This window comes from Pelmatolapia mariae, linkage group LG14 (assembly GCF_036321145.2).
Source record: "Pelmatolapia mariae isolate MD_Pm_ZW linkage group LG14, Pm_UMD_F_2, whole genome shotgun sequence".
Classification (NCBI taxonomy): Eukaryota; Metazoa; Chordata; class Actinopteri; order Cichliformes; family Cichlidae; genus Pelmatolapia; species Pelmatolapia mariae.
This window is the reverse complement of record NC_086239.1, coordinates 27,177,884-27,466,241: the sequence shown is the minus strand read 5'-3', so window position 1 is coordinate 27,466,241 and position 288,358 is coordinate 27,177,884. Positions and strand designations below refer to the sequence as shown.

The 288,358-nt window shown below is 39.5% G+C and overlaps 3 protein-coding genes and 1 long non-coding RNA gene across 15 annotated transcripts in view; 1 reads left to right on the top strand and 3 right to left on the bottom strand.

Moving 5' to 3' along the window:
* zbtb16b (zinc finger and BTB domain containing 16b) overlaps window positions 1–11,098 on the bottom strand; it is a 20,399-nt gene extending 9,301 nt beyond the window's left edge. Inside the window, exons 1-4 of the mRNA XM_063492908.1 lie at window positions 10,976–11,098; window positions 8,569–9,834; window positions 5,198–5,295; window positions 2,778–2,864 (exon numbers count right to left, since the gene is read on the bottom strand). Of these exons, the coding sequence (XP_063348978.1) occupies window positions 2,778–2,864; window positions 5,198–5,295; window positions 8,569–9,743 (1,360 nt within the window). The 5' untranslated portion in view covers window positions 9,744–9,834; window positions 10,976–11,098. The remainder of the gene's footprint in view (window positions 1–2,777; window positions 2,865–5,197; window positions 5,296–8,568; window positions 9,835–10,975) is intronic.
* A 2,237-nt stretch (window positions 11,099–13,335) lies between these two features.
* Window positions 13,336–87,735, bottom strand: ncam1b (neural cell adhesion molecule 1b). 10 transcript variants are annotated; one of them, XM_063492857.1, is made up of 21 exons: window positions 87,458–87,735; window positions 54,122–54,196; window positions 53,281–53,490; window positions 52,083–52,226; window positions 50,887–51,024; window positions 50,408–50,525; window positions 47,394–47,554; window positions 43,223–43,365; window positions 41,934–41,957; window positions 36,204–36,233; window positions 32,491–32,641; window positions 32,134–32,321; window positions 31,691–31,787; window positions 30,053–30,223; window positions 28,408–28,536; window positions 24,567–24,691; window positions 23,821–24,001; window positions 21,353–21,551; window positions 19,417–19,533; window positions 17,535–18,656; window positions 13,336–15,434 (listed from the first exon to the last, which is right to left on the bottom strand). In XM_063492857.1, exons 1-21 carry the CDS (start codon window positions 87,507–87,509, stop codon window positions 15,320–15,322), a joined length of 3,690 nt encoding a protein of 1,229 aa, XP_063348927.1. In that variant the 5' UTR covers window positions 87,510–87,735; the 3' UTR covers window positions 13,336–15,319. The 10 variants fall into 10 exon arrangements, with proteins under 10 accessions (XP_063348927.1, XP_063348929.1, XP_063348928.1 ...); XM_063492861.1 differs by having other exon boundaries at window positions 15,325–15,434; window positions 17,517–18,656; XM_063492859.1 differs by lacking the exon at window positions 36,204–36,233.
* A 30,800-nt stretch (window positions 87,736–118,535) lies between these two features.
* Window positions 118,536–285,603, top strand: cadm1b (cell adhesion molecule 1b). 2 transcript variants are annotated; one of them, XM_063493581.1, is made up of 11 exons: window positions 118,536–118,686; window positions 230,416–230,436; window positions 237,542–237,688; window positions 243,611–243,763; window positions 246,575–246,712; window positions 254,610–254,768; window positions 257,472–257,568; window positions 257,842–258,014; window positions 266,996–267,046; window positions 281,971–282,099; window positions 282,271–285,603. In XM_063493581.1, exons 1-11 carry the CDS (start codon window positions 118,611–118,613, stop codon window positions 282,387–282,389), a joined length of 1,263 nt encoding a protein of 420 aa, XP_063349651.1. In that variant the 5' UTR covers window positions 118,536–118,610; the 3' UTR covers window positions 282,390–285,603. The 2 variants fall into 2 exon arrangements, with proteins under 2 accessions (XP_063349651.1, XP_063349652.1); XM_063493582.1 differs by lacking the exon at window positions 266,996–267,046.
* LOC134641396 (uncharacterized) lies at window positions 173,096–175,513 on the bottom strand. 2 transcript variants are annotated; one of them, XR_010095530.1, is made up of 4 exons: window positions 175,332–175,513; window positions 174,448–174,496; window positions 174,217–174,279; window positions 173,096–173,817 (listed from the first exon to the last, which is right to left on the bottom strand). It is a non-coding gene; the product is annotated as an uncharacterized LOC134641396 (long non-coding RNA). The 2 variants fall into 2 exon arrangements; XR_010573935.1 differs by lacking the exon at window positions 175,332–175,513 and having other exon boundaries at window positions 174,448–174,698.
* Window positions 285,604–288,358: the final 2,755 nt, after the last annotated feature.

Genomic DNA, 288,358 nt, shown 5'->3' with positions numbered 1-288,358 from the left:
CGTGCTATGTGCTGGACCTCACATGACCCCGTGCGTTCAGGCTACTGTACGTGTTCATGCGGACAGCTCCATGTAGAGCAACAGTACAGTACCTTAAACAACCCCGGGCCCTCATCAGTAGACTGCTAATCTACCCGAGTGAGGAACAACCGACTCAATAATTAATGCAACAAGAGATACGTTGCTCGTGTTTAACCACCATTCCACGGACCGGTTCATTGAGGTCACACACTGATTCATTCGCCTCTGTTCCTAGAACGTTTGCTATATTATCTATAGCTACTGTATTTCACTTTACATGAAATGGCAGGGCAGCTCGGAGCGTGGGTTTTTTTTTGTGTGTGTGTGTGTGTGTGGTAACAGTCAGGGAAAAAAAGACATAATGGCCAAACAGAGCGCAGTTCAGTTCAGTTTAAGGCTTATGCGAATTACAACTGGGTATTAACAGGAGGGTGCAGTATGATGACGGACACGCAATTAGGCGAGCTAAAAGGTCTGCATTAAGAGGGATGCATTAGAAAGCCTGGGCTGTATCTGAACAGACTACAGGACTGTTTAATTAGGGTTTGGACAGAAGGTAATATTATTCACTTGATGAAGCAGCCTGTAATGTGTGGAAACAGTGCAGCTGCTGTGAGTACACAAAGACAGCACTCTTATGGCCTTTTTTCTTTAGGCAAGGCAAGGTGGCAAAATGGTCAGCCAGCACAGTTTGAAGCACATATAGTCGATTTCTGTGCATGGTGGAGATAAGCTATGAGTCTTGGGTTTTCCAAAATGGAAAGCTAGGTGCCCCAGAGCCCTTACTTGCCATGATGAAACAAACCCCTTTGTTGTGAGAGCAATTCGGAGACAGATCCATTCTTTTATTTTGGGCACTGACAAGTAGGTCAGAGGAGACTATGACAGTGCTGTGGTGAGGAGTAAACAGCAGCACATGATGTTGTTTTCCTCCGTGTCCTGGCATCCAACACCAGCAGCAATCCTCCTGCCCTCAGGAAGTCCTCACATACCCCCTACCCCCTTCCCTTCTCACAGTGCAACACACCCCTAACCCTCTCCACCACAACCCCCTGCTCTCTTTGATCTCTAACTTCAGCAACCCAGGGCCATTCACCTCTGACATATAAAAGTGGCTAAAGACTTTCACTGTAAACTAGTCTTGCGGCCAAATCAGCCAAATTGCCACAGAGTAAGGTCTCCCAAAAGCAGAATTATTTCCCCTCTGGAGAAGAAGTGGACGTCAGTGCTGCAGCTGCTGAGGTCTGACAAGTGTTAATCTGCTAAGGGGAAACTCATTTGGCTAACTGGTTATGCCACATGGCAAATTAAAGCAGAGGCTGCACGCTCGGCACTGTGTCTCTATCTTTTTTGTTTTGTTTTGGGGGTTTTTTTTTTAGAAGAAGAAGAAATAAAAACCAGGTGATTTAGAAAATGCGAGTCTCTGCAGTGATTTGGAAAATTTCCTTGCATAACCTCGGCACAACTGATTGAATTACCTGTAGCTCATGACGAATGCCACAATAAGAGTCAGTAAAAAGGGTCATGCGTCACAGCGGACCAAGCTGAGATCATGACAAAATAAGAGAGTAATGCCCTCCTGCACCCTGCTCTGGATACAGTGCCAAGCTGAAACCGAGCTCTGGATGTTTACAACTCAGGGAGATGAGGGTAGAAACTTCTGGGCATCGTTAACACCCCTCCATGTCCACATCCATTAACTATTCATACTGTGTGTGCCACCTGGAGTTACAGTTACGTGCCAGTGCTCCTGAGAGGGTTATCACCTTTCTCTGACAGTAGCAGAAAAGGTGTGGATTCGGACACTGTCAGGGATACATGTATGTGCCATCTGACAACAAAACTGTTGGGCAATAAACTCGAATTTAGGCGGATGGAAAAATGATGCATTCATTACAGACAACCGATAAACCTTTTAGAACTGTCTTAATCAAAAAGAAAAATACCAACTTGCTAAGAAAAGTACTGCACTTAGACAACATCTGGTTTATCTCTCGCTTGATTTTTAGTGCATTTTATTTAATCAGTTGGACACTTGTGTTGTTTGTCATTTTTATCTCCTCCTTTTTCCTTTTTTTCCCCCTCTGTGAGGCACTTTCTAACGTTGATAACGACTTCAGCTCCCCGGGCATGTTTTTCCAAACTACGAGAGTCCAGATTGCAAATCACCATCCAGGTTTGTGCAGCCAGTCAGCCAGAAATATAACTATTTAAAAAAATACTTTGACTCATCTTGGTGCCAAATGTTAATGCCAGACACTCGCTGAACAAGAAGAGTATGTAATGCAAACATTTTGCCTGGTTTGAGATCACTGAAAAATCACAAAAAGGTGTCTGGCCTGCTGTTGAGTGTGTGGGCGTGAGGTAAATAATTTCACAGCCGCTGTCATGAGGGAGGTGAGGATAGTATGTCTGTGAAACTGTAATGCTGGTGCTGTAAAGCTACTGCTGTGGCAAAGTGGCATGCAGTGGGTCTGGATGCCAGGAGATATTAGTGGGTGATATGTGAGAGGGCCTCCCACCTCCCTGTTGATAAATTATGGAGCATCATGACAGGAACAGTTTAACCCAGCCAGCATGACAAGCCAGTTTATACCATGATCACGAGTCCCGTAGTCACGGCTTACTCAACAGCTCAATGCATGCTGTCCAGGTTAAACATGTGTGTGTGTGTGTGTGTGTGTGTGTGTGTATGTATGTATGTGTGTGTGCATGCGTGCACATTGAGAAAGCATGCACACATGTTTGTAAAGTACCTGTGTGTGTTTGCCTGTGGGCTTCCAGAGCGTCCTCTGAGGAGAATGTCGCTCCGCACTGATCACACACGAGCGCCTCTGCAGGAGCTGTAGACAAAATCAAATTCAAAAGAGTGTATTTTGATCAGACCTGAACGCAAACATGCGTTTGTAATTGCAGCCTAAGTCAGTTAATTTCACATTTAAAGAGGACTGTGGAGAAAAGCAACGAGAGGGGGGGAACAAAGAGACGCTGTTTGAAAAGTCAGCAAAGAGCCTTGTTTGTCACACACTTGTGCTTTTCAGGTGTTAACACAAGGAAGCAAATGCGCGGAGTACAATGGAGCAGTGGAAAGCGCCGTAAAAACACAACTGGGGACAAACAAAAGCACCAGACAGGGTGCAATGGCCCTTCTTCTCGAAAAAAAAGAAAAGAAAAAAAAGAGCAGAGCTGAAGAGTTTTATTTACCGTGCCCTGTTATCAGTCTCTGAACAGTGAGCAGACTGTATGCCTGAGAGGCCACAGAAGGACTGGGTGTTCTCTCTACAGCAGACGCTTCCCGCCTGCGGCACATCCCTTTATCAAAAAAAACACTTCAGAGTCAACACCCCGAATCCCACCGCATACACTGTAACTACAGTTCCCAGTTCACCTTTGGAATGCCCTTGTCTATTCTGATGAAGACATGAGAGAGACAAGTATGCACGCTGCCAGCAGAAACGTTCAATCCTTGTTCTGCACTCACCTCACACCTGCACAGACAGACAAATAAGACAGATATGCACATACGCACACATGCACACGCTCGCTCTTTCTCTTTCTCTCACACACAGCTGTTTGGATGTGGGTTGGCTCTCACAGAGATGTAAATCGGTTGCAGATCCATACTGGCCCAGGGCTCATTCACTGATCTATTTTCTGCTCAGCTGGCTTTAAATGAAGTTAAAATGACTCATTAAAACACCCACAAGCTTTGGGAACTCTGAGCGCTACAGCCTAAATGTGGTCCTCTTTCAACTCTTACGATGCCACTATACAGAGACACTCTGCCACTGTTCCCAGTGCTGCACACAAATACCAAAAAAAAAAAAAGAGAGAGAGAGCCCCAATCTGTTCATTTCTAAAAACAACAATTTTTGAAAACAAACTGTTACTGTTTTGGAATAGTGCGTTTTGTTACACGGCATAAAAATAAAACTTGCTTGAGAGTAGTGTTGTTTAGTAGTAACACTAAAGCAGAATTTGCGATCCTGATGTTGTGTGACGCTGTCCAGTGTGGTGTGTTGTGTTGTGTGAGATTGTGTGATAAGGGAAGAAGAGAACATAGTGCATTGTCTTGTGCAGTCAAAGGCACGGAGTGTGCTCTCATCCATAAACCATCAAACTGTCTCCAGACGCGGCTGCAATCGTCCTCCATCAAAACACTTTGTCTGGCATACCAAAATAAGAGCCAGCATCGAGCTGAATACCAAATCAGCCCATTAGAGCAGTGGAGCACTCGCTCCTTAGCAACCAGCGGGATCTAAGGCTGCTATACCGAAATACACAGTGACAAAGAAATGAGATCCACATCTCTCTCTTTTTTTTTTTCTGTAGTATTATAGGTTGACACATTGGGATGGGGAGAGTTTATGCAAAAAATTCAAATTAGGTTAAAGGTGCTGCTGTTACGGATGTCGCTGCGAATTGAAAATCAAAGCGCGTTGTGGTGGTCGGGGTAATGCAAGACAATATGTGTGTTTAGGGTTATCCAGAGGGTATAAAAGAGGAGGAACAGAAAAAGGGAGGGGGATCAGGTGAAGTTTAAAGAAGCAGATTCTTTCTCTCATCCGTCAGCAGGATGTCATTCCAAAACAATCCTCATAGAGAAGGCGGAGAGGACAGGGACTTTGCCTTGTCTGTACACATATTCCAACTGAGGTTTGTGTTTTAGTTTCATTTTTAGTCCCTGATCCCCCCCCCCTCCCCAAACTCCCCGCCCCTCCTCTCTCTCTATTTTGGATAAAGTAGCTGGGAGAGCAGTCAGGTCTGATTAAGTCTCCATTTGGGTACAGTGTGTTCCTGGACACACATCTGCGAGCGAGCCATCACACACGCTTCGGAACACTGGCAGAACACCCAGGCCTGCCGGCAGCTGATGATGTCATCACTCAGAAGGGGCAGAGCTGGCGAGCTGCCAGAGTCTCCGAAAAAACACAGAAACGATTCAAACTGAGAGAGACTAGAGAGGGAGACGGAGAGAAGAGAGGGAGGGAGACGTGCATAGACCTAAGCATGGAAAAGAAAGCATGATCCAAGTATTCGGAGCAGCACTAACCGGCATTGGGGGGGGGGGGGTGTCGTAGCATGAACAGGTGCATTTGAAAAGCTGCACTACTGTATCAAGAGGGTTGATCAGCTCTGAATGCTCTGAGATGAGAGTGTGAGAGTTACTAAGTACCTGTGTGAGACAGCATGTGCATCCTGAGCCGCATGCTGTCCTGGAAGTGTTTGCCACAGTATTCACAGCCATTGCCCTTCTCCTCATTATGGAGCCTCCTGTGGAAAGACAAACACTAACGTGAGCGTGTTAACGGATTCAAGAAACGGAGCGAGAACGCACTTTTGATAAAGCAAAAAAGCCGCAGATTCGAGACACTTTTATTAAGGTCTCCCAAACCTAGAAGCATCATTGTAACAAGAGGAGCATGTTTTAATTCCGGCAAGAATCCCTCGCTGAATGCGGCATCATTAGCGTAAGAGGCCCTTGGAGTTGTGAATCACAACGCATGAACGCTAAAAGAACACAGACAATAGGATATCTGGCTAATTTCAGAGCGCAAACATACGCGTGCCTCCACCCGCCAGCACTGCAAGACACTGGGCACACACGCAAATCCACTCAGACTAGCGCGCGCACACACACACACACAGACAGCACATGCACGCAAACTCGCATCCCGACATAATATGCACACGCATACACTCCTCCTGTAACTGCAATGAAAAGGAGAAAAGAAGATGATTTGCCGAAGCTCCGCCGGCAGCAAAACCTATCATATCATATCACACACATCCAAGCATGCAAGGCATCTGTACTGTTATCCTTGGATCACCCCGCCAACAGCAGAGGAAATGGCCTAAAAAGTCTGTGGTTAAACACACACTGTGGTCATAATAAATAAGACTTAAGATGTCATTTAATTTAGATGAAATCAACATTAATGCCGTCAGGAACAAAAAGGAATCCTTTTAGAGCTGCAGGCCCAGAAATACTCCATGTAGTTTCAAATTTGACCAGCTTCTGTTCATACTAGATTCTTATACTATACTAGATTAGATTTTACTTAGGACATCCTGGTGGTCAAGCAGTCTGCGATATATGCAGTTATATTACAATCTTTGATTTTTGGCAGATGCTTCCTAATATTTGTTAATATGCTTAAAAAAAGATGTTTGAGGTAGTTTAGAAATAGTGTCCAATACGATTGCTTACAGCGAGGTCTGCAGCACATGTTGCAGAGTAGCATCAGTGGTTTTCATATTAAATAGAGAGAAGTACATTACTAGAAAAATATTTTCCTATTCAATATAACTTGCATTCTGCATTTATAATAAGAAGCATAATATTATTATTAAGTTCCAATCGCATTTGAAACTAACTTAAACTAACTTCACTCACCATGCATCAACATGTAGCTGACATTTTTGTCATTTAGTTGCATAGATAGCCCCTTAATTACAGAGGTGGGTAATTATTTTTCCCAAGGGGCCACACGAGAATCTCTTTAAAAGCTTATTGGGGTGGCCCTCCACAGCAGTCCCATTTTTTTTGCCTGGCTCCTGCACCTCTGCATATGTCATATGCCAATCATCAGCGTTCTGCATTCCCACTGGTCGTCACTTTAATCACTCGCTTCAAAGCTGAACTCACTTTAGCTTGGCACCCGCCCACTTCGCATCACTATTAGCTTTTTCAGCTGTCACTGCTACGAGTCACCGACATTCACTGACTGGTCTCTTCCTTTGTTTGACACAGTTTGAAATACTTGGAAGACCAAATTACAAGACTTTTTAAAAAATTGATTTTGTGACTTTTTAGTTTATTCATTGTTATGTTTTAAATCATACCATATATGGTTAAATGTCGATATCAGCTTCTGCCCTAAAAGAATAATTAACTGTTGTGCTCCAAATGCAATGAAAGGGGTGGACTTTGTGTCCTGCTGGTCTGGGAATGGGGGTGGGGGGTCGGGGGTTAAAGGCACTGACCGTGTAATCATAATATTTTAAAGTCGGAGTCCAGCTGCGAACAACTGTTGCGTTTGATTTTGAATTCATTCCACGTCTTCCTGCCCTCATTTCACTGTCATTGAAACAAAACCAATAAATTATTTGAAGTTAATTAATTTTGGAATATTGAAAAGAGGAGCTGTCCTCAAACATGCAAAACAGGCTTTTAATTTGATTTTAGCGGCTGTTTAGTAACCTTGAAAAGTTAGTGGAACACTGAACTGTTCATTTTATAATTTCAGCCTCAAGGCTGCTGATTTTTTTTTTAATGGTATATATTTCCCAATTGTTTATTTATCATTCAAGCCAAATTGATTTCTTTTTCTGAAGTGTTTCATACTAAAACTGTGCCAGGAGATGCCTCCTGAACAACACCAGAAAATGTCAATCTGCAGGCCAGGTGTATGCTCAGTGACCTGGTTACAGACCTACAGCAACTTCATTACATCCTCAAGCAGTGCCACCACCGCAGCTCCTTGAACCTGCGGACATGAGCCTGTCTCCGTGAGTAAGCTGTGCGCATCACTAAATATCCCACAGGATGCATTGTTTCAACAGAGTTCTGGAGTGAGGCTGAAATGTCAGCCACAGGCATGAACAGGGAGACACTGCGATCCTAATCATGGGTTAGCTGCACATTAGGACTGCAAACTGTCTTGTTTCTACCGACTGATGATGAGTAAAACACTGACGAGCTTGCACAATTGGAAACAACTGCAATCAAGTTAATGAGAGCTGTCATCGATCTGGTTAATTTTTTGTGTACAATGACAAAAGGACAAGCTAATAAGTAGGGTAAAAATAAACAAGAACAATAAAAAAAAACAACAACAACAAAACAACAGAGCCGAGTCGTGAAGCAGAAGTTATCCATCATGTTGCTGAAGCGTCCAGCCCGGTCCCTGCTGAGAGGATCCTGTCTGCTGATGCAAAGGAATGCATATCAAATAGCCTGGGAGACAGACTGTTGTGTGAAGCACACTTCTGCACAGATAATCAAACAGAATTTAGAAAATGAGGCTTTGTAAATGACAGCATTTTGCGACACTAAGGCCTCTTTATATCAAACCCCTCACAGAGACCCGATTCAAAAGTTGCCGACACGTCTCACTGTTAAGACACGAGCGCAGGTGTCCCTGAGAATAAATGAACAAATTCTCAGATGCTGTTTCAAGCTTTTGACTCACATTATATTCACTGAGAGAGGGGGGGAAAAATCTCGAAGACGTAGAAAAGGTTAAATTTAAGAGACACGTGTCTAGCATAATCATTCATTATCACAATAAGCACAGATCCACCTGCACGCCCGTCTCCTCCATCTTTTATTAAAGGTAACGCACGACTGTCAGTGAAAATGTTGAGCCGCAGGAGAGTGTAGCAGTGTTTCTTCAGCACAAAATACAACAAAATATTTTGTGATTATTAGCTATTGAGCCTGGCGTTTTTAAAGTATATTATTTCATTTTACATTAGTTAAAACAAGCCAGATTAAAAATAAACAGCACAAATTAGTGTTAATGGTTGTTTTGTGCGTGTTACCTGTGCTGCTCCACGGCCTGCCGGCTGTGCAGCTGGAGCCCACATTCGCCACAACACTGCTGGCCTTGAGCTGGGGCCTCGTGCCTCATCCCTGCTGCAAACTGGCCAAGCCTGCTCAGGAGCTCCCTGTGCAGCAACCCTTGGTGCAGCAGGCCACTGTAGGTTCTCGGGTCTAGTGGCACACCCAGGGTTGGGGCCACAGAAACAGACACTGGCATGCCCTCCCCTGTGTGGTTGGATGGCACAGAGTATATGGAGGCCAGGTGTTTCTCAGAGATCCCGGGAAAACAGTCAAGAGTGTTTCCTGCCATTTGTCCTCCATCCTCGGGGCCTGTGTGCAGCTCTCGAGCACTGGTGATGACGCTACCTCTCAGGGGCGTCCCCGGGCCTTCGTCTCTAGGCTGGTCTGAGATGCAGCTTCCCTCCCCTGCACTGGAGGATCTGCCCTCGTAGCTGTTGGCATCATCCACCTGCATGCGCTCTGATTTTATACTTCTGGGAGGTTCGTGGGATGAATCCTGGGCTATCTCTACACCGCTATGCTGAGCCTTCTGGGAGTTCTCCATGTCTACCACTGTGTCCTGCTTGGGGCTCGATTCAGGAGCTGCTTCAGGCTCTGGGCCAGGAGAGCTCCTCTCAGTCATGTGGTACAGTGCCAGGTGGTGTAGAGCTGTGGGACTGGTGTGGTTGGGTCCATCCTGTATGGAATGCTTCTTGGACATCAGCATTTGCCTCCAGTGCCTGGCCCGGCCATGGTCACTGTGATCTCCGGAGCTGTGATTCCTGACCGCCACTTCCTCACTCTCCTCTGCCTGGATGGTCTCCAGCACCTTCAGGCACTGCTCCTCCAGGTACTCGATCTCCAGAATCTCAGCAGCATACAGCAAGTCGTCCAAGTCCTCAGCTGTGGCCTGGAGCGAGGCGGTGTAGGCGTACTCTAGGATCTGCTGGAAAGTCTTGGGGGACAGGAAGTCCAGGGCGTAGCGCAGGCTGCTGCGATGGAACAAGATCTCGAACATTTTGCTAGTGCAGGCCAGGACGGTGCGGTGCGCTGGAAACTCTTGGCCATCCACTGTGATAATGACATCACACAGGGTGCCGGTCAGACGCATCTGATTAGCCCGCTGCAGGAGCGTGCTGGAGTGAGTGGGATTGTGGAGTTGAAGAACACCCATGTTTGTCAGACCCCTATCCACTCGGACCTTTGCTGAGCCCACGCATGAGGTGTGGCTGTCCTGCCTGCTTTGCTTTCAGTTCGCTGTAGGTCTGCGTTTTGGGTGGAGGAATGAAGATGGAAGACTATTAGAGCCCATTTCACGTACAGTATGATGCAAAAGGCAGATGATTATACTCCAGGGAACACACCAGTCAAAAGCAACTTAAAATGATATTAATGAATATTATATAAAGTGAAAAGCAAACCCTCGACCCCCCTATGTGATTTCTTTAATTATTTTATTTGATGCACCCTATATGCATTTAAAAAATACCAAAGGGAGACAACAGGTCGATGAGCGCAAAGCAACAGTTTCCACTGCAGGTGATTAGTCTGAGGTTTCACTGAGAGCGGTCACGTCGCTGTAATAACGTCTGCATACTGAGAGGTGACGGTTCAATTTATCAAGCTCCTCACACATTCATCCATTCCTTCAACAGGTAGGCCTGCTATTAACAAAGCCCTTGAAGGGCTGATTAGTTCATTTAGGCGGCGCACGTTCATGATTAGATGTGTTACAATTAAGCGCTCTGCTTAAAAAAAAGAAAAGAAAGAAAGAAAGAAAGAAAGAAAAGAAAAACAAAAACCTGAGTAAGTTACCAAACTGGCAAAGCACGAAAATAAAGCGCAATCCGCGCATGCATGGATTTTTTTTCTATACATCCAAACGGCTGAATGAGTGTCTGAATAATCCCTGTTTGATGTTTTGTGTAGTCGGACCACTCAACGGCACCTCGAGTGATGCTGACGGGCTGCATCCTCAACTAACCGCAACATCAGAGCGCATCAGGTGCAAACGCACAAATCCACCTGATTATCCAAACACATTGCGACAAATTAACCCTCCCTGCGCGCTTTTCATTTAAGGGGACGCGACGGGTTCGAAAATAAAAGACCCAATTTGTCTAAAATAGTCCAGAGTGCATCACAGTGGAGTGAACAGTGTGCGATACAGTCTGAGCTCATTCAAGTTTGGAAAATCCTAAAGCAGTGCGCGGACTAAACTTAAGTGGATTTCCACATGGTTGCTGCGAATCGAAATTATATCAAGGAGCCACAAAGCTGGCATTATTGTTCAGTGTTAATAATTAAGATGAGGAGGTCTCAAAAGTAGTTCATCGGAGCTGAATCACCTGACAGAAATCAACAGTGGAAAGAATAAAGAGTGGCGGCTGTCAGAGCTGTTCTTACCTCCGTCTCCTAATGTCCTCCGCTGATTATCCAGGCAGTATCATGCTTACACATTTCACAGTACCCGCTCCAAACTCAGTCCTGCTCCAAGTAAGCAAATCATCACCCAGCCACGACAGTCAAACCAGCAGGGGAATGCGATACTGCCGAGGAGAATTTTCAAAATAAAACGACGGCCAGAGCGATGTGATTAATAACTGTTGATCTAACTGACTGTTATTATCAGGTTATAATTACAAACGTAGTGACTGTGTGGCGTTAATACATTGTTTCCAACATGCTGTAACTAACTCAAGAACTAAATTGTTTCAAGAACCAACACTATGATCACAGTAAGAGGAGCAAAGTGATCGAAATGCGTGCAGAAAGCACTTAGTGTGAGTCAAAATCGTTAGTATTCACGTCTTTGTAGATCGTTGCAGAATGACACTCCTGGAAAAACGGCACTACGTGAAGGAAATTATAAAGTTTAGTTTGATTTGATTATTCACCTAAATACTGACACAAACATCAACATATTTTGATCAGTATTAGATGATGTAGCCTATTTTACACAAATTACTGGGTTTAACTCTAAGCCTTCACGTGGAAACAAAGGTAGACAGAGTAATGGTTACACTTATGTATTTCAGCGCTTTATGTAGATAATGCAAATATTTTGTAACAAACTTAGAGAATGTAATTTTATATTTGAAGACAAAGAAAGAATGCGATTCTTATGTGGAGGCTTTGCTTCTTTTTCGTTTTTTGCCAGCTACAAGGTTACTTTACCCATCTTGTAAACCGGTGTACTTTAGTTTTTAGTATTTCAGTAAATGAAGTGAAAAACTGGCCTGCAACTATGCTCTTGTGTTTAGGCCACTGAATCTTTTGCATCCTGGTGATTTAGTGCTTTAAGATATGCAACGTGTTTCCCCAGCGCTCCTAATTTGCATCTGACTGAGGAGTTTTGATTAAGTCATCCTTTACCATCCTTTTGTGCTTTTCCTGTGCATCTCTCTCTTTCAAAGGTAAAATATGAGACAACGATAGATGGGGGTAAAAAAAAATCCATCCATTGCCTATTTAACTGTGTATCGCATTAGTCAATTAATCAATGATTTTACCTTGGAAGTCTCAGAAATATCTAGACTTCTATACATTTGAGCTGGAAATGCCATTCTATTTACGGCCCTGCATACCTCCTAATTTACATATATTAACATATGATTTTATTCACCTGGACCAGCTGCAACTTTTAAATGGTCATGGTGGTGGCTTACACAAATGCAGATGACGTAGATTACAGGTTAAATTAACTGAATCTTTATTGGCCAGTGGCACTGGGAATAATGTAAGTATGAAAGTATGTCAGCTTGTGGCATGAATAAAGAAATGGGTTACTTCATACACGGTGAGAAGTAAACGGTGCGTCTTTGCCGTACGCACAGCTTGATTAAAATAAGTTTGACAGCAGGTTGAGGTTTGGTCTCTCTAAAGGGCGCTCAACGTGATTTCCATAACCCTGCATGAATATAATTAAATCTTTCTATAGAAAATAAATAAAAATCACTTTCGCACTGAGTACTTGCAGTTTTACTTTGAAGATCCCACCGTCTAACTTCCTGTCTCCACAAGGCTGCTAGTTGCTGACTTTACCGGCTGCAAATCATCGCCGGGCCGACGTCACGGCTCGGTGTGATCGCCCTCTGCTCCTCGGCTCTCCATCAAGGCTGCGGTCAGAGACATCTACAGCGTTTCGGAACTAGTGACAGGCTACAGGCGGAGGACTAGTTTGTTTTCCTGAAATAAGAAGCACACTCTGATTAATTCAGTGCGTTTACGCATCAGCCTGGTTCGTGCGCACAGGGCACACCGGGGAGGCGGAGGGGGGATGAAACTGCCTAAGAGGGGACAGTGGGTCGGTGTGGCTCCTGAAACTGGATGCCATACCGGGTCGCTGTGGATGTTGACACTCTGTTGACACAACACTGGTTCATGTCACATCAGAGGTACTGAGGGGAGCCGAAAATATCAAGCCCTCACTGGTACATAGTTTTGTCCAACACTCCAGACTGGAAGTACTAACTTTATTCCTGCGCAAGCGTGCGTTACGTAACACGTGTTTACTTGTTCCCCCATCCATCCGAAGCATTAGCCCGAGGGACTTCCAGCGCTAACATAACCTGTTTGCACTGTAACCTTTCTAAATCGTCCTGTGTTTCTATGACATGGCGAAACCAAGAGGGGTTCCGAAAAGTGGGTGCTTTCTGCCATCTACTGTTAGAAATCTGTCACTGCACGCTCCGGATTCAAGTTGTGCTGGAAAAATAAGAACGGAAAAGTGAATAAAAGCAATGACAAAATGGGACAGGACGAAATTAGATTTGGAAACCATTTTATTTTGTAAATGGGTTAGCACTCAGACTGTACACAACAGATATTTTCTGAGTTTGACCCAATAAAACCAAAAGGAGCATCCAGAGGCGAGAGAGCAAGGTGGTCTGGTGACAGCACTGGAGTACAAGGAGAGTAAAGCTCTTCTTTTAGTCCTACTTTAAAACTATCTGATTTTTGTGATGGTACAAAAAAAAGTATGATCATCTGTCTTAGGTGGACCACCTTGCTTCCTGCCAATGGTATCGGTCAAGCAGTCGCTCTTGGTGAGTGATTTTTGTACAAAAAGACAAAAACTAAAAAAAAAATAATTTCAGAGATCACATTACAGAACACTTGAATAACAACTGGGGGGAAAAAAAATAAAAGCAATGTGTATAATTATGCCAGAGCAAGCCCCAAAGGTAACACTCATTAAATCAATATGAGCACTATTTGCCCCCATACAAACACGGGCATGTCTATCTGCCTTGTAGTTATACGTTATGATGTACTGACTGAATTCATGCCGAGGCTTGAAACGCCTTCCTTCACTACAGCTGGCGATAATATGGTGCTGTGACCAGAGACGGACAGTTTCATACACTACACGTGTTATAATGACCACATTAGTCCATTTATCGTACTTTTTCTTCTAATAATACATCAAATAAAAAGAATAGGCTAAATTTCTCACAACGAAGCTATGCAGATTATCATAGAAACTGATGACAAGACAATCTATTGACACACAGGCACAGTGCACAAGCTTGCAGGCAGGAACAGAAAAGAAATCTTTGTAGTTTTTAAATAGTACAAAAATGCTTTTTTAAATTTCCTTTTTTAAATTTTTTTATTTTTTTTTGCTTCAAATGCACAACTCAAAACTATGAAGCCAGACCTTTGATCTGCGTAAATGGGAGGAAGAACTACAGCTCTCATAGTCGTCCCCCAAACAAATAAATTTAGCTTGAGATCACAAGACATTCGCTTGATCCACAGTTCTTCAACCAGCGGCTGAGAATCAGCAGCTGTGCTGCCTCCTGTTTGTTTGGTTTTTTTGGTCTGTGACTGTTAGTGTTCAAGGAGTCGCCTTTTTTTTTCTAAATCAAATACATTTTATTAATGAATATTTTAACTACCAATCTGGTAAGGCAGTGACAGACTGAATAAATTTGATCCAGAAATGGTCTAAATCAGATCAAATCATGCACATCGTGTACTTGTGGGATTCTCTCAGCCTCTTTCCCCCCTGCAGCTGGCTGTGGGTTAATCCTGGATTTCATATAACCATAAAAAATGGCTATAATCCAAAGGCCGAACTCGAGTGTATGTTTAATCAATGCCAGCATATCTGCGCGTGATTAAACATCCCCGTAGCAGACGAAGTGAAACAGTAAACCTTGTAAACAAAACTTCACAACCAATTGCAGGTCAGACATGCAGAACAAGCTATTTAATGAGACTAGCCCACAAAAGAAGTCAAACTTAAAAAAATGCTGAAAAAAACGTTTACATTTGAACATTAGAACATGAAAATAAGAAAAATAATTTCTATAGTCAGTTGTTTTTTTACATTTACATTTCTCATAAGAATCCAATACTTTTGCGCAATTGCAGTCCAAACTATAAGCACAATAGAAAGTAGAGTCTAATTTTTTTTTAATATATATATATATATATATATATGTATAAGCGATCTGTATAATTAGAGATTGTTCTTAATCTTCCTGACTGGTTAAATAAAATAATAATAAAAAAATAAAATAAATCTCTTATGACCTACAGATAAACTCCTTGGGTGTAGTAAACATTTCATGAATGAGAGCAGAAATGAAAGCACAGTCAAAGTGCGCTCTAACCAATCGACACGCGTGTTGTTTTGAGTGTGGAGATAAGGGCACTGGAAACCAAAAACTCCTGCAGTGTTTCTTGCTCGATGCTGCTGCTGCAAAATGTTTTGGATAGGGCTGGGATGTCCCCGGCCCATCATGCTTTGCTCTCGGCTGTATTTGTCTGTATGACACTGTTGTGTTCTGCAGAGATCAGGGTGTTTGGTAAGCCTCCCTCCTCAAGTTTGCCCTTCTCATCAGAAAAAATCTTCCTGCAGCGGGAAAGAGACAAAGTTCAAAATTAGAAATCGGGACATCTCAGGCAAGAGAACAGAAAATATCTGAGCAAACAACACTTTGTTTGAACACAGTTTAAACCATTTATTCTCAATGACATCTTCACCCAATATGTAAGAAGACACTGTATTTAGATATCTTCTTACATATCTCTTCACCACCTTGACAACAGTCAGATAAAATAAACAGATAATGGCATACCCATACACCTCGTCCTGTAACGACTAGCATGCCTAAACTGAAACAGCAAATATTAGCTATTAATCGCTTTAGTTCTACTACAGAGAGACAATGGTAGGACGAGAAATTAGCCCTGGGCTTGTGGTATGTGATGTCCATTTTCATCTTTAAAGCAATTAGCACAGTTTCTAGTTGCTCAGAGCACAGAAACACCACAGTTAGAAGCTGTAGAGTTAGTGAGAACTTATGTAACACTCAGAGGCATATAATAACAGCCTGAGACTAAACATTGTGGTGATTAACAAAGGTCCATTGCAGACATGTAACACTGCTGTTAAAGTGATGGCTTTTACTTAACTGCTTATTGTGACTTTATTCAGACATGAGAGCAACGCTCAGGTACTCGAGTAGTGGAGCCGTAGAGATGGAAAGTCATGTTTTTTTGTTCCCCTGACAGACATAATCAGTGACTGATTTTACAACGTATAAGTTGGATTTAAGTGTTTCTTTTTTCTGCAACTTAATACAATTGCTGTAGAACAATAATGACTTTACTGGCTGTTATTTTGCAAATTAAAGCTGATTTTATTTTCAGCGATTGCTAAAAATTGTGGGATGTGGGGCATGAGCTTTCTTCACTTCTGAAGGGAAGCATGCCAGAAGAAGTTTTAAGAACCACGGAGACATCAATAAGACGGCACGAATGAAAGCACACCGAGAAAGACAGCAGATCTGTTTACAGGATTTTTAAGGCTGCATCACTCCATTCACTCGTATTTATTTTCTTGATTATTTATTCCTCCTGTAAAAGGTCAAAGTTTCCTAACACTCAAGGTTATTTCATCACTTCCTAAATTCTTCAAAACCTAAAAAATATTCAGTTTACTTTAAATTTGATTTTAACTATTATGTTGATACATGAAGACTCACCTCAACAGCTCAACACTGGCCTAACCAGTTGGGTTCTTTTTACAGGAATCATATGAGGCTCGGGTTAGGGACGTCGTGTTGTCATGGTAACTAACAGTGTGCAAAACTAGTTCAACAGATGTTTAAGAGCTGTGGGCCTCGCTAGTTGGCTCCAGCAATACTAACTCACTGAACTAATTATTTATATTTGGATAATTTACAATGCCAGTTAACTGTTGTGTCCAGAATGGTATGTAGTTGGGCATAAGACACCCTGCAGCCCAGTGATCTAGACAGTGAATGACTGTATGTAAGCTGTGTTAGAGTAAACTGGGTAAAACCCACTTGATCACCACAAGTGGTGTGTAGACATTCACCCGCAACGTGAGAAAACTGCCAGTGCTAGCTCTACTAACCTGAGCAAACTAGCATGACGTGTGCAATCAAAGATGTAACACAATGGCTTTTCAGTGACATTTAAGATAAAATCTAATCACTGAAGAATTTGAATAATGGTTTGAAATGACTTAAACATACGCAGTATTTCGTGTGCACAGTGTTTAACCTCATTTATTAGTTTTCTGACCTGTACGTGAGAATGATTTTATTGTCTCTGTTTAAGTCACTCACCAGGAACACACCTAGACTTATGAATGGCATGTCAAATTTCCATATTTATGTAACGAGCTTCTTGTCTTGAAAGGGGTTTAACTACGTTTGTGGTGAATGTTGCAAAGATAGAGACCCCACAATGGAGAACGGTCACAAACAAAACAAAAGCATCATATCACTTCTCTATCCACAACATTGTACTAATAACTCTTATTATCATTACCACAATTTACCATTACAATATTTTATATATTGTGTGGTCAATGGCAAGATGCGGTGGTGAATGAATGGGTATACAAGTTACACACACACACACGCACTCACACACACACACACACTCACACACACAGATAAACCTCTAGAGGGAGCCGTACTCATCGTTGACAGGAGGAGCAGTCTTGGCCAGAGTCTCTGATGGCTGTAGAACTGGGCCTGAGGGGGGGTCTGCTTCGTCTCCATTGGGTAGAGAGGGGGCAGCTGGCGGGCTGTCTAAGCTAATGAGGTCAGCGGGGGGCATGGCGGGTCTTTCTGTCCCGTTTATCATCTCTAAGTCTAAATCTGCATTTTTGGGCCCCATGTCAGGGGTCAGTAAGTCATATGTGTCTGACGCTGATATAAGAAGGTTGTTCGATGGCAACGCCTCAAGATTCACAGGGACAGGATTGGAAGGAATAGGAGTAACAGGTAAAGGTGAGGGAATGCCTGAAACTAGAGAACCAGGGTTTACAGCATCCAGGTCTTCAGAAACACCGTGGATCACTGCAGGTGAACTAGTAGTAGCAACTCTGGCAGTGGGCGTGGTACTGTCAGCAGGTTGATCAACAGTTTTGTCTTTGTTAAAGGCAGTAAGGCTACGCCCACTGGAATCTGGGGCTGTAGGTTTTGAATCTGGGTCTGGTGCAGGGGCAGTAGTTGCTAGACATGAGGCAGTTTGTACTGGTGGCTCTGGATTTAAGGCTGTGTGTAAGGTGTTTGGCTGTGTGGGAGGTTTAGTGACTGGTGGGCTTGGAGCAAGTTTCCTGTTGTCTAAAGTGGGAGAGGAGGATACAGGAGAGACAGCCAGAGGAGAAACAGGGGGACTACTTTTAGCATTCAGAGCAGCAAGTTTAGGAGAGTGTCTACGCTTCGGTGGTATTGGCGTCCCAGATTTTTGAGGTTTGATCTGTTCGGGGGTGCAAGGAGGAGTGTTTAATTTCTCCTGTTCTTCTGCGGCGTCTCTTCCTCTTTGTTCTATTAGCGGGGCCATTTTAGCTTCAACGGCAGCTGTGGAGACGAGGGGGGGTGGCGGGGCCATGTTCGATTCTGGAGTCGGGGCCGGAGCCAGGACAGGGGTGGGTGAGGGTTCGTTGGCTGGGGTGGACAGGCTACAAGTGAGGGTAGTGGTTTCACTAGAGGGGCTGTCCTGAGCGGGATCAATTGTTGCAGTGGCTGTGTCAGAGTTGGTGGCTACGGAGGAGAGGGTGTCCAGTGCCAGAGCAGCAGTGTAAGCCGCCTTCCTGAGAGAGCAGGGAGAGAACAGAGACACACAGACTAGACACCAGGGTGACTGTGACAAGAGGAGGGGTGGCCCGGACGAGAGCATGCAGAGGGATTAGTTGGCTTTAGAAATTCACAAACATAGACAAAGCAACTAAAAGAAACACAAAATACAGCAACTTTTAAGCCTAGTGAGAAAAAGAAAGAAGAAGAAAAAGAGGGCATCATGCTGTGAGTGGACATCAAAGGATACATCCCATACACACACCAACATGGAGTACACTGACTAGGAAAACTACTGTAATAAAAAAAGGCACCAGCCTTCCTGCAGGAAACTACAGCACCACAAAGAACCACCTATTAGGGTTAAACAGTACCAGTGGCAATCTCATACTGCATAATCTACTTTTTTCCAGACTGCTGATATGAGATGGCTTGCTGAAATTGTCAAATGGCTTCATGAGTTGACCACACTCGAGAGGACTAAAGCCTTTGTGTTTATTTGACTGGTATTGCTTCAACCTTCATACAATGAGACAGAAAATCTCCAAAGGCTGGAGAAGAAACACAAAATACAGCAATCCCTCTGGTTAGGGAATAAAAACAGAAAAGCAACACAGTCCAATGGACTCCACTCAAGAATGACCTCAACTTTTTAAATAATGTAAAGCGTCAAATTATATCCTGTTGAATAAATTCATTATTCTTTAAAGTGGAGTGCAGTGTACAACAGCTCAGAGCGGTAAAAAGGCCGTGTGCCGTCTGTCAGCGTTTACTTACTCTGGCTCTGTGAGAGGTGTGGTTTCATTCGGCTCTACGGGTCCTGCTGCGTTATGATTGGCTGAGCACTCATCCTCTGTTCTGACTTCCACTATTGGCTCTTTGGACTCATCTTTCCTGTAAGACACAGACAATCTTGCTAAGCTGTTGTTTTTGGCCAAGCGGGCAGTAAGAAAGGATGATTCAAAAGCAGCAGACGGCCCACAGTGATCATCTATTTTCAAGCTTACAAAGTAATGTCAAGTCATCCATCTGGCTGTGCTTTCGTGGAATTGCACTCATGTAACAATCCAGTACGTGTAATGCAACATCCTACTCAGAATGATTCAAAACGACTGCCGTTTTGTACACATGAAAGCATCCATTCAGTGCGGCGCTTAAATCGAACATCCTCACCTGTTTCATTGAAGGAAAATTTCATCTTACCTATGGGGCCATTTTATTGATTCATGTATTCTTGCTGTACTTCAGATACTGACTGGTTAGACATTGTAATACATGTTTATTTTGCTCAAGAGGCAATCTCAGTTATTGTTTAATTACACAAGCTTCCCTTGATATATCTAGATATAGCAGCCCAAAAATAAAATAAAACCTTCAGCTAAAATTCTTAATAATCTTCAGAGTTCATTCCTGAAAGGCCTTTGGGGAAATGTGGGAAGGCCAGTTATTCTAAGCTGAGGTCGGCTTATTTAAAACGCAGACAAAAGGTAAATTGGAAGATAAATAAAACCCTCAAACACATCACATTTCTACAAAGAATCTTCTTAATTTTGTCTTTCTTATTACACACAGACCTGCTTACAACAAAACTGAAAATTATTTTCTATCTGGGATTTTATAAGTTAGGTTGAGGTTTTTACTAGTTGCTTAAAGCCCACTTTTTCCGATGTTTGAATTGGCCGAACAATATGTAACCACATCAGTCATTTTTATCCACCATTTGCTCTTCCTGTTATACAGACTTTAAATAGTGACTGTGCCGTACATCACCAGCTGCTTGTATCTTCTCCCTGCATGATTTCCTGCATTTTTACCTGAAGTAATGAAACAAGTTTGCTGTGTGTAGCTTAACCATATTGCAAAGTGCTTTGCTGGAGGATGTTGAAGTAGCGCCTTTTGAGCTAAATGTTTATTTGAGGCAGAGGTGGCTTTGGCTGTCTGACATGACTTGGTTTGTCTTTTTGTTGAGCATACTAGGGAACATAAGCATGCGTTGCTATAGCAATGGCATTATGATATGATCCGACACAGCCCTAATAATCACTTTATAAAGCTGATATGGTGAGAGTGCTTGTGTCAGGTTGTCTGACTGTTACATCCAATATTAACTCTGCGTTTAGCTGTTTTATTCTCCACCAACTCCTGATGTGTCTTTATCTCCTCTATGCTCACCCATAGACATTACAGAAAATGTGGACACAGTCACCCTGAAACCACCCTTTTGTAAATGAAGTAACAAAACTTTAAAGTAAAACTGTTGACTGAGGTCACAAAGAATAAGAGCCAAAAGTTTTCCCATTTGCCTCTACAAAGACTTCTTTTAGTAACAGATCACTTATCCTGTTGGCTACTGAAAATAACGCAGATTTAAAGCACTTGAATCAATGTTGGCTTTGCTTTTAAAAACCAAAAGCTACATCAGTCTTTTATATACAGTCTACCTTTTCCACTAGCTAGTTGCTCAGTCCTGTTGTTGTTTGGTGCAGAGTAAGTTGTATATAACCATCTCACATTACACATGTAAGAGATCCAATCATCTGATCCAATCTTAAAATGAAGATATTCATAAGCTGAGTTGAAACAATCTCTCTGGTTCCACATTTTTAACTTTGAACATAAATTAGACATCATATGTGTGCCATAAAATACATCGGTTTAAAAGACCCAGACAACATGTATGTAAATATATGTAAATATACAGTCTGATACTCACATGAAGGCTGCCTTGCCCTCCTCTAAGTTGTGCCCTTTGGTCCCTGTGGCCGACTTGCCGCAGAGACACATGATGAGGCCACATTTGTTAACAAAGTAACAGGTGACATCCACAGCCAGGAGCAGGAGTACAAATACTACAACGAGGATTCCTGCCCAGAGCATGATGCCCATGGAGAGCGGAGACTCTTCACTTAAATCTGCCACACAAGAGATGAGAAAAGGGAGGGCGCTGAACTAATGTAGCAGGACACACTTTTACAGAAACCATGAACAACTAAATAAAGTGCTGACGTGCTACTGTAACCACAAATACTTCCATAAAACAGAAACAACTCACCTGCTATGAGCACTGATAGGTTCTAGATGGCTCAGCATGACTTTAGATGCTGTGTGTTGTTTGTATCGACTGTGCTGTCAGACTTTAATTATTTATATGACTTCATTTCTAAATATGAGGCATACTGAAGATTTTATATGCATGAAGCTGTGCATAAAAAAACGAAAAGTATAAATATATATTCAACCCATTTATTTGGTAGTAGAAAGAAGAGCAAACCAAAGCATACAGTGTGCTACTAGTTACCCAGACATGTGGAATAATCTGTGCACAGAAAATGAATGTCAGGCTTTTCCCAGATTTAAAAGCAGTGATGCATTGTCACTGTTTGGGTAATATCCACTTTGATTTAGCAGAAATTACTCTAAAATATACATTTAACTCTACAGGTAATTAACATGTAAACAAGATCTATACATCTGAGTAAAGCATCCCAATTACGTACGTATAAAAATGACTATTGCTGATGACACTTGCGAAACATTACATGCTGGAGGAATATCTGGACATTTATCTTAGTAGTCCGCATAAAAATAAGTTGTTGTTTGATCATTCTTTAGGTGGCTTGTCAGTCTGTGCCAATATAAACAATTGTTTCCCCAGTTTAGGTCCTTAATTGTGTAAACGTTAATATTACAAACTTTTACATTATGCAGAATTTTGTGAGCTATTAAACAATATAATACAGTGCTTATGTAAACACACAGGTCCAGCAGTCAGCCTTCACTCTGTTCTAATGCTACTTGAAAAAAATCTACTATTGTTCATCACTGTAAACTGGCACTCCTCTCTGTCTCTCTTGTCTAGTGCTGATGACTAGCAGTGCTAATGCTGAGCAGTATGAAACTGTGGGAGGTGGAGGATTTCCACTGCCTTTGGTTCAACATGTCTGTCTGGTCTGTTCTGAAACAACACAGCACTCTTTTCCTCACCCATAACAGAGACACATCTGTCATGGACAAAGTCTGTTGTAAGTGAGTGAAAGTGTCCAGAAAGACAGCCAGGCCAGAGAGAAGGCAAGCTCTCCTCTACAGTAATGGTGTGAATTTCCTCACGAAAACTATGAGAGCAGGAGAACAGTGATGAGGGACATGATGAGTGATACCAAAGTGTATGTCACAGATGAGCAGCCCTGAGTGGCTGTGGGTGGGACAGCACAACCCAGACCACACCAAAATGCACACAGGTCGGGACGAAAATGTTCACGTGGTCCACCACACCAATGTCCAGGACCAGGCAAGAGAGCAGGAACATTGAGAGAGAAAGAGGGGATAAAGAGAGAAGGGGGAAAGATAATAAAGGAAGAGGGGGAGAAATGAAACATAACAAAGAGGGGGAGAAAAAGAGAAGGGCGGGGAAAACAGAGGAAGAGAGAAAGTGAAAATGTGTCAGGTCTGAAAACCAAAAGTGGAAAAAAAGAAGAAGAAGAAACTGATTTCTTGTATTGAAAAAGGGGAAAAAACAGCAACACATCAAAGCAAAAGCACAGCACAAAAGAGGAAAACTACACCATGTCGACTAGATGGTGACTCAGTGGTGGGTGAGTGGAAAATGCTTTAGTTTGGAGAATGAATTAGGAAAAAAGTGAGAGGAAACATAATGGCCTGCTGTGATGTTTCAGTGAGGTACTCAAGTGTGTCTATCACCTAAAGAGAATTTGACAGGCTGTGTAGGTTTCGGCACGGTTAGTAAAGAACCTTCAGCTGCAGTTAAGAATTCAACATACATGTTAATCAGCGGTTACTGAGGGTCATTTTAAAAGCTCCAACCAGACAGAGACAAACTATCCACATTAACGGTAAACAAAGCTACAGACATTCAGAGGAGATCATTTTATCCTCTGTGTGTGTGTGTGTGCCAGATCTGCAAGCACAAACTCAAGCTCATTTAGTGAGGGCTGTCAAAACTTTAAAGTGAGAAAATTCAGCCGGAAAATCATTTTTGGCTCACCGCCGTCCACGAAATCTATTTATTTTTTCTATAGATTTATTTAGTTGTCATTCACCCATCAGCGCTCCAGATTTAAAAATAGAACAAGCTGCTCTGGTTTTCAGGTTTGAGTTTGGCTCCTCAGTTTTCTGGCTGTTTAGTTCCACATTAGTGTGAGTGACCGGGGGAAGGTACGGTACCTGGGATGGCCTCTGGCTCTGAAGAAGTCCTGAAGGACATGGTTGCTGGTTGAGACTTGCCCTTCTGATTCTCTGCCACCACATAGATGTTGTACTCTGTGTCCCACTCTAACCCACTGAGAACTATGTGATCACTGACACTGGGCAGCCGGATTTCTGGTTTCCACTCTGAAGACTGCACCTAAGGAGACACAGATAAATACAGTGCATGCATTCAGGGTTGGAACTTTATTTGGTCTTGTGAAGGTGACATTTTTAAGCATGTTTTCAAATTGCTCAAAAAACACCTGTAAGAGCTCTGCGCAATCAAAATTTGTGTCTGTTTGGCCAAAATAATTTATTCATTATGAGAATAGCTACTGTTTTTCTATTTTCTGTCCACAAATCAGGTATTAAATAACAATTTCAGCCCTAACAACAGCTTGAAAATCACAGAATTAAAATTTTTTTGCAGTGCTTTTGAAACTACAAGGATTTGGTAGAATCATTATTACCGCTGCAACTAAATTACTGCTTTCACTGATGATTAAGTACTCGATCAAGAGTTACTGATAGAATTTTTGGCATATAAAATAGCGTAAAACGCACATGACATTCTAAAACCCACAAAAAAAGCAATCTTAAGACTATGTAAAGCAGTAAATGTTCAGAGAATATTTCATCGTTTTACTTAAATGATTAAATCAGTTATCAAAGCAGATGCCTTAGTTGAGAAGGAGCAATTGCTCTTTAATCCCCATACTCACTGGTTTATAACGGATAAGATAATGTAAGATGGGAGAGCCACCGTCATCCTGCTTGATCCAGCTGACTCTGAGGGAGTTGCCTTTACGTTGAAGTGCTCCTTCAAGTTTAGGAGGATTAGGATTCCCTACAGGGACACAGGAGCAAGATGGAGGTCATTTAATGGCTCATTTCAAGAGGTGCAGCGAGCTAGAGGGTTATTTCTTTGAAAGAGGCAGCTCTGTCAGTCCACTTTTACATTTTGAAATAAAGGAAAAAGAAAACTTTCATTAGAGTCCAAAATTTGATATTGGATGCTCCCCTTATTGTTGACCTTTTAGGTCACTTAACCTCCCTTAAACGCTCTCCTAAGGGTGGCTTGTGTTACTAATTAGTGAATGACACACAGCCACATGCTTATCTGATTCATCAGAGTTGCTGTGCGTTGCTGCTGTTGCTGAGTGACATCAATTGGCATAAAGAATTGCAGATGGACATCGCACCAGTGTCACACCAGGCTTCAGGCTAAAGAGTTATTTATCATTAACTAAGAATACGTATACAAGCTTGCCAAGTTCCAGCACAATAACAGGGTTTGTCTTTAATTGTTGTATAGTTGTGCCTACTGGCATGCAACTTGCACAGAATTATACTAACATATGTCTTGTCTGTCTTAAACCTGTAATCATTTATCTATTAAACACTGATTACATAACAAACACCAATTAAGTCTAATAAAAATGTAGTCAATATAATTTAAATTTATTCAAATTTATTTTTCAAATGTATTTTTCTGACATCTTTTTGTGTCCATTGCTGACAGGGTGGAGGTCCTGGGGGGGTAGTTGAAACTCTCTTTCCAGATAGATTAAAAAATTAAAATGTTCTGCATCAAATGAGACCACTGAAATTATGTATTAGCATCACATATAGGCTACCTGATATGTAATTGAAAACTAGACGTCATTTGTTTGTTTTACAACCTAAACTATTGAGTTCTGCCACAGTACACATATATCATTTTTCCAATTGCTTAAAATAGAACTACAGACTGATTTCAGTGACCTAAAAATATTCTAGTGTTTCATCCAGGGTTACTAAGTGGAGCCGAATCATCAGCTATGAGCTGATGGAGAAGTAAACAATTAATCCTGTATTTCTGGTAACTAGCAGTCTAAATTTCAGGAATGGTTTGTATTCATAAGTGTCTGTCACAAGTTTCCAAAGTATAAGGTAAAGTCAAATATCTTGTCTAAACAACAGTTCAAAACTCTAAATTTCAGTTTGCTGTCGTAGAAATCTCAGAAAACATTCAAATTTGATGAGCTGGAACACTGAACGTGGCTGCTGATTTGTTTTGTCTCAGATATTTGATTAATCAACAAATTATTGAAGCTCTAAAGTTTAATGCACTTACAAACAGGTAATGAGAAAGATGTGCACAGTGGTTAACATTCAGGATTAGATAAAGTCAGTAAATGTTAAGCTGTTCAAGCCTCAGGTTAAATAAGATTAAAAAAATATAGAAAATATATACCAGCAAGCCTGCTGCAAGGATGAGTATTTTGTGGGATGGCTGGAAGATACTGTCTATGTTTATTACACTAGATTTATAGCAACACATCCTATAAGTAAGGAGGTAACATCCTTCAGGTGACAGGCTATCAATACTATGTAAGTGAAGCTAAAAGTAAACACTGCTGACTGTTATTTAAACAATAAATACATTCTCATTCTCTACGTTTAGATTTATCTTGCTCAGGCAAATGTCTAGATGACTGATTAATGTGTTACACGACTGCAGAAGCAAACTATGTGTTGTTTTATTTGCTGAATTCTTTAGTTCAAGTTAGGAATCGTCAGTCAGGAATCTGCAACAGAAAGTTACCTTCTGCAGAGTGGAGGGAATCATCAGCAACATGCAAGCCAAATAACAGTCGCAGAGACATAAAATGACACATGTGAGTGGTTGAAAGAGGAGGAAGAGCATGAAAGGCATAACAGACAACAAAACACAGGTACAGGTCGAGGGTAGAAAACTGAAGTGACCCAAAGACAAACCAATACTGAAAGATAATAAATCACAGCTACACATGCTGACAAACTGCACAGGGATTCCTCTGTTTGGATTCTAAATGAGAAAAGTGCAGAAGACATCTAGCAGCTTTATGCTCTCGACAATTTGCAGCTAACTGATTAATCATTGCTGATGGGCCTAATCCGAGTGTAAACATTCCCAAACTACACCAAACAGCTGAAGCCAGAGAGAAAATGTGCAGCTTTTGAAATGCAGAGATTTGGCTCGGATTCCTCATACTTGCATTAAGCCAATTAATTCACATGCTGCACATCAAAATTATATTAATACTAATGGGATAAATCAGCTGTAAACTCATGGGATGCAAGTAAAATTAAAAACCTAATCGGTCTGTGTAACAGACGGAGGAGTTTGCATTGATGGCCATGACATTATAGGTCACAGTTTCTCGAAAACGATACACCTTTTGAAATACTTAAGCGGGATTACAAACATTGCTAATCAGTAGGGGTGATGGGTTATCCTGTTGGGTAAGAAACAGCTACAGCAGTAAAAACTAATCTTCTATTATCCCCACTACAGAACAAACCTGTGTCTTCAGTGAAAAAATGAAAAATGCCGTCTAGGGACATAAAAGAGAAGAAAGGCAATCAGAATCACTTGTCTGCACAAATGACCACCTGAATCTCTAATAACACTTCACTGAAGAATTCAGGAAGACACATTTCTGTCAGATGGCTCCAGAAAGGAAGAAAAACAAATCATTTTAGGAAATGATTGCCACATTTAAAGTAGGGAGACAGAGCCAGCCTCCATGAAAATGAAAGGCCACTTTACGGTCTAAAAAGGTAGCTTGAAGTGATGTTCTTCTGACAGTATTTTATGTAAATATTTCAGCAAACCTCTATCACATTTGATATGTTAGCAAACTTATATGACATTTGTTCAGTTTTATCAATTACTATGACAAAATGTTAATGATCTGGCCTTTAATTATGATCTTAGTTCTAAAAAAAAAAGAGAGAAGGGGTTTAAGTCCAACTTTTGCCTTTGCCATTCAATAACAACATAATTCAATAGCAATATATATATAAAACTATAAAGCTATCTTTTTAATGTTTTTAATTAATGCATTTTAAATGAATCACTTACTGTTGTAAGTGTGGCCTGATGAATACAACAGACAGAAGAGCAAATGGATAAAAAAAATCAATGATTAAGAATGGTAAAATAGAAGGAGAGATGATCAGTACATAGACAATATATAAATCATACCAGCACTCCCTCAAAAAACATCTGTTGCCAAACAACAGAGGGCGCTAAAAACTAACTAATGTGTTGAGGTTTCACTGCATCGCTGGCTTCTACAGAAGGATGAAATCACACTTCAGGGTTTGCAAGTCAATATAATGACACGATGGGCTTGAAACATGGCTTTAAAACAGGATATCTGAAGCAACTGTGCAGATGGCTCTAAATGATACCTATGTGATGAAATCAGTATTTAATTCCATATGTAAAAACAAGCAATCTGGCTTTAAAGATTTGGTTATGGCAGAAGTATTTCATAAACTAGAAAAATCAAATAAAAGCAAGAAGGTCAGAGAGCTGCTTCGTAGAGACGGAAAAACTGTTTTAAAAAGACATACATGGAATGAAAGGAGACAGGTGAAAGGTTTTGTGACATCTTCCAAACAGTTATAGGACCGACTCTTCAGCGAGTTTTTATAGAGAGACTGAAGGTAATATGTTTGTGAAGACAAGAGGTCAGAGAGGTATACTAAAAGCATTACAGCGTGCTGTAAACTGTAACATGTGCCACTTACGAACAGGCTCCGTCTTCAAGAACGCAGCGTTGCAGCTTTCACCTTCACCCTTGCCGTTGACGGCTGACAACTTCACTTCGTAGCTTGTGTCTGGCTTCAGGCCTGTGACTGTTACCTCACCAATGGAGCCTGTTACAACAGCAGATGCAGTGCAATCCCAGTTGAAAACACCTTGATCATTTTGGTGAGCACTAAAACAAACGTATCTCCTGTTCCAACAATATATGCATAATTCATTCCTGCCCAAGCAAACACCGATTAGCTCAATTCGCATTTCATTCCAACAATGTTTGAAAAACTGATGAATATATTTGGAGTTGGTCTAAAACTAGACAAACACAGAAATGGAAGTGACAGCTGTTTTATATCTTGCACTGTCAGCTTAAATGTAATGATCCCTTTTGGGATGATGATTACTTTTGATCAAGCTTTTTATATAAATTATATTGCTTTTATGTACACTTCCGTGTTAATTCATTTCTAAAGGGGTGACTTGTAGGTTAAAACAAAAAACTAAATTCATACCTATTTCTTAGAAATAATCATTAACTTTTGTATTTTACTTTCTAGGAGACATTTAGGGGAAACAAACACCAGAGGAAAGGAGCCATTGTTACCACTGCTCTTAAAACTCTGTCCTACCACATTGTACAGGGCAGAGATGTGCACTGTGTAGGCTTTGCTATGTCTGTACTGTGAGTTGGTCGGTTTTCCTAGTCTGACCTTAATTTCATGATTTCATCATTTTGAATTATCATGTTTCTACAGGAAACACGAAAGACTTTCCTGCCTTCACTGTGAAGGTGAAGACCCACAGCTGTATCTGTAACAAAAACCAAGGCTGTAAGTGCGGACATGAGGGTGTTCCAGACGATATAATTGAGTTTCACATGAGACGTCTAAACCAGGACTGCATGAGACTGACAGCTGGTGCTTTTCTTCAATTCTACTGGCAGTGGTCAGCACAAAACTAGACAAAGTGTGAACTACAAGACTGTCTCCTACCTCTTTCCCACTATTTCACTTAAAATGTGCTGTAAATTTACTATATTTGGCTGATAGCAGTTGATTCTTGTGCATCAGTTTCTGCTATGGCACTAATATGCCAGCCCAATCTAGTACAACACAGTCAGAAATGGACTGTTTCATCCTGATCTGTGATATCAAAATAATAATGAGGCTGTCATCTTCATTTAAATAAATATTTTCAACGTCTTACAGTATGTGTCCAAACAACTGTAGGGATCCAAATTTATTTTGTCATACGTGACCTAGTTTGGCTGCTCTCCCTTTTGTGACTTCATGACCAAGCCATGTTTCTGTGTCGAGGGTATCAACAACTATAAATTACGTTTTAGTGCATATATGGACATATTTGTCAAAAAGAAAAGAAATTACATTCACACAGCCTTTTAATCGCTTTGGTTATAAAACAAAAAGCTGCTGAATGCAAACCTTCCTTCCTTTAATACAGGTCATCTTTTCTGATATGATTTAACAAAATGTGAAAAATATAATTAACATTTTTAACATTAATATGCATTTCTATCTATTTTGAATTGTACTTGAATATTTTTAAAAAAAATGTAGTTAGTTGTTCATTAAAGAACAAACAAACATCACAATCATGTTTCTGTGTTATTACCATCTTGGACTTCATAGACTTTCTGCACCCAGCTGCCTCTGCCACGCATCCTCCACTGAGCTCTATATTTGAGGACAGGAACGCCTCCAGTGGATTCAGGCTCCTGAAACTGGATCAGTGCTGTGGTGGAGAATGGCCTCACCTCCACGATGGATGGAGCTGACGGAACCTCTGTGAGGGGGAAAAAGTCAGTGCAGTTACAATAAAAACTTTAAGATTGCAGCACACCAGCATTGTCAGACTCCATTGTTCCATTAGAGTAACAGAATGAGCCCACGGCTCCTAATGGCCCCACAGTGCATCTAAAAACCGCTTCATCTTCGTAAGAAATCTGTGATTCATCGTGACAGTAAGTCTGGTTCTCTTCTACTGAATTCTGTACACTATTGACATCGTTTCAGAAAATAAAAGGCAGGAAAAAACATTTAAACGCTCCTTATGACCAACAGATTCAAGAACGAGCCGTTCCCAAGTCAGCCCTAAAGATGATAACTCCACAAAGAAAGCCACTAAAAAAAAACAGTAAGTGCCTGGTTGGATGTTTGAAAAGACCAAAAGTTCTGAGAGACTGTTGAGTTTGATAAAACTTTAAATTGAAAAAGGAGATTTCATGGATTCAAAGACCTTGCAGTGAGTTAAGCAAAGCTTAATCTTTAAATTTAAAGTGAATATTAAAACTGAAGAAAATGCAAAAACTAGTTCAAAGACTTCTGTAATTGTACTTTGATTAAAGTTTAGAAAATAAAAAAGGATCCATCCTGTGATGTACACAATGATTAGACAATTAGTTCTTCATTTACAGTCTGCCTTTGTTAAAAAAGGTTTACTTTGTTTCAGCCACCAATGAAAGGCTTATTTAAGAGAAAATTACATTATTTAAAAGTATTTAACCTACTGTGATTGTCCACATCTGAATAATGGTGGCTGTTCTGAACTCACAAACTCTAGTGTGAGTAGTTTTGTATTGCATCACTTTGATCTTCTAAATTAAAAGGCACACTGTAATTACTGTGGTTGCCCATGTTCGGCTCTGAGTGAACAATGTAGTGTTTTCAATTAATTCACTTCTGATTGTGGCTTAAGAGTGGCATTATCTCTCTGCTCTCTGTTCCATTTGCCTAATGGTACATTTGTCTGGGAAGTCTATGGTATGTCTATGGTTACAATAAAATGCTATACCTTAATATAAAAAAAGTCTTTTACTTTATATTGCAAACAGTGCAATGTTAGTGGTGAGAGGTAGAGGTAAGGTTTAGTTGTAGAATAACCAGAGGGAACATTACATTATTATGTAGGTTACACATTCTTTTCATCTTAATCAATTTATCAGCCATCGATACAAACACTGATCTGTGTAATCTCACGTCATGGTGGATGTTTTGGTCTAATGCGATTTGATCATGGATAACAAAAAATAAAAAAAAATCTGTTCCCGAAGCCTTAAAAAACCTGAAACAAAAACTACTATGTGATCTAATGAAATTTACCTACTCATCATTTTTAAGCTGTTACTGAATCACGATCACGCATAAGGCTGCTTGTTTTTTATTTTCAAATTTTAATTATGCTGAAAATATTGGCACAAACACTATAAATGCAAAGTAAGAATGGATTTTGAATCACGGCATTGCCACTGACCAGCCTGAATGAGCAGGAACTCCTTGGACTCTGTGCCCATCTCATTTGAAGCAGTGCAGTTATAGCTTCCAAAGTCATTTTCAGACTCGGGGGTTATCTGGAGGGGGGGGGGGGAAATAAAGCAGTAAATATATGAAGGGCAGTATACCAAAACAGATGAACTAACTTGTGTGTCAAACACTGAAGGTGACCTTTTTGTTTGTCCATTAGAGTAGCCTATTTTTATTTGTTGCTGTGAGCTCTCCTGCTGCTGAATTATTCATGAGATATTTTTTTTCCAACAATGAAGCTGAAAGAAAACCCTACACTTCAAGTCTGTGCTCATGAAATCTTGATGACACATGGGGTTCAGAGTGTGTGTTTGTGCACGCTGTGTGTATATGTACATTCATTAGAGAGATAGAAAGAGGGATTAAGTCATGGTGTGACACGGGTGTTCGTACCTGCAGGTAGCTGGCTGAGGGAGTCCTGAAGATCTTAATGTTGGTGGTGTTTGAGTTGGGGAGCTGCAACCCGTCTCTCAGCCACACAATAGAGACATCACTGGGATGAGCCTTGACCTCACAGCTGATATTGGCAGGATTTCCCTCCCAGGTATACACTGCCACTGTACCATTTATCTTAGGAGTATCTAGGAAATAAAAACGGATTCAACCTGTCAATCTATTTCAGGTGTTATTTAACAGTTCAGTTATAAATAGTCATAATTACTTGCAGTGCTATTTTTGTAATGACTAGTGCATGAGTGTACTCATTTTGTAGGGCTAAACACTTGTATAAAGACAGAGGGAAACACTTACAGCGGACCTCCATATATGCTGTTTGATAATCCTCTCCGATGGCGCTGTGTGCTGTACAGAGGTACTGACCAGCATCTGTATACTTGACATACTTCAGAGTGAGGGAGGACACACGAGCGTGACTCCTCACCACTACATTTCCATCCGGGCTCTAAATGGAAGTAAAAAATGGCTTTGTTTAGTAAAAAGAAACTAGTTAGATCTGTTCTTATAAATAGATATTATGCACATTTACATAAAGAATACAATTATGCAGAAACATGTGACCTTAAAAAAAGTATTTAAAGTCCACTTTTACAGAAAAGAACAGAAACTGAAAGAATGAAACAGGCACAGACTGCTCTGTAAAGCTGCAGAGACATAAGGACCCAGTTGACAGTGCAGGGGAGCTTTTCAATAATTGATGTCAGAAGGCATTAGAAACCATCTAGGGCTTTTCACACACAGGGCTTACCAACTTGTGAAATATGCTGATGCATACTGGTAGACAGAGCATTACCTTACGTGTGGTGCTTGCACTTTTACACTAAAGACACTGGATTTAGTGTCACCCCACAACATTTTATTTCATTAAGTTGATTACTTAAAAATAAAATGTTGTGGTGTTGCGGACTGTATTAGGTTGCAAAACTCTCTGAACCTATATCCAGCTCCAGTGTCAGTGAGGAAGAGGAAGCACACGCCAAGTCACAAAGCATCTGAAACCACTCAAATAATAACAGACAGCTGGCTAATGAGATGTGTAAATGCACTTCCCTCTCTAAACCTGGTTTCATTAACTTGATATGCGGTGTTACAGCATCCAAACATGAGTAGCTTCCAAACAGGGTCAACAACTTTGTGTTGTTGTGGTTGTTGTTGCCATGTGACACTTAACTGCCAGAGTGTAAAGTTTCAGACAGGCTGAATTTCCCCTTTCCACGATTCAGTTTGCCTGTTATGTTGTTATCATTACAATATTTCAAACAAACTCTGGACATTATTGTCTTGTGACAGATGTTTTTACTGAACCTATCTATAACATCTAGCATAATTAAACATTATTCACAAACTCTGTGGATTTGGGACTTATACATGTTTTAGTACAAAGCTCTTACACAGTAAGCTGCAGCATTTTTGTGAATTATTCCTTTAACAAGGTGCTGCAGGGCTGAATATTTGAGCTTCCCTTTTGGTTGCTTTCATGGCTTTGATCCAAGCTACAGGCAAAACAATAGCCGAATGCTTTTACACATATTGAATTAGGGCCCAGCCTGGGCAGCCATGTAAGAGAAACCCTTGTTAGTTTGTATTCAATTTCAATAGACAAAGCATGTCTGGGGCATTCATTATGCATAGCGGGTAGCAGGACCAGGGAGACACTTACATAACACGCTACCCTTGTATTGTGACCCCTGTGCAGGAAGCATTCTCACTCGACCCCTGTGGTTCTGTTTCTGACTCCTGCGTCTGTGCAACATGCCACACTATGCACAGCTATGTGTCATAGTAAGTGAGTTGACTCCAATATGGAATCCTTTTTTTGTGTCATTATTTTATGATAAAGTATGAGCTTTTTCTCCAGAGCTACAGCCTCTCGTTTCCTATATGAAACCCATCATGAATATTGTTATTTAGCAAAGAAAATGTATGCCTTCACGCAACTTAATATTGTGATTCATGCATTTTTTATAACAATATATTTTCAGTATAAATTCATAGTGCACCAGAGTAGCTGTCTACTGGAAACATCCGTGCTGAATTTTGTGCTCCTTGCATAAAAAGGCATAAAACCATTTCGCACGTCTATGAGAAAATGAAGACTTTCGCATGTGCGCTCCTGTAATAAAACCAAACTGACAGCAGAGCTCTCCCACAGATTCTTCTGCTGTACCAACAGAAGAGACACAGAGGGAGCATCAGGGCATAAAATTGAGATTGCATTGAAGACATGTTAAACTCATGTCTCACCAAATATTAAACAGCCCACAGTACAAAATCACCTTCCCTTCTGAGGCTTGTCAAATGAACACTAAGTTTCCTACACCTTTGCAACAAACATGGCTCCTCACCCTCACCCCACCCCCCACACTGTGCAATTTATAATGGGATGTCTTTGAGAGAGATGCGCACTTATCAATTCAGAGCACAGGTGAACTTTTAAAACAATATAATTATGTGAAGTGAGTGAAAATGTGAAGTGAGTAATTCAAAGTGATTGCCTTTTCCATTAATGTAAACCATTTCATTTGTGACCTGAAACCACAAATATGCTGCTCAGATATGAGTGCCCACATTTAACTAAAATACTCCTCTTATATATAATAAAAAAAGGAGGCATAACTCTGTCTTTTTAAGTAATGCATGTGTTCAGCAGTGGAACTTGCTGAGATCATCAGTCTTTTAAAAAAATGGAAAACTCAAGCAACTAGGATACGCTGTTTGAGCTTTTTGGGGTTGCCTAATTTAAATATAATCAGCAGATCATTAATGTAAATGTTCAGAATGATTCATTTTGCTCAGATTTTCAAGGTAAAAGTGTTCCAATTCACAAATTCAACAGCTTATTATTGCAGATGCACAAAAACCCAAGTGCATCCATGTGTAAATCATAGTTATACACAAACTGAGCAATTACTGTCAGCATGTGCCTGATGAGAAAGGCTCTTCCTCCCCTCCTGTGGTGAGGTGGGTGAGATTTTTTATTCCACACTTTCTGCAGGTGCTATTAATGAATGCGTATCAGCTGACAATCGTACTGAAATATCAACAGCTGTCACGACCGAATAATTAATGCCGACTGTTAGAAACACCCCTTCTTAAACCTATTAGCAGAAGGAGTAAAAGGAAAAGACCAATTCTCTTGATGTCCAGTGCTTCCTGCAATGTAAAAATAAAACCGCATGGCTATTTAGGGAACCGAATGGTCTAAGAATACACATTCATATCTTGTTAAATGGCAATGAAGTAAAAATAGAAATGGCAACCCTAATATCTGATCTTGCTCCTAAAACAGAGATGGGCTGATCAACAAGGCACTGCTTTGTGTGAGCGATCACTTCTCTTCAAGAGTCTGAATCCATTCTTTTTGTCACCATTTTCCTCGTGTGTAAAACACATTCTATAGGGAAGTGCTGTATATTGGAGAAAAGCTTATGTGGGCAGCTCTTTCACTTACTGCCAATTTTCGCTTTCTTTCAGAAACAGTCGCTTGTTCTCATACTCTGTTGCTGCACAAAGGCAGCTTTTATTTCCTCCTACATACATATTTAGCCATGTTCAAATTAAACTACTGTATACACTAATGTCAAAAGTATACTTTGAAGTTATAATTAAGATTTAGCGGTGGACAGGATGTGTGGGTGGGGGGACAGAGAGATCTGAGGAACAAAATCTATTTCTGCAGAAGACAAGTTGATCACATGGTATAACTGTAACTGTCATGCGCGTAATAAAACGCTTTTGCTGATGTCCAGGCATGACAGGTAAAAGGTCAGGAGAAAGACAAGAAAAAAGGCTGAAATAGGCTGCAATGTGTTAAGAAATTTAAGGAACACTGAGAGCAAAGAAACACAGACTTGCACTGTCCTGTTTTGCTACTGCTTCTCAGAGCTTATGCTCTCCCCCAACCTTATTTGATCAAGAATGTTGATCTGCATCCATCCAGAATTGAACTAGATTCCCCTGACATGAAAGATGGATGGGTGTAGGAAAAAGTCATGCATTTAGAATACCTTGTGTTGCTCAGGCCGAGTCCATGATGCCTGTAGAAGACAGAGAGACGACAAACAAAAAGGCAGAGCAATTCTTAGAAAGCAATCCTCATCCTGTCAAAGCTGGGATGTTGCACACTGCATGCCAGTTAAATGACCAGTTTATTTTTTATGCATCTAAAGTACCTGAGCTGAATGTCTGAATTTACTAAATTAAGAGTCTGCAGACATAACGAGATGTACGCTTTAGATGTTCTCTCAAGGGAAGCCTATTTTATGAGGACAGGAGTTTCTTTTGAAAGGGAAATTTTGTGGGGATGTTTACAGTCTGTGCCTGCCTGTACGTGAAGTAAGTCTTTTGGCATCATGATAGCACAAATGCTTCGTGATAATAAGGTTATTGGTTCATCAGGAAGAGGTGAGTCTGGTACGCTGTAACAACAGAGTAATGTCTCCTTGGGTAATACAGCAATTATCGCCTCACAATCCATTTCTGAAGGCTGAAGCAATAATGTGAGCCCAAAAGAATGGAATTTACTCTTTATCTATGAATATAAAAAAGCCCTCCCAACATCGAGAAGCAAGTTAGTACCCTAGTCAATCAAGCCCTCTAACAACACTTGCTTGATATCTCAATAACCAATGAAGGAGGTTCAAATAAGCAATTTGCTACAGCTCGTCCGCCACACCATGTGAGACCTGGAAATAAATCTCAGCCCACAGGTGGCGTTTTTAAGTAATTTTGAAAGTCCAATGTTCTGCTCATTGTTACTTACACTATGGTTTCAAATGAAGTTCTTTTTTTTCTCCTTTGTCACTGATATGCTTTGATTGTACTCAAAAATAGCCTTAAAACAGCCAGGAAATGTGATTTGCATGATGAATACTGAATTTTCTAAGCTATAAAAGATATAATGGCTTTCTCCTTGTTAGATGTGGACTTTTAAAATATTCGTTTTTTTGGTGTTATAAGAATGGATCCACTGAAGCTTTACTAACTGACCAAAACAATACTACATTTAAATATTCAGAATACTGTTTTTTAGCTATCCCGGCATAATAGCAAATATATGCACATACATTTTAGAAAATGACCATGTTACAGTCTAATAAAGGAAGGAAAAAAAAAATCACCTTTATCTAGATAAACAAGTGATTATCATCGACATGTTGGTCAGTAACACATCGAATGAAATAAAGAATTAATTTTACACCAAAGCACACAAAACGTCACACCTAAGTAACATGGCAGACATCATGCCACATTAAATCACAAGAGACTGCAAAGCCCGTCTTTACAAAACAAAGCTTTTTTGGACAGCATGCTGTGTGGATTTTATGATGCTGAGGAAAATGTTAAGCATGACAATGAGATGTGATGGCCTACGCAGTGAAACAATTTTGAAGCTTAACAAGGAAAATGAGAAACAGCCATTTCATCAGGCGCAATTGCAAGAAAAGTCAAGTAAATGAAAGCAAATGGTGGTATCACTGTAGGGCAAAAAAAGTGACTCAAACCATCAATGTTCACATCTAAAAATCCCCCCTATATTGTCTCCTCACAATCACTCCAAAAGGACATATGGTGTGGTTGACTTCATCTTGTTTTATAATGGTTAAGTAGTAATATCACTGATGAACGTTAATCCTCCTTAGCGGTGAAAAATAAAGCCAATACCGAAGGTAGAAAGAGGAGGCAATAAAATTCTTATTAGAAGAGTCATGTCCGAAGCTTACTGCATGAATATAAATTCAGCCCTTTCTTAAGAGCAGTTTAACTCCCCTACTGGCACAATAAAATACACTGTCCACCCTACATCATTACAAGCAGCAGTTGGCTGCATATCATCAGTACTGAGAAAGAGCAGTAGCCCAATTAAAACAAGCAACCTAACAGTGTGGAACATAACCACCTCATTCACATCCTCGTCTGCGGCGCTGCCTCTGCAGTAAGTGAGCTGACAAGTATTGCTGTCATATCTGTGACAGGTGTTTGTTTAAGACAAAAGGACAATGAACAGCGGCGGATGCATGCGTGCAAAACAGAAGACGCCGTAACAGAATCACTTCTACGAGCAAACGCGAAGAACAATATGGTGATGGCTCCCTTGGGACTTATCATTTTTCCAGCCCATTGTTCCTCCCTTCCATAGAGAATTATCCCCGCTCTTTGTTCTGACATGAATTGGATGTCAGTGTGAAGAGGATAAAAAAGCAGACATACTAACACAAACACATAAATATAAAGAACTGCTTCATTTACTGACTGAACCCCGGATGAAAAGTCATGATTATGCATATTCTCAGTTTAGTTTCCCTCCTTGTCATTAAATGCTGAGCCTCAGAACCTTTGCAGTACATCACAGAAAACTGACAAGCATTTTAGTTAGTGAAGACGTTCTTGCATCACATCACTACTGAGCCAGCCAGCATGCTGTAAATGAGTAGCCTTTTGTGTTTGGAGAAAACAGTGCTCTCTTTGCATTAGCATGCAACACTTGAAGTACGCCTGTTTCAGATGCTCTGCCTGCACTGCTGCCACAAAACATTAAATAACAAAGCATCTCATTGTTTTGTTTTTTAATTTAACACCTTTTTTTTTTAGCTTTTAATGTTTTAAACCGCTATTTGAGACTACGAATTTTAGACAGAGAAGGCCTTTTAATACAGATTTATCTCCTTACAAAAAAGAGACACACTTCAAACACTATAAAATGCTGATACCCAATCAACTACAAACTTTAATGTGCTTTTAGGTTTTATAATTACTCATATTTCCCTGCAACTTCCTTCTGTATAGTCCAGAATAATTTCCAATAAATTCTGTTTGAAAGTCTGCATGGAGCACAACATTTAATATGTATTCAAATAAGCAAAATATTCATTATGTAGATAATGTACAAAGCATGGATAAATAGTCCATTTACATTTTCAGTTATTAAACCGACACACTTATCTACAGCGACTTGAGCGAATGCATTCAAAGGGCTGAAGGAAACAAATACCAAATGTAAAATTGATGAAAGTTTTCAAATAAATATATAAACACTTAACTTTAATAGCTGTATAAACAAAAAACAAAACCATCCCCTGATGAGCTCCAATTTGAATTTGAAGCACAACTAAGCGGGAATACACCCACAAGACTTTTTGAACATACTCCTTTTATTCTGTCTTTTTCATGTACAATACTACAGTTCTCTATTGTGCGATACAGTAATCTTCCTCAATCCTCACATTGTGTTCCCCCTTACTCGTGCGCAGTTAACGAACAATGCTTTTGTGTGCCAACACTTTAGACTTTGAGTAGGGAGTTGTTCAGAATGAATTAGTCTCTCTTTACGTTAACCTTTAAAACCCAAGACCACAGTAGACTGGGAACAAATTCAAACAAAGCCAGACAAAGATTGTGAGAACACAATGAATAGCTGATCTAGCTCAGAATACTTCAGCCTTCACATAGACCACCTTGGTTTCGTAGGGCATGCAGGTCATGCAATACACACATCCTTTTAATAAGATCCATGTTATCACAGTGATCCAGATGTGGCAGTTAGCAGGCAAAAATGCCACACGAATAAACATGGACATGGTTTTTTATGTTTTCAGAAATGTCGACTTTGCAAAGATTCTCTAACATATCTGTTACCTCAGGGTAAGACACTGTTTTGGAAGGTGGCATTCAATATAAACACAAACCTCATCTGTTTAATCTGCATCTTTAATAACCCTGTAAGACATGCTTTTTAAGGGTTTTCAGTGTACTCAAACTTTAAAGAAAACAATAAACATGTAGAAATGTCTTCCCATAATTGGTTTCTGAGGCTGTTTTTATTTCTTCAAAATAAGTATCTTTTTTATTACAATCAATCTGAGCATTGAACTATGAACAGTTATAGCTCCACTCAGATGAAAAATAGTAAACTGAAGCACTATCTAAAGCTGATTACTCACTTAATTGTTTAGCTGTGTTGTGTATTGTCATTGTCATACTGTGAAGCAAAGGTGATCAGAAGCCTTATTTGTATAAACTAAACTGCATTCGTTTTGCATAAAAATCTGATATGAGTAATGATTTTAAAAAAGAAAGAAAGAAAGAAATGAAAGCATCACATAAACTAGGGAGCTGAGGAGCTGAAAACACATTAGAATAAACTGCTAATTAATTCTGTCCTTTCATCACCACCACTAATCTACATCTGTACCGGTTTTCTGACAAATACAAAAATCTCACATTATTAACAGAAAAATGCTTCCCTTTACATCCTTTTTCAATTCACCATGTTCACCCCAAATGAATGCCGTGTCATTTGTCACACTCATCCTAGATGAAATGCAGCTGTTGTGATGATTACAGATAGCATGGCGGACGGACATCAGATGAACAAATAAAACAAGACAATTAAACAATTAGCAGCCGTTTCCCATTCATTGAAAGCCCACCATAGAAATGATTTCCCCTGCTCAGAATCACAACTACGAGGGAAAATCTAACCAGTATGCATCTACGTGATTCGGTAAGGCTGCTAATCATTTCTTTGAAGACGGCTGTGAACAGACACCACATATAAAAGCATACCATAGGCGGCACCCCAAAACACACTGCCACCATTGCGCAGCTAGCCATCACGACATGTGTCATGTCAACAACAACTACACGGTGCAAAATTTGTGGGTAATGCCTATTATAGCCCATTGTTTCCTATGTGTGTTGTTTATTTATTCTGCCCTGCACCTGTAGAGTCAATCTACACTGCTACAGTATAGCATGACTGTGGTCAAACTGTGGGATGTAAGCCTCAAGACCACAATACAAGCTGTCCTGTCATTGACAAAAGTGGAAGCCGATGTAAAGCAGGGTGGAAATTTATTCTACAAAACAAAATTTTGCTCAACATTGGGTAATAGGACAGAACTAAGAATCGTTACTAGATGGTGCATTCATGTACGCCAATCTGTGTAGGTACAAAAAAAAGGGGGTGGGGGACCGTCATGATGTGCGTCATATGGTGGCAGTGTGTTTTGCACTTGTGAGTGAGGCTCCACTCAAAATATATTTTTAAATATCAAACAATCTGGTGGTTTGACAGGTGGCTGTAAAATCTTCTACTTTCACAGTGAACAGCTGCTGCAGTCTGCTCAGTTGCAAGGGACTCCAAAAGTGACCCGTTTTCACTGTTGAAAACATGCCCATTAAATCTCTTCCTGCAGTTCTATGATTATTATGTTTCAGTCATATTTTACCTTTGCTGCAGGGTGTAAATGTTTGATACCCAAAAGATAGACTTTAGGTGGAGCACTTTTACCCTCAAACTTTGAAGTGACACTGACATAAGTGTTAGACCATCTACAATCTGATGGAGATGACAGACAGACTGAACCGGGCTTGAATCCAAGCGACCTCATGCTGTGATTGAAAGTGTGAAATGATCAGGAAAAAGCGACACAGAAATGGCATTTCCCTTTTATTATCTTATTAACCAAATTTTCAACTGATCTCGTGAGATAAGCTCTGCGCACTTGCTATCCCGAGAACAGTTGAGGTTTCCAGGCAATATTTGGAAAGCATGCGGCAGTCAAATCAATTTCATGAACTCTGATGAGATCATTCCTTGGGGTTTTTCAAGAAGCAGCTGGGAAATTTTCAATAAAAAGGGATGATTTGATTTCAGTGGGAGTTTTTGTCATATCTGGAGGCAAATTTTACAACACTACTCCAGTACATTTCTGTGCCACGCGGATTTTTCCTACCTGATAGATCCTGTTTAGATGTGCCTGTAGGAAAAAAATGTAGCGCATGTAATGGACTGGCTCAAGAATTTCTCTATGAGCTAGAAGCATTAGGCTCAAGCATTTTCCTCCTCATTACCTCCCAACTGTAGCAACACACCAAGGCCTTGGAGAGTCAGGCCAGGTGGGACATAGATGTATGAGAATACCAATCAAGTATTCACTGCTTTTGATGGTTTGCACATGGAGTAATGCAGAAGATCCAAGAGAACAAACTGGAGTATCAGGATGTAATGGAGGGTAAAAGGCTGGCTCTTGACCAGTGCAGAGCCAAAACAAATTTAAAAGATGGCAGCAGAGTATAGACAAATAACAATTTCATATAAATCAAAAAACTTTTCAATCACTGGCATGAGAAGAATAATGGAAATAGTGATTGAAAGTGCTAAACAAACACTTGAACGTTCAAGTGCTCGTTCAAGCAAATACAATAGAAAGCGGGCAAAGTTTAATTATTGTCTTAATTAACATGCCTTTTCTGGGAATGTTATAATTAGGTTTCTGTTGCTGATTTTCGTGACATTTGAGAAATCACAAGTCAAATCTGAGTGTACTCCATATTACTGACTGACTATAATTGAGCTAATTACAGGAGATCCACTGGGCCATCTCAAAGGAACTGCTAAGTTAGGGTAAATAATTAGCAGTGCATAAACCTTGTTGGGGGCATTCTGCAATGAAACTGCAAGCTGAGTCCCCCACCTGCAAGTAATCAATATACCACTTCAGTTTAGGTTAAAGATATTCAATTCCTCTCCTCGAGACACCGGTGTCCTGCAGGTTTGTGTTGTGGGTACGACTCAAGTGTGTCCCAATTTCACATCACCCACAATAAGGTATAGTAAAAAAACAATGTACTTTTTCCATTTTGCACACAGAGGAACAGATGCATTAAAAAGATTAGTCAAACTTCAGACACAAAGAAATAGAATAAAATTGCAAACTGTAAAGGAAATAGGTGTCTTCGGGCATTATCGTTTTTCTTATTAGTTTTAATCATCGCTAATTTTTTGTTATGTCATTTTCTCTTAATAACATAGAAAAAACTTAAAAACATAGGGGTTAGAATATATTTATAGTATGCAACTGGGACACAGACTATATCAGACTACTTTGCACCAGGTGCAGTTCATTAACTCCAGAAGGAAAAATGCATGCAGGACACTGGCACTCGAGGACCAGGATTGAGTGCCTAGGATACATAAGTATCTTGCTACTACTGTTCACTCGCCTCCCTGTTATCATTTTACCTGCTCTCCTTCTGTGAAGACATGACCTCCGTAGCTCCAGGTAATGGTGGGAGTTGGGTCCCCTGACGCCTCGCAAGTCAGGGTTACCTGTTCTTCCATCTCGGTAGCAGTCTGGTTTATGATGTATGTGATGTTAGGTTTGACTGTAAAACAAAAACCCAACGTCATCACACCTGCTCCACATAACAAGGCAGCCAGGTGGTACAGCCGCACGAGTATTATAAGCACAAGAGAAACTCTAGATTTGAAATGAGTTCAAAGAGGGGATGAGGATCAGTAGTTGACAGGTAAGGGGGATTTTTATGGCAGTAAAACTGTATTTAAGCTTTCCCAGTCCCAGCAGCAGTTACGCTGCGATAACCATGTGTGCTTCCAAACGTAATTTGTGTAATAACTTATTTAGCCTATCTCAAAGGAGCCGGCTTTCATTTTTGTTTACATTGGAGACAACTGTCAAGTTACACTACACTCGAGTTAACCTGAAAGCGCAGCGGGGTGCTGCAACGGTGACATGAGCCGAGCAAACGGAAGTGCTGTTTATGAATCAGTTGAGCATTACTTCGTGCTCCCATCTTTTCTATTCCGCTCCAAAAAGGATGAATGCATGGATTATGCAATATGCTGAAAAAGCGCAGCCCCAGACAGGATCGTAAATATAATTTGCAACCTGCCGCCTAAGAAAACAACTGCGTCTTGGTTTTAACTGCTATGATCTCAACTGGTAATTATTAAATGAACAAAGAAGCAGCATTTAAGGACTTGTACTTACAGCCACGACTGTCAAAAGGCAGTCAGCACGATTCAGATCATAGCTTTTTAAATAGACTGCATGAGCTATTTAAAGCCTGATCCATTCCAATACTTTATCATAAAAACATTAGGTACATAGGTTTTACATTCAGAAATGTTAAGGAGTCATGCTCTTTGCCTGGCTAATATCATTCTATGTATTCCAGTTTCCAAAGGCTCATAAAACTGATTTTCTAAAATTCTTAGTTTAAGGTTTTATGTCACATAAAAGCATACCCTAAAGTTAGACTGGTTTTGGTAATTTAGTATAGGTACACTTCAGTTTTATATTAAACAGCTGATATAAAAAGGAGACCAAGAAGGGTGTTGTTTTCGGGTGAATTTGATGGAGAACATGGGTGAAAGGATAGGCTTGGGGCTCTGGTGGAATCAGTGCATAAGTAGCCATGACCAGTATCTGCCTGAAGACTAATGTTGAGAGTAGTTAGTAAATTGGATTGGGTAGCTTGCCCTCTATTGCTTGTATTTCACCCTTGCACCTGTTCTGGCACACGTATTAGTGTTCATCTGTGGATTTACAGCTTTACAAATAACATGTCTAGCATTTTAAAAGGACGGCTGATGCCAGGTGGATGAAAGAGAGACAGAGGCCAGCTTTTATAGGCTGTAAGACCCAGATTAGTTGTATTAGCTGATGACCCAGCCCCCAACCTCCCAAGGCTAGCGCAGTGGTTGAATAGTTAAAATAATTAATTTATATGCAATTGCTTTTTCTTGACCTAGATGGAAAATGTCACAAGGTTGAGAAAAAATACGATAGAGAATTTAGGATGAAACTACACTATCTCTAAGAAATGAACCAAAAAATGTCAAGTCAAAGTCAATGTCAGCCTCATTGTCAAAAACCATATGTACAGATCATACACAGGAATTTGAAACTGCAGTGCTCCCACGCCTCTTAATGTTACACTAAAACAACATAAAAGATAAAAAGATGTATTGAGATGTATTATTCCTGCTTTCAGCCCGTATTTTCTTCCCTTACTGAAGAGATGGTCCACTTTTAATTTTTACCTTTATTATCATTGCTGCATACTTTAAATAAAATTGATGAATGAGAATCCTAAGAGCTGGGAATACAGCAATGCCCAAAAGGAGGTTGTAAATTTACCTGTGCACACATTTTTTAAAGAACTGAAAGAAATCTTTATACATGTTAGCAAGAAATGAATGAGATGGAAATCACAGTGTGATGGATCTGTGCCATTTGTCAAGCAGGTTGTTTTTTGTGAAAACTCAGTGTTTCAACATGATCTCATTTCTTTTCACTAAGGATGGTCTACTGTATCTTCAGCTAAGCACTGAAACATCTGTCCTTAGTATATAGAGAACCTGACTAGTCCTGCTTCTGGCTAACACATACACATACTTCCAGGGATCTACTCCAGAAGCCAGGTTTGGAAAAAACTGAGCCTGTTAACCAAGAGATGAGGGAAACGCTGGGTTTTCTGTTCTAGAAAAAAAATAAAAAATCAAATGTGACCCAGTAACGGACACCATGAATCTAACCTGCTCACTGACAAGTTTTCTTCAACAAACTTTGAGATTCTCTCTGATTTCTCCCTCCCACTACATCTGAACCAGCTGACTGACACTTAATCTCATTTCCTCATTCTTAAAGTCACTTTTAAAGAGCATACCAGAGCAGACTGCAGGTCTGCAGTCTGTCCTTAGTATTTAGGGCATTTATCTTTTTACAAATATTTAAATCCCAGTTCATCAATTCATTATTTTCTGTGTGTAAAATGATTTATTATCAGTGATTTATTATCAGCTTAGAATAAAATCTATGGTTACATCTTTCAAACTCTGTGACTCTGTGGACATTAAGGCAGCTGTCAGGTTGTCAGTCAATTCCCCTGCACTAAAACATTTACTGCATGTTACTGGAGCAATCATGCTTTAAATAAACCGTATTTGTATAAAGCTTTAGACACAAAATATACTGATCATTCATCAATCATTTGTCATAGTGTAATCTATCTCACTGATGAGAAGATGTCTGTCATAGAGATGATGTGAATATTTGAGTGAAAATGAGCCTGAAATGACTTTAACACTGAACTAAATGCAGTTTAAAGGAACATTTTAGAGGCTTCTGACATACTGATTGTATTCTGATTACAATTCACGCTGAAATATGTTGACATGTTGAAATGCAGTCATTAAATTCTGTCAAGAAATATACTGAAGGGTACAAAGTCTGAACATAACTGACAAATGTATCACTAAAAGCACGCTTAGTGTGTCTAACTAATATCCGATCTGCAAGTAAACAAATTCTTATCTGTTTGATTCATATGTTTGTCTTAAATTTCTGCCACCTGCTTTTGTCCCCGTCAGGTTACGGCTGAATAATTAGATTTACTAGATATTTAATTTCTGATATAAAAACTGGGTTGGATTCCAGCTTCATCTAATAAAAATTCAAGTTCAAGCTAATTAAAATGACTTTTTTTTGTCCCCCACCTGTTTTTTTGTTTTTGTTTTTTTAAGATGAATGGCATGGTCTACATTGAAACACATTCATAATTCTTGGTCCAGTGGATTAAAATGGAGGCTCTGCTCTTTATGTACCCATTGTAAATGGTAAATCTTGGTATTGGAGCATCACTGACGATGGCTTTCTAAAATATACTCATAACTGATTGAACTGAGTTTTCAGTTCCAGACACATTACTAAATACAATGTTTTGATGGATCATCCAGGTGAGGAAGACTGTTTACCTGGACGTTCTCCCACTGAAAACGCTACGTCCAGATGAACAAATCAACTTTTTGGGGTTACTACATACAACTCCCTCCAAGAAAGATCCTGTGCCATCACAGAAAACACAGGATTGTAGCTTTTGCTAAACGGAAGTAAAGAAACCAGAGCTTTGTGGAAATATTTCACAAAATAATGTCTTAAAATGATGGCAACATACAACAGTCATTTAATAACTCTAAAGAATCGAGCTATTGCCACTTCTCTTGATTTGAAAAATAAACTCCCTCAGCTATTTCACTGATAAGGTACCAAAAGACTGGCACTGATACTATAATTGGGCTTTAAATTATGGTCACTTTGAAGTGACAAGAAAACCTAGTGGGCAAAAACAAAGGGGAAAAAAAGGAGTTTAGAGATTTCAGCTGAGCTCATCCCACTTGGCTTGCTCTCTAAATCCTTAGGCTCCATCCCAACATGAAACAATCACAACCCACACCGACACACCGTATTTTGAATGCCTAAGAAAACAGACACAAAACCGTACTATTGTTCTTCTCCCACCTACATACACATATACCTCATTCCCACACACTTGGAGCATTTTATAATTCCACTTTCGTTCATGTAAATATACAAAACAATCTGTCTTACCAAACACTTTCAGACTGAGTTCCTTTTCAGTTTCTCCAGCCTTGTTCTTGGCAATGCAGGTGTACTCTCCTTCATCCAGTTTGGTAACATCCATTATCGTCATTTCTGAGCCATCTTCATTAAAGCTGTACTTCTCTCCTGCCTCAAGGTTCACTTCGTTCCTGTAGAAAAGGCGAGTGTTAAACCCTGTATCCATTTATCCACACAAATTTAAGCACTCTTCTTCAGCTGCAACATGTTCAGAGATTTACTTTTACCAGGATTTCAAATTTCATCATCCTTCCATCTAAAAAAAATCTAGTTATGTACATCTATAGACAGACCAATAGTAGTTTCATGATCACCAAATTACAAAGTGAAATTACAATGTTAAAAAAGCATAATATTTTTTGGCATTCTTTGGCACTCCTTTTGACATTTGTTGTTTACATTCAATTCTACAAAAACGTCTAATTTATTTTTATTCTGGCCCAGTAGAGTATAAATTATTAAAAAAAAGGCCAACTTTTGGCTCTTGAACTGTCTGCTCTTTGTGACCCTGGATCTAAGTTTTGTGCCGAGTTAACAGATGAACAGGAACAGTTTAACAAAGCAGAAGCCTATCAATGGCTCTGAATGGAGCCATTGATAGGCACAGAATAATGTGGCTATTGTTGTCATGCTAGTCTTCATGTTTCACTGTTTACATGCTCCTTTGATATCCTGTGATTAAGTATCCTACTGCAATGAATAAATCAGTTAGTAGAGTATCCCAAATAACCTAGATTGCCCTGCATGCACATAATAGTTACTTTGACCTCTAGGCTGGACTGAGGTAGTGCATAGAGCCACTAGCATTCCTGTCACATTACTGTATAGATATTTTCATGGAGACTGGGTTTGACTATTCAGGTAACTGCATGCTAAAGTCTTTATATAGACAAGTACTGGATGGGAAACTCAATCCAATAAAGCATTATCATATAGCTTTTCTCTGAAAGCAAGGCACCCAGCAGCCTATATTTAGTGGGCTATTCGAACTACAGGTTAGTGATAGGGGAAGGGTTGAAAAGTGTGCAACTGCCACTTCTAACGCATTATACAAATTATACTGGAAATTAGTCATTTTTGTTAAAAAAGATCAATGGAAAAAAATGTCAAAAAGAAAAAAATATGTTCACTTATTTTCAAGATGATACAAGCTGATATTTGGTCAGTACACATACAAACTATGCAGCTCATTATTCTTGATTAGCCCTGCCTCATTAGTCTGTTGCTGCCAGCTTTTATCTCTCCTGACGCCACGTGTAAGTCATTTGTGGTGTTTACAACAATTGCCTTTACAGAGCCGACACCCACGATTTTAACGAAATGGTTCTACGAATTGAAATGTTGGTCTGGCAGTTGGTTATTCCCGCATTCACTGCAGTTCAGACAGAAATATGTATTTGATTGCAGATAAAAATGTACTTTTGTTCAGAATGAAATGCATCAATAATTATTAAAAGAATTACCATAGAATTTTTTTTTACATGCATGTATGTAACCCCCCAGAATTAACCGTAATAACTTCCTACATGTAAAACTGATGACACTTCCATAATTATCAACTTTGCTTTTTGTTTAATGTTTATTAGCTAATGTTAGCACAGCATCCAAGGGTGCCGATGTGGACATTTGTCAGCATTTAGCTCAAAAATCTGATGTAGCTGCTTATGCTATTAGGTAAGTTCGGCAGTTATATAAAATTAAACTTGATTAACTGATTTGTTTAAACTTTAACAGGGTTAAATTAACTAACTAACTAACTTAAGAAAATAAGTGATCTTTACAAGTCATCCTACACTTGCCTGCCACTTTGTTAGGTACATCTGTTCAACTGTTCATTAGTACAACTATCCAAATAGTCAATCACTTGGCTCCAGCGCACTACATTTAAGCATACAGACTTCAACAAGATGACCTGCTGCAGCTTAAACTGAACTCAGAATGGTGAAGAAAGGTGATTTAAGTGACTCCAAATGTGGCACAGTTGTTGGCATTAACCAGGCTGGTGTGACTATTTCAGAAACTGCTGATCTGGGATTTTCCCACACAACCAACTCTAGGGTTTACAAACAATACTCCGAAAAAAAGAAAATATCCAGTGAGTGAGAGTTCGTTGGGTGAAAGTGCCTTGTTGACGCCAGAGAAGAATGGTCAGACTGCTTCAAGCTGATTAGAAAGACACAGGCAATAAATGCAGAACACATCAAAACTTCAAGTGATGAGCCACAGCAGCAGAAGGCCGCACCGGGTGTCACTCCAGCCAGCTAAGAACAGGAAACTAGAATAGAAGATTGCCAAAATGTCGATTGGTCTGATGAGCCTTATTTATTGCTTCAGCATTCAGATGGTAGAGCCACAAATTGATGTAAACAGCACAAAAACATGAATCCTTCCTGAAATGTATAAACGGTTTAGGCTGATGGTGATGATCTAATAGATGTGGGTAATATTTACTTGGCTCCTTAGTACCAGATGAGTATTATTTAAAAACCTCAAACTACCTGAATAGCTGACAATGTCCATCCCTTTATGACCACAGTGTACCCAACCTCTAATGTCTGCTTCCTACAGAATAACACCATGTCACAAAGCTCTGATCATCTCAAATTGTTGTTGTTTTTTGTTTTTGAAAATGACAATGAGTTCACTGTGCCAAAATGTCCTCTACAATTACTAGAATTGAATTCAACAGAACACCTTCAGGATGTGATGGAACGAGAGATTCACATCATAAATGATGTGAAAATCAGCTGATTTGCAGCAACTGTGTGACCCCATCATGTCAGTATGGACCAAAACTGAGGAATGTTTGTTGAAACTATTCCACAAAGGATTAAGACAGCTCTGAAGGCAAAAAGTGATCTACGAGTATAAATCACATCAATGTACAAAGATGCAAATGCCAAAAAACAACAATAATAATAACAAAAAGGTATTTACTGTACTTAGAGCACATGCAACCGAAGATATTTTATTATTAGGTTTACCTTGTCCAGGTCACCATGGGTTCAGGATAACCATCAACAGCACAAGTCAGGATGGCCGGCTGCAAAACGTCTGCTGTAGCATTTACCTCTGACTGCCATATCCTGATTGTCGGGAGCACTGAGGTACAAATGGAAAAATAAAATAGGCAGACACATATGCAGAATATAGTATAGCTCTAGATATAAAGACAGCAAGTGAGAGGAAAACCAGAAACAGAAGCAGTGACAAATTCAAAATACTTATTTTAGACACACTCATTTGCTAGGCTCAGAAGTTACAGGAAACAGACTTCATTAGCATGAAACATCTTTGATACACGGTTGCTCTGGGCAACTGTTTCCACATTGATGTTGAGCCCGGTCGCCTCTAAGGATCTACAGCTTATTTGAGCATCACGGGACACCTGCCACACACAAAATATTCAGACAAGAACAAAAAGGAAGAGGAAAAAGCGTGAGGGGAAGAGAGGGTCGCTAACCATTCACAACGACCTTGATGACACGCAGATCAATCTCGCCGCGCGCCATCAGGCGACCCTCGCAGGTATACAAGCCCTCATCCGTCTTCTTTATGCCACGGATTTGAAGGTGATTGTTGTTCAGTACTTTAAACCGAACTGGAAGGAAGCAAAAGTTAATACATCTTCAGGTGTGCATATTTGGCAAGTTAATAACAGCAGTAAAAGCTGGATGATAAACAGCTGTTAGCATAGAAGTGAGTAAGGCATCAAAAAAGAAAACTCCTATCTGAATCAACTAAGCTATAAAGACTTTGTTTAACGTAAACATTTTAACAAACATCTTAGTCACTGAAATGTTTGGTGACAAAAACTGGAATGTCATTTTATTGCTCATTTGATATTACCTTAACTATCAAATTTGAGGCCATATATCCAACAATCATTTTACGAGCTCCAGAAAAACAGAAGAGAATCTAAGCAAAGCCCACATGAACTCCTTCAGTCTGGGATAAAATGTGAACCGAATAAATGTAGTCACATAATAATCAAAAATACTATTGCAACCCACACATAAGCGCATGTTATTATTTTTCAGTGAGCAATAACACTGCCGTACACATTATTATACTGCTCAGTGTCAAGGGTGAATAACAGAAAGTCAATTGTATTTTCAAATTCAAAATCAAATTAATTTTTCCCTTTCAAAGCACAGGGTAAATCCCGGAGAAGAATGGCAACAAAAGCAGTGGATGAGTCATTTTATGACTCCAACACCAGGATCTGTGTATATATATATATATATATATATATATATATATATACATATTATTAAATATTTCGTTGGCTGTGTGTTTTGTTTATGTAGTGCATTTTTACTACAGTTTCCATTTTGCCTTATAATCTGTTTTTGTTTTATTTTGGCTGTTAACATAAGTGCAACACTACAATATCACTCTGAGTTACATCTTGATAATGTTGCGGTTATCTCACATTTTGATTCACCAAACTGCAGCCATCAACATAATCTCATGGCTAACAAACAAAATAAACAATAAAAAAAGCAAGCTATAACATCCTGAGAAGTAATGGTCAGTATGGCTGAAATCATCTTATTCCCTCCTCATTAATTCTGAAATTTGTTCACCTAGTTGTTCTGTGTTATAATCAACTGAAAACAAACTGAAATATAAATTCTGCATTGTTCATAAACTTACCATCTTTTTCCATCTGTATTTTTGCTCCTTTATATTTCCAGAGGACAGTGGGTGGAGGTGAACTAACAACATCACAAACAATGTTGGCATTGTCTCCTTCAGTAAACTCTTGGGGTGAGGGCGCGTTTTGAAAGGTGATTTTTTCTGGAATAAAAAAAAAAAAAACAAGCACATTTTTCACTCAGTGATATAACGAGGTTCATTAAAGCTCTTTCACTCTCTATGATTGCCCTGCTATGGCACTATGTTTTAGTGAAACACTATCTTTAAAAGTAGTGCTGTCTATGTTAATAAATCACAACTGAAAATGATCAAACTGACGGAATGCTTAACATTTTTTACCAAAAATCTCATTCATTTTATTATCACCCTAAACAAGCTCCCCTGGTTCAAGTTACCAGAACTGAAGCAATATCTAGCCAAGCCATTTCTAAAATTGACTGGTTAATGGAATTTGCTGGAAGCTTTTTAGAAAGAAGCAGAACTGCTACCTTACAGACTTCAGCAGGACACAAGTGACAGAATTGGATTCCGAACTGGAAAGCTATAGAGCTATCTCATCAAGGCTTAACATATGAAGCCATTTAGCTGTAATGCGCAGCTCATTTCTTGAAATGGTCGGTAAAAGTTTAAATGTAAAGTCTGCTCCTGTTAAACTGGCCATCTGCATGGGGCAAAAGCAGTTATAAGTTATCTCTTATATGGCTTGCAAGCTGTAGCACTGAACTAACTATGCAAACTGCTGCTGGTACTGTACAAATGTTCATTCACAGGAAGTTGTGATGTTTTGTACACTTCTGTGCACAACATTGTGCATCGCTGTTAATATGGGTGACCACTTCTAATAACATCCTGAAACAGGCCCTGAAATAACAGAAAAGTTCTGTTTGGAAAATAATTTCATCTCTGACGGACAATTGCTGATGCTTGGCATTCATGGAAAATAAAATCCATTACTCACAAGAACTGCACAACAGACAGGATCATTAAGCAGCCTTCTAATGGTCTTCCGACCGTTTATTGAACTGATGAAAAATCCATCCTCACTTGAAAAGAAAGAATAATGTGTTGCCCTTGAGCAGTCAATAAAATACTATGAGTTCAATGAGCAGGATTCTTTTTCTTCTGTGTTCACACCACTCCGTAATTTGGAGTGTGTACCGTATACTGTGGGGTGGGGCGGTGGGGGGGAACTTACGGAAGATCTTCACTTTGACTGTCGACTCCGCTTGCTGGTCTCCATTGGTAGCGACACACTTGTATGTCCCAGCACTTTCCGTCCCGGCTTTATACAGCGTGAGGGTGGAAGATGACTCATCGTTACGGGTTACTGTTGTGTCTTGTCTGTTCGGCTCTATCCTGTCCCCGCTTGGTCCAAACCAGTCTATGTGCTTGGCAACGCCTACAACTAAGACAACAGACAGAACAGAGCAGTACATAAGAAACAGGTATCTATAGGGTAACACATTTCAAATCAGAGCAGTCAGCCACTGCCCACAGACTGTACATTGTAGGTGGTTCATGCTCCTGCAAGGAATGAAGCGTGTGGTTTATGCATTTTAGCTGTGTCTAGTAACTAAGACATCAGAAAATGTTATATGTTTTCAAGGTTTGATGCTAAACAAACAAACCAAAAACAAAAGGACACTTAATCTCATCATTCATTGATGACTTATTGATGAATGTATGATACACATTCAAGTAACCGGAAAACCACTTAACATAAAATATGAAGGGGGGTGTAGTTGTCCACTTTAATCCTGCAGAAGAGGAAGTGTGGCTGATCAAGCAATACTGTGCATTTGTACCACAAACATCCATGCATATTTATCCATACACCTAACACATGGGGAAGACTTTTTAATAAGAACTGATTCCAACAGAAACACAGACCCCTGCTATGTTTTGTCTAGTTTAACCACTTTATACAAATTTTTGCAAAACAGTCTAAAAAGTGGGTGAACTGTTAAGGTGCAGTTTTAAAAAAAAGTTTAATATATATATATATATATAAACTTGGAACATTTTGATAAACTTACCTTCACACACAAAGAATTTGGACTCTCCAAGACTAATCTCACCATGGGTTGGTGTGATCTGTACTTCCAATGAAACTGCAACAGAAAAACAAACATACAATACAAAATTAGAATCAACTCACTAAGTGAAGCACTGATTAAGAATGCTTAACAATGTTTCAACACTTAGATGGAACAATTATTAAAACAGGAAACAGGCTAATTAGATGCGCAAATGTCTGCATATCAATGTGTTCCATCTATATGCAAAGGCAGAAGCAATCACCTGCAGGCAATCAGAAATACGACTGTGGGGTTCTTTAAAAATATATTTTAAGGTCTTTGATTTGCTCATGTTAAGAGCAACACTTGAGTGTATATCTTATTTCCTCCAGAACCGAGACTGTACCTTCAATAGCACTTTTAATTTCTACTGGAAAGGATCCAAAGACTTGCTGGAGCCAGCATCTATCTACACTTTACTGCACTTTAAGGAATATGCTTCAGTTTTCTGCCACATAAACCTTATATTATCTTTGTACATTCGTCCATATTTTTTTTACCGAAACTTAAAATGCAGTAAAAACAATAAAATCAATCAACATGCACATTCAGAAAACAACAACAATGCCAGTTTTGGCCCTAGCAGACATGTCACCAAAAATATGGACATTTCCTTTTCCTCTGTTGCCTACAGTCCTCCTGTCCTATCAAGAGAAATAACATCAACACAGCAATACAAATATTCCGCTAAGATTCAGCAGCTGGAACCAGTGCTGTGCTCCCAGTGTACCTTGAGATGAATTATTTTTAAAAGACTATTTAATTTTTAGAAATGACATCGTCTGGCAAGTTGAATGTAATGTCTCTCAGTGATAGCCTGCACTTCATCAAAGATTGGATGAAAAAGAGATTTGTATTATCTGACAGAGAGAATGATGCCCTGAAACATTTTGTACTTAATTAGAACAAAGTGTGACTTGTTTCTTGCAGAACCTCCCAAGGGGGCACTCAGGGTTCCAGTGGATGATTAAGAACGGTGTCGAGATTGACCTGAAATCCCACTCTATATCATGCATGAGCAAGACTGTGTGGCTGTGTACCAAACTAAAGGTCAAGGCAAGAAGGTCTCCATAGGGGCATCGATTGACACGGGAAAATAGCACAGTCAGTTAAAAAAAAAAAGATGTCTGGAGCTGGCAGAATTATTTCTATATTGTCAACTTGTGGAGCAAACAGGTAATAACTGATTTTATTTTAGTCAATTTGTTTCAGGTCTTCCCACAAAAGTGACACATCCCCTCAAATGTGAAGCACAGTTCAAGGTTAAAGAGTTCAAGGTTAAAGAGATTAAACAAAACCCAACAATATTGTTGTATTATGTTCAATTTTCTCACGCTTATATGTAATATTCACCAAACGGCCGTTGTATGTGCAACCGAATTCTGTTTGAGTCACCAAATATAGAAGGAAGAAGTCCTTAAATATTACAGACATGTAGCTTATCAGATGCACCTATATATATATATATATATATATATATATATATATATATATATATATATATATATAACTACATATAGTCACAGAAAGATAGATAAATATTTAAATATATAAATTTCTAAGAAGGCTGCAGTTTGAAATTACATAATCAGAATGCAGATATTTAACAATACTTTAAATTAGATTCTATTCTTTTTTAAAAATCTGCACAATTCCTTTCTTTAAGCTTGTCCAATAAACTGTAAATAAATATGTGAAATATAAGCAACTACTCCAATGCTAAGCTAAACTAACATATGTGTGTGTATATTTTTGTTTTATTTGAGAGGAAGATACCAGAAATTCTGGATATATTTGCTTAATAGATTAACTGTTGATCTATAAATCCCTTCGGCTCTTTACCCAAACTTAAAATCGATGCAATTACTGATATGAGGCTGAAAATAAAATGTTTGCTATATTTTTTTTAGTGACTGGTACTGTGTCGTATTAATGAAAAGACAGTTATTCAGTTGTCTTACAGTTGTATTTTTAAATGTGCCTGTCATTTCACTTTTATCAGAAGGATTTGATATTCAAAGTGATGGAACATAAAATCCTGATATCAACACTCTTGTCATTCTTTTTAAATACAAGTGTCTAATAAAAATAATGTCATGCTAATTTTATGGAAAAGGTTTATGAATTTAGTTTTAATTGGACTAAGGAATGAGAACAGTTTGTATTTATTTATTTAGTCAAACAAACAGGCAACTAATTTGCAGAGGAGGCACGCCAGTGATAATTATTCCAGTCAAGAGAAGTTTATTTGTATAGCCCATTATCACATTCAGTGTCTGAAACGGTTTTGCGTAAACAATAGTTTTCAATCCAGACAAAACAACACAGGCAAAAACATCCATGCATGCATCCATGACATAAAAATGACTGAAACTATAATGAAACGAAGGGATAAGGAAATGTAAAATATAATAATTATACCAAAATTTGGCTCCGGAAAATGTTTTTCTAATCTAATGTGATAAGTCCATTATAGGAAGCTTAATACAGAAAATAGTCCAGCAAAGGTTGAATGGAATAAGCTCCCTTAGATAAGAGGAGAAAAGATCTACTATTAGGATTAGGAAGGTGAAGTGGCCATTATGCAGAGGGGTAGGATGTGGGGCAGCTGGTGATTTTACATTACAAAGCAGGAATGTCACAGTAACTAACATCATTAGCATCTAGCACTAAGCGCACTGAGTAAAATGGCAATGTTCTCTGTGCATTTACTTGCCCCTGAAATTTTAACAGTATGACGACTTTGAGAATTTGCTCGGGGGAGAGTTAAAAGTGGCACAGTAAAAAACAATCAACTCAGAATATACAGTGTACTCTAATATGAAATAGACATGCAAAGGCTGCAGGATGACTGATAACACACTAAATGCTCACCACTGCAGTGTTTGAAGACAAACAAAAGATAAAACAGATGCCTTGTAAAAGCCTGAAAAAAATTATCATTTCATCACCAAAATCAAGGTTTGTAGACTAATTGTACCAATCTATTCTCTGAAAACCTGCTAAGTAATGATAACTGTTAAACTAATAGAAAGAAACTTGGTGAGTAGTGACAGAAATGACCTATACTTTTCATCTAACTCTCCCAACTGTATGGGTTGAATTATTGTCACGAAGTCAGAAAGCAGTGAGCCCAGCTCTAAAGCCTGTCAGTATACTTCACAATGCTGCTTTTCCTATTAAAATCAACAATGCAAAGCCACTTTCATATCCTCCAAGCAGGCTGACATTCAAGTCCCAAAGGGAAATTTTATCACATGATCCCATATCCTCTTCCCTTCCACTCAACAAATGTTGTTTTTCCTTGTTCTGTAGGGTATTAGAATACAGTAGCAACACACCTGCACCATCTGAGAGTTTTCCAAATGGAATTGTTCTGTAGGCCAAGCACTAATTGGTTCTCTCAGATTGAAGGCAGAACCGTTGCTCTTCTTCGCTGAGAGTTATGAAGACAGGGTAATTGCTCTCCAACGAGCAGCTCACTTTTCATACATTAGTGAGGCTAACAAGCTACTGTAGTTCGTCTTGTTAAAGGGCAAAAACTCTTTCAAAGCAGAGGGTGGCAAAATTGAAGAGAAGCAAATTTGTGGTCTAGAAATTTAATATGCATACATTTCCCACACAATCAGATTGTATAGGAAAACAAATATTGCAAATATTTTGAATGCAAGCTCTTGGCTGCAATAAATAGCTTACAGGGAATGAAATACGCTTTTCATATTAATATGAAAAGAGTGTAAATATTTTCTGTTTCATTATGAAACTATGGTGGCGCAAGTTAGATTAGTGAGCGGCCACACTATTGGTAATTAATAGGAAACACTGTCTGAATCCCGAGTGAACAATTGAAGTAAGCTTAGACTGGATCGCCACATCAAAGAACTTAAAGGAGTAGAACTGTAGATAAGAGTAAGCAGGAAAATTATTTTTGCCTGTAGCATACATTTCAAGCACGGTTTACCAATAACTGTGATATTTCTTAATTCCCTACCTTAAGAGTATTTATAGCATTACTTGTAGCATATTTCCAGAAGTAGCAGTTATGGTCTGCCAGCTGGTTAATCTACCTAATCTAAACGGTCCAGACTGAAATGACTCAACTGCTGGATAGACTATTTTTTGAACAGTCACAGCCTTCAGATGATGAAACTTCTCTCTATGTACTGTATTACAGGTTGTTTTCATACTAGAAATACCAATTATCAGGAAAATACTTCATAGCACAGATTTGATAGATAGATAGACAGATAGATAGATAGACAGACTTTAGGTTGTGTGCGGCTGTGTTTCTTGTGACTTTGGTAAAATAGACTGCCACTGGTGTTGTCTACTTGCTAGTAGATTTTTCTCAGTTTCAAGGGAAACATAACACTTTTTAGACATAATTGTGTGTGTCCTGTTAAATTAACACTGTCTTTCAATGTTACAGACTATTAGGGCTGCCAAGTTTGCTTCCAAGCTCACACATTACTGTCATTTTATTATCTGCCACAGATGCTAGCAGATACCTTAATGATAACTAATGGCTAATGATAACAGATGGCTAATGTTGCTATCAGGTAACTGCCAGTACATCTCGGCAATTAACCGAAAATAAAGCAAAACCGGTATTCACCTCTAAACAATGTGATCTTGCCGATGTTGCTTATTACATTTGATTGTTTTAAATTCTGTTAGTACTATATGGTACCTTTTAAATCATACCACCACATGTGTTGTCAGCTGACTTCGCTGCACCCAGTCTGCAACAGGGAAGCATGATGGAGGAAAAGCCGAACACTGAGCTGATTACCCAACTTTAGTGTGTCCAAGAAAAATCTGTATGGGTTCTTTGGACAATTTTTTGGCTTTAGTAAAGACAACATCAAACAAAAAGGAGAAAACTGTGGGGAAAATACTTTCATCTGTTACAACACGAGCACAGTAATAAAAAATAAATACATCTCAGCTTCATTCATTTAGCATATTCACAGTACAAAGAGAGTGAACTATGAGGCCAAAAACAATAAATATACTTCTGCAACAAATCTGAGTCGCAGGTGCATCATATCCATAAATCCTGCTGAAACCCAAGACATAACCTCATATAGGGCTGTTCGATATAACGATATATATCGGATGATGATATAAAAACATCTATCGTTTCATTTTACGCTATTGTTTGTTTCGTGGTGTCGCAAAATAAGCTGTTTACAGCAATATTTTTTCATCGTTTTGATGGTCACTGTAGTGGTTATATTAATTTCTTAAAGTTCTCTCTTTCTCTTATATTTAATATAACCACACTACAGACGGACAAACGCCTGCTTTTATGCGTTGTGGTTAGCAACAAGGACGGTAAAACCATCGCGTGTCCGCTTGTTTATCTTCCACATAACCCTTTCACAATAAAGCTCAAGATCCTGTTGAGATTTTTCAAAATAAACCGAATCACGTAAAAGAGTATGGAGAGTATTTACGGATGAGAAGCAAAAAAGAGCCGTCAGGTGCTAAAAAATAAACCTTAGACTCAAATGTTAGAACCGGCTTTTCCCCGCAGCACGCCGTGTAATAAATACTCACAAAGATACGGCGGCCATTACAACATATGTCTAAAGATGTATAGTTTCATGCATCGGTTAAAACACTCGACTCCAGGTACACGACGCCCAGCTGGAAAAACTTCACGCAAGTTGAGCTGCCCGAGATTCACAGAATTTACAGAAAATGTTAAATTTTTGTGATTTATATCGTTATCGGACGATAGATGTCTTATATCGGGATATGAGATTTTGGTCATATCGCACAGCCCTAACCTCATATGCATCTGCCAATAAATATAACTACACATCGTCTCAACGAAGCCGCTAATGACTGTTACTGTCCCATTTTCTACTGTCCTGCAGCCACTTGTCAAACTGACTGGAAGAGAACAGACCAATTCAAAGAAAGAAACCCTACCTCCAGCTAGTGTTTCACAGCAAAATTGGAGACCAACACAGGCACACCATGTCCAAGAATAAATGCAGCCAATACCATAACTATGTTGAAGGCTCTACATATAGATTCAATAGAGACATATAAATGACGTCCTGTTTGTGTTGTGTTTTAAGGCCCCGATATCTTCCAAAATCTTCATTCTCTCTGCACAGCCTCTGTTCAAACTAAGCAAATAATAAAGCATCCAAAAACAAAACTAAATTTGTTTACCCCAAACATCTTTGCCCAAGGAACAACAAATGTTTGTAAAGTTTCAAAACAAAATTTAATGCACAAAATCAAAGAATGTAAATGCAATGCAACTTTTTACATCCATTCCTTCCTTATTATTCCTTATCATATTAGATATTTGAGCTTGATCGCATTGAGTTGCACTATTTTAACTGTAAACACCTTATCATAAAACACAAACAATAAGAATTAAACTTTAACAATTTACAGGGAAAGTATGGCTCTTGAATACTGACGCTAGAACAATGACCTAAAAATGAGGTTAGCAGAAGATGGTCTAAAGAGTATCAGAAGGTGCTATGCACTACTAATTGCCAAACCTTACCTTAGGCTCATAAAACTTGCATTCATATAGCAGTACCATACACAAACCTGTGCTATGTTTCCCAGCCGTTAAGGCACCCAGCAATAGACTGGATGAGAGACCTACAGAGAAATAAACAATTCAAGTAGAAAAGAATGACCCAGTTCTGAAGAAACATGTAATTTCCCTGCAGTTCAACTTGGCATTCAATTGCTTTTACATAAAATGAACACAAAAAAGTCCCACTGGGGAGCGCCTCATCCAAATCAACCTGAACGTGTCCGCCTATGATGCAATAAACCCGGGAACACAAAGTTACAATGCAAGGTTGTCAGGAAGTATTCAAAGAAAATTCAATTTGCAATCTGACTCAAGAAACAGACAAACTGTAATTTAAAAAAAAATTAAAAAAAGATAATTACTGTAAATAATAGCTGTTGTTGACTAAAACAAAATATGGCTGGAATTTAAAAATCAACTGCCAACAATTGGTTTAAGATTGCTTGTCTCACCCAAAATCTAAGCTGCAAATTAAAGTCTTAAATGAAATAACGACAAACAAATTATGAGGAGTGAAAAACAGTCAAAATTGCATCACGAAAACACTAGCAATGTTTGTCTGTTTCTTCTGCATCCAAACAATAACTATGCTCCTGACATTAGCAGTTCATTTGTGATGTAACATTTTCTGTAGCTCTGGGCAATGTCATATTTGGATGCAGGCTGATTATGACTATAGCAGACAGCTTGCAGTGTCAATAATTCATGACTCTGTAGGTCATCAACCACACAGTGGTGTTTTAGTCTTGGAGAAATCTCATTAAATTCATACTAACATGTATAAAAACGAAATTATTATTGGTAAGATATCATCAGTTACATAGTTTATTTATTTGCTGCTTCTCAATGCAGATCACAGCATGATGCTGGAAAATGCAAAACATGTTTTGCCATCTATCTGAATACAGCTGTGGTTTGGGGACCAGAAATGGCAGCAAAAATCCTTCTTGAAACTCTGCTATCATTTCTGTGTATGAGTTTCTATTTAAGGATCATGTTTGCCATTTCTTCAGAATAGCCATAGGGTATTATACTACAGCACATGCACATTTTCATGCACATGTGCTCGCACGTGTGTACAAGCGTTTGTATGTAACGACGGTAATGGAAGGGTAAGATTTCATGAATGAAAATTATGTACATTGATGTCCCTGGGTTACAGCAATCAGTGGCTGCAGCTGGAGGACCTTTAATAGCCTCATGTAGCTTAAACCTATCTTTTCTAGCATGGCTTGTATCTTAAATCTACATTTCCCACAGGAATACACTGTTATTTTGGAAGTAGCTGGTAAGATGTGAAGGGCAAGTACACTATATGGATAAAAAAAATTATGCAGAGTCTGGCCTTTTTCTTCTGGCCTCTGTAGTTATCTTAGAACACTCCGGGTGCTGAAGCCTAGGCTGTCGGATGTTGTAGTAAGCCTCGACCCAAGCCGTGACTCGCCTCACTTGCCATGTGGGATTATGCTCATCATCTATTCTGCCAGCGTAAAAAATGCACACACATTCAAACACTTAAACTTTAAGCCTGCCAAACCGACAGTCACAGTAATAAACATCAGTTTACTATCTGTGGTCTAAACCAAACAAAAGATTGAATGTGTCCTCCAAATAAATGGTGTACTTGCTATGAGGGCAAGGAAGCTCATAATACATTACTAAAATTTATATTATTCATATTTGGCTTTTCAGCAGGGACACACAAATAAGAATGCGTGCGCCACTGCTTCACTGTCAAAGAGCATTTAATTGGCAGCTTCTAAATAACCGGAAAGCAAATGATTCTATAATTCAACTGTCTCCAGAAATCAAGAGCCTCTTGCTCAGTAATGGTGCCAGTGTGTTTATAATATATTGAAAGAGGCTGATTCATCCGTGTTTAGTGATGATTTGTCCCATGCCAACAAGCTACAAAAGCTGCCAATGATTTACAAACTTAGGCCAATTTATGGTGTTGATTTGTTATTACAAGTACAAAACTCAACTAATGCATTTGTAACTTGAGCAAACCATAACCAGATTTATTTATTACAATGCACAAATTACAGCTAGCAAGCCATTTGAAATGACAATAATATATGCATTTCAACATTTGACTTGAGTATTGGTCGGTTTCACAATGCAGCAGACAGAGACTCAAAAATTCTGAACGCATTTTGATTCCTAATTCATACTGGTATCAAGAAAACCATCTAATTACAAAAAAAGGGGATGGGAAACATTTAATCTTAGAAAATGTAGCACTGGGATTCCAGTTTTAAATGAACAGTCTAAGCCTTAAACACCAAAATAATTTAACTTTTAATTAAAAAAAAAATTTATTGGAAAGGCATCTTCAAATAGCCAATACATCATTTTGTACATTTTGCAAGACATTTTATTTTATTTTAACTGCTTTGTTTTTGCAAATATTATGATGATGAGTTATTGTTTGTACAGAATATCATGCCCACAGCTTTCCTGGCAGGAAGAGGGATGGAGCTTTTTTCATACATGGTTGTTTCATGCAGGTCAAGCAGCAGGACTCCTGTGCTGTGTCTGTCACAGGAAAAAAAATTGAGTGCAGCACTCATTTTAGAGAGAAGGCTTACATTCCTCCAGATAAGATGGAGTTCTGGATGGGATTCTGAAGTCAGGACTGTGGGACGCTGATAGCTGGTATGGTTCCTTGAGTGCAAGCAGCTGCTTCACTTTCACTTTCAGGAGAAGCTTATTGTACAGGTGCCGGTGGGAGCAATGGTCAGGGATTCGGCTTAACAGAAACACAAACTGTGCTTTAAGTCTGTATTTTTAATGTCTGATAACTTTCCAATTTGTTGATATCACAATTGAAATAATAAGAAGCAATCCTAACGTGAACTAGCAGTAACATACTGCTTTGAAAACAAATTAATATCTCGTAAAACATAAATGTTCTTTTGGTTTGCTAATAGCTTTACTACAAAGTAACTCAGGTAATACTCTCCCCATCTCACACTGTGTCAAAACATGTTAATTCAACTGAGTATAGTTGTTAAAAAAACAACTATAACTGTCATTTTCATGCATAGAAACACATTTTTTTCTGTTAAATCTTATAATGCTATGTTAATCTTATTGCTTCATATTTCTCTACATTTATTCACTGAGATCACCAATCTGTGAGTTGCTCTTTAAGTGCTTAGTTTCAGAACTTACTAGTTTTAAGGAAATAGTGAGTATTTGCTTGCCGCTCATGCCTCTCAACCACAGTTATACTCATTTCTACCAGTTGCTATGGAAACGTGTTTCCCCGCTCCCTTCTCCCCTTACTTTGACATCACCGCTTGCCCGCCGCTCTCTCCCTCTCTCTCTCCCTCTCTGATTGGAGGCAGCAGTGCAGCCTCAGAGGAGTGACTATTTACATTGAAGAGGCTGTCAAAACAACGAACACACAATTTCAGCTGATCACCGTGGCTGCCTTCAGTGGTTGAGCCGTTGGTGGTAGTAGGCTTGAATGTCTCTACCAGCTAACTACATACTGTACAGAGCTATAAATTCAACACTCTATACAGTACCATTCAATAAAACTACTGGATGTCTAAAGAGCAAAGGCTCAGCTGGTGCTTGCCTTATTATATCTCCAGTCACAGGCATCGATATCTGCAAGGCTTTAGACAGTTGGGGCCTCTCATTTGTGCATTACTTTTCAACTATAAGACTGAATAACAGATGGCTAGAAGCTTACAGTCACTGTTCATTAGCTCTAAAAGAAATGTTTATGAGTCAACCCAAAAGGAACCCCTAGCACAGAAATATGACTGGTTCCTAATTATGTGGATCCATTTCAAAGCTTTCAACTTTTAATACCAGATCTTTCTGTAGCATCTATAACACAGATAAGGCTTATCTTTCAAATCATCTTAATTTCTTTTTCATAATTTATAAATAATAAATTATATCTGAAAATTTTAATATTCTCCAATCACAGTCTGCAGAAAACAGGATTTATATTATGTGAATCTTAGGTGTTAAAAAATGAAAGTGGAAAATATCACTTGGAATACTGACGTAATCATCATATTTATGTGTTATATAATAGGGCAGAACACATTAAAATAAGAGGCTGAGGCAGCAGAAGCTGAGCTGCCACAGAGGGGATGATTCAGATTTTTATCTCTTGTTAAAGAGTGGCTGCTTGAAAGGTTTTTGGCTGTGATATTGAAGTATTCTAATATAATGCATATTTTATCTCATATCATCTTTATCATATTGTCATAGGCCAAAAAGATCTGTGTACTGTAGCCTATGCCATTCACTATAAAAAAGGATTTACCTTAAATACAGATTTAAAATCAACTATATAAATCTGACATTTCAATTTTTTTAGCTTTTAAAACTAAAACACGGACCTTTTTTGTGTTGATCGCTGCAAAATTAAAATGTGTCAAGTACAGATCTAGGCAAATGTGGAATAATGTGATGCTTCAGTGCGCTGGTTCAGTTTTTCAATTTTCATCGACTGTATTCATGAGCAAAATTCAATTTGGGAAGTTATTTTTCCAGGTTTACACTTGAGTGTAACACGCTCCCAGACATGACACTTTCAAATTCATTTTACAGTCTGCTGGAAAAAAAAAATAAGGACAAAACTCACATAATAATTTGTGCAGTGGTAAACACTGCCATGGTGCTCAGAGATCTTTAACATCGAACGGAAGCCAAAATATGAGTTTAAATGATCTCTCTCTTTCTCTAATGGCCATATGCCTCTCTGAGCTGCATCCCTTTTCCTCTCTGTGCTGAAGATAAGCTGTGACTCAGTGAGCTACGGTGCAGTCCACTTCAGTGGCCAAGAGAAATTTGCCCTCATTCAGGCAATTTAGTGTGAGTGCCCCTCAGCATCTGCCTCAGCTGTGCACCACACAACAAAAGCCCAGGGAGGCGGAGAGCTGAGCGCCTGTGACCCATCATGCCATCCTGTAATGAATCAGTATTTAGAAGGTTGGATACAAGGCCAAGGAGACAATACAGACATTGTGCTGTCAGAGACACTCAAAAATTAGGTGAGAAAAAGCTTTAAAAAAAAAAAATATACACAGAAAACAGATTAATTTTGGCCTAACAAAAAAAAGATAATTCTGCAAAAGAAACCAAAACAATCCATAATAAACATGTTTTGTCATCTCAAACAAACAGATACATGATCCTGTGAAAAAAACATAATTATGCCCAAAATCCGAGTTTGATTTTCATCCAGCTTAGAGCTCCAGCAGAGCTGTACAACCTGTGCAAGGACTGAGAGAGAGCAGTCTGTCACTATGTCTAAAAAAGACATGCATAATCAGTGAAATGGAAAGATTCTTGGAGGCTGAATACTGGAGACTCTGCAAGGAATTTTTATTTACAGTTTGAATTCTCCGTGGCAAGAATAGGGAGCCTGTGTAACATGAACAATGACTGAAATGTTAACCATCACTGTCTGTCACTGAAAAAAAAAAGAAAAAAACACTCGTCCTTACAGATTAATCATTACAGTGTTTCTCCTGTGACTTCCCTGATGGTGCTAGTCACGACATACTCCCCTGAAACAGCCCACAAAGCAACCACTCCGCTTGCTACTTGAGTGAAAGCCATTAAGGTTTAGCAGAATAAAAAACTATAAGGCTGTGCTAAATGGGCAGATTTTCATACATCTCTAATAATTAATGTAACAACAAAGAGGGGGGGAAAAGGGCTAACTGGGAGGGTAGGAGGACTGGACGGAGGGAGCCAAAATGACCACTCAGCCACAAGATGCCTGTGACTACACAGAACCCCGAAGCCTGGCACATGCACACAGCTCCCTCTGTGTGTCCATTGAGAAAGCAGACAAGCTGGGACGAGCCGGATAAGCCTGCCTGTGACTCCACCAGGAAGAGGATCAATAGGAGGGAATGCACCATTTCGGATACAGCCAGACAGAGCCAGGGGCAGGGCAGAGAGGCAGAGCAGCACTTGAGTGCTCATTATGTTGTGTAGGATGACACAGTGTGTGCAGCCACTTCTGGAGTTATCTATGAACGGAGGGAGGTGTTGCAAACCCCTCAGAGATTAGGGCAGACCACACAGTAATTGGATTAAAGCACTAATGAAAATAAAAACTGGCATGAGCATGTCTCCATCAAGGTTACAGAGCTGAGGAGGACAATCACATGAGCTAGCTGATAGCAGGTGGAAAAAAATCGCTCGACAGGAGTCCAAACCTATCGCACGACCAGACAAATACTGGACAATGTTCATCGTGGCCGCCTCTTTCGCCTCGCTTGCTGGCATGGAAACAGTTGGCTGCAGCTGAGCATTTGGACATCACCCACCAGCAGTCAATCACACAGCAATGTCCCGCCTTCTATACAGAGTCTCAAACACCTGCCAAGTATCAAATGCCAGTAAAATTTGTCTTTGCCAGTAAATAAACAAGGGTCAACCACCACAGTGGCCAAGACGATGATGCCTCAGCTGCCTTCTCCTGTCCTCAGATTATGTCCCTGCTGACCAGTGAACACTTTCTCCACTCTAAGCCAATCAAACCAAAGCAAAACAGTGGCTGTGTATCAAACAGGTTTCTGATGAGCTGTTTTAAATGCTGGCTCTACAAAAAAAAAAATGCTAAGCTGTTATTTCCCACTTGACAATATGATTAACCAGCCAAACACCACTTTAAAGATGACCAAACAGACTGCATGATGAATACATAACTGAGTGACCAAGCTTGAAATCAATGTTTTTACCTGTTCAACAGATTACTGACTTTTTCACCATGTTCTTCAATTGTTCCAGAACATGAAGCAGCACTCAAAATGAGTGGGTTCGTGTTACGGCTCACTCACATCAAGCGTGAAGATTGTAAGGAAAGAAGAAACAGCAGCACGGCAGAGTGAAAAGTAAAGTAGAAAGTAAAGCAGGGCGATATGACCAAAAATATTTATCACGATATACATTTGAAAATTTGCGATAACGATATAACTGACGATATAATTGACACTAGACAAAATACTTTACAACTCCACAACTTTATTCGTGCAAAAAAATAAATAAAATCAAGGTATTTTCACTTAAACAAGCAGCTGTTTTTTTATGTGCATTAAAGTTATATAAAAATTTAACAGTGCAAATGCAAAATCCTTGCTGACAGTTTAACCAAAAGGCATTTCCAGTGGAAATTGGCCGACATATCCTCAGCATAACCACGTATAATATCCACAAAACTTAAAAAGAGGCTATACACACACAATACGGTAATATTATGTTGAAGCACAGTACGTATCACTCCGCGCGAGGCTCCTGCCTACGATAGCCGTAATGCTCCGACAATCCATCAAGCGATGCGGGTTCGTAGCTTAGCAAAGTCGTACTAAAACATTTGACAGATTTTCGAGCGCCGTGTACCACATAAAATCGTTTCGAGATCAGTAAACACAACCAGAATTCATACATAAGGCACACTGGATTATAAGGGGCACTGTCGATTTTCAGAAAAATCAAAAGATTGATTTTAAGTGTGCCGTATTTTCCAAAAAACGACGGCCCGCTAGCATGCGCTACCAAAAATAGTGCTTTGTTGTGTATCTGACGGACGAAAGCTAAACCAGTTCCAAAACCACTGAAGTTGCAGCATTTTTACAAACCAATTCTGGTTCATCTGTTTCATTCACCGATCCGCTTTCGCCCTTATGAAAACAAAGGCACTGCGCATGCGCGTTTTACCCATATTCTATCGCGATATTTCATTTTCTTATGGTTGCCCGACATTATACCGGTATTACCGTGAACGGTATGATATGGCCCAGCCCTAGTAGAAAGTAATCTTCAGTAATCAGTCAAACATAATTAAACTGATGAAATAATATTTAATAAGAAAAGAGAAATATTACATACAGTAGAAGCTCATTTTATACTGTCAAATGGGGTTTAAAATACTTGTTTTGTATGTTAAATTTCAACTTATTTACTGCAGTTAGAAACCCTGTGTAATAACCCTATTTTGATTTCATTTAATGTGTTATTTCAAAATACTAAACCAAGCTGTCAACAGCTTCCTGCAACACCAGATCTTTGCAGCATGTTTCCTCCTCTTATACAATCCATATGCATAGGATCTCTCTCCATCTTACTAATCAGCCTCCACAGTCTTCAGTTCAGTTCACATGGCCGATGTGTATAAACAACATTTTCCCAATTGAAAAACTGGCCTCCTGGTTGCAGTATCTGAATAAAACGCTGTTTATTACAACACAAGAATGATGACAAAGACCTTCATTTTTTTAACAAATTAAAAACAACAGACTTTATAGTTTTTGGTGGAAAAAAATTTGTACTCTGATCTAAGACACTTGGGACCAATTGCTGAAGTGGATACCTTGGTTAGGGACAATAACAGGGCTCTTCTGTTAACTAATGTGCATGTTCATATGGTTAAAAAACACAGCAGCCACAGGAAATACAGTGACAGGAGGAGTCAAAACAGATTCTTGACCTTAAAAGTAATACATATTTATATAAAAACAAAAGACATTTATCAGCATACTTTTTTATATTTTGGGCTACTGAGGTTGTTTGAGTATAGCAAAAATCCAAAATGAAATAAATAAATAGAAATAACCATAGCACCTGAACCTATTAGTTTGGGTTTCTAGGGAGTCAAAATCCACCACTATAAAGAAAACTGGCAAGCTTTATTTATAATTTAATACAAAACGAGAGCATCATTGCCAGAGGAATGCTGCACAATAATCGCTTTATCTCAATTATCTTTTCATAAGCGCTGGAAGCCAGAATGGTAATTGAAAATAAAATTATTTTAATTGTCCAGTCCTGCCCAGGGTCATGGTCAGAATTCTTATTGCAGATTCTGACTTCTCTGAAGTTGTAAAGTGCTTTGTGACAAGGACACGGTTGTACTCCAGTAGAATGCTATGTGTTATTCAAGGCCATTCCCGATGTCCCTCATTAATCCATGCCACATCTAATTGTGCTAAGCCATAACAGCAGGCCATTAGCATTCTTAAGCAACACTGCCATCCTCTTCCAAAATATTTCCAGTGGCTGACTAATTAGCGATGTTGTCATGCAGCACGAGGATAGGCAACACCAGTTAAGAGTTTTTAGACACAGGTGTGCTTGTTCAGGCAAAAGCTGAACAAGTTGATGGAAAGGTTCAGGTTTAGGCAGAAAAGACAGTTATGACAAGAGACGATCATGCGGCGTGATAAAGTCATCTGTTTTGTGTTATCTTTCGGTCCGCCAAGTCTGTAACACAAATGTTGTGATTCAGTTATTTAACACTTATAGTCAGACAAGTTCATATTCTACACATAGACTAGACAAGCAGTGACTCATGAACAACCTGTTACTACACCTGCTAAGAAATCTGTCCATGGTTACTGTTGGCATTTAACATCAGGCATTCCTTTCTGTACAAATCCAAAGAGCTAACACACAGTTAAAAAAAAAAAATTGTATTAACATTCAATTCACTTCATCGCACTAATATAGGTTCTCAAATGAACAACATGAAAAAAAAGAATCTTTTTCACTTCAAAAAGGGTTTTATTTCTCTTCTTTAGAAGCATCTCCATCATGTTTGCGGTATAGCGGTCAGTAAAAGAGAGCAAGGAAAGCCCAAGGTTGTGTTCTGCATTCTTTGAGACAGACTGACAAGGCGTGGTTGGGCTACACGATGGTTCCACTGAGGGCGACAGATGGCACAGAGGCACCTTATGACACAACATTAGCTTCCACACATACACACCTTCTTGGCCAATCAGAGACTGGACTATAAAAATAGACACTGGGACAGGGCTAGCCTCCAGAGAGTTAACTTCCCTGTTTCTAAGAGCTAGGATCTCCAGAGACGTCCACAAAGAGGGAACACTTTCACTGCCATTAATCTAGGCACTAGAATTTTTTACAACTATTAGCAACACAATGCCTTTTATATCCTTTAATACCTTGTTATTATACGTGAGTGTTTTCATTATCATGCTTTTTATTTCATTATCAGTGGAAATGTATTTCAAGGCAGTTATGCTAATGATATGTATAAAAAAAAAAGAAATATCACTATATTTGCCATGATTTGTTATGGATAGTTACCGGAGCATTTCATTTGGTTGACCTTCAAATTATAAAAAACAGTCAAGCTACCTGATTGGTACAGATTCAGTTTCCCAGCTTACAATTCATTAAATTCAGCCTGAGGTAGAAGGAAGGCAGTATACGCTGCACGTTCGAGCTGTAGTTCATTCAATGTTCTGTTACAAAGCCTGTGAGCTGCGCTAACAGAATACATTTGTCAGCAGTAAAAAGCCTGGGAAATTCAGAAGTCGGAAATGTAAGTCATCTGAGGAAGTCAGTTTAGGTCTTCTTTTTTTTCCTTTGAGAAACTCAGGTCATTCCCAAGTGAGGGGATATATTAAATAAAAGTTTTCATGTAAGTCATGTTCAAAATGTCTCAGACACAAATTTTCCAAAAGAAAAAGAAAAAAATCAGACTAAAATAATTTATTACAATCATGTAAGGAGACCCCACATATTCACAATATAGTACCAAAGACACTACAATATATGTTTTTTAATCAAATGGAGGTTCTACAAGTTCTACTACTACTTCTACTACTTTTTCTCCTCCTCTAGCACTGTGAGATATTATTCAACAAGTTAAATAGAGGCATGAAAGCTGCAACTGTTTGCATGTAATTGCTTCAAAACCATTTATTTGCAACACAGAAGATGCAAAATCCCGCAACCTCTGTGAGATTCTGCAAGAACACAAATAAATCACCCCTGATTCCACGTGTAATACAGTTGTGACGCATTTTTAAGTTTATTGTATTACTCTGTGGGTGTAATCTGCAGGTATTAGTGTACTGAAGGCACAGTAATGCTGTCACACCCCATTAAGAGTGCACCTTTTAATGGAGTTTTTTGTTGACCCATCCATATGGTGAGATTTTAGTGTTTGGAGGGGCTTAAAAAAGTCTGTTTTGCTGGACCCTTTAGAAGTATGATGACTTCCCTTATCACCTATTGTCAATAATAAATGTATTCATGGTTTTTACTGCTCTTCTGAGCCTCCTGATTATTTCTGTATGCTCTCATAATTTGCACAACACACAGATCAGGCTGAGACCAATTATTATCTAAGTGACAACAGCATACATTTTTACCCCTGTGTAGCTCCAGCTTGTTTATGGTGGCCACTGTCGCTGGCTATTTAAACGAGACACTAGCAGAGTAACCACAGTCGCCTCATCCCACAGCATCCTGGAATTGTGGGAAAATCTGTCAACCTATCACTGAAAAACCACCAAAAAACCTAAAGCAACACAACAGCTCTGTGATAGAGCCCTGCAATCACGATGTCTCATGTTGCAAAATAATTTCAATGCTGCATTCCTCCATGTTTATTTTCTAATTAAGGGCTGGGCAACACATTAAACTGCAATGATTTGGACACAAACTGCATATAGTGCAGTCCAAATGAAATTAAATAATTATTTTTTCTTGATATAATATGATTGTAGATCTGCTACATTAAATGAGGGTCCTTTGTGTTCAGGAATACAAGGCAATACTAAAAGAATAACTGTTATTTCTTTAATTATTGTTCATTTGTAAGAGAAAGTATGGAAAAAAAACTGACTGTATGCTGTACATTAGGGCTGCCACAAACGATTATTTTAATAGTCAACTAGTCACCGATTATTTTTGCGATTAGTCGACTATTTAGATCATGCATCCATTGGACGTAAAACGTACAGCTTATTGCACCAGCATGCATCTGCTCTTATATAACTATCATTAGGTTACAGCATTAAGTGTTTAAGGTATCTGCTAACTAAAAATAAAGACAAGATGATAGTTTATTAAATTTTAATGAAATTTGCAGATTGTCTCTGTGAGTTTAATAAACTCAGCCGTCTGCTCCTTGCTATCTAAAATATAACAGGACACTGGAGTATATTCTCGAGCATCTCACACTTCTGATAATCAGTTGTCTGCTTGACGTTTATTCAGCTGTGTAAAAACTATTAACTTTAATCTCAGCCAAACCGATTTACTCAGGAACAAATAAAATACTGAAAAAAGCCAAACAATAACATTTTTAAGTTATCTAAGTGACTTATATATCATGTTTAACCTGAGTAACGAAAGACCGCGGGGGGTTTGAAAACGATTTGCCGGAAGTCCAGTGTTCTCACTGGCTCTAGTGAGCCTTGAACCCCGGCTAGCTATCGAGCTGGTGGGTAACAGACGTCTCCGAAAACGTCAGAGCGCTTTTGAAAATATGTGGTGTCTTGATAAACTGAGCAGATATTTGAAGTTTACACAGCTACATTCTCGCCTGAAAATATGTTAAAAGTTTATTTTGTGACCCATAAAGAATAATAAGAGTAATATTAAAACTAACTAGCTGCCGCCATTGTTGGAAACTGAGCAGGGCCGCGCTATGAATTCTGGGACACTGCTTCTTCTTCTTTGGGATTTAACGGCAGCTGGCATCCTTGTACATGCAGTGCTGCCATCTTCTGTTTCAGTCCGTTATTACACTCTTAAATCCTACTACTTATTCCTGCGTCTTTTGGGATCTTACAAAGCTTCAAACGACGCCTCGACTATTAAATTAGTCGTCGACGATTTTGATAGTCAACATAATCGCGACTAGTCGACTAATCGTGGCAGCCCTACTGTACATAGCCATTGCTATGTTCTGTGATAGGCATTAACTGATGTAACTGTTACATCATTGTTTAAGAAAGATCCTCAGAATATATGACTAAAACCACTTTTTTGTTCATATGAATAGCTAGACAGCTGGATCAAGGCATCAGCATAAACTTTTAAAAGTACTTTTATATTGAATGCCAACAAATACAGTGCCTAAAGGTCCAGTAAATGGAAATGAAAGACCAACTCTGAATAGTTTAAGTATTGCAACATAATACTTAAGGTCATAATACAAAAAAATGACAGGGGCACTTTTATTTGACTCAGCCTCTTCACATCAATAAACCTAATGCACACAAACAACTGTATGCACATCTTTACCAATATGGTTCACTCACACCAGTGTTCTGAATGCCACAGCAGCTGATGTCAATAATACTTAATGTTTCAGCATGGTGGCAGCACTACTAGTGAAACAGAGCCCTGACCCTGTTCAGTCAAAATGTGTTTTAACTGTTATTGCAGCCACTCATGCAGAGAAAGCAGCCATGTGCTGTCATAAGGTAGAGAACAGTCCTTCACGGGCATATTCCTCTTTCCACTAATGGTGGGTGTTGTGAAGGAATCTCCACTGGGAATATGCACTCAAGTCACTAGTATGCCACTGAGGATACAGGGGATGATTACTGTTTGCTAACAGCATACATGCAGCCTCATCACACGTGCTTTCTTTTTACTTTTTTTTAGATTATTATTCACTGCAATAATGGTTCATTAATAAGAAATGCAAATGTGAAAAATAAAACATGTTCTGATTTGTTTGTTTTGCCAGTCTCCCATTGGTTTAAAATGCATTTAGCTTGACAAAGACGAAATATCAAAAATATGCTCTGAGGAATACACCACCATAAAAATCTAACAGGGTTTGGGTTAAGTAAATCAACACCATTTTAAGGGACTGTTAACATTTGAGCACAACCCTTGTTTTGAGCTGCTCTATACTGCAGCTTTATAATCACAACCAAAAGTACAGTAGCATTTAATACAATACTAAAACTATAAAGATAATCTTAGGAAGATGGCAATGGTTCTTATTGGCGGTTTTCATGTTTTACTCCCAGTTTCAAACATATTAAGGATGCATAGATGACCCGCCCCCACACTGGCTTGGTCACCGTGACTGGTGTTGTGAGATTATTTGCTTCAGAGCAATTTTCATCTGCTGTGGCATCTATGGAAAAGATGCACGATGGGGTTCATGACACATCCGGCTTCTGCTGGCAAAGAGAGCAAGACAGCTTTCAGCCAGTGGAAGTCAATGAGTCATACTGAGTAGGGATCCTTTAGGGAGCAGTGTGAGAGACAGGGTAAAACAGAGCAAGACAGACAAGCAAGACAAGATGCCAAGCTCACAGCACGGCATTAAAAAGAGAAAAAAGTTAGGTTCAAAGAAAGCTCTGTATTATACAAATTCTGTTTGGATACTGCATTTTAGTAGCAAACATTACTTGGGTAAATCAAGTGGTAAGCTTTATTGATTACTGGTAGATTTTTTTAACTACTCTTTTCTGCAGTAACTAGGTATCATTTTTTGGATTTTGGATATTTAGAAGCACTACTAATAACAATAAAACTATTCCCTATCAATAAAGTAATACAGAGGACATATTTTAATTATTTAATAATTCTATATAGGATTTATCATATCAATTGTCTCTGGGGTGAAGAACTGTTTTCTAATTCGTCAACTACTCTTTATCTGCAGCTCGTTTTTTATGATTAATTTATATTAAATGAAGAAAATGATGAAGTGTAATGGCTTTTTTTTTTCATTTAGTTTTTGAGCAATGATACTTTAATATGATATCAGTGAACCAGTACTAAACAAATACTACCAAGTGTTTCTTGATGGGTTAGTACTCAGACAGTTTAATGTCACTGCTTGATCAGTAATGTTCAAAACATAAAAAGCTATTTGTCAAGATTTAAAGTGAAATTTCATGAGTTATGAGTCATCAGCACTTGTCTATTTTAGGGCACCAAATATTTACAAGAGCTGCATGTCTATCTATTAATGTGATTCGACTTTTAGGTTGATAATTTTATTGCAAAAAATATAATGATGGAATTTCCAGAGCTATGTTGAGATTCTTAGTTTTTTCCTAGGTTTGTCAATAAATGTCAGACTCACTATCCCAAAGCATCCATATCAATGTCCACAGCCAGAAGACTGATGTGGAATTACTGGCAGAACATTATGTGTGTGGAGTTTACCCTACCATTATATGACTTTGCCACTATGCCTAAGTGTTTTAACACAGCACGTAAGATCAATCAATGGAAAAAAAAAAATCTATGACTATATGTAGCTCTCTACCTTTCCGGAAAAAAGACACAATATTATTTTTTGCAGGAACAGACTATCAGTATAATTACAGCCTTCAACAGCGAGTTCTTAATTAGGAGTTGTTCCTCTTAATGCAAGTGATGTCAATCTCCAGCACAGTAAAACAGGGTTTTGGACTCAACTCCAATAACGTGGTGGACTAACAACAACACAGAAATGGAGATGTGATGGTGTACTGGTCCTAGAGAGCCCAACAATATCTAAACAGCCTTCAGCATTTCAGATCACATCCCATCCATCACCTGCACCCTGTCACTGTAGCACTCCAGTGGTCTCTGACTCAGATGGACAACTGAGTTTTTCAGCTGCACCTCCTAACCAATGGGTGTGGGTGCCAGGTTCAGGAATTCCACAAAGCGTTCTGTTAAGCTGACCATAACACTGCCAGTTAATGTCAGGAATACAGTGCTCCCAATAAAAACAAAATAAAATGGCCTTTAACAGCTTCAGAAAATTGCTTCCACACCCAAACTTCTGTGGTTACATTTGATTAGTTACAGTGTGAATGAAAATGGTTGGGGTCTGTGGTAAATAGAGTGAACCTCTTCGTGTGCTACACACTCCTAGTAAAGCTACTCTGTTGGGGAAAAAGGGTTGTTGCGACTCCCTGTTAGAGGAAATATAGTGGAAAGCATTTCAGTTAGAAGTTAAACACCTCAATTTGAAGTGAAGTGTCTGTCAAATGGGGAAAAATATGAAAACGCATGGCAGTAGAGTGCAAGCAGTAAGAAAGCAAATACAAGGACATGGTATAGTTTTCTTAGCATCAGTTATTCATTATTCATTGAGATCAACGACCACGGGCCTGCATCCAGTGTCAAAATAACAAAAGGTCAAAGTGGACATTAAGATCTCAGACTGTACAGTGTAAAATCTTCATCCTGCTCAAATTTCAATAGGATTGGCAAAACAGTCCACAGTGGTTTTCGCACAGCTAGAAATAAAGCAGACAGCCAATTATCACACAACGATACAATCAGAATCAAATAATCAAGCAAACTGATCAGAAATTTATCTGTAAATATTACATATTGGAATCAAAATGAACACTTTTTTTTACCACGTCAGTGCACCTACAGTTCCAGGAGATAAAAAAGTTCTGCTAAAAATTAAAAATAGGGTCCATGTTGCCATGTAGGTTTCTCTCTATCTTTGGGCATATCCATTACATAATTTTAAGATTGCTCTGCATGAATGAGAATGAAATGAGGTTAATTCCCAGCCCCAGTGATATCACTTTCTAAATTTTCCTCTCTTCTAATGCTCTTAAAATCCTAATACTGAAACATTTACCCATAAAATATAATTAACTTGACAATAATATGACATTTAACTCATCCCTGTGGCTACAGGCTAATAAATCTACAAAAAGGTGATTAGGAATATGCATAAAGTACTTTTGAATACAAGGTTATTGATTTTTATGCAAATTGTAAGGCTCATTTGTTTATCATTATATTAAAATATCAACATGCTTGGTTTTCCACATGTATGGATTACATCACATAACCCCTGCCACATGTAAAACCATTACATGTGGCAAAATGGGGTTTTAACACTGTATAGTTTTGTGACTGTTTATTTTCTGTAGGTTTAGGGAGTGACGCTTGTCTGTGAACTCACTGTCATTATTTCAAAGTGGATCCTGCATGTTGAATGGATCAGATATAGCTATAGCTGCTAATGCCCCCCTGGAGATAGAGCCTTCTTACTGTGATCTAATTAGCTTTTTTTTTCCTCCTGAATGAGTGTCACTGCACTAGTTCAGTGATAGATTTTTTTAAGGCATTTTGCTTCTACACTAAGACAAGCACAAAAATATAGATAAAGATTGAAAATAGGGTATACAGAAAGTATACTATTATTGATAATCAAATGCAGAGGGATAAGAAAATCTGCTTTATTATTTCATTACAAAACACCACATACAATATTTTACTACAAATGACTGGGTATAACAGGTAAATTGTCTTACAGCACATTTAATCTATATTCATAGCAACAGATTTTTGAGTCAACAGAGCCCCTTTAGAATTACTCTGCAACTGATCTCTGATCCAGCTGAGTATGGGTGGGTGATGTTGCATCCTTCCACTTTAGAAGAATTAGTGATCTAGCTATTAGACATACATAACTTAAGCTATATGTTCTAAGATTAGTTCTTCAACTGCTATTTGAAGTACTGCTATTAGTGTAAATAACTGGAAAGTGGCCTTGAGTCAAAAGTTTTTGAAAAAGTCTAAATTTGGGCCCTATTTTGCATGGTACACAGGGGGCTCATTTCAGGTCATGATTCATCTTTAGCACAGAAAAGTCGATGAAAAACTTTAAAATGGAGAAAAGTGTCTTACATTGATGAAGTAGGCGTGTGCCCTGTTCAGAGTAGAATCAAATTCCGTGTAACCTAGTTTCACATAAATGTCAATCTCGTCTTGTTCTTTTGGTTGACATTCAAAATCTAGTTGTAATGGCTCACTAGCTTTTTTTATTACTATTAAAGCTTTAGAACACAGGGTAGGTTGGAGAATAAAGTGTTAGCCTTCTGGTTCTCTAATAATATGATGATTTCTTTGTATCTACTCTCGAATTTGTCTTTTTTCATTTACGATTTTGCATTGTCTCCAGCTAACGGTGTGTAGCAGCCATCCAGAAAAGCAATTGCAAGTTGATTTTCTGTCTTGAGCAGGGCAGCTCTGGCTTGGATAACTTACTTTACAATTTTCCAGAAGTCCTTCAAGCAGGTGGTGACCATTAGCCCTCTAACTTTCACTGATTAAGCTAGCAGATTCTTTGACATTTTTTAATATATATAAATGGTCAAACATCAAAAACACGAAATGCACAATTTTACAGTATTTAAAAGATTTTAAATGTTAAGACTACATTTTTCATCTTTCCACACTAGTAGAAACCTCTAGTGGTACCACTATGATGGATTTTTTCCATAATTATATTACCACATGTCAAGACTGGGAGAAACAGAGGTATCTTTAAGTTGCCAGGCAATGACTAACCCTGTAGAGGAGTATAATGTTAGAGAGGGTGACACACTTTAGTGACTGAATCAAAAGAAAGCCTAGGGCATAGCAATCCAAATTTTCCCTGCTTTATGCATGGTGATGCATCCTACAGTGTTTCGGTAATGAATGCACCGCGATGTGCATGGATGCATGAGAAGACGCACACACTGCTTCCCTTCACGCTACACAAAAGAAGTTGAGAGCCAAATCCTAGCCAACAGCATGTTACTTTATTATGGAAAGATGAGACACCCATTTTCTTAAATCAGACATACTGTAAGCTTGATAAGACTCTGTAAGCTCAAGCTGAGGAGGCTCATCTGCATCTCATGTAAAGTGGGACACAGTTCCTCCCAGCACGGACATGACATGATTGTAAGCCCATCTCTTATTTCAGGGGGCCACATGGGCCACAGACGAGGCTGTGATGATTTAGTTTGGGTCACAGGAGTGCTGTCTCTCCTGGCTTCTCTAACTGCCAAATAGGGCACAGAAAGGCCAAACAGAGCCAGCAGGTACTCACTTCATATCATCCTAAGCAAGGCGAAATAAGTCTTTATTTAAGGGTGAATAGCCAGGAGAGAAAAGGTGACACATTTTGAAAGTGCATCAAGTATTTAAATAGATAAGGGGAACTGGTCAACTTTGGTAAAACAGGACTAGCGGTTTTCATCAGTTCTATTATACCCACTGACAACCTTAACTGTTTGCAAACATTTAATTATAACATATCTTCCTTAAAACATTGGATGGAATTAGAGCATTAAATTGACTTGCCTACTCCAAGTAGATAACTGATACTCAAAATTTTGAAAATTCCACAAAGGGAAAACTTCAAAGAAGAGAGAATAATGCCTAAAGGTTTGTGAGTTTAGGGTTACATGTCCACCGGGATACTGTGTTCTGTTAATTCAATGAATGACAAGGACACATTGCCCTAATTTCATGTGCTGAGATATTAGCATGTCTATATCTGAGAGAAGCTGGAACAGTCTGAAGTTACTCTAATGTTCAGCAGTGTCTGAAGCAGATTTTTACTGCTCATATACATTAAAAACAAGGCAAACCCAGCTTGCCTCCCAGGCCACTCTGTTCAGTTTACTTTAACCTGTTTCATACTTTTAAATTAAATTTTATTAATATTAATCCCAGATATATTAAGTCAAACCTCCCAGGAATGCCATAAGATCTGTACCCCAGCAGAAGCTAATCACTCAAAAAGAAAAATAAATAAATAAAAACTAAGCCCACAGCCTGTGAGTCTTCTGTGAGCACACCCTTAGGAAAGGATGTTTATGTTCCTCCTACAGTATCTCACAGGGTAACATGCACGTGTAATGCTATCTTTTTTAACGTCCTTAGGCACTGAATCTCCTCAACTCTCTCAGACCTGGATCTGTCTAATCCAGTCCCCATCACCAAAGAGTCAAGCAGTCCTGGCTTGAATAAAAACACAGTCACCCCCTCCCTTGCTGCTTCATCCTAATTCTGGGTGAAAACCTTAGATTCTATGAGAATGTTAAAAATGATGTGTGAGAGATATCAGAGCTACTGAGTGAGGGAACGGGCATCATGGACTGTTTAACAGTTAAAATAACATAATAAATTTTCGAAATTGAACGTCTCAACAAATAAAACACTTGAAAAATGAATAGCTGACAACTGTCTCCCAGAAACTGTTCCCACTGCAATAGTTGTTTGTCTCCATAATCTGTTACATAGCGAAACAAATTCGGGTTCAATAAACATCCTCTAAAGCTTAGCAGTAGACTGTCAGTGGACACTCATATGATGGCAGGTTAAGTTATTTGATAAGACAAAACAAAAATAACCGAAACTGGAGGTGATAAGATATGGGCTTAGCCTTTTATCCACTGTGGCTGGCTGAATTTCTCAGATAGATTTCCTTCAAATCCAACATTTAACACAATTTTGCAGAGATTGGCTTGACACTACAAGTCCAAGGTTTAGTAGGTTTAGTAAAGTCTTCAGATACACATTACGCTAGCATTCCTATTACAGTTTTAATTAATAAATGATAACCCTGGACACAAATACATTTGCTTTGATCTTTTTTATCTTTTGGCTGGTCCACAGCAGACATATGCCTGCATCTCACCCTATCCCTAGCATCGTCTTCTGTCACACCAATGCTTTGCATGTCCTCCTTCACTTCCTTCTCTTCCCTGGCAGCTCCATAGTCAACATCCTTCCTCCAATATATCCACTATCCCTCCTTTGCACATGTCCAAACCATCTCAAACTTGCCTCTTAGACTTTGTTTACAAACTGCTCAACCCGTGCTGTCCCTCTGAAATACTCATTTCTAATCTTGTCCATCCTGGTCACAGCCAATCAAAGACATTTGGTTTAATATGTTGGGGGCATTATATAGGGCAGTCAAGCAACCCTATATAATGTCCCCAAAAAAGATGAATTTATCAAAATTACACATTTAGATAATTGTTAAATTTAGTTATCCAAAAAAAAAAAATGCTAAATAATTTTTCATTTGAGCTTGAATAACATCCTTTTCTGTCTTTCAACATCAACAAATGACTGACGCTAGCTGGCAACACAAACAATTTGAAGACAATTATTTTGAAATTCTAAATATTATATCAGACAAGATCAAAAAAGAACTTTAACAATAACAAAAACAGAAGCTGGAGTCCTGGTTGTATGGAACTATCGTCTTTGTGCAAGGTATAACTATGCTGAACCAAGATACAAAAGGTATTAGGCCAGAGACATACTGTTAAGGCCTCTGTTCTCAGTGGGGTTATATAATTTTGTAAAATGATTGGTTGTAGTCACGTAGGTGACTGTAGTGTGTGTTTTGGGAGAGGGAAATCTATTTTAGTGGACGTCCCAAATAAAATCTCAATATGGCAAACAGTGCTGCCAGTACACAATGTGCCACAATCTACTGGCTTTATTAAGATGGAACTATTGGACTTTTTCCCTCATGAAGCTAAGTCAGAAGTCTGGAGCTTTTGTTAGTCAGCCTAGAGTCGTCTATGCTTCCATCTTGCTTTGTATGGTGCAGCATGGAGCAACGTCATAATTTCCACATGATCTGACTGATGATGTAACACAAGCTAAGTGAAACAATCCTACTGTAAACCAGAGAGGCACATTTGCATGGTCAAAGGATCCAAACTGCAGGGTCAAACTGCAGAATTGCACTTCATTCATCAGTTTCACACATTGAGGACACTGGGAAGTCATCTCTTATCTTGCCCAATTCTCCTTAAATTCTCTCACTTTAAGTTCCGAGGCTATGTTTCATTTTCTGAAATGATTCCATATCCCAGTTATCAGTTCAAAGAGGATCAATTAATAATCATGTCAAGCAGCTCAACAGGCCCATTGAGCATGCAGCCATCAGGAGTGGGAAAGAGATAGAGAAAGAGGGTTAATCCTTCCTCAATCTCAGTTCAGTCACTAATACTGCAACTACACCATATAATCATCTGTAAAAAGATTAAGATTTTCTTTGATTTACATGCTCGAAGTTCAAAAGTGCTATTTTAAAGTACCTTTTTTTTTATACTTTAATGAAAGAAATGTAAAAAATATTTTTTGCTTCAGTGATGCCATATGAGTTATGTGAGAATGTGACTAGTTTATGAGTCATAAATCATGAAGTTATGACAGTTTACACTCAGATACACTGAATATAGACCATGATTATCAGTGCAATGAAGTGGAAAATAAGAAGTGAAAAACATGTACCCTGTAACTGTTATATCCATATTTAACATAGCTTTAATAACTCTACATTATCCACTGTTGTGCATAACTCTATGTTGAATGTGAATTATCAGCGTAGCATGAGGAGCTGAACCAGAACCAAAACCAAACCCCAAATTGTCCATCTAACCAATTAGTTGGCTGGGCTGACATAAATTACCTTAAAATGATGCCAAAATATTTACGCAATGAAAAATGCCAAAGATGTCTGAGGGAAAGGTTTTTAGAAACAATATCAATATTACATAGTTTGTCCAAGTCTGACAAGTTTATTTTCCAAATAAAATCAAATTCCAGGCAGCAGAATCACAATTATTTACTTTAATAATATGCACATGAGGTAGGTTTCAGGGCCTATCAACCCATCACTGTTAATATAAACCTTACATTGCATGATAATTACATTCTTGCAGGATTCACAAGATCACACAGGAATTAATCTTGCCAGCATCCTACTGAGGTTTTGCAGACACGTGACAACTTCTTCACTATTTTGGACAGTGGTGACAATGTAGCATCAAGTGATTACCACAAAGGTCTACCCCTCGGTCAGTGAAAGAAGTATTTCCCAACTGACTGGCGAAAATCTCGTAGTGATTTCTTTGGTCCTTAGAATATTGCTGTAGTCCTAGTTTACATGGAAGATAGAAACTTTGATAGAAACACTGTACAGCTACTCTACAAGCTCTAGTGAAACTGTGAAAAGTGCGACACCTTAAAGGTATAAGTTTTCCCTCAGCACTGCAGCCAACATAAAAGTCACAACATTCACTTTGAAGTGACTAGACTAGCTCGGCTAATGGTTAGTATTTGCAAACAAACATGAAAAACCACAGGCAACCATGGGAATCTGCTAGCAAAAAAAGCAATCACTAGGAGGTTTTTGGTGCACTCCTTTTCAGTCGATTTCATCCAGTGACAGCGAGCATCACATGAGAAACCTCAATAAGAAGCGTACCTGCATAGTCTTTCTCCTCCAAATGGCAGAGACTTGGGCTGTCTCAACATACTTAAAGCTCACCCACCCACGTCTTTTTGTAAATAAACTAGTTAAATCATAAATTAACCCCTTTTTTGTTGCAACCTTAAGCAATCTGTAACATCAATACATTTGTTTAATTGCCAAAACTTAACCTCTAGTTTAACCATTATATGATCTCAAATATTATTTTATCAGCCTTGGCTAGACTGAATAATACAAAAACAAATATTCTCTATCAAGCAGAAGAGACACTTCCAGAGTTTAAAGCTGCTTTAATTATGCACATGTTATTAAAATGTTAAGAACTTTCTTTAGTTCATCTAACACTATGATTTCATTACTCGAATTTTCTGAAGTTACTCACGGGCGCCTATGATTTATTATGCTATATAATAAGCAATACATCTGTGTCTGACTTACTAAAATACAGTATGCAGAAATTTGAAAAATAAAATAAAAAAAGGATTGCTCTTGTTTCCCCTCTGTTCTAAGCGCAGACAGTATAAAAGATGGGTGAAGCTCCTGTGGCATCACCCATTGGTTTGTTAAGCCTTGAGATGAACATATTCATCTTCACCGTGCTGGAGTTTCGAAGTGGGCGGATCAGACTATGAAACTGCACAGTCATTGGCTAAGTCATTAGTCAATGAGAATAGCCTGGATAATCCTTCTTCTGAAAGATAGCATGATTAAGTCTTTGGAATATTTTTCATTGAAAATGATCCAAAATGAGTTAATGGGACCAGAAACCCAGCAGTAAAGTTTGTACGGAAGTTAAAGTTAAGTCTAGGGACATTTTCCAGACTTTTACTGAAGTCTATTGGATCTCATTTCAAAGCTGCTTTAATTATTTATGAGGTCTTTCCTTGTCTAACCATGTGACAATAACTTGTTTTCTATTTTGGATGTGTGACGCTTCAGGGTCAAGTGAGTAAACTCTCTGTCACACAGGCCTAGAGACCAATTGGTGCTCATCTGAAGGCCATCAGTCACAAGGTAGAACTATGTATTTCCCAACCGATTTGCTAGCAGATTGCTGCAGTCAACTGTAGTTTGTGTGGAAGATGTGGACTTGTCTGCAAACACTAGCCTTAAAAGTATATGATGTGACTTTTGAAACGTGTTGGTTGCAGCACTGAGGCACAACTTTTACTTTGAAGATGAACATTCTTCATTTCTTGAAGTTCATTCAAGTTTAACAGCACTTGGGTAGTAAATGGTGAGTGTTTGCAGGCAAACCAACATGTTCTATACAAACTACAGCTGACTGCAGCAATCTGCTGCTGAACAAAGCAATCACAAGGAGCTTTTTGGTACAGCACAAAAAAAAGATAATCTGTATGTAAACAATGACTATGTGAGTAGCGTGTCGAAGGTCATGTCAAGAAGAAGTAATCTTAGCTACCCTCACATGGGCTCAGGATTTGTGGGATAGCCTTTTAACACCTTATGTGCAATCCAGTATGTGCAAGGGTGTTCCTCCATCATAAGAGAAAAACAGAATGAGTGGAGCCCTGCCTGCTCTGTAATGGCAAACGTTCTTGCATATATTAGACAACTGTAGGTAAAATAACAGGAAACTGACCACTGGATTAGATTTTCTCTTGTGCCAAAGAAAAGAGTTGTCCGATCCAGGGGGCAGCTCTTGCGCAATGTGCTTATGATGCCACCTAAGAAACGTGAATAGGATTGCAAGTGTTTGCAAGTGCAACCACCCACTGGTAGCCATTTAAAAAAATATAGGTTTAAGGCACGTCTGTGTCTGTTTCATTTTTCACACCCCGAATCTACTTCCATTGTTTTATTCTGTGGATGGTTCTAAGCTCCTCCCATCAGAAAAACACTAGCAAAGGTAAGGACATATAAAAATCTTTTTAAAAAACACTGACTTTTTTACTTCACTAGCACTGCGACTAGGACTGTGCAATTAAGATTAATTTTTGGTTTTCAACAATTACTATACAATTTTTGTGCTTCCTTACTTTGCCTTTCAGCACAGCCCCTTCAATCAATTTGGCCTCTCAGTCAAAATTTACTCCCCATGAGAGAGTGGCAGATTTGGTTAATTTCACATTTATATATCTAGTTAGTCAGTTTTGTCTTGTGATAGACTGGCGAACTGTCCAGGGTATACCATGCTGCTTCCACTATGAAAGCTGGGACAGCCCCCTGAAGCAGAAGAAAATGGAATGACAGATAAATCTGTCACTTAATTATAAATAAGTTTTAAGCAATCAACTTTAATAAAAGAAAAGGTTTTTTTTCTAATACACTGCTTCTACAAAATATGTCCAATTGTGTTAGGTAATTGTGAGTTTAATACTGACCAAAATTACTGTAATTATGATTTTCACATAATGATGCAGATCTAAACGCAGCTCTCTTGGGTGAAAGGACCTCTGTTTAACCCACTACACCACCAAAATGGAATTTGTTGTTTCTCCTGATGAGGTATGAAAATGATGTGTGATTGGCTAAACTCTCCTGTTATGAAATAGGTTTTCTAAAGTCAAAAACAGAGCCAAGAGGAAGTCCACAAGTCTACATTCACCTCAACTACTGAATTCAAATATGCTAAGAGGTTAACATAAATACTTGCTCCATTACATCATAAAAATACTACCTCCTCCTACTGCTACTTCCTCCTACTTCAAATGGTTCTACAAGAGAAAATTTAATCCAGCAATCGAGGACTTATTATTATTTTACCTAATATTTTGTAATACATGCAAGAGAGTTTACCATTACAGAGCAGGGAGAGCTCTGCGTTTTCATCTCCTGATGGAGGAACACCCCTGCACATACTGGATTGCACATAAAGGATTAAAAGGCTATCCCACGAAAATCCTGAGCCCCTATGAGGGTAGCTAAGAGTACTACTTCATACATAAGCACCTCACGTGTGAAATTACTAAGGTTAATAAAAAGGGGGCGGGCAGATGTTATTAAAATGTAATTTCACACAAAACTCCCTCAATTACACTTACATAACGACACATTTTACCAACTTAGAGGATCTCATTTCAAAGCCTTTATCGTGGCATCAGATTACATAACAGATGATTCAGAGTAGAAGTTGTGCTTGCTATGCATCAGTGTACCAGAGAGACCAAACACTGTCCCTCACAGACTGTCCATGCACTTCATCCAGTCATCATCGTCTTCTCAATGCTACCATCGCACCTGTACACATGAAGAGGTACCTGCCAAAATGCGTTTTATTTTTTATGCAGATTATACCTTTAACTGAGATGCCGTGAGTCAACCCAGAAGCCCGTGATTCAGTGCGTATCCCGTTCTGTGTGTGTCTCTGTCTGTGTGTGTGTGTGTCTACAAACACAGAGAGCCCAGCATCACTCCCCATCAACAACAAACACGTCCCATCCAAGCTGAGAGAACGGCCCACATCAACACGACTACAAATGCAGAGAAATGCATGCCACCCCTGCAAATCCATTTTCTCATGCTGCTCCTATCCACTCCAATATAAATTTAAAGGCTCTTCTTCTTCTTCGGTGTCATATTTTATTCAATGTACAATTATGCGAAGTCAGCGAGCAGGCTGGTCACGCAAAGTGAAGCTCCCCCTCTGAATGCATGGGAGTGTGTAACACATTAGCTGCTGGCAGCTTTAAGCTGTTTTTACTTATAAGAGAAAATAAATAAACAGCTCGTCAGTGAGCTAATTAGCAGCAGTCGCAGTACCGTTACCGTCGCACCTGCTAAATGAGTGCCTGCGGGCGGAGGTGGCGAGGAGATGCCTGCGGTCCTGGTCACAATTTTTTTTTTTAAGGGTGGAAATAGAAGGGGATTCACAGCAAAACACCAACAAAAACAGGTCTGTCTTAAAAGCGAGGACTTTGATTCAAATGTGAGATTTTTTCCTTACCTGTACAGCTCACGAGAAGCAAGGCTAAAAAAATATCCCTTGCCTGGACCATCGCAACTCCCGAGTAACGTGAACGTTAAACGGTGTAGCTAGCGTTTAATCTCCGCTCGGTCCCTACGGTATTGCCCTCGGGTTTCCTGCCCCTGTTAGCGACTGTTCATCCTAATCTACAGAACTGAGCTCGTCGGGAATAAGTGTCAGCGGCAGCGTTGTTGATGACAAGCAGCGGTCAGAGATTAGCAGCGATGAGCGCCAGTGCACAGTTCAAAGTCTGACTGACAAGCGGAGCCTTTTCACACACTTGAATTACTCCGCAGAGCCGGAATAAAGCACCTCCTGTAACTAGTGCGTGGGTATCAACGGGAAGCAGGGGAACAGCCGCAAATAATCATAACAATGAAAAATTAAAGTTAAAATATAGCTTATATAAGATTGTTTCAAAATATGGTAAAGCAAATAAAAGTGTGAAATGCAGAACTGTTTAGTGTATTTGTTTTATATTGGTGTCCCCCCCCTACGGTAAGATACATAACAAGGCACCCTTTATAAGCAATTGTAATTAATAACTTTAAGGTTTTCTTTTAGTTTTACATTGCTTTAGGGAAAGATGGTTGTTGGTCAGTTATTACAAATTAATTTTATTGAATTCAAATAATTGATTTCTTTTGCAGCTTGCTATGCGCAAGGATTTTCTGCTTTGCCAGTCTTATTTGATAGCAAACGGAATATATTTTAACTCTGGACTGGGCAGATAACACAAATAATAATTATAAAAATAAAATGTAAAAAATGCTTGGGACTAGGATATTGTGATAGTTATGTCTTACTATTGTGAGTTGTACATATTAGAGCCAAAGTCATCACCATATTTTGCAACCTTACTTGTAAGGAATTGACATTTCCCTTTGACTGTAATCATGGTACATAAAAAAGGCTGTAGAGAATCTAAACTAAAATTCATTAACTACATAACCATTAACGGATTGCCAACATCTGTAATTGCATAGGCTAATTATGAAATACAAAGAAAAAACATCAGTCAGTAGGAATTTCACAACATGTGAATGCCCAATGTGCTACTGCTGCATTAGTTAAGGATTTCTTAATCATTAAAGAGACACCGTTTATTATCAACTATTGTATTTTGACTGCACACCAAAAGAAGATTTTCAAATGTCCTTTTTTCCCTATTTTCTCCAAATCAGTTTTGCTTCTTGAAAAGTTTATTTTCCTTCATGTTAGTCCAAATGCTGTTTCAAAGCTTTTATCACACTGCCACAAATATAATTTTGGTGGAGAATTATTAAATCCATCTGTCGAACTGAGACTCCTCTGGTCTTTATTAAACCCAGCCCGCTATTCACAGAAATAATAGGGCCTGTAGTACAACTGTGGCGACAACACCACTGATATCTTACCCTCTGTGCGCCAGATAAACTAATTACAGTGTTATACACATTAGCTTATAATTTACAACGAAATATTGATCATTTGGATCTCTTTCAACTCTGTTTTGAGTCACACATATTTGAAATGCTGCATGTTAAACCACAGGCATTTGCTTTGACATATTTGAAGTACTACTCACCCCACAGGTTACCCCCACCAATGACCAAAGGTAGCCTTTTATATAGGTTGTAAAGTGAATGCCACCTGAGAGCGATGCAGGGTAAGAGATGCTTGTTTGCCTGTTTGCTTGCACAGCAGGGATGATCGGTAGCCATGAGCACCACCCTCTCAGGCCTGAGAGGACGGTTTGCTTTATATTTTCACTGCTGGCCAGCAAAGACATGCAGTTGGCCACAGTGTAATAAACCCAAATCAATCTGTGGGCTCACTGAAATTGCACTGTGGTTATATCTGGCATATTTGCCTTAACCCACCCTTTTACAAGCAATTCCCTCCAAACATACCACCACTGGGAGTCCGGCCTCAGAATTTTCACTCCCTTCCTGCTTTGCTCTCTCCATCAACTAAGAAGCAACTTGCGAAGGAGGGTGGGCGTGGAGTTTAGGTTTTTATTTTTAGGTTATCTTGTTAACATAGGAGCTCAGTAGCGTATGAATTCCCAAGAAATCTTCAAGTGGTTTCTTTTTAAATGGAGAAATCTACTGGCTGAGTAATTATTTACGATTATGAGATCTCATAGGTTCAGTCAGCTAAATTCCTTGGTGTTAATTAATTAAAATGCCTAACTGGAGACATTATTTTCAATTAGTCTGAAGAGAACAAACAAAATCATGCCATCTGAATAATCTGCCCAGCATTAACAGTGTCGTGCTTTTAACTCCACATTCCTCTCATCTTCTGCGTGGCACCATACCATGAACTGCCACATGTCCTGATCTTCCTCATAAAAAAATCATTTGGTAAAAAAAATTGTGCTCCTGTGTTCCCACCGAGCTATCAACTCCATTTTTGTTAAACTGAAATATGCTGTCTGTTTGCGGTAATGCGCCCATAACGTGCTCTTTTATCTACTCAACTTACCCAGAATCCCTCTCTAAACCATGTCAGGACCTATTACGTTTTCATCTCTCATGCTAAAAAGCATACAGTTGTAATAGTAGTAGTAGTAGTAGTATTAATAGTAGTAGTATAAGACTGTACATGCTTAAACTTTGATACTGTGCTTCACTCTCCTCACTTTTACACAGAGAAGCGTAGGATTAAATACACAGTCATTTCAAAAACACAATTCACGCTTGCATGCACACACATCTCTCTCCAACGCAAAACATATGTTTCATTACACACCGGCCTGTGAGGGGGTATTTTTTTTTCTTTTTTCTGTCCCTCCCTTTTACAGTCTCTCTCACTTTTTTTCTCTCCCGCCTCTTCTCATCCTCTTCACCCATGTGAGCCATGACCACACACGGACTCTCTTGAACTCACACCTACATGGACACACACATGTGGAGCACTTTACATCTATTTTTTCCATTGTTGAACCATACTAGTGTATGATCTATCTATCTATCTATCTATCTATCTATCTATCTATCTATCTATCTATCTATCTATCTATCTATCTATCTATCTATCTATCTATCTATCTATCTATCTATCTATCTATCTATCTATCTATCTATCTATCTATCTATCTATCTATCTGTAGCCTCCAGTAGAGGATCCACGTGGACAGTCTCTACTGTAGGAGGTTTTAAAATAGCTTCAATTACCTCCTCCACTACTGTAACAGAAGACAACATTCAGTACTGATATGGACATTGGTTTCTGGGTCATGAGAGAAAAGCAGAGGTGTTACAGCCCAAGCCCTGCTGTGATTTTCCCCAAGCAAGTGTGCCTTGTTCTCGCTCCAGCCTCAGGTGCCACCCTTCCCCGCCACTGATTCTACTCAGCAATTAGGCCAGAGAGAGGCGAGCTCCAAAGCTCCAGTGCCAGAGAGCCTTTTGGTGTGTCCTGGCTGCTTACTCCTGCTTTCTGGAGAGGAGGTTGTTGGTGGTGGTTTAACCTATTTAACTTACTCTTTTGTTTTGTGACCAACTTATGTTTTCTTTCTTTTGATGATGATGGCAGCTTGACTGCCATTATTAAATAAAAAGCTTTACTTTACTGGTAAATGGAATGGTAATTATATAGTGCTTTTGAGCACTCTTTTGACTCCAAGCCTTTATACACCCATTCACACCTTTTTGTAAGCCTACGTGCTTTTAATCTAACATTTGCACATTTACACTACAGTGACTACATTGGCGCAAGTCAGAGTTCAGTATCTTGCCCAAGGGATATTTTTACATGCAAACTAACCTTTTGATTTTTAAATGACCCCCATTACCTCCTGATTAACAGGCATCCAAATCTTGCCTCTTTGTCTTCTTTTTTTCCAACAAGGACATTTTTGTTACCTCCCCGCATCCCCTGGACTTTTAGGGGAATGTAACAAGAGGTCATTTCCGCAGGGAGGTGGACGACATGTTCTGTGGACATCAGCGTGACTAATGAGATAAACTGGGAATCCACCATTCCAGGATAGCATTATTTTAAAACCGCCTTCTTCTTCCCACCGAGCCTTGGCTTTTTCTCTCAGGATCATATTCAATTACTGTGTAGTTCAGACGGAGGAGAACAAAAACACGCTGTGGATCAGGCAGGCTTGTAGAAATACAGCATCATGGCCTGTGAAAGCAGCAGACTTCAATCAGGATTTGTTGTTATAACCAACAGCACTTTCCTTAGACCAATATAAATCATATATACTTTTTTAAAAATCCTGTGGTTTTGAGCTGTAAACGGGCTGCCTACACTGAAAGCAGACCAAACATAGAGGTACAGGTGTCAAAGCAACAGTATTGGCTTTTCTAGTTGAATGTTCTGCAGTGCAGAGGAATGAATCTTTGAAAAGCCTTGAGAAAACCTGGGAAGCTCTGTCATTCAATTATCACCTTTAGTGCAGAAAGATTGTGCTTCCTATAATCTCAGAACTAAAGGGTGCGTATCAGTTAGCTTCAGTGAGAGATGGTGTTGTCACACAGTGGACTCATTGTCCTGAAAGTCTGTCCTGCAAGGCACACAGGGCTCCTTTGTGAACTGCAGATATTAATCTGCGTAGGCAGAAATCTGGAGGAGTCTGACTAAGCTCACATACAACCACACACATCAGTGCGCACATAGACAGACACAGACTAAGCCATATGCATATTCATTATGTAACAGGAAAAAAGGATGCTGTGTCCACTCCCATGCAGCTTGCCCATCATAAAGATTTCATTCTTCTTTGAGCAGATTCAAACTGCAAGCCTGCTGTCACCACTGTAGACATTAAGTGTCATTGCCAGATGTCATTACAATGCTCTAACCAGGTTTCATCATCGCCAAGTACAAAGCGGGCATAGTTCCTCTCATAGTCTAGTGTTTTTTTCCTGCCAGTCCAGTGACGGCATTTCGTTTCTACCTCGTTTGCATAACTCACATTGTAAGAAACTACATTCTGTGACCACAAGTTGACAGAGTCTAAACCCCACAAATGAATGAATGACATCTAAGTGCAAAGAAAATTTTCCAGTCAAAATAGCTTGAACAGTTTGGAGAGGCTCAAAATCGACATTATTAACACATGAAAATTGTCTCATGGTGGAGTCTAAGTGCGTATATCTTCAAACACCTCTTTATAACATTTACTTTGGGGAATAAATAAAGAAATAAAATAAGAATCAAACATCTGAACATCACAAAATGTGGGATCCTATTTGAGACACCTTTAAACAGTGTAAGACGTAAATAATTTGTTTTGAGCCTTAAAGTGTTTTAGCCTAAAAGAAAACTAATTCTCAAGTTGAAAATGAAATGTTATTTAAAAATACATATTAGATATCTGCTGCCATCTAGGGTTGTAAAAAGATTGCAACACTGAAATTAAACCTGAGAAAATCCTGAGCATGTAATTTGGTCTTTCTGACATTTGGGGGCAGTATACCTCTTCTGTAAATCTGCCTCAACAGATTCATGTGTGGACACTGTACAAAGGCAATTAAGAATGAATGATAACTAATGTTGATTACTTTTGTAAAGAGGTGCAATTTGGGAAAAGAAAAGAAGTGGATAATAGATTTCCATTCTGCACCCATTGTTTCTGGCTGTAAACCTAACTAACTATGACCCAACCCTCCAGCTGGATGGGAGGTTTGCCTCACAGACAAAAACAACTGCAGTGATATGTACTGAATCTGATATGGTTCATGTTTGATTGATTGGTTTTTCTTTTTTGTTTCCTATGTTGGTTTCAAGCAAATTCTCTCCCTTGGTTATTCTAAAAAAAAAAAAGGAAAAAAAAAGTCTCACCTGCAGAGCTCAGCAAATTGCATCTATTTTTTTCTATTTGTTTTTTCACATTTTCCCCTGTTTTTCACAAATTTCTTTGTTTCTGCACACTGTGAAGATATATTTAATTAAATCCGAATTGGAAGCAGCGGTAGACTAGACCGCATACATCAGTGTATCATGGGGTGTGCAATACCAAATAAAAGTAGTACTCTTATCCTGATCTTTAGGTTGTTCTTATGCTTTTGGCTCATGTTTTCGTATGCGCCCCCACGCCCCCTACCCCCTTGTTTTTATTTCTAAAAGCAGTCCAAATTGGTGGAAAGAATTCCACAAAACCTTGACTATTTGTGTTAAATGTCACCATTTAATGACATCTGACAAGTGAATCCGAACATGAAAATTCACTGACCATATGTGATATGCTAAATGGTTTTCTTTCCCATCACGCATGCACGGTTACTATGCCTCATTGCTACACCACAATAACAGACAAATTATTGTAACAGAACCCAGAAATACACCAAAATTGCAATCTGATAATGACGGGAAATGAGTTCAACACAGATGTTCCAACTGAACAGGTGGCAAATAGCTGTATAGTGTTATAAATCCATCAAAATGCAAGCAAACAGCCTCCTCCCCAAATGCTCTAGTCGTTACTTATACAAACTTATTAACGATCAGAGTAACAGTGTAATTTTGAGACTCACACTGCAGACAACCCAAACATGCTGTAAACCGAGCTTAGCATGCACCAGCTTCTATAATGTGCAGTGACAGTTTGCATCAGATCTTGGGTCTTTCAGGAAGCCTGTCACTTTGGATTTCACTCAAGATGTATGACAAGCCTCTAACATACTCAAACCCCATTTCAAACCCTTGGATAGAACACTGCTCTCTGTCATCAAACTGCCTTCAACATTCTCTCTGCAAAACTGAAAATTAAAAAAACCCCCGCTGAATTAAAAAAGATGAGATGCACAAAATGTGTCTTTATTGAAAAAAAGAAGATCGTTTGCATTTATCACTGGAGATATGACTGACTATGCCTGAAATTTAGTGGCACATCTGGATCTAAAAGCAGCTGTTGGACTGAATGCACACACAAACACACTGCACAATGCTATACATTAAAGGCAATGTGTTATCTTCACTTTGTGTGTTGTTTCATATTTTGGGCGTACTGCTGTTATTAGGCCCCACAAATAGATCTAGGCTTGTGTGTGTCTGCCCATGTAGTCTTAGTTTAACATTACCCCCGCCCCCCTTCTTCCCATTGTGCAGTGTTTATGTGACTAGTGTTATGGCCTCGACAAGGCACTTGAGTCCAGCTGGGCTATTATCCTGCAAGCCAACCTGGAAGTTAACTCTGCCATGGTTCGTTGGCTCCAGCTCCTACTATAACTTCAGTGGGGTTTTGAACGTGCCTTTAGATTGATGCCAAAATAAGGTGTGGGCTAAACACAGTCAGGCACTGACTAAAAGAGAACTAAGTTCAAATTCAACACAGCGCTGAAAAGCAATTGCACAACGTTAGGAAATCTATTTGGAAAACTGACACGTGGAGGTATAGAACACAAAATCAGTGAAAAGGAAAGAATGTAATCTCCAAGAGAGCCAGGATTTAAAAACCACTGCTTGGTAACAGAAACAGAAAGGTTTCTGTAGAGTCCCCCTTCAAAATCTACTGTTGTTACACAGACATTACCCCCAAATTTTAAGTAGTAACACTTAATTGGGGGATAGTTGAAAAAACATCCCTATTTACTATAATCAAAAGAAAGGGGCGATATAAAGATTAGTCTGACTTTAATGGCTACAGCCACTTACCATTTACCTCAGCTAATAGGCTCAAATCAGTGGGAAACAGCTAGTCTTATTCTGTCTAATTGTTTTTACCTGAGCCTGGGCAAACATTTCTTTCTCAACCCATACTGAGATAAAGTGTTTAGCTGATTAGTCGATTGGCAGAAAACATTTTGAGGGAAAATCTGGTAATTAATAAACAATTCATGTGGCTTTTACTCCAAAATTGTCAAAAACTAAATTAATTGTTTATGTTAAAAAGCAAATGTGTTCAAATGTGAATACAGTATGAAATCATATATGATTTCATACTCTATATATAGTCTCTCTCTCTCTCTCTCTCTCTCTCTTTCTCTCTCTCTCTCTCTCTCTCTCTCTCTATATATATATATATATAATAACATAATGAACTAAAGATTGTTAGTTTTAGGCTGATTCTTCTAAGTTAAAATATTAATAATTCTTTAATAATTCTAATCTGTATTAATTACCTAAATATATTTAAAAATAATGAAGAAATCACATAAAAACAAGAAATAAACCCACTAACAAAATAGTCAAGACAAGACAAAGGATGGAAAGACTATTATACTTCAGTTTCTCTGATTAAAATATGGATTTTATACAATTCAATAAACCCAAATGAAATGGAAATCAGGAGCTTTAGGGACTGCTGTGTGTCACCTGGGCAATTGCTCTGTGGGTGTTGTTCCAGCAAACCAAGAAGTAAGATAAGCTAAAAAAACAACACCAAAAAAAACAAAAAGACGACTGGATGTATGAGGATGGAACTAGTCTCAGTAAGGCTATCAGCTTTGAAAAAGTGAATGAAAAAGTTGCATTTTTGCTTCTGATAATTTTTTGTTTTTAAAGCGATGTCAGCAAATCATATAGTATATACATCCTGTGATGTTAGGAGCTCAGTATGCAGTCTAATTACAATACATTTTGCCAAGGTCTTTGATGCTCTAGATCACACAGTGGCAGTACAATGCCTCCTCGATCTTGAAGTGAGAGCAGGCCTAATTTCATGGATCTGCAGCATTATAACAGACCACTGTCAAAAAGTGCGCTACCAGGGACACCTCTCCAGTTGGAAATACCCCATATCTGAAGATAATTGTACTAGGGCCCATTATCTTTTTAGCAACGATTAACAGAATGGAAGTGACCACTGGAAAAATGTGGATGATATTATTCTGGCAGGCAGTTATCCCATAATCTGCAACAGACCCTGCAAGGCCTGGTCATGGAAGAACACAGAATGAAGCTCAGCCTAAAGGAATATAAACTATTACCTGGGTAAAAACAACAGCTCTGTTGACTCTTTCTATTGAAAGATCCTGGGAGTCCCAGTTCAGTTTCATTTAATTCAGTTTTATTTATACAGCACCAATTCATAGCAACAATTGCCTCAAGGTGTTTTTTGCAAGGTAAAGACCCCACAATATAACCATACAGTATAAGTTGAGGGTGAGTGACATCAAAATGTTGACCTCAGCCAACACGAAGCTTTCTGCTTTGCCTCTACTGGAGAGTTTTTATCTTCACAGGCGATGTGTGTCCAGTGCTGGAGCATGCAGCACCTGTCTGGAACCAAGCTACAAGGCAGGCAGGAACACACACTGATATGGGCATGTACAATCATTCTCAGCCAGAGGTATTCAGAATACTCAGAAGCTCTTTGCACTTTCCGATTGTGTATTTCAGTAAGATACAGACCCGGCTGTGTCTTGGCTTTACCAGAAAGCTCCATAAAGTTCAACTTCAGCACAAATGAAAGCAGCTCAGAGGTCATGTGGCACAAAACTCAAACAAAGTGACTGCAACAAGGTACTGAACTGAGAGATACAAGAGATCATCAGTCTCCTGCAGTGTGCAGACTTCTAAATGAGAGTGCATTTCAGAAATTACATTTGTGATATAGGTAAAGAAAAAGAAACTACTTTGCATTGTTTCAGTGATATGTATGATTATGAAACTGTAGTAGTGCTGAAAGGTAAATAAAAACATAAAATTCTGGCCACATCTAATTTCAAGTGATGCATCTTGACTCAAAGTTGCTAACAACTCTGGAACTCAAGTGACAAAAGTGGTGTTCTCATTAGTTTCATAATGTGTTTAATGCTTCTAATAAGATAACCTTTATCTTTAATAGTCTTTATCTTTAATAGCCTTTAATAGTCTGTACTAGCTCTTTCTTTCTATTACAGCACAGTTTTATTGTAATACCACATTATCATAGGCATACAGTAAGCTGTTCTTATCACTGGGAAGCATTTGATGTAGACATATTTAGACCCTTCATATATCAAAAGTAAATTTCTTCATGTGTGCTTGTAAAATATAGCATTTCTTCAAGTCTACGAGGAGCTGAGTGTAGATACCGACACGCTCTCACTTGTTTTAAGTACTACAATACCGACTTCAAACAGAATAAGTTGGACTTTAAAGGGGAGGTGTTTAAAATGTTTCCCCTTTCACTTCTATTGATCTGGTGAGAAAGATAAGAACAAAGAAATGTTGCCTGTTGCATGTTTCCTTTGACCCCTTTCACAGTTCACACCCTTCCAACCATCTTGACTTTCATTTCTTTCAGTTTTCTTTTTGTTTTTGCATTAATAAATGATTGCCACAAAAACTAAAAGTTCTTCTGGCGTTTTGTAAACCACGCTGATCAAAATATTTAGAGATTTTGTCATACAGACAGTGGAATGTGCTCCTCATCTTCTAATTTCCTAAAGGTCTTGTCCTAAACAATCTTACTGACAATGAACACTCACTGTACAACACTGTTATTTTTCTGAGAATAAAAGAAAAGAAGAATTACTCGCTACTGTGTATCAAAATGAATACTCTAACAATCCTGAGAGTGTTTCATATTTTACTTTGCAAAGCAAAAGAACTGCACTTAATCATTTCTTTTCGTGTGTACAACATTTACAAATGCTTGCAAAGAATGTGAAACGTTCTTTCCAATGTGCACAAAATGACCTTGTTGAAGGATTTCACATATTGTTTTGTAAAATTCAAGCATCATTCAGGAATTGGGCCAATGCAACTGAGAAAAACTTTAAGTGCAATTGAGTTACAGCTATTTGTGAACAAGGCGAGTGCTCAGATAAACATTTGTGTTGGCAAAGGCTTATCTGTGAAGAGGAGGATTATAGGAATGTGGGGGTGTAACAAGGAGAAGACAGCAGAATATACACTTATTGGCCGCATCATTACGTATACCTGTTCAACTGCTTGTTGATATCAAATCGCCAGTCGCAGTATCTAAGTGCATTTTAACAGGCAGACACTGTCAAGATGACCTGCTGAAGATCAAACTGAACATCGGAATGTGGAAGAACAGTGATTTAAGTGACTTTAAACATAGAACACAGTTGTTGGTGCCGGATTGGCTGGTCCAAGTATTTCAGAAACCGCTAATACTGAAATACCCAGTAAGCAGCAGTTCTGTGGGCAAAAATGTTAATGTTATGGTTCAGAAAAGAATGGCCAAACTTCAAAATAGACGATTGATGATGACTCTGATGAGTCTAGATTTCAGAATTTGGCATAAATACCGTGGTAGCATGAAACCATCCTTCCAGATCCAGCTGCTACTGGTGGTGTAATAGCATGGGTGATCCTAAAAAGTTCATTCTGTTCATCTGGATGCAGCGTTTCCAGTGGGAGAAATCTTTTCGTTGCTCATCCAAGTGACTTCTTCACAGCTGACTGCATATTTCCCCAACCTTATAAACAGTGCAAATGCATAATGATCAAAACAAACACCACTTACTAACAATGGGCCTTGAGGTCAGTTTAATGATCATTATACAAATTATCATGACCATTGATCCATGGCTATGAGTGCCATTCGCAGACAGTTGGGGAATACCTTCAATCACAGCACTGAAAGATTGTAAAGGATGTACCCTTAGCCTTTTTGTTCTTGACCATGTCCATCTCTATATGACAAAATTGTACCCATCCTCTGATGGCTTCTTCTAACCATGAACATGGAACTCGATGTCTTCACAGTCACCAGATCTCAATCTAATAGAGCACCTTTGGGATGTGGTGGAACGGGTGTACTTAATGAAGTAGGCGAGTAGAAGAAGAGTGTAGAAGAGTGAATGAATGGGACACTTTCTTTCCCTGCTACTACTGCTGAGTCTGATCAAAGTCTGTGGTCAAGCGTACAGCAGGCCCAGGTAATCTCAGCACTGTTTTATTTCTGTAAGATACAATTACACAGTAGTAAGTCATTCTAATTTGTTTCCACTGTGCTTCTTTTCTGATTATCTAAATGTTTGTGTTATGTGAAATACACCACAGATTTTTTTTTTGTCCTGCTCAATAAAATGGAATGAAAAATAATTTGCTCAAACAGTCTATTAGTTTATATGCAGGTATTCAGTGTCAGTATAAACATGTAGGACAAGACTGTCAGTAACTAAGTAAGTGAGAAGATGGGGAACACACTTTTGTTGTCCACCGTCATCCTGACAAGATATCAAAATATTTTGACCACCCTGGTTTACACACTGCTAAAGGAAGTTGTCATTTTAGTGGCAATGACTCATTCATTGACACAAACACTTCATTTTGCTAAATGAATTAAGGACTTTAAGGACGTTTTGCAAGTTATCTGCAGTGTTTTGCTGCCTGCATGAAATATTCTGGGAGATGCACCTTCAGAGCTGAGAACTTCAAAAATGTTGTGAGAATTTAATGCTGTCAAAGCAATTGAGAAAAAACCCAGCCAAACCCTGACATCAAAGAAATATTTGAAGTCATGAAAGCATATGCTATCTTTGAGGTGATTCCATACATTTTTCATGCCATTCTTCATTACACCTTCCATCATATAGTGTGAGGGAGGTGGAGCACTGCAGGCTTTCTTGCAGTCTTATAAACTCCACTTAGAGATAAGGTCATGCACTAGTGTATCTCTGAATTCCATTTAAGTCTCTCTAAGTTATGTTAAATGTATAAATTTGAATGACATTCATATTTGAGCAGATTATCTTTGTTTAGTATTTATTCATTTAGGCTAAAATTGGTCTTAATGAAATTTAATTTCAAATTAACACAGAAATATAATAAATAAGAGAAAAAACAGCCGATGAATAAAATGAAAGAAAAGCAATCTTATGTTTAGCAACAAGAAATATACATTCACCTGACACTTTATTAGGTACAGAACTGGTGCTGAGCTGGACCTTACTTCATCTGTGTGCTTAGATTTAAAAAACAAACATTCCTCAGAGATTTTGGCCCATATTAAAATGATTGCATCACACAGTTACTGCAGATTTTTCAGCTACGCATCCATGATGTGAATCTCCTATTCCACCACATCCTAAATGAGATCTGTGATTGCAGAGGCCTTTTGAGTACAGTCATTGGATGTTGTGTACACTGTGGTCATAAAGGGATGAACATGGTCAGCAATAATACTCAAGAAGGCTTATGGCATTTAAACAATGTTTTAGTTGTTACCAAGGGACCCAAAGTGTGCCAAGAAAATATCATAAAGATAACACAGATTTGCATCTTAACATTGTCTCTGTGAGTCTGTTGGTAGTACAGCTGTCATGTCAAGTTTATTGTAAAGCCCACCACAGCCACACAGACCAGCTGATGGATGCTGCTTCCACATCAAGGAAGTAATCAGTTCTATACGTGCTTGTTGTGAGCTTCTACTGAACTACCGAACAGTGTTTTTATGTTTTAAACTACATAAAATACTATGTACATTTTTTTCCAGCTTTTTAGCAGGACATTTCTAAAAACTAGAAGTAGATGTCTTTCTTCATGGTATGTTTATGATAGGACTAAATTATACGTTCACCAACCACTTCAATAGGTACCAGGCTGGATCACCTTCTGCCTTCCTTAATTCTTCATAGCAGGGATTCAACAAGTTCCTGGGAACATTTCTCAGAGATGTGGGCCAAACTGAAATGACAGCATTACAGTTTCTGCAGATTTGTTGGCTGCACAACCACAATCCGAATCTCCTGTTCCGGTAACTGTAGAGGCTGCCTGTGTACAGTAAACTCAGTGTCATGTCCAAGAAACCAGTTTGAGATGATCTGAGCCCTAACAGGAAGCAGCCATTAGATGATGGCTTCAATGTATTTAAGGATGGACTTGGTCAGCAACAATACTCAGGTAGGATGTGTTGTGTTTAAACAATGCTTGCCCAATACATGCCAAGGAAATATCTCCACACCATTGCACCAAAAGCAGCATGAACTGTTGACAGAATGCAAGATGGATCCATGTTTTCAGATTCTGACCCTGTCATCTGAAGCCCATATGCCAAGTTGAATGCGCATTCAGAGATCTTCTTTGCATACCTTGGTGGTTATTTGAGGTATTGTTACCTTTCTATCATTTCTGAAGCAGTCTGGTCTTCTTTGATCTCTGACATCAACAATGCATTTTCACCCAGAGGTTGCCTGATTAGATTTTTTGTAAACAATCAGCTGAACAAATCTAATAAAGTGGCAAGTGAGTGTGCGCAGCAAATATGGAGTGCACAGCATCAGCGACAAAATAAATAATAGTGATGTAAAGTTTGGCAATTGATTAAAATATGATTTGAAATCGCAGGAAAATTTTATTTGAAATAACTTCATATTTCTAAAATGATCTCATGCCCTTTCAGCTGTATGTCAAATTATTGTGTGGGCTTAGAAAAATCAAAAATAGGTTAATTAATTATATGCTAGTGAGCCTGGTGAATTTGTGCCTGGAAAAAAATCAGAATGTTTGAGCTGTATATGTTTTTCACTCTGATTTCATTCTGAGGGAGAAGAAGATTGACAACATCTGTCTCAGGCAGGATGAATCTCTAAGAGATATATACTCAACAGCATGACCTTATTTAAGTGATATCCATGAAAAAAAAAATCTTACACTGTAGTAGCCTCATCCAAGCAGAGATGGAAAAGCACCTAAATCAACCCGAACACCCTCTGCTATTTTGAGATATAAATCATCTTCCCATACTGTTCCGATAGTCTGCATCCAGACAGGGTTTAATAAGTGGATGAGACTATACAAAAGAGAGTGGGGTCAAAATGTGGGCAGTTCTGGTATAGCTGGTGCTAGATGAGAGGGAAATCGATTAACCTCCAAGTATCTGTAAAAAAAAAAAAAAAAAAAAAAAAAGTTTGAGGAGACTAAACATGCCAAAAAGAAAACGGAAAGAAATCTTTTAAAGGAAAATGTCGACATTTGGGTGGGTGGTTGGTTATATGCTCATGTGTTTTATTGCTGAGAGACGCTCAATACCTCACTGGTGTCTGCATGCCAAATATGAAGCTGCAGCCAGCAGCTGGTTAGCTTAACATTAAGACTGCAAGCAGCTATAAGGATTTGTCAAAAGGTAACAAAATCCACCTACAGCACCTCTAAAGCTAACCTAATTAACGTGTTATCCGGCACATATTGTGTATGATCACAATCCTTAGTTTGCATTTTCAGTATAATAGAAACATGGCCCGAGAGCTTGGACATGTCTTTTGAAGAATTAGACTGTTTGTTTCTTGTTATCTTGTGATGAAATGAGAATCAATAAAAGAGCATCAGTCAAGACAAGCAGTACATAATGATGCCAGCCTCTTGTTTTGATATTCTGCTCTGTTCGTCATTTGTACCCTGTTTCGCAGTGCAAAATATCCTTATGTCATGGTCATGTCCAGTTTTGACAGAGAGGAAGCAGGAATGCAAATGCTGGGTTGCCAATTAATTACGTGATGGCTTGGCAGTCTGTGTGTATCCACCTGGCCCATTAACTTTCAGAGAGTGGATATTTTTTAGCCCCCCCTCTCCCCTATTTCCACAATAAAAAACAGTTAGAACATATACTTCTCAATTAACTCTGCTGTCAATTCTTTAAATTGATTTCCCTCATTAAATGAGAAAAAATAAAGAAATAAAGAAATAAATGATCCCTGCACTAGCTAGTCAGTATATAACCCTTTTACCAATCTCATGTGGTGATGCTGCGTGCTGAAATTACTGAGTCGCTCACTTCTCTCCTAATTTTTGTCAGAACTCAGACAACGTTCATATTCGTGTCGCTTCAGCCTAATTCAATTCATCACAAGAGGGGAAGACAGAACTATCTTATTTGCTGCTTTGTGCGAGATAGTTACATTTGACTCACGGTTAATACACAATGGAACAAAGAGTGACATGATTTATGTCAAGTGGAAAAAATAGTCCATTTGACGGGCCTAAATTTAGCTGTTGCATGGTTTTGTGGTGCCCATCACTCTCGCGAGCGTCTCCTTTTTCGTGAAATAAAAAAAGAAAAAACCCAACCCGACTGAAGAGACAACTCTCTCAAGGTTATATGAGCTGTCACGTTACAGGCCACAACCTGAGGAGCCACAGTCCACTTGTGAAATGTCAGATCAGTATGATATGACATTTACCCTTGTTACAAATAAAAAGACAACTTAAATAGCGGTGATGCTGTAAGGAGCTGATCTGTGCATATAATAGCTAGCCCTAGTTTAACATCCCATGCTTTCTACATGAGTAAAAAGAAGTGTTTGACAAGCATTAACAATTTTTAACATATTTTTGGATCAAAAACTCAATCTACAAGCTGGAGTTACTCTATCCCACAGACTGCATAAGAAGATAAATACAGACTTTTAACCCATCTCCTATTTGCAAGCCTTCTGTTAAGCCAAACAAACAAACAAAAAAAGCCCAACTTGTCCTTTGTGGTGTATGACCAAAATTCAAACCTTTACTTTTAGGTTTATTCAAATTTGTCTCATTTTTCATTATTTTACATATTTGTGTTCTCTGTAAAGCCTAGGTAAAGCTCTGCGAAAGCACCTGTCATGTTTATTGCTGCAAAAGAAGGAAACAAAGGGATTACAGTATATCTGGGTGTGTAACTGGGTCTGACAGCACTTCATTGCAGTATGTCATTGCATTGTGGCAAACACTCAGGTACTTGTCACCACTGGGGTAGAAATGCATGATGCAATGTTTGCTCATCCACTTTGTACAGTGTAAGCAAGGAGATATGTGACTAAGGCCGACATCAGACAGATTGGCACCTTGAGGAATTTGTTAAAAACAAAACAAACAAAAAAGTCATCACCGCTTTGAAGTAGTACTTCTTTTAAACTCCAGTTATAGAAATGAGACTTTGGAAAGGAGAGTGAAAATTGGCTTCCCTAAGGTAAAGCTCCCCTTACACTTAGAGGTGTATAAACAAGCATAAACATGCTCGAGATGTGATGTTTTTAACCTACATGGTTGCATTTTGGCAATTAACATCACTGACAACATGACTATTAGCTATTATCAATTCCTGTTTAATATAATACTACTATTAGTATTACTAATACTACTGAAACTGCTTTTCGCACTACTACTAATAAAAATAATAAGTTTTGCTGTTTGCCCAGTAAATGCTGCAGAGGATTATAAGGATTATCCATGATGGGTAACAGTTTGCTCAGTGACTTCCTCCTTCCAAAGCATCCAGTTTGCAGCCAATCACGACGCCAGCCTTCCTAATCACTTTCTTCAGTTTGTTTGTATCACTAATTCACCAATTCATACAGCAGAGGCACAGCAAAGTACACTGCAATCACCAAAACTGAATGCTAAAAAAATCATAAACATTTCGGTATACACATTGTAAACTGATCTGTTTCCTCAGGATACACAGCGTGCTCATTGATGCTGATGAAGATGCCCAAGTACCTTTAGTCCTCCATTGCATGGACATCTTGTCTCAGGAGAGACATGGGTTGCGTAGCGTTATTCACATTTAAAAGCAGATGATTGCTCTCAGACTGCCCCACAAATTCATCCACTACTGCTCTATACTCCTGGTGCTCATTGTTAATACATCCAACCCCTGCAGAAATGTCAGAGTGTTTCTGTAGGTGGCACGCCCTGGAGTTGCACTGAAAGCCTGAGGTGTGCAAGGTGAACAGGAATGGAGACAGCACAGTCCCCCGTGCAGCTCCCCTATCACCAAATCAAACCGTGCAATTCCTACATTTGTTAAGACCTTTTTTTCCTCCAGTCTTTTTTTAGAATGTTTTTTTCTTTCCAAATGTAAATCAGTCCAAAATTATGAGTATCCTTTATGTATGTTTGGATTTTACTGAGTTATTAGGAAGAAATGCACTACAGCAGCCCTTTCCTTGAACAATCTAGCAAACAGTGTCTTGTAGCCACCACTGCTGTTCCAGCTGCAAAATGTGTTGGTGAAAGGGTCAAACTGCAATATTTAATTGTAAAATTCAATTAAAATGTTTACAACTAAAGTCGGGGATTTAAAATTGAGGTTATATGAACCTCTATGTATGTGTGCTTCTAGCAGCTTCCAGATGCAGTATGGTTGCTTCTTATCTCAGTGTGTTTTTGTCTCAGACCTCGTGCTTGAGGTGACATTAATGAGGAAATACTAGAATAATAGAGGTCTTCAATGCAGATGTCTAGAGAGATGTGTATTTTGCGCAGTGTTCAAGTTACTTTAAATTTTAGCCACATGCGGTGAATATTAATTAGCACTCAAACAATCAGCATCTTATTTCAGACGGATGTTTAGCCAGCATCCCCCAAGGCTGAAAATGCTATGAATCTTTTTTTTTTTTTTTTTTTAGTATTTATTGTCTCACATAAAAGAGTACAACAAGTAGAACATAAACACACACTTCAACCCCTAATTGTTTCTGTTATGCTTGTGCATGAGTATTTATCAGTGCCCGGAGCCAGACAATATGACTGGCAGCGTTATCCAAGCACAGACTTCTTGTTCATAAATTTTATGATTAATACAGATTGTGTTGTAATCTGGGGAAGCATCCTGGCATGAAGGTTGAGGATTATACATTTTTCATCTCAGAAACTAATTGAAAAGACCCATGATGTTGCTCTTATCACTCATATCCCCAGCTGAGCAATGGCCAGGGTGAGATATGACTGACAGAAAAAAGGGAGACTTAATGAACAGCATGTGACTGTTGAATAGGCAGGTGCTGGATTGTAGACTTGGATGTATTTTAATAAGGATATCTTATATTAGTCGGTATTCAGCCATTCAGGCTAAGTATTAATACCTGCAGTCTGCTGTAAGCACCTTTGTAATGGATGAATGAGCAGCCAAAGTAACTCTTTTGATATAAGACATTCAGAATGATATTATTCCAATTTCGTTCATGTGACATTGAAGTAATACAGCGCTGAAACATTTGGCAAGTCAATTATACTTATTTTGACATTTATTTAACATACCTCATATTGAATACTGAGATCATGTTAAATCATTATGAGAGAACCCAGGTCTCTGCAGCAGTTAGCAGATAAGGCTTGTCCCCATGCTTCACACATGCTCCACACATGGTTTGCTGCTATACTTCAGATTTTGAAGTACACCAGTTTCTTTGACCCAAGTGTGAATAACACCCTGGACATCCTGAGCTATTTTTGTACTTGACAACTTAAGGAAGATCTATATCATTTCCATGTTTGGACAGTAAATAGAAGCCAAGAGTGCAGTAGCCTAGCTAAACATAAAGACTGGAAACAGAAGGGAAACAGCTGGCTTGGCTCTGCTTGAGGGCATTTTCCCCCTAGTCTGCGAAACTGAGCTGCAGTCCAACTCCTAACAGTAGCTTCATATTTGCTGTACAGACACAGTAGTGCGGATCTTGTCATCAAACTCTTGATTAAAAAGAGTGAATATTTCCTAAATGGTCAAAATCATCCTTCAAAATGACCTGAATAAAGTGTTAACTTTTTAATCACAGGTTCCAGCCTGAGTTTAAGTATTTACCTTTTTTGTTAGAGTGATTTTTTTAGTAGTCACTTTAGTAAATGCCAAAGTATTTCTCACAAAAATAAGTTGCAGTTCATCTGAGTACAGTGAACAAATACTTGTGAGAGCTTAAGAGCTTTTGTAGGGTGTCTGGGGTGTAATAATATAAGGATGAGTCATTTGTTGCTAACATTTTTCACAAAATTTCTTCTCTCATTTAAGCTAACACGTGTAGCTTAGTTACACATAAAGTGTCTTTTACATAGCAGTATTAAAAGGAAGGTTCTGCAGCTTCTATGGCAGTCTTTAGGTAAATGGCATATCAATCAACCTCATTTCTGGAGGGAATAATATGGTCATGCTTCATCACTGCTTCTCACAGTGACCTGTTATCTCACCCAAAGGAAATATAAAATCAAACACATCCACTCCTTAACGCTCACTGATGGCCTGTGAGCTACTGTGATGGGTTTTATTAAGTTCCACTCTAGAGAAAACAACATATTTAATTCAATTCCATTTTCTAACTTAGTCTAGATTACACTAGGTTAGCTCATGTTCTCCTCATCCAGGGACCTTAAGGTAACAATATCAGGAACAAAGCTTTCATCATATTTTCAACCAGAAGACAAGAAAGGAGTACTGTGGCTAAAAGTAGCAAAATAATCTAAGTTAAGTTGCGTTTAAGCATGTTAAAACTGTACCTTTATAGATGCCAGAATGTTGGTTGCCCATCGGTTTCATCCAGAAACAGCTATTAGATTGACTGCCATGAAATTAAACAGGCATTTAAGGCTCCAACATGATTAATCCTTAAAACTATGTTGAGCTGCTGAGCTTTCTTAAGTACTCCACCAGGCAAAAGGTTTAACATACCCAGAACAGACGCCAGCGTTCACATAAATGGCCACAAAATCCGTCATTTGTACGGTCATTCAGATTCTCAGAATTCTAAAAAACTGTCCCACGCAACCGGCGTGAGGTTTGAGTAAAATACTGCATCTGCTGTATATAGAGTAAAGCACTGAATGATTGCATGTGTGAATGAAGCTTACAGAGTGAGGGTGCTTTAAGGTGCCAATAAACCCAGGAAAGAGATACACGAGTCCATCACCAGTTCAGTACTGGTGTATTTTAAAATGTATTTTCCAATGTGAGAATGCAGATAGAAGCTGGTGAACATGGTCAGCATTATGACTAATAAACATTTGCATATTATTATTGTCTCTGTGAGTCTTGTCTCTGCACAGCTGTCATGTCAAATTCTATAGCAAAGCCCACCACAACACAAAGAGCAGCTGATGGCTGCTGCTTCCATGTCAGCAAAGTACAAAACTCTATATGTGCTTGTAGTGTGCTTATGCTGAACACGAGTGTTTTCATGTTATTAAACTATATAATTACAGTGCACAGTTTCCCTGCCTTTTAGCAATTAGAAACCAAGCAAATATCTGTCTTCATGGTATGTTTATGATATGAACTATATGTAAACACTGATTATACACTCATTAACCACTTTATTAAATGCCAGGTTGAACCTCATTTTGCCACCTTTGTTAGCTGCTTCTAAAAACCTTTCTCAAAGATTTGGGTCATATCGACACGACAGCATCACAGTTGCTTCAGATTTGTCGAGCACGACCTGAATCTCCTGTTCCGGTGACTGTGGAGGCCGTTTGAGTGCAGGTCAGGTCGGACCAGCCACAATAATCAGGCAGGCTGTGGCATTTAAATGATGCCCAGTTGCTACTAATGAGTCCAATATGTGCCAAGAAAATATCCCCTACACCATTACACCATCACCGCCAGCAATGTGAACTGATGCCATGCCTTTAAGTTTTACACCAAAATTCTGAACATACTGTCCAAATATCACAGCAGAAATCGAGATTCATTACACCAGGCAAAGTGTTTCCTATCTGCTGTTGTCCAATTCTGATTAATCTGTGCAAGTCTTAGCCTCAGTTTCCTGTTCTTAGCTGACAGCATGGCATCCTGGTCAGCCTACCTGCTTCAAGGTTCGATGTGATGTTTAGAGATGCTCTTCTGAATACATGGGTTGAAAAAAAAAGTATTTCAGTTCAGTTCCTATCAGTTTAAAGCAGTCTGGCCATTCTCTGACATCAACAAGGCATTTTCACCGAGTGAACTACCACTCACTAGATATTTTCTTTCTTTTTTTTTGGACCATTCTCTGGAAACCCCAGAGACGACTGTGAGGGAAAACCGCAGCAGATCATCAGTTTCTGAAATATTCAGAAACACTGGCATCAACAATCATGTCACATTCAAATCACCTTCCTTCTTCATTCTGATGCTCAGTTTGAACTTCAGCAGGTCACCTTGGTCATGTCAGGATTGAGCTGTTGCTTTGTGATTGGCTGATTAGATATTTGTATTAAAGAACAGTTGAACAGGTGCACCTAATTAAGTAGCCCACGAGCGTATAGTCACCGGAAATTAGATCTGCTAAAGCAGCATAGTGAAATAGTGTATCTCTGATAAAGCAGGCTGCTTTATCAAGCCAAAAAATGTAAAAGGTGTTATTCAATGGGATTGTTATACAGCGCAAACCATCGTGTCACAGGAAGTAAGACAGTGTAGAAAAAGTTAGCTCATGTCCACATCATCCACTACTTTGTCTCGCCTTGAAAGCTTGTCACGAGACATCCAAGTAGGAGACACTAAACCAAAGGTCAGGGTGAAGATGAGTAAGACGCTATCTGTAGACAATCAGAGGATGAGAGTGCAGCAGAAAAGGTGGTGAGGCTCACCATTTCAGTGCAAAGCATCCCCTTTATGTCTGCTCAAGACTTTTAGTTTGATTTTCTGCTTTGGGAAAGAGGTTATTGTTTTGAGACTAAGAGCATGCACAGTATTATATCAAGCAATAAACCATCAATTTTCAAAGTTTATGGATAATTCAGTGTGCATTTTTTTTTAAAGCAGAGTTTCTTTTTGGAATATAGAATATATAAAACAGGGAAGCTTTGATGTCTGAAGTTAGAACTTCAAAAAAAAAAAAACCCTCTTTCAAATGGGAGGAGAGACTTTAAAAATGTGTTCCTTTTTTCATTCTTTGAAACAAATGCATCAGAGTTATTTATATTGTTTTTAGACTGTGCAACTTTCAGATTTGTACTGTATATTTGTACATTTCTCACCAACATTCAGAAAGTACAATATTTGCCAGATAAAGCAGCACATTAAAAAAGTATTTGTCACTAGGTCCTTCTTCTTAATTGGCTCATGTATTCATTGTGATGTCTTGAAACAACGGCTAGTGAGACAACATGTTAGAGCAATTTTAAAGTGATTAATTAGTGTTTACAGAGTCAAACACTTGAGCATTATGCATGATATTATTCTGATAGACCTCACATGTGTTTATTCTGCAGACATGACAAACATTACGAGGTCAACATACTAGGACACTGCATGTTGCTAATGAAATATTTTGATAATTAGGGTCACTTTGTAAACACAAGCCATCATTCTACACTGCCTGTGATTGGAAAAATTAAGTGTGTAAAACAGTAGATGACACCAACTACATTGCCTTCTTGCAAAGTATTTAAAATCAAACATGGCCTCTTTTTTCTTTCTGTTTTTTTAAAAAACAAAACAAAACAATGATTTCCTGTTTGGTTTATAGCAGAGTGCTGAGGTGCTGTTACAGTTTTATAACCCTGTTCTAAGTTGTCATGATCCAGGTCTTTTTCAAAGAGGCCTCACAGAACTCACACAGTCTCCACAGTCAGTATTTGCTTATACATACACATTAAAATGAGGCCATTCACCCGTGGAGGCTACTCATCGCGTACAGCATGCAACACAACTATCTGCCCTCTGTTCTTCAGTCAAGGGGACTGACTCATTTCACTGCCCTTACATCGGTGTGGTCACTGGTGTGGATCCTCTTTGCTTACAGTATGTGCCACTCGCCTCTGCGCAATGCACCACAGGCCTAATGACACACAAGACTGCCGGGCTCTGCCTATGGAGAGACAACTATAGCGCTATGGCTACCTGTTTGGAGATTTACTGCAAACAGAGCAAAGCGGTGTGGCTGCAGCTCTTCCGCGCCTCAGCGTCCTGTTGTTATTCGGCTGCCCATTTTTAAGTGTGTGGATTTGAGCTGCTACAGTGGTGAGGGTTGGGGTCTTTTATTTAAATGACCTCATTCTCATGAACCATGCTTCACTCTGTTCATTGAATGAGGATAGTACACAGTATGTTAACAGTGACCCAGACATCATTTTAATGGAAGACAATTCTCCTTCAGATTAGTTACTGTGCTATTATCTATCATCTCAGAAACTTTTATTTTGAAAAGCAGTTCTGATAAAGGCCATGTTCTTACCTTGGTGGGATCAGAATACAACACTTTGTGATGTGAAAATAAATACTTTGGGAAGCAAAGGGATTTAATTTAATGCTTAGATTAGATAGAATAGAAGACTAGAGTCTTACATAAAAGAAATATTTTATTTTATTTAAGAATTAATGCTTAACTGGAGCCCATCATCCTCATCCACAAGACCCAAGAGACGTGGCAACTTTAGAGGAAATAAAATGGGTTAAATGGCTTCATAGATAAAATTCACTCCTTTCACCTTTTTGTGGTTATTTCTCCAACTTTTCTTTTTGAAAAAAAAAAATCAGTAAACTCAGCTGTGGTGCAAAACACTGGCTTATATTTATATTATAGTCAGAACTGCTACCACTTAAACCCGTCTTATTGACTTGTTGTTTAAGCTATGGTGGGACATGCAGGCTGTAACAGAAATCTGATTAGTAGAGTAAATAACTCGTCACAGACGCATTAGAAGTCCAGCGGTATGGCTTCATGTAAACTAATTTGCACGCACAATCAAAATCAATGAGATATCTCAGCGTGACTGGCGCACAAACATCAATTAACTAACCAGCTAGAACATAAATATTTAAACCAACATCTGATCAGTGTGTTAAAAGCTTGTGCTTGTTCGGTTTACATCCAAATTGGTCGAGCATTGGTAAAAGGACTGTGAAATAGAGGAAATTGTAACAGCACTGTGAGACTGTTTCAGTTTTAAAAAAAAATTAAAAATAAACAAATTTTGACTGCAGCAGGGTGGCTACTTGTACAGGGGGTACTCCCCCTCGCGACCCTGAACTGGATAAGGGGAAGAGAATGGATGGACACATCTTTTGATATATATTTACCAACTAAATACATTCGTATTATTATAATACATAATAAAAATAAATTATTCTTGTGTATTATAAAGGGTTATAACTGTGAGTGCACACGCATACATCAGCACATACTCAACCACAGAGTGACTTTTGGTTAATTGCAGCTGCCCCATGTAGATAGAAAGGAAACAAAATTGGACAGATTTGAAAAAATTAAGTTCCACCCGACCCTGTGAAACTTCCCCAATGGAGAGAGAGAGAGAGAGAGAGAGAGAGAGAGAGAGAGAGAGAGAGAGAGAGAGAGAGAGAGGAGACCCAATTAAGCCTGGCTAAAGCACTACTTTTCACACCTGATGAAATCCTGTCTGTTTTTGTAAAGACTCTCATACCACAGTTCCCATTCATTTATTAAATAAGGGAACTTTTTAAACACAGGGGAGGAAAAGTAATCTAATCTGCAAAGACTGTTACTTGATGAGCTGTGTCTTCAAAACCGAGCTGATTTAAAACGTGGGGAGTAGCAGCAGCTTTACAGGATAAATGACTGAAACGGGCTTGAGTATTGATATGTATTTGGCAGTTTATTTACCAAGGACACTTCAGATAAGTATAGTTGAGAAAAACAAGTAAATAGATGCAACAGTTGTCCTGTGCTATGAATGTAAAATTGTGGTAAAAAAAAAAAGCAAACAGACCAAGAATACCTGAAGAATAATCACATATCGCATTTAGTATCTAGTTGTACAGCATACTAAATAGTCATAATCAGGTGCATTAAAAAAAAAAAGTTTCTTTACTATTAAAGCTCTATTGTAACTCCATTAAAAAAACATCAATAAAGCCAAACCTGTAATTCTGTCTCCCTTTGGCCCTGCTCAGCATAACAAAGACAGCCCAAGACTGTAGCGTAGTATTATAATAACAATGAAAATTTACATAGAAATTAGGACACTATAAAGCCCCCTTAACAGTTTACAGGCCACTAGCTATCTAATTAAACCATCTTTCTTTTTTTTCTCTTGTTTATAGGGCTTGTGCTGCAAATAACATGTAATTTTTCCTAAGAAGAGGATGCAGCTATTGCCAAGTGTAGACATGTTCATCAAGCCTTTATGGACCCTGAGTGGAAGCCTTGTCTTTAATCAAAGACATTAGGCTTTGCAGGGAGCTTTCTGTGAGTTCACTTAAAGCACTAATATGATCAAACAGTTATTTCTTCAACAGCAGTCGGTGAAATCCAAATTGCCAGCAGAGCAGATAATGTAATCGATGGGATCTCTCTTCTTAAATCCACCTGAAATCCTTTTGTAGCTATATAAACAAGAAATAAAAACAAAGATATGTTCTTTCAACTGAAAAAAGTGTCCTTTTTTAAAGCTAATGGTCTGCTGTTTTAAGCTGAGTCAAGGGTTGGACTCTGGAGAATTTCTTTTTCTGCAGAGAGAGGTTACAAGATAATAACCTTTGCCTTTCTTCAAATCATTTGCAATTTAAGAAGTGTTTGGATGTTTCTAAGCCATATTATTGTCTCTTTGATTTCAGTAATTGAAAAATGAAATTATTTTGATGTGTGAAAGCATAGTCTTAGAAACTAATTTGTGTATCCAATAGGATTACAGATGATTGCTGCATGCTCTGTCAAGGTTAAAGCATTTTATTGGATTTTCTGAGGTCTGATTCTTGCTCTTTAGTTGGTCTTTAGTGTGTATTTTGCACTGTAGTGACTGGAACTGTAGCACAGGGCTGGGGAAAATATTGACTTGATTTGCTTTGGATATAGCATATAATGAACTTTAAGTTTACCTTTGGGTGCTATAGGGTAGTAGCACAGACTTGAACCTATGTTTGCTGTAGTTTCTCCAAATGTCGATGCTGCCACGCTATAATTGAGCATATGCATGAAATCACTGATCTGGATTACTGGAGATACAAGCTTAGTTTGAGGGATTTTTGTTACTAACTAATATGTGAATGTGTCCTAATCCTCATGCTATTTAGAGGAAATGAAGTAATGTCCTCCAACTGACTGCCTGAGCCTGGTAAAACGTTAATCTATTTATACAATTAAGTACAGCATAGTCTGTTTTGTAAACATTTAAATTTCCTTGGTTTTGCTGTAAGCATTCATGACCAAATTTCATGTGGTTTCTAATGGCTAAAAATGCACCTATACATCTGTGCTAATGTGATGTAATCACTAGCATTGTATAATCAGTTTGACTTTGATTTAGATGTGGAAAATTAGAGGCATGATATTCTTCATTAACAGCAGGTAGCCACAAGCCGTTTGGCTCCCGGCAGAAATAGACATGGGCAGTTTGATGCTAATGATCCTCGATCTGCATTACTCTGTTCAGTCTACTGTATGTGGGTATTTTCAGCCAAGTGCTCCAGCTGTGCTAATAATTCCAGTAAAGCGCAACTAGCAATACATCATGAAACCAAAGAGCTTTGCTCTGTTTTTCCCCCTGTTATTCACATATATTATTTGTAGTTGTTTGAAGACAACGCTCTCTACGGCTAGCATCTGTGTTGTAATTGTTGCACAAAAGCTCATAATCCCCATTGAGTTGCTTCTTTTTGTGATTATGAGCCTGTCTACTACCAATAATCATGATAAAATGATTGTAGGATAATGTTCTATGCCAGGGATAAATAATCAGTTTAAATGTCTTCAATCCAATTTACAAGGAAATGACTTTCAACAGCTTGTAGGATATAACATTTATTAGGGCCCTTAGGCAGTTTTTCAGCCAGGGGTGCTTTTTACCGGAGGGGATCCTTCTGCAGTAACCAGGGGGTGCATAGAAAGGTTTATTAGCTCAGTTTTTTTTTAAAATAAAGAAAAAAAAATGACATATTGTTTTGAAAAGATCCAGATGCAGTCAGCTGTAACATCTAGACACCATGGCTTCAGTTTTGTGGAAACAAGTGAGCAGGTTTAAAAGAACTTGAAACTGTTAGGACGTTAGTAATATGGAAAATTTCAACTAAAGCTTGTTCTGCTGAATTAAATTAAAGCAACAGATGCTGCAAGTAATCAATAGTGTGCAAATAATTTGCTTTGATTAATAGATGATTAAAACTTTAAACGTCTCCTTCATGAAAAATGTACACGAGCTTGGAGAAATCGACCTAAATGATATGAAAACGTAATGTACCGATTCATAATTTACTGTCTAAACGATATTTGGGACAAGAGTAAGGAAGATAGCAAAAGTAAGGTATGTGTAATATATCGTATTAAATAGACCATATCTGGCAAAACAAATAGAGAATAAAGCAATAAGAGGGATAAGAGATCATTTCAAGCTCCAAAAAGGTTGAAGTAGCCAAACAAGTGCAGTGTGCAAGCCCCTGCAGTCTTTCAGACTTCAGACTTATATAAATGAGACGACTGAAACAATATTTCTCTTCTACACATATAGAGACAAGAGAGGCAAACTCGGGCCTACCCAGCAAACTTGACATACACTATATCCTGACAAATTTATTACCATTAAGCCTCTGTAAGGTACCATGTGACTCATGATTTATTACAATCACCTGCTGTATGTCTGTGGATGCAAAATTGCCTTTATCAGGCAGTGCATGCACCGGCTGATAAAATGTGTAGCATGTGTGTAACAGTTTACCAGTTTTCTATACGGGAGAATGATGGCGGTCGTTACTGCATGCAGTTCATATTCAGCTACGGAGGTTTGAATGAAAGATGAATTCAGGTGCCTCGAAGAAACAAATGTATGGAATAGGGTGGTGGTGTTTACGCAAGTGTTTTTGTTTACTGTAAAAAAAGCAAAAAAAAAAAGCACAAATTACGTTCTAAGGATTAATTATTAATGGAAGTAATTGCATCACAGTTCAATCTGGTGTTGCCTTTGACATTTACCTGTAGCAAGGATGACTTACAGGTGGTTACGTGTATATTAGCGTGACAAAAAACGAGACAGGAAACCAGTTGAGCGCACATGTTTCATCCCTCAAAGGCATAAAGAATTGATGACCTGATATATTTGGAGTATCATTTCCTGTAATAATTTGCTATGGGGGGATAAAAAAAAAAAAGAAATTAAAATTTGCACTAATCCTGTCCTCGGTTATAAATGCTGTTGTGCTAAAATAAGTTTAAAGACATATAAATGTGAATTTTGGGTGAATAATAGGTCAGAAGAGAGTCTTGCAAACACACATTGCCTCGAGCATGATTACAGTCCATTACTCTTCCCGTGTTCTAGCCCGCTGTGTTACGCATCATACAACTGTAGAGTCCTCTACAGTATGTGCTAACAGTGTGAGGAAAACACATACGTGTGAATGTTCACGTACACGTATATGGCCTGAGCATAAGAAAACCTACATTTCATTTCAATAAACCATGTTCTGGCTCAGCCATTCAGGGTCACTTACAAGGGTCTGATTCAATTATTCCTCCTTTCACAACAGGAGGAAAACATTTTCATGGTGAATGGTTTTGCCTAAATAGATTACCATCTCAAATAATTCAATTTCCGTTAATTTGATTGATTTCATACCAGGGGGAAAAAGAAATCTTAATTTAAAACCATTGCATTTCTAATCAAACATTAACTGAGAAAGAGGCCTGGGTGAAAATCTTTTATTACCAGTTTCTCCACTAATTTAAATAGAAAATGCTGATGGCGGCCCAATTAAATGGCTCCACCACTATTCGGCCCACATCCAAGATCTCAAAAATAAACTGCTTAACAGTTTGTGCATGACCGTTTATCTTGTAACACACACACACACTCATACACCAACGTACACACATAGCAGAGAGAATCTATGGTTAGCCATTACTACAGAGGATCCAGATGAAGCAGTTCAGTCATCTGATCCATTCCCATTTATTATTCATCCTGCTCGGGGAGACAGAAACGCTGGGCTTCTCTTCCTAGAGAGACCCTGGAACCCCATCTATTCTCGTGAGCAAAGGAAATGCCATGCAGTAGTCGAGTGAATCACAGAGACAGGAAAAGAGACAGAAAGGGAGAGAAAACAAAAGTTGGAGGTGTGGGTTATTGTGGTGCACATGAAGTGGAAAGGACCATGAGGCATGCTGCAAATCAAATTATAACCAATGGGTGGGGGTGGGGTCTGTAAAAAATATGAAATTATGACTTACTGAGGATGCCTCGACCAGGTGCACTTTGCAGACTGGTGCCCACCAATGCTATGCTGTCAGAAAGTAAAGCAGCCTGGCCAGTGCTGTGAGGAGAAAACACCTTGTGGAGACATTGTGTGAGTGGCAGGCAGAACTGGCAAGCTGCCACAGATAATAACATCTGAAATAAATTTGATGTGTGGAATTCAATCTGTAGTGATAGGGACGGCTGCAGCATTAGAGTGAAGTTCTAAATGCTATCTACTCATCCATGGAATGAGGACTGACACGCAGTCTCAGAGAATAGATTGTGCAATTAGCAGCCTTTGTGCTGTTTTGACACAATGAAAAAGGGAAATGAGATTCAACGTCGTCATGCACAGTTCTCTGTAGCGCTGTGATTCCCACAAGATAGTCCACATGTACCATGTTTCAGGTGAGAATAACTTGAGGGACTTGAAACATTAGGAGGTATGATATAAAAAAATAAAAAAGGTATAGAGCAGGAGAACAACAGAGGGTTCAGGTGGTCACACTTATTAATAATCTGCAATATTACATTTCTATTCAAAAAGTCAAGATTTTTTAAATGATCACTTCTGATGTGATTTCTGACATGTTTTCTCCTCATTTCGAGGAGCATGCCACCACTGCCACAACCAAAGAATGCAATACACAAGTTAAAGAAAAAGGGGGCGCTCTTTGAGTAGGCATTAAGCAAAACCTCTGAGAACAGCGTTTCACCAAACTTTACTAATTATACCTTTAATTAAACAGGTTGTTGCGGTCCTTTGAACACACGTTTTATTGAACACACACACAAACACAGACAAACTGTTAAAACCTGTGGATACATTATAAACCCATGTATACGAGTTGCTCCTTTAGCTTATTGATGTGCATCGTAAATATAAGAATACACAATTCAGTTACCAAATATTACTCTCGTTGGACTAACTGCTGCGTAAAAATAAGAAACTAATCGCTTCTTCTACCTCAGAGTTATTTGTGCGTCAGCTATAAAGCCAAAGCGCAGCGAGCTGGGGACAGCCTGGTTTCACTCACATGAACTAAAAAGCTATAACCATAAAATAAAATTACTATAATATTCCTATAAAGTGTCTGTGGTTCTCGGTGGTGAAATCACCACACCTCCCTGCATGTTTTTTACACTTCCTGTGGAATTACTGTAATATTCTTTCAATATTCCTGCTGGGCTTTCGGGTGATTCCGTGTTTGGGTTTAGTTTTACATTTCGGTAAAGTCTCCAGGTATTACTGTAATATTCCTATGGTGTTTTATAGGCCTGCATGTCATTGCAACACAACGCAGTCCAATATCATAGCGGGCTCCCTGCTTGAGCCCTCCCTCCGCCTCTCATGTGTCTACATTTTCATCCCATGGCCGTCTCTAGGTGATTTAGCGCCGCCAGTCTCAAGCAGGTGTCCAACATGGCGATCACGGGAAGCGGATCTCTCGCAATTTCTTTCTTCGTTTTCGTGATTTCAGCGGCGTTTCTTCAGAAAGGTACGTGTTTTTGTGTGTGTATGTATGTTTTTATTTTGGTGGGGCTTCTCGTGTGTGTCCGTACCTAATGCAGAAATAGCCCTTCCACAGCAAAAGCCCGAGGAGTACCGGGAGAAGTTGTGGTGCGTTTGCGCTCTAGATGCGCACAAGCTTCCCCTCCAAATCTCAGCATCACTTTCTATTTCTCCGATAGTGCCGTCGACTCCAAATTACTCACTCTCGAGACTGTTGGGCTGCTTATCGTGTGGGCTTATTTTAGCGCTGATTAAAAGGGGTGCTGTCCTGAGTTTTTACTGCAGTACAGCTACAGATAGGACTGCTAGAAAAAAGTATTCTCAGCGCTGCACAGTTAGGACAGGCGGAGATAAAGTATCGCCAGAGATAATCGAGTGAAGTGGTCGTACAGTATTTTGACCCAGGGCAAGTACAAGGCAATTGCTCACTGAAACGTGGTCGACTCTTGTGCCTTGAGAGAGAGGAGAGAGGATAGAGAGAGCACGGCTGGAGCGCGCTCGTATCCTTTGCTTATACCGCATAACCCTCCACAGTCCCAACTCATCTCTGTGTCTACAAATCTCCCAAGTCTGGGCTTCAGGTGCGCTTTGGAGGAAAAACACGCATTGCAGCTCTAGTCTCGCACATTGTCCTCTGGCCGCACAACTGCAGCCGCTGTTGACCGTGTGTGTTCCCGGTCCGCAGTCTTCACTTTTCCCCTCAGTGAGTGACGCTGGGAAATGTAAATCTGTCATGTCTTTGTTACTCTTGTTTTTTCACAGTGTAACTGCACGAACCAGGGATTAACTAAATATGCGTGGCTATTGCAGTGCTCAGTCCCATCATTTCCCCGTTATTCCACCGCGTTTGCATCAGAGTTGCATGCGTCAGTGTTTTTTTTTCCCCTGGAAAACGTATCCGCTGACAATGTGACGCATGTGAAGCGGTTAAAATGTCAGCTTGCAGCCACTTTAAATCCCTCCCAGAGGTAGGATGGACATGTTGTGCTGTCAATCCCCGGGTTGTTAAAATGGCAAGCAACAGTTGCAGTGACAGGTTTACACTTGAAGATTACTTGAGTGACCCCCCCCCCCCCCCTTTTTTTTTGCAGTTTATTTTATTTATTATTTAGAAATTGCAGGCATACTGTACACAGTGGCATCTGCAGCACACATCAACAGGTCTGCAGAAACTAATCACTGCATGCCTGTGCTTGCCCGAGTGGTAAAGAGTGTTCCCAAAATGAGGTTACTAGTCAAAGGAAGTTTTAGACATTGTGTTTTTTTCCAGTTCACTGCTTATGAGACTTTCATTTCACAGTTGTTGAATTTATTATAGTCTGTGTTGAATAGCGGTTAAATGACATTTACAGCATTGTCTGGCGTCTCCTTGTCACATTAATTTAATTAACCTCTCAGCTGAATAAAATAATGCATCGTGAATGTGAAACAACCCCAAGCTCGGTACGCTGAGAGCTGCAGCGTTACAGGAAACTCGTGTGACCTCTTCTTTCAGGTAAAAATCCCCAAGCGAGAAAGGGTTGGATGTGACCCTAGGTTATTCAGCTCTCTGGCTGTCCATGTGTGAGTGCTGGGCGCAAAAGAAAAAAGGCCCAAACTCTGTGTGTGTGGGCAGTGGGGAAACTCTGCTTTTTACAGCTTTCAAATTTTTCTTTGTAAACGATCCAGAATGTGTGGATTTGAACTAGTGAGACGAGAATAGTTTCACTAACTTGATGTTTCCTACCACAAAATATGCATAGCAATAGGTGAAAAGGGAAGCACTGATAATGCTAAAGAGCTTCTGAGCATCCTGTTATGAAATGCCCAGACTTTGCATTTCACCAAAGTATCTGTTTAGCAGTATTTCTCTGCCTGCGTCTCCTGGGGCTCGGCCTGTTGTAGCAGATCAGATGGTTGAATTTCAGAAGGTTGCATAATCCCACTTATTGCCAGTTTAAAGTCATTCGTCAGGACTGAGTGATGGTGAAGTGGATCAATACGAGCTGTCATGAAGCCTCAACGCGCTGCTGAAGGAAAGGGTCTGGGAGAAACAAAAGGAAACATACAGTTGTTACGGTACTCTCGGTTGCCAGTTGGCATGTGACCCAGTGAGTGATTGAAGACGTTCGTCTCTGGCTCCTTGTGGTGGGGTTTGGCTTTGAAACAGATCCTACTGAAATCTGCTCGCGGTGTGCTGCTCTTCCCTCAATTTCTGTTTGTCTCTTTGGATTCTGGAGGGTGGCAGTGTTTTAGTTCTTCAGTCATCATACGAATGTTGAGCTCCCCACGTTTTTTTCCGCTAGTGTGTGCCAGTGGTGCAAGCTGGGGCCTCAAAGAAGTACATTCATATTTGACTTTGCATATTTTTGTTGAGCCCTACAGGATCAAGTATCAAAAAATGAATAAAAATATCCTCTTTTAATTTTTTTTCCTGCACAGTGTAATGTTTCCTTGCATTTTACTAATTTTGAACATTTTACCATTGCAGTTAGACAACAGTAAAATGTTATTCATATATATATATTTACTTTTTTTGAATATATATGTAGTATATAAATCCAGCTCATTATTTCCTTTTAGGGTTTTATATTTCGAAAATAATTCTGTGAAGTAACTACAAAAACCAAATAACTGGCTTATTAAAAAGCTAAAAATTGTACTTAGGTACTAACTGACTGACTGCCAGAGTATCTAAATCAATAGTCCACGAGTCTTCCAAAGCCCAAGGTAACCCGATCAAACTGCATTATTTGGCTGACCGAAAGTCTAAGGCTTGAAGATGTGCAGTTTAGTTTCACAGAAGACAAAGAAAAGCCTCAAATTCCCCACTGAAGCTTGGCATTTGTTCTCAAAAATCGCCTCAAACAATTACTTTATTACCAAAGTAGATGCAGATTAATTTTGTGCGAATCCACAAATCAATTAATTGAGTAACTGTTTCAGCTCTCAGTTCATTAGTGCCATTTGTGTAGCAAACTGAAGTGGCCTTCTTTTGACTATCTCTATAAAATAGCACTTACAGTACAGTACAGTGTTTCGGGATAAATGTAATACGGCACTTAATGGCTCATTGATATGTGCCCGCTTGCAAAGTATTTCATGGCCTGTACGGTGAGATCACCACAGTACATCATTTGTAACAATAATATTCTCTTCTATTTAAAGAAATTGAATTTATTGCTCATTAAATTTACATTAAACTCTGCTTAATAAGCCTCACTCTAATTGCTGGATAATGCATGGCACTACTTTATGCGGTGGCAGCTAATCTTACTGTTGGAAAGCGAGCGGCTGGCAGAAAAATGGCAGGTGATGCATGTAAGAAATGTAGCCACTTGTAGGAGCTGCAACAATGAAAATCATATAGACTGGAGTTTTATTACTTCACTGAGGACATCACACTTCCAGGCTGCATCTTCCTACTGTATATGCTGTGTGAAAATGCAAAGATTGCACGGGCTCATCTGTAAATCAAATGGAGTTAAAGCCATCTCTATCTAGTCTCTGCAAGGCAGAGTGTGTGAATGTGCACTCGCGATCAAACTTCACACTCTCTTTGAGCTTATAAAATGAATCTACGTGCGGAGGGTCCTTGTAGCTCAAGGCAAATGGGCAGATTTCACTTCAACACTTGTCCTTTCACGTCAGGTGTTGTTGTAAGCCAGCCAATATACACAGAGAAAGAAGGTGGTTATGGAGGTCCGTGTTGGGAAAAATTGAAAATCTCTTTCTATCCTTGACTTTATATTCCTTTCAATTTCTGAAAGACTCCAACGTCTCTTTAAAAGTATCTCCCTGGGTGCTGGGCATGAGGGTTTTTGTCCATACACTTTATAGCAGGACCTTTAAGTAAATGCTCTATCAGGTTGTTTTGTCAAGGTCACAGGAGGTAGTGCTGGAGACATACATCACACTGAGTTGTGTAGTTATTATTACCAACACTCCCAACCAGCCTGCCACCAAAAAAAAAAAAAAAAAATAACTGTGGATCTTCTATGTAAGGAATTTATGTACAACTGAATGACAAACTGAGGCCGATCAAAAATGTGTCTGTCTGTCTGTGTTGAAATGTAGTAAACAGTCAATTAGGAGAAACAGACAGATGACAGGTTCTTTCATGATTGTGGGGACAGAAGCCTCCATTCACAGTGCTGTGGTAATGAGCAGGAGTGCTGATGTCTCTGCTTATGAATATGACATTGTTCTCTCTGTTCCCTGGATCTGGGAGACCTCACTCTATTGGCTGCGATGCTTAGACGCTGACAATCAGGACCACAATGACAAAAAAAAGTAAATGCAAAGATTTTGTTTTGAAAGGGGCATAGAGTGCACATTAGTGTGGGTGATGGAGCAATTACAAGCCACCATTAAGGCCGTGGAGCAGTCAAAGCACAGCACTTTGGAAATGAAGAACTCCAGTGGGTAGAAACCCTCCATAACCGTTAAAGTAATAAAAAAGAAACAAATAAACAAACAACGAAAAAACCTCCGCAAAACACGATTGATTGCTTGCTAAAGTTAGGTTTGGGTTGGTGGTGTCAGTATGACTATTCATTTTGCCAAATACAACTTCACAGATGCCAGTAACAGTGTAATAGATTCACTTTGACACCTTTAAACCTTCCCTGAATTTACCACAGTGCAATATGATTCAATCTAAAACAGTGGCAATGCTAATATCTACTGCGATCGCTACTTGACATTAACTGGCTGCTGTTGTACTGTCTAATATATCCTTCTCACGTTGAATGAGATGCGTATTAAATTACAGCGATTCTACTGTGTCATAGCTAAACATCTACTGCACATGGCTTTGTGTAGCCAAGGAGGGGTGGTTTGTTGTTGTACAGTTGCAACTGGACGCCACTCTTTGTTGAATATACATTTGAAGATTTGGCAGTAACTTTATGTAAATTCACATTTTCTGGCTCTCTCTGATGCAAAGATGTTCAATATCAAATGAATAGGAAGACCACATGAAATAAATTATAAATGCTCAAATTAATAAATACTGAGAAATATTATTACTGTATATAGCCATGAAAATGAGAAACAAATTCTACAAAAACTCTGAAACATGATAAAAGATATTGGATTGTGTCAACATTTAGTTTTTTTATTTTTCTGCATAAACATGATTTTATTTTATTAAAAAAATTATTGTAGATCAATTGTTCCTCTCTTATAGCTGCATTGTTGGTTGCTCTTTAGCTGCTAAATGCTCAAATATGTTCATCAGGCAGTCTCTGACTGTGTCTGTCTGCATTTTGATCTTGAATGTGGATTTTTTGAGAGGTGAGAGCCAACCAAAACAGTCACTTTGTGGGCTGTACAGCTCAAAAATGAGCTGAAACTCGCTCTTAACCTCGGTATGGTTGAGGGTAGCACAGCATTATAAAAATTACGAGTTTGTAACATGACATGCAATCGATTGGCCATCATGGCATTTCACATTTTGCACCCACCAAGCTAAGCTGGGTCCTCCTGCATTTGTCCTCTTGCTGGATTTTGACAGATTCTGGGGAGACGTTTCACATTATCAGAAATTACACGGATCAAATGGACCCAAAGGGCCATTCTGCAAAATTTATCCACTCATCAATGTGTCATATTCAATATCTGAGTTGTGATTCTCACAAAATATTTGATGATGTATTTCATTTCAGTGTTAAACCATCAAAAATTGCACTGCTTGAGCCAAAGGGGGATCAAAATAGGCAAGGATTTTCTATTGATGATTATCCAGGTCGTGAATGCTTTTTCTTATGGGCAACCCAAATTATTTAAAAAATATTTTAAGAAATTGCGTTGTCTTTAGATTAGTCATGGCAAAAAGGACTGAACCAAGAGAGAACCTCGAGGGTGGATGGCACAGATGATAACTCACAACATTAGGACTAAATAACAGTTGATCAATGTGGAGGAGAAAGGACTTTTTCTCTTAGAGTAGACTGCATCCCTAATCAATAAATTCAGTTATCGAGTTCCCTCTAATCCACTGCTGGAATAAGAATGAAAAAGGTTCCAATTGGTAGCTGCAGTATTTAACTTATAAAAGAGGAGATTTTGTTTGATCTGCTAAGAAAAATGACCCGGAGTCAGTTTATCAGTACGTTTCCACATTTGGAAATATTGCCCACGCCCCCCTCCTTGGACCAGTTTTATCCACTTTGTCCACTGTGGCTTGATGGCAGGTTATTTAGAAGTCTGAAGGCAGGAATTTCTCTTCCCCTGGCAGAGCTTAGTTGCATTTCAGACATCAGGAATGGAGCAGCTCCTTTCTTTCTCCTCTCGTGGCTTGTTTGGGTGGATCTGAGCCTGATAAAATAACCAGTGTGTGCTCAGAGTCCAGTGTAAACAGCAGCATACAAGTGGGAGTGATGCAGCGCTGCTTTACAAAATCAAAAATACAACTATTCCTCAGTGCCGGCAGAATGCAAACATTTCACTAATCAATAAATCCTACTCTTCTAATAGAAAGACAATTGTTGCAGCTATCATAATTTATTCTGAGAATATAGTGAAATTGGAAAAATCAAAGATTGTCAGCTCGTGCATATCCAGTAACATATTAAGACAAGGACGGCTCTTGCCTTGCACCATCCTGTGGAATCAGTCCCTGCTTTTCTTGTTGGCACGCTCCAAATGAATTTATGCAAGCTTGATGAAATGTTGTTCCCTTACACAGGGACAACATTAGAATACCTCAGTACTTTAAGTTTTGTTTTAACACTGCAACCATTGCACCTTAAAGTTTTCCTAATTTGATTTACTCAGTGATGTCATCTGGAAAGAACAAACATGTATTAAAGAAATCAGACATATTCCCAGAATTTGATTTATTCTGAGAACATATAGTCCAAAATTATGCCTCTTTTTAAATTTAATGCTGCTTTCACAACTGTTTTTGAAAATGGTTTAGTTATTCGATAAAATGTTACAAAGCGGAAGAAAGCAAAAAATCATCTCTTTTGAAAAGCATGAAAAACAGAAAATGGGACCTTCTTCATAAAGTGGGTGATCAGAATATTTGGCAGTATTTTTTCAATGATTTATTCATTTAACTGATGAAAAAACATCTAACATATACCCCTGATATACGTTAGATGTTGACGATGTGTAGCTGACTTGATTTTAATGGTCTGTTTGCTGATTGAACATTGTTGCTGTATTGCACTTGGTGACAGTGATAAATATTTGTAATATTTGTTGGCCTTATTTATGTATATGGAGCCTTAGCTTTGCATAAAGGCTAGAAAAACACATCAGCCAGCACCTTTAAAGTTCACTGATTAACATATTACAGGTTGTTTGTGTAATCCAGACCAAAAATCAACCCTGGACTGACGAGAGCAAGGCAACATTTTTAGACTCCAATGAGCTAGTGCCACCCACAAAGACATAGTTTGGTGCTTAAGCCTCCATAAAAGACAAACTGGTGATGTTACTTTAGATTAAAGTATTCAAGAAATTAGCCAATGAAATAGTGAACCATACAGAACATAGTAAGTAGATTTTGATATTTCTCGACAAAGCAAGGCTAGCTGTATCCCTGCTGTTTTTAAGTCGGTATGCATATCTAGTCTCTATCGCTGCTGGGTATTAGTTTTTAAAAGATTTCCTTTGATTGAAGAGATACATCCTTTGACTAAACACATTAAGCAGCTCTAAACAGAAACATTTGTTCTGGGGTTGAAGGTTGGGTTAACATCGCTTACTTGGTGGAATATCATACATATTATTAGCCAGCCTTGACAGACTGGCTGTTGCCCCCAGAGTCTACTTGGATGGATGCACGGATAGATGGCTGCCCCCTTTAAATAAGTGATCTGAATTTAATATAATTAGGCATGTATATATATTCAGATACACTTGGTTTAACCTGATGAAAGTAAGTCTTTAGTAGGGATAAAAATGTAAGAGCTAATCATCGTTGCAGAATCCATACAGTGAGTGCTGCTCAAGGTGATATTCGGATGCTGTTTACTCAGAAGTGAGTTGTTGTCTGACAGGTTGGTGTTGCCAGCCTCTGGGGCATCATGCTCTTGAATTATCAGCGTGACGATAGACCCATCTTAATTACCCTCAGATACAGCGCTATAATCTGTCATTGTCAGGCCGATCAAGACTGTGCAAACCAAGCACTAAGACTCATTCACCCAAACCAGAAGCCTATTGATTACTTTTCATACTTGAGTCATTGCACTGCGGCGAGACATGGGAGGCAATAGAGCTAATGGAAAGGGGAAACTCAAAGTCACATTGTTTACATCTGAGATGACAGGTAAATGTATTTGAAAGGAAATATGGGCTTGATCCAATGGCTTCCAAATAACAGTCTGTTTGTAGCTAACAAGGAAATTTAACCCCGAGCCACTAAGCCATCAGCTGCCCTGAAGCTCAGATGGTGAGCTTAACGCATGGGAGCTTTTCTATTTCAGAATCAAATCCATGTCCAACGATTGAAAATAGAATTTGTGTTGTTTGAAAAGTTCTTCAAGCTGTTTCACACAATTAGTTTTAATTTTTCTTTGTGTGCGAATGATCGCATCAACAGCATCCTCAAAAATAAAGACTTTCTTAGTCTGCATACCAACTGTACTGAATATACTTTATCAGTATCACTGCGCTGCAAAACCTGATTAAATTCATGTTGCACACTCGCTTTAAACAAAAAAGATTCTGTATGTGGTGCTAAAAACATCTTATTATCCTAGTTATTTTTTATTCTTGGTGAATATTCCCTAAAATAAAATGACCTTACCATAGCTTAAAGTTCTCAAAGACCCAGTATGTACTTGTTTCAGTCATACAGTACTTGAGGCACTTGAGTATATATACCATCACCAATCAATAAAATCCAGGAGGCCTAATATGTGGCCTAAGAGAATCCCACACTCTGGTTCCCAGATGATAGGACCGGGCAACCTTCTACCTCCCCTGCATATTTGCCAGCATTTGATAGCAGAGTGGGCAGCGGATGAAGAGTTTGTGGGGAACTCAGTTAGGGTATCACTCTCCACCCACCAAAGTGCACACTATGTGGTCCAAACACAAGAGCACGACTGCTGCTTGTGAGACAGAGAGAGAGGGAGAAAGAAAGAGACACCGGGGAGTTTATTTTCCACTTGTCTTTGTCTGCAAACTGCAAATTTTTTCACCAAACACGTGGTGGAACAAAATAAAGCTGAGAAGAGATGATTAATTAGCATCTGGAAATACGCTCTTATGTTAGGCTCCCATTTAAAAATCCAACTAACAGAAAGAAATACCTTGTATCTGTTTTCTCTTGTTTTGTGACAGTGCTGGATTATAGCTGCTCTCCACATGCATGTTCATTTGAAAGAGTGCAGAGGTCTTGGTGTCGGCTATATGCGGGAAAACATGAAACTGTACCGAGGCCATTGAAATGTAATAATAATGCATTAATGGAAAAACAAATTAAATATCTCTGTTATTGGCAAGCTGTTGGCACTATTCTACTAGATGAGGGACCTATGTTGGATGTCATGCTGCTGTGTTGCTCACTCCATAGTTCCCCTACCTCTCCAGTGGCTGTCAAATAAAGATAAAATATCAAAGTAATTAACTGAAAAATAAAAAGAAATGCCACTTAGTTCTTTTTGTTTTTTGCTAATACTGACCTATGACTCATTTAAGCTTAAGAAAAGCCACCTAACTAAAAGGATGAACTAGTGTTGTGTCTGCACAACTTATCAAAGTCTCATTTTTAAATTGTATCTTTAAGCCCTTCTCCCTAGCAGCCTGTCACAAAAACACTCATTTGTACCCGTTTCTTTAGTTGAATCTATGAAAAATGTCAAGGATAACACAGTTTGACAGGCAGAAAATAGTATTTTTGGAACAACAAGTTGATTCCTAAAGAGCTATTAACCGAAAACTTGCCATATGTCGACATGGTGTGCGGTGTGTTCTTAAAAAAAATGGGACAAACTGGACAAGTATAGGACAAGAAAAAGAGGTGTCAGGCCTAAAAAACTAACTACAGCAGATGAGCAGTATCTCAAAGTCATGTCCTTGAGAAATAGGAAAAAGTCCAGGAAAGATGTGTCTCTCCATAAGACAGGTCTTAGTGATGAATACAAATTTGAATGCTTTGGTTAAAAAATGAAGTATACACATGGAGGTCAGGAGAGAGGTACACCAGTCAGGTCATGGTTTAGGGCTTCAGTTCAGTTAGTGATGTTGGAGATCTTGTCAAAATTGATTGACGTATTATTATGTTTTGAACTATTCTATTCTTTTGTCAAATTTTTAATATATACACTGCTGATTGTGCTTTAATGGACCAAACAAACTGACCAACGTGTTGAAGCCAAAGCCTCCAAAACATTTTAAGAAATTTAACTGTGTTAATTTAGATTTCAGTTTCAATTTATTTATTTTACTTTTTTTTAAAAAAGCATTTTGTATTCTTGTAATGATTATTTAGTTTATGATTTTTTTTTCATTCAGTATGTGGCTGTATGCTGTTTTCTGTTTTCCCAGTGGGGTCTACACCGTCTTGAGACTCCCTTAATGAGCTGCAGGACCTTAATGGAGCCAGAATGCATGTTTTTGCCTTATCATTATGTGTTGATGTTTGTTTTGTTCTTGTGTTACTGCTTCCAAACCCTCTATAACTTTCTTATTAAAAGTGCAACTTATATTGCACAAAATAGTTTTAGAGCTTAAAAAAACAGGAACATGGATCTAAGCAGCATACCTTCATTAATGCTATTCATTTGTCAAGATAAGCCGATTCCACATGTCAGATTTTCACTCAAGTTAATTCTTTCATCTCTACTTTATTCTTTGTTCCACCAGTGTACAAATTCTGGCAAAAATGGAAGAGCTGTTATATTTGCATATATAAATATACGCAAAGTGCACAGTCTTAATGCTTTGAATTTGCGATGAAGTTTTTTGAGGGGGGGTGGGGGTCTATTTGTGGGAGGGCACACCCACTGAATGTTTCCCTTTTCCATTACTAACAAGCAGAACTTTCATTTATTCAAATCCACAACAAATAACCCAACTTTCTATCCATGCTTGCCATTTATTGTTGTAAAGTTATAGCTTAACTCTTTACTTATTGAGAACCTATAGGATTAACCCTTGAAGGTTATGGTTTCTGTCATATTTCACGTCCGCTTATATACAGCTACCCTTGCAAAACCCGGAAACTATCCTAATGGATGTCAGCCCACATTTTTATTGATATATACTGAGGTTTCAGAGCTCATCATTGAGGATACGGTGGAGGTCGTTAGGTGTCGTTTTTATGGGAGCAAGAAGTCAATCATGTATTCCCTTCATTCTAAAGGTAGCCTTTTTGTTGTAATGTTTGCCTTTATATGTTTCAGTATGCACTACATAGTGTTCATTTTACATAATTTTATATGCCACTCGATAAAAACATAAGAAGATGTATGGAGGCAACGGGACAGCTCAAAGGTAGAATAACAAAGTGGCACCTATTCATACTTTTTAGTGGCAGTTCTTGATCAGGAAGGACCTTTGTTTTTGTGGATGGCTTTGTAGCTTACAACCAGAACTCCATACTTTAGCAAGGTGAAGAAACAACAAAGTCTGCTTCTCACTTCAGTAATATTTGATTTTCATGTTCTTTTGTGTAATCAGGTCTCATCTAGTTTTGAAACACTGTGAATTTAATTGGTCATTTGGAAATTTATGCCCTCTCTAAACCTGTTTCAATTGGTTTTCCATTCTTCAGAGAGGGAGAAGACATGCCAGTACTCATTAGTGGGGAGCTACTGTTTACAAAAAGGTTCAACACCTCTCTTGCGCTTAATTTGCCTTTATTTTTAAGTGCGTTAATGATCTAGTTTTTGGACAAGGCAGTAACTAGTAAAATATGTGGACACTGTAGCACACTGTGTGAACCTGTGTGTGCAGAAACTGAAGTTTAGTCTGTCTGTCATCTTGTCTATCAGTCATATTAGGATTTTGTTTTTCCTTGTAAGGATCAGCGTTGCTCCCTCTCTTGTGAGAGCTATCAGTCATTTCAATAGTTGCTCGGTAGCTGTGTGTACTGTACGGAAATGCTTTTTCCTTCCTTCCTGTGAACTCTGGGCTCTGTTTTCATCCGGGTGTGTGCCACAAAAGTTTGCTGTCTTATTTTCTGATGGTACAGGGGTTCACAGGATCATTATTTGTGAGCCGTAAACAGAGTCATTACCGGAATTGTCACTTTGTGCTGCCACAAACACTTCCATTCCCAGTTTGGCAATAGTGACCTAGCTGCTTGTAGACAGAACCAAATCTAACTAAATGTTCCTTAATAATAAATCAAGTGAAAAATTTAAACTACAAAAAATAAACTGCATTTTTGTTGTTCACCATTATTTGGTTTATATTATGTCAAATTGCATATTTAGTTCATGTTGGAAATTTGGGATTTTAACATCGCCTGTGGCACTTTATTTTGCTAGCTGCATTTTTTTCACTTGCGCATCCTTAAATTATAAATTTCCTCTTGGGAGAACCTCCTCTGAACTCTCTGGCATTGCCAAATTATACATCACTATGGGGAGAGGAATCCTTTTAAAGAGATGAGAGGAGCTCATGTGATTGACCCTGATTGTTATCAGCTGCTAACGCGCTCGCTGATAATGCATGATAATAGCTTATGTCTAATTCAGTCCTGTTTTTATGTGCAACAAGAAAAATGGCATTGATCTCAAAATTTCAGAGCTGAAATCACTAAAACTGTTTACAATTTGAGAGAAAATTCTGTGTTTATGTCAGACTCGGCTCATGAAAGAAGCTGTTTAATAAATATGTTTTCATCAGTATTCAGAAACCCATAACCAACGTAGTGTTTACAGGTACACTAGACCAGGAGTGCACAATTAATTTCCCCAAGGGACTACATGATAAACTGGGACTGTTGTGGAGGGCCATACCAATAAGCTTAAAAAAGGACCAAATTAATAATGATCAGAACTGAAGTTAGGTTACTCGTCCAGTCCTCCCCAGCAGTCCCAGTTTGTCCTGTGGCCCCTTAGGAAAATGAATTATCCATACCTGCAATAGACCGTCCTCCATTGCTCTGTTGTCCTGAAAAGGCAGTAATTTCTTGCAACGGTAGCCTACTGTTAGCAAGCATTACGGCTAAGGTTAGCTAGCTAGCTAGCTGTAACTTAGCTCTACTTTAAGGTGGTGATGATTGGCACAGTAACTAGAAGTATACTTTTAAACCTGTAAAATTATTTTATTAAAAACAGAATTCAGCTTGTGTATCAAGCTTTACATGCTGTATAAGTCATGTGAAGTTTTGCAGACACATACCTGCCAACCTTGTGATGTTAACTTGTCCGTGACTTTCTACAGTTATAGTGACAATGTACAGTCAAGTGATAACGCAGCAGTCCTACAGGTCTGGAGGGTTTATTCTGTGTCCATTTGGTGAGTTCTTTCTGGAGGTTGTTGGTAGTCGCTCGGAAATTGATCGCTGAAGCCCCAGTCACACAGAACTTTAGACCTGGCAATGACCTCTTGGCAATCCCTGGCCATTTGAGAAAAAAGTTATGTTTTCCAAACCTTCTTGCAATTGATTTGGCTGCTAGTAGGTTGCTGCATTCACTCGTACTTTAGGTGGAACATGCTGTCTTCTCTACAAACATTTAGCAGGTACTCTCCGAGGGGTAGCGAAACTGTTAAAAGTGTGACACAAACTAGAACTGGAGACCATTCGCTTTAAGAGTAAAAGTTTGAAACATGTCATTTGCAGTGCTAAAGTGCATCTATTACTTTGAAAGGGAATGTTCTTCAGTTCTAATTTGCGTTGCATTTTTTCGAGTTTTATAAGCACAGCAAATGTTTGCACATAAGTTGGTGTCTTGCCTGCAAAGATCAGTTGACCTTGGCAGTTTGCTAGTGACCTAAGAATTCATAAGGAAGTTTATCGTGAATAGCCTTCTTTATAAATGACTGTCCAATCAATCGGGACTACATATTTTTTCACATACGTCTGGGTGTATCATGTCCAATATGACGGAAGACTCCCAAGCAATGTGCATATGAAACAACATGAGGAATATTCATTGATTATACTACTTCCACTTGATATGCAATTTAGCTACTTGCCCAGCAGTTGCTTTGGGAAATATATGTTATAGTTTTAAAGTTTAATTTAATTTTCATAACATGTAAAATTGCCAAATCAATTACTTTTGAGGTTTTGCTTTTTAAGTTGCACTCTTTTTTAAAAAACATCAACAGGATGCATCTCAGAAAAGAATATGAACAAAATATGAACAAAATGTTTTTACAGCCTCTTTCTGTGGTCAAAACTTACCAAATGAAAAGTTTTGTGTTGTCAGCGTAAGTCAAACTTAGCTCTGTACAGAAAACCACTAAGGAAGGCAGAGTTGCTCCAGTCTAAAAACAGATATCAATAAATGTAAACAGTACTGGCCTAGGGATGTCATTAAAAAGAATAGCATGTCTAGACCTCATAAAGCGAAAACATATTGTTATTTCGAAGCAGCAGGAGTTATTGCCTGTGAGCACTAAGATGACATCCATCAATTTAGGGTTTTATTGGAAAATGTAGATAGGCTGCTTGGGAGATGTAAATGATTTACTTAGCATAAAGTTTTGCTTGAACAGGCAGGGAGATAGTGTAGTTAGCGAGGGCAGGGAAGTATGCGTGTGACAAAAGCGGTATTGAAGCAAAAGCTGATTTCCCCAACCCTGAGAGAATCACGATCTGTGCATGAATAAATAGGCTGGACCTGCACAACATGGATTATTCTGGTTCAAATATCAGTAGACTTAAGGGTTGTCAAATGGCATACATGTGTAATAGGATTGTTGTACATGATTTCATTTTGTCACTTGTACCCAAATGTCATATCTTCTAAGGTTTATGCTGATTGTTTCTCACTGTTTTGCGCAAATGAGTTTTTCTTTCCTTCTGCCTTTTTATATCATACGTTCAGGCCAATTTAACAGAACCTCTTCACATTTAAAACTCTTTCCTTTGAATTTCTAATGATATGATGGCGAATGAAAACCCTTCCTGTAATGAAGACAGTTTATACAATAGATGTCAGAGCACGGGCAAATCACTATTAACTTCATTACTGCCTGTCAGTGGAATACGCCAATACGTGGTGTGACAACAACCTGAATAAATTTAATTGACATAGAAAAAAAGAAAAGATTTTAGATTCGGCACATAAAAGTTTGTAAAATTCCACTCTGCGTTTTCGAAATGCTAGAACTTCAAAGTCAGAGCATTTGCATTCAGTTGTGTATCACTTTGACATGTTGGCCTCATCTTTCAGTAAATCTCAAATCTACATTTATTCAAATGTGCTCAGCGCGGTGAAGGTTGACACTGCATAATCCATCAAAATGTTCCATTTGAGGAGAGGGGCTGGAATTATTTGAATCATCAGAAAGCAGCCTTGCTTGAGGTGAAGCAGCAGATATTAGGGTAGAAAGAGCTGAAATTTTTAACCCCTCGGAACAACAGCTTTTAAATTCTATTTAGATAAAGGACATGAAAGCATTCCTTTTTCTCAAATCACGTCTCTCTCTTTTGTAATACTACTTGATGAAAATGCATGAAATGTGGTGACACAGGCCTAGAGATTGCTTGGTGATTTCCTGGCAGCAGTGTTGAGGCAAGATGGCTACCTATGCATTATGAAACTGGATTATAATATAACTTATTTTCTAGAATATTTTTGCTGTCAGCACATCACTTTTGTAAAAACAAAAGAAGAACTGGATCTGAGAAGCCAACATCTCCTTGTTTTCCAAGTTTCTAAGCAGTGAACATCAAGATACCATCTAAGGCAGTGTTTCCCAACTTTTTGGAGCCACGCACATGTTTCACATTAGAAAAATCACACGGTCACACTTTTTTGCTTTCTTCTGACCACTGCTCATGCTAGGGCCTTCATCTGGGTCGGAATTTTGTCCAGGACCCAGGTCAGATTGACTACATATTCTTTTCAAATATTTATCTATTGCTATTACGCGCTGCGTTGTCTCACTCACAGCATGACTATTATGTAATTTATTCTTCGTCTTCTCTGCTTTACTGGCAGTTGGCAACCCATTTAATTAGAGCAGGTGGTTGTACTGCCCTCTAGTGCGAGACAATATAATCTTCTACAGCACACCTGATCATTTCTCACGGCACACCTATGTGCCACGGCACAGTGGTTGGGAAACACTGATCTAAGGAGACAACCACAAGCACATGATTTATGTCTGGGATTTGCACAGCTTGTCACTAATAATACTGGTTGGTTATATAGAACCCAACCCAGGCTCAAACCCACCTATTATCAGCATGAACGTCATACAGTCACCTGTGATGAAGCTGTAATTTGATGTTCAGAGTGTCGCTCATGGCATAGATGTGGATGCTGGTCTGTCTGGTGGTCCGGCGGTGTTCTGGTCTGCTTTCCCAGTGGTTTTCAGGGCAGGCTGTGGGATGTAGAGGTGCTTCTGGGGCTGTTGTGCCCACTTGTTGTGTTGTGGACTGCTTCTAGTGGTGTGATCGGTCTTGGTTTATTGGTTTCTAATCCTGATGGTGAGTATTTGGCACATGGAGCTCCTGGACTTGTTTTCTGAGATTGGTATGCCTGGTTTGGAAGATAAGCTCACATAAAGCATTTTTAAATTCATTTAAAACTATAAAATCACTTAAAGGTACATCCAAATGTGAAACTGTCCCCAAGAGCCAGCAGCAAAACCTTGAAAAAGCTCTACAAGGGACTGATTGGATTGAAGTGATTACAGATGGGGGCATAGACAGCGGGTGTGATTTATTTCTTGTAAAAATTAATGAAGTGTTTCATTAGAAGGAGGAATCAAAATAAAAGAAAAGGGAATACTCTGCCCTGGCTAAATGATGAATGCAGGAAATTGATGAAAGTTGGGGACAGATTGCTTAAAAATGGTCTTATTGCATACCAACAAAAATTCTGGAGAAAGTAATAGACCATACGATAGGCGAAACAAATGTTTTTATTCAGATAATTTAAGGGACAAAGGAGAATGGAAAAAAACTGCCAAGAATTACTAAAACTGCTCTGAAGACAAAAATAAAAGATATAGAATTCAGAATTAGTAATTCATTAACGAAAAGGCCAACCCCTATAGCTAAGATAACGGAGTTACTGAGCTACTGACTAATAAACTAAACCATGGCTGCAGCACTTTACATCCAATTTACATCTAATCCAATTTCGATTCTTTATATAGTGCAACATTTAACAGAAAAAGCTAAATGTTTACTGCATATAAACACTTGCATGGTTACTGTAAAGAAAGCATTTAACACTGTCTGTCATCTGCTCCTTTTATTGAAATGGACACTTTTAAATTTTTCTAGAAGTTATTCTATCATAGATCATCAAATCATATTTATCTCATAGGTAATAATGGTACCGCCTTAATGATCTATGCAATATGTGACAAAATGCACGGCACTAGCACATTAACGAGCTAACGCATTGACGCCTTGCAGCCCCTCGCACGGGGCAATCTGCGTTAACTTGCTAACGGAGTTTTTATGCATTAATGCGGTTATGGCGTTAACCTCATTTTAACGAGAGTAACGCTGACAGCACTAATTCAAACATATGCAGATGATGTAATAATCTTTACACATGGAAAAGACACTAAAGAAGTCTCTCTGATTCTTAAAAAGTTATTGAATCATGTCCAGGAATGACTTACTAAATCGTTTCACTTTTTTAAAACACATTAAAATAATATGTATAATAGAAAAAAACAGAACTGTATGTTGTCTCACAGGTCAACAAACTGTGTTGTAAGTAAAGGGAACTAAATATCTGAATATTTACAGTGGCATTAAAAGAGTACTTTACTTATCCCATATTTAAGGCACATCCCAGCAATGACTGGCAACCAGGCCTATGACCACTATAGCCCCTTTTCCATTTGTACCAACTCTGGTCGACTTGCCACGGCTCACCACGACTCGACTCGGATTGGATTGACTGATTTTCCATCACAATTGAGTACCGCCTAATGTGTGTGGCCGTTGTTATAGCAATGAGTCAGAGCGTCCCATGACGTAATTAGTATGCATCATGAACGCTAAAATAAAGGTGGATATACATGCTGTTTGGTCTGTGGCTTTTTCTCAGACTCGGGGACCACAGCGTTGTTTTTTTGTTGCCATTTCCCTCATTGTCGGGCTTAAAAAATGGTGGTTTTGATATTCATTGAGAGATGCTTTCATGACTCATCGAGTGCCGCCACTGACCAGCCAATTGGTGGCATGCAGTCTGACCACGTCACATTTTAGTACCTGCTCGGATCTCTTGGAACCATTTTAGTACCTGGTACCAGGTACTATGACCTAATGGAAAACCCTGAAAACTGTGGCGAACCATGGGGATCGGATCCAAGTAGGTAGTAATGGAAAGGGGGCTTTTCAACCAATTTCTGTCTAAGTTTCACTGTTTGCAAACAGTTCAACATGTTACATGAAAACCATGCGTGACAGCGGGAATCCTCTTGCAAGACTGTGGACCAGGCTCTTTGCGACTGATTTCACTTGACGATAGCCTGCAACATCCAGCAACAGTTCAGGGAACACACATTTCTTCCTAGCGACTAGAGGTTGCCAAAGAGTTGCTGATTGGACTGTGTGACAGAAACAGCCATGGCCTTGGGAATTATGTTTAAAAGTCATCCATATTTCTCAAACCTCCCTCTAGTGCACAGTACCTCTAAAACCCCATAAGGAAAATACTGTCAGATATTCACTTGGATTCAAGGGTGAACTTACTATAATCTGCTGGTAAATAAGGTCACTGTGACCTCACAAATCTGTTTTTAGTCAAGTCAAGAATTCAAGTGCTAATTTAGACAAAATTGGCAAATGTTTTATAAGATATTTAGGCAAAGGGATAATTGTATTTTTAAATCCAATAGGTCCACAGCTCACTTCACAGGGTTCTGCAAAAACACTTCTGTACATTTTCCAACAGCAGAATGGGAGATATTTGGTTGGATATTTAATTTATGACACTTTTTGAATCTTTTCAAACTTCATCCATCCGTCAAAGCAAAGACATGATAAACCACGGAGAGGTGACCTAACACAAAGCAGATAGGAAAACCACAAGCTCTCACATCCCCACATACAGCCAATTTAGATTCATCAATTAACCTAACATGCATACCTTTGAACTGTGGGAGGAAGCTCACACAGTCACGAGGCAACAGTGCTAGACACCCCACCACTGTGCCCTCCCCTATTCAAAGGTTAGGTTTGAGCTACAGTATGTTTTAGATTACTGTTTTGGTCCTTTTATTGTACATTATTATAACAAATGAGACAGCGCTGCAACTTTCAAATCTAATAAAGCTTAATTTTTTTTTTTTTAAAATTACACAATCTCTTGTAACTATCTGCGGCACATTAAAAAACCTGTATAGCTTTACTTTAGTTGGAAACTGATCTTAATGTCCCCATAAAAGTATCTTCTTCCCCTTTACTGACTCTTCTGATTGCTTTCATGTGTACTATTTGAGTTTTACAATCAATTACAGACATGGTTTAAATTCCATTTTGGCCATAAAGAGTAAAAAATTATGCCCATGTCCATTCTTCATTTGTTGCAGCGGAAAAGTGGAAAGGAGATGAATGCTGAAGAGAATAAAGAAGTTGTGTTTCCATTGCTATCTGTTCCGTGACTTCAGTCAAGGTTGTGGTTCAGGGCAATGTATTAAATGATGCTCACATTCATACACATCTTCACTTTGTATGTGTGTGTGTGTATGTGTGTGTGGTGAGAGCTGGGAATGTATTTTTTCATCCCTGTGTCCAATTTCAAGGTTGGAGTGTGTGTTCAGGGACACACGTGGAAAAAATGAATTAAACAGCATTTTGCTGTGCTTCACTTAAGGTCAAAACCATACCCTTAATATCAGTCACAGTTTTGTAGTGCCTTATAGATCAAAATGTAATTCTGTTGATTAAATGCAACTTCAGAAGCCTTCACACAGATGTAATTACCGATCTTCAACAGTTTGTCACAAGATTCTTTCAGTGCAACCTTGTATTTTCATTTATATTATCAGTTCACACAAAGGCATCCTTACAGACTTGATGAAATGACTACATTTTTTTACTTTATACACATATATATGTTATAAGTATAAAGCAGAATTATTTTTGACATGTCTTGCTTAAGCTCGCTTATGAAGATTGATGCCACTTTTATATTTCCGTGATAATAATAGGTGGAACCGCATCTGAACAGGAAGTTCAGCCTGGAGATGGTAGCATTTGTCACACACTAAAAACCAAAAGTCTTTGAAAAGTTACTTGGGTTATTTATACAAACAGCAAACATCACTCTTGCAGAATAAAGATTTATTTGTTGTCTCTTTGACTCGATTATTCGGTGATTAGTGGCACAGGTAGAAAACTTTGCGTGGATGACACATTGAGCCCATGGCTGATGAACTGTTGAATGACAGTTGGCTTACCCTCAGGGGAGCACCTGTCTTTCAAAATACATTGTAAGTGTAAGTGTCATTATTAGCAAAATGCTGTCACCTTGTGCTTATGTACCGTGTAAAGTTTGAAATGATATATTCATAGTAAACAAACTATTAGCGTGATGGGTGACATGTTTTGTCCGGTGATTATGCATAATTGTGTTTAATGATTTTCTAGGCACACAAGCATGTCAGACAAACATACTGCATGTTTGTTTTTGTCTCCAGCCATCGCTCTTTGTGTTGTCTAGGTCACTTTGGAATATTCATAACCTCTTGTGTCATCAACACCCACGCAATTTGCAGAAAAACGTCTCACTCTTGACTCCGAGGCTGCGTATTGCCAATCCAGGCCAGTGTGGCCATCAGGCATCCACGATGGCATAATTGTGGAGTATTAAACATATCGCAATGACATATCAGTCAGCGGAGATATGCAAAGACCTACTTGGTTTATCCTTACTCTTGTCATAATGGCCTGAAAAATGGAGGTTTGTTTTCTGCTGGATCATAATTATGTTTGGTATTTATGAGGCCCATCAAGCCTTCAGTCTGGAGGAGCTGCGTTTGAAGGTGACTCTCAGACACATCGCATCTAACTGCGGACACATTGAAACAAGGCTCTCAGACAAGCTGTCTCCTCTCACCGAGCCTTTTAAATCATCATCACTCTATCCAGCTGTATGATGGTTCACATGATATATCACCTGTTAGAGCAGCAGCGTGCGCACCACCGGCAGACAGTGACAATGAGTCTGGCAGCGAGCCTTTGCTCGTTTGTTGCTTCTGTTTCCTGTTATTAAGCTATTGCTTCCATGCTGGTGAGTTAAACGTCACTTAAACTGCCAGTTGAGTTTAAGGTTGGTTTACTTCTTTTCTCTTTTTTTTTTTTTTGCCCTTGAAACTTGTTTCAGTGATGTGGCCAGTTGAATTTTTCATGGCTTCAATCAGCTTGCAACAGCTTGTTAAACTCAGGAATCTAACACGACTGTGATGCTGCTGCCCGTCCGCACGTCATTCTGATAAAGCTCAAGCTGTCGGCACATTTACACAGTCTGAGTAAACTCTCTATTGTTCATAGTTAGGAAACCATTTTTGTGTGTGTGTGTGTGTGTGTGTGTGTGTGTGTGTGTGTGTATGTGTATGTGGAGTTTTGTCAATCAAAGCTGCTCTTCTGATTGTGATAATAATGCACTCACAAGCTTAATTGCTGACATAATGACACTACTAGACAGGCAGGATTCAAAGGAAAACTAGGTGGATTTTTTTGTCTTTTGTTGATGGTGACAGTGGAGAGATAAAAGGAAATGAGGGTGAAAGAAGGAGAGAGGACTGGTGTGCACCAAATGTTGTTGGAATTTTACAATCAGGACCTCTAAACAGCCAGGACAGTAGAAAGGGCAAATCCACCATCTGGTTCAAGGCCTTTTGGGATATATTCTCCCCCCTGTCTGCGTGGATTCTCTCCGAGTACTCCAGCTTCCTCCGACAGTCCAAAGGAATGCAACTTGTGGCTTAGGTTAACTGCTGATTCTAAATAGGTGGGAATGTGAGTGTGAATGGCTGGTTGTCCCTCTGTGACGAGCTGTCCAGAGCGTACTCCACCTCTGAATGGGATAAGCGTTAAGTGGACGGAAAACAAATTAGCTCAGTAAAATATAATACAATATCTTCCTGAGAACCGAGGAAAAGAGAATCTTCCCATTAAACTTTTTTGGTGATTTTCTGCCTCTCTGGAGCTAAAAGAGTCCCCCAAACACATGAGGTATCAGTGGAAAGCCCAGTATGTCCTCTATTTAGTACATCAGAACTTATTAAGGTAGCTCAAATAAAAGGTATCCAGATGTTTTATTATGTTTTACTCTTTTCTGTTAAAAATGTTTCTGATCTATCTGCAATTAAAACATTTTTACAATTTCTTCTATCAGAACCACTAAATAACAACTTTACTGCAATTAAGAAATAGGAGTTTTAAAGTTAGTCTGTAAGGAAAACCCATCTCATTCATTGGCGATTGGATTCTATCAACAAGATTTGTCTCTGTAACCTAATTTGACGTATTTATTACTATTAATTAGTCTAAAAAATGCAGAGAATTTATTGTGTTCAACATCTACATTGTGCTGTTGGCACAAACATTTAAATGATGTATTAATTAGCAGTTTGAATGAACCCCTAACAAATTCTTGCTACCTCTCTGTGAGGCAGGTTTTTCTTTTTTTTTGGAAATTCCAGAGCCCTTTCATTAGGCAAATGATATTGATTATTTGTGATTTTTTTTTTCATTGTAATTATGTCATCAGTGTGAAAAGGGCGAGCCACAGACAAGGGAGGAAAAATATTAAAACACTTAATAAAACCAAATGGATTTTACTGACAGTAACAAAACACAGAATATTGCAGACTTGATATCACGTTTAAGCTGCTTATGTGAACATTTGTCATTTTGACAATCAATAAAACTGTGGAATAACCCAAGTAGCAGAATCCTCATTTCTGCTTGAAATAGTCTGACTTTAAATCACAAAAAAAAAAAAAAAAAGTCTTGTTGCCAGCTTCTAACTGCGGGAAGAGAAATTACGTTTTCACTACTAACTCTGGATCTCAGTAGTAACACTGAGGAAGTGTGTGATGCCAATAATTTTTTTGTTAAAGACAACAAATTATTTCTCATACGTGTGAATTAAACCAGGTGGGACTGCAGGAATCTCAGTCCATGGTGCTTTTTTGCCGCTCCTCATTACTCTTCCTTTTTTTTCCTCTAACCTCTTTTCTTTGTTTCTTTCTTCACTCCTCTTTGTGTGACACAGCCACTTATTACAGTTAGAGGGCAGGTGTTTCTGGCCTCAGCTGGACATTATCCTGGCCCAGATTGTCCTTGGACCCCCATGTCTGTCATATGACCTCGACTGAGGCAGCCACATATATCATCGGCTATTCTTAAAGCTACCCATACCATTGACTAATCCGCTTTGGTCTGATTTAGAGATAATCAAAGGCAACGCATCAAAGCATTTTATGGAAATAATGACTCACTCATTAGCCATATGTTTGACAAGTACGCCCTCTTGGCATTGGGAACCTCTCTATAAATCATAAACACAGATCTGACAAAAGGAGATGATGAAATATATATTCTGACTGAGAATCATCGAGATTGTATTATTGATGGATTACAGAGCAAGCTGTCATAAAGTAGCCCAGTCTTTACTTGATGTATGACTGCCGAGAATATATTTTGGGTCATCTTTGCTGCCACCATATTTCTTCACAGAACATGTTGCAGTCATCATTATCAGTCTGACCTGCTCGGGGAATTTTTCTCCCCATCCAAACACCCAGATGTCATCACATACAGCTTGTTATAACTGAAGCAATCTAAACAAATGATCTCACTGGCCACCTAAACATGTTTTCCTCCACATAATATGAAGCTGATACCCTCCCTTGCCCCTCCAAACCAGCCACCCACTCTCTGTCTCCTGTCTTCCTGGGCAATCTCCCCAGGCTGTGAGGACAAGACAGGACAGGAGAGGATAAATTACAGCCACAGAGCCCCGGCTCCCTCTCATGCTTTCATTTGCACCAGCAATTAATCAGCCATCACTGGAGAGCTCTTGCATGTCAGACTGAGGATTTTATTAGGGATGTCCTTTATGGGCCTTAATGAGACTTATGTCTTCCTTGAGTATTTCATTTGCTGCACATAGCATGGCTGCTTGTAACCTTGAGGTGAGGATTTTTTTTTTTCTAAAACAGTAAAGCTTGGCAGGGCTTTGTTACTCACCTCTTCCTGATCTTGACTTGATTTACGCTTTCATCCGCTGCCTCCCTCACTATTACAAATCCTCTTGTCTTACAGTTATCTAATTTTAGATACAATTAGGCCTGATTTGTTTTGTTTATTCTGACATCCTTCCTGCTCGCTCTGTTTTTGAAATACAGCACTAAGTGCATCATTGAAAATGTGACAAATTGCCTTTCATTCTGTGAAACGCAGGTAGACAGTACAGCAGCTCGATAACTGCTTTAAGTTGATTAAAATAAAAATGTCTGGGCTTCGCACTTTATTATTATTGTAACAGCTACATAAAACGCACTTTTCCAGGCTCTTGGAAAAACGTGACGTCACAAACTTTCATGAGCCAATCAGGATTTAGCAAACTACATATGAAGAGAGGGTTGTTGGGTTGTTTCCTCACATTACTGGACCGCTGCACAAAGCCTCATCCAATCGCACCCACACAGTCCTTATGACAGATCAGCTGAAGTTTTAATTAACAAGTAATGATGAATAAGTTTTTGTGTTGCTTTTTTTGGCACAGCAGTGAGTTTGACACGAAACAGAAGGGAAAGGAAACGTGCAATAACTGAGTAGTGTGCTGCTAAGGTGCTCTTAAAGCATGTGCTTAAAGCATCACTTTAATCATTTAAAAAAATTCAGTTCAGCTATTTGTTTCAGGGACAAAAACATTGGATTTACAAAAAAATAAATTCAGTGTGATCTTCGAAAAACTCGTTAAACATGTACTGTGGGAGTATATAACCTCTTCCAACCATCTGGATTAAAAATATTCCATCTGTGAAAGAATAACTACAGTTTGTTTTCTTACCAAGGTAAAACATTCAGCGCAATAAGGGGCAAGTTCAGCTTCGTAATTTCAATTTTCAAAGAGCTTAATAACCTGCGTTAGGACAAAGAGACAGGACAGAACTTGCTATTTAATATGCATCATCCTACAATAACATGTCCCACTGCACAATAATGTACACTACCAGAGAATTATCTAGATGTACACACACATGCACGCAATGTGCCAATGTGACATGCATACTGACTGCATATATTTATCAGTTTCATTATTGTGTTAATGTTCATATTTCTATTTGAATAGTAACATTATTAAGATTATTGTTTACTGTTCAAATATTTGGACACATTATGTTCTCTTGCTTCGGCAGTTCTTGAAACACTAATACAAATAATGGGACAAAAAATATATTATTTCTGAAATTCCAAGGTCGGTCGATCTGTTTTCCTAAATTGTCCATTAGATTGGGTGATGGAAGGTGTACGCCTTGGATAGGTCCATTGTAGAGCTAACACAGAGATGTTGTTGGGGGTAACATTCGCACCTCCAGACAATTTGGAACCTTCAATTAACATAAGATTTCTTTGGATTTTGTGAGGAGTTCCCTGACAGAACCAATGCAGACACAGGCAGAACATTGAAACACCACACCTGCCTGCCAAGTTAGAACTAGAAACCTTAAGGGGAGGTGACCGTGTTAACCACTGCACCGCTGTGCAACCTATGAGTTCCACTTTTTTATACTAACTAGCAAAATTTGATGTGTTTTTCAAAAATAGCATGTGATATTTGGCTTCTAAACAGTTTAATACTCAAGCTCTTTCCACACACGCATGGCTGTAACCAGCTACCAGGATACAGAGGTTTGATTTTCAGTAATTATTTTTTCAAAACAAGACAGAAAAAATGGTCACGAATCAATATTTGATTCTTCAGATGGCTTTTACTTTGAAAAGACTTTACAAAGTTAATCACGCGTACTATAGCCCATCTAATTAGGTTGTGCTGTGTTGTGAAGGGGGTCAAGCTGACGCTTGACAGTAAGGCCAGAGCCACAGAGTAAGTGTCTTTTTCAATATTTTGTTGTCTTGTTTTACTTCACTTTTAAATGATACACATATTCCATATTTCAACCAATATGTCTGCCATTATTAGCCATTTGCAGCCATATCGGAATCAGCATTTATAATGGCCGATAAATTTAAAAAAGAAAAGAAGAGATGGGAGATACAACCTTCAACAATGTTCTTAGTATTGATGTTACATAATTTGTACACCAGCTTCCTTGTTACAGGCAGGTAGCGATTTGTACGTTGTACATTATTTTGTAGATGACATTTAGTTGCTATCAGACATTCCAGGCTCCAGTTGCCTGGGTAACTAATTATTTACCACCCTACCATATGTTAATCAACAGTATTCTCCACTCTCATTGGTAGTCCATCCAATATCTTGCCTTGGAATTGAGAAAGGATGAATTCAGGACCCGCCTACTTCACGTCACCATTGGTTATTTCGACAAAGTTGTTGAATGTCATTGCCTTTCTACGGCCTCTGCTTCCCTCATGTTCTGCTAGTCCTGTGTGAATGTGACTTTAAGCCGCTTGTACGTATATTTGCTTGATATCTGACTGTTGATCAGTAGTAGACATTGCAATCTCTGTTTGCCTTGGTACCTTGTTTTTACCACCCCATTATATCTTCGCTTCTATTGGTAGTCAAGCTTTGATCATGAGATTAGTACAACTTTGTATCCACTTGCAATCCAAAGGTTATTTCACTACAAATTTACAGGTTGGCAGATTTCAGTGACATTTCAGTGACAGTGATAATCTAGATAATATAGTCTTAGCTGATTCACATCTGTTAATGTTAGCAGAAAAATATAGCAGAAGAGGATTGTGGCTGTGTTTTTATTGGTCTTTACCTCACAATATAAAGCACCTTGAGATGACTGTTTTTGTGTTTTCGCCCTATATAAATGAAGTTGAATTGAACTGAAGCCTAGCTTGCTCATAACAAAATTGTTTAAATAAAGATAATAATTAAAACTCCAATCTCAGTGTATATTTTGGACTGCGTGAGTAGGTTTGTGTGGCTGCTCCTTCTTGCTCAATTACTCGCTGCAGTATTTTTTTCCGTCTCTTTTTGGACAAAGGCGTTGCATTAACGAAGCTTTTTTTATCCAGTCCAAGGCATTCATGTGTCACCAGTTTGAAGCTCTCAAAATGAAACAGTGGGAGTTGGAAATGTATGGCTTGGAGTAGCAGTTGCTTAATAAAATATAGAAGTAAAGAAATGAACAAAACAATGAGTTCAAGCAGTGGATTGTTTTCCTTTGTGTTGCTTATCCATATGAAGGCAATTTGACTCCACCGATTGAAAAAGTACCATCAAGGAGATAATGAATACAAATTTATCAAATTGCCATTATGGAAAAATATGACGAACATAAAAGACTATAAAAAGGATTGTACGTTAAGAAAAGTAAGAAGAATATTTTCATTTATTTACTTCTGTATGTGTGTGTGTGCGAGTAACAGGCAGAATACTTTCTGTTTTCATCCAGATGGTTATCAAAGACTCTTACCTTCAGAACAGCAGTAATTCAAAGCATCGTTTGAATGAAGATTTCAGAGATCCCTGCAAAATAAGATGCCTATGCATGACTCATATGTTCTGATAACTGGTGCTAGTGTCAGTGTGGCTGAAGGACAGAACCAGAGCTGCCAGTGGAACAAATTAAACATCAGTTAAATCAGAGCTAACACAATGGCCACTGTATATGTCTATTTGTATGTAGAGAAAATGCAAGCAAAGGACTTTGTCCTCTGGTTTTCTTTGTTTGTTTGTTTTTTACTGGGAGCCTGACTGCACTGTTTTGTGTGTGCCTAAACAGAAACCGGCTACAATCACTCGGAAACACTCGGAGTGGGCGTCACTAAGTTAACCCGTAACCACAGAGTCAGGCAGTAGGAGGATATGGAGGCCATCTGGAAGCATTTTTACAGTATGGTGTGGCACTTTGCCCATGTGTGCTACAGGAGGGGTCGTATGACGGTCATGAAAGAGAGAGTCTCTGGAATCCTCCAAGGACGCTCACATGAATATTCTCAGCCCAATTTTCTGGGTCAGACCTAAGCTCAAGTGAAAGTACATGACCTGATCACATCTGTCACCAGGTTGTGGAGCGTGAATTATCAAACTGTATGACCTTTAAAAACTTAAATGATATCTTAGGAATTCTTCAAGCAGCTTTTGTGAGTGTGTGATGAGACCCTATGACGACAGAGGCCGTTTAAAATTACAGTGCCTGACTGCCCTTCTTTTTTTTTTTCCTCAGAAACGCCATATGTTAATAAGTAGGACATTTTACTGGGCTGCTAGAAAGTTTGGAGATGGTTTGAGGAACTGAACTAAAACTGGGAACTGAATATCATTATTACATTAATAAAATATAAAAAAGGCTGTAATCATTATGCTCCATAACATAAAAGCTTTTCAGTTCTCTTTTTTACCCACATATTTCAGTGTTGTATAATTCTATGTCTTTTTCAAGCTTTTCCACTCAATTATTATTGAGTATTTACAGCTATAGTAAAACATAAGCGACTTGGACTGTAGCTTACAAGGTAAAATAAAGCTTTTGGTTGGTTGTTGGAGCTGGTGTAGCCTGTACGTGTAATAGATGTACTATTCAGGACATTAAAGCAAATGTAAGCTCTGCTGAGCATTTGTCAAGTAATATTATTTTCATATTTTCTCTCACTCTTCCCCTAAAAGTGTTCCAGGGGTTGATCAATCAAAGATGAGACAGGAAGTGAGTAGTAATAACACAAAATTCACTATTTATTATAATGTACAAAGTTAGTAAAAGTGAATAAAAAGGCAATCCTTTTTGTTATTTATGTGTAATACTGTGTCATTTATGGAGCATTTCTACCATCATTATTGCCACTCTGAAAACAAGATTAGTACTGTACATCAGGAAAAAAAATTCCAAGCAGAGCTTCCCATTTCCATTATATGGAAATTATGAGGGAAAACCAAAAATCTATTTTACATGGGAAAAACACAATAAAGAAAATGGAGACAGTGCAGCTCTATGGGGAAGTACATAATCGTGACTCCCACATGGTGAATTTATATCATCTTCCTCCACAATCGCTTTGCATAATGCATCTTTGATAATTTTCCAATAAATAATAATATAACACAAGTGCTTTTTTACTTTTGACACAAAGGATACAGTTTGCTGATAATAGTTCCACACTTTTAAGTAAATGATCAAAATCATCCAGATTTAATTTGTTAAAGCAGGTTTATTTCTTTCCTCATTGCAAATGCAATTAAAATGAGATGAAGATGATGCCCTTGAGGCCAGGTGTGTACAGTCAGTGCTTAGCAGTCCATTCAGATAATATCAATTAGAATATTGTATTGAAAAAGACACGTTTTGGCACAAACTTGCGCTCAGACTAGTCTGTTTCTCGCCGTGTTCCCTGTTTGACAGCCAGGTGGTTCAGCCTTTAGCGCACAGCAGCTTCAGTTAATTAAGGTTACCCATTTGGATCTTGTCAATGGTTAATTTGCAGATGAAAAAGAGGAAACTTTTTCCTGCTTCAGCAGCCTAAGCATTGTTTTTGTCTTCTCTAACAGCTCAGCCCTGTCAAGCTGAACACAACTGAACAGTGCACGCAAGCCAGCATTCAGAGGCACAGATAAGGTTTACTCTGAGAACTGCTGGAAATCAATACTGAACCTAGACAAGCTGTTTAATGTACTTTGATAATGTTTGACAGAGGCTTATCTGGCTTTCAGTTTGTGCATGGTATGAGGAAATTACTGGCCAAAGCTGTTCATTTCTGGAGAAATGTTGCAAATATTAGATGAGGTAACTGAGCTTTATTCTTAAGCAAAAATGCCAAACATTGCCTCTTCTCATAAGTCGGAATTTGACATTTTTCTTTTGCTTAAAGTTAAACTGAATATACACTCACTGGCCACTTTATTAGGTATACTTGTTAGGGCTGGGTTGGACCACCTTTTGCCTTGTGGCATAGATACAGCAAGGTGTCGAAAACATTCTGGTGCTCTGTTGAATTGAGATCTGGTGACTGTGGAGGGTATTTGAGTCCACTGAACTCGATGTCATGTTCAAGAAACCAGTTTGAGATGATGTGAGCTTTGGGACCTGTTGGAAGCAGTCATCAAAAGATGGGGTCATAAAGGGATGGTCACAGTTAACAAGCAGGTTGTGGCATTTAAACAATGCTTAGTTCTTACAAAGGGGCCCAAAGTGGCCCAAGAAAACAACCCCCAGACCATCACATCATTGTACCAGCATAAATTGTTGATATAAGACCGGATGGATCCATGTTTTCATGTTGTCCATGCCAAATTGCTGTTGTGTAGCAGAAACCAAGATTAATCAAACCAGTAAATGTGTTTCAATTTCGGTGAGCCAGTGCAAATTGTGGACTCTGTTCCAGTTTTACAGTGGCTTGCAAAAGTATTCGGCCCCCTTGAACTTTTCCACATTTTGTGACATTACAACCACAAACATGAATCAATTTTATTGGAATTCCACGTGAAAGACCAATACAAAGTGGTGTACATGTGAGAAGTGGAACGAAAATCATACATGATTCCAAACATTTTTTACAAATAAATAACTGAAAAGTAGGGTGTGCGTAATTATTCAGCCCCCTGAGTCAATACTTTGTAGAACCACCTTTTGCTGCAATTACAGCTGCCAGTCTTTTAGGGTATGTCTCTACCAGCTTTGCACATCTACAGACTGAAATCCTTGCCCATTCTTCTTTGCAAAACAGCTCCAGCTCAGTCAGATCAGATGGACAGCGTTTGTGAACAGCAGTTTTCAGATCTTGCCACAGATTTTCGATTGGATTTAGATCTGGACTTTGACTGGGCCATTCTAACACATGGATATGTTTTGTTTTAAACCATTCCATTGTTGCCCTGGCTTTATGTTTAGGGTCGTTGTCCTGCTGGAAGGTGAACCTCCGCCCCAGTCTCAAGTCTTTTGCAGACTCCAAGAGGTTTTCTTCCAAGATTGCCCTGTATTTGGCTCCATCCATCTTCCCATCAACTCTGACCAGCTTCCCTGTCCCTGCTGAAGAGAAGCACCCCCAGAGCAGGATGCTGCCACCACCATATTTGACAGTGGGGATGGTGTGTTCAGAGTGATGTGCAGTGTTAGTTTTCCGCCACACATAGCGTTTTGCATTTTGGCCAAAAAGTTCCATTTTGGTCTCATCTGACCAGAGCACCTTCTTCCACATGTTTGCTGTGTCCCCCACATGGCTTGTGGCAAACTGCAAACGGGACTTCTTATGGTTTTCTGTTAACAATGGCTTTCTTCTTGCCACTCTTCCATAAAGGCCAACTTTGTGCAGTGCACGACTAATAGTTGTCCTATGGACAGATTCCCCCACCTGAGCTGTAGATCTCTGCAGCTCGTCCAGAGTCACCATGGGCCTCTTGGCTGCATTTCTGATCAGCGCTCTCCTTGTTCGGCCTGTGAGTTTAGGTGGACGGCCTTGTCTTGGTAGATTTGCAGTTGTGCCATACTCCTTCCATTTCTGAATGATCGCTTGAACAGTGCTCCGTGGGATGTTCTAAGGCTTGGGAAATCTTTTTGTAGCCTAAGCCTGCTTTAAATTTCTCCATAACTTTATCCCTGACCTGTCTGGTGTGTTCTTTGGACTTCATGGTGTCGTTGTTCCCAATATTCTCTTAGACAACCTCTGAGGTCATCACAGGGCAGTTGTGGAGCTGTTTTGCAAAGAAGAATGGGCAAGAATTTCAGTCTCTAGATGTGCAAAGCTGGTAGAGACATACCCTAAAAGACTGGCAGCTGTAATTGCAGCAAAAGGTGGTTCTACAAAGTATTGACTCAGGGGGCTGAATAATTACGCACACCCTACTTTTCAGTTATTTATTTGTAAAAAATGTTTGGAATCATGTATGATTTTCGTTCCACTTCTCACATGTACACCACTTTGTATTGGTCTTTCACGTGGAATTCCAATAAAATTGATTCATGTTTGTGGCTGTAATGTCACAAAATGTGGAAAAGTTCAAGGGGGCCGAATACTTTTGCAAGCCACTGTAGCTGGAAGGAGTGATGCCCATTGTGGTCTTCTGTTGCTGTGGCCTGTCTGCTTCAAGATTCACCTTGTTGTTCATTCAGAGATAATCTTCTGCACACTTTGGTTGTAACAAAGGGCTATTTGAGTTACTGTTGCCTGCTGTTGCCTCCATGTGAGCGGCTGATTAGACATTTGCACTGAAGAGCAGTTGAACAGGTGTACCTAATAAAGTGGCTGGTGATTTGTATTTTTGAATTCTTGGCAAACATGATGTACACTTCGATTGCCTCTAATCTATTAGGCGGTTTATCTGGATGTATCTATTCCTACTAGTTCTCAAAAATAAGGCTGTTATTGTGTTGTATATGATATGTATGTATTAACATGTGTTAAATAAATTGTTTTTGAAGAGTTTAATATGTTAAAAGATGCCCGTTTGTTCTGTTTTCTTGTTCTCTGGGGCATTACCTCTTCTCACATAGAAAACAATTGACATTCTCTATGTAAGTCTGAGACCACAGAATATGATAGAACAACATCTTTTCAGCCCTTTATATTGCACCGTAGAATCGGAGAATAACTTTAGGAAGATTTTATTTCCCCACACAGGCCTCGTAATCTTTGATATTCACCGTTATGAGCCACTTAAAGAATATCCTTACACCTGGAGATTCTTCACACATCTCATCCTACAACCACTTTATTTCACAATTAATTATCTGTGAAGAAGTGCCACATTTCTGCTGAGCTTTTGTAGAAAAGGAATCACAAAAATGTAAATACTTACACTGGATATGTCGAAAGAGTGTTGCGGTGACGGGTACTGCGAGCTTTTTCGCCTGTCTTGAAGAAATCTGGGAGAAAATGAGGTGCAACCTTTTTTGCATTTTAAACAAATTAATTTGTAGTTTGAGGTGTGACAGTGGTAAGAAGCACTAGTGGAGGAGCAGAATAATCAAATGACTCCCTCTGTGGGATTTAATAAACCAGAAAGTGCTAATTTCACCTTTGATTGCGTGCGGTATTTAATGCCTAAAGAAAGCAGATCTAACTTCTCATCATGTGCCCAGCGTTCCAACTGTTCTGTGCTGCGTGCGTTACACCGAGCTGTGCCCTTGGCAGCGGAGTACTAGGATCGACTGAGGAGAAGAACACGGTGACCCATCATGTGTGGACATTGATCTTTAATAAATAAAGACAGGAAGTGCCTGCAAATATTTATCTTGTAGATACAGAAAACACCAAAGCTCTTAAATCTTTAATGTTTAAGTGATAAACCGGGGGGTGAATATTGATATTCCCGTCACAAAGTACACCTGCGGAGCCTCAATTATTGCCTGTAGCTTGTACGGAGAACAAAATAAAGACACCCGTCACACTTTTCAGACTCAGAGCTGGCATCCTAAATGGAAATCTTAAATATTATATGACAAAGCAGCAAATTCTCACAAACTGGAACCAGCTGTGTAAGTAGACTGAATGATCGAAATGAATTGAATGAATACGTTATTCCCCTAATCGTTACAGCTCTCCTTTCAACTATGCCCTTCCCATTAAGTTCAGCAGCCGATAGTCCCACTGCCACGCTGATCATTAAACACGCAGAAAAGAGCGGCATTAGGTGCACGAGCCTACGCGCAGAATTTATTTACATGATCAAGATTTTTATATTCGCAGCTCAAAAAACTGTTTATGCCATCACTCAGCTTGTAAAAAGGAATTTACATCCTGACTAACAGAGGCATTCACATAAAACTGAACCTCGCGGTGCCTTACAAGATTCGGGGGGCAAATAAAGGAGGCAGACTGAGTGACTTTTCAGCACAGCCACCCACCAGCTGCCGGAACATAAATAGCAATGTATCATTATGGCTGCGCTGAGGGAAAACACCCTGTGTTTTAGTTCTTTGCGGAGGTCATGTGGCAGTCGGTGGGTTTGTTCATGCAGCTCTCGCTTAGAAAAACAGTCTAAATTAGGCCTTTATGATACAGCCACGTAGATCTTCTGAAGCTTATGATGGCAGTTATGGAGATTTTTGTTTTTACTTATTCTCTTTTTACTTTAAGGGGAGCAGAGATTTCAGTGACATTGATTGCACTGGCTCTGGGAGCTGAAGGAAGTGACCCTGAAATAAATTAGATTTGTCTACTTCTTATTTATGTCCCATAAATATCACTCTGGAGATTTTTTTTTTTTTGGTTTAAATGAGGTGATGGAGAGAAGAAAAAAAAGATCAATGAATCTTTCTGTTTTGTTGCACACACTCTGCTGCAGGTTTGTCTGGAATGAGCTCTGTGGCAGATGACTCGGTGGTGTGCCCCCACATGATGCAATACGCCGCAAGTCCATATTTCTTTGAACTCGGGCTTTCATGGTAGTCTACCAAAGATTTCTTTTTTGTTATTGTTTTCTTGCCTTTCGTTTGTTCTGAAATTTATCATTCATTACACATAAAAATAAAAGCTACAAATGCATTATTTTGCCGGAGTCTCGCTGTAACTTTCCTGGTTAGAGTTTGTATTAGATTTGATTGTCAGATAGGATTAAGCTGGGTGAGTTGCAGCGTAATGCAGAGAATTGTAATGCCTTCAGAAACCATGTGGTGCATGTTTGTTTTGGGTTTTTTTTTGTTATCTGGCTTTTCGCGCTTTAATCTAGGCAACAAAGTGTTGAACTCTTATGATGAAATTTGACAGTACACTGAGAGGAGATTGCCTGTATGGCGTTTAGGGGATAACAAGTTGTTTTGCTTCGTCGAAAGAGAAACTCCACCACATGTGAATGAACGCGTGAAATGACTGATTTCATTTGTAAGGATCGCTCTTATTCACTTCATCGTGTCTCGAGCACCGTTGATCATTCCTAGGTCGGTTTTTCTTACCGCATTTTTTGGGGGGCTCGTGCGTTTTTGACATAGAAATATTTGGCTGTCATGTTCACTGACAGTGTTGATGAATTCTTGGAATGACTTCCATAAAGTGGCCTGTTTTCCCCAAGTGAGAGCAACTGTTAAATATGCATGGCTGAAAAATAAATGAAGCCGCCTTCTAAGGAAATGTTGATACTCGAGAGGGACTTCTGTATGATTTACAAGTCTGTTTTATTTGGTAGTTTCAAATTTGACGAAAGAGGCGTGGAGATTCAGGTTCGTGGGGATTGACTTTCACAAAATGGAAGAAGCTGCTTTTGTCATTCCGGTCATTTCTCAGCTCACATTGGATGGGTTCAAGCACATATTTATTATTTTGATGACACTGTATGAGTTGGTTGGAGGTGACAAGATGTAGGCAGTGATTTGTCTGTGATTTCCTGCCAGGATGAGCTATAAATGATTTTCTCCTTATCCCTTTGATTTTTTTTTTTAAGTAGGCTGAAATTAAAGACATGCCGGCTCCTTCTGAGCAGCTCTTTAAATCTTCCTGTTTGCTTTCTTTGCTTAGAGTGACCCATTCTGTAATGAACAGATCCATAGTGCTTGTTTCATCTCTCTGCTGCTTTATGTTTAAAGCAATACCAGCTCCGCCATTCGGCTGCTCCGAACACTTCTGTGATTTTCCAGTGGGCTGAACGCTTGCCCAGTTTTGCACAGATCCAGATTCAGTTTCTGGCAGTGTTGTTGTCTGATTACTGGTGTGAACCAAGCAGTGCAGTTAGCGGTGCTAGTGGATGGGAGGTTTTTAAATAGACCCTGATTAGAAAGGTTCATCTAAGCAAATTACACATTCGCAAATTAATTTCCCACTAAAATGAAAGAACTCAATCTCACGGTGACCAGAGGACCATCAGACCTGCTCCTACAGAAACAGAAGATAATTAGACCTGTTATAAAATTAGAGATGAACCCGTCCCAATACAGAGACAACATCAACACTGATGGCGGCGTAATGTGCCTGCAGTGAGGAGGCACAGTTAAAAAGAGCAGCAGCATAGGTCATTTTGCCCGCACTTTGCAGTTCTCACTTTCCATCAATTGCTAAAAAAACACAATTTTTGGACACACCAGCGGTACGCTTTGAGTCGCTATTTTTTGGTATAATTAAACTTGACAACTGTTGGATAGATTGCCTGTGAGTTTCACTGGGTGCATCATCTAAATTTAAATACTCATATCCATATACGTGCAAATGACGGACATTCCCATCATTCTCAGCAGTACTTTTGTTTGATTTTGTGCTATCTTAGCATACTAACATGTAGTGATTGCAGATGCTAAATGTCAGCAAATCAATACTGTTACTGTGACCTTGCATACATTAGCATTTTGCAGCGTGTGTGGCCATGCTAGCGTCATGTGAGGCTGCAGACTTTTGGTCTTGTTCGTCAGTAATGACCCAAACAGCTTCTGAATTTTGAAGCAGAAGTAACTCCCTGCGGTCGTTAAAGAGTCAGAAACATGTTGGAGGGTAGCTTGAACATCTGCATGTGTTATGCCTTACCAACGAAGCTTCTCGTTTGTTGAGGGGATGTGGTTGGTAACTTCTTGTCTATGACTTGAGGCACAAGGCTGTCAAACCAAGAGTGGAGAAGCAGCACTAGTCACATTAAAGGAAAGCCGGACAACTCACCTGGGTAAGAGTGGTGGTAATGTTGAACATATTGTTAGGAAGCACAAGATTTTGAAATTATTTTACAAGTTGTGCACAAAGCACCTGAGGTTTGATGAGGCCTGCGCAACTTCCTTCATTTATACACATAAATGTCCCTCTGTTTGCATTCATTAAAATGCCATATTGATTCTAAAGGACTCTACTCTGACCCTGTCGTGGCTCAGAAAATCCCAGTGGCTTAGTGCTGTTGATAAGACAAACTTTTGTACGAAGCTTTTCATTCACACTTGCAGCTGCAGTTCACAGCTGTCAGAGATTTAAACATAGTTCAGCCATAGTTTTTGACATGTTTAATACTGACAAGAACTAAAGATCAATTCTCACTCACTTCACACCTCGCCCATCATGTTGAGCATCACGCTGAGCATCTTCTATCATTTCAAAACCTTAAAAGCATTCACAGGTTTCACATAAATTCTCTAAAAGGAAAGGGTTTTGTTGTTGTTCTTATGTTGTTTTTCTTTTCTCAAGTGAATCCTGAGAGATGTACTCCAGTTAAATATGATATTAAAGTCAGAGTGTCCACATTATAATTTACACAAGGCTAGATCTAATTTGTCTTTCTGACCCTTCCATAACAGCAACTCTGGAAATAATGTTTGTCTTTTTCATCACTTTTTTAAAAAACTCACTCAATTTAACATTTTCATCATATAAAACATTTATTATTGTAAATCAGTGGCACAGTACATATATTCACTCTAGGTATTAGACTTGTAACCTTTTGCTTACAGCAAGCCTTCATAGTCATTATATGTGTAATGTGGAAATTGTTTTTCCAAAAGGTCAATTGCTTGGTCAATAAATTATGTATTTTAAGTTCAGTTTTTCCCTTTTAAACAATAAAAACACCAAACATATTCAGCTTAGTGCTATGAGGCTGAAAAGAGAGAAGTGTTTAAATTGAGGAAGCTGTTCTCATCATTCATTTAATTTAGCTTTTTGATTTATTCATTAGTTTTATGTTGTTTTCCAGTCAAATAATAGATAATTATAGGTCAGTTATAAATGAACTCATGACATGTGACTGTACACCTGTCAGTGATTATTTAAAGTGTCTTGAGTTCACTAGAGTAAACTGTGGAAGTTCTACAAGGAGAAGTGAATTTGAAAACAAGGAGCAGGTTTGCATGATGGCGTGCATGCGCTGAAGATTATGGTCAGATCATGATCACTAAGAAGCAGAGAAGCAATTCGGAGGTTTCAAGATATCCATGAATATCATGAATGAGGCAATAGTCTGGAAATGTGCTTGTCTTTGTGACCAGAGGAAAAAAAGCAACCAACCTGGATTATCCTTTAGTGCCATTTTGTCAAAACTGCTGGCGTGGGTCTTTAGGCTCAAGGTGTCTGGGGTCTTTTGGCATCTGCATCGTTAGGCATAACAATAGTGAGAGAGGTCTGTCATTCCCAGCCTGGAAGGCCGCAGTGTTTTTGTAGACCTAATCAGATATTTCTTGGTGCCTTAATCAAATGAACAAACAAAGTAAAATGTGTCTAAAAAAATGCAGCAGATGAAAAAAAAAAAGCAAAAACTTCCCTACAGAACACGAACCACGGTCTCCTGGTTGACAATCCTGTGACTTAAACCAGCGGTCCCCAAACTTTTTTGCGCCACAGACTGGCTTATGTCCGACAGTATTTTCACAGACCGCTCTTTAAGGTGTCACGGATAAATACAACCAAATAAAACCAGTACCGGTACCAAAAAAGGGAAGATTTATTCATAACACACAGGAAAAGACCCAGGGAAACCGAGTTAACGATAAAAACGATAAAAAAATAACCATAAAAACCAATAAAAACCCTGAAAACCATAAATTTCACACCCGAGCCTCAACTGTCGCAGCCCGGTACCAAAAGACTCCGATCCGTGGCCCGGAGGTTGGGGACCACTCACTTAAACCACTGTCACCCCTCCGCTTCCTTACTACGAGCTTTGCCAGTCTTTAAAATGGGTCCCTTATCTGGAAGTGGCCAATATAGCCAAGGCATGAGTGCCAAAGGACTGCTTGTGCATACTAAGATGAGGATGGCGTCTGATAAAACAGAACTGTGTGACGCCTCATGACGAAAATGCATTGGGAACCCTGTACTCTTACCTGCATAAGTGTCCAACTTTGCCTAATTTCACAAAATAGATGTGGACATTATTATTGCAGGGTCTTTGCTTTACAATATAAAAGATCCCGAGGCAACTTTTCTTGTGAATTGATGCAATATATTGATAAAAATAAAAATAGAATCGTAAAACTTCTTGGTCTCGCAACCTTGATAGGGTAAAGAGCTTGTCTGCAATTCCAAGGCCAGATGGCCGTCCTCGCTCACCGCCTCCTTTCCAGAACCTTACAATAAACTTGTTCCCCTAATAACAGGCTGAGAGCCTCTGGTCGCCTGTTTTGCAGATGGGATAATGCATTTAAAAAAAACATCATGCCGTTTAAGGCATCGGACAAATCTTGCATTTATACATATTTTCGGAGCCACGGGGTGCTTTCGTGTTGGCGTTGCATGTTTGTTTCAGTAAGTGGATTTACGAGAGCAAAATCTTACACATGAAAAAAAAATAAGTCTACAATATGGTATGAAGTGTTTTGGAGCTCACGCTGTGACAGACTTTGGCAAAAATGTGTTATCATTCATTTACACATGAAGAGTGTGAAAAAAAGTATCACCATATGAAAATGTTGTCATGCGATGGTAATATGGAAAGATTATAAAAAAAGAGATTAGAATATTAACATATTGTCCGGCTCCACATTAAAATGTGTTTTCTGTCTCACTGCTCCCATTTATCTTATTGATTGTGGGATAATGTTTTCTTTTTATTTCCGGCGCCATGCGACAGGAGTTGATGCCGGCGAAAACGGGGCCGTCCGCGGCTTTAAGCACGCTTCACCCTGAATCATCTCATCTGATATTCTCCCTATTTCTTTTCCCCTGGATTATGAATAATATAATCATTGTTTGCTCAATGAAATTTCTACCCCACTTCCCTCTGCTGATGATTATCTTGTTTAAAGTATATCAGCTGGAAAATATACTGTGTAATTTGAATGGCAATGATTCCACCAAATATGTTTGGGGAGAAACATAATATTGTGAGCTCTTATTGCTTTTTTATCTTTAGAAATGCCTTTGCAGTTTCCATTCAGAGGCTTCAAGATCGTATGAAATGTGCAATTAGGCAGTCCTCGCACCTGTGAATATGACCTTTATAGTGCGAGGATGGGCTTCGACAGCATGTGCGTGTCTGATCATTGTTTCCTGATAAACAAATGCGTGTGCGTGTGTGAATTTCACGAGCGTTTGCGCATGTGTAGCTCTGTGTGTCATGTGGGAGATTCCTGCTTAGCCTTGGTCTACTTCAGTATTGACCTAAAGCTGTCTTTGCTCTGTCAGAGGCTTTAATGAAGATGGCGGAGTGAGGGTCAGCCACCCCTCACTTCAGAGCTCACAAAAGCTTTCGCCGGCCATTATGTTCCTCGAGGGTTCTGTTTTGTAAACACATATTTCTCAGCGTGCGTGTGTGTGTTTGCGTGTGTGTGTCTGTGTCTTTTGGGAGGGGGTGGGGGCTTTCAATTAGGTGGGCGGCCAGGTCATCAGATGTCTGTGTATTGAATGACTGTAAGGTTTCAGACTTTCCTGCTAATGCTCAGCCATCTGGCTCTTATACTGGACTGAAGCACCGAACTCCTTTCAGACAGCTTTCTAGAGTTTTCCAGGCGTGTTTTATGTCAGAGAAAAAGAAAACACATTTCTGTAAACGCTTTCCAACCGCAAGTGCGTCTTTTTTCTCTTCCCTCCTTTGAGCTCCGCGCCCATTAACGATGATATGCTAAAACGCTCTGCAAAATAGCCCGGCAAGACCAATATTCCCATCAGCAATGTTTGTACTGATATTTCTGATTGTCCCCCAGGACAATTAAGTAATCTTTATATTTAATGGGACAACTTTTCTTTTTTTAAAATATGAGGATAAGCCTCATAACTAAATTGCTGCGTCTACAGTTGGAGCAGAAATGAGTAATCTGTCCCTGGTTCTGCTGGCTTGAATTTTCAGAGTGAGTTAGACAGATGGTTATAGCCGGGATTTCAAAGTGATGGAGTAAAACTAACGTTGCCTGCCTTCGCCAACTCTAATTCTTTCATCCCAGCGAGTTGCACTTAACGAAAGCAGCCCCTTGTTGCCCAAATGAAAGTGCACAACAAAGCGAATCTGCTGACTGTCACTACTCAGCACATCAGCCTTCTTGGGTGCCATACTGAGCAGAGCAAAGTGAAGCAGCTTTCTGCACTCGACTGCTTCTTCCTTCAGGCTGGTGCAGCCCAGAGTCCTGAGAGGTAAATGGATGAATGGAGGCTTTATGGAGATGAGGAAGTGTAATGGTACTCTCTTCTCAATCCCGGTGGCTGGAACAGTAGCTCTCTGTGTCTTTTATCAGAGACATGAAAGGAGGACAATAAGCCTCTCTGCTATCAACAATATGGTGTCATTTGAAGCAGATTATCCCTCTGTTGAAGTAGAGGAAAATAAAAGACTAGGAGACAATGGATGGAGTTATGAGCCAAGGTTTCTCCTCCCATGAGGAAATCCTCCATTCTGCTTTGTCTTATTTCAAAAAATCTAATCTGCCAAAGTGCCCACTCGTTGTCATGTGAGGAAACATTTTCACACTTGAAACGTGAATGCCAAATGTAAAGTTTTCTACACTCAAAGCATCTTAAAGCATCATCGAGTCTAAATGATTTTCCGGTATCTACTTAATGTTAGATGTGTACCCACTCTTTCCTTTTTAAGCGCCAGGGGATAACTTTGGTGCTTAGCATCTGACAATGGGAAGAGAAAGGGCAGAAAAACTCATAAATTATTGAAAGGATTTCCCATTTGAAAAAGAATGGAAATAGAAAAACACTTGTAATTATTAATGTTTATGTTTTAGATGTAGTGTGTATCTTAGAAGACCCTCATACCATCATTTAATCATTAAGGGCCCACTTTATATGCTCTTCTTAGTATGTGCCTAATTTCAAATGAACTTGTTTAGCATTAAAAGCAACTACAGATGTATACACATTCCTTTTTTAAATTTCATCTCTTTGTACGACCTCAGTTTTGTAGCAGTGCACATTTCTAAAGCACTCTGGGGGAAAATAGCATTGTTAGTTAGGAGAGCCACAACACCTTATTTTATTAAGATTAAAAATCAAAATAAAAGCAGCAACACTGAACAAAAAATAATCCTCCACACAGTCAGAGTCCTGCAGAAGTATCTCCAGGCTCAAGGAGTCCTGCGACAGATGGTCTGGGCCCCACAGAGCCCTGATCTCAACATTGCTGAGTCAGTCTGCGATTATATGAAGAGACAGAAGACACTGAGACAGTCTAAGCCCATAAAAGAACCGTCATAGGTTCTTCGAGATGTTAAGAAAACCCGGCCTGCCACTGTCAATTATTTTGAAAAGCTTTGTGCAGGTGTACCAAGGACAATTATGACTGTTTTAAAGGCAGTTGGCAGTCACACTGAGTATTTATGCACTGCCGAAGAGGTGCCTAAATGCAGACTTCATTTTTATTTTTTGCCAGAGGTACGTGCACTGAGAACCCATTTCATTTGCATGAATGAGAGGGTCACAAATTCCCACACAAGTGCACCGCTGGTGTCTCTCTGAACGTGGTGTTTGGCTTTTGAGTAGGACAGCAACAATTATTTTTACTTGCAAGATGCCAATTATTTTCCCAAGTAATAGGAAAGTAATTTCTTGTTCACTGTTAAAACCTTTGCAAAATAAAACAGCAACAGCAGTTATAATTTCCTGCAGCCCATGCAATGTCTTCACAGTGATAGCTCTGCTACACCAACAGCTCCAAACACAAAAGCAGCTGAATTTACTGAAATGTAAGAAAAAGTAAATTAATAAAAGCAGGAACCTGAGAATGTTTGGCATATGGGCTCAAATGCACTATTCAACAGTTGGCTGCAGTTTAAATACCATAAGCATCAAATACAAGAGAAGTCACAAGCGAGCCTCTGAGAAGTGAACTTTAATCTTGTTATCTTATGAATTCCATGTCAGCCTGCCCCCACACAGTTTACATCCTTTGGGGTCAAATTTAAAGTTCACCCATCTATCATCCCTTGTCTCTGTCCCTAAATCAGCTGTAGAGAGCCTGTTACAATCTCTTCCATCACTTCTCCCAACAAGCCCCAGGCTTTAAAAGGCTATGCTCCTTCATTGCCCAAATTGAGACTAAATGCTGTAGTAGAGCCCCAGTTTAACAGTTTGACACTTTACGCCATCACTTATCCAGCAGGACACTATATAGATTGAAATATCTCTCATATAAATAGCACGAGCACAGTTATTGTGATCCTTTCGGCCTGCTGCCCTATCATTCTCTTGTGTATTGGTCTTTTTTGATTGTTGGCTCACATCAGTCACTCCTGGTTTGATTTCTCATGAACAAACTGTTCAACCTCGTTGGGGATGTTTTTCAACAGTGACACTCGAAAATTTCATTTCAATTCCATCGCCTTAAAGTTAGTTAAAGTGATAAAGTATGATTTTGTTATACGTGTTTGATATTAACCGTTTCAGAGGGGGGACAGGTCTCCAAGAGAGACAAACAGAACATCACGCTTAGATAAAAACGCACCAAAACTGCCGTCTTAAATTTGACTTTAACCAGATGGGATGAAATGATGACAGCGACTGCAATCAAAGGTACCGATTCTGCGCTGTCATGGGGGTTACGCACGTGAGGAACGACAGTCTCTGTGCGTAGAAACTTGTGACAAAGAGAGGGAGAGACAGAGGCAGAAAAAGAGATGAAGACAGCAGAGAACAAATTATTGGGATCAAGCCAGATGCTTCAGGTCTCCATAGAAACTCCCCACACTTCACACTCTTCTCTATTTTCCTTCCATTTCTTTATTTATTTTGTTGTCAGCAGTTCCAGAATAACTTAATTAAAGCCAAGGCAGGCTAGCATGCTGTGTGAGATGACAGGAGGCCTGAGATGATTTGTGATGGATTACTGCATTTTATCTTCCCTTTATTTACTTGGTTGAAATGCACTGAAGCCTGCTATAATGCCAAATGAATGTGTGATAAACAGTGTTTTTGTGTTTGCTCAAAGTGATTTAGCAAACAAGTCTTTGCAAATATGCATGAGACGCGCCCCCCCTCCCACCCCCCCACCCCTTTACTTTTTACATGATCCATGTTTTTGTTTTGAACTGGTGTCCTGCTGTCTGTGCAGATAAAAGTGGCGGCAGCAGCGGTGGGTACCTGTAAAAAGCTCCGATGTAGAGCTCCTTTGATAAACACAGCTCTTAATTGGACATCATGGGGAGACTAAAAACACATCATCTTCACGTGAACTGGTTAACTAGCAAAGTTTGCTTCCTGTTTATTTTCTGTTTACGTAGCATCATCCCAGTCGTGCCAGTACAAGGTCACGGAGATTTCTGGATGCACAAATTAGCATCGGTGATGAATTCAAAGTTGAGCAAGATTTAATGCTTGAGGGGTTTTTAAACAGTTACAAAAATGCAGTATATGTCTTAAACCTTCAAGGTTAGGTCCTCCAGGCAGAAAATATTATTTTTCCCTCCTACACATCCGTTTGAACTCCAAAATATAGACCTAGTTTCAGTCTGTCTTCATAAAAAACTTTAACTTTGACTGATATCAAATACCGTCTGAGCTGTCGCACGCTGTCAATCAGCCTACTGTATCAAGCGATCTGTCAGTTGGCGCTGAGAAGTGTTATTTTGCTATTTCAGGGCTAAACTATTGAACGTGTCTTAGATTTTTTTTGCAATTGAAGCTTCAAAATGAAGTACAGAGTGGATGCACCCTAGTCGCCTCAAGTTGCCTCTTATTCTGTGTTTGTCGCCCCAAATCAGAATAATACTCCCACTGCTGGGTCGAGCTGCGCTACTCTTCTTTAAAGGCTGCTGAGCTCTGTGGCAGTCGAAGCTAAACTCTCTGCAGGGTTGGAGTTCAATGATCTGAACCTGTGAGGGGTGCTAGGATGGTTAACTGGGGTGGACGTTTGTTCTAAAACATTGTTTTGTTTTTTTTCTTTAGTAATGCGGTATACAAAGCTGCCACTACACCCGAATTGCACTTGAGACAGTGTAACTGGGCTTTTGCTCTGTGGTTTTCTTTTTCTACTAATGGACTGTCCTCAGCCAGGGGTGCTATCCATCACATGCACTACCTGAAGTCTGGAGCCTCTATAAAGATTGGGACTGTTAAGAGAAGATGGATGGCCCTTGTCGCTGCCAAGCATCATCCTCCAAATGCCTAAATTAAATCTAGAAAATCTCATGGGGAGGTTAGATTAGCCTAGTAATAGCAGACATAAGGGAGGACTTGCCTTGCCCCCGTTATCACTACACTGGCAGATCTTTAGACATTTTATGAAAACTGTGAACATTAGCTTTAAAAGTCATTTTAAGGTTAGGTGAAGAGCACTTTATAGATATAAGATTATCTCACCTTGGTTAAATTCCCAGAGAGAGCTGTGCCACAAGGAGCAGGGAGTGGACTAGCTAACTGGATCTGTCCTCATTCCCTCCCCATGCTCCTTTCTTTCTTTTTTTTTGCCTCTGGGAATTAGTCAAAGAGTGAAACAATCGTTAAAGAAGTCCATATTAGATTGACCTTTGTTTCTCAGCTTACACCTCTTTTGGTCTTTTAAAAGGTTTGTTGGTCCTGTGGCCTTTTAAAGCCAGTGGTTATGGATTTGTTTCCTCTCATTGAGGTGGTTGACTGGGGCAGCATGGTTTTCATTCGCTGCTGGAAGCTCTTTAAAAAACAAGCACACCCAGTTTCATAGACACAAATTCTCCTTCACTTTGTAGCACTTTTTCGGAGAGGACAAAGTACAGAAATGGGGTGTAATCTGTTGATTATGATTGATTATGAGGGCAGATGTGCTTCTTTTGAGTTACTGTCTGGATCCAAGAGATGCCTAACGCCTGTCTTTTCAGTTCAAATTACAATTATACAAATAGGTGGATAAAAAGTAATCGCGCAAACTTTTTTTACATTATCCGAGTGGCTGAAAAATGGTATTCTTTGTACCTGTAGTTTGAAAAAGTACAGCAACTATTATCGTGCTGTTATTCCAGAAATAATGTAGTTTAGTTTCAAATACTGAGATCAGTCTATGGGCAAGTAGTTCCACTCTCGTCTTTTGGCTCTGAACAATGTCAGCGAGAGCTGATATCCTTAACATGCTCATATCAGGCACATAGCTCTGGCTGTGAGCACAGCAGTCCCACCGACCTGCTGTTCAAACGTGCTGTTTGTAGTGGGGAGCCAATCACAGAAAAGCTGGCTTGCAGGGAAGAGGAAGGGAGCTTAAACAGTTTGTTTCAGGGAGTGTGTAAACCGAAGTGTTGCACCAAGGCCCAGTATAAAAAGAATAAGGATTATTTTGAACTGTGACTCATTCAAAGCTACTCAGGTAAAGTCCAAGAATAAAAATATTGAGGTGGAAAGGAGCACAATAGGTCTCCTTTACATTTTATTGAATTATAGTCATGGTGTCATTTAGTTCCCCTTCACCACTCAGGGTCCTGGGCGGGCTGGAGCCTTTCCCAGCTGTCACTGGGAGAGAGATGAGGCACACCCTGGACAGGGCAACAGTGCTAACCACTGCACTGGAAGCAACATTTTAGATTTTGCTCATTCCTGTTGATAAACAGGTCGATTCTTGAATTTCTTGAATTGAAATTAGATTGAAGATTCAATGTGCGGTTATAGTTTCTGTAAGTCTTAATGGCAACACTCTGGGCAGGCTGTATGGGTTTTTTTTTAACACAACTAATACTAATTGTTTTTTGAATATGTAATTTTTATTCTACTGGAAATTTATTTAGTCAAAACAAGCTTTAAGAGTGCTGATCTGCTTTACAGACAACACTGAAATAATTACAGAGTCTCAGACAGAGTAGTCAGAACAAAGGGGACAGAGAATTAGTGTAATGGGTAAATTCAGCATAATGTCCATTTCCACAGCACTTAGTCCATCAGTGTACCAATGGAGTCATCTCCTACCTTTCACTCTCCTGTTCTGGCTTCTTAATCTCCAACCAAAGTCCTGTGGTCAGTCACTTTTATTATTATTTCTCTTCTGCTTTCACTATAAAGCGAACATTTCCTGTTTGTGTTTCAAATTAAAAGGCTGCTGAGGCCAGTTTCAATAAGGAAATTAGCAATGACACACATGAAAACACAGAGGCCACAGTTCACTGATAATGATTAATAAGAATTGCAGGTCAAAGACATAAAGGTGATTAATTAAAGGTAGATTATGTGGAATATCTCCCACTCGAAGGGTCACCACTGTTTTACAGTAGCACACAGTTTGAATTCTACACGGTGCTGCCTTGCTTTTTAACCCGACTTTTAATAAATACAATAGTACGCAGACGTCAAAGCAGCAGATGTTTGTTTCTACCAAGTTACACAATCTCAGCTTGCAAGAGGACCAGGCCTCCAGTCTTCTGCATCAGTTGATGCCTCTGGTCATTGGAAGTAGACAGTGCCAGGAAGAAAACAAACTCTAGGAAGCCAACTATCCCATTGGTTGTGTGCTCTCCAGTGGTCGCTTGGCAAGAGCATCTACCCACGGTGCATTTACTTTTTTTATTCATCGCATGCCTGTCCTTCAGCATGATTGACAGGAGGTCAGAATCATATTAAAACATGCTCTTTTTGGCTCACCTATCTGTGACCTCAGCAAACACTTTCCTGATGATTTCATGGTCTCATTCACATACAGGAACATGTTAGGTGTTTAATTATATTCCCAGTCAGAGTCAAAAAGGACAGTAGCGCGCAGTACTTTTTGATCGGCATGCCACAGGAGTGTGCGGTATCCCTCGGATTCTCAGTCTGATCCACTCGTCCAGGCTCAAAACAGCGCGATGCTCAGCTCAAGGCTGCACAACTGGACTTTGGCACGGGCAACACGTTCCTTCTTTTATATTTATGGCCATTATTTCATCGCATCATTAATTCAGTAAACGTTAAAAGCCAGTGTAGCTGTTGCGGAGGGGTGAGCATAATATGGCGATATTGTTGCACTGGTGACTGTGTTGCTTACAAAATGCAGGCTAAATTCACTAAAACTGAAGGTAAACAAAGAGGACTTTTATTTTTTTCAAACAACAGCAAACAAATTAAAGAGGAGTAAATCAGCAAACGGGGTTTTTAAAAAAAAACTCTGGTCTAGCATGCTTGGAAAATTAGAAATCATCATCTGTCCTTTATGGAAAGCTTATTTCAAAATCGCCTACAGGCCTGGCACTCTGCAGCTGAGGTTAATGGAAAATATGTTAAAAATGAGCAGTCCAACATACATACTGCACAGTCACAGCGCTGCAAAGGTTTACACCGACTTCCCATTTAAAGTGAATTTGTATTCGCTGTCAGAACATTTTCCCTGCATTTGGATAGACTGCAGCTATTTATTAAATGGCTAATAGTGAACACTGCAGGCATTGTGGCCAATTGATATCCTCATGCTTTCCGTGAAGCCTATTATGTAGACTTAAAAAAAGAAAAAACACGGGGCTTCTTCTGAATGTTTTTCTGATAAGTATTTTGACCGCCAGCGTGTTCGATAGTCTGTAAAATACAGTACTCCGGCTCTTGTTCCATGCTAAGCCCAGGGGAGGGTCGCTGCCAATCATTTTTAGTTTGAAGTGTAATGAACTGCCACCAATCTTTCCTTCACAGTTTCTACTCTAACATTCAAATCTATCATCAAGAATATCACGCTGCTGCCGCTGCACTCGGTGGTAAGTGTCTCTCCTCCACTTATTCCAATGTATCATGAAAGGTTTTTATAATTTTTTTCCCCTTCCTCCTGCTAGCAGTGTAAAGCCCCATGTGTATCATGTCTGAGTGCTACAAGGGTGGGAAAGAGTGGCTTTTCTCATTTCCTCTGACTGTTTTGGAACTGAATCACATTAGCACAGTGACAGGGAGTATGACTAGACCATAAAACATCTCGCTTTGCCTCTGTCCAAATGAGAGATGTGTCTGCTCAACGCTGCAGGTGCTTGCAGCAGCTGAATGATGCAACGAGAATATTGAAAATCACTCTTGCTAGCGTTTCTTTTTAAGGCGGCCTCTCTGCTGCATCTCACTCTCGGATGGTTCGTATTTAGCGTCTTATCAGATCTAAAGCCGTCATTACTGCACCGAGTGCTTGCTGTTTTATGGCGGTTCTCTAGTGCACCAACTCTTTGGGGTAGGAGATACTGTTGAGCGGATCTAGCAGATCTGGGCAATGCCACTGGTGGGTAACAGGCCAAGATGTGTCAGGGGACCAGACTGTTATTATCTGCGATGAAAATCCATGCTATCCTGACGGCTACAATTAGTGTCAGCTGGGGTATTGAGTCTTTAAAAAGGACTCCTGGCCTTTTGGCTCCCAGCCTGTCTGGCTATAGATGTCTCTAATGAGTCATTAGCCGCATGGCCTCTCCTCTCATGAGTCCACCCCATAATGGCACACCTTTCATCTATTTTACAGAGAGGCTGTCGTTGGTCATTAGTACAGCTCTGAAGTCCTATTACCTTTACGTCAATGATGAATGAATAAAATGCGGTTGCCAAGAACAATATCTCTTCGTATCCTGTGGTCAGCCATGACTCTGTTTTAATTCAATTTCTCCTCTACCATTAAGTGTAATTGATAATTGATGTGGTCTAACTTCATTGTCAGAAGATGCTGAATTTTTCAAACTAAACCACGGGGCACGTTGTCATTGCCGCGTGTTTACCAGAGGTGCATTTTGCTGTCTTCAGCAGAGGCAGTTTGCTGTCACGGATGATGACTTGACACTGATGCGATCCGCAGGGAGCTGCAGCTCTCGGGAACAAACCTCCTAAAATAATGAAGCTGCTTTAGTCGTTTAAAATGCTGCACGGTGCCCACAAGTGCCATCTTGCCCGTGCCACTCGGTACCGACTCCGTGCCCTCGCGTCTCTCTGAAATTGTGCCGCTTCGGATTGTTGTTTTCTCTTCATGTGTTTGTTTTTGACACAGGAGCAAATTGTTAGTGTGCGCAGCCGTTTGACAACCACGGGCAAGCACAGAGTCTTCGGTTCAAAACGTAGGGCAGCATCGATGGCTTCAGAGGCTTGTTTTGCATAACACCGCCCGAGGAAATATCCGCTTTTCTTTTAACTTCAGTTGAACGCTGCTCCCTATCAGAGTGCCAGTTTAGCCAGGCTGCAGGTCTGCTGCTGTGCATGGTTTCACTCGTACGATGGCACATCGTATTGATGGAATAGTAAATATGTAACTTTGAAAGCAGCAGAAACATAACACAGCTAGAGGTGTCACCCAGAGTGATTAAGTAATTACTTTGGGTTTGAGGTTAATTATTTAATCAGTGGATTTATTGTTAATCAATGGTCTTAGCTGACAAACTCTTGCTCTTTAATTGAATAGTCATTCGGTGTTTCGCATAAATTATCCAGAGATGAAACTATTCGCGCGTCTGTGACACTACTGCAGTTTTCACATTCATCGCTGGGTGCCAATAAAAAACAGACTGTTTTATTTTTTCTATTGATAGACAAATGAAAATCTCTCTAAAGAAGTCAAGGGACTCCTCATTTATGATGATTTAAAGATTCTGGTGAAGCCTTTTAAAAGAGAGATGTTTCTGAATACATGAACTTTTGGGTATGGATGAATTGGAAATAATAAAATCTACTTTAATAAAATATAGCAATTTTATTCATAGATAAAATATCATCTAAAAATACAAGTTCATTTCAACCAGGAGAAGAAAAACAGAGACCCATCTTTCATCACAATTATTCATTACCGTGTTTTAAATTTGCATATTTTTTTACTTCCTCTTTTTTACTTCTTCATAATAGCCAAGAATATTATTAATTAATTAGAAGTCTATTGATAATGAGATCAGATCTGAGATGGCAGGTCTGGCATTTTTGCATTATCTTATCCCCCAATTCTGTGAACTCTCTTGTCATTAATAGCGCTTATTGCAAGAGTTGGCACTGGCTGGATGACCTCTTTCTATCTGCATTTGTGTAACTTTGTAAAAGTTTCGACCTTGCTCAGCAGATCAGGTCCCTCTTGCTAATTCATGGCTCAGAGCTCTTTGTAAAACTGGAAACGATCTTTAAACCTAACACTTTTCAAGGCTGGAAAATTAGAGTGTGTCCTTCTTGGTTGGAGCATCAAGGCTTTCAGAACAACAGTGAAAGAGCAGCTCTGTGAAGCACAGAGCGTAGTAAAGCAACAGTTGTAAGTGCTACGATGAACTAAATGTTATCTCTGTACTGATAACTTACTTACCCCGAGGCTTTACTGCAGAAATCACTGAACAGATATCTCATTATTTAAGAGCAAATAAAATGCGAAAAGCTGCTTTACTCTGGAGATTGTTTGTGTTTTTTCAGAGCTCACAGAAAGCTGCGTCTTATTCTATTGAATGGGGAGTTGCCATGTCCCACCAAGGGAGACACACTCAGGTGGACAACCTTGAACTCCTCCTACCCATTGACCCACCCGCACATTTTGACTGATTATCAGTAGCAGTCTAGACAGTGTGCTTTGCCCTTGTGTCTCCCAGGCTTTGTATGGACTATACTTTCAGTGTGAGTCGATCTTTGTCCTGCTCCATTGGCTGTCACAGCTCAGCCAATTTTAAAAAAAAAGAGAGAAAGAAAGCCATCTCTGAAGCACCTGGGGTTCATAGTCCAATGGACTGAAGGGTGGAGGTTGTTTTTAATGATGAGCCCAGATCAGCCACGAGGGCACCAGGCTAACTTGCCTCTGCTGTCAGTCATAGTTCAAAGCTAACAGCAATATTTTGCTCTCATTGCCTTTCTCTTGTTACTTTGTGGCTTAAACTGTTATTCCTTTCCTCCTCGAGAGAGTATTGTAACCCACACCATTTAGCATTGCTTATTGTATTTACCACCACATGCAATAATAATGTTGTACTTTCTAGTCCTCAACGTTTGTTATGATTTTCTGTTTTCAGCTGTTTTGCAGATTCAGATTAATAATAAATAAATAAATAATAGATAAAGTATGCTTTCAGACTGCAACATGCAATTATCAATAAATCTACACATTGTCTTCCTGATGCATCATTTGGACTTTTTATCTGAAATCACTAATATTTTACAAGCTTTGAATTAGAATTTTTATTTGAATCCATCTCTCCTCCAATAGATGTCCTACTGTTAAAGGCTCACTATCACACTTAATCTTGCGCGGTCCATGAATACATCTCTGGTGTGACGTTGGTAATTTGCCAGATTATCTGCCAACACTTTTTTTTGGAAATGCTATGTTTGTTCTGATAGACCAAGAGCTGTTTTAACCAATCAAAAGCAAGCTCTAGACTGACGAAGGGGTGATTCTCATAACCTGCACCTTTCATATGTCTCAATCACAAACCTAGATCCTAACTGTACAACTGTGGTCTTTCTTTATCTTGACTTTTACAGACTGATATTCTGACTCTCCTCTGACTTTAACATTTTGGCATTTCTCCGCCCATATTGTTTGTTTGTTTTTTCCTTTGTACCCTGAAATATCCGGTAAGAACAGGCAGTCTTTTATTTTGTCTATTGGATTTTGGAAGCTTTTTATAAGAGAGTCGAGTATGAATCCCGTGTAATAGCACTGGGTTCTTAATGTTTGCTCTTTTCGCATTTGTTTCATTGTAAAAGGTTTAAAAATAAATACAACCTGAAGAAAAACAAGTCTTGTTTTGTACAACCAGAAGGCCAAAACCCAAAATGCTCAATGTTCTATAAAACCTTTAAAAACAACTGCATTATAACTTGTTAGTGCTAATTTCTTAGAAAGCTTAATAGTGCTTATGAATTCTGTTAGGGCTTTAATGTGAAATGTTACCCCTCATTTCAACATCTCTTATAATGTAGGACTTAAGTGAACCAAATCCTGGTTCATTTTGTCGTCTCTTAATCATGGCACTCAATTGTACATTGTCTGTTTTCCACTACTACATTACGTCAGTAGTAGGTACTTGATTGATTGGGATTCAATTCACTCGAGTCTTTCACACACTGCATGCATCTCCATTTATTTTCCCTCAGAAGTTGTGCAGCTTCCGTCCTCAGATTGTTCATTTGCCTTGTTTGTGTGCCTACTTGGCTCGGCGGAGGGGTTGTGAGATCCCTGGAATTAAAAGGGTACAAATAAGCAGAGAAATGGATAAGAGAGTGTGAAGAATCAAGCTGTGTGATGTAACATCCGGCGTTGGAAGACATCCTTGTCTTTTGATCGAGCCGAGTGAAAAACACTTCACACAGGCCCGTGGACTGAATACAGGGCTCAATCCCTCCCGGGCTACAGCACGAAATCCCCCAAACTTGCTTTTTTCCCCCTCCTTTGCTTTTCTCCTCCTGAGCTTTGCTCTGTGAATATTCAAAAATCAAAGCTAGCAGACCTAGATTTTAGATTCTTAGCTTGATGAAGTTTTTCAGTGTTTTGATGAAGTACACTCGTTCCTCGAAAAACACAGATGTATATTGACCTTCGTTGCTGCCTGCATTTAGACACATAAACTGCTGAGCACCAGAATATATGGGATAATCTCCCCTCTCTCCATTTCAATTGGAGGTACAACTCCGTGGCAGTGCACTGTGCAGAGAAGAGATTGGCTAATCTGTGAAAGCGAGTCTAGTGCTCACTAGAATATTATGCTCACTGATTTAATGTCCTCTCTGTCTTTTTCTCCTAGGTAAGCACTTTCCTGCTGCTGTATCGGGCATGGGGGTCGGGTCGCTACTAGTGGTGGCTGCCTACAAGGGCTGGGATGACTGATTGAGGTGATGTACTGCAGTGTGTCCATTGACAACAGAATAGCTAGTAGCACTGATTTCTCAACACATTGACAAGTGAGGACTTGCTCGTGCTGGAAATGGAAGCCATGACAGGAACTAAGATGCTCACACATAGAGATGTCTATCCAGTAAGGTTTCTTAAAAGCAATCACAGTTGCATAAAACCTGGTCTTATTTTTGCTAAATGCCATTGCTGAGATGTGGAAATTCAGCATTAAAAAGAGCCCCACCAGGAGAATGCACATGAGCCATCAGCTAATCAGACAGGTTTTAAACAAAGCCCCGGGACAGAACTGATTTAGAAGAGAAAATGGAAGATGAGAAAGTTATTACCCAAACTGTAGCATCCATCATAATTCAGTTTCAATTTCTTCTCATTATGCAGATACACTGTAAAATCTAATTAGTTCCCAGAACTCAAAAAAATTATGGAAACTCGTTGCCTCAAAAAAATTGAGTAAAGCTTAGCTAAAAATGACTAAGTTAGGACAACGTATTTATTTTGAGTATTCTGTACAAGCTCATTTGTTCCCAGAACTCAAAAAAATTGGATCAAGTTTACGTAAGATGACCAAGTTAGGGCAACTTACTCATTTTGAGTACACCCTACTCAAAATGTACACAGCCGTGTTAGTTCCCAGAACTCAAAAAAATTATGGAAACTCGTTGCCTCAAAAAAACTAAGTAAAGCTTACTTAGGATGACTGTTAGGACAACTTATACATTGCAAGTCTGCAGTATTAAGAATAACTTGATATTTCTGACTTTCTGACAATACTAATTTTTTACCTACTGACAAACATTTCAAGTTCAACTAAATGAAAAAACAATTTGTGGTACCATGAATATCATTAAAAATAATTAACAACACTTTTGTAATGATGTTAAAATGAGCACAACTTTTATTTTCAAACACAACAAAGTACAACAGCCAACATACTGGACACTGTTCTGCTGAATAAAAATGATATTGCCATCACTGTTATAATCTTACAACGAAACAAAGTCTTAGATGTAATTATTCTGAAAATAAGTTTAGGCCTACCACAAGTTTGTTTTGTACTTACATTATTTATATAATCAACATAAAATATTTATTGTTCTGTCACAAGTGCAGTCTCTAATTTAAACAACACATTCGTTTTTCATTCCAACACAGGAGCTGGAATGTTGTAATATTTTAAGGATGGCTTGTTTCCAGTCCAGGCATTACTGCCTGAATGACTGTCATGGATCGAGGTGATCCAAATGTAAGTGCAGAAGAAAGTCTTTAACTTCCCTTAAGTACAGTCGCAGTGGATGTGGGTTGGAGATGCAATGAGCTTGAACCTGCAGGCGACCATCTTCACTGACCACACCATCTGTGACGGGGGACTCATCTCTCCTGGTGTCCTGCAAGCAAACAATCATATTTTTTGGAACATGAACTTAATTGCTTTCTTAAAACATTTTTTCTGCATTTGGTATAAAACAGACTCCAATTTAGACAATCTCAGGCTCCCTCCCCGCCGGAGAGGTGACATTCAATGTCCCAAATTGTCAGTCTGGATAGCCGTGACCACCACGCAACACACAATATTGTCATGAAAGAATAATTTTAAAAAGGGCTATGCAAACATGGGCAATAACTTTCATTCTAATGATGTGCAAAATGATTTTGGGCACAAAACAAATTTTGCTGTTAGAAAACTTGCAGACTTCACTATATACAGTGTAGACTCTCTAAACTAAGTTTGGGGGATGTGATCTTTCAAGAAATGCAGACCAAACTGTTGTTGTTTGTTTACTTACACAGCATGTCTTGTAGAATTAACTGGAGTCACAGCAACAGCACAGTGCAGTCATATCTCAAGTCTAATAACAGAAGACAGGAAAAGATCAGTAAAGAAACAACTTCCCCAAACCAAAGCACAAATAAAACAATAAGTAAGACAGGCTGATCTAAAGTATGATTAAAGTTCAGCCTGATTAATATAAATGTCACTGACAGTTGCTAATATATTGAAAAACCAAAATACTTACCACTGAGTTGATGTCTTTCTGTCCAACAGCAGGAGTGCTGGTCCCGAGCCTCAAAGACAGTAAGAAGCAAGCAGAGGGAGAAAAAAACAGAACATTGATTTGATCCTTAATGGCTGTGCAATCACTGTAACATAGAGTTCGCTTATGTTGTTAAATAAAGGCTAGATTTGACATTAATAGATGCCACAGATGTTCTAAAGCTGCCACAAAGCATGAAAAAATAGACGTCTCCGAAAACGTCGGAGCATTTTTGCAAATATGTGATGTCTTGATAAATCGAGCAGATATTTGAAATTCACACAGCTACATTCTTGCCTGAAAATATCTTAAAAGTTTATTTTGTGACCCAGAAAAAGTAATATGTTTTTCAGCGGCGCTCCTCCGCCATTGCCGCGCTTACAAGTGCGCACAGGCTCCGACAACCGTGGCCGACAAATGCGATCCTCTTTTTCACCAGACTACCCTTTCTGGGTCACAAAATAACATTTTAAGATATTTTCAGGCGAGAATGTAGCTGTATAATGCTCAAATATCTACTTAATTTATCAAAATATCACATATTTGCAAAAGTGCTTCCACGTTTTCGGAGAGCTCCGTTATCCACCCCCCACACCCACACCCACCCCACCCCTAACGGCTGCACCTCCCAAAGAATTTTGTCTGGGCTCTTATCTCACTTATTCATTTCAAACAATCAACAAAAAAATTCACCGACGTAGTTTTATGTAAGGTTTTTAAGGCTGTGGTGTTAATTTTTAAGTAACATGAGCACAGCGGCAGCAGCAACGCTAGGCTAACACTAACTAGCTAGCAAGATTATAAACCTGGTGCTAAACTAAGAGAAGCCACAAAATCAGTTTGAATAAGAGTAAACATTTACTCACCAAGTCAGTAAAGATCCACAGCAATGACAACAATAATATCTCCAGGTTTGCTCAATATATTCCATAACAAATGCTGGCGCCATGAACATGCGGACTGATCCGGGAGGGAGGAGAACGGCAGTCACGTGGCATTTTCAAAACACATCTTTCATCCTTCCGCCCTGAGAAGCAAAACTTCCAGCTTACTTATTTTTTCTAAGTTAGGACAGCTCAAATTAATCGAGTTTATCAGCATTTTTGCATAAAAAGTACTGGTAACTTATTTAAATTGAGTTCTAATAACAAATTGATAAAAATTGAGTTCCTCCTATTTAATATTTTTAATTAAACACAATATTACATTTTACAGTGTAGATAAAACCTAGAGTTCAAGACCAGGTCCAAATAAATAACGGAAAAATACTGACAGAGTTCAAAACTGTGCACATTGGAGGGGAAACAGTTGGCCCTATAATATGCAACCACGGTCTGAAATGCAAACAACATGTTTTTAGCTAACAAGTGTTAGTTTTTTACCCTTTATCTAGTCGACTGTCAGATCTAGAGCTGAAGGTGAACCACTTGGAAACATAACTCCCACATTTCTCCGGTTGCATCAGATGGCTGCCCTTCCCTGGGCCTGGTTCTGCTGGAGGGTTCTTCCCGTTAAAAGGGAATTTTTCCTTCCCACCGTCATCAGGTGCTAGCTCAAAGGGCGTCGTTTGATTGTTGGGGGGGGGATTGTTGATGCTATATAAATAAAAATGAACCACTGATTTCTGAAGCATCCAGATTTCCCTGTCAGAATCCTTACAGAGTCTAATGCTAATATTGCTAATATTTGTTGTATCCGTGAGAGTGCTCGCTACACACATAGGTGTAGCCTAGTAGGTGTCAGCATCCCAAGTGTCACATTTTTTTTATACTGATGACTCATATCTTATTACTGGTGTCCTGATGAAGGGCTCAGTTTGTTTTATTTTTTGCTTAAAATGCTCTTTACCCTGTTAGTCCTACATCTAGCCACATTGTAGCTTCATGACAGGTTTCAGTTTTTTGCTAGCAGGCGTAAATAAAGAAGCTTGCTTTCCCAGTTTGAGCGGGACTAAAATGTGCTATATTGCGCTTGAAACACACACATATATAACATAGTTATCCACTGGTTATCCGATCTATATTTTGGATAACCTAAAATGTCGTCTATAATCAATATGCTTGTATTTACAATAAGCCAACTGACTTCACTGTAAAATTCTTCACTTGTAGCTATGATCCCACAGGGAAATAGAACATCTCTGCAGTTCCTCTTATGGCTCTACAGAGCATTTTAGAGTCTCTAAGCTCATTGTTTTGGTTTTATAGCTGCAGTTTTACTGTTTTGGCTCATAGCCGTCGTTTTCTGCAGCAGCAGGGAGCCGTTTTCACTTTATAGCTCTGATGAATGCACTTTACATTACCTTCTCAGCACCAGATGGCAGAGAGACAACGTTAGCAACTTGCTAGTGGACGAAGTAGACCATTTAGCTCCTAAACAGTTGGAGGTTTCTTTCTAAAGTTAGGGGGACATGAAAAGAGAGAGTGCATATTGGACTTATTTATTGGATTTATGATGTGGGTACAAACGCGACTCCCAGTGAATGCACATCAGTGACGTTTCCCTGATGTGATATATACAGTCGTTTTCTAACCCTTTTTATCATGTTGGCTTAAAATATCTTAATATTTTTGCAGATTAATTTTGTGGTTCATACTTTTCATACTGTCCTCTGTACATAAATCTGAACACCTGACTGCTCGTACCTTATCCTTTTTCTCTTCAGAATCAGAATCAGAATCAGAATCGTGTTTATTGGCCAAGTATATGTGCAGACAAATACAAGGAATTTGGTTCCGGTAGATGGTGGCTCTCAAGCACAGCAATGTAAAAACACACACACACACACACACACACACACCTATATGTACATTACGCATGCATACACATACATACACAAAGCTGTGTGAACCAACTATAAATAACTAAACTTAGGTACATAAAATACAGAAATGAAATGAGGTGGAATGAATACTACAGAATGTACATAAGGTGCAGTTGCAGTCTGGCAGTGGGAAGCAGTGTGACAGGTCAACTGTTTAGGAGGGAGATGGCGAGGGGAAAGAAAGTGTTCCTGTGTCGGGTGGTCTTGGTTTGCAGGCTTCTGTACCGTCTGCCAGAGGGCAGCAGGTCAAAAAGTCTGTGTCCAGGGTGTGAGGGGTCTGTGACGATTTTCCCTGCCCGTTTCCTGGTTCTTACTTTTGTCATGGCCCATACTGACTGACCATAGAATAAAAATAAGAAAAAAAGAGATCGTGTTAAGAACAGGCAAATATCAATCAGCACTTAAATGCCTGTCCTGATCGCAGAGTTTAAACAGCAGTTAATATTCAAGTAACCCTGCAGTATTGACACTGAGATGGAACTACTTCCACATCAGTGCAGCAGTCAAGTTGTGGTGTGGTCTGCTGTGCCTCCATTATGCATGAGCCCTGACCACCCTTCACCAGCTGTCACCGAGCTGACCACTGAATCCCATCTGGACCCTGGGGGACATCACCATCGTCCATCAGGGAGGCTGTAAGATGAGCCCGCTGACACGGAAACTCCCACCTCAGATCCCACTTACCGCAGCCCTGCCTCTCCCCTCAGTCAATACCCCCCTCCCTCTGAGGCTGGCTTTCTTTCGTTTCTAGGTTCAAAGGTTGGACCGCTGCTCTGATCTAATAGCTCGAAAGACATTTTTCTCTCTCCGCGCGCAGGTTGTTTCTGGCTTAAGTCAGTGCGAGGATGAAATTTTTAACACATCCTGGGTATTTAATGCTTTATCATATATTTCATTATGGAAACAGTTTGGAAACATTATGAAGCTGTGGTGCTGAAATGTGGCAGCTTGCACTTGCATGTTGCTAATGTTGAAGTTATCTTAATATGGAGGTGGTAAATTGTTCAGAGCCCTGTAAACTCATTTTTAAATCAGTTCTGTCAGGGGCAGCAGGAGAGCAAAGCAAACACACTAGAATGGGTGTTGTGTGCTTTCTCCGAAGGATTCTCACTGATATTCTCAGATCAGACTAAAATACTGTAGCAGGTTCTCCTCAATAATTTACAGCTCGCCCAGTTTCAGTCTGTTAAACTTTTCTTACTTTGGCACCTACTATATGAAGGGGGGAGGCAAATGCACTCCAGGTGCACTATTTCCCCAACTGATGCTGCACCCTCTCCCTCCTATAACCAAGCCACAAGCCATACCCTGCTGTCACATTTGCCCCCATTTATATCTGGTTATATATCTGGTAGTGCAGACCATGGAAAACCTAAGTAGAAATTAAGTTTTGTTATAAGTCATGGTATGTCATTTTAGGTGAAAAAATGCAGACTTATTGACTTATGTGCTCTACGACAACCGAATAAATAAATAAATAATACTACTAAAAGACATTAGTAATGCCAGAAAATGATTTAAAAAATGGATTTCTAATGAATTTTCATCATTATATTTTATGGTGAAGTGTAGCATTAAATAGCTGGGACAGGTAAGAAATGTTATTTTTCAAATTTCCAGAAAGTAATAAAATGTAACAGCAAAATGTATTTTACAGATATTTTTCAGGCTTATTTTTACATATACTGTCGTGATAACTACTAGGGTGAATAGGTTTTTTTAGAGCTGTTCTGAAAAGCACCATGTGATGTTGTGTAAATACGTGGACAAGGCCACACTTCTCGCACACTTTCCCGGCAGTTCAAACTGCTTTTTCTGAGACAGTTGGCCAGCATAACCTGAAGTGGGCGTGAATGTTGGCTGTGAAAAGTAAAAGTAATAGAAAGAAAAATGAAAAGTAATAGAAGCCTTCGTTTGTACAGCACAGGAAAGGATTGAGAAAATTCTTTCCAAAGCTATTTGACCTGAGCGCTGACAGATTTGTAGAGGTCTCTTTGGCAACCTAACTGTAAAATTATCATGTGTCACGATACTCAAGCTTTTTGATTTAGGTTCAGGATTTTGCTGTCATTTTGAATATTAGGTCCCTTTGTCTTTAAATTTTATTCAGTACATTGTTTCAGTGGTTAGCACTGTGGCCTCATGACAAGAACGTTCCTGGTTCAAACCCCAGCTGGGGCCCTTCTGCGTGTTGTCCTTGGGCCTGCGTGCATGGGTTTCCTCTGATCACTCTGTTTCCTACCACAAAATATTCATGTTAGATTAATAGGTGATTCTAAATTTGCCATGCGTGTGAGATAGATTACAGTCCTGTGGGGGGGAAAAACAGTTTCCACATGATTCCCTGCAGTCCTAAACAAAACCAAAGTACACTAATGCTGTTTCATTGAAGTTAAGACGGTAAGTAGCAGCCAGGTGCTGCTAATCAATTAACTGAGCAGACGTTTAGGTAGTTTGCTGGTCTGGTCTGGAGCATTCAGGTAAGATTTAACACAATGAAAAGGAGGAAAGACAACAGCAATGATCCTAGAGAAACAGTGAGTGCAGGAGTGCATAGAGTCCTGTAAAAAACTTTAATTTTCACATAACTGTAAGTGCTTGAACTGTATAGATTACAATAAGATCACTAAGATTTAAAAAAATGCCATATAAACATTAAATAGCATTCATAAATATAACTAATTTGGGTTTTGTGGATTTAAAATTTACAATGTGAAAATGTACACGGTTGGCTGAATGAAGCTCGTATGTTATAAAAGAGAGGGCCAAGTGGAGAACTCTGAGGAACACCATGCATGATATAGAAGCATGCCTTCTTACACAAACAACTGTCCCTCCCTTCTGAGTAAGAAGAACCTGGGCTAACACCTGTGACCTACTTTGGTCAGCACAATATGATCAAATGTGGGACTACTGGATTTAAAGCACATCTGCAGTTATTCAAGCTAGGAGATTTTTGTGGATTCTTTTCTATGGACAAATCCGGTTTATCCAGTCATCGCTAAAAGAGCCGAGCATCCCTCTGTTCTGTCTGTATTGATGATGTCATGGCTCTGATAATCACCACCTGTGTTTGCAAGTACAGTATTGTCTATTCAGCATGTCTAAAAGTGGCCCTTTGCGGCAGATGGTGCTAGAGGCAGGAGACCAACCCTTCTCTCACCTCAATCTGGATAACAGGGCTCATCACTCCCAGCCTGGATGGGATGGGAAAGAGTTTGCTCAAGGCAAAACAAGAGGCAGCAACCTTGAGAGCCTAGCGGTGGTGAATTTATGCTTTATGTAAAACTGAAAAGATTATGTCTTTATGTAACCGTAGCTGTGGGTTCATAGCGGTTGTTATTTGTAAGAATTCACCTCCCATGATTTTGTTAGGGTGCCATATGAGGCAGCGTACTCTAAAGCCCTCAGGAAGTCTATAGATTACTGTTAATAAGCACACATCATGCTGCAAATACACATTACACACAGCCTGTCATCGCTCAATCGTCTTAGAAATAATCCTTATCTGAGCCTTTGTGTTCTAACATCTGATTAAAGAAAATTGAAGGGACTCCTTTATCTCTCCTGCTCTGCAGCTGTGCAGCTAATTGGAAATGTAACTAGCGCCTCCAAAACATATCTCAATTACATTTTGTACATTGAGCATCATAGAAGTGTTTCGTTCAGAATAAATGCATGTGTGTCTGTACTTTTGTACAGTATGTGTACAAGTGTTTTCAATAGATAAGAAATTGTAAAAGAACAGATTAATTGTAGTCATTGTGCGATGAAAAATACTTTTAATAATTTAAAAAAATGAATAATATGCAGCAGCCCACAAAACGTTTAAAGACCATTTAAAATACATAACAAAAACCCTCAAGCATTGTGGTAAATATTCAAATGATAGCGCATGCACAATATTCCAAAAGTATCCGGACAGTTGGAATATTCTTTCTCTTTTTCGTTCTTTGGCTTGAAGAACTGTTTAACATTTGAACATGGATTCAGCCAGCAAAGCTTTCTTTCTGTCATCCTTGCTCAGAGGTTTTCCTTTTTTTTCCTTCTCCATGGCATTCCATAGGAGCTCTGTATGATTTCAATCAAGGTCTTGGAGGGCTTTTCTGAGACTTTGATTTTCTCCTGGGCAAAATATTATCTTAACAGACAGCTAGTGTGGTTTAGATCTGAAGGATCTATTTCTGTCACTTGAGTTATTTTTTTTTTCATTTTTCTTTCAGTTTGTAACTAGAAACACTTCTGCAGACTTCAGAGTTCATATTTCCATCAGTACATACACACTCACGTCCATGATTGAAAGAAAAACAGCCCCACACTCTGATGTTCTCACCTATTAGCTTGATGGTAACCTTGGCACAGTCTTGTCGGAGGACTTTCTACATCATCAGTAACAAATATTTACTTTTTGGACTCATCTAAAAGTAAAACATCCCCAAAAGGTGGCATCTTTCTTTACATGTCCTTTTGCAGTTTTTATCCTTTCTCTTTCATTGTTTGTGCCTGAGTGGTTCCTGCAGTATTATTCTCACATCTATACATGTTGGCTACTTTTAAAGGTCTGTAAACTGAAACATCTACCTGTGTCCCATTTGTACTTTAGTCCTTCACAACAGGAATGGAGAGCCTTTTTAATTATTTGCCCAGAATTTATTTCTTTATGGCTGCACTATATGAAATTACTCTCTAACCCCTTACTAGAGTTTTAAGCGTCCAGATACTTGCAAGGGTTAGTGTGGCAGTAATAGTGTAAGAACTGCAATACATATATGGTTTTCTAGTAATTAACTTCACAACCTCCATTTTCCCAAAGATCATATTTTACTTCTTTTCATAGGTTTTGATGCCCCTGTTTTATCTGAAGACTCTGTGGTTCTGCCAGTAACCAGTAACTATGCAGAATAAGATTTTACACCTGGAACGTTTGATGAGCTCATAAAATGTTATGCATTGTTAGAGTTTAAACCAGCCAGCAATATGTGGAGTAGGGAGCCTGTCTGTAAGAAGTCTGAGATTTTCTAGCCTTGGATGCAGAGTTGGTACAAGTTGAATGCAAATACAGCATACTGTTGTATGAGTTGAAACATGAAAAATACATTTTGCTAATATTATACCAGTACTATAAACTGTAAACAGACATTTTTCCCACACTGGAATTTCATGCAGCCAGTACAAACAAAACCCACAAAGTTAACAAAGCTAACCATCAAAAATGTTGTTTTATTCAGCACAGTGTGTTAGTTCTATTTGCACACATATAACTAGTACAAGTTCTATGTTTGCACAATGTGCACCACAATCTACTACTTATTCCCCGAGGTATGACCATAAATCACAAATAACTGACATTTGTTTTTTTAAGCTTTCCTTCTAAATAACAGATTGTTATAGCAACACGTTTTCATGCATGTCTAACCTAAACTAAACAATCTGAAGTTTGAATGCAGTAATAAGATCTCAGCCTATAATACTGTGAGTTCTTTCTGCCTATTTCTGCAGTTTTGCAGGACTAGGGCTGGGCAATATGACCTCAAATCAAAATCAGAATTAATGGAACATTTTATCTTGATTTTGATTAACTAGTATTATTTTCTTAATGGAAATGAGGAGTATTCTTCACACAGGAAAGTTAGGCATGGACTTCCATAGGGTTCTTCCCTTAGGCAATATTTTTTTTATAAATTCAGATAAAACTGAGGGTACTGTACTCAATTCTAAATATCTTAGAAACACGGTGTCTAACCAGTTTTGATGCCGTTACCTTGGCCTTAAGTAACACTGTGAGGAATCTTGGAGTCGTTTTTTTGAGCAGGATATGTCCTTCAGTGAGTAATTAAATGTGTAGGACTATATTAATTTGCACAAGATCTCTAAATTTGAATTATTCTGTGTCAAAGTGATGGTACAAAACTAGTTCATGCATGTGTTACTTGCACGCTTGGCTGTTGTTGTTCATTACTATTAAGTCGCTTTAAAAGCTCCATGAAAAGCTGCCAGTGGATCCAGCATGCTGCAGTGAGAGCACTAGCTGGGACTGGAAAAGAGGCCGTATTTCTAACATTTTAGCTTCTTTTTTCAATGGCTCCCTGTTAAGTTAAGAACCGAATATAAAATCCTTCTCCTCACATACAAAATCTTGAATAATCAGCCCTGCTGAGTTGTGCTGCAGTAGGCCTAAGAATCGGGGGGCGGGGGGGAGGAATTCATTGAGTGATTTTCCTTCACTCATCTCTTTTCACTGTATGTTTACACACCACTGCTGTATTCAATCATCATTAAACTCTAGCCTTTTCTCCTATAGTTTCTTTTATAGTTTTGTTTCTCTCTTTGCTCTCTTCTCTTTCCCTTCCCTGGGCCTGGTTCTGCTGGAGGTTTCTTCCTTTTAAGGGAGTTTTTACTTCCCACTGTCACCAGTGCTTGGTCATTTTTTGCTCTTGCACTCATAGTTCACTACGCTTTTATTACAAATAAGCCCAACTAACCTGAGACTGTTTTTGGGGGGTTTATTCTTGTGCTCCAAGTGTTTAAAAGCCAAAAATGTGTCCAAACACGAACTGCTTGAGTTGTGCAGTGGTTTGAATTTTCCTCCATGATGTTTCCATGCTGCAGACTGAGTTAGTCAGTAATAATCACATAAAGGCAGCCCCGTTTACTCAGCAGTACACTATTGTATTAATGTCATAACTCATCTACTTTTGTCATCCTTTGTTGAGTCAGCGACCTGTTCGTATTTCTTCAAAGGGCTAACTTCAATTAACCTGCACCGCTAACAGAGCGAAAGCTGTAGGTTCCCTTCATGGATATTGACGATATGCTCTGTGTCTGCCAGCTATTGAATTTGAATCTCATTCATAATTTTGTTTCTAATATTAAAGGTCACATTTGCATTTGTGTTGATAAGCAGTTGGTATGCAGGGCCTATAGCACTCACGCCGCTGCTGTGGTTGTTGCTGGGTGGATGGTTAGTTCGTGTGGCTCAAGAATAAACACTCATCACACTGGAAATAATTGAAAAACCGGCTTATTTAATTAATTAACAGTGTAATGTACCGATGTCTATCACCAGTGTGGGAGTAGATTGGAATTAATATTTCAAAACTCTGCGTAGTGGCTTGTTCGATTCACTCCATCTTTACAAACAACATGTTACGTGTCAGTGATTATTAAACTCATCACAATACCTTTTAGATCTATAAGTTCTTTCTGAAGTCTAAAGAAAACATAATTTATTATTAATAACTGTAGATAAATCATGCATTTATTCAGTGAACTGAGTCATTATGTAACTATAGCCTCAAAGTTTCAGAGTTACAGGTACATTTTAAGTAAACTATGCACTTTCTCTGGCCCCTGTAAGTACTTTCTGAGTTTTATTTATTTATTAATTTTTAAAGAATACACCATAACCTCTCCAAGCATCCTGATTTTGAGTGGTGAGTTTATGCACCAGGATGAAACGTCTATCCAATCATCCATTTTCTTACCACACGTTGCACAGCAAACGTAAGTAATCATACACCTGAAAGATATATAGAAGGTCAGCAATCACCACTTTTATTTATCCCACTGATTTGTTACTTTTGAAGTGAACATTAGATATCATTTGATGTACCGTACCAGAATTAGCTTCAAGCCGATGTTCAGCAGTCTCTCCGGAGGTCACAGTTAAACACACTGTGCAGGATATAGTATGCTTTCCCTTTAACCTTCAGTTACTCTGATCATATGTTGGGAAGACCTTGATAAATAGCTGCGTCACTGTACACACAGCCTAACAGCATGGAAAGCTATAAACTTTTACAACCCGAGCCTTCTCTCCAAATTACCAAGCTACTAAATTAGATGTGAAGGAAACAGATATGTGTAATGGAAATGGAGGGCAGCACGTTTCTGTTCTGCTCTGACATGCTCAGCTCTGGCACCGAAGATGAGTAAAGTTGGCTAAACTCCATTCAAAACAGGCAGCGGTACAACTTCTTCTTTTGCTGTTAGCAGTAGGAGATCAAGAGAGAGGACTTATGATGCCCAAGAGTTTTATCAGTCTAATAAAAAAACATCACTGCTTACCTTTGTAATGCAAAAGTATATATTTAACGACGCATGGAGCTGAAAAAAATCTCCGTTATAAATTATTAAACAACAGTTAATAATTTAAAAGATTTCAAATGTTGAAAATATTAAAAACAGAAGTAAGGTGACTGATTATTGGGATTCATAGTTGAATTATGGGCAGAAAATGATGAATAAAGTAATTTTTATAGGTTGCTATAGTACGGAAGTGTGATGGTGTGGTGTGTGTAGCTGTAATACCTCAGCAACATAAATTTACATTTAAGGATATTGATGATGGAGCTGCAAGGCAGGTGGAAAAGAGGAAGACCACAGAGAAGGTTTATGGATGAAGTGAAGGAGGCCATGCAGAGGGGTGATGAGACAGAGGAGGATGCTGGGGATAGGGTGGAGATGAAGGCAGATTGTCCCCTGTGGCAACCCCTAAAGGGAGCAGCCGAAGAAGAAGGAATTAAAGCAATATCAGCAGATAAAGAAGGGAAGGGAGCCCAAGCACATGACACATTAAAAAAATAATCAATGAGTAAAAAAAAAAAAAAAAAAAAAAAAAAAAAGCAGACGCCCATAGAATTGGGAATGACCAGAGACCACAAAATGCAATATTACTCTATCATGCTACTTAATAGGATATTAACATTTTTGCGATATGCTCGGTATTATCCTCAAAGGTAAACTTTGTTAGTATCTGCTTTACCTAATAAGATAAAGTTCTGAGTCGTTCCTCTTACTTGAGTCATTTTTACCGCTGCTAAATTGGATTTTCCACAAACAGACTGAACAAACTGTCAGTAAAAGCTGTCATAAATGTTGCAAACAGCTGGCAAACTGAACGGTTTATATTAGTCTAGTCTGAGTTAAATGAATTCACACTTGTGTAGTATTACAGCTGTTTTGAACATGAGACAGCAGTCAGCAGTCGTCTGGGACATAATGAGCAGTTGTAATCACATATGAATCATAGCCTGTGAAGTCCATGGCTTGCAACTCTTTTTACTACACTCAGCTTTTCCTCAGCATGGACATGACACAACGTGAGTACGGCTGTGTCTTGAGCATGTAAAAAAAGTGCTAATTTTCCACAAAGTTGTATGGATTCAGGTCTTGGTTTGTGTGATTTTCTTAGCTCACTCTAAATCAGGAAGTAGCTTTTTCAAGCTAAGTGTGTTGAGTTTTCTGTTGAGCTGATGTACTGTTAGCTTTGCCATCATCAGCTAACATTATCACAGGATGGTGCTGCGTGAGAGCCATCTTGTTTATGATATTTCCAAATGTCATTTACGTCTCTTTTGTCCCATCGTTGTTGCAAAAAATCAAAGCAGACAGTGCTTCTCTAATTTCTTTCTCCTGTGCCCCAGTCTTTGTTTGACCAACTTCCTCCTGTACTCATGACTCTCACTTCTCCTCATGTAGCTAAAAAAAAAAAGTTTAAACCTTTTTTATATTTTAGTAAAGCAAAGTTCATAATTTATGTTCAGTTTTTATAATAAGATATCAATATTTGGTGTTCCTGTGTTGATACAATATTTCCACCCAAAATATCGCAGTACTAGACTGTATTGATTGTCTTTCCCTCACCCCTAACTCCCACTTTGAAAAGCTGAATATTAAGTAAAAACGCTGAAGACTCAGACTTGGAAAAGAAAAGTGAACAAAACAGGGTATCACACTGGCCAGGCAATCAAAAAGTGCATGAGAGACAAATTAAAAGCAAGAACTCCCACAGGCAGTTAAAGTCTCCCGTCCCTATAACCTGTATGTCATTGGATTGTTGGAGTAAACCTTGTGTGAGACGGCAGTAACTGCCACCCAGGAAGAAATAATAAGAAATGCATTAACTACCACAAACATACCGTCGATTGACAGCTTAAAGTGTTTCTGTTTAGCACTTTGCCAGTAAGCATTTTATTGGAGCATCTGTGTTGTGCAGATCTGGGTTTGCTGCAATAATGTCTTCATGTATCTTATTGAATGCATGTGTTTGCCCCCAAGAATTATGGGCCTGTGCAATATTGAGTTAGTGTGTATGTATGTGTGTGTTTTGTGCCTGTAAGCGCGCTTGCTGTTTTGTGTCAGTGCATAGAGTATCTGTGTTTTTTTTTTCTTTCCATAAATCCATTTTCGCTGGTTGTCAGCACTAACGCTACTGTCAGCAGCAGTTGATGGAGCTCCACTCTGCCGTAAGACTCTCTGATCTATCAGCTGTGACGTAATGCTCTCCTCAATCACCAGCCCTGGGAACAGTAAATCAGAGCACTGCTGCTCTGCGTGGTGCTAATGCTGGTACCCTGCTCCCTGCTCAACCACTGAGCTCATCTACAGTCCAAACAGCAAGAGAACAGCAGGATGATTGCTGGACACTTTAATCGCTTCTAATGACCTCACCTATCAAGACCCTATTAAAGCATTTGTATGCAAAAACTAAAGATCATTTTGCATTTTAGACACTGCTCCTCTTAAAATATATATATTGTTTTGTTTCCTAATAACAGTTTTTGTCAGAGGCAAGGTTGGTCTCAACTTGAAACCTCTGTTCATCAAATGTACGGTATAAAAATCCTGCAATTTCTTCAATTTCAACTATTAGAGTCTGGCTGTAAACAGAAAAGCTGGTGGTTGAACTCAGTAGGCTTTCATGATAAAACCTTAAAGCTTAAATGCACATTGATTACAGCCTGGTACACAGTGGTTTTGTTCTATTTAATCAGTTTTCTCGAAGCTACAGGTGGGGATTTCTGTTATTTCTTACCCATCTGTATCAAATTAAGACTTAAAGTTATTAATTATTGGGGTTTGGCTGCTTTGAGATACTGAAATGGACCTCTTGGCCATGTCTGTAGTGTTTGTATATGCTGTATTGTTAATTATACTAAGAGCACTCAAGAAGTTTTAACAAGAAAATTTTCATCGCATTTGCGATTCCCATTAGCACATTAGCAGGTATCTGCCGTGTGATGTAACCGTACAATTATTCGAGTACAGCTTGCAACAACACTTGATAGTGTTAGATGATAACTGAGCACTCCAGAGAAAAAAAGAAAAAAATACCACGGCGACAGTCATAAGGTTTTAGACGAGGCGCCAGACAGGACTTCAAAAAACCACTGACGCATATCTCATCACACCCGCGTCCATTTTTGGTATACAAATACAAATAGTGTGTGTATAAAACCACAGAAAGCTCAAAATCTTTTACAGCAAGTCCTTGTCAGCCCCTCCGTATATTAATGTTGAATCAACAAGCCTTTAAAATTAATTTAAGGAAAGACATAAATATTTGTAAATAATTTGATCACTTAATTACAAGAGCATTGGAGCTTTGTACAACCCTGTATTCCATACGTTTTAGGACGCCAGTCACCATCTCCTGGTTTCAGTCATTCCAGTTCACGATGAGATTAAGGAATATCCAGCAGGCAAACATAAAACAAGAAGAATGAATTTTAATTTTGCTAATCCTTTACAAAATAAAGCTCATCATTGAACATGTTCTCTGAATCTTTTTCTTTCTTTGTCATTTTCATTCTTTAGACAGGATAGCTGCCTGCTGGTAATGCCGACTTTGCTTTCTCAGCAGGTCATTGAGGGCTTGTATAGAGCACAACAGGGAGATTCCTGAAGTAAACATCACATTCATATTCTGCCTAGGGATTTTGATTATGAGCCATAATGTTATAACCATCTAAAGTAGACTTACTAATCACCTACGACAAGGCAAACTGATGGTATGTGCTCCTGTGAAAACACATCTGTATCATCTGTAAAGTCAGTAAGTGAATACAATTTGATTTGTAGAGCACCTTTCAAGATGAACATCACAAAGTGCTTCACAACAGAACAGAAGATAAAAACAAAAGTAAACACATATGAACCTTTTTAAGACAAAAGTGATTTATTTGCTCTACCCACAATCCTAAACTGTAACTCGTCTGTTATTGGTGGAGGTCGCGGGTTATTATGGAAATGTTTAAAACCATGAGTATCAGGTCTCTTAGTGAGCCCAAAATATCAGTAATATTACTGAATATGAATGGGAAACGTACTTCTGGAACTGGAGCCCTTAAAAAAGTGGTCGCTAATGCGCTCTATTGTAAACATTTTAATCTTTTCGTCGTTTTCCATTTTGAGCTGTTTGGTCGCTATCGTGAAAAAATCACCTTGAATTGCCAATGCAGAAACAAAGTAAAACACACTGGTTAGCGGTGCTTAGGCGGTAGAAAAAATATTTGTCTTTCCTTAAATTTTCAATTTCAGCAGTTTTTCTGTCCAAATAGCGAGTTTTTATTTCTTTTGTGTATTTGTTGTTAGCATTACTTTCTCCTTTTGCTCCAGACAGAGAAGTGTCACTTTGTTGCTTGTAGCTAAACATATGTTGCTTTTGGGTATATGACTGGCACTCTCATTTTTCTTGGGAGGATAGACGTGTATAAGCTGCACAGGCATCATTGAGAAATAGCTGAGGATCAGACTTGGTGGAGTGGTGTGTTGGATGAACTTACAAGCAGTGTGGGACCAAAAATGTTAATTAGATCATAAAAGAAGAGGCAAAGCCTGAAGAACTGGCAAACCTGTGTACTGTTGACCTCTGCACTTGTTCATTTAGAACAAGGAGACTTTAATCATGATCTACTTCTTATTTCCTCATGAGAGGGTTTGTTTCAGACAGTAGTCCAGAATGAGCCATGCTGGCAGGGAGAGCTAATCAGTGCCAAAAGTATAGCTATTTTCCTATCAGGAGGCGACAGACAGGTAAAAAACCCTACAGAGATGAGTGAGCACAGGCAGAGGTCAACAGATGGAGCTTGGCAGGGCAGGGGGAACAAGCTGCACCATTCCTTTCTCAAAGGGAGGCTAGCATAAGTGTCAGCACAAGAAAGTCAGAGTGAGCAAGAGAACAGTCGATGAAACTGGAAGGACATTGGAGGGTCGGAGATTTTCACCAAATTACATGATTTTCTGTGACAGGTGTCATAGTTTAAAGGCAGGGAGGGTGACATCGGGTTGCTGGCCGTGTAGCAGAACTGACAAGGCAGAAGCTTCACATTTAAGAAAACCGGCGTGAGAGAAACATCTGAAGAAGAAGAAGAAGAAGAATATCCATCTGGCTTTGCAAGCATTCAGGATGCCTGATACTGCTGAATCTTTGCGCAATCCATGCACTTTTGTAAAATCTTTGTCTTCTTTCATGCGGTGTATTCTCTTTTAGCAGCGCTAGCTTGTCTCCTGAACAGCTGGTGGTTGAACTCAAGGAGCTAAGATGGAGTTTCTCATATAATGGTTAGAGCCCAGTGTCAACAGCAATGGAAAGTGATGGGTTAGAATGAGGTAGACCTATTCGTCAGTTCAAATAATGTTTTTGCCCTAGCAGTCAAGCTGAATGATGTGGAGCAGGAAGGGAATTTGTTGTTGTGAGAGACTGCCATAAAAACTCTGAAAAACTTAATAAGCGCTGCTGTAGTCTGGACAGGATCTATCGAAAGGTGGTGTCCTTTGAACAAAAAGGTACTTTTCACATCGCTAGGCAGCGTGAGCTATTCTTGAAAGGTCTTTTGTTTTGTTTTTTGATCCTATATGTAAGTAATAACATTTTGTCTGTCATTTACATGTAAATCCCAGCAGATCCTGAACAGGCAGCATGACTTTAATTGTTCGTTTGCATCCTTTAAATAACAATAGTAGAATATGATATGATTATACCCAACAACAAGACAAATTCAGTACAGAGCAAAAGATTTTGCCAGTAATACAAAGTAACATAAAGGAGAAGTTTAAAAAAATGAGAAAATACACATAGTTGTAATACATCACTCCAAGGACAGACCAATAACAGCAGCAGTAAGAACGAGAATGACAACCAACTGGAGAGAAATGGGTAAAAAAAGCAGAGGCTTATGTGATAATGGGCAGCAGCTGTAACAGGTGAAGCCTGCATGCACATGGGGTATTTACCGGGTCTGTCTATAAGAGAGCACAGAGAGGTGGAGATGGAGCTACAGTCTTGACACTTGTTATCTCTGACCTAATTTATCATGTTGCTTCTCTTTATGTCAGGCATGGTAGATATTTCCACTGCCTGACAACCGGTGATGTTTCAACATATTTGGATGCTGAGAATCAGTCTCAGATCATAGCAGCTGAGGTGTGCAAAGACAAATCTGGAGTATTTTGTTGTGAAACCGACACGCAGTTACACATTTCAGCATCTTTATGGACCCTCTGAAAATGTTACAATGTGTTGGCAGGAAAACACGACTGAGAAATCTCCAATTTCAAGCAACAACATGTACCACGGTGTTCCACACTCCTCTGTTTGGTCTGCACATGTGAGCCGGTGTGCAACACGAAAGCTCCAGAGAAAACTTAATGCTATCAACCATGATTCTGAGGCAGAGAGCTTTATCAACATTTCCTCAGGGTAGCAAGGTCAGATGCATCTTCACAATCCAAAAGATAAATGGATCAGATTTCCACGCCACATGTAGTTCAGGGCCCAGTCTGCCAGCAGCCACATAAACGTAAGCTTTCGGCCTTAAACACAGGGTGCTCGGTCTAGTGAGGCTCGTCTAAAATACAAAATGTCCCCAAGCTTAAAGAGCAGTTTGATGTGATTGATGGACACCGGACGGCACATTACAATAAATTCACCGGAGTGACCTGCAGACTTTCTCAGGCCTCGCTTGGTTGGATGAATGCAAAGTGTTTATGCTGAGATTTTAGAAGGAATGATTGTGGGATTCGATGAAATTGACACCTGAAGTAGTTTTGGTTTTGAAGGAGGCGGTAGTGCTCACACAGCGACCACGTGACTTTGCACAAATACGCACATTTAAAGTGTGATTTTTTTGAAATGGGATGTACAGTGTGGCTTCGTTTCCCTGCTCTGGATCTAAAAGAGTATTGGCAAGTGAATATCCCTCATGTGTCTATATCCATTCGACTTGTTTTCATCGCAACAGGTGTTACCCACAGATAAAATGTGGAGGGAGAATATGATTTTCGGTTGAAGGATAGACGTTTCTTATCTCAGATAACCACTTTACTCCTGTCATAACCTGTCTCTTCCTCTGAGTTCAGCTCTTGTGATTGCTTGTGTGTGTGTGGGACTCGGCGTTGTTTGACATGCATACGCTCGGTTGTGTTGTCATATGCATTTGCTGCAAGACCAGGGTTCACAATGTGTGGCCCACACTTTGCGTAGTGACAAAGAAAGATTGCATAACTGTTCCTTTTTTATCGTATGGCAGATCATAACGATTTGTTTATTCAATTTCAGCTCTTCTGTTTCAGCTCTTCTTAACGTTAATGATTGTATTAACCACCTTACTAATGATTTGAAAATAAAACTATAAAGCATCAAAAATAATTGAAGTTATAACTATAAATCAGACAAATTACAAACACCAGTTGTAATTTTCTTTGAAACTTTGAGAACCTCTACATTAAAAATGTGCAGAACAAATGCTATGAAATGGAAGAGGTATATTCAATTTTGATTAAAGATCAAATCAAATTTATTCCAGACTGATGTTGGTAAATTCTGGCGATGCTGTTTGGGGGCTGGCATTTTTAGCTATTACTTTGTACCATCTGTAATTTGAAATCTTTCTCTTTGGCAGTTGGTTACTTGATGCTGTGATCCGATAAATGGATTCACATGGGGGCGTGCCGAGGTTACAGCACTACACGTTCTTGATTATAGTTAATTTCCTAATGACTAAGCTGGTGTCAAATGTTCAAATTATAGACGGTACAAAGCAGCAGCTAAAAATGTCAGCCCCCAAACAGCGTTGCCAGATTTTGTTGACAGCTACCAGCTCCACATACAACTCAAACCCCCTCGATCACCACAAAAGTAAGGTCACTTTAAAAAGAACAAGCAAAAACATTTGAATCCATGATTAGAAGACATTTTGGATTACATATATACATATTGTTTGTGTTTTACAGTGGCTCATTAATGTGTTTTTGAACTCTGTGTGTTTTTTTTAACACAATCCATTGCCACCAATTGTTTGGATTCACAACTTTTCTGTGAAGAGTGCTCCAAACCACCGAGACCTGGAAGAGAAATACGCTTCTGAGATCTCAAAATTAAGTGAGGAGCAAAACAGAACATGAAGACGAAGTAACCTCTCAGCAAGATATTCAGAGAGACATGATCCTGCAGGCTGGTCTGTTGGTGTTACTCATAGAAATGTTGGCACCGGTTGCTCTCTGTTTATAAAGCTGGCGGGCCCAGAGCATGGGGTGGAGACTGTGGAGATCTCCGATATTTGGCAAAGTCAACAGCGGTAACAGGAGGATACTTCATCATAGTCACAGTCACTGTCAGGTAGCTGAGACCTTGCCAGCTTTTTCAATTTCTCCTGGCCTCATAGCAATTTGCCAAGTGGCGGAATAGCAGTTGAATTGCAATCTGTGCATAATTTTATTTGTATAACGCAGTGGAGGGAGTGACCTAAATAGGGCTGAAGGACACCCGCAGAGAAATAACCAATAATACAGTCAGAGGTGCTATATTGCATTGCTGCCACCAGAGAAATGTCTCCTAGTTGCTTTGAGGAGGTCACCAGATGGCATGAAAGTCAGCAGCCTTTACGTCCGACAAACTGGGAGCCTGTTTAGTGAGGACTATACTTTGTGGTGTGAAAGAGTTTGAAAGTGGACGACCATACTTTGACTGGAATGTGTCACTTTTTCTAAAAAGGTGTCTAAACGGCACTTCTGTTTAGGTTGGATCGCTTGAGAAATTTATCTGGGATATTCATGAAAAAAGTCCTACTTTCTTTAAATGAGCTGATGTTTTATGTAAAATACTTTGATGACATTAACAAAGTAACAAGGAACATTTAAAATTTAAAAATTCTACTTACAAACACCTCATATTCTATCTCTTTAATTACAATAACTGAGTCAGTGAGATATCTTTAAACAAAACCAAGCTCGCTGCTTTTGTCTCTGTATATTCATTAACTTTGCAGAATTTAGTCTTTGGTTACAAAGCTGGAGACTTTGATGACTGGCCATACTGCAGAAAACTGCAAGTACCTCTCTGCCATAGATACACATATTTTAGATCGGCTTTGTTCAGGGAGAACAGAACATTCATTTAACTGCAGCTGACATAGAACACATAAGCTGCAACAGTGTAAAGAAAATTCCTAAAGTTTTGATAAAGCTTTTTTTTTTTATTGAGGATGTTGCAGTTATTTTTTATTGTCAGGCAACTGAATTGGTGTATGAGTATGGTTTTATAGAGAAATAATTTGTATTAAAAACTGTATGTGAGCACAGAGGGAAAACATATGCAAAGGATTGACAGCAGCTGACACTAAGAAGAATGCAAATGTGACAAGACGATGTCACGAAGAGGCTAATTAGGGGGTGACAACATTTAGAGACTTTTTAACCTGGCTTTGGCTAGTTTCCATGGAAAGCAGTTGAAATGCTGTTTCTAGCATTGCAAGTATTTTTACTCAGCCAAATTACCCAACTATTGACTAAAACTCCATAATTATAACAGGCAGAATGCTGCTTTGAGAGTGGTGACAAGCATTTACAATGGTGAAGCATTTCTTTAAATATTATCTACCTAAGATCTTCATATGTGGTATATTTACCATCATTGAATGTATACGTGAAAAAATTAGTCATGTCCGAAAGTCAGAAAATGCCTTTTTTTTTTTAAATTTGGATAAAAGAAACACTATTACTCTTATGGTTGTCTCTCTCTTTCTAGTCCCTCAAACTGATGCAACAGTGCCCTCAGTAATTCAGTCACAGGACAGCCTCAAATTGCACTGTGTCAAGATAGGTGCAGTTCACTGAGAGCATGTCAAACAGCAGTACTGGGCTAATGGATTTCCTGTGTGTCCCGGTGGGTTGTTTCACTATCGACAGGAGAGTGGCTCAAGTCCTGCCATTCACAAACCTGGGAGCTGATAACACGGGGAAGGAAGGCAGACAGTGCCACAGTTCACCTGTCACTCCAGCTCCCGTTCCAAACGGCTGCTGTTGATTTAACTGATTGGAGACAGGCCCACTTAAACAAAACAGAGTGTGGGCGTCCCACCGAGTGTGTTACAGAGACAAAACACGTTGGTATAACTGGCCTCTTGTTTACTCTAACATGGCAGACGTGACCTTTGGTGAGCATTTCAAATAACCAGGGGGACCCGACAGAGGCTAAGCCGAGCTTGGGAGACAAAGTTCCTGCTAGTGCTGACATTACCGGCCATCTGCTTTAACTGGTCAACTGGGAGACCAGCGCAGATGCAGGTAGTTAAAAATCTGCAAGCAGCCGTAGCTGCTTTTTTAGGGGCTTCACTGAAAAAAATCTCTAGTTTTCATTTTTTAAATATTGTTTTTAAATGTTATTTTCTTCTTTTTTGGTTTTGTTTTTCTGCTATTGACAGTTACAGTCCAAAATGTTCTCATACAGGCTTTGGAAGGTTTTTCTAGTCAAGGCTGCAAATAATGTTCACAGTCATACTTTGTTGATTATTTTGTTATTTATTAACCAACAGTGAAAGCCCAGACTCAAAGGCAATGTCCTTGCCAATCTGGGAGGGGGGGGGGGGAGCTGACCAAATAGTTAAAAAAAAACAAAAAAACAGTTGTTGAAGGACACATTTGCTCACTCCACATTTTTTGTGCACAGTGTCAGAGTGAGACAGAGACACTGTAGATACGGTATATGTATATACATATAAGAGCTGTTGGTCTTCCAAATGTTTTCTCAAAAATTGATATAAAATACATAAAAAATACCTCAAACTTTTGCATGAAATCAACGTAATGTAGGTTCTACTAGTGTTAGCTTCATTACTATTTGTTCTGTTTTAGTCTCCCTTTATTGACTTCTTCACTCTTCTGCTGTTTTTCTATTACGTTTTGTAACAGTAAGCACTAAACAAGGGAGTAATGTGCAGCAAAGGTCTAGACACACTCGCTTGATGTGTTGCTCTGGCTAATGCAGCATTTCAATTTTAATATAAACTGCACCACATACTCAGTATGCTAAACAGTATTTAATGTGCTATGAGACTGAGGAACGTTGGCCAGGTTTGACAAGTCAATGATGGCATTAGCGTTGTTGCCCAACTTCACAATGAGCAGTGAATAATGTATTCATTATTCATCTCTCACTAAAAACAACAAGATGGCAGTTCTGTAAAATGCGACAATAGGATGTTCTGTAATTTTGAATGTGAGGAAAATAACAGATTGCGGCTTTAAGACGTGTTTTAATCACGCCGTTGGATTTCCTGGAAATTTAATTGCACACATTTTCAGGGCCGTGTTAAGCTTTCATTTATAGACGGGCTAACTCGCGACGTGTTTTGTGACTGTGTCTTTTATGGCTGTGTGTAATCAGACTGCATGCCCTTCTCTGGATTAATAATGGCTGTGATTTCACAAGGTGCTACTGTATCGGGGTGGCTCTTTTCCAAGGTGTCATTTGGCCAAAGAGTATGAACCGGCAGCAGAATGAATGACTGCATATCCCATTACCCCCAGTGCTGGGTTTGCATTTTGTCCTCTCTCATGGAGCCTTACTGAAGGGTATTTGTGAAATAAATAAATAAATTAGTGAAACACCTCGGAGTACCTTTACAGCAGAAGGAAATAGTGTTGAGATTTCTTTCCTGTGACGCCTCGCTTATTCGTGCTTCCCCTCATCCTTAAATGAAAATGAAAGCTTGTGAAATACTGGCTATTGCTGGTTGCGTAGCTAGCAGCAGGAATAATGTAATGACATGTTAAGATTCAGAGAGAAGGGTTTGAACCAGCAGGATAGAAGAGTGACCTCAGCCCGGCTAAGTGATGGTCTCAGCTCAGCTCCATCTGCCCATTGTGTTTGCCCTTGGCAACCCAACATAGTTGCTGGTGTTGGTGAGTTAATGAGGACTGCGGAAAGGTTAAGTAAACAGGAGGGGCCGGCCTAACAGGAAAATTACTACTGCCATCATCACAGACCGTAGCTGAGCACAGCTCGGGCTGCTCTCATCATTATGTCATTCATCAAGTCTGATTTTAATGATGCGTGGGTAATATTGAACTGTAGATTACAGCAGCATGCCAGTGGTACATATTGGCACCCCTGGCTGCTAAAATGCTTTGAATTCTAATTGAAGAGCACGCAGCCAAGTTAGGTAAAGAAATACAATCAGTTTCTGCTGCCATATTCTTCCATGCAGAACAAAAAGTACAGCCCGTTTCTTTTGTTCTGGTTTGAAGAATACGGAAGCAGCACGAGTGGAAGTGGCCGTTTTCAGCCTTGCCATTTCTCCTGATTGTGAACTGCTCCTTGGAACTTCTCCTCGGGACGAACGCAGTCTGCCGACTCCCTACGTACCATGATGGATGATGGGATTGTTATTCAGCATTCCTAGGCTCCGCTCGGCTGCCAAGCTGCTGTCTCCTCCGATGGCCATTGTTCTCCGGTCGGCTGGAAGAGTCACCTTTATCCGATTGAAATAAATGAGATATACTCAAACTGAGACATTAATTACAAAGTTTATCTCCCGGCTAAAGTACACTAATAAAGGACTCTAATAAGGCATCCATCATAGCTAGACTCTGTGGATGTGGCTAAGGGCACTGGCCAGAGGTCACCCGGTTTGATGAATGACAGTATCTATGATACAACAAAAGATATTACAGATCTCCCCTTTCACACAGTAACAGTGACATGCTTCCCTTTCAGTGCTCCATGTGAATCTGAGCAAAATAACATTTTCTCACTTTAAAACGTTACCTGCATTTACAGTTTTGATCAGATGCAGTAAATTGTATGTTTATGGGTCTGAATCCGCTCGTTATTTTCACGATGCTCTATTCAGTCCTCCAGCCAGTTGTACTGCTGGGTGTGTTCACCTACAATATGCTTACTTGTCAAAGCAGAAAACCAGCACAACAACAGTAAGTACTATTTTTGTGTGCTTGCCTGCAGACAATTATGACAAATGTGCACGCTGCACTGCCGGCACTCACTGCTGACTGCTGCAGGCCAGGCCAGAAATTGGTCCTTCTGGCTCGAAAGATAAACTCAAAGAAACAACCAACAGGACCGAGCCAGTTGTTCACAATTGATTAAGCTTTTCTGTAACCCAACCCTGGGGCAGTAGATGACTCAGAAAGATTCTCAACCATAACATTAGATCATAAAAGTCATTTTTGTCTACATGATCCATTACTGTCAGTAATTGACTTTGAGCTATGTTATCTTGAGCCACCTGCGATCAAACACGATGGCAGAAAGATTTCTCAGTTATTTTATTTAGTCCCCCCTCCGTGAAACAAACTGGACCAAGCAGTGGCTGCACAGCGTAGTTGTGCAATTCCCCCACTGAGCCCGATTTAAGACAGGGAGAGACGGAATGCATGTTAACGTTTTACGTCCCATTTTTTTGCATGTGTAATACAAAATGCCCCTTTTAAACGTTTGCCAAAGGCAGCAGCTCCTTCCCCTTGCACACGATTTAACACGATTTCGTGACCGTGCTTCGCATTCAGGAAAGACTCCATTCATGTTTTGTGTCTCTAAACAACAGTTTCCTTTTAAGCCGGGCGTTAGGGTGAGACCTCTGGGTGTTGAAACGCTCAGATCATAGGTGAAGTTCAAGGTGATTACACACGTTTTTCACAAGAACACATCAACACTGTGCACAGGCTGGCGTTACAAAAAACTAAGACGAGTTCTCCTGCATGAAAATACCTTGAGAACTGATTTTTTTTTAAGAGTAGCAAGATATTTTTATTTTCTTTGATCTAACTGAGCGTATAAAGCTGAAGTAAAGGTGTTCCTTTAAAGCAGATTCCTACAAAGCGGTATGAAAAGAACTACTTCTTGTACTCTGCTAAGTCTTGAAGAGCCATTTTTCTTGCACAAAAAAGCAAATTGTCCATGCAGTGCAATTTTAGTGACCATATTGTGCCTTTTGGCAGCGACTCAGAATGCCTGTCTGACATCTCCACTGCTGCTCTGCTCTGCTAAGATTGCACCAGCTGTCTCCCGTTTGCTTTCTAATGTCTTCTTTGTTAACATTTCATCAACTGTCTGATAACGGCGTGACTGGAGGGCAGGCTCCCTCCAGCACTGGACTACAATGGCACAGTGTGCTTAGCAAAGATCTACTGCATGTGTGAGTCAAAGAGAAACAGTTACAGAGACATGGGAATCATAAATCTACTTGCAATCAATGCATTATTAAATATAATGCAGAAGATGTGCCGCAAATTATCTTTAAATGGGCAGAGTTTAATTTTAAAAGGCATGTCGAGTGAATTAATTCTCATCGGTGTCTTTTATGCTTGATGCAATTAATTGTTACTGCATGTGGCGACACACTGAAGCAGAATTAGACGGGCTGCGAACTGTCAACAAGAAACATAAGGCAGTCCTTTTAACATCAAATCAAAACAAGTGTGGTTAAAACTTTCAGTCTTTTAATCACAGAACTGGTGTCCCTGTGCATGTCACACATCATACAGACATAAAAGCTCATTCATCAGTGAAAATAAATGACCAGCATACTCAAGTGTACTACTTACAGTATGCAAAATAGCAGCTTCCACTCATATGCAAAACATTCCTTTCACTCCATGAGATCTATTATTCACTTTCTTGCTTGCATATCCAATTACTAAATGAGCTTTGCCTTATTGCAGTAACTCAAAAAAAAAAAAAATTCTCATGGACAAAAGTCTGTGGTAGCAATTAGTAACACCAGAGGGTAGCATGGCTTGTCTTCTTGTTGCTCTCATAATGATTCCCTTTGGTGTCATTAACCGCTGAGTCTGTGGACTGTGATCTGTGTTGATCATCCAGTTAAATTTTTTTTACTTATCTTCATCCAAGTGCAGAAAAAGCTGCATATTGTATTTGCGCACAAATTTCCTTTCCAGGTGACCACTTCCTGTCTATGAAAATGATTCGAGTAATTTCTATGCTAAAATGCTGCCAGTTAAAGTCTCCAGTGTGTTTTGGCATAGAATAAGAGAAGAAAAACTGTCTGTATCATGATGATCTCCTGCTGCTTAGTTGCACATAATGCATGCTGTGGTTGGTGGTGGGTTTGAAAGGACAGTGCCATATTGTAGCCTGGAAATAACATTACATGCGCTTTTTTTCTTCCCGTCACTGCTGCAGAAGTTCACCCCTGCAGGCTGACCAAAGCTCTGTGGTTTGCCCAGGGCAAGCTGTCTCGCTCCTGCCTCTGCAACTCATCTGTCATTGGCCAGACCTAAAGCTGCTGGATCATTGCCTGAAGACTTTTAAAACTCTCTGGCGAGAGGTCATACATTGAATTAGAAAGCCAGTGGGGGAAATATCTTGGTGCTGGAGCAAAAGCAAGTATTAAACTGCATTTCTGAGGCAGGAGAGCCTCAAGCGTTGCTACCCTTCTCAGTGTGGGCCTGGTCTGTCATATGAAGTTTTAGTTTATTCCAGGGGAAACACATTTTAAATACCAGGACCGAGTTCACTGTTTAGCTGATGTCTAAAAATTTCGTATTGATTTTGTAGTTTCTCCAAGTTTTTTATTGACATTGTGTTCAATATATGCAGTTTTTAAATCATGTTGCACTGTAAAGATGCGCCGCTTCAAGCAAAAGTTATGCATTGGAAGTTTTTTATGTACAGAATTTTATGCAATAACAGTATTGCTCAACACAATCCTAATCTAAAGCTCGCCCGAGCTTTAAAAAGCTTTACATGGAGTTTCAGCTTAATGTTTTGCTGTCGGTCCTGCAACTTTTCCATGTTGGTTCACTCTCATCGCTCCCTTGGTGTTGATTTTGGACACAGCAGGCAGTCCTTTTTCAGAGAAACAGTTACTGTACCAAACAGCAAACACAATTAATGACTAGCGGGTGAAAACACTGGAGCATTTAGCAGCTAAACAGCCGCACATTCCCTTAGGACTTGCTAGAGAACAAAGACAGCGCTAAAATAGAGTGAATCCTGAGCTCAAATTAATGCTCCTTAACTATTGGATGTGTGAATAAGGATTTGCTCGGTAACAAGTTCATTGTATAAACCTAAAAGGGGGTAATATATCATTGTTCTATGCACAATAGCCTCAAATTATTGCTGATTTGCATAAGAAAATATTTAAACTTATTAAAAACGAGTAAACAGTTATACTGTCCACTGTGTGTCATACGTTTACATGCTGGAAGTCTTGTATGAACATTTTTAATTAGTAATTTATTGCAGAATAACAATTTCTGCCTAATAAGTACCTTTGAGGTACAGTGGAGTCACTGCATTGTGACATGGAAATACTCATATACAGTGTTACACGTGAAATGCCTACTTAGTGCACTGCTCATTAGTTAACTTCAACAAAAAGCACGGCAGAAAATGTACAGCAGAATAAATAAAGGTACTCTGGAAAAGTAGCATGTGACTGAAATGTGGGAAAGCACACGCCTCCTCTCCCAGCAGCCTCTCTCCACTTCAAGTACTGAAGTGTTTGTCATTCAGCTTAATAAGGTGGCCTCAACAGGGAACACCACACCAGCAACCATAGGCTGGAGAGGCTGGGGCTGTGGAGGGTTTATGTTTGATACATCAACAGTAGATGCATTTGCATAGGACTGTGGATCTGTGAGAGTCTGAAAACGGACGGAAATAGGTACCAGATTCGAGCGAGTTATTACGAGTGAATGTCTTCAGTTTACGAGCGTCTAGCCTAAATGAATTAAAGCATAAAATAAATAAATAAACAAATAAGCGAAACAAATTCAAATTATGTTTTCACAATATTGACATCATAGGTTAGATGTCCTGAAATGCGCAGTGTGGCAAAGAGAGCAACTAAAATATGCATGTGGGACAAAGCCCATTCTCAAAGTCGGCTCTAATAAAAAATAAAAAAATAAAACAAAATCAGGCTTATTTAAAGAAAGCTGCAAGTATAAAACTGTAGATAAAACAAAGGACCTTAGAAACAAAAGTGCTTACACTCCTGCAGTCGCTGAAAACAAACCCATTACAGTGACAGCTTTACATTTTGTTCTGTTTAATTATTCATCTCAGCCACTGAATTGTAAACATGTCTTAATCAATCAAATGACGATGGCTAGCAATTCGTAAATATAACCACTGTGGGGGTACTAAGGCCATTAATTATTAAAACTACTCCCCTCTTATTAGTAGGATAACAGTGAGGAGGTCAGTAGCATTCTCGGTTCAGTTCCTCAGCTCAGCAAAGTGACCCTGAAGTTCATCCGCTGTGTTGGATCGCCTGCAGCAAAACTTTAAACTTCAGAAATTAATTTCTCTCACTGAGTTCAAAGCCTCAGTTAGGGCTGTATAAGACGAATCCTGTGGGAAGTATTGTTTTGCATAAGTTGTTATCTTCCAGACTGTGGCACTGCTTTCTCATCTTCTCCTCTCTGTGTTTTTAGGGCTGTGAGATTGTTTTTGTAATATGATAATGTTTTGTTTGTCTCAGACTTCATATGTGTTGCCCCCTTGCCCACATCTGACTCATAAAGAAAAAAATGCTGAACTCATAATAGAATAAATTAAAGAATACTGAAAATGACAGAGAATCCTTCCCGGTGATAGTCCACCGTGACTCAGACTGCCAAACTGCACCAAATGGTCAGTCTATTAGCTAAACCTGCCAGTTATTACTTTAAAGCTGCACCAGAATCTGCACAAACCGTACGGGCTTTGAGATTCCGACGACTGCAGAGAGGAACGGAAGATAGCAAAGTGATGCTGACAGGTCTTCAGATAGGGGAATTTATGACAGTTTACTTGGCTGTGGAGCCCTCGGTAAATTATGCGAACAGCCAAACATATGTGATTATTAAATGCCTCATTCCAAAACTTTGGGATTCAGTCTGCTGCTATAACAGCCTTTACCCGTCTATGAAGGCTTTCCAGGCTGAAGGGATTTGCTCCAATTCAGCTGCTAGAGCATTAGTGAGGTCAGCCAGTGATGTTGGGTGATAACGTCTGGCTTGTAGCTCCAGTTCGTCCCAAAGCTGTGTGCAGGCCGGTCAAGTTCTTCAACACGGAGTCAGATGGTCCAAAATACTACAGTTTTGTCAATCCATACATTTTCTGACTGATGCCTATCCAGGTTTGTATCACGGGGGCATCAGTCTATGCAGAGACACCCAGACCTAAGACATTCCCATACACAGCAACACATCAGTCTCATCTAGGAGGTATTCAGAAGGAATCCTTGTTAGATTCCTGAACCACCTCAACTGGTTTCTTTCAACGTGGAGTAGTCCAGTAGTAGTCTCCTCATCCTATGGCTAAGGGAGAGCCCAGCCACCCTTCAGAGGGAGGTTATATCCATCGCTTGTATCTGTGTTCTCGTTCTTCTGGTCACTGCCCAGAGCTCGTGGGCATAGGTGTGGGTACTACGTAGATCGACCAGTAAATCAGCAACTTTGCTTTCACACTCAGCTCTCTCTTATTACCAAAACAGGCACCACAGGCATCACACCAATCCGTCTGTGAATCTCCTGCTCCCGTCTTTTTTCATTTGTGGAGAAAGACCCAGAGATACTTAAACTCCTTCACTTGGTACAGCAGCTCGTCCCTGACCTGGAGTGAGCACAAACATGATTTAAACCAAAATTGCAAAATGAAGAAAATAAATAAAAACAGTTATTAAATAGGGCTGCTCCTGTGGACTGGCAACATTTGTGGCTTGATTAAAGCTTGAGATCATGTCAGATGTCAGGATTAGTCTTGTATCTTACACTTCCATCTACACTGACTTGATGTCTTTGGTGAGGTTTTGCTCACTATTGAAAGAGTGACTTTTTCTTCAAATTACAGTCAATTTTATGCAATATCACATTTAGATTTTCTTAGGGTAACACTACATTTGTCAATTATTTATTTAAAAATAAATAATTTACAATATGTGTTTAAAAAAAAGAAAAAGAAAAGAAGATTTCACAGCATTCCTAACAGTCCTGTCATACTTTAATAGCTTGAAGAAACACCTTTGGCTTCATTTCTTTTATGTTGGTTGCTGTTTATTTCTGCACAGCTCTCCGAAGGTCTTACCACAGCATTTTAATCACTCTGAGGTCTGGACTGTCGACCATTGGTACACCACAACTCTTTATCAGCTATTCTGTAGATTTGCATGCTGTGTCGTACTGTATGACGCAATTTTGGCCAAAGTTTAGCTGTCAGATATATGGACTCACATTTGACTCTAGAGTCCTTTGAAATGCTCAGTGACTGCAAGTTGTCCAGGTCCTGTGTCTACAAAACAAGCCCAAGTCACCAGCCCTCCATCACCGTGTTTGACAGTTGGTGTGAGGTGTTTCTGCTGATATGCTAGTTTCTCTGTGCGTTATGGCCAGGCATCTCAACATCTGTCCAAAGGACATTATTCCAGATGTCTTGGAGAGAGTAGATGCTTTCACTGGCCAACCCTTCCAAACAAGTGCAGTTTATCTTACCTGGGATGTCCACTCCTGGGACCATTGTGGTATTGTGTTAGCGCACCTGAATGCTCCAGAACAGCAAACTGCCCTAAACTTTGGCTTATATAGAGGTTATCACACTTGCTGATGAATTTGTTTAGCAGCACATGGCTGCTACTTATCCCTCTTAATTCCTGTGAAAGCATTAAAGGTATTCTGCATAGAGGCATGTGGAAACTTTGTTTTCACATGAATGATGTTAATGCGTTGAATTATATACTTGTAAGTAGATACATTTTACATCATTACATCATAGGTTTGTTCTAATATAATGATTTTCTTAATAAAATGTCCTGAAAGAAAATCATAATTTAAAAAAAAATCTTTCAATTATCTTTTTTACCATCAAAAAGTAATAAGTCTGCTAATAATAGACTTCTGGGCTCAAGGCAGAAGTTGACTGGCATGACTGGCTTATCCATTTACAAAGCTGTGTGTCATATCATAAGTCCAGTTTCTGGCATTTTTGCCTGGACTGAGCACTGTGAAGTGGAGGATGACGGGACAAATGTGTAAAGAAAAAGAGTGGGGGGGGGGGGGGGGGGGGGGGGATGATATGCAGACATGGTCTTCAGCCAGATTTACTTCATATACCCGGGATGTTGCGGTTAAATTGCGTCTGCCTCTGTCATAGCTTGTGGTCGACGGGACGCCTCGCAAAGCGCTTTTCTCACATTTGATGAGCAATACACATGAGAGTGACTTCTTGACATGAAAAATAGCATGTGGTGAAATACAAATAGGATCACAATCAGGAGGAAGTAGTTCATACTGGAGATGTTGACAAGACAAATGTTTGTTCATTGGGTTGTAATAATCTGTAATCAGAGCACAGCAAATGCATTTTCCATCAGACTGTTTTGTAGTGCAGATAGATTTGAAAAATTGCCTTAGGATTGTGATCAAACGCTGGAATCACATCATCTCAAACAGCCAGTATTAGAACATTTTGTAAACAGTGTTTATCTGTAATTGCTGTCTTTTTTTTTCTACTGACATAGTAAAAAGAAAAAGACATAATCTCACCTTTTTTTTTTCCTTGAGTATAGGTTGGCATTTAGAGTGGAGATGACTCAGTACTATTTTTTTTATACAAATGCGGTTGACTTTAGAAATTAGACCTCTGGGACTTTGTACTTCCTCAAATAGCCGCAGAGATGGGCAGTGCTTCCCCAGAGTGAAGGCGTGTCCTACTTTGCACAGGAGTACGCGAGGCAAACTAGATGCTTTGATGTGCAATGCACTATATTCTTTGGAGACTTACAGCGGGATGGATTTAGCGTTTAATCGAGGAATTTGTTTGAAAACAGCAGTGAAATAAAAACCTCTCGTTTATTTTAGCCCAGGAATATATTTGGAAGACTTTATTAGAAATGGAGATCATTATTTCATTTTTTTAAATCTTTATGTAGTGCCAGAAGAAGAAAATCCCAGTATAGGTTGACTCCCAGGGGCCTTGAGTAAACAACAAACATGCACTGGCAGATTGTGTACCAACCTTCTTTTTTTTTCTAGTGTTTTACTTGTGAAAATCAACACATTTGTTAACAGGGTTATATTCACTGGCATAAAATAACACTTTCAGTCCAAGAAGTGTTGCTTTTTTGTGCAGCACAAAATTTGTGAGGGGGCGGTCCTGTGTGAACATGCACATAAAGGAATATATACAAGTTTTTTTCAAGAGTTTTTACTTGTTTGGCTTTTGTCTAGTGTAATATTGCATTACATTGAAACTGCAATACTCCTCTGCAGTACCACATGATACTTTTATCTAAACAAAAATGAATGGAAATCAGCGGGTTTGAGGAACTGTAAAAACTAGCAGAGCTGCATGTTCTGCAGCGTGATCGTAAGCGTGCGTCATTAGGAGGAAATCGGCTAAACCAGTTCGGTATTTAACCGGCAACCTTTCCCTAACCTTAAACAAGAGTTATGAGCGGATAAACAAATTAAAAGCATTATCAGTGAACATTTACACATATCAATAAAAAGACTGAGTCATTACGCTCATCAAGTGTCAACCAGGTGGCACATTGCTTCTTTCTAGATGCATTTTATGTCTCAAATTGTTGTGTTAATGGTATATAAATGACATTATAAGCAGGAGATGTTTAGACTCTGTGGTGAGCGTAATTAAATTCCTGACATGGTGATGTTCTTGCTATGTAATGAAGATATTTATCTTCTGAAACACTTACTGTTATCATCAATATTGTTCTTAACATTTGACATTATGTGGCCGCTGAAAAATACAGCTCATCAGCGTGAGCGTCGCCACACATTGTGTGAACGACTGGCAGTGTGTTTGACATCTCGTGTACTGTTTTGTTATCCTAGGAAAGAAGAATAGAGATTGACTATGAATAGAATAGTTTGACTCTGGTTTGGATAGATGTTTAAATTTAACCGTTGCACAAAATACATTATTCATTGTCTGTCTTAAGCAGGACTGTGGTCCAATAAATCTGTGTGAGTAAAAGTGCTAAACCGCTCTGTTGTGTTTACTTCATAAGAATAAAAATACAGTGAGAGTAAACACTGTAAACTGTGTAGGAATCTTCCAGCTGAATAAAAGTTTAAAACTGTACTGAGCTTTGATGCTGTGGCTTCTTTTAAGCTTTGAGATAAATTCCTCAGACAAACAAAGATTTTTTGTCTAGTTTCTCTCTCCACGACAGTGTTAGCAAACCACGAATTCTGAAGCATGGCTTCCTCTTCTTTGTTGGTGAGGCCCACTAGTCAAAGCAGGTGTTACTCTGTTGCCATGCCGACTTCAGCCTCATGATGGTGCAAAATTAAGCCCTAATTTTGTGGTGTTGGAAGCCCATGAATATTTGCTCCTCATAGCCAGCAGGTCCGGAGGTTTAACCGATATCTGAAACATATTTTCACGAAAGAAGCTACTTTGGGCTGCCCCTTTATTCACCAGGGGTCACCACAGCAGGTAGCTCCACATGCTTGATTTGGCAGAGTTTTCACACAGGGTGCCTTTCCCAACGTAATCCCAAAGAGATTGCTTTTCCCCGAGCTCTGTCCATTTTTTTGTTTTTTGTATGATTGTCAGTGGCCTCAGGAGAGAACCCTGAGTGTGTGGAAGCATCCCAGCTCATGGGTTTTCATGACACTGCCATAGCTGGACTTGTTCAGTTTGCACAAATGCAAATTCACAAAAACTTCGAGTTTAACGTGAACCAGCCATGAGAATTAAGTTAGCTGGGGTAAATGTGTCTAATTTTTAAGAAATTAATAAAAATAGTCTTTATTTAATGGGTTAAGTGGTTAAATATCAAGGAATCAAACTAATACTTGTTTAACTCTAAAGCATCCAACAACCCCAAGTATGCTGCCATGGATATTGTATGTAAAACTTTCTAATGTTGAAGTTCTTTTTTCAGGTTGTGTCTCTCATTAGCAGTAAATGCACAAATTCAAGAGGTGCTTACTTTAAGATAGCGAACTGTAGTTTTAAGCAGCTGCTTAAACAGGTACGTTTCACTGGGCAACAGTGCGTATATGTAAATTTGTAATTTCATTTAAGTAAGTTTCTTTTCACCATCAAATAAAGTTCCAGAATAAAAATAACTTCCCATTCTCTGTGATAATTGAGGTGACACACCGTTCACACAGTGGCACTGAGATCAGAGTAAGAGCATGTAGGTGTATTTACAGAATTAATCCTCGCACGTGAAGTGCCATATGTGTTTAATGCTTGCGAGTATCAGTGTATTTGCTGCAAATAATCGCCTGATGAGCGATACAGACTGAATTCTGATATGATTTAATGCGGTACAATAAATATTTAAGAGTGTACAGTGCCACGTGCTGTTGCTCAGCCTTGAAATGCTTCTTACGTTTGAGACTTCAAGTCAATTTTGCACATTGGAGCTGAGAGTTGATCTCAGCTGCTGTTCAGCCACTTAAAGTTAAATTTAGCAGCTCCTCATCCTTAAAAATAGATGCGTAATGAAAGGCAGTGTCTCAGCAAAAAAGCAAGAGAATTGAACTTTACCTCACGTCATTTATTTATACAGCAACGCGGACCTCTTCGCGGGCATACTGTTTCTGGAGAGAAGAGAGTATATTACATTAATCTGACTAATGAGCTATCACATAGAATAAATAAATCTACAAGAACAATAATGTATTTTAATAAGAAATGCTAAAGGCCACTCAGATGAAAAATTACCTCTCAAAAGTCTTTGCCTATAGAATAAATCTGACTTCCCTGTTTTGTTGACACGTGGGGGCCATGTGAAGTTGATTTTAATAATTGATCACCACAAAGTGCTGCGAGAGAGCTTTGCTGATAAGCAAAAGAATGGGTTTTTGTGTTTGAATCACAACATCCTATTGATCCCTTTTGAATAACGCTTACTGGAAGAGTCACAGACTTGGAGATTATTTATGGATCCCTCTTGACCTTAGCATTTCCCAGAGAGAATGTGTTTAAGACTATGAAATTGACTGCCAAATCTGCACACATACAATGGATAAATCTAAAGTGACAGCAATAATCAGAGTGGAGAGATTAGCGCTTCTCAGCGGTTTTTTTTTATCCTACAAATGCAGAAATCATCATCAGCAACAACCAAGGTGGAGCAGGCTCACCTGTGAGGTTGTGATTCTCAGCTTACGTGCGTTTGCGACGCCGTTCTCATTTGTCAGCTCCGATCCATCAAGAGTTATTCGTTTCAAATAAAGAGCACACAGAAATATTTTGCAGATGGATTTCAGAGGAGTCGGATACAATGCAAATGCAAAATCAAATTTAAAAACGATGTAAGGGCCATTTCTTTGGCACGATGGCCCGTGGTTAAAATGACTTTGTGCAGAACTCTGCTTTGAGGCCTGGAGGCATTTTAGATGTCTTCTTAATATAGCACCAAATTTCAAAATTAAAAAGAAAAATGATATTAGCTTTTATAGGCCTTATGAGAAAGTCCGAAATATTCATTTTTTGTGCAGTATGTGGTCCATAAAAGAACTTATCTCTTTATTTCACTTGCTTCACTTGTAACTTGGCACAAGCTGATGATTTTTGGGTCAAAGTGAAGATGCCCAGAAACAAAATGGCTTAAAGATTTGTTTTATAGAGTGGACTCTATCTGCCCGCTGTGCCAAACTAATACGCAGCCGTTTGAGAGAGCAATCAAATGGAAATGGAAATTTGAGCAGCTTAAAGATGAAGCTCATTTTTCCCTTAAGAGCTTGTGTGTGTTCTGCCAAAATGTGTGACTCTGCTTTTCACGATGACTGTACCGAGGGTATGCTGGCCGATGTTCACAGCCTCCTTCTGTTATACATTGTGTAAACTTTCACTTTTTTTCATTCCAGAGATTACTTTCTGAACAATAGTGCTTGTGTATGTTTGGCGTTTATCCAAGATAACACAAGCGTCCTTTATATTATCGTTTCATTTTAATGCTTCATCCTTCCCAAATGTGTTCAAGTTGAAAAACTTCAAGTTTTTCCAACATTTAAAGTAATGACTCCTCACTAAACTCTGTCCACTAAACTACTGTGGCCGTAAAAAAAGAAACAGCAGCATAGCCTGTCAATCGTTTTGCATTGAAATCAGGCAACTATAAATAAATTAGGTGAACGATTTGAATCCATGTCTGCCTTTAAGTATCTTAGAATTAAGTACCACTCATCTATCTGTTTTCATAGGCCGGAAATTATGTTTTAATTTGAACCTAATGTTGTTTTAAACGTAAAAGAATGACTCCCAGTCTCTTCCTTTGAGTGAGAAATCCAGCCTTTTAATTAAACTGGTATCAGATCCGTACTCATTATCAGCAGATGCCTTAAGCCAGACTGGAAGTGGAAAAACTCCGAATGACGGATCAGTTTGTGAACTGTGTTGCTTGGCTGTTATTGCAGTTTTGAAGCACCTCTGTCCTGTGCTTGATTAATGTTTATGAATGCTTTTCTATGAGTTTGTTACATATCTGAACCTGAACCTATTATATGCAGCAGTAATATTGATGTTGACATGATGCACAATGCCCCATTGTTCGACCACTGTACAAAGCGCACTGTGGCTGTGCGCATTATGTGCATTTAGAAATAATTTAATTTTTTTTCTTTGTTATTAATGCCGTGCATTTGTCTGTTTTATCAGTGCAGAGATATGCATGCTGTCAGACTTGCAGAAAGGTCCAGTAGTGACCAAAAAAGCTTGACTGCATTTTGGTGACAGTGTGTTGATGCATGGTACAGTCTCTTCTGTTCTGTTGTTTTTTAGCTAGTTAGCAGCTAGCGGCAGAGCTAGCGTAGCATGTAGGGCGCTACAGTAACCTAAGCTAAGTAAAGCAGCAGCAGTTTGGTGGTAAGCTTCTGCTTTTATGTTTTCTTTTATTACTTAACTGCAAACAGTGGTCAAAATAAGATTCAAGAGTCAAGTCAGTCAAGTCAAGAGCAAGACTTGACTGACTTCCTCACTTTCACTATGTTTGGTCAGAGAGGCGTGGTGTAAGATAGAAGCAGGAGCCATGTTGGTTGGATTTAATGCTTGTTGGAAAGCTTTTATTATACTTATGGTACATAAAGTGTTGCCCTCAGTCCAGTTCAATAATATTTCACTCCAGCTCTTTGGCAGCTCCAGACAGGAGGTGTGTGTGTGGAAGAAAAAGGGCAAAGAGAAAGTACTGTGACTGTAATTGACAGCAGTGTAGCAGTTGTGACTCTCACTTGAAAAGAAATGGGAAGAGTGCAAATAAATGTGATGAATAACACCAATACATATTTTATTTTTTTAACTTCTGTTTATCACAGACCTGTTGTCATTTATTATTTCACTAATAAATGACAACAGTTCAGCAAATATATATTCCTGGATGTAGAATGTAAAACCACCGCTCACTTCTTTATATTTTCCTCCAAGAAGCCAGAATTTATTGTAGTTTTTTTTTTCATTGATCTTGAGCAATAGTCCTCCAGACTTGCTGAACTTGCTGGGGTTTTCTTTGGACACTGGGTGCTTTTTCACTCAAATTTAGTCCAGTCCTTGAGGAATGTTTAGTTTTTTTTAAGCAACTTAACACTGAACTATTAAGCATATAAAGGCACTAACTCAAGGGATGATTCAGTGTTATGTTTACACATAACAGACAACTCAACAAAGAAACAGTTTTAAATTACATCTTTAGGCACTTTGTTTGTAGCAACCTGTTGCAAAACAAACTCTTTGCACCCATTTCTTTATTTGAACAGAAAATGCCAAAGATAACAGTCTGACAGGCATAAACAGTATTTTTGCTGAAAACGTGGCATATCTAAGTATGGCGTGCCCTACATCCCCCCCAAAAATTTGAGAAAACTGGGCAAGTGGAGAAGAAAAGAAGAAATGTCAGGCAGTAGATGAACAATATCTGAAATTCATACCTGTAAGCAATGGGGAAAAATAGCAAAGAGCATCCAGGCTGTCACCCGGACCATCTACTGTTTCAGAAATGGTCTCATTGCAAGGGTAGCTGTCAAAAAGCCATTTTGTGGAAAGGACAATGGGAGTAAAACTGCTGAGGTACGCCAAATTACTCAAGAACTGACCTGAGAATCAGTGACCACGGGTTTTATGGAGTGATGAATCCAAATGTTGCATTTCTGGTTCAAATCTGTAAATCAGATGGCTGTAGAGACATAGTTTGGGGCTGCATTTCAGCAAGTGGTTTTGATGATCTTGTCAAAACTGATGGAATTATAAATGCAGAAAATCAGATTTTGATCCCCCATGCAATACCATCTGGAAAACATCTGACTGGCAACAGCTTCATTTTTCAAGATGACAATGATCCCAAACACACTGCCAGTGGAGTAAAAGCATAAATGGATAGAAAAACATACATTGGAACGCTGTCAGTCATCGATTTGCCTCCCCTGAGCCCAGACCTCAACATTATTAAAGCAGTGTGGGATCATCTTAACATAGAAGAAACAAACAGCAGCCAATATCCAAAAGACTGATGATTTTGTTTTATATACTTACTTCCCATATGAACATTTCACTCAATCACTGCACCTATTCCCCATTTTCCTCGCAAAATCTGTTTACATCCAGCTCAACGTTGTCTCTTTCTCTCATTAATTAAAAAATAGTGTGGATCTGCATCGGCAGATAACCACAGCTAAGATATGCGGAAAAGCTGGATGTGTGCATGCTGTAAGACTTGCATGTTTAAATCAGAAACTACATGCACCTGACCTCACCTTGTGACTTGCATCATGCGTATCATTGATCTTTCCTAAATAGTAATGATAAACGCAAGCAAAATCTTTTTCTGAGCTGGCATAACATATTGCATTCCTTTCAATAGAATAGAGCATTAAATTACTCTGTACGAGTAGCATGGATGCAACTTAGAAACTTTTCCTGTTAGAATCCAATACCTCCTATTTACTATATATCATTTAAACATATGCCACATGTCTCATAGTTCTACTTTCAAAGGAAAAAACAAACACCACTGTGATCACAAACACTTCAGTTAAATGCCTGTTTGTGCTCCATCAAGTACTTTAAAAGAGTTTCTTCAACTTTGAAAACACTTTTAGCTTCTCTTCCGTGGTAAGGAAAAAAAAAACAAGACTTTGAAGGCACGGTTCCTTCCTTGGTTTATTTAAAAGTAAGGTAGTTCCTCTTTTTAAAAAACTATACCTTTTCAACACAGCGAGCTGGCGTCAAATTCAAAGAATGTGGAGGCAGGAGTCAAAGAGCTAAAGTGATGAAAGAACGAGACACCAAAAAGAGCAGTGGAGAAAGAGATGCTGGCTAACAGAACAGTTGTCACTATAACACAGCTGCTGTCATGACACTGATATATTCACGAGATAATCCTTGCATTCGTGTATAGATCCTGTTTCCTAAATCGAGTGAGTCCAGAATACCTATGTGAGACATTCTTGCAGGTTGAATATTAACGACCCTCGTGCGCATCTATACATCGAACCGGGGCATGTGTGAACGGTGTGAATGTTAATGCGCACTTGTGGGGACCAAGTATTAGCAGTGGATTACAGGTGACTAGCAGGCTTTTGAGTCTCTTCCCTGTGATACCCTTTGAATGTGTTCACTCCCTTTGAAGTGATGTCAGTTTTAAAATATCTCAGCCCTTTTATGTTTAACCATGGGTGTTTGCGTTCAAGAATTCTTTCTCTTTTTTCTTCTTATTCCCCCCCTTTTTTTTTTTTTTTTTGAGAAAGGAGATGAAAGCATCACAACAGTCAGCATCCATCAAAGAGCGCAAAAGTCTGGGAAAAGTCCCGCACATAACGAAGCATGACTTGTTAAAACAGAACACGAGGCTGTTGTTGTGTCTGCGCTGGGTGATTGGGGCGCAGCAGCGGGTTAAAGAGTTGAATGACAGGCGGATCCTGACGGAGCGCGCTCCGCCGCTGAATTTGATCGACTGATTGTGTGTCTTGCAGCAGTAATGAGCTTTACAGTATGTGCGTAATGTGCCAGGAGCTGATTCGTATGCTGGATGAGCTAGCTAATTGTTCTCAGCGCACATTCCACGGGTCTCATGGCTCCTCTGATTTGGATTCATTTAGCCTTTATTTTACCTCATTATACAGCTCTTTGTTATCGCCAGGTTGTATGAGAGGTATTCTGTATTGTTGAAACTGACTCTAGTAATTTCATTTTAAAAATCCACTGCTCAACCCTGCGCCGCTCCTCGTAAATACAAAACGGAGTAGGAAGGTGCAAATTTAAACTGAAAGGTGAAACATATTGAGTGGGTTTTGCTGTAACATGAGCTCAATACAAACAAAAACATCTCCTCGTCGCTCCTCTTGTCATGTCATTTTATTGCTTTCACCAAAAAGCTGCAGAATCTTTTAATAATTCTTCACCGCCACAACAAAAGGCAGACCTCCCCAACTGAACTTGCCACTGAACGGTGGCTCCATCAACCTTGTGCACAAACCAAATGTGAGGAACAGTTGTGAGGGCTTTTTAAAAAAAATTCTGGGAGTAGAGCTGGCTCGGAGCAAAGAACAGTAAGGCTAGGAAGAGGATGCGGAGCTGCAGTTTGGTATGTTTGTAAGCCGAAGGATAAGAATGTTCTCTGATGCTGATCCTGTGGTTGCTCTGGATCCCAAACAACAGCAGAGAGAACTGACAAAACCGAGTATTTACACTGGCATTCCAGTGGCAGTCTCTTGTCTGAAAAACAAACAGTACCCTATGCATAGGCCTCATCTTCCTGGAAAACACACTACTGCCAGTGTTTTCTGTGTCTGGCAAAAAAAAAAATTTCTATCAAATGCTATTTTTCTGGGCATGAAAGCTCCAACAGTCTGTTCTGCTGCATTAGCGGTATGGTCGCACCTTTGATATTAAAGTTTGCATTTAAATTTGAGAGAAAGGAAACTCCTGACGAGTGATTCATGACTGCTGGGGAGTTTCCACCGCGTTGACTGTGCCATCAGCCCACGGAAACACTTTCTATAAAGACTTTCACTGAATTTTTTTTCTGTTAATCATCATATTTGATTCATCTTTATCCCGTTCGGTGTGACTGTGTGAGAGAAAGTGTATTTGAGCTTGGCATCCACTATCGTGTGGGCAATAGACCCCTGAGGGTAGTACCCCATAAAGGCAGTAATAGTGCTAAGCATGCAGATAGAGGCCTGATTTAGACTGAAAGGCATCTCTAATCTTATGAGTGTCAGCGGTGCTGTGTCATAGATTAGCCAAATGGTTTTCTTTATTTCTTCAGTGATCATCGTGTCTTCCACGTTCGACGCATCTTCTGGCAAGGACTACTGTGCAACATCTCACATTTTATTGCTATTATTATCAGCAGCAGTAGCGATATCCACTGGATTGCTGATATTATATGTTATAAACCTTTTTGTGACAGAACTGTGATATTGGTGTTATTGTTATGAACTGTGGAAGGATGCATAATAAGCACCGATCGCTAAAACAAGCAAGACAGCAAGAAATATTCAGTACGTTTCACAGAGCCACTCTGTGCTTTAAAGAAAGACAAACAAACATGAAACCTAGAATTAAAAGCAAGAACAAATTAAAAGAAAAAAGCTGAAATAAGAGCAAGATATTTTTTTAGAAACAATTTTAAAAAGACAATTTTTTTTTTAAAAAAGTGGAAAAATACAGTATAAAAGCCTGGCATTTCAATAGTTTTCAATTGCTGATGAAACATTTAATAATTAAAAATTGAAAAAAAAACGGGAAGGTGTTTGCAGCATCTCTGTGATCAAATGAAATGAAACCTAAAATTATTACCTGCTGGTCTCTGCATTGTGTGAACCATTTAACCATTTTGATGTAACCCTCAAATTTAGGTGTATTTGAATGAAACTCACATATTTTACAGGCATGTTTGCCAATATTAGTTTGTTACATCAAAGAACGTGCACATACTGGTGGATTAACCATTAGAAAAACATGCTAATTGCAAGTACTGTCAATTTAGTACAACTGTGGCACCCACCCTACATTTGGTGGCTGAGCACTGTGTAGATTCTAGTTTTGTTTCTAGTTAGGAACCTTTTTTGTTTAATCCACTGCATTTGTTTAGTAGCTACAGTTAAAGTTCCTCACCGTGCTAAAAGAAAAAACATTAAAATGTTAGTTATAAATGTTTATATTTGCCCTGGTGATTTTTACTCGAGTTGTCCCACTTTCCATTGCACAAGCTACAACTACAAGATTGACATATTTCACCTTCAAGTACTTTTGGCAAACATCTTTTTTTTTTAGCACATCCAGTAAATGCGAAGCAACATTAGCATTTTTTGTGTTGTGTTTTTTAGGTGACCTGATGAATATTCACTCTCCCTTTACTGTAGCTCTGTACTTGTCTCCACAAACTCCTTAGGGATATATCAGCTCGTTTGCTGCTCCATACTGTGTTCACCCGCTAGTTTCTAACTTTGTCTGCCACTTGTTTGTTACCGGGCAGGTCATGTACAGTATGGTTTTAGAGCTTTTTTTTTTCTTTTCTGTAACTGAAAACTGAAAACAGCTGCCTGCTGCAGCTGAATATGACACTGCCAGAGCAGCAGCAGTGAAGTGAAACAGTAAAGTTGGGCAGCGAGTTGTAAGCAATGAACTGAAAGGCAATATAAAGCTCCGTAAAGCTGAGTGCTGCTGCAGCGTCTGCCGCTAATTCTCTGTCTGTTCCCTACAAGGAACCGGTTTCTTGCCATTATAAGAATATTGATTACAGCTGCTTTAAGCAACAATCTAAATGCATGCTCGTACCCCGCTGCGCACCACATGATCAACTGCATCATTTATTTAATTTATCAGTAAAAATTTAAAGTTACAAGCAGTTGAACTGGTGATAGATATAAACGAAATACTCCTATTATCTAGGATGTTTTTAAAATAAATGTATATCATTATAAGAACAAATATGGTTCTGTAATGAATTCAATTCATTTTAAAAATGATCAATACATTGAAGTCGTGTCTGGTGTATACATCTTTTTAAAAAATCCAAATAAGCTAGGACATTACAAGATTTGGTCTTCTTCATCTGAGGTGATTAGTGTGTTTGCCGGCTTTAAGGTGCAGACACTGTGTTATATGGCTGTGCAGATGCAATAAGCTCCTGTGAATTTGTGAGTCTGTTGGAGTCTGGTTTGTTTGCACTTGGTTGTGAGGAGTCTTTGATGTTGTGCTGAAAGATCTGACGCTCTGATCTGAAGCTTGACAGAGATGGCATTACGTGAGACTGCGTCAGAAAATTTAGCATGTACAATGAAATGTTTCTGCTCGCGTCCACACAACATCATAGCCGCATGTTCCTCCACTGTCCTGCGTGTCCTGCTCTCAGAACAGACTCATTCCCATTAGAATAAGCTTCAAACATTCCCTTTAAATTGACAGTACAATTCATACTAATGCTGTTGGCGCTGTGGCCGCGCAGTGTATTCCCAAAGTAGTTACAGAGGTGTCTGAGCTGTTTCTGAGAAAGATGTGGAAAAGCCATTACAACTTAAACTGTGTAAATTGCCGCAACCAAATGTGACCACCGCAAGTCATGTGGGTGGTACGCTAACAACGGAGTCAAACTTGCCCGAAACACAAAGACAGACAAACATGGCTGTGCATATAAATGTGTGTATGCTGCTGCATTATAGTTTCATTTGTTTATGCTGGGTGCCAGTGGGGGCAAGCAAAGATTAAAGTGGAAACTTTAACCTATAGAAGACGGAGTCAGCGTTGACAAAAAAAATTGAGAGAACAGGAGCAAAAGGGAATGCGGCGAAAAAGCAGCAAGGCAGCAGAGGGTACGAGGGTTTAGAAACTCTTTGATTGATCATAAAGGTGCTGATATTCCCCTAACAAGCCAAGCAAACCGAGTCTCTGAAGAATTTCTTTTCAAAACGATGACCAACAGTTGTTAACCCACAGATACACAAACGATTCACATACCGTACAGACAGTTTCAGACAGCTTCACTTTGGGAACTGGTTAGAAAAGTTTATTTCCCTCGAAGCCAGCAGGTCTCTGCACAGTACGGAGCCAGTTTTATTGCTGACAGCTTCACAGCAGTCTAGCTTTAAAGGGTCAGTTTAGCAGGTTATTTGTGTTTTCACACAATTACAGTAGACGTTATTGGTATTTTATTTTACAGAGAAAATAAGAAAAATAATAACACCTGAAGTTTCTAAAACAAGAAACATTTTAACGTCGACTTTTCCAGCCCACTGCCTCTGGTAATTGCATTAATATTGGATTCATCAAGTTGCACGTCTCACAAATTATGTTTAATACCAGCATTCTGCATGATTGCAGAAAGGCAGGTGTCCTTCATCTAGCAAGGCGGATTGGAAGGGCTTAGAAGGTGGATTAAAGGTTCGATTGATGCGGGAGACGAGAGTTTGCATCTGATCAGGGATATTATTTTTTTTATCACAGTCTTTTGTAGTTTCCTATTCTAAAGCACGCATCAGTTTTCCTTGCTATAGCTGAGATATTTAGTCAAAGTTTTTTTCTTTTTTATTAGAACGTCAAAAGTTAAAACAAAAGAACTAGATCTAAAAATAAAAATAAACCCTGGAATATTAGACCCTGACAACAAGTAAATGAAACTGACACATGGTTTTTTCTGGTTTGTTTGAACCATCTTTTTAAGGTTGCTTCCTTTAAAAAGAGAAAAAAGAATTAATTGACATCGTTATCATATAAGCTGTGGGTGCAAGAAAATAACTCCTTTTTACGTGAGGGCACACAGAAGCCGCGAAAGATGACCACATTTGTTGATTGCAATCACGCACGGAGCCACTGGGCTTAACCTCACAGCGCAGTCTATATGTAGTCGCTGTGTCTTTTTATTTGTACAAATTTTCTCAGCAGCTTGTATGATACAGTACGTAGCTGTAGGAGGAAGTCAAACAAATGAACCTGTGTGAGTTTGTTTGCTTCTGACTCACTCCTAGATATGTTCTCCCTTTGATCACATGGATTTCAGCTTGTTTCCCTCCCACATCCAACAAACATACAATCACGGGGATCGGAGACCAAATTGCCTGTTGGTATGAATGCGAATGTGGACCCAAGCGAGCCTCACAGTCACTGAGGCTAATTGGAATCCAAATTTAGAAAAATAACCTGCGTTTTGCCCACAGTACTCGTAGTCATGGTTATACCTCCATGGGGAAAAGTTTGAATGTAGACACCATCCAGACTCATAGCGGTGCTCCTTTTTCTTTCTTTCTTTTGCCTGATGTGTGTTAAGTTTGCGTGAGTGCCCCTGGCCTGTCATTGCGGCACATCAGCAGTAGTAACAGGTGGTCCCTGTGGAGGGCAGACTGACAGGTAGATAATGATCAAAGAGGCCGTTTCCTGTGTTTCATGTCGGGCTCAGAGAGAGACACATCTGTACTGCCAGTGCCTTTGCTTTTCTAATGGGCTCGGGTTGCAGAAAGCTCATCTCACACACATGTGCATGACTGCATGTACGAGCACAAACTTTAGTCATTTTGAGACCCCTCGCATTAACAGCTACTAACACATTTCTCAGATCTCCCCCGTGCCACACTCCCTCCCTTTTAATAAATCGCTGAACTCTTGCCGCCTGCACGCTGACTCTCCGTCATCTCAAACTGTCATCTGAACTGTATCACACATCCATAAAATATTAACCTCAAGGGAAAACACAGGCAAAAAAAACACCCGGTCGTTCTCCCGTTTGACTCACCTCCCCCCTCCTCCGCAAGTAAGCAGTACTATCTCTCAGACTCAGGTGCCCGGCCACTCACAGATATCTTACCCTCGATCTTGTGTCCACAGTCGCCACTGGCTGCGTGGACGGGTTTGTACTCTGCTCTGCTCTGTTCAGCCTGCCAGTTTCTGTTTAATCAATTCAGATTGTATTTGAAGGAGGCCAAATCTCATCTCAGGTTTGGATGTTGTTGGAAATGAAGTGCATCCTGGACGATGGGTGTAAAAACAGCTTCACTTTATCTGGTAGATTAAAACTTCAGGGTCACGGTAATCTGTCTTAATGAAACTGTCAAGTAATCCGAGAATCTGTAAACTCCACGTGTCACGTCAGAGTCCTGTGCACCCGTTTGTGCGTACGTGTATATTTTAGCTGACTGAATTTAAACGTGATTTTTAAATTGCTGATTGGCAGACCAGAGGGTTATGTGATTGCTTTGAGAGGTAGATTAACTAGCAATTAACCAATGTTAAGGTAATTGCGTAGCCAATCAAATAAAACTCAAAGCAGGTACGGGGGAAGCATGAGGCGCTGATTTAATCATCTATAAGCACTACTTCTCTATGCGCTCTTAGGTTTGATCTGTTGGCACTCTTAATATTCGAGGATTTATTTTTAAATTTAATTTCTGCAAGCAGTTTTATTTATTTGCAGCATTCACACCTTTGTACCAGCGGCCTCAGCAGTGGTCTATCAGGATCCAGCAAGCGTTTCACTGATGCAGATGTCATTTTAAATCAGCTTTTACAAATGATGATTCACTCAAACCTCAGCTTGAACCTTTCCCTCGCACAAAATGGTACAAAAGATCTTTTCATGGATCTCAGATTGCATGCTTCTCTGGAACCAAAATTCTCTTAAACCTTATCAAACGCTATATCAAACATACATTTAAAACGTAGGTCGCGCAGTTATCGCACACGTGTTCTATTTCATTCTGTTATTAGAAATCATACGAACCAATTTAAGCCCTGCTGACCCAGTTTTCTTTAAAATATCCCTTAAATAGTTGCAAGGTCACACATTGTCTGATAGGATTACACACAATATGTGATGCATAGAAGCATGTTCCAACAGTTTCTTAGAGTTGTAATATATTTACAGTGTGTTAATTCTTTTTAGGACTGCAGAAATTAAGTTTGAGGTTTAATAAATGACTTTTTGCATAAATGCAAGATGGAAATTGAAAGAGCAACTCTTTTTTTGCCTGTTTCACTTGTGCTGACTGTATATTATTGTAGGGTTTTATAATATAAAGCACCTTAAGGTGACTTGTGATTTGGCACTATATAAAAAAATGAATATATGCTAAGCTGTATTATCTGTTGGAAACACATTATTAATGTAGCTCTAAACTGTCAAATTCTGGGCTTCTTCTAGATTCAGTTTACACATTTCCCTGAAATTCAGTCTGACATATAGTCTTTAGTCAGGCAGAAAAATTGGAATCCCCATTAAGAGTGTTTTGCTGTACAGGACAAGTTTTAATTCACTCTCCCAACAGTGGGATAGTGGGATTTAAGAGGTTAGGTAGTTCAAACATCAAACATGATTTGATCATTGGCCAGCCACGGATCTGGTTGATCTCCTTCCGTTACAGTGGATATTTTCCAGAGTTAAAAATTGTATACACAAAACCCAAGTTCGCAAGATGTACTGGAGCGCATTCAAAACAAATTATTTGTGGTTTATATTTGATCTTAGTTCTCCCAATTTCTTCAAAATGATTTATTATCATCGCTGATGTAGCTGCATAATGTCTCTGACAGATTGTGCAATAATGCAGTACCATACAAGTTCATTATAGCTCGTGTGCCGTGAAATGCATCTTGTGTAAGTCTTGGTCACGTTTGTGTCAGGCTGAATAAAGTTTGGAAGCGTTTCACATGATGCAATGGATGTGTAATGAGCTAGAGTGCAATGCACATGGAGGAAAAAAAGGGTAATGTTGAAAACCTCAAAAGTTAAGTTTGAGATTATGAAGCAGTTTTTGCAGACAGATAAAAAGAAGGCATCACGGAAGAATGGAAACTGAGGTTTTTATTGCATTAACAGTAGCACGATGCTAACTCACGAAGCACATCTAAAGCTGTATTTACATTTACCTAAAGCTGCATTCAGTCGCAGGCTGTCTGCCTCTTCTAAAAAGGGCTTGTCAACAAACACCAGTGAACTCGAGGCTGACCCTTTTTTGCACAACCCAGAGCTGGCAGCTGATCCCTCTGAAAACCGACTGAATCTCTGAAAGGGGAGCAAGAGATGCATAGCTGGCAAGCATGGAAAGCTTCAAATGATTGATAGCCATTTGTTTTGCCTGCTTAATACAACATAAACTCTCCAGCGATTCATCACCGGAGTGAGGGGTTTTTCACGGTGCCTCTGCAAAGCCCACTAAAAATAATTCATTTTCTGCGTGCTACGAGCCAGGCGCTAATGTTAAATATTCATGCGGGTCCAGTCTAAATGATGTGGCCATTGGCACACAGTTAGAGCACACTCTGTGGAAGGGAGGAAATGTCAAGCTGTGAATAAATGAAAGCAGTGAAGCCGTATATTACCCTGCCATTGTGAATTTACTATAGTTGCCATTTTGTCCAGCCACTTCAAATGGATCTCTTTTATAATCAATACACTCAGTAAAACATCGAACATATTGCCACGTTGGCAAAAATCTCGGCTCACTGTGTTTGCCCATCCTTTATTCAGTGTTTGTATTTGTTTCCTAATTTGTGCCTCATGAATGTTAACCGAGGGCTTTGTGCTGTTCCTCTTGTAGCAGTGTTCAGTACCGGCAACTAAGCCGACTCTCCTCAAGGATGTCGATGCACTTTGAGCCCATCTTGTCACATTAATCAATATAGCTTGTGCCTATGCAGCTGTTATGTATTGACTGCCACATCAGTCAGCTGCATTCGTTTTTGAGATGTTTTCACTGCAAGCTGATATGAGAAGATGTTGTCATGGTTGCACAGAAATTGTTTTGAAACGCTATAGGTCATCTTCTGCCATGATATCAGTAAGCACAGTGGAGGGAAAGGGCAAAATATAATAGAACTTACTGGGTTGAATATCCATTTAGAGAAACTCAAATAGAGAGCATAATGTCCGCTGTGCATCATTTGGATGGAATAGGAAATGCTAAATGGCCTCATATTGACAGACACACTCTCCCTGTATTCATTTTTATCACATGCACACACATTGGCACGTGCGCGCGCCACTCACATCCACGCACACGTTTCTTTTCTGCAGTCTCTGACTAATGAGGCCTGGGGCTGGAGATGGTTCCATCAAGGAACTTCCCCCTCTCTTTCTCCTCTCTCTCTCTCGTTCTCAAACACGCACCTGATTGATAGCAGTGATTTGACTGAGAAAAGGGAAATGGGAAATTGAAAAATGGTGGGAGAAGATTGGAAACAACGTGCTGATTATAAACTCTGTGAGGAAACAAAAGGCTTTCCCTCTGCCTTTTCTCTTAGCTCTGAGGTAGCAGGTGTGTGTCTGACAGGTGCCTGATTGAGGCGCACAAAAGACATTACAACTGCAAACAAATGGACGTATTTAGCGTCCCCGGATGCAGTTAACGTTTTGGGCTGATAGAAGTGATTATGAGTATATGAGCACAGGGGAATGGGCCCAGGTGTTTGGGTGAGTGGAGCAAGAAGGCAGCCATGTTATTGTTGTGATGATAATAATCCATCTATACAATTAATGGTATGCCATCACCAAGGTCATCAGCCTTTGGAGATGTATTTAATATGTCTCATATTGTAATAATAGAGCCTTTCTGCGCTGGCGACAGATACACAGGAGGTGTAAGACCGCACAGATTTATCATCATGAGAAAAAAAAAAAGAAGCGTGAGTGAGAAAGTGAGAACAACAGGCGCTGTGTTCCAAATTCACTGATTTACAAAATAACCTCAGTTACCTCGATGCCATCGCCATTTATTCTGGTCTTTTTATGTTTATGCTCTTGTGTTTCATGATCAAAAAAACCCAAAACAACAACAACAAAAAAAACAATAGCACTTTCACAACAGTGGCATAAATTAGCCACTGCCTCCTTTTGGAAAGCCTTTGTGTATTCCATAAATAAGGGAGCATCTTGGCTGAAGCCCCAGTGGTTTAATATTCTCTGAGAGCTTCCAGACAGTGAGTGGTGGTGCAGCAGCTGTCTCTTGACCCTGCCGGACCCCCACTTACCCCTCTGACCAGCTCCTTTCCACTGGGCAGGCTGTGGCGATGACAAGCCTGTCAGAAGCTTCTCCTAATGTCCTAATTACCCCTCACACACACATACATGCAGGCGAGCTTGCACAGATGTACACACATTCCTAGTGAGTAAGCAGATATGCTGGCAGACAAGCTAAAAAGGACACACTCACGTTCTCGCCGTTTCCTGCTTGAGTATTGCTCATGTGAATTTTCCTTGCAAGAGACCGCACTATAGGTGAGGCATTACAGTGTAACCAGAATAGCAGCGGTTCTTCCCCATAGCCTTTTCTTGGAGTCTTGATCTGAAACATTTCTTGTTTCTTTTTTTTTATCTGGGCACGATCAGAGCGTCGGTTTCTTTACTGTGATAACAAACGTGGCACTCTTGCGGCAACTTTCTTTTAAAAACTGAGACCAGGCTGAAAAGAGGTTTCAAAGTGCCTGTTGCCTCTGAGCAGAAAAAAAAGACACCAAAAAGTTGCAGCGTCACCCGAAATAGACAACCTGAATGAGATGTGATGTGTCACTTTGCCAGAGGTTAAGCTTTGCTTCGGCTTAGAACACGAGTCTCTTCCCTGGTGCATGGTTTTGGGTGCAGAGCGTAGTGCTGCTGCCGCTGCTGCACTTAAGTCCGTGCTCAGTCAACTAGTCTTGTTAACATAACAGAGTGGATCATTGTGCCTGGTAGGAAAAAAAAGGAAATCATTGTACCTCCCAGCAAAAGCAGTTGCTAAGTGATTCATAGACCCCGATAGTTACTGCATTTGTCACAATCAGCATGACTTAATCGTGTGCTGCTATACCGTTCTCCCTTCCTCATATTATGCTGATTTGCGATATATCTTTTGGAAAAGTGTTGTTTTCTTGTCAAATTACCTTTAGTTTCACAGATCTAAAGCAACCACTGTCTCTTTTATTTTGCTTTTATTTTTGCCACTTTTCTTGGTAGCAGGGATTGTGTGGTGCCTATCATGTGAGACCGTGTGGAAGTGCAGCCTGGCATCCACACTCATCAGAAATTTGTTAGCAGTTTTTTTTTAAACACACGCACACACCCCACCCCCTTGCTGTTTTTTTTCTTTATGACACGACTGTAAGACACGAACACTACCTGAGCTGTGCGGAGCTGTCATGAAAGCGGTTGGCGGCTGTTTGCAATTTTTTTCTCTTTTTTTCTGTCAGCCGCAGAGACATTTTCATGTGTATTGTGAATGACAGCACCCAGTCAGGTACACCAATGATATTATTCACCTTTTATGCTTTCAAAGGCGTTTCTAACACTGACATGTCTTAATTTGAAAATTGTATTCACAAGAACACCCATCTTTGGGAATTTCTGTGCAATTGCAGATGCCCATAGCACTTCACTGAGGGGGGACAGGGCACCAAATTCAATATAGCTACTTTTTTCTTTTTTTATCTGACAGCATTTCTGAAGGATTACCCTTTAATCTCCCAACGCAAAGACTCGCGTCAGCTACATGTGTCTTGCTGGCGCTGCTCACACAATCAAGCAATAGATTGGACCTTTACAAAGCATATCCCATTAACACAGAGCAATTACCCACTTCTGTGGGGATATTTGCAAAATCTCCTTTTTGTTGCGGTTTATCAAGCAGAAACATGCTTTGCATCTCCTGTAAGCCTACCTGATTATAATGTCTCAATTGACTCAGGGGAAATTTAATCTGAATATTCCTGGCCGTGTTTACAGGTGAGCATTTTCTGATATCTCACTGACTGGTTGGGCTGGATTAAGTAGTACCGGAGAGGTGATAATAAAAGAAGTGGGTCAAGTACATAAATGAAATGCAACTTAATTAGTTCTGCCATTTTACAGAGTAGAAAATAGCTCTTTTTTTAATATAACAAGAGCACACAATCTTGAGAGGGCCACTCAGAAGCTTTTTGTAGAGATTTAGGCCATATTATTCAGTCTTAATTGGCGGATGACGTTGGCTCCATTGTTGTAGAGATTAAGCTGCTCGGTAGCTGTTATGATTTCAACCACGTCAACTTTTAAGTCATCTGCTTGACTAAATGTTATGTAATCCCAACTCAGGTCTGTTTGCTTTTTTTAAAGGTTTTTAGGAGTCAATTAATAGCTATTTTCATGACACATTAAGCAGTGAGTAAGCCTAATATTATTTCCTTAGGCTCAGTAGACTTTTTAGTCTTTGTGTTTTGCAACAACCCATAACTCAAAGAAGTATTTCATAATTTGCAAGGTTGATTTATACCAAAGGAATGACTCACTTCCCACCCCAAACGGAAAAAAAAAATCCGTTATTTTGGTAAATAAGAAAGGGCTCCCACCTGAGAACTGTTGGCACTGAACTTTTGTCTGAGCACCCACAGACTGTAACTACAGATGGGCTTAGCCACTTTTCACAATGTAGCTGCAAACATTTTTATTTATTTATTTATTTTATGTTTGAGAAGTGATCATAGTTTGGATGAGAGGGCAAACTGCTGAGACAGCAGCTAATGCTTGTTTAATGAGGTGTATCCATATATACTGCTTGGGTGCATCCCACAGTCAGTATCTGCTAATTTATGCTAAGTAATATACAAATAAAATGCTAAAGAAAAGCAGGAGTGGAGGCACCTTGTATGGTTTGTTGGTGCTAACGACACAGCAGGCCATAATAATTGAACTAAAACTCCAACCCCACAGGCATGACAGAGAGGTGGCTCAGCTCTGTAACTTGAGTCATGTACACTGTCACTCCAAATGGCCAAGCTGCTAATAGTGGATAGCATTATAGCTTAATGTAGCTTAAATAGGTGGGCTGTTAAAACAGTTATACACTATTGGAGATAAATTATCTGAATTTCAAACACGCCCCTTCTGGATCTTATCTATATATGACGACCCAGTTCTACAAGCTGTTCGTTCTCGCTTTCGTGCCCCATCCTCCCCCCCCCTTTTTTCAATTCTTTCACTTCTTCACTTCTTATTACTACATGAGGATCTGCCAGGCCTGGGAGCTGCATTGAGGCCTTCCCCAAACCGCAGCTCAATTCTTGATGAAGCCATTCGCCTTTATCTACTAAAAAACGCTGCCAACCCTAAAATGAATTGTCATGATGTAAAATATTAGCTTTGGGGATTAAAACTGCACTTTTGTACTGGTCTGAAAGCTGCTATAAAAAAAAACTGATCATTGATCATTTTAACTTGTGAGTCTTCAGGGCCTGACTCACCTTTGAACCCTGCATCAAGTGGCCATCAGAGGAACTGCTGCCTTGACATTTGAGTCTTCATTTTTCAGCCCTGGAGTTGCTATTTGTATGCACACTATTAGGCCAATAGGCTACCTACAGTATAAACCTGGAATGTCTGCTAATTCGTTTTTCTGTTGATAAATGAATAGATAGGCTTTCAGCTAAAGTATGGAGCGTGCTCAGATGTCATGAAGACTTCTCCCACCATTTCATCTGCAGTTCACAGAAAAAATAAATGGCATCTATAAAGCATATCTGCGGAAACTGAACAAATTGTTTAATAGGGATTTCAAACTAGTTGCAACTGATAAGAAAGACTAGAGTAAAGTGTTAGAGACTGGTTTTTGATCTTATTTGTGAGGAAAGCAGAGTTTCTTTCATCAGTTTGCTTTGTGAAAATTCTGACCTCAAAAGTCGCCTGTGTTTATTGGGTCCACTCTGCAGGAGTCCGCTTCTCCATCCGATTTCCTTGAAGAGAAAAAGTTTGAAGCCCACCTCTGATCCTACTAATTAAATGAAAACACAGTGGGCTACCCACAGTAAGACAGCATTACTCCACACACACATGCACTGTCGCAAAGGTAACCAGTGTGGGTGTCTCTATGGGGAACTACACAGAGCTCCAGCATCCCACTCTGTTGTGTCCTCTTATGCAGTGCGATCACACACTAGGTTGACATGCAACACGCTGCAGATCATGAGCATAAATAAGCAAGGGATGTTTTACCTGAAAGGAAGAACATTAATTCAAAGGCATCACTCTAGTACTGAGAAGAAATGTTGCCTCATTAGTGTTACCCCACTGCTTTTACCGAGCAGTAGGAAGAGAGAGAGAGGCTATGTGCCACTCTTGCCACACAGACATCTTGTCTCCGGAGATCTTAGTTTGCCTCATTGACTAAAAAACAGCGTGCATTATTATGGATTCACTGGGGTGGCAATGGGTTGAACGCAGATCCCTGAATACTGGGGCACTTAGAGCCTCACTTCGTATAGAAAACATACTGCAGTGCAAGAGTCTGCCCTTTCAAATGCTCACAATGAGCCGGTTTCCAGCAGGAAATGTAGCATCAATGTAGGTGGAGAGTGTGAAATGCTCCACTTTTGTGTTTCTGAACATAATGTTGCTCATTGTGCAGACAGGAAGATGAGATTTGGAAGAAAAGGAAAAGAGGTGAGGCGACAAGGACAGACATTATTTGGAGGACGGTTAGCCTGCCTGCTCTCATCCAGTGTGATTGACATATTGGTGCAATGGGTGCACTCGCACGAATGCCATCACATGCATTTCCCCAGAAATCTGTCTATCAGCACTGTCTAAGCAGAGCGACAGCCATGACATCTAATCACAGGCGAGCTGGCACCTCATAACTTCTACCTAATGTGCTGCAGGTACAGAGGAGAGAAGGGGAGCGCTGCACGACAGCACCCCCGCCACCAAAACACTATTTATAGCCCCTTCAGAGGCCACCAGCAGGAAGTGGATCATACTGAAGGGTTAGGGAAGGTGTCACTACACTATATCACAAGTCTCTGTGTTTAGATATAGGTCTCTGTTGACAAGATTAAACACTGAGATGCCCCGCTATCAGGCCGACGCATTTTTCTGGGTTATAGTCCTGACAAAGTATTGCAGCAAAACGAGGGCAGATATGGTACACATACAAGATGATAATGAGTCATTTACATAATGTTGCTACAACATTATAATTACCTGGCAATTAAAGCAGCTCAAAAGCCTCATTATGGACTGTCCTGAGGGCTGGTTGGACTGGGATACATGCAGCGTGCTCATTCAAGCTCAAGTCTATCAACGTCTATTATTCGTGAGTTCTTTTTTTTTTTTTTTTTTTACATCAACTGCCCAGAAGCCTCATTCTGGTGAATTATCACATATAAGGAAGTTTTGGCTGACAGGCTGTGTTTTAGAAGAAGCAAAGCTTTAAGTTGGTGAGATATCGTTGCGGGCTCCTGGACAACGTTCAAAATTTGTTTCCCATCATGTGTGATTTGTCACTCACATTTTTGTGTCCCGAGGGAGTTGCTGACACGTCAAAAATGCACAAAGGAGCCATAACAAGGACATGTGTCATACCTTACACCCTTATTAAGCCAGCAATGACAAGTTAGACAGGCAGTCACTTCACCATACTGTACAGCACGCTTGGCACTGAAGCTCCCATTGCTCACAGCCAGAGTAAAGAAGCACCAAAGTCTGTGTGAAATGTCAATATAATAAAAGATGGTGCGAAATATAAAAATGTAGATGTGCAGCAAAGGGCAAGAGATTTGTGTGTGTGTGCATGTGTGTGTGTCAGAGTTGTTTATGAATAGCAGACAATGAATGATAGAAGCTCTCCCGAGGGTACAGGCCCTGAGCAATGCTGCAGGGACTTGGGAACGCGCCAGTCTCCCATGCCCTGTGAGATGCCAGTTTGGGTGGGCACCGTTCCGAATGGGTGCTCTCTTCTCCAGGATACACGGCGGGTCCCAGGGGAGCGTCTCCAGGCAGTGGCTGCTCCACAGTGGGGCTGGCTGGAATCTTAATCAGGGACACGAGGGGTAGAAAACAAAGTCCAAATATTCCCTCTGTACCTCTATATTGATGTAACATCGGAAAATAGATGAAGGCAGGAAAATGGCTCATTACGTCGGGATTGCACACACCTGTGGAAAAATGGACTGGATTGTAAAAATGACTCATTATGACGGCTTTTGTATTTGTCTTAATTGGTGGAAAATTACACAAATAGCATATGGAGCTTGAATTTAATGAATTTCAACAAGCCTATTTAAAAATTATGAATACGCTTTTTGTTACCAGTGGAATATAGCTCCCTGCTTACATCCTGTCTGCTCACAACTTGTCTGTTTTTTTTTTCTCCTCTTTTCTCTTCTGCTCTCCTTCTCACCTGTGCTGCAACAGGAGCTGCTGAAACCCTGACAGGTAATCTTTCTTTTTGCTTCCTGCTGTTCATTTGGAAGTGCTTGCTTCTGTCTGTGTCTGTTGATTGGCTGTCCATTGCGGTTTGTTCATCTGTGCATATTTACATGAATGGCTGGTTATGTTCATAACGTTTCTTTTCAGGAAGGAGGAGATAGCCGTCGGCTCACAGCTCTGATCCTCTGTTTTTATTTGTAATTCTCAAATCAACATTTCACCACATGTAATGGCTGATTTCGATTTCTTTTCAAGCCACTTGGTTTCCTCTTCAATTTGTCTGTAGTTTTGACACATTCCTGCTCCTAACCATGGAAGTTTTGCTAATCTCCTCCCATTCTGTAGCCTCTCCAAAAGTAGAATCTCAGCAGTAAAAGTGTGAGGAATGAATTTAACAATGTGTTTTTCTCTCTTTCCGAGCTGTAAACAGCAGTATTTTCACATAATTTCCATCCTGTAATAAACTAAATCAGTGCTACTTCCCAGGCTAAAAGCCATAATTACCTAGTTTGAGGGGTGAGGCTATGAAAAAAAAAGACCTGTCACGACAGAATATCCACGAAGGTTATTTTCCCAAGCTGCTACTTTATCAGAGGATAAGTGTTGCAAGTAAACAGTCAAAAAGAGTTAATATGGAATGAAGCATGATATTATAATATTAGTGCCTGAACTTAACTGAATTACTAGTTAACTTATTACTAGTACTGGGTTGGCCCACCTTTTGCCTCCAGAAATGCTTTAATAGCACCGTTTCAACAAGGTGCCGCAACAGTTCTCAGAGATTTTGGTGAATATCGTCATCGTCTGTTACACAGTTGTTGCAGATTTGTTGGCTGGACAGCAAAAATAATCAGTTAGGCTGTTCCATTAAAATGGTAATCAATTGATAGTGGACCAAAGTGTACCCAGAAAATATCCCTGACATCCTTAAACCAACACCAGCAGCCTGAACTATTGATCCAAGACATGATGGGCCCATTTCAATTTCTGACCCTACCATCTTAATGTCACAGTAGAAGCAAAGACTCATCAGATCAAGCAGTGTTCTTTAATTTTGGTGAATGCATACGAACTGATTGGAGTCTGGTCTTCTGCTGCTGCAGCCCATCTCCTTCAAGGTTCAATGTTCAGTCAGTGATCAGTGCTGAGTGTTCAGTGTTGTGCATTCAGAGATGCTTCTCTGCAGACATGTAAACCCTAGAAATCTCTGTGACTTTGTGGTCAGGAGTTCACCAGTTTTTAACCTCCTAAGACCCGAACTCTTTCATGGCATGCATTTTTAATTTCTCTTTGGTATTTGGCTTTATAGTGTTTGATAGGACACTATAAAGTTACAATCGAGTAATGATGTGCAAAACTCTTTATTTGGTGTCTGAACACAGCAGCATTTTGCCTGAGTACAAAAACAAAATGAGAAACAACAATTGTGCCCTTTTGAACAATATGGCTCATTTGAAAGCCATTTGAAAGAGCAAAATTTAGTATTGTGGTCTAGACAACCCAAAATGTGATGTGGACGCCGGGTCCTAGGAGGTTAAAATACTCAGACCAGCATATCTGGCAGCAACGATTATACCACATTCAAAGTCACTTAAATTGCCTAAATGTATCGAGTTGCTTCCATGTGATTGGATGGTTATGTTGTGTCATTAAAGAGCAGTTGAACAGGTGTACCTAATGAAGTAGCTTGTGAGTGTAGTATATGGTGTTTAACCTTTCATGGACCAATACAAAAACAAACAGTGAAAACAGTGAGCGTGCAGACCTAGTGAGAATCATTCAAAGGGATTTCTCATATCTTTGCAGTTTTATTCGCTTAAAACTCATCTCTAAAGAGCTGCTACCGCTGATGAGTGTGATTTATAAACCCGCTGGAGTCTTTCGTTTCTGTGAGAAAAACAACACTGTAATATTTTAGTTGATAAAAGATGCTTTTTCAGGCAGGACATCCTTTTTTCTAGTTGTGTTGCAGCATCATTATACAAACGGGCACCCTTAGCTTCTAAGAGAGCTTATATTTAGTTAGAAAAAAAAGATGGCCAAATTAGGGGGTATGAATTTATTTTATTTTTTTATTTTTTGAAGCTTTTCCATGCAGGTCTAGGAGAAATGGCACAGCGCTAATTATACCCTGAGACACAGGCCTTCTTTCTTGTGAACATCCTTAAAACAGCATTTCATCATGAGGATCAGGATTTAATGACTGAGAGGGATAAAGTGCAAAAAGGCAGCATCAGAGAAGGAGAGCGAGAAACTTTTATTGTTAATGACTGTCTATAGTCCTGGTTGTTCCTTGAAAGGACACGACTGCTGCAGACAGCGGTGACTCAAGGGAGAGGAATTGGGGGCTGGCTATCCTGCTTTTTGCTGCCCCTTTCATGTCTTTTGATGTGAAAACAAGAGAGAAAAGTTCAAAGAAAGCGCGAGCTCCATCCAAAAGGTGCCTGTCTCCGAACTTCTGATGGAAGAGCCGACCCCCTAATATTTCCTGATTTCGTCAACTTTTGTAAAAATTGGTCAGGTTTGTGCCGTTTTGCATTTTGAGTACGGCTGATGAGCCGAGACTCCGTGCCAGACACTTCATGCCAGATTGTACATCCCCTTGGAGAGCACACAGACTTTTGAAGGTCTGTATTTCCCTCTGACTGTTTCATTCAGTATGTTGTGATGCAGGAACAGGAGGGCAGCCATGTGTAGAGATACAGGCACTTTACTCTCCCAGACAGCTGCTGGAATGAGTGTGAATTTATCAGCCAGTCATCTGTGCCATGCCTCTGCCCACTCCCCCCTTCATCCCCACCCACCACCCAGAATTAATGACTGCCTTTCCTCATTTGCACCCAATCATGACTAGGATGCCGAGGCAATTGAAAATGTTTACTTCAATTGCGAAAACCCTCCATGTTCCACAAAGTGGCCTGTTTTTACTTTGATGGGATTGCTAATCACAGCGACGTTATTTATGTGTGTTTTGAATTGGAGATGAGCCTAGGCTAGGATATTGGAGGGGGACCAACCTTGCTTGGGGCTGCTAAACCTTATGGAGAATTTATCTTTTGCGTTCCCTTTCTCTCAGTCCAACAGATTGGGAGCTGAATAACCTTGCTTTGAGGCTGCTCTATGTTGCTGTTGTGACTGCCAAATATATTACTTTTACAGCAATGAAATAAAATAGACATCAAAACACTACACTTTGCTTTTGCCTAAAAACACTATTATGTAGTGTATAGAGGAGCTGCACTGTATTGTTTTCTTTATACTATACTAGATGTTGCATCCACATTTTAAATCTTCACGTGAGGTCATTTTTGATTTGATGCTCACCATTATCTTGTTTTATTCTATTATTTTAGATGGTAAACAACTAGTGTAGCTAGAAAGTGCCTCTTTCTTCTTATCACTGATTCAGTCATTCTCATACACCATATTGCTAATGGGTCAGGAGCAAATTATGTGATACTGGAGACTTTAAAAGCTGTGATTAAAGTCTGATATAGGTTTTTTTGTAGACTAATAACATTCTGTGAAACCCATGAGACCAGAATACTGACTTTAAACTAATGTAGCTCATCAGAACAAACCCTGAATTACCATCATATTGAATTTTTCCTTCACCTCACAATGAGCCCTGTTTCCTTGAAATTACTTCCTTATTCAAGTAAACTGCACTCTCAAGGGAGGCATCTCCTGGATTCAAATACGTTTTTAGTCAAGTCAACATATCTCTGCCATTTATGTTTTTGTTTTCCTCCCTTTTTCAGGCAACAAATCACATTAGATGGTTGGAACGCTTCGGAACCAACCCTCAGAAACGGAGGAGAAGCTCACATGAGCTCCAGCTTCTTCTTTGAGTAGTGTTTGTGCCTAATCTAATCTGAAAAGTTAACTTAAAAGAAAAAATGAGTAGAAAGTCTCCTAAATGACTAAAGGTTACAATCTGGGGTTAAAGTGGGATTTCACAGGTGAGGGTACCCTAAGATCGGGTGTAGCAGTGCAGCTTGGAGAAAAGAAGAACTCAAATAGTCACACCTTTTGTATACTCTGTGACCAGCTGACCTGTGTTGTAACACCAATATTCACAGCTCTTTATTCAACTGAATTCAGCAACTTATAAGTAGGGCTTACACAAACCTTATGGCTAGATTTCCAATCCCTAGATGCTATACAGCTATTATGAAAGGTAGAATTTGGTGAGTGAATCTAATCCGCATTAGTGCCTTAAATGTAAACTAATTGCTACCCTGTATGTAACCAGTCCATTACTGAAGACTTTATCACAATACTGTAAGCTACCAGGTTAGCCTGCACTAAACTGCCTAGTTTTTAATGCAGTGTTTGAATAACACAGACACACTATACTTCAGTTTGTTTTACAAGATATTTCACTAAAACATAATTCAGCAGCACACCTTGTGTAGATCCAGTATATGATTTTAAAAACTCTGCAATGAATTTCACAGTTTACTTGCTAAGCTGTGCTTACCTTTGAAAATAGTCTCCCGTCTTCTCCTTTCCTCCCTTTCTTACATCTTTATCCATCTCTCTGTGTCACATATTAACATGTTTCCTCACGATTTTACATTTAACTCACAGACACATTTTGTCAGACTTCACAAAATAGTTTGTATGTTCTTTGAGCTGTTTGAAAAGGCACGTTTGAAATTACATAGCACATAAAAACAATGATCCTCCTCAGTAGTTAACCAGATCCTTGAAGTTTTGCGACCGCCACTTTACATCTGCACCATTAACACATCACAAGAATGAGGATGAAAAAGGAATGTGTTAAAAGGTACACGTATGTCCATGATGTCGCTGGAAGCAACGCCAGGCTGCAGCACATGAGAAATGAACTCTTTTAACAGCCATTAACTGATTCTTCCGACACATGATCCCCTGGTTACAACTCTTCAACATGGTTTTGGTTCATATCTGAGGATGAGGATCAGATCGTGCTATATTTCAGCCTGTTTTTAAACTTGTGCTGTTACACTATCACAAAAAAGGCTGTTTAATTCTGTGTTTAACCATAAAACCTGGCTAGCATACCAGTAATGCCCTTGCAGTTAGCTACAATGATAAATCCATTCCTGTCTTTCTGGCTGTCACATAATTTTTCTCCTTAGGTTAACTTTTACAAGGTCTTTATCATTCAATCATCTATCATTGCTTGTATTAGAAATGTAATACATTTGTGGCAGGGGGTTGGGCAGGAGTGTGGAAGGTATTGTCACACTGGTATACAGTCTGCTATAGCAAGCCAGGGATTTTTGCATTGTAAGTTTGGCCTACGTTTCAGAACCATTACATTTCTCCGTGAACTCGCTTGTCAGGTATTTTGTTGAAGAGAAAATAAGTTTGCGTTCAGTTGTAAAGGGGAATATAGTGTAGCTGTTAGAACTCATATTTTAGGAAGCAGGATTGTCACAATATGTAGTGTTTATTGATTAATTCACAGGTAACCATTACACAATTTTTTCAGGTACCTGGTAGATTGTGGTGATTCCTCTATGGATTCAGCCTGTGTCAGTGTGCACAATTTTGCACTGACTTTAGTCACAATGTAGGTGGGATCCCCACTTTTCTGATCTGCATGTGCACTATCCACTCATTATTTGCTGTGGGTTGTTTTTACACAGGGGAAACTAAAGATCTAATATATATGTTACGTTAAAACATAGATTTCATTTCCATTTTTATATGCATTACAATCCATCAGTCGGAGGTAATGTGCTGAAAAAGATGGGGCTTCAAACCTTTTTTGCATTTTCTCATGTACTCTCTCATTTACACATTCAGTCATTGTTGTCCTATCTGAGCAGTTATTCTTGGACGTATTCTTAGTCCATGCCTGTTCAGCAGTATTACATGAAATTGTCCTCAACCACATTAGCATGTAGTAAATATTACCTATTTACGATAAACCTTTAATTGACTGTATTGTGTACTTGTTGGACATAATCTGTGGCTGTTTTTACCTATTACCTTCCTTTTGTCCTGAACCTGAGCCCCGGCAGCAGAGTGGAATGAAATGGGTAGTTCATTGCATCAGACAGGTCTGAGGAGCTTTTCTCCACAGGAGGTTAATTTCTTATTGCTTGCCGCATTCACAGAGTTCATTTTGAATCATGTTAGTTTGCCTGTCTATTCCCATTATCACTATCTGAAAATGCAGGCGTTTTTTTTCCCCCCTCCACTTTGTAAATGTCAGAATGCAATAGAGGTGTCTGACAACTCGGGCATGCAAATGTGCTTTTGATGTTTTCTTGGGGCTGTGGCTTAGAGTGTTGTTCCTCCGCTGGTGTGAATCTGAAGCATTAAAACGTATTCTCCATTCTTCTTACGCTTTTTTGGCTCCTGCCAGATAAATATAGCACAAGGTGACTTTTGATTCTCTTCCTCTTTCTCTCCAAAGACAGGGGAAACAAAGCAAGGCTTTTTGTGTGTGGGGGGTTTGGTGTGACGTGTAAGTTACGATGACAAGGTCCAAGGTCTGTTAGTGGCAACAATGCCAGTGTACAGAGAGTGACTCAGATGCTTACAGCACTTTTATTCCTAGAGATACAGAACAGAACCGCTGAGCACACTGAGCACACATTGGTCACATGGAACCTCAGATGGAGGGCTCTGATAAAGCTTAACCATATACAGCATCCAACTCGGCTCATCTCTCCTCTCTCTGTTCTCTCGTGCTCTGTTTAACTCCCCCTCTCTTCTTCACCTCCTCCACCCCACCCATATCTACTACTTGCCACTTTCTTACACTCGTTCTTTGTCTCTTTTTCTTCCTACCCTCTCCTCACTCCCTACCTTCGTGGGCAGCAGAGCTTACAGCCCATCTGGCACTGACTCACAGGGCCCACTCTGAGCTGGGGGAGATCAATAGTGACAAACACTGCACATGGCTCTTATATTAAAAGGATTAGACATGGCTGCAAACAGACAATCTACACGGCCTATTCACGTATCTTTGCACTGTGCGTGTGTTGACATGCAGTCCCTGTTGTTAGAAACATAAATATTTAAGATACTTTAAATATCCAGACAGAGATGCTTGTTCCACATTTCAAATGTATTTTTTGCTTCTGTGCTTTCCGCCTGCGTGGTGAAGTCGAAGGTCAGAATCTGGCAACTGACAACGTGACAGTGATTGAGGGGGAAACGGCCACCATCAGCTGCAGAGTGAGGAACAACGATGACTCCGTCATCCAGCTGCTCAACCCCAACAGACAGACCATTTACTTCAAAGATGTTAGACGTAAGTGCCAGTGTGTCTTGCACGCACACACACACACACACACACACACACACACACACACACACACACACACAAGATGTCTTTCTGCTGTGAGTCGTCATCATTCTTCCTTTTTTGAAGAAAAGCATTTGTCAGTTAGTGCCTGTATTGTGTTTGTAAGCATGAAGCCTTGAAATGCAAACTCGTGGTCCTTGTTTGCACCAAGGACCATGAGTGCAAACAATTGATGGAAATAGAAGAAATCCAATTTCTTTTAATCCTGAGTACCAGATACCAAGAATATTTATACTGTGAGTTTTAGAGAATCTTTTTTTTAATGTTTATGACTTTTATACAGTAGTTTGGCACTGGTAAGATAAGCCTGGTCACTCTTGGCATACTCTCGCTGGTATAAATACTTTCAGGATTTTGATAGTTATGCACAGTATCTGGGCTTTTCAGGGTTGACATCTAGCAAACAAACAAAATAGATTACTTCTACTACTACTATTACTCTTTTATTTTGGTCATTTTAAATCATAGCTGCTGAAATCTGGAGTGTGTTGATGTGAGGACCCAAATGCAAGGACACAGAGAGGCAGAGTTTAAAACAAGACGTGACTGACAGAAATTCAAAAAATAAAATCCATAAAAAAGCCCAAAGGGAAAAATAAACAGAAATCCCAAACAGGTATGAGATAAATCCAGAAACACTGGGCGATAACTAGGAATTAAAGACAAACAGGGACTCGGAGTTAGGAGTAAACGATATAACACAACAGAGGACAAAAAAAGACTGAGTTCATTTATACAGACAGGTGCACTGAGGGGTGACCGAAGAAAGTGGAAACAACAGAGGAACAAGAGACAGCTGAACTAAACCTAGATAAGAACAGAACAGAATAAAACATAGTATAAAACAAATGGGGAGACCAAAACCACAAGTAGCCAAAAACAAACAAACAATACTACTAGATATCAAAACCAAAGCAAACAATAATCAAACACAGAACAAAGCAATTTGAAAAACTGGAACTCAACTCAAAAGTCTTCCGACTCAAAGACACGCGGTCATGATGATAATATGACCCTGTGATAATAGTCCAGGATACGGTGCCCCCGTTTCCTGGAATAATCAGCAGAAGGAGCTGAAATTGTCAGAAATGGTTACCTTGGGGGAGTTTAAGTCAAATTTAAAAAGAACGAGAGAATACCTCTTTTAGTCAGTGTGACTGTTTTTAATGTCGCTCTTAATGACCTGATATCGTATATTGTTTTTCACGTTTGTGTGGAAAATTGCATTTGTTTTAAATTGTTATGTTGTTATGTGGTGTATGTGTGGTTGGCTTTTGCTGCCATGATGCCAGGTCTCTCTTGGAAATGAGATTTTTACCTGGATAAATAAAGGATTAATAAAATAATAATGATGATAATAACACATATGCATTTACTACTATTCAATTTATCCTAATCATATTAATAATAAGCAAAATAAGGTTATAATAATGGCTCTTCTTCCAGAAGACTATGGTGAATCTGTCATTTAATCTGCAATTTGTGTATTAGTTTCCATGTTAAATACCCACTTTCAAACTTCAACAACAAAACTGTAACCGTTTAAGATTTTTTTCCTCACTGTCAAATGGAATAATTTATCATCTATTGCAAAAGCAAAACAAAAAATTCTATTTAAAGTTACAAAATTTACCTCCACTTAAGCAGAGCCGAGATGTTTAGCTGTCTTTCTTTAATGTTACTCAAATGTGACAGCCTGAAATGATCCTGTGCATTTCTCACCGATATTTTATTTTTTAGTCAATTGTCAAAGAACACAATAAACAGATTAATCATAAACAGCCTATTCCTGCAGCATAGTGGAACATCATATTTCTCCTCATTAGCGTGTCCACAACATTTCGTCTACACTCTCGTCTAGACTTTTTGCTTATTTTGCTTATTTTGTGCGATTGTTGCACGTAAAGAGCTGCAACAATTGTCAACACATCAAAGGAATTGTCCTGTGTTTGGCATTACCGTGAAGATATCAGATATCGCTACAACATCAGCTCCAGCTTTTTGTCAGATTTTCTGTGCAAACATGATTCCATCTGTCCTTGACTTTCTGGCTCTTTTACACAAGTCATTAGGCTAAGAATACTGCAAGATTGATATGAGATAATTAACAATGCTACCATAATGGGAATACTTTTGTGTCCTTGTCACTGTTCGATTTTACGATAATCTCTTAGATTAGGATATTGAACATTATGATTATGCATGAGCATATGGGCTACTTCTACTCCGAACTGAGTTTTTGTCTCTGCTTTTTTTTTTTTTTAACTTGTTTATATCTGGGATCTGAGCCAAGATTCAAGGTGAACGAGGAACACCCTTCATTTCGGTCTATATTGTGTCCCAGCTGTTTCACAAGTCTAGGTAGTGAGACGTGTGTTCCATTTTCTCACTCGCGAAGAGCATCGGGGGAGTTTGAGTACACATCTTTGTCATATTTGTACAAAATGCCTAAAGCTGTCTCACAATATGGCAGAGAAGAATGGACTGTAAAATAGCAAAGATCATGTTGTGCTCTACACCTAAAAAAATATTTATTTTGACACCAAAGAGCAGATAGAAAAGCAACAGTGAATAACTCAATGTTACATCACAGAGACAATCAAATTTAGATCAGCACTGCTAAGGAAATCTTTCCATGATGTTAAAACAACATTTTCCTCTTCGTGCTTTGTCGAGGCGCTCCACGTGGGCCTATAAACATGGCATTTTCTCCGCTTAACTCAATGCAGTGCCGCCTTCAATTACAAAAAACAAGCAGTTTTGTTTATCTACGATTAGATCTGAGTATATGTTTGGCAGGAGTGTTACTGGTCCACCGCTGCATGTTTGTGCTTCTGGTAATGGGGTTTAGTGAACCCCATAGCAGCGCTATTCTAGGCTCTGTTCCTAAAGGACTGCTGGTTCTGCTGGGACCCCCCTCGGCCAGTGGCATTGTTACCTGTCAACGGGGCCGCCCGACACAGTGGCAGATCTTTGTATACAAGGAAGTAAACAGCAGTGACACGGAGACACACCAGGAGCCAGAACAGTGGCTACAAGCAAAGCGGCAGCCGCAGAAACACAGATACGCACACAAATACCAAAACGATAACAGCTTTACAGTACCAGTGAAGGCCATATAAACAAATTTCTGCTGCAGCAAATAAAGATGAATTATGTCACAGGTAGAAGCGGAGCGAGTCTTGTTGGGGTGAGCCATTTATTGTGCCAGATACATGCGGAATGACATGCAATTTGGCAGACTTGTCATCTGAAATGGGAAAAATGAGCCTTTATCAGTGAAGGTGGACCTCTTTGGATGGTGATGCAATTGAACACCATTATTTATTCACTGCATCTTCTCAGGAGTTGTCTGACTTTGTGTTACAAAGGTTTAAAATGATACTGCCGAAAGGCTTTTGTTTCAACGTCAGACCCGGTAGGTTTAGAGCTTCTGGAAACCGGGTTGCTGTTACAGTTATAAGGCTGTTATAAAGACTATTTTTTTTAATACAAATAAAGTGATAGCGTCAACCTAATGTGACAGTGTGAAAGCTTTCATTCATAGTTAGGAGTGTGCAGAGAATTACCAGCCAAAGCTGCGCCTTTCCTAGACTTTATTGAGCTTTACAACAAGTTTCAGCTAATTGTTTAGCGGTCTAGCAACAACTTTACCACCTTGTTTCACTTTCATCAATCTTCACGCATCAGTAAAAAGCTTAGGAGTTGGCAGAGATCTAAACCCAAGCTGCAATAGACTAAGCACTGGATTTACAAGATTCTGATGCCTAGAAACTCAGTGCAAATGCCATATCACCGCTTTGTTGTAACAAGTACGCCGGTTATAGCAATACTTCTTTACGACATGAAGAATTGTGGCTGATTGAAATATATTTGACTTTAATATGCAAAAGCTCAGCCAATCTACTTCATAAGTATGCGGTGGGGACCTGGCACCATAAGCGAGCGTTTTGATTTAAATGTTCCTAAATTGTGATTGGAGCACAGAAATATGAGACATCCCCCTTTTCCGCTTCAGCCCTACTTGTAATGTACAGGCACAAATACTAAATTACTGATATAAAATATACCACAAGTGTTCTAAATTTGACAGGAAATAAATGTGTATTCATGAAGGACTTCATAAGTAGGATACTGTGAATCATTGGCTCATCGGAGCATTTAGAGAAAGTCCAGATGTCACTCTCTTTCTAAGTGTTCAAGGACCACAACTTAAGGCCCATTCTAACTAAATGTGTCTTACAGATTGACACAAGTAATGTGATCCCAAAACTGTTTATAAATTGCACTTTGATTATGAAAGGCTTTCCAAGAAAAGTACAAAAAGTACACAGATCATATATATGTATTCTTACCAAATTTTTGATTCATTAAACAGTTCCGGCTGCTGGTTGGTGGACCTAGTACTGTTGTGCACAACAAATGTGATTACAGCTCTCAGTTTTGATTAGCTCATCACCATTTCAAAGCGCCAGAGCAAGGATGTCCAATCCTTGAATTTGACTTTCTGACTTCCTGATGAGAGCAGTCTCACTGACTGCTGTGATTATTGATTTACTTGTGAGTTTACATGATGAACGATGGACTGTTTGTTGCTATTTTTTGCCAAAATTGTAAGACAATTAACTAATTATCTTTCTTTTAAGCTCTTTGAGTTAGAATATGTTCTACTTTTATATTAATAAGCATGATCTTAGACTGGATAACATTTTAATGTGAGATTTTTTTTTCATAAAACCATCATATTTCCTGATATTTAATAGGCTAATGAATGTAATCATTAGACATATTTTGGTGAAAATATGCACATTCTAATAAACAGCAGACACTGTGCATCATCCACGCTCTTATGTAAGCAGCGAGCCAGTTATGAAACAGCTTTGTGTAAACTGCCATCAGCATCTCACAAGTGAAGGGTTTCCCTCCCTAGCAGGTGCTTGGATTCTCAAAGTGCATCAGTGTCATTGTTTCCCTTTGAGGAGAGACTTCCAAAGAGCTCTCAAATTATATCAGGGAATGAGGTTTCATGTTGACACTGCCCCGAGACCTTGGGTAATGATCATGATGCTAAGTGTAAAGCCTGATGGGAATAATAAACTCCCTGCGCTTTAAGGGGGCTGAATTGAGTTCGTTAGCTCGACAGATGCAGAGAGGGCTTGATAAAGAAGGCAGGTCAAAACATCAAAAGGGCTCCCAATCAAATCAACCAAAGCTGTTTATGTAAAAGAGTGCTCTGGGATGAGGGCTGACCTAAATGAAAAGCAGTGGGTAAAACTCAGAGATGGCTAACCTAGTTTGATGACATTAAAAGAAATTTCAGCCAGTCTATACAGGCATTAGTATACATATTCTTGTCTACTTTTGATTTAGAGTTTGAGGCATCCGCGCCTCTCTTCTTGCACACAGTGATTTAATTCATTATGTATGTTTGAATGCCTCTCCTTTTTCTGGAATATGTGAGTCTGATGTATCCATCCATGACCAGCCGCAGCCCATTTTAAGAGTTCCTAGCTTGTTAGGAGTCTTCATGAGCACTCTTCACACTTTCCTTTCTTTGCGAGTGCTCTTTGGACTGTAAAGCTACTTTATAAATCAACTTGTATGAATCATTTTGAAACTCACTTTTCTTTTACTCAATTAAGGAGAAAGCCCACAAAAGAGCAGCACTCTGCCCACCACATTCTCTCCTCAGTCTCATTTTCTCCTATACTGTCTCCTTTGTCTTTCTCCGTCCTCTCTCTCGTTCTCACCACTCTCCACCACTTCCCATTTCCCCCACCCGTCCCCCTTCTTTCTCACCCCGTGTCCCGTGTTTGTGTCCCTGTACTCTGTATCCTCACTGTCTCTGTCTCACATGTATCCCCACAGCTCTCAAGGACAGCCGGTTCCAGCTGGTGAATTTCTCTGACAACGAACTGCGGGTGTCTCTGTCCAATGTGTCACTCTCCGATGAGGGACGCTATGTGTGCCAGCTCTACACAGATCCTCCTCAGGAAGCCTACGCAGACATCACTGTCCTGGGTAGGTGTGAGGACACATGTGTGAACCTCATGCGCACACACTCTTTTGTTGTATTTTGCTCCATTATAGACGGTGAATATGAAATAATAGTAATCTTTGATCCTGTTATCTTTAGCAACTGAAACAAAATGTCAGCCAATTAGGCTCTCGCAGTGCTCAACAGCATAACGAAAAGGAGCAGATGCTGAAACTGATGGCTCAGACCGCGTTGGTTTTGGCAGCTGTGTTGACTATGTGAATCCCGGTGAATGTTGACTTGGCTGCTCCAAATGATTCCCTATTGAGAGTCAGCTGTGCCACACTTTGATGCTTTGGAGTGAAATTACTCTAGTTAAGCTTTATTATACATGCAGACATCCTGGGGGATTGAAAGGAATTAAAAGCACTTTAAAGTAATTACTCTAGTTGTACAATTGAAACCTAGCTGCAGTATTTCTGAACCAAGGGTTGCATTGAAGAGTCCTTGAAATAAGCACCCTGCTGACTTTTTTCTTTCAAGTAACTGAAGTTCAGCAAGTTTGCTGTGATGAGTAATACAAGGGATGAGGGAGAACTGTTCCCCATCCTCTTTTTACACCCATAGGTTCTAATCACATATGCTTGTTTAACATTAGCTTAAAAGAAATGCAAGGAGATAGATTCGTGACTCATGCTAGCTGAAGGTACGCGTTAATGAATGCATCACAAACTCCTTTTACTCACCTAATAAAAAAAAATGTGGTTTGTTGGTCCGCCACTTGTTCGATGGATTGTCACGACACTTTGTGCAGATTATCACGCAACTCATATCAGCTACTTAAGGCCCTCTTGGGATGAATAAAATAAAAATGTGAGTCATATGACCTCTTGTGTAGGCACCTGCAGTGATTAAAATAAGCACACGTCCGTTCATTTAGACAGGTATGATATGAACAACTGCAAAAGCATCTGAAATGCAGACAAGCTGTTACAAATTAAAATATATTTTAGTCTGTAACAGCTTGTCTATTCTAGTAGCATCTAAATAAAACTATATTTCTCATGTGAGTTGGTAGAAATCGTCAAAGATATCAAATATACAAACTAGTATCAGGCTTCCATTTTCCAGATGGTATAACAAAACTTTAAATAAATGATAATTATATGATTTAAAAATATGAACCATTCACTATATCAGCATGAAATGATGATATGTCACAACCTCACAGCAGAACAAACAAAAAAGAGTTTATTTGTTTTCAGTTGTTTTCTACTCTCCATAAGGTTAACATTATAAATTAAAGCTTTGCTTGGATTGTGCATGCTTTCAAACGAGAACATGGAAAAGATTGGATCTCCTCACACAATAACAGAACACTGCTTAATGTTAGCCTGTAGTTTATCCTTGCCACATTCACACAAGTTTCTTTTTCTTTTTTAAGAGAAAATTGAGCATTTCTGTTATTGCTTCCCCAAAAATCTGCGAAAAGACTAGATATCTGTCATAGCTGGTGAGGCAACATCATTTTCAACCTCCCACACTAACAGCTACTTTAAACTACTGTGGTGAGTCTTTTAAGTGCTTACTACGATGCCGTTGCTAGTATTCATGCTTGTGCATGCTGTTAATTGCCTTGTGGTGCACCTATGCAGTGCTAGCCACAATAGAAACAAACAAAATCCTGTCTCTTTTTTCCTTCTTGGATCCCCCTTTATTTGCAGTAGTGTCTTTTTTTTGTTTGGTATATATGACGCTCAAGTTATTCCACTTCTTTGTATAATCTCTTGTGTCCATCTCCTTCCAAGAATTTGCTGAGATATGAGAGTGCAGACTTACAGGTTTAATTCAAGAAAAAATGTAAATTATTGGTCTAATTGACTGGCAAGCAGTTTCATGGCCATGTGAGGCCTATTCCCTTGTTATTTTATGACAAATACAGCAGACGTGCTGTCATTTATTGCTGTCATTAATGTCATTTTAAATATGAGAAATGTTAATGCCATTATTAGGCAGAAGACAATCAAAGTCCACAATTCAGAGATGCATTCATGAATGGAAATGCAGAGAGTTTAGAAGGTGAAAACCACTAATTACGCTCAAGAGCACAAAGGTCAGGTTAGATCTTTGGACAAATGAAATACCAGAATGATGGGAAATGGATGAAACCTGTTAGACATGGTGGAGGCAGTATTGTGATGATGCGACTGCTGATAGAAGAGATATACTCTGCTCAGATTCAACCAAATGCTGCAGACTGATCAGTACAAATGTATAATGACCCAAAGCGTACTGCAAAAGCAACCCAAGAGTTTCTTAAGGTAAAGAAATAGGATATTGTTGAATGGCCAAGTCAGTCACATGATCTGAGCTCAACAGAGCATGCTTTTCCATTATTTAATACAAAGGTGGCTGCAGTAAAGGGGTAGCGGAGCATCTCAAGGGGGGAAACAACACTTTGTGAAGTCCGTGGGTTCTAAAAGTTTTTCCATCCAAGTACAAAGAGTCTTTATGTTTATATTGATTTTGAGCCTCTGAAAATGGGGAACTGTGTATAACCAGTTTGTTAAGTTTGTGTGCTTCCATCACATATTGACTGATTAATTTATTGTGATGGTGCACAGATGCAAAACTACAAAAAAATGTATCATTGTCCCAACTATTATGGAGAGCACTGTAAATCAGTAAAAGCTGAAACTTATGTATTCACTGACGATCAATATGAACAGGTAGCTTCCTAATAGTGAGGAATAGTGACTTTACCCAGTATTTAAGTATTTGAAACTTTATTGTGAAGTTTTAATAGATTTTTGTCTGTGTGTCTATGTGCTGCCTCTGCCATTGTTCTGGGTCAGTCCCGCCAGGCAGCCCAATCATCGAGAGCCGCGAGGACGTGGTCAGCGAGGGGAACGAGACGGAGCTCACCTGCACAGCCATTGGCGGCAAGCCAGCCGCCTACATCAGATGGATGAAAGGGGAGGAAGAACTGACAGGTCAGTAGAATAACAGCCTCACCCAGTTTGCTTCACATGCTCCAGGCACTTCTTCTGTGAATAAAACGTAATTCTACTCCAAAACATTAATGTGTGTTGTACTGATTATGTTGACTGACACATATAAGAAGATAATCCAGTCTGGCATACACAGCTGCAGAAAGACAGTGCTTGCTTTCTTGCTTTTCTTTTTTTTTTCTTGTGTGTAACCCCCCTCCCACCCGTCCTTCAGCCTGAGCTGCCTGCTCAGCTCCACTATGTAATCAACAAACTATGCAACCGCAACTGCAAGACCTGCAATTCGGGCCTGTGTTATTTTTCTCATAAATTTTCAAAAACATTTGCCTTAAAGGCATTTTCATACTGTAATTTTCATTTCACAGATCCAAGTTCAGATTTAAAATTGCTTAAATATTTACTGGTTACACTCCGTCTCCTGATGGAATATGTTTTCTAAAACTACTAAACTCTACATCTTTGTATTTACTTTAAACCATCCATACATAGTAAACATGGTTATGAACTCATATTTACACATTTCTCCTCCATGCATTTTCCGCCTAAGGCCGGCTGTAGGCTGCTCAGAAACAGGGATGTAATGTGGAGTGGTGAGAAAGCCTTATTACCTCTCCGTTATGATTAGGGGGTCATCAATTATTCATGATATACTTATTATACAACTAGGGAGATATTCGTTTTAGTCATATCGTATTTACACAGAGTGGATGTCTCTGAGCTTGTTGTCAAATTATATATGTATTAGAATGGAGAGGATTCATTTGGCTTGTTGAGAGATGAAATATTTAGACAAGAGTGAATCTGAAGCTAAATGCCATCTGTGCCTCCAGTGTTCCCTACAGGAGTCGAAGTCAATTTCTGTTTATGAGTTGTTGAGTGTTGTGTAGGGAAAGAAGAGACAACAGGATGGTTAGATCAACGAAATGCCACTGACATGCTGAGCAGGGCTAATCCATAGTGGCAGTGGATACATAAAGAAAGCCAGAAAGTCACGTCCTCCTGTACCCAAGGAAACACAAATCACTTCTCATTATGGACGTGCTAAACAATTCATTAGCTCCCCCTCGGATTGAGATTCAGATGCACACATCTCAGTGGTTTTATAGAATCTCTCTGATCATGTTTGTCTTACGTATGTATGTGGGCGAGACAGTCGTACTGGTAATAAAGAAATCCTCGGCCTAATTTACACACTCTTTCAAATTGGCCGAATTGCTTCTGCAACCATTTATCATGCTGGCAGGTACGGGACTGATGGGCTCTGGCCTGTGAAAGACTCAGCACACAAAATGCTTGTTAGCATAAATGACATCTGCAGTGTTATTTCAAATGTAGTGGAGCCAAGTGCTCGTCTGCTAAGTACAGGAAGAGATCTGTTCTGTTGGACAGCTGCATTTAATTATGCATATTTTTTTTTTCAAATTTACAGGTGATCATGTGACGCCACACGCAGAAGATTTAAGAGGAGCTTTGAAAAGTAGCAAAGCTTTGCATTTTATAATGAATTTGAAATATTCCATTTATTGAAAACACACTAAAAACTCAAAAGCTGAACTTTCAAATTCAGCTTTGAAAGATTTTGAATTAATATAGAGTTTAAAAAATCATTTTGAAAAATTTGAAAATCTTAACTGATAAAATAAAACGTTATTAATTTTTTTGCCCTTGTTTTTAATTTGAAGAACTTGAGCTGGTTTATTTTTGACTTTTGGAACTTATATGAGCAACTATTCCAAAGTCAAAGTTTACCTTTTTTTGGGTATGTAATGCTATTCTGTCCCCTTTTGTTACTGAACATCCTGGCATCTAAATAACAAAAAATTACATTCGACAATATTACATCAAAAGAGCTGCTTTTAAAATTTTTTAATAAATTCCCTATACAAGTCAAATAATCTATTTTTCACTGCTTGTAAGCTCGAGTACATTTCAGTATCACCGTAATGACGTATAGCTACCGTAATGCTTTCTGTATATGTCAACACCTGCTTTGTACTTTGAGCTATCAAAGATCTTTTAACCACTGCACCCTCTGTAAGGTTATAGGTTATTTTAGCCTACTGTGCTTATCTTGTGGCAAATTGGCACCATTAAATTTCCACCAAATTAACTATTATCTGCTCCTTATTGTGCCCTGTGATGGCCTCGGAGACCTGCCCAGGGCATACCCTGTCAGCTGGGATCGGCTCCAGACCCTGAATTGGATAAGCAGTTAAGGAAATGGATTGATGGATGTTCTTTATTGTAATGGATGCAGAAACAAGAGTAATTTAAAAACCTGGCAATTCTCAGACAGGTTCGGGGGTAATGAGCACTGTCTTTGTGTTTCTGATTTCTAAGCAAATTTATGAATGTTTATTTACGGTGACATCTGAGATAATGATATCCTTGGTAACTGTAAGTCACACTGAATCTTAAAATATGTGTTGTGTCTCAGAGTACCAATTTTGACAAATTGTAGCAATTGAACACTGGGGGTTTAAAGCATTTTAATCACCTCTTTGTGCTTTGCGTCACAGCAGCCCCGACTGCTTACTATACAGGTTAAGTCACTCACAGTGTATTTTCCTTACATCTCCAGGGTCCCCAGCGTAACTTGCCTTATCTTATATCGAGTGAACGGAGCAAGTTAAAAATCTTTATCATTTTCATTTTCTCTGCATTGCTAATCGAAATACCTCTACCAGTGCTGGAGCCGTTTACTGTCTAAGCCTCGCCGAAAGAGCTTGATCACTGGTGGCTCTGCAGTGTGTTGGCAGGCAGAAGACCCGGGTTAGAAACTGACTGAAAGAAAATGTCACCCTGAGAAGAGGTTATGCTTGATTGCACTGGGATTGATCAGTGCTCGATGCTCACAAGAGCGTTTGATTTGACATCTCTGCTGCAACTCTCAAATCTCCTCTGCATTCAGATTTGAGTCCTTCCATGACCTGATCCACGGTTGTTTTCCTCATCTGGGTCTTGGATGACACTGGTAATTGACAAGCGTTGGTTGGCCTGTACATCGTTAATAACTCTGTATGAGTTGTCAAGATGTGGTGCAGAACTTTGTTTCCCCATGATTTTCTACTGGTTTTCGTTTTAAAAGAATTTAATAAGAAGACTCGAAACAAAGCAGAACTGATTGTAGAAGTCAAATTAAAGACGCTTTTGTTCATGAAAATGCCAAGACAAGGGTAAGTGGTGCTATTTTCCTGACCTTGAAAAGTGTTTTGCCTGTCCCTTTGGTATTTTGTACTGTCAAATGAAAGACACAACACCATGGGACTTTCAGGCAGACACAGTTACACAAGGCGGATTGGGGCTAATTTGGCAGAAAGTCCTCTTGACATTGCACAGAGACAGCTCTTTTTTTTTTTTAAGGCGGAGAGGTTGTTGCATACCACAAAAAAGCATAAGAAAATAAAATGACATAAAAACACATTTGTTTTTACTTGAATCATCAGATTACATCAGCCAATAACTGGATTTTCAGTAGTTCTACAAAAAAAAGTCACACATATTGTACCTCTTCTATCACAACTATTCACATAGGATTCACATCTGCCTCATAAGCTAACTACTGTTGGAGCAAACATCAAGATAGCTCATTACCTTTAGTGTTTCTGACAGAACTAATTGCGAAAGCTGTTTTTAATAATAAATTCAGTGATTAAATCAAGATTCAAGGCAAGGCAACCAAGGCATAAAAAGCAGGTGTCAACGAGGGTGTCAGATTCATTTCTGATGTTGGGGTGACAAAAAAAAGTTGAACTGCTAATCTTAGAATAAAAAAATACGTAAACACTGCCTTTATCACATTAATAGTGTCAGTCACAGAGTCAAATGGTAATTTTACCTGACATTTATAATGCAGAGACACAGCTTCACCTGAAATGACGTTCAAAAAGCTTAAAATATTTTGATACAACACACAAGATTCTCTAAAAAGCACTGTGCCATATGATTTAAGAGCTGGGTTTATGTTAGTTAACATAAGTGGCCAATAATGCAAAGATTTAAAACTGCTGTCCTCTCTCCTGGCGCTCATGCTCAATGTGTCTCAGAATAAAGTGGCATTCCTGTAGTCGGCCTGTGGCCCCCACATGCCCACCTCTGGGTCAGAGCCCATTTGCTCAATCACATAAAGTGAACAGCATTGGCAGTAGTGTTTTAATATAATTCATTCTATTATTTTCTAAGAATTTCTATAAAATCACATCAATCATTTCATCAGATTATGTCATCACTCTACAAGTTTTTGCTATCCAGCTGATTATTTTCCACAAAATGCAATTAGCCTAAAATGATTATAAAAAATTAGATGGGCACCAATTACAGCTTAATTTGATTAGTTCATTATTTTATGTGTGATACTCTACAGATTTGCCACGATCTCATGTATTTATTGATCATTTAATCTATTTATAAAGAAAAACAGTACTGTGCGAAGCTCAGTCATTTCTTTATATTTTGCTGCCAGACTTTGTTGTAATTCTTTTAAGTGTCTTTGAACAACAGTTCTCCAGAATTTCTGAAGGCATTTCAGTTTTTCTTTAGGCACTGGCTGCCTGTTCCAGTCATTTTCAGTCCAGTCCAATTTTCAGAGGAATTTTTTTATTATTTGTTAAGCGGTTTAACGCTGACCTATAAATCATTCAATAAATAATTTCATAAAAAAGCCTCCTAACACAAGGGATGACGTGTGTTGCATCTGCACATAACAGGCAATTTAGCAAAGAATCAATATTAAATTGTATCTTTAGTATTTTACTAGCAGCCTGTTGCAAAACCGCATCATTTGTTCCCATTTCTTTAGTTCAATCTATGACAAATGCTAAAGATAACACAGTTTGACAGGCATAAAATAGATTTTTGCATTCCCAAAGAACTATTAACCAAAAACACTTATGCAGTTGTTATGCACGTGTGTGTGTCCTTAAAAAATTGAGGAAACTGGATAAGTGGTGGACAAATAAGTGTCAGTCCTAAAACAAAATATCTACAGCGGATGAATAGTATCTAAAAGGCATACCCTTAAGAAATGGGACAAATTCCAGCAAAGATCTGACACACAGCCGGAGAGGTCCATCTGATCCATCTAATGTTCACTGAAGCCTCATCAAAAATGGTCTCAATGGAAGGGTGGCTATCAAAACTAAAAGGCTAAGGTATCCCAAATTACACAAGAACTGGACTGAAAATCAGTGGCAACAGGGCATATGGAGTGATGTATTCAATATGCATGGTGGAGGTCAGGAAAGATAGTCACAATAGTGACTGTCTTACAGCCATCTGGAGGTTTTGGGGCTTTGGAGGTGCATTAAAGCCAGTGGTTAATGGATCTTGTTAAAATTGATGGAATTATGAGCATGGAAAATCAAAATGTAAACCACCATGAAATATCCTCTGGAATGTGTCTGATTGGCAGTGACTTCATTTTTCAGCTTGACAATGATTCTAAAAACACTGCCAATGCAGTGAAAGCATACCCGGATTGAAAAACCTCTGGCCTCTCCAGAGCCTGGACCTCAACATCAGTGAAGCAGTGTGAGATCATCTTGACAGACATGAGAGCAAAAGACAGCCAAAATCCAAAGAAGAACTTTAAATGTTCTTCAAGAAGTCTGGAGAACTAAGGACTACTTAAAGAAATTACAAGAACGCTCGTCTAAGAGAGTTCATGCTGTGCTGTAGAATGAAAGTGATCATGCCAAATATTGACTTTCATACTTGTCAGAATTGTGGAAAGTCTGTTTTTTTGCAGGCTTTTACACTGTATTTAAAGAATTCCAACCATATATTTAATTTATGGTATCAAATCCTGAAACATTTTCATCAAATTTTCTTTACACTGTGCAGTTATGAAACCTGGTAATATTGTTATTCATCAGTCTTAAATGTTGGTCCTAGAGTAGCCTGTGAGATCTGTGAGAGCCCGTGTCTGCTACTGGCCAAGTTGAATTTTTCCACCAAGGCACCAGAGTGCCAGAATTTAAAAACAAAATTAAAAAAAATCTCACAGTGTGACTGTTGCTACGACCCACGGCCACACACCAACCATTCACAATACGACATGGTGTGACACAGGATACACCAGCCAATTTTGTAAGTGAGTTTTGAATGAAGCTTGAAAACACACACACGCAAACTCTCACACATAGAGACACGCTTTTCTTTGGCCAGGACAAGGTTGTCATGTTTTTAAAGCATCTTCTCTCATACTGTATGCACCTTTCTATTTACGATTTGACATGCCTCAAATTGATATTGTACACCCTGTCAGAGATTGCAAACCAACATTTTATTCGACACAAACATAAAGTAAACTGCCGTGATTGTTGTTATTGCACGCTCTAAATGCTTCACTGTGATTGTTATGAGGCAATTAGTGCGACTGGCCGAGAGAAAAATGGCTAATCACCGCATCTCTTCAGTTTACACTCCACTTCACCCAACTCTTTGGCGCGCGGGGCGCTGCTCCTGGCAGGTGTGCTTGGAAATGCCCTCATTGACCTTGTGATTGTATGGTGACAATACAGCTCTTAATTGACTTTTTTTTTGCTCTTATTTGGAAAGGAACAAGTACCCACTGATCACAGGACTCAACTTTAACTAAAGATGTTTGGGATAAACTCATTTGCTGCTGTTGTGGTGCTTTTTCGAGTGAAGTTAAATGGCATAATTAAGCTGGAGTAGGCACCATGCTTTTGGCATCACTGGACCAAAAACCCACTAAAACCCTGCAGCATATTGTAATTCAAGTGGTCTGCAAGGGAATGAGACTCCTGCACCTCCTCTTGGCTCTGATCTCAGGTTCTAATCAGATGTCTTTTAAGACCAGATCAGTTGAGTGGTCTAAAATAGAGTGAGCATGTCCACATGGAAGCTGAGATGTAGTAGTACACATGATTAATCAAAGAACCTTCACCTTTACCCGCTGCATCTTTACCAGCTTGCAGGGCACAAACACATGCTGCAACACTTTTACGCATTTTTGTGCAGGCTAGCAAGATTGCTGTTGTTTAGATGAAAACCATTTATTTTTTTTATGCAGCCTCTTCACACTGACACACTGTATTCCTGCTGTTATTACTGTTATTACTTACTTACCCTTTTCAGATGGTCAGTGCACTTTTTCGGCTGCCTGTTTCCTCATTGCAGCTGGTGATGTGGTCAAATTTAATGCCCACAAGTGCATTGACCACTTACTGCTCCCAGTACTTTAAATTTTATGTAGGCAGGTCTTGGGTGGGTGCGTATATGTTACATGGGGTTAATATCCATCAAGAGGCCGCATATATGTGTATTGGTGATCATCAACTGTGGAACAACAGTGTTTTGCCCTCACTGAGTCCGGCACAGCTCCCCTGTGACAAGGCTGAAATGGAAGTGTGCTGCAGGTCAGTGTGGGGCTGTAATTATTTCCTCACTTCATTAAGTGCGAGTAAACCATCACACTCAGCACTGCAGCTAATGCAATGCCCCCGTGGCATTGTAATGCTCTCTAAATGAATGCCCTTCTGACAGCCTAGGGCCTAGTGGGCAGCAGATTACTGCAGGGTTAGCCCCAACAATGCTTAACCCTCGAGCAGCAGAAGCCTTCATTATCAGGCTGGATATGACCCAGCCGCTCCTCGCTGCTCTCATCAGAATCGAAGGCCTTCGGACTCTTTGAATCCCCTAAAGTCTCGCCTGTGCACCACATCACTGAATCATAAATTAAATGTAAATGCCATCTGAAAGTAGTCCTCTTTGACAGGTAATGCTCTCTTAATAGCTTTGACTATTTGCTCATTAAAGCCAGTGCAGACTGCTGCTGCTGCAGGAGTTCAGATTTGTTTTTGACCTGTTTAGCCATTAACTTTCTCTTCCCGTCATCCCTGTGATGGTTTTCCAGGTGAAACAACAGTTGAGGAGACGTATGACAGGATGTTTACTGTCACCAGCCGGGTAAGATTTTCTGTCACCAAGGAGGATGATGGAATGCCAGTGGACTGCATCATTGACCACCCAGCTGTAAAGGACCTCCTGGCTCAAAGACACTTGGAAGTACTTTGTGAGTGACCCAAAACTCAGTCTTTTCAAGCCTAGAACTAGACCGAGGCCCCACAGACAGTGTCGGGAACTGTTTCTTTTCTGGGATAGTTGAGGGGTTAACTGCTTATTAGTGAGGCTGGGCCATTGATATCAGATGTCCTTCATTTCACTTCACACCTAAGATGTTTCAGGTGTAACACTTGATTCTGATTGCAAAAAAAGTAAGTAAAAATACTACATGTAAGAATAAGAGAACCTACACAGCCAGATAAGCAAGAGCATTGACAGGGTTCTTTTAGAGTTACTAGAAGCATATTTATACCACTTGGAGAGAGTTAGAATCCACCACAGTGTTGGTTATTTTGTCACAGTTGAGCAGTGGGCACAGAATTTGGCTGTATTGATTTTTCAAATGCTTACAACTGTGAGGACAAAATGAACAACCTTGGGCTGTATTGATAATAGACACTTGGGAGAATTCTGAAATACAAGTACAAGCACAACTCTCCTTCTCCCCATCACCAGGCCAGAGTGAGTCCGCCTAGTCAAAGTTATAAATTGGGCAGAAACTACTACCTTGGAAACAATGATCTTTTGAACCTGTTCTAAACATTCTCGCTTGCACATCTACAAAATTTCATGCAAAAATAAATAAAGCATAATAATAATAATTCCTTCAGCCTTCAAAAGATGATGACAAAGTACATTTTTAGTAACACACACAGCCTGATCTCAGTAAAGGCACCTGTATGAATGGAAAGGGTTAATAAGATAATATAAGTCAATGTGATTATGAGCCTAGTACACTTAATCTGGAGTTCTGTGGGTAATCTTAGCCATAAATGTTTGTAATGAATTATTTCAAATGTTTGTGTTGGAGTTTGAAAGTAAACACAGACAGAAGCCACCTGGAAGGGCCATTATGGTTGACTGCACGGTGAACAACAGCAGTGTAAAAAGAAAGTTAACTACTAAGTACACCCTTACAGCTTTCACAGGAAACAGCAGCCAGGTGATGCTAACATGAAGCACTTGATTAACTGATCATTAGCACTTGTATGTGGGTGTGTGTTGACTTGACACAGTGCCATAATCTTCAAGTGAGTGGACATTAAAACAACAGCGACATCTCAGACTCTACAGGCCTCAGTTAGCATTTTAGATGTTAAAGTTCATGAGTGCAAATTTGTGTCGTTTGGAAGGGTTGCCAAGAGAAAGCCTCTTCTCGCTAAAAATACGATTCGCAAAGTTGCATCTGAGCAAACCGCAAGGCTTCTGGAATAATCTTGTTTGGACAGACGAGACCAAAGTGGCGATATCTGGCCATAAAGCACAGAATCAGAATCAGAAAGACTTTATTTATCCCCAAGGGGCAATTAAGAGAGCACAGCAAACCCTTTGGCGAAAACTAGACTCGGCATATCAGCACAAACAGCTCGTAGCAACTGTGAAGCATGGTGGTGGAGAGGTGATGATTTGGGACCAAATAATTGTGGAGTCAAAGCTTGGTGAAAACGGGTCATAAAACAGGACAATGATCCCAAGCAAGTCCAGACCTGACCCCATCTGAAATGCTGGGCTGAGACCTTAAGAGAGCTTTGCCTAAATAAATGCTCGCAAACCTCAATGAACCGAAGCAACTTGGCCACAATTCTTCCACAACAATGTGAGAGGCTGATAAAACTTACTTCAACTTGTTGTAGCGAAAGGTGGTTCTACAACCTATTGCATCATAGGGTATATTTAGTTTTCACAGGACTGCATAGAGTCCCGTGAAAAACATTCTTTTTCACATGACTGTACATCCTCCTTTTTCCAGCTCTCTCCAAAGGAAGTGCAAACTTTGCAAAACCCACAAATAAACATGTAATATATAATAAACACTTTCCTTTTACATCTCTGGAAACTTGCAAGACAGAGTGGCAAGAAGTAACAGACTCTTGAACCCAGCGTTATAGCTGAGCGTGGTCAGGTGTAGTTCTTGTGCCCTGCTGCGATGTAGATTACACTGCCATATTGCACGACTCCTGCATGAGCTGTGCGCACACAGGAATAAATGACTTGCAGTTGATACGGTCTTAGAAAGACTTGCGGTGTATCCTCAGACCTTCATGCCGTAGATGTGTCGCATGTATTTGACTGCTTTATCGTACAGCTGGTGTTTCTTAGAGTGTAATGGTGCCTTGGCCTGAGAGATACAGCAATCATAAGGGGAAATGTTTCTGCTCAGGTATCAGTGATGTTTAGGTGTTCTTTAAATGGTGAATTGATTGAAGAGGTAATGCAACGGCCTTACGCTGTTAAACATCAAAGAAAGGTTAAGGTACCCTTTTGTAGTCTGTGCAGAATATTAATTTTTTTTCAGAAGATAACTGTTTTGTCTGACCTTTCAAGGAAAAAGAGAAAGCTTGACTGCAACCGCTTGACATTTTGGCAATCTTTGGCTAGCATTGATAAGAGGGGGGAAAAAAAGCCATTTTACTATAAGGTACTGCACACGGACTGGATGTCTAGTGAGCACATCTATAATCATTTCATACTCTTCTATGTTTCGCTATTGACTGTTTTTCTTTCATTTAGAAGTCTGTTTCTCACTGCGCTTCGCTTTAGAGTCCAATAATCATTTAACACACCCTTTAGCTGCAAGTATGAGAAAGAAAGTCAGCTGGATTATAGCTTACATCACTGAAGCATTGTAAATACTAATCTCTTTAACTTCCAGATAAACCAGAAGTAAAGATCGTGGTGACATATCCTGAAGGTTTAACCAGAGAGGGTGACAATCTGGATTTGACATGTATCGCTGAAGGAAAGCCACAGTGAGTATGGATGCGTTTCAGTGCTTGAGACTTCTGTTTCATTTTCTATTTTCCACTGTATATTATTTTCCCCGCCAGTCCAAACACCCTCTTAACCTTTACATTTCAGTGTACCATTTAAATGTTACCAGTTGTTAGCATGCTGTATAAACTACATCATTAGACAGGGCCTGCCAATGGCCCTTCTCAGATTCTCAGATTTGACCTTTATTTCAGATTTCTACGATGGATAGACAGAGGCTGAGTGATGTGTGTGGTATTTGTGCTCTCCAGTCCCCATCAGATTAACTGGCTGAGAGTAGATGAGGATGTGCCGCCTCATGCTGTGGTCACCGGCTCTGATCTCTACATCGAGAACCTCAACAAGTCCTACAACGGCACCTACCGCTGTGTGGCGTCCAATGCTGTAGGAGAGGCTTATGTCGACTACATCCTCTATGTACATGGTAGATATTATACTTTATTCCTTTTTACACTATTATTTTAAATACCTCCATCACTTCTGATCATTCCTATGAAAAGCTTATAGACTTAAAGACCTTCGGCAGCTTTGGTGGTTATGATTTTGTGTTACAGTGATGGCACACTGTGTACATACAAGCAGTCACTTTTCAAGCATAGATGTACGTTAGCCGTTATTTAGAGAAATAGGAAGTTTAAAAGGTGGCGGCAGCTGACAAATCCACAGGGCTTTGAATTCATGTTGAAGATTTTAGCTTTAGCTGTATCATCAATGTATGATGACTCTGAAGTATGTGGAGTACAAAGGGATGGATAAAGTGGCTGTTGACATTGCACTGGGATGTCAAAAACCCAAATAGAGAGATGTGTTATGGTATATTATTATTTTTGAAGCAGCAGCAAATAAATCAGACCCAGTAGAAACCCAGAGGCAGCTATATGTTATCTCACATTATACCTACCTCCCCTGAATGTGTGGCCCAAATGTAACTATTCAAATGTGGGGTTTTTTGTGTTTTGTAGTTCTTCCTCCGTTCTGTGGAATTGCTTATCATTCATTGTCTGGTTTTGCTCACTGATAAAGGACACAGACACTTTTAAGAAGGTACTTCACTAATTTAGCATTGCATTCCTAGAATGTCTGAGTTGTTATCGTTGAGCAATTAGCAAAGATAAAGAAAAGTTTCTGAGAAGGTCACTTCTTTTAGTCGTGATGTCAATGCCTGTTGACGCCTAGTCTACTAAACATTTATTGATTCATTTCCATTTTTAAATTAATGCAGTTTTTTGTATCTCCTTGTAAGGTTATCGCTTTTTTAAAGTCTGCACCGTGTCTGGAAATAGACGCCACCTTGCTTTGTGCAGAAATATGCTATCAGACTGTGATGCATTTAGAACTGTTATCAGAAATATGCACCTTACGTTACCACCAGTGGAGACATGGATTATACAGACATGCATCGTCACACTCGTGCACAAACAGTACCATATTCCTAAGAGCACTGTGTAACACTATGCACTATATTGGCTATTACTTCATTTTCTGTGATCAAGATCGGCCGTGGTGCTGTTGACTTACGTCGAAGTGGTTGGAATTTCAATGTGTTCTCCAGCCATCCAGTAAAGGGCAATTGAGGGACCATCTCTCCCAGGACTTGACTTTAAATTTCACAGACAGTTTGCTCCTCTTGGTTAACCTCTCTTCACTGAGGCCTCATTTTCTTCTTAGCTTAACATGCCTGTCAGCCTTTTCACACTAATTGGAGTTTTTGTGTTTTTCTTGTTTTCTTTTAAACACAATACAATCCACAACAAAACAACCAAATGGAACACAAAACAAAATCTAAACATAGGGATTTAATGACTAACTCGACTACTTTTGCCGTTGCCAGTAAATTTTACTTGGATGCAATTGCACATAATTCTGAAAACATTTTTTCTTTCTCCATACAACTGTTTAAAGGCATCAGGCACTTGCACTTGAATCCCCGAGGGGGGAACAGCAGGAGGTAGCTGTTTGAAGTTGCACAAAGCACCGCGGACTTCATCATTTAGAAATCTCGTAACTTGATGTCAGTGAAGTACACACTACTCGGACCTTAATTTCCTATTTTTGGTGGCTGGCAGGGGTGATGTGGATAAGGGGAAAATAAATTTTCAGCAGGTGCAGCCATTGTTGGTGGGTTTAGCTTTCTCTCCTTGGAGTGCTTGCTCCCTGCTGTTTAGAGAAGCATTTTGTATTTCACTCCCAAGTTTCAATTTGTTCCTGCCTGTGTGCCAACAGCATTGTCTGCCAGTGACCATACGCAAGACCAGGAATGAGAATCTGTTGTTTACGCTCTCAGGAAATATAAACAAAAATACATTTTTGCGTTACCTCTGTACGAGTTCAAATAGATTTTCTTTCTTTTTTACCTAAGACTCATAACCTATTGCCAGTTGCTGGTAAGTCTTTGCTTTAAACAAATGTCAGGGGCTGGAATCGTAATGATTCTTGATGTTCAGATGAGATTGTGGTTTGCTTGTCCCTTTAAACCTGGAGGCTGTTTTCTCTTTCATCCTGTGCGGGGGGAATGTTTCTTTGGGTGGAAAGAAACTTAAAATTCACAGTTTCGGGCGTGTACTCACTGGCTGGATTTTGTAACACCGAATCTAGTCTGGATGCCACTCATGGTCAATTATACAGCTTAAACTGTTAAAGTGAAGGAAAAGGCACTAAGTCCATGAGTTAAACCTTTAAGCTGTATAAAAAAATAAATTTAAAGCTGTATGTTTATCATTATTTTACTGTAATTCCTTGTATGTATTTGCTTTATATCCAATCTGTGTGGCAGTAAACATTTTGTTGTGGTCAGTGCACTTGTATACCTTTCACTGATACTGGTATGAGGAGTCACGCTGCATATAGGATAATATCAACTATGTGTTTTTAAATTGAACCGATCGTCTATCTCTCCGAATTAAAAACCCAGAAAGAAACAGGACAGCTTGGTTTTAAAACCATCCAAACCATGCTGGGTTGATGCAGTTTGTTAAATTTGGCCTCCAAAATCAACACTCACATTTAAGCCTAACATGCGCAAAGCTGCAGAGTCAAATAAGAAAGGCTCTGTTGTTCAAAATTGGCTTTTTGTGGATTTTGTGCAAGAGCTGATTGCAGGTTTCCTACTGGTGATATTGTTTTGATTATTACTCAGTCTGCTTGCTTAGGTCATGTTGACAGCCATGAACTGTGTGTCAAAAACCAGCAATGTAACAGTTCTTTTTTTTTTCTTTTTTTTTTTGTCTAGCTGATGAGCAGATGTTTATGGCAGTTGCTGAAAAATGTGCATTTGTGAAAGTAAATGTGTTTGTAATGGCCTTCACGTCAACACCATTTCACCAATTGTAGGGCAAGCATTGAAAAGGATTTTAATGGAGGGACAAGGTCTTGTGCAGAGGATGCAAAAAGCTGTCAGACTCTAGAGGAATTAAGGAAGAATAAACAGCTACTGTTGGAGCAGGGATGATGGTTTTCTGGGGCTTTGTAAGAGTAACCTGAGACTGAATTTCTACACCTGGAAGCATTACAGAGTTGTGAAATGACTCCCCCCTGATTGCTGAAACTGCATAGGTGCTATTGATGGTTTGAATTTTCTGAAGAATAACCATGTGGGGTGTTAGGAATGTCTTCTAAACTGGGCTTCAAACACAGCAGGATGTCGCTAATCCAAATCTCTGAGGCACAAAGCACTCAGAAAAGCGCTGGTATTCCATTTTATCATTGCTGGAATATTTTCAGTCACATAAAAATGTCTCCCTGCACGCAGTTAATGGAACATACACAGATTTCCTCATCACTGTATGTCTGACATTCAGCAGTTCCATAGGTTGCTCGAGGAATAATGTGTTTATTTCACCAGCTGACATGCGTGACTTTGTCACCATGACGTAGGTTTCCTGTAACTCCCATAACTCTGCCGCCCCATGGTTTGTGCTCTGCCAGGCAGATGATGGCATCTGCTTGTTCCCAATGGGCCTATAATGATCACTTCCAAACAAAAGGACAGCATATGCCAGCAAATAGCTCACTCAAGGCAGCCTTATTCAAGCTACCACGGCTAAATTTCTAATTGCTGTGTAAAGATTCCTCGGAATCAAAGATTTATTGTACTCTCTCGGATCAATTCCTCTCCGATTTTGAACAAGTGGCGTAAGCATTTTTTGACTCCCCATCACAGATCTTGAAAGTAGTAATATAATATTCTAATAGTTCAGAAGTTTCGACTGAATCGCCTGCGGGCATTTAGGAACTCATGCATGATGCGTGTCTACTGCTGTTAAATTCATGTATCATTTGATTCATTCTGCACCCATAACACTTACGTGAATGACTGAAAGCCAGGGGAAGCGAATGTTCTCCGGTCCCGAATAAAAGCTACAGTGTCTGCATTGTCAGTGTTTGTGCCTTTGGCCATGACTCCTTCAATTAGTAACTTCCTATCCACATATTTTACCAATTTCCATTAAACACCATTTCTCTGGTGTGCAAATGTTGGACGCTCCATGACTTTAGCTCTCCGTAATGAGACACAGGAGATTGGTAAAAGGTGCTCAAACTGCATATAATTATATCTGCGACTCCCACTCCTGTTTTCTGGAGTATTTAATGCCAGAAAAAAATCATGTTGTGGTCCACGTGAGAGTTTGTTGTCCCAGACTAATCATGCTTGCAACAGTAGCTTAATTAATGTGTGTCTCTGCAACATGCAATGCTCTTTGCGTGATAACCTTGTGCCATTTTTTTCCGTAGCTTTCCAGCAACCATGCACAACAGCAATTTCAACTGTCCACCAGTGCGCCCTTCTTATCCGGCCAGCTAGCATTAGGCTCATATTTTTCTGTTGTAAAATGCAATTTTCCCTCTCTTATCTGCCAGTTTTGTTTTGTTTTGCTATTTGCGAGCTCCTGCTAAAGCCATCACAAGCCTGTCGCAAAAAAACTATTTTATTTAACTAAGGGCATGCAACCAATAGTTTTATTTTAATGAGCTGTTTTGTACTTGATAAATATTTGCTTGCAGAATTATTGATAGAGCTGGGCCTGAATTGTCTATCAGTTCTCTTTTCAGCCTGTTGCCACCCTCTACCAGCACTGGTCCTTCGGGCTCTTCCTATTTCAAAAAGACTAATGACCTTTCACTGCGCGACAGCCGGGACAGGTGTGAGGCCGATGTAAATTCACGTCAAATCAAACCCCATTGTAGTGCTCGTATTGTATGTGGCCAGTTGAAAGGCTGAAAAAGAGGCTTGTCATGCTGTTCTCCACAAGGGTGTGTCTTCAACAGGCTGTGAATTGTGCCCTCTGGCTGGTGTGTGTTGTTAGGGAGAGCTGGTCAGAGAGAGGCCTTTCTCTCATAGAGGTGACCTAGTGCTATAACTCACACATGCTGCCTGTTGGCAGGAAAACAACCCTCACTTTGCCACCATGGTTAAGCCCGCACTTGACTTCCTGACCCAAAAAATCCTCTACAGACAAAAAAATAAAAAAAATAAATCAAAGCTTCACAAGCCAGTGGGAATTTAGGGTTTATCAGGGTTTCGACATAACATGACGGGGCTCGTGGGTCTCCTTGTTCTTATGAAAGGCTGTCGGGAAACTGTGTCCTTGTGAATCACACTGATTTTATGAAACATGCAACACAGTGTGGAATGATTTTCAACACAACAGCTTGCCGATTTTTTTTGTCACAATAAGAAAAAAAGAGGAAATCGTTAGATAAATTGATGCAACCTCTTTTACAGGCTTTTTTTCTTTGTGTGTGTTTTTATAGAATACCTCTGCAAAACTTTATATAAAGGGCACTTTTAACTAAGAGAAATAAGCAGAGAAAACAAAAAACAAGTACAATATATTCCCCGCCATCATGTTGGCAGGCAGGTTTAAGCAGGCATAGATAAACAATTTCTCCTACATTGTTTCACTTTATGGTTAAATTCTCTCATATCAAATTCTTCACTGATACAAATGCTCCCTGAAAATATGGTCTCTCAAAAATACACTCATATTTCAGCCCTCATAATGCTGAGCCCAGAGTCATCCAGCCTGGAAATTGCCCATGGAGAATTCTTGTTCGTCTGGATATTATATGTGCCACATCCTATCCCAGCCTTTGTGAAGACCCTCATCCCTGAATGGCCAATTTCCCTCTTCCAGACACTGACATTTCAGCTATCACACTGCCTTCGGTCACAGGGAAAGAAATCTAGCCCACCCCCCTCTTCAAATACTGTCAGAGCCGAATCTCTTCCTGATACCCGATGCTACACCCTACCACCATCAGCACCACCTCTGCCATACACTCCATCCCCGGCGGCAACATTATGCTGTCCTTGATGTTTTATCATTAGTTTGGGAGTGTGTGGTCCCCCACTGCTGTCTTTTGATGGAGTGCAGACAGTAAAGGCATGGAGACAGCCAGCCAATTTCCCCTGCTGTGACTCTCCCACAGCAAGGGGTCGTGCTATCTTCCCTCTGCACCAGAGCCTGGCATATATTCCCCTGATGAGGAAGCTTTCAGCCCTCCTTAGTACTATTGCATACCTGAATTGCCCTCCATTCTGTCTTTTTGATTATTTTGTTTGGGGGTTAGTGACAGGCCTAATCAGTACAGTGTGGGGCAGGGGATGCAACTCAGGGCTCTGCTGTGCTGCAGCGGGAGACCACCAAAGTGCTTTAATTTGCAGCCTGACTCAATTATTGAGACTGTGGAAAATAGTAATACCTTTGCATGATTGCCAGGCATTATTATTCATACTTAATTAGAATTTTTTTTTTTACAAATAAAGAAATATAATAGCTTGTCATTATGAAATATAATACAACAACCCCTGTATAGTGAAATGTTAATGCCTTTTTTATTGTATTTTTAGCCATGATAGTGACATGACTGTTTGGGCTCAGCGACTACTTAATGGGGTTTTGGTATTCACCTATTCATGATCCCCAGATGATGTGTGCTAAATACTTTGATTTCTTAGCTTACCTGTAGAAACACTATGAGGTTGTTTTTAATGAAATGTACCATCATTCTTAACTTGTGAAATGTCTGAAAAAGGACACGTAGGAATGTTTTTAAATACGGTCACTTTATTAGGTACACATTGCTAATACCAAGTTGGACTCCATTTGTTGTCAGAGCTGCTTTAATTCTTCATCACACATGTTCAACAAGGTGTTGGGAACATTCCTCAGAGATTTTGGTCCATATAGACACGATGGCGTCACACTTTCGCTGCAGATTTGTGGTCCGCCACATCCCAAAGGTGCTCCATTAGACTGAGATCTGAAGACTGTGGGGGCAGTATGAGTACTGTGAATTATTTGTTGTGTTCAAGAATCCACTTTGAGATGATTTGAGCTCTGTGGCATGGTGCATTATGCTGCTTGAAGCAGCCATAAGAAGATTGACATGGCCAGAAACAATACTCAGGTAGGCTGTGGCATTAAATGAGCGGCCCAAAGTGTGCCAAGAAAATACCCCGTTACAATATTACACCACTACCAGCAGCAGCCTGAACTGTTGCTAGAAGGTAGGATGGATTCATGCTTTTGTGTTGTTTATGCCAAGTTCTGACCCTACCATCTGCAGGTGGTACAGCAGATATCAAAACTCATCAGACCAGGCAATGTTTTCCAATCTTCTGCTGTCTAGTTTTGATGAGTTTGCCTGAATCTTTGGCTCTCTTTCCTGTTCTTGGCTTAGACGAGTGGCACCCAGTGTGATTTTCTGCTGCTGTAGCCCATCTGCTTCGGGGTTGAGTATTCAGGGATGTTCTTCTGCATATCTTTTTTGTAACAAGGGGTTATTTGAATTACTGTTAGTAGCTCAAAGTAGTGTGACCAGTCTTCAGTCTTCTGACGTCAACAGAAGTGCCACTCACTGCTTATTTTCCCTTTTTTGGACTATTGTCTCTTTACACTAGAGATCCCAGTAGATTAGCATTTTATGAAATACTCAGACTGGCACCAGCAACCAAAGTCACTTAAGTCACCTTTCTTCCCCTTTCTGATGTTCAGTTTGAACTTGAGCAGGTCACCTTCGCCATATACGCATGCCTAAATACATTGAGGTACTGCCATGTGATTGGCTTGGACCATTTTAGGTTTGTCTGGTTTGAAGTTTGGAATTTAAGTTTCATTTTTACTTACTCTTTTGCTTGTTTCATTGGTTCTGCTCAGTTAAGTTTAGGCACAAAAACTTTAGCACTTGTTTAGGAAAAGATAAAGGTTAAAATACATGTTCAGTTTTCTGGGTTTCCAGGGTGCTGTAGACGCCTGCGCACATTTTACAAGCAGTTTTTCCACGTGGCAGTTGAAGGCGCAATTTTTAAAAGCCAAGTGTATGATTGTGTATTACGATGGTCATCCCCAGCAAGAAAAAGCAATGTCGATTCACCAGAGGATGACTTAATTCTCGGAGTTTTCTATCTCAACAATTACTTGATGGTTTGTCATTTAAATTTAGTTCAGACACTGCACCTCACCACCACCCTGCACCCCCCCTATGTCTGGTCAAACTAATATGACAAACATGGTAAAAATGTTACCTCTGAAACATCAGCATGTTAGCACTGTTGCTTGAGCATGTTAACATGCTGATGTTAGCTTTTACATCACTGCTTTTGCTTGAAGGACAGGTTCACATTTTTCCATGTCTGTATTAAAACACCAGTCAGGTGTCCATACGAACATGAACACATGTTTGTTTGCTCTAATCTTCCGATGACTCATACTGGTCCGTGCTGGATTTGCTACTTAGGCGTTTCCAGTAAAATAAATTGAGAACAAAAGCAGTCCCGATTTTTGCAAAACAAAGTTCATCTTCTGTGCCCCGTCTTGAATAAGAGGCTATCCTCTAAAGTCAAATTCTTTTAGAACCCAATTTCCTCCTTTTGTTTCCTGGGCAGTATTTCTCTGTAGAGCTGCAGCAGATGATTAGTTAGACAAAAAGATTTCATACCTAAAAAAATGTGACTTTGAAAGGTGCTTGATTGATTTTGATTTAACTGACATTGGTAAGGCGCTGTAAAAGTTTTCTTTCTTTTTCATTTTGCTTTTTCTTGTGTTTTGCAAAAAAAAAAAAAAAAGTACCAAATCACTTAAATTGATTGGAGAACTGCTGCATTAGGACCAGTAAGAAGAGGATGAATTAACAGTGCAAACAATGTTTAAATGTTCGCACGGGTGCCTGACTTTGTACCTGACTTCTGTTTTAAGATAAACTTTAAAAGTGTTGCTCTGTCCTTGAACCAGTCTCAAAGCTACGGGCATGGCCTTACAGTAACTCACACAGTAGCTAAAATGTGTGCATGTCATAATTTTTATAGTATAGCTTTTCATCTTCAATGACTTTTGTCTCTTTCTTTACTCTTGTCTTTCTTTATTTCTTATACATGTTCTTTATTTTTTACTCTTTTTCATCTAGATGCTCCCACTACTATCCCCACACCCACCACCAACCCAGTCAACACGCAAGGTACTGTATGCCCCCACTGCTGTCCCTCCTAATAGTCGTGTGTGTGTGTGTGTGTGAGAGAGAGAGCGAGAGAGCCTGCATGCAAGTGTGATAAGATGTTTGGAGAGAGCGAGAGAGTGAACGCTGGTTTGTACCTACAGCTAAGAGACTGTGGATGGCCAGTTTTAATCAGATAGTGCTGCTGATAGGTGACAATGACAACAGGCAGTGCAGGGCTGCCAGAGACACCTGTCACAGGCTTTTCCAGTCACATGATCTTGATCTGAGAAAATTTAGAGACTCCGCTTTGCTGCTCTGCTATCTTATCAGCATCTGCAGCTATATCTCAACCGGCCCATCCATCATATTATAATGCCCTTTACATCTCCTCTACAAATGCCAGTCACATTTTGCCTTTGCGAGGCCGAAAAACATCAATAACTATTTTCTCAAACACATATGAACTCAATGAAAGGCAGTTCATTTGCAGTGTTTTTAGCAGAGCACCCTTTTGGCATCATCTTTGTGCTGGATTCTACGCTTTGATTTACCCCGGCTGAAAAAATAAAAAAAAACATTCATTTCAATATGAACCTTTTTTTTTTTAAGTTTTGCTATTATTTCAAAAGCACCGTTAAGGCTAGACAGATGGCGAGGCAACCTTGGGAGCTGACATTTGGATATGCCAGAATGTGACATTTCAATACAAAAACTATCCTTAAAGAATAGATCAGTTTATCAATAGCTACTTTAGAGTTATGTCAATTTTCCTCTTTTGTTCTGACCACTCTGCAATTCATAAAGTCATAAAAAAAGCAACTCTGGAGCGACAAAATGCAACCAATAAGCTTGCAGAGTGCAACAAAAAGCTACGGTAATCTAAAGAGGGGGATGCTTCCAGACAGCATTCATTTATACACTCATTGGATCACTCACCTTTCAGCAGTATTTGTGTGCATTATTCATTCATTTATTAAAATCAGGGCTATATTTGCGAGGTCTCCTCCATAAACCGCTATGACACAGCTCTTCCCCAGAGCAAGTTAAGAAATATTTCCTTATGTGTCTTCACTATCTGCAGTGCTGCATGTCAGTGATCACACTGCATGGTTACAGCCTCATTTCAGCTTTCTGACTCTTTCTGGGCGTGGCAGAGTCACAACAGGAAGTTGCTTTGCAGAGCTGTGCATTACTCTGCAGTTTTCTCTAAGCTCTTCTCCTCGGAGTTACTCTGCTGCAGTCGCCTCTGTGTTTTCTGTTGTAACATTCCAGTAATTTCCGAAAGACAGGCTTGAAAAGAGGATTTAACGTGATTTATGCAGTACATGCTGGGAGGATGTAATTGAGCTTTCTTGCAGTTCACTACTCTTCTAAATACCCTGTCACAGGGGCAATGCTAAGCTGGCTTGCGGTAGATTGGTTTGCGCTACCTTAATCAGCATAACAGCAAAGTAAAGCATTTTCCTCTCTCCAATAAAGTATACAGAACAATTTCTTATTCATTCATTTAGACTGGTATGACTTGGCATGGCCACCACCAGCTGTAGGGTTTTTTTTGTAATCAGAGGCAACTGAACTTCTTTAGCTACTGTATGTGATCCTTAGTGATTTTAAAGGTACAGTACAGTAAATCTTTGGTAGCATCTATTTTGTTTTAGTTTGGTAACATTATTTTAGCTACTTTAGTTGCTCACATATCCTTGTAGTGTTCCTTACAAAACCAAACATAATTATGTAGCTTACAAACTGATTAAAAACTTCACATAATTGTAAATTATAAATAACTTTGCATAACTTTGCATAGTTTCATAGTTTCTCTGCCAGAAGGCACTCTGCAACTTTCCTGTTAGCAACATGTGTTTGATCGAAGCAAGTTGTCAATGAGCAATTGACAACTTGTTGTGACATTGAAAGAAGATTATTTCTAAACTGCCGTATTTGTCTGATGTCATATTATTTTAGTAAAGGCTAATGAATAACTAAACATCACAACCTTTAGAGAAATATGTTTATGTTTCATGTGTCTATTGGATTTTTAAACAACCGACTACTGTTATTGGTATCAGTCTTAAAAATCTAACATGAGTCAAGCTTTGGAAGTGCCTTAAACCTGCATTTGTTTTAGTGGCCACCAGAGGGCGATATTTTGGGTTGCAAAACTTTGTCTTCGGGGTTGCCTTCGGTACTATCGATGGCTGTGAACGAACAACTTTCTAATTTGACCTCAGTGAACAGTTTGCTGCTGAGTTTATGGGCTCGGTCACTCATGTAAAAAAAAATGAAACAAGAATTAGGCTCATTTTGTAAATTTGCATCGTACTTTTCAGAAAGAAGGGTTATCCAGAGTATGCTCATTGGTGGAGTTGGAGTTTAACAGCCTGAGCTACTCTTTTGTGGTCATGTCCAGGGGCGTAATTTCCAGTGGGGTTAGGGTGTTTGTGGACCCCCCCCCCCCCCCCCCCCCCCAATAATCAGACCCAACGAATATAACCCCCCCAATAAAATTATGAAGCATCTTGCATAAATAGGCTGTTGATTTTCTTTACTCATTTCAGGTATTACCAGCAAAATAGTTGCATGTTTAACACTAGAAGTCCCAGAGAAGAGCCATTTGGCTTTTCTACCTATAAAACCCACCGTCGAGCCAAATGGCTGGTAGGCTTTTAGCTAATATCCTTAATCACCTGTGAACAGCTGCTTTTGTTATGTAAATAAGGTGGGGCCATGCTGAACCACTTGGAGTGGTTAGTTTCCTGAGCCACAAGGAAACTTGTGTTTCAGTTTGCCTTAGGGAGAAATCAACACACATGGGTGTATTTCCTTTGTTGCTGAGATTTATTGATAAAACAGTACAAAAAAACAAAAATAAAAAAACAACCATTTGTACACATATTTACAAATAACAATAAAAAGTGAGTGAGTACATTTCAACATTTTCAGCAATCACTCACAATCCTGGCACTGCTATGGTATCTGTAGTCTGCATTTACCACATGTGTATCTGTAGCAGTGAACACATCGCACAGTGGCATGATTGTTCTTGCATTTGTGTTTGACCTGACACGTGGCTCTTTTTCCAGGGCTAGGTGTGGAGGGTTGTGTCCGAAGCAACTGTTCTTTTCTTGCCTTCTTCCCAGCCATATGAGAGTTAGCCAACTCTCTTGCAAACTCCACCAGGAAGTCCACTCGTCTTTCCTGCGTCCCGTTGCATGCTTGATACAGCACATGTGCATTCAGTGCTGCCATGTCAATCATGTTATAGAACACGGCAACTGGCCAGGGCCGTGTTCCTCTGCGGACCGTGTACTCCCGCACCATCTGGTCCATCACATCCACGCCACACTTTGTGGTGTTGTAAAGGGTGACAGTGTTTGGCTTCCTTTTGGTGGTGTTATCAGTCTGAACCACGCTGTGCATGCTGCTAAGAATATAGACTGTCTTCTTCCGTTTGGCCGCATACGCCGTCAGCGTGGCAGCAGTGGTTGAAAATACCTAAGAAATAAGATAAATTGTTATTTCCATAGCACTTTTACACACAATGAAACACATAAACATAGAACCACAAAAGACCTGCAGCCTACCTGAGTGGTGAATTCATTGCGATTTGTGTATCTAGCGGATTGAGGAATTTCCCGGCGAATCTTGCTGACTGTGCCGAGGATGGTGGTTTTCCGTCTAAGAAGTTTTTGCGCAAGTGAAAGCGATGTGAAGAAATTGTCCGTGGTAACATTTCTGCCCTTGTCTAGGAATGGTTCCATCAGCCTCATCACTACATTTTCAGACAGTCTCTCCCCACTGGGACAATTGGGGTCCTTGCCAAGATATGTGAGGACATTGCAAATGTACTTGGATTTTAGGTCGCAGGCCACCCAAAACTTGATCCCAAACCTGTCAGGTTTACTTGCAATATACTGCAGGAAACAGCACCGAGTCTTTGATGGGAAGAGCTGTTCATCAACGGTGATATGTAGACCAGGGTTGTAGCACGTGATGCAGTTGGTGACAAATGATCCCCACACACTGGAAACTGCAGCGAACTTATCAGTCTTTGCTCGATCACTGCGGGTGGACCTGTCATCAAAGCGTAGGTGTTGCATGATGTCTTGGAAGCGGTTACGCGGCATAGTTCCAATGATCTGTGGGTTTCCCAGGTTTGCTGACCAGCAGTCACGTAGTGATGGAACCCTAGTACCCCCCCGCAAGATCAAGATCTTTGATCAAGATCAAGATCAAAGACTCGGTGCTGTTTCCTGCAGTATATTGCAAGTAAACCTGACAAGTTTGGGATCAAGTTTTGGGTGGCCTGCGACCTAAAATCCAAGTACATTTGCAATGTCCTCACATATCTTGGCAAGGACCCCAATCGTCCCAGTGGGGAGAGACTGTCTGAAAATGTAGTGATGAGGCTGATGGAACCATTCCTAGACAAGGGCAGAAATGTTACCACGGACAATTTCTTCACATCGCTTTCACTTGCGCAAAAACTTCTTAGACGGAAAACCACCATCCTCGGCACAGTCAGCAAGATTCGCCGGGAAATTCCTCAGTCCGCTAGATACACAAATCGCAATGAATTCACCACTCAGGTAGGCTGCAGGTCTTTTGTGGTTCTATGTTTATGTGTTTCATTGTGTGTAAAAGTGCTATGGAAATAACAATTTATCTTATTTCTTAGGTGTTTTCAACCTCTACTGCCACGCTGACGGCGTATGCAGCCAAACGGAAGAAGACAGTCTATATTCTTAGCAGCATGCACAGCGTGGTTCAGACTGATAACACCACCAAAAGGAAGCCAAACACTGTCGCCCTTTACAACACCACAAAGTGTGGCGTGGATGTGATGGACCAGATGGTGCGGGAGTACACGGTCCGCAGAGGAACACGGCCCTGGCCAGTTGCCGTGTTCTATAACATGATTGACATGGCAGCACTGAATGCACATGTGCATGCAACGGGACGCAGGAAAGACGGGTGGACTTCCTGGTGGAGCTTGCAAGAGAGTTGGCTAACTCTCATATGGCTGGGAAGAAGGCAAGAAAAGAACAGTTGCTTCGGACACAACCCTCCACACCTAGCCCTTGAAAAAGAGCCACGTGTCAGGTCAAACACAAATGCAAGAACAATCATGCCACTGTGCGATGTGTTCACTGCTACAGGTACACATGTGGTACATGCAGACTACAGATACCAATGGCAGTGCCAGGATTGTGAGTGATTGAAATGTACTCACTCACTTTTTATTATTATCTCTAAATATGTGTACAAATGGTTGTTTTTGTAGAAATATTTTTTGGTTTTTTTGTACTGTTTTTATCAATAAACCTTTTGGAGATTTATTTTCCTGGATGATTGAGAATGCATCAAGACGAACACAAAATGAAGTTCACAGCTTTTAGCAGTTCCCCCTCCCCACACACAAACAAAGAGGCAGTTTGCAGTTAGAAATCCGCAATCATTCACACACCCCCACTCCCCTCCACAATTCTCAGGTAACGACCCAATTTACATATGAATTGATGCTAACAGACTAGCCAAGTTAGCTTCCACTTGGCTGACAGAGGGTTAGAAAAGCCTGGGACTTCTAGTGTTAATCATCTGGGAATTTACCCAGATTTATTTATTTATTTAGACAGAGATCTTGACCCCCCCCAACGCTCAGTGCAAAGTTACGCCGATGGTCATGTCCTGCTTCAAAAAAGGATTTCCCATGGGTGCTGTCACAGTAACTATGTCCATTATTTTATTCTCTCTGTGAGGTTACAGTCGGCCTTTGCATGGACTTTTTAATAAATATGTAGAGACTGAGAAGATTCACTTGGACAGATGTATTCAATAAAATAAATAAATACATAAATATGTTCTGTTTAAGAAAGTCTGTGAGACGTACACTTTTTTTACTTTCAACGCATCACAAACACATTTTATGACTAGCAGGGGTTCAGATTACCATTTTGTGGGATGATGAAGTGTAACAACCAGCATAAGTCCACATGAGAAGGCAGGCTTCTCTGCCATTACCGTCTTTGGCTATGGCCTCACAAACTGCCCAGCACCTTTAAAAATTACTCTAAGGTGGTACCTGGTGCATTAAAATGTGATGCCAAAGGGACTAAGCATCAGTATATGAGTTGGGAATGAGACCAGGTATGTAGGAGGATTTCTGAAAGCTGTCAACCAACTCCTGCCCCTTTTTGTGGATCAAAAACATTGAAAAAATGTTATTTTGCTTGGTAGACTTTTTTATTTATTTTTAAAATATTTTTTTGGTGATGTTTTTTCCCCTTGGTGAAGCCTCAGAAGCGTCACCCCCAGACCTAAAGCACAGAAAGTCACAGTTGTTTGCCTTCTGTGCTGTTTCATGTTCAGAAAGTTTCACAGGAGTTCATTTTTTCAGGTCTTCCAGTGTCTGAAAAGATGCAGAGAGTGTGTGTTTGTGTGTCTGTGTCGACCACCGGGGAGAGATAAGTCACTGCTTGAACTTGCGCCAGACATATCGCGCTAAATGCACTTAGTATGTGGCTGTTTGGGAGAAATTCATTTTAGTTTGAAAGGAGAATGTTGTCTTCAGGATGGACAACCGACATTCACAGCATCACAGAAACAAAAAAAATAGTATGCCTCTAGCATGCTGTCAGTGGGTGTATTTTTTGTGGGCAGAGGGTCAGAATTTATCCAGAATCTCCAGCTCTGGAGGAATAAAGGGAGTCTGTGGCGATAATGCTCCAGCTCGTCAGATGCTCAGAGATGATCCAAGGCAGGGACATCATATCCTGGCTAAGCCTCCAGTAACCCACCCCCTCCCTTTCCCCCAGCTTGCTGAGAGGAGCCAGAGGAAGGACATGGAACAGGGAATTATCTTGTAGACTTGATTGAACACACCCTATGTTTCAGCGTATCTGCAGTCCAGGGTAAATTGTTGTTTATCATGCTGCAGCAGAACCTCTGCTGATTAATCTGTAGGACCAAAGGAAAGGCGGGAAGGAGGTTGGGGTTAATTTTTTATTTTTTGTTACCCATAATTTTACACTTTCAGCTCGATATTCTCGCTGAAAATTGTTCTTAAGATTTGAGTTGATAAAAATGTTAATGCAGTCATGTGAGCTTAAACAGCGCCAGCTTCTTCAGCTATACATTCATGCTATAATAGCTTGTTGCTGGGTGTTGTTTAACCTGAAATGACCTGCAGACACTGTTTGGAGAGGAAAAAAATCTTTAGGTTGCAAACGTGACTAGAATTATTCACTAAATAATAAATAATTTATGTAGGATTACAACAGAATTAAACACAATATTTCTTTCGCTAACTAAACATGGCTTTGGGTTGTTATGAGTTAAAGGTGGATTTCTTAAGTCTTCATCCTCCTGGTTTATAGAAGGTGCAAAGCTGTAAATTAGCTGCCAATAAGCTTTGCAAGTAAACACCACACTGGCTTCTATACAGCACCCTTTGGACTTAATAATACTACTAACAATAATGTAGGTTTATTACGTGCTTGGTGAAGCTGTCAGGGATTTATAGATCTTTATGACTTTAACATGCAGCTGCACTGAATACAAACATGACTTCAGGGCCCGACCTGAACACATGGGTTTGTCTTTTTTTAGTGAATAAGTCACGCAATGTAATGCCAGATAGTATTTTAGGAATCCATCTCTGGCAGGTTTTCAGACATGTTTTCCAGCAGTTTAGTCATTGACAGGTTTTCCACTTCTGTTTAGTCTTGGGAGTCAAGTCTTAACTCCTGTACGCTATTGACTTCAACAAAGACTGTTAGGAGTGCATTTAGTATTCAGCATAATTAGTCATTAAACATTTACCAGCGTTGTTTTAACTCTCGCATGTATCATTTTTTTTCTTTGAAGTATTTCATTGGAAAAATTAAAGAATCATTGAGAAATGCTAATTAGTTTTTGTCTCGCATTTGTTTACTCTGACTCCCAGTCGCATTTGTTTTTTTTCCCTTCCTGCCTTTTTTAAAATTATTTATTTAAAAGAGTTATTAGAAACAGAAAAAACATATATTTTAATGGTCCATTTTAATTGGTCTCCAGGGAAATGGTTAGTATGCCAACCCACCCTGAAGTTAAAAGGCTACCTCATGCCGTGATAGATAGATAGATAGATAGGTATGTATGAAATGATTATTAGGACTATTCTTGGCACATTAGGGTTTCAAGGCTGAATGTTATGTTTCAATGAACTCACACTGTGTCTTCGTTTTCAGCTGATAAAGAGCACTTTTGTGGACCCTCGCCTTGGTCAACTCTAGCAAACTCTAGCAAAAGAGAAAGGATTTGATTATTTTGTCAACCTTTTCCATTGCCTTGATCTTAACTGAGGTGAAAGCACACAAAACAGAAAGGATGAAGTGTCCATGGGTACTTCTCCCTATTGTGTGCAAAAAAATTTGCCAATCTCAAAAGATACAATAAACAGGGAGGTTAAGTTCAATGGCATAGCTTCCATTCAGCTTCAGTTTTTATTAGTTGCAGTCAGGCCTTCACTTGCATCTGAGCACCTCTGTTAAATGTCACTGTTGGATTGGTACATCTTCGAATCATTGTTTGGGTTATTACAAAAGACACGGGGAATCTATTTAGTGGGCGAGCATTGACATTGGAATTCAGCTGAGGACAATGTTGTGCTCTATTGACGGTCTGCTACAACAGCAATACAAAAAAATGATTTGGTGGAGATTGCCCACGTATGCTCATTTCATTACGTTCATTTCCTTTTCGAATGGCAACAAATACAAGAGCTGCGGATGTTAGCAGTTCAATGCTGTAAAAATGGCTATTGACAGTCCTTAAGTTTACTCTGCAGCAATGCTTCATTGTCCTGCCCTTGTCCTGGAAATAGTTACTCTGAGGCTCTATTCAGTGCAAGTGAAGGTTTTTTTTTTCTTTCTTTTTGGTCTGTATCAATGCACGAGAGTCATTGTTTCAATTATATCCATGTAATTACATCTATAAATTATAATACGCGTGTGTGTTGGGTTGAAGCATGTGTGCTGAAATTCCTCATTATGTGAGTGGAAAACTATTAAAAGAAAAAGATGGGAAGGCTGAAATCATGTGTCCATGTAATCAGCCCGGTGACAGGCCTGCAGCTGTGATCTCTAACAGTGACAGTAGCAGTCAGATAGGATGCTCTGTTACTGACCAGAGAGGCAATTAGTCATTCCAGTACAGAGCTGGAAAGGTGCGACTGTAAAGCATGTGGTACTGGGAGTTCAGCGGAGCAGATTTCACCACCGTGCAGACACAGGCATCAGTTGCAAATCCTCTTTATTCCCCCATAAATCCCCACGGCTGTGCACATCCTGTCAGGACGCCTGTGTGGGCATGTCAGCACTCCCCGACCGAGCCGTGAGCAGAGCTGTGCTGGCGGTATGGACACCAGCCACATTACAGACATAATCAAATTCTACTTAATTCAAGTGAGGCCACAAAGGCTGCTTTAATAATACTGCCTGTCATTTGGAGGTTTTTTCCTGCTCCTAGCACAGTCTAGTATTATAAATATACTGAACATGTATGCCCGGAAGGAATCACAATCTTGATCCTGGATGTGCTGGAGCAGTGAGTGACAAAGGCATCATCACAGGAATGTGGACGAATGATAGTAATGTTATTATAACACTTTATGAGGTAAATCTGCTCCTGCTGAAGTCAGATCAGGGTCAGACAGAGATCAGCATTTCTGGAGATGAAACCTTTTTACTGTTTATTTAACGTTGCTATTCTACAATGTTCTGCTTACTCAGTCTTTCATGTGAGCGACATACAACCTTACAAGATCACAAATGAGGTGTGTCCGTAATTTGTGACATGCATACAGGATTCACTGTTGGCAGGTTAAGTGCTAGCTGTAAGTAGGAAAAGAAGGTTTCCTAGTAATCACAAGGTAGCGCATTCCACCTGCCTGCATGTCAAAACATCTTTAAGTAAACACTAAACTTGATTGGCTCCTGATATTTGGTACGTGTGTGTTTGGATTAGTTAATAAAATGTGTATGAACTTTTTGGTTTCTTCTAATCAAGGTTGAATTATTCTGAAGCATTCAGCAGCTTGCTGGAATCAGTTTTTTCAGTTTATTTCATTTGGAGATCTGCTCTGCAGGTGTTAAGCCACGAATTTAATTCACAAAAGGCCCTTTTGTAAAAGGTAGTAATGTTATTACAGTTGCATTAGAGTATTGTGTGAGCAGGTGTTTTTTAATCTTTTTACAGAGATCTTTAGTCAGGAAGCTCCTCATCAAGTGATGATGAGCCAAAAAATTAAACTTTTGTATAAGTGTGTCATTTTTAAATGGGTTAATCCAGCAATTCACTGTCTGGCACTTATCTATCCACAGGTGGCATTTGTTAAATTGCTGTTAAAGTCTCAAAAAGTCTTGAATTCACCTTTTGTGAACCCAAAAGAAGCCTTTTGGTTCCTTTCATCTGAGTTAGATATGGCCACCAAATGTATGTAGCAAAGTAGCAAAGGCTGTTTATTGTCAGAAGCTGCTGGCATCACAGAGATAAGCACAAGGTGTCCTTTGGCATTGGTTCTTATAGGAAGGCTGGAGGTGTGTTGGTGGCTTTAGTCACAATTGTCTCAGCCAGGAGATTTTTCAAAGTCACTTACTGCATTTAGGGAGGTCTGTGCTTTGTTTTCAGTCAGCGATTAGCTTCAGTTTTAACCCTTATTTGATGATGTTCAGGCACCACAGCTAATCTGTGGTTTGAGGTAAATATCGTCCACAATGTTAGCCCAGCACAGAAAGAAATAACACTTCAAAATATGCTTCATGGCAAGGGGTCAAGCGCTCATGAGTCGACACCAAAAGATACCTAGTATCTCTTTGACAAAATGGAAATATTTGGTTTCCTCGGAGTGAAAACTGTGTGGTTTATTCTGACTTTTAGCCTCTGATTTGATTGCTTAAAAAACTTCAGAAAACACTGCAAAAAAAGCAAAAAGTAGCATCTTACCAGCAGACCTACCCTGCCTGATAATAGAGAAGAATTCTGAAGACAGAGTAGTGCTTCTCACAGGTACTGACCTTTCTGTTAGGAATTACCTTAAAATGCACTTCAGACATTTGTGTTCCACTGCATTATTTTGCTACTGTTTGATTATCTCCTTGCAAAAAGCTGCAGGCTTCATTATCTATTGTATGTATACTAAATTTAAGACCATGTTTTTGCAGAACATCCTCTGCAGTAAGCACAGAGAGATAAAAATAAAAACTAGTGTTGAGTAGTGTACTTAATGCAGGCAACATGAAATGCAACCAACCATAACAGCTGATACTGTAGGTATTATAGGATTTTTGGTTTCTCTCTGACATTTTTGTGATAGGTCTCGGTGCTTACTCTGGGCGAATTTTTCTACCTGTTAAATAAAACTCTCCCTCGGTGTGCAGAGGCGGCTGAGACCCTGCATGTTTCCTAGTGGATGTGTCAAACGGAAGACAGCGGGGAGCAAGGTGAGGGCAGCAAGGTGTGGGGTGGAGAGTGAGCGAGGGAGGGGAGAGGAGACAGGACGGTTCGCAGGCCATTTAGTGGGTGCATGTTCATTAGCATGGAGCATGGGCTGTTCCCTCTCCTCGGGGAATGAGCCGCGCTATCTGACATCCTCGATACAGTAAACAAACTGCACCTTGCACATCCCTGCTTCGCACACCCCAACGCACAGCAACGGCTTGCTCTGTGAAGACGAGTCCATTTTAAGAGAGCGCTCAACTGAAACACAACTTTTCTCATTAATTAGTTTCATTGTAGCTCCGCTGCTAAGATGTCCCGGTGCTAAGTGAACGCAGCTTAAATAAGGTGTTGTTTTTTAGGCCGAGATCTGCCCGCGTCGCTCGTCTTAGACCCTTCAACTCGACTTATTACGCCCTCGCAGCTTTGAGAAATTCTGAACTCTCCGCTCGTCTTTTATCAAAATCATTCAAGTTCAGAGCATGACTAGTGAGATTGATGGAAAATTGAGCTGCTCCCTCATGCAGCAAAGAACAGTGGAGCCATTCCCTCACCCGCCACTCCTCCATCAGTCCAAATGTGCACAGATATAGACTATTGATAAATGCCTCTGAACTATTCTGAGACTAGAAATTTAAAGGCTTCAAATTTTGCCATGTTCTTCTGTGGTGCACGGATAAATCTGGCTAAGTGCTAGACAGTGATACTCTCTGACACCTGAGGCAGCCACGTATTTCTCTGCATGGGGACACCGGGCGCCAATTTATCTCCAGACTTGTGTCTATTTCTGATGATTGAGCTCTATAACTTCCAGAAATGGCCTCTTAAATCAGACTGTATTTTACAGTGTGTGAACCCTCGCTGAAATTGCAGACAGTGTCTACTGTTTCATGGTGAAATAACTGTCTTAAAACATTTTTCAACATCGCTCACTCAAGGGGCAGCTACATCAGCTATCGAAGCGCTAGAAATATCCACGTAACGAGCTGGGTTCAACAGTGTAACACCACAAATGTATGCTTAGACAGAAGTGTGACTTTTCTAAACCTGCTCAGAAAATAGATTAGATATTTTTATTAATTAAATGACTGTTTTAAACTCCCAAGCCAGCCCTAGTTTCTTTATATTTTATTTTCAATGAGCCAGATTTTCTAGTAATTTTATTAAAGTCTTGAGCGATCGTTCTCCAGACTTTCTGATGGTCTCACTCACCAAACTTGAACCACTGTTGTGTCTACATACAACAGACAACTTTGTTTCTAGCAGCCTGTCACAAAAATGCATAATTTGTTCCCATTTCTTAGTTAAATCTATGAAAAATGCAAAGATAACACAGTATGACAGGAACAACAGTATATGACAGTGTTTGTGCACCAGTGATTCCTAATGAGACTTGGCATATCTCAGCGTGGTGTGCGCTGTGTCCTTAAAAACCTGGACAAACAGAGGGCAACAGAAGGAGTGGCAGGCCTAAACTCCCTACAGCAGATTAATAGTAAGTCGTGTCCTTAAGAAATAGAAAAAAATCCAGCAAAACCCTCACATAGGACCAGATACGTGCATCTGGCCCTTTTGGACACAGGGAGAAAGGCTAATGTCTTATAGAGGCTAAGCCTACTCTTGAAGCCACTGAGGTGTTCATTGGCGAGGGTGATGCGATGTCTCTGGTATGAATTAACTTATTAAACTTGATACAGTCCAATAACTTCAGCCTTACTCATCTTGTCCTTTAGATTCTTTATTTCCACGATTAACATAGCAGCGCAGGGGTTACAAACTATTTGCCTGCTTCGATCAAAAACACATCTGCCACTAATTACGGTCATTCAAAAAGTGACCTCTAGTGGCGTGCATAAGGTATCAACCCAAAATCGGCTCCTACAGGTCTTATGGAGTGATGAATCCAACATTTGACATTTTTAGTTGAAATCATGGTCAATATTTATGGAGGAAGTCAAGTGAGAGGTGCAACAGTGAGAGTCTGCAGCCATCTGTAAAACACGGTGGAAGCCCTGTCATGGTTTGGAGCATTTCAGCCAGAGGTATTGAGATATTCCTAAAACTGATGGAATTATGAATGCAGAAAAATACAGTCAGATTTTAATCCACCTGGAAAGTATCTGATTGACAACAGCTTCATTTTTCACACTGCCAATGTAGTAAAAGCATACTGGGATAGAAACACACAGTGGCACACTATCAATCACAGATTAGCCTCCCCGGAGTCTGGACCTCAAGATCATTGAAGCAGTGTGGGATCATCTTGATAGAGAGTAGAACAAAAAGGCAGCCAACATCCAAAGAAGAGCTTTGAATGTCTTTCAAGAACCTGGAGATCTATTCCTGAAGACTACTTAGAGAAATTAAAAGAAAGCTTGCTTAGGAGAGTTGAAGAATAAAGCTGTTCATACCAAATATTGACTTTCAAGCTTGTAGTAACAGTACAGAAACTATATTTCTGTCTTATGTACGGTATTTGGATTTTTTGTTTGCATGTTTCAGTAACTGCTGCACCTATTTCATGCTATCCTAGCAAAATATAAAGAAATAAAGGGTGGGCTGAGACTTTTGCGAGGTACTTATTCACTCATTCTTTATCTATGCTGCCCTCATGTCTGTACATGTTACATTCAGGAGCAAGTTAACTTTGCTTAGCACAAAGAACAAGTTGCCGCAGAACTCAGAGAAGCAGTCTGGCACACAGTCCCTGTAAATTCACAGTACTTGAATTTGGTTAATTAGTGGAATTTTGTTACCGTAGGCCACAGTAGCCCACCCCCAGCCCCTCATTTACAGGCTTTATGCTAAGTTAAACTAACAGGCTGCAGCCTGTAGCTTGTTATTTACCATGCAGTCACAACGGTGATATTGATTTTCTCATCTAACTGTTGGCGAGAAAGCCCGTCTGCCTATTCCCCCAAAATGTTAAACGTCAGTGTTAAATGTAATATGTGAATGGGTTTGGGTTTGAATTTGAATTAACAGGTGCTTAATTTTAAATGGTTTTGCGGATAACTGCATTATAATGCCGCAGATACAGCCTGGAAGGATATTGGTGAGGAACAATGAAACATTGCTCTGAGCAAAAAGCATCAGTTTGGTTATTAGCAGGCTGAATCAAACTAAACTGAAATGATTTATAGCTTATTTTAAGGATGTTTAGCAACATATTGTGAACAGTTTACCTTCTTCTTTGGACCAGCTTGTGCTGTTTTATCATCTATTTTTCATTGGCAAATAACATAAGCTTGCTTTTTTCCTCAGCAGCTTTTTCAAGAGTTTCCACTCTGTGGTTAGGTCATGCTAAAATGCTCTGAGACAAAACAAACCAATTTCGTTTATTTTGGCAGCCTAATGATATAATAGCCACAGCTTCCAGTGCTGTCCACGTCTCTGTGAAGGTATTAGTTTTGTTGCTGCCTGAGAGGGTTTGCTGATCATGAAATTATTTACGGTTATTGTCCTCTTTTTAGACTCCAGAGCCGGGGAGGGGGCACCGCAGAAAATTGACCATGCTGTCATCGGAGGAGTGGTTGCTGTGGTGATGTTTGCCATCCTCTGCGCGCTCATTGTTCTTGGTCGATACTTTGCCAGACACAAAGGTAAAGCACCGGCAGGGCAATCATACTTGATCATGAACACATCTTAAGCGTTCAAGTGGGTTTTTTTGTTGCTTTTTCTTTGTTGCCGATGGAGTACAATGGGATTGAAGTGAACAAGAGAATGACGAGGTGGAGGCAGCATGCAGCTAATTTGCGTGCGCTCTTTTGCAGGAACTTACTTCACGCATGAAGCCAAAGGGGCGGACGACGCAGCCGATGCGGATACGGCCATCATCAACGCGGAGGGGGGACACAACAACACAGACGAGAAGAAGGAGTATTATATTTAAACTGGACAGGCCAGGAGAGACGGGTGGGGATGCTGGTGGTTGTGATGGTGGTTGTGGTGGTGCTGTAGGAGCATTGTGTCTAACTCTGATTGGTTGAAGATGACTTGAAGGCAGGGAGGGCAATATTTAAAGAGAAGGAGAAGAAAGAAAAAGGCGGGAAAAGTTGGACTGACATGGTGGCCAAGTGGTAAGAAGAAGAGGCGTTGCTGAGTGTCCTATTCGACCCTTCCTGGACAGCTGGGGCCTATTCTGTACAGTTCAGTTATTTTACAGACAATTTTGTGCCTTGTTCTCTTTCTTTTGTTTGTTTCGTTGTTTTCCCCTCACACGCCGGTTGAATTGGATTCGTTTTTTTGTCTGTTATCATGTACTCCACTTGATCTTTTGTTGCATTTGGCTTCGTCTATGTGTGCCGCAGCTAGCTTTGAGCTCATGTACCCAGATACAGTGTGATGAGCCTGCTCCTCAGTGCTTTTTTCTTTTTTTTTTCTTTTTTTGGAGCAATCTACAGAGTTCATTAACTGGAATACGGTGTCAACACATTTCTCCCCGCTGGGTCAAAGTCCAACAGTGCCTGCAAGTTCATCAGAGGCCCCCCCTCCTCCCCACATTCCCTCGTACATGCAGGTCTGATTGGGTTTCAAGTATTACAGCGCAGATTTCCCTCAGCCCCTTTGAGGTCAGGTTCACTGTGTCGATTACTTATATAACAGTCGTGAGTAATTTTGCTCATCATAGAATGTATTTGTACATGAAGGTGATGTAAAAGTGGCAACCAATCTTTTGTGGTTTCTGACGATTAGTCGCTAAGAGGCTTTTGCCCAACTCCACCTACGATATCTCGGCAGCTGTAATGTGCCATGATATACAGTTCTAAGTTCTATATAGCCATTTCTGTCATTTCTGATTGGAATACATAAATAATGAATCTATAGTAGAGAGAGAATAACTCTACACAATGCCTTTTGCTAAGCTTCAGATAAGCTTGATGTCTCTATGATAAATAGAAAACTACAGCCAACAGCCAGCTAGCTTGAGACTTGGCTACCTTGAGCTTCACTGCAGCTTGTAAGTGTAGCTGATTCTACCCCTCTCCAGTAGTTATTGACCCAAAAGACTCTGTTTGCAGGTGTTATTATGGGTCAAACTTTACATTCACACATACACGCCTTACACAAAGTAGGTCCTGCTACACTGATCGTAACATTTTATTTAAAGGTATTCATTAGCTGTTGGTATACCCTGCCATGTGTCTGTGCGCTTTTGTTTTAAATATGACATTTGTCACCTTTTCATACCACCCACGTAGTCTACCTTGGACCAAATATAATAATTATAGTGCGCTTATACAGTATACAGCAAGTATAGCTTGTGTAAAGCAGAGAGCTTTGCAGCGAGCTTCTCGCTAAATAACTGACTTTATTTGATGGCACACTATATTGGCCAGTTAACTGGGAGATGTTAAAAGGCCTTGAGTTATTAATTTTCCAAGGTTTTACCCTTTTATTTGCCGTATCTAAGGGAAGAAAGAATGTTAGGCCTTCAGTGTTTCCTGCCCATGTAAAATATCAAGGCACGTCTCTGTCAATACAGCACGTGAACAAAAAATTCACAGCTTTTTTTTTTTTTTTTTTGCCCTTACCCATACACAAGTATTGCTGCAAATATGAATGAGTTATATTTTCTTGCTGTGTGTTTAGACATTTCACCTTTGATAACTTGCGAGGGCTCTTGGCCTTACAAGTTATCAAAGATTTGCAGATAGCTTTAGACTTGGGGGAAAGATAATTTTCTTACTGTCATCCTGCAGCCACAAACCTTCACAGAGGAAGCGTCTACTGTTAGAAATTTCTCTCTTTTTGTTCGACAACACAAATCGGCAGTGTGCACGCGGCGCGCGCTTCATGCCTTTGACTAGAAGAGGAAAATCCGTTTGGTAATTAGCGAGTGATTTCAGTGTATTGCCTAAAATACTGGAGGAAAAAAAAAAGAAATCTGTAAATGTATTATGAAAAAGGATAACCACTGCCTTAAACCCACCTCTTGATACTTATCATTATAAAGGAAAAGACTGAAGGACTTAATTTAGTGCCTTCTCCTTTGATTTTGAGGCATATGGTTAGTATCATACAGTATCCTCATGTACACTCTTACAGTATACCTTGTATATATCCGTCCTTTCTAACTTACAGGGCCAATACTCATCCCAGTCGTCTGTCCGCGCACCATAGAGCGGCATCACAATTACAACCTGCAGCATAAAAAAGCTGGAATGAGTTTAAAGCTGGAAAAGAAAAAAAGTATTGGCAGCTTCCACTGACTAGAATGTTGTATTCCAGGATATAGTACTTGTCTTAATTAATGACCACAAAAAAAAGTGTTATTATCTCAGCTTCACTTCATTTATTATTTATTTGGATATTTTCAAGGACAAGGCTCTGTAGTACTGTATTATCAGAGAGGAATACTGTACTTAAAGCTATAATAAGCTACAATAAAAGTAACTTTTCTGGATTGTAGTTACAGTGTCATGGAAACAGTTATGTGCATGACCTTTTTGTTTTCTGGGATTTGATATTTATCTTAAATGGTGATTGCTGCTTTTAATGGGGCAACGTTAAAAGATCGCCGGAAGCATCATTCTAATTCAGTTTTTGATTTTGTTATTTTGAAATACTTGATATTGAGTATGTTTGTTTTCACTCTCTCAGGTTCATGAGTGTTAATAGTTGTGTTTTTTTGCATCTCAGGTAGAATGCAAATTTATGGCCCCAAGTATATACTGTAGTACCACAGCTATTTGAAAAAGTAAAGAAACCACAGGATGTACATGTTTTTCTCAGTTGTACAAGTTTATGTGTTCTTAATATGGTGCACTGTTACAGTAAACGTTAATTATTTTGCATAGACCTAGTTCACAAAGAAAGAAAAACTAGATTTGTTAAGCAGACAAAAATGATGTACAGTCAGTGTCAACAAAATCACGATGATGTTCATGAAACCTCTTCTTCTTCCTCCTCCTCCACTGTAACATTTTGCTCATGCAGTATCGGTTATTTAGTAATTATAGGATGTGACCACAGACAGTCAATCAAGCATCTGTTTGCATTCATAGATGAAGATGGTGTATTTACTGTGACATGAAGTTTTATCAACGATCTGTAACGTCTTGGATATTTGGATGAACTTTATGTTTAAAGCCTGGGGTGGCGGCGTGGGGGTGGGTCGGGAGCAGGGTGGGTGGGTCGCTTGTTTTATAACCCCACAATGGTTGTTTATGTTGTTGAATCTTAAATTTCTCTCTATTCCCAGGTGGCATATTTTCTTTTGTGTAGTGAAGAGGATGTTTCTCATATGGCCATGCATATTTTGTATTGGTTCACGCCAACATTTTTACAAAAGGAAAAAAAAATCAGAAGAGTACTTGTCTTAATAAAAAGATATCAATGTTTAAAGTGGTGTGCCGCTGTGACTTGATCAAAAAACATGGTTTCACTTTGTAGTCTTGTCCTGCTCTGAGACGGCGCTGAATTTATTAACTCGTATCTGTTGTCAAATTCACTCCGCCTGTTTACCATGCTGAATATATTAGATGGATTGAACCTGCCTGCCTCATCCTGCGCTGCTGATACTCGTCAAACTCACAAAGGAAGAAAGGTCTCGCGTCGAGGCAAAAATACTGTACAGATGTAGATTCATCGTGGGTGAGCAGCAGCAGTGGCAGCAATCTGATCTCCCATCAGTGACTGACACACGTGGCGTGGCACAGATAGAGGCGAGAAGTGTTTTAAATGACACGATGACTGACATCGACAGGCTTGGGGGCCCCTGTTAAGGGTTCCAGCTGAGCATGTGGATGTTAGTGATTTTGACAAATTGATAGGCATTTTGAGGAACAAGACCTTATTCATAACCATAAGCTATTCTGTCATCATAATTCTGTCAGTGCCACCATTTCCCATTACTTTAAGTGATCCATCCCAGGTAAAGGTCAATAACATTATTCAAATTTTAATGGGAATAGTTTAACCTTACAAACCAGCCACTTTTCTCCCTTACTCATACAATCACTGCAATATAATGCTTCTCTCAAAGAACATTAGCCGTGTATTGATTTTTTCTGTGTGAAATATGGCAGATTATGGGATTTTCTCCATATTTATTCTCGAGGTTAAGCCGTCTAAATTAAAGGCAGGTAGGGCGACTTGCTGGTTGTCTTGGTGATGTTTCAGTTAGATGCTACTAATCCCATTTAAATGTTCAATTTTAATTTGGAATGACATGTTTAAGTGTAATTAGCACAATGGGGAAATTGAGAGTGAACGAATGTCTAAGCATGGCTTGTTTAGTTGGGTAATTGATTGATTGAGATTGATGGCATGTAGCACTTGGCTTGGATGAGGTATAATTAAATGATGTGGGATTAAATAGTGGGTGAACAAAGGCAAACGCAACAGGCTGCACACTTGTCTCCCTGTAAATCACTCCTGTTTAGCACAAATACTTTTTTTGTCAGATTATTAGCAGGAGGACAAATCCAATCAGAACGGAAACTTTTCAATTGCATTTGTTTAATTCCTTATAAAGAGCTCAATGTCTGTTTTATACTGCTGTACGATTTCTTCAGGTGACTCAGGCCATATATATATATACACACACACACTGTGGGCTGTATCACCCTTTTACATTCTGCAGGAAATTTGTTAGAACATCACAATTTTTCATCATGTTAAGATAAAATCATCACTATTAAATAATACTGTCAAACAGTGGCGAATTCCCATGAGCCACGGCCCTTTGTACTAATTTCCTTAAAGATTATGCAAACAGCATAGAAGGAAAATGTGGAATTTATGCAAGAGTCCGTATGTGCAATTATGTAGCGCTGGAGTAATTTTAAGCCCTTTAGAAGGAGACATGTTCTGATTTTAAACAGTTTTAGTGGATATTGTTATACTATTTGTTTTTTCATTTTCATTTTGGTCAATGGATAAACCATTTATTCATCATGCTAAATATTTCAGCTAACATTTTAGCTAATTGACCGTGCATTATTTCTTATCTTTTTCAGCCATTTACTGTATTAACAACTAACAACATAGCATTTAATGCAGTGTTTGGTCTACTGTGACTCATTTGTTTTCCCTCATTATGAAACACAACAAGCAGTGACTCAATATGTGAATATTTTATATACTTTTGATCTGAATTTACTTTTTTTTCTTTTCTTTTCTTTTTTTTTAACTCAAATTAGCTGCAGAACTGCAAGTGATTTGGTGAATATAGCTGCAGAAGCTGGTGCTAGAGTATCTGGTTATAATGTAAATGGAAACACAAAATAAAACATTAAAAAGTAATAAAGTGAGAAATGCAGGAATAATAAATAAAAAACTGGGGAAAAACATGTTTGAGGTGTGACTTAAAGAACGTGACTGACTTCACCACTTTGTCTTAACCATATACTGGATAGGTATTATACACCCCACTCCTCCCACTGAGGCAAATCCTGCCATTGTCATGTTGCAGACAGACATTCATGGTGTTCTTTGGCACCTGTGCCTTTGTACACCAGTGGCACCAATACTGGTAATTGTCCTCTTTTAAGAAGCAACAAAGTCTACATTATAGGGTCAAGACAGGAGAATGCGATTCAAGGTTTTCATACCATGCTTTGCTTTTCTTCCACCTGCTGATTCCTTTCCTGTTCACTTCCTTTTCATTTACTGATTAAAAAAAACTAAAAAAACAAACAAACCACAAAACAAAATGAAAACACAATCATTTGGTTAGCTTTTGAAAACACACCCCATCCAAAACATGTTCTAAATTTATACTTACCCATTGTGTTTAAATGTGATGCCCAGGGGGTCTTTTACAAACTGCATATAACAAGCTGGGAGGGAGGGCCTGTTTAATTATAGCCATATACCTTGTGTGTCACAGCACAGATGCCAAAGGGCACCTTGGTA

Excerpts from the sequence above, each read along its gene's own strand:
- ncam1b (XM_063492857.1), bottom strand. The coding sequence starts at position 87,509 with ATGGTCCAGGCAAGGGATATTTTTTTAGCCTTGCTTCTCGTGAGCTGT. Across the intron at positions 32,642-36,203 it reads CTCGGCCTGAGCAACACAAG|AGCCCGGATGGAAATGTAGT; the intron begins GTATTCTAAATG and ends ACTTCCATTTAG. Across the intron at positions 15,435-17,534 it reads GCTCCTCCTGTCAACGATGA|GAAGATTTTTTCTGATGAGA; the intron begins GTACGGCTCCCT and ends TTCCCGCTGCAG.
- cadm1b (XM_063493581.1), top strand. The coding sequence starts at position 118,611 with ATGGCGATCACGGGAAGCGGATCTCTCGCAATTTCTTTCTTCGTTTTC. Across the intron at positions 258,015-266,995 it reads CTACATCCTCTATGTACATG|ATGCTCCCACTACTATCCCC; the intron begins GTAGATATTATA and ends TTTTTCATCTAG. Across the intron at positions 282,100-282,270 it reads ATACTTTGCCAGACACAAAG|GAACTTACTTCACGCATGAA; the intron begins GTAAAGCACCGG and ends GCTCTTTTGCAG.